This window comes from Microtus oregoni, unplaced genomic scaffold, assembly GCF_018167655.1.
Source record: "Microtus oregoni isolate MIOR12 unplaced genomic scaffold, Mior012 000004F_ref0000308, whole genome shotgun sequence".
Lineage (NCBI taxonomy): Eukaryota > Metazoa > Chordata > Mammalia > Rodentia > Cricetidae > Microtus > Microtus oregoni.
This window is the reverse complement of record NW_024543063.1, coordinates 31,222,638-31,478,647: the sequence shown is the minus strand read 5'-3', so window position 1 is coordinate 31,478,647 and position 256,010 is coordinate 31,222,638. Positions and strand designations below refer to the sequence as shown.

At 44.6% G+C, this 256,010-nt stretch overlaps 3 protein-coding genes and 1 pseudogene across 6 annotated transcripts; 3 read left to right on the top strand and 1 right to left on the bottom strand.

Moving 5' to 3' along the window:
• Positions 1-31,933: 31,933 nt before the first annotated feature.
• Positions 31,934-53,186, top strand: Cdh15 (cadherin 15). The gene is made up of 14 exons (XM_041650490.1): positions 31,934-32,072; positions 41,415-41,570; positions 41,931-42,086; positions 43,659-43,803; positions 47,012-47,172; positions 47,582-47,710; positions 48,081-48,266; positions 49,075-49,328; positions 50,110-50,252; positions 50,353-50,592; positions 50,797-51,036; positions 51,137-51,273; positions 51,394-51,558; positions 52,569-53,186. The coding sequence occupies exons 1-14, from the start codon at positions 32,031-32,033 to the stop codon at positions 52,767-52,769; spliced, it is 2,355 nt and encodes a 784-aa protein (XP_041506424.1). The 5' UTR covers positions 31,934-32,030; the 3' UTR covers positions 52,770-53,186.
• An 18,290-nt stretch (positions 53,187-71,476) lies between these two features.
• Positions 71,477-243,326, bottom strand: Ankrd11 (ankyrin repeat domain 11). 4 transcript variants are annotated; one of them, XM_041649727.1, is made up of 14 exons: positions 242,964-243,326; positions 179,187-179,251; positions 108,678-108,822; positions 99,142-99,280; positions 89,604-89,700; positions 88,976-89,146; positions 88,598-88,801; positions 87,260-87,402; positions 85,022-85,169; positions 77,981-84,495; positions 76,598-76,696; positions 76,384-76,527; positions 73,963-74,055; positions 71,477-72,479 (listed from the first exon to the last, which is right to left on the bottom strand). In XM_041649727.1, the coding sequence occupies exons 4-14, from the start codon at positions 99,166-99,168 to the stop codon at positions 72,294-72,296; spliced, it is 7,827 nt and encodes a 2,608-aa protein (XP_041505661.1). In that variant the 5' UTR covers positions 99,169-99,280; positions 108,678-108,822; positions 179,187-179,251; positions 242,964-243,326; the 3' UTR covers positions 71,477-72,293. The 4 variants fall into 4 exon arrangements, with proteins under 4 accessions (XP_041505661.1, XP_041505660.1, XP_041505659.1 ...); XM_041649726.1 differs by lacking the exon at positions 89,604-89,700 and having other exon boundaries at positions 88,598-88,798; XM_041649725.1 differs by lacking the exon at positions 89,604-89,700 and having other exon boundaries at positions 108,678-108,825; positions 242,964-243,325.
• Positions 109,066-110,384, top strand: LOC121447322 (annotated as a pseudogene).
• Positions 241,249-243,100, top strand: LOC121447321 (basic salivary proline-rich protein 1-like). Its single transcript, XM_041650522.1, has 2 exons — positions 241,249-241,398; positions 242,303-243,100. The coding sequence occupies exons 1-2, from the start codon at positions 241,249-241,251 to the stop codon at positions 243,098-243,100; spliced, it is 948 nt and encodes a 315-aa protein (XP_041506456.1).
• Positions 243,327-256,010: the final 12,684 nt, after the last annotated feature.

Sequence of the window (256,010 nt, the reverse complement as noted above, 5' to 3'; positions counted from 1 at the left end):
TTTGCATGCAAAATTCAAGAAGTCCTTGTTTTTTACTGCTGAGTAGTACTCTAATATGTATATATTCCATACTTTCTTCATCCATTCTTCCATTGAAGGGCATCTAGGTTGTTTCCAGGTTCTGGCTATTACAAACAATGCTGCTATGAACATAGTAGAGCATATACTTTTTTTTAAGTATTTTTTTATTTATTATGTATACAATATTCTATCTGTATGCCTGCAGGCCAGAAGAGGGCACGAAACCCCATTACACATGGTTGTGAGCCACCATATGGTTGCTGGGAATTGAACTCAGGACCTTTGGAAGAGCAGGCAATGCTCTTAACCTCTGAGCCATCTCTCCAGCCCCGAGCATATACTTTTGTTGTATGATAAGGCCTCTCTTGTGGTATTACTGGGTCCAGGGGTAAGTTGATCCCGAATTTCCTGAGAAACCGCCACACTGCTTTCCAGAGTGGTTGCACAAGTTTGCATTCCCACCAGCAATGGATGAGGGTACCCCTTTCTCCACAACCTCTCCAGCAAAGGCTATCATTGGTGTTTTTTATTTTAGCCATTCTGACAGGTGTAAGATGGTATCTTAAAGTTGTCTTGATTTGCATTTCCCTGATCGCTGAGGAAGTTGAGCATGACCTTAAGTGTCTTTTGGCCATTTGAACTTCTTCTGTTGAGAGTTCTCTGTTCAGCTCAGTGCCCCATTTTATAATTGGGTTGATTAGCCTTTTACGGTCTAGTTTCTTGAGTTCTTTATATATTTTGGAGATCAGACCTTTGTCAGTTGCAGGGTTGGTGAAGATCTTCTCCCAGTCAGTGGGTTGCCTTTCTGTCTTAGTGACAGTGTCCTTTGCTTTACAGAAGCTTCTCAGTCTCAGGAGGTCCCATTTATTCAATGAGGCCCTTAATGTCTGTGCTGCTGGGGTTATACTTAGGAAGTGGTCTCCTGTGCCCACGTGTTGTAGGGTACTTCATGGGGCCACTTCTGACGGCTGTGTCAGTGATAGCCATGTGCCCGTACATGGTTCTCCACAATCTGTAGACATCAAATGAGGGCCAGTAGCAAGCAGTGGTAATGGAGCCTCTGACGCTGCCACCGGCAACACTCAAGCCCGGTAGTGCTCCTCGTTAGACTGGAGTATACTTCACTGAATGGAAGGTGCTCTGTCCCCGGAAACCAGGATGCATAAGAACCTATCGGAAGTCTGGGCCTCCCAGGGGCCAGACCATGTTGGTGGCTGTGCTCCTGGGGTTGGTGGCAGGATTCCTAGAGAATCCCAGTGCAGCCCGCCAGAGCCACCCTGGGCTGCCTCATCTGTAGCTCACTCTGTATTAGGCCATCTTGCTCAGTAAACACCACAGCTTCTACTGGGCTCAAGCCTTTGGAGTCAAAGGCCAAGGCAAAAGCCTCAGGAATGGTGGGAGGTGAGGCTGACTATGGCCTAAGCAAGGTTGACCTCTGTGTTAGGCTGAGGCACCAGAAAGGAAGTGAAGAGAGCCGCTGTGAAAGGGTTCCTCATGTCGCGATGCTTAGGCCATGGCCACAGGTAGCTGCTGGAGCTTAGGTTGTCATCCTCCCAGCTGCCCTAAGTTTGCCTCCCAGTCCCTGGCTTCCCTGACTGCCTTTGCTATCACCGTGCAGCAACCAGCTTCATCTGGAACCTACTTTCCAGAGCAGGAGTGTTACAGGCCACAGTCCTCAGTCCCCGAGTTTCCAGAAAGCCCTCTCACAAGGTCACAGGAGGAGGCACCCCTCTATGCACACCTACTCTGTTGCCTCCTGGACAGTGCCTTCAAGACCTTGACAGGGAAGCCTTGTGTACCTGGAAGCAGTTGGGCAGCCAGGCACCCCCTGCTGAGCAGAGCCTGAACAGATAGCAGGAAGCCCAAGGACACTGAGCCCTGTGGTCCCTTCCCCACACCCTCACTGGCAGTGCCGATGTCTGGAGCCCTGGTGTGGCCCAGCATAGGGAAAGATGCTGTAGAACCATTATTCAGACCTAAAGCCGGAGGCTGCACCAGCTTAGATCTCAGAATGAAGAGGAACAGCAGAGCCACAGATCTGTGCCTTCGTGCATGTATCTCACACACACACACACACACACACACACACACACACACACCGGTCTCTTGCCATTCTCTGTAGGGTGCCTTCAGATTGGCTGTTTTCTAGACATTCCATCTCTGGCCAGAGAGGGAAGCACCCGTTGTCATGCTCGTCACAATCCTACGGGTACAGTTCTGGTGGCTCATGGCCCTGGCAGAACCTTCCCGTGCCCGAGAAGACTCACTTCCCCAGTATCTAGGACCCAGGCCCTTGACGCTGGCCCCTGTCGACCCCCCCCCCCGCCCCCGCTGTGGCCATGAGCGGGAATTCCGAGCCACCTCCACCTGCCCTAGTAGAGCTGAGTGCCCTTGCTGGCGTCCACCATGTGGTCAATTTAGCTCAGCAAATAGATCGATATCAAATTATCCCACTTCACCTTCATAACTCTTAAGTGAGCCAGAGTGGAGGGGAGACGGGGTCACTAGAAATAAACAGCCATGGAGGCCCTTTGTGATCAATCACCTGAGGACAGTGGCAGCATCCGCGCCAGCTGCTGACACGGTCCTTAATAATGCCCAGGAAAGCACTGTCAGCTACAGTGAAGGATAGCTACAGGTCAGCCCAGGACCTGCCTCGTACTGGCAGGGTACAAGACGCACCGTTTGTGACCTGAGCCCTTCTCAGGTGGGCAGTGAGTGCCACCCAGGCAGACACGCTAGACGCCCATTTGTGGGTGCTTCAACACACTGGGAGGAGCACCCCAACCTCTGCTGCGAATGAAACATGAAAGCTGGAGTGACTGTCATAGCCAGAGAAAAGACTAAGGTGCCGACTCGGGTGTATCCTGGCCTCCTCCCTGGAGCGCCCCCCCCTTCCTGCCTGTTTATGTTTGTACATGAGCAGAGGTCACAGGTGAACCCCTGTGGGTCTGGCGTGTGCATATGTGGTACATATGGGCACTTGTCCCTGTAAAAGTGAGCATGTGCCCTGTCATGTGACCATGTGTGTGTTCAGGCTTCTAACAGGAGTCTTCCAGAGGATTGTGGGTGTCAGAACAGGCTCAGCTGGGTCAGGCACATCTGCATGTCCTGTCTTTGGTGGCCCTTCCCCCACTCTCTGGATCCTCTCTGAAGCACAAGGAAGTCACTGACTTGGAGGGTGTAGTCCCTAGTGACAGGCTGATCACAGTGTAAGGATGATAAACTAGTAAGCCAGCAGTGTCCCTCATCCCCATCTGTCAGGACTTCCCCACCCCCAGTAAAAAGCAGCAACAGCCAGCAGCCCCATGTCCATGCCTCAACCGTGTTCCCACAGCACCTGCTTTGATAGGAAAGAGCTACTTGTTAGAAATGGACAGAGCTCCACCAGGCTGGCTGGTTTGTGCACACATGCCAACAGACACACATGCACATTGAACATACACAAAACACATGCACATGGGTGTCCATGGGCAAAACAGTCCTGGTTTCAGAAATGTCTCCCTGAATGTCAGCTGCTTCAGAAGCTCCAGCAGCCAGTGTCAGCGAGAACAGGTGTCTGGAGGAAGGGGTGTGGGACTGCAATTCTGACAGGTCGTGGGGTCCACGGTGTCACCAGTTCTGCATTGACCCTGCACGTAGTCACCCGCTCCTGTCCCAGAAGGGCAAGCCCAACCAAAGCAGACGGAGATCACTCTTTAAAGGGCATTTTAAACACTGTAGAAGGACTACACACATACACACACACACCAGTTTATTGAGTAAGGGGTTCATGCTATGGTCATCTTCAAGAAGTGAGACCCGTGAGACTGGAAAGATGACTCCATGGTTGAGAGCACTGACTGTTTTCCAGAGGACCCAGGTTTAATGCCCAGCACCAATACGACAGCTCACAACTGTCTGCAATTCCAATCTAGGGGATACAGTGCCGTCTTCTGGTTCTTTTGTGCACCAAGCATGCACATATGTTGTGCACAGGCATATGTGCAGGACAACAGCTCATTAGAAACATCAAATAAACGTGAAACCCAGACCACTGGAGACATGGAGGCCCAGGTGGGTCTGTGGGTGGAGCAGTCTTGGAGTCAGCTGTGCCTCTGCCTGAGAAATGATGGCCCGTGCTTGGAGTGCTCACAGAACTTGATCCCACCAGCGCTCAACAGTTCTGGGATGAGCCCCGTGCACCAGGGAAGGCGTTCATTTATACATGATTGATACATGATTAATAAAAACTCAGAGAAATTGGGGTCCAACCTGAAGGTCCGAAAAAGCAAAGCAGCCAGCCACTGGCTCTTACCTCGACCTCAGTCTGAAAAGGCGACCCTGCCTCCAGGGATCTCGGAATGAGACTGTCTGAGAGCTGCCTCCTCCCATTTTATAATTCTCTCTAGGGCATCCAGGACTACACAAAGAAACCCTGCCCCCCCCCCGAAAGAAAAAGAAAAAATATACTTAAAAAATACCTTCTTAGCCGGGCGATGGTGGCGCACGCCTTTAATCCCAGCACTCGGGAGGCAGAGGCAGGCGGATCTCTGTGAGTTCGAGACCAGCCTGGTCTACAGAGCTAGTTCCAGGACAGGCTCCAAAGCCACAGAGAAACCCTGCCTCAGAAAAAAAAAAAATACCTACTTAATACAAGAAGAGCACACTGGAGAGACCATGGAGATGGCTCAGCGGGTAAAGGCCCTTCCACCAAGCCAGAGAGGACCTGAGTTCAACCCCACAGTCTTCATGCTGGAAAGAGAGAAATGGCTCTGTACAGTCATCCTCTTGCCACACGTACCCTGTGGACATGCACACCTACACAATAAATACAGAGTGTATATATATAAAGAAAGGCTGGGCATAGTGATGCGTGCTTTTAAATCCAGCACTTGGAAGGCAGAGGCAGAAGGATCGGTGTGTGTTTGAGGCCGGCCTCTTCTACAGAATGTGTTCCAGAACAGGTAGGACTACATAAAGAGACCCTGTCTCAAAATACATATGTGTGTCTCTTTATTCATATATATATATGAATATATATATATATGAATATATATATGAATATATATATGTGTGTGTGTGTATATACACATATATTTAAAGGAAATATATATCCTTTAAATTATTGTAACCTAGATATTTATTCTGCTTATTCCTATTTATAATTGTGGGTTTTTATAGTATGGATATGGTTGAGTTTGTTCCACTTAGAAACTGATTTATTGTTTAAATAAATATGCTAGTGAAAATGGCCTTATATAACCCTGAATACATTAAATTTAAAAAAAAAAAAGAAATTCCTTATGGAAACCTGTTGGCAGAGGCTGCTCGTTCATTCCTGGCCGCCCAAACCTAAAATAATTACACAGAAACCATATTATTACAACACTGCTTGGCCTATTAGCTCACACTTCTTATTGGCTAGCTCTTATATCTTAAATTAACCCATTTCTATTAATCTGTGTATCGCCACATGGTTGTGGCCTTCTGGTAAGGTTCCATCTGGCATCTAGCATCTATCTTCTGCAGGCAGCTACATGGCTTCTCCTCGGCTCCACCTACTCTCTCCTCTATCTGCTTAGAATTCCCACCTTTCCCTATTCTGCACTGCAATAGGCCCAAAGCAGATTTTTTATTAATCAATGGTATTCACAGCATATGGAGGGGAATCCCACATCAGAAACCCACTCCTTTGTAGGCTAATTTAACTATAATTTGGGGCTGGAGAGATAACTCCACAGTGAAGCACCTGTTCTTGCGGAAGACCCAGCTTCAGTTCCCAGCACCCACATGATGGTCACAGCCATCCGTAACTCCAGTTCCAAGGTATCGGGTGCCCTCTTCTGACCTCTGTGGTCACCAGACGTGTGTGGTACACGTGCCTACATGCAGGCAAAACACCCTCACACATAAAATAATAAAATGATTCTTTTAAGACTAGCCAATTGAATAAGCCTGTGAGGTCAGACCTCAGCCATTGTAGGAAAGACGTGGTCAGTTCCTGCCTTCGAGTTCAGTCTTACTAATGTCCTCTTGATCAAGAGCGAAGTTTGCTTTGTCCAGACAATTTCGTTGGAGTAGTGGTCTCTTTTCTTTGTGACCCTGAACTTATTTCTAACAAAGCTTCTCAAAAAAAAAAAACAAAAAAAACAAAAAAAACAACTTCTCCAAGATTTTGATTGGAGCTGAAGATTTTCTAAATTAATTTGACAAAATCTGATCCTGCAAGACCCTGGAGCCCGCCTTTCGCACTGCCCTCTGGGTAGTTCCTGTCTTGGCGGGGTCCTTTGGGGGACCCAGAGTGAGATGGTTTTGTCTTTTTTAAATTGGTCACTGGAATGCTCTGGGTTGGCTTGTGCTGATCCTTGGGCCTCCAAGCCCAGGTCCTTCCTGATTTATCTCTGAACTGTCCAGGATTCTGTCCCCTCCCTTATTGCTTTATTTCCTTTTCTTACTGCTTTGCTGAAATAAAAGCTGAGGCTCCTTCCTGCTGCTCACCTTCCTTCCCGTGGCCCACACAGGACCCTGGCTCGGGCCCACTATTCCATGGCTGCTCTGAGGACTGCCCTGCTCACTGACAAGCACTAAATTCTCTCCAGGTTGTCACCATGAAGGTGATTGGACCTAGAAGTCCAGTCTGTCTTGAGGACTTCCTGTTGCAGACTTTTCTCCGGGAACCACCATCCGGGGTTGCAGGTTTGAGGGCCTGTGAGGGCAGAGCGACCCTGTTGGATCCGACCATGGTTCTGCAAGATCCTATTTCCCCATACTAAAACCCAGAAGGCCCTGAAAAGCAACGTTGTTTCGGTTTTGTTTTAGTGTTTTTGTTTCCTGCAAACTCATTTCCAAAGAAAGCTGAGCTGAACGCCTGAGGCTCCATCTGGTCCTGGACCCCACTTGGTGAGAATCTTTGCAAGTCATGCTGTGAGCTACAGTACGCTGGCTCTGGAAGCCATCCAGACCCTGCTGGGTGTCACATACCAGGTGGCGACTGTGCCTCTAAGACAGCTGAAAGTTCAGAATCTGACACATACTTCTTGCTGTGGGGTTCGGATGCAGGATGTAGGACCGCTCTTAATCTGAGGTTTTGCAGGGTAGTGAACTGGCCTCTGGAACTTCCTTACCTCCGTCTGAGCTAGGAAGGAGGAAGGGTGGGGTGTCTCGCCCCAGATCCATTTCCTAAAGGCTGATGACTCACTTAGAATTCCACTTGAGCATGTGTGGTTCTCCTGCAGGTTTCAGATTTGTGGGCATGAGGTGGCTCAGGCCTCTGGGTCTGTCTGTGTCCCCTGTATCTTCCTTAGTCTTACAGGAAGTGTCCTGGTTGCCGATCTGTGGGATCTCTGCACTCCTGGATTCTCGGCACTCCCCATAGGAGCCCACACTGAACTTGGGCCAGTCTCAGTTCTCAAGGGTATGCCCCACCTGGGGTACCACCCCATGGTCCCTGACACACGGTCCCCAGACACACGGTTGTGAGTAGAGAATACACCTCCCCTCGTAGCATTACAGACTTACCTCTGGGTTCCAGGCCTTTGAGATAAGCTCCTCTGCCCTAAGAGGACGTGTTTTGTCGGGTTGGCAGTGAACTTGCAGGACCGCCAGTGCCAATGTCCCCTTTTCTGACCTGACCCCACTGAGTGGCCACCAGAGAGTCTTCAAGACTTTTTCTCAGCCATTGGACAGCGCTGAGCCCTCCTGTCAACAGCTGCGTGTCTGAGTGGATGTTACTAATTCCACCTCCGTCCACCAAACTGCTGGGCCGCATCCGGGTCGGCACTTAGATAGTCCATCTTTGCGGTTCTCTCCCACCCCCTCAAGGTGATGTTCAGTGGGTAACAGTATTTGTGGTTTTAATCCAGTCTGATAAACCCCGTTTTAGTAGGATTAGCCCATTTACTGTGATTACCAGTGAATTTAGACCACTTGTCTTCCTGCCCTGGCAGTTACATTATGGCTTCCTTGATCCTTCTGTCGTATTAACCTCGACAAATTAAGCTTATGTTCTTTTAGCAAGAGCCTTTAAATTTTCTAAATACATATTCAGTATGACTCCGGCTATGTTTTCTCTTATTGGAGTTTGCGGTTGTTAGTGGATCTTCATAGCCCTGACGAGGGCAGACAGGCTTGACGTTCTGTGGGCTGCGCCTCTGCCCCTCTGCGCCTCTGCCCCTCTGCGCCTCTGCCCCTCTGTGCCTCTGCCCCTCTGCGCCTCTGCCCCTCTGCCCCTCTGCGCCTCTGCCCCTCTGCCCCTCTGCCCCTCTGCCCCTCTGCGCCTCTGCCCCTCTGCCCTCTGCCCCTCTGCGCCTCTGCCCCTCTGCGCCTCTGCCCCTCTGCCCCTCTGCCCCTCTGCGCCTCTGCCCCTCTGCGCCTCTGCCCTCTGCCCCTCTGCCCCTCTGCGCCTCTGCCCCTCTGTGCCTCTGCCCCTCTGCGCCTCTGCGCCTCTGCGCCTCTGCCCCTCTGCCCCTCTGCGCCTCTGCCCCTCTGCGCCTCTGCGCCTCTGCCCCTCTGCCCCTCTGCGCCTCTGCCCCTCTGCCCCTCTGCCCCTCTGCCATCTCGGTGCACTTCTTAAAGTGTCAATTTTGTATTTTTTTTATTTGCGGTTTTTTATTTTATTTATTTATTTATTTTTGAGACAGGGTCTCACTATGTGGCCCAGTCTGGACAGGAACTTAGTCCTCTTGCCTCCACTTCCCAAGTGTCCCCTTGTTTTTTTGTTTTTTGGGTTTTTTTGTTTGTTTTGGTTTTTCGAGACAGGGTTTCTCTGTGGCTTTGGAGCCTGTCCTGGAACTAGCTCTTGTATTCCAGGCTGGTCTCGAACTCACAGAGATCTTCCTGCCTCTGCCTCCCGAGTGCTGGGATTGAAGCCGTGTGCCACCACTGCCCTGGCGTCCCTTTGTTTTTTTGTTTTTTTTGTTTTTTTTTTTAAATATTTATTTATTTATGATGTATACAATATTCTGTCTGTGTATATGCCTGCAGGCCAGAAGGGGGCACCAGACCCCATTACAGATGGTTGTGAGCCACCATGTGGTTGCCGGGAATTGAACTCAGGACCTTTGGAAGAGCAGGCAATGCTCTTAACCTCTGAGCCATCTCTCCAGCCCCCGTCCCTTTGTTTTTGACACAAGAAGTAAAGGTATTGTTTTCATGTCCACAGGAGCAGTGTTTGGCCACCTCCTGGCTCAAGGGTCACATGTCTGCAGACAGCAGTTCTCCCATTAGGCAGCAAGTGGTACCCATACCCATACCCACCTCGACACCTTTCTCCCCTAACTGCATGGCAGCGTGAGGAGCGAGGTGCCAGCTCCTGTCCCCCATGACTGCCCCTGCCTTTGGCCCTTTCAGTATCCAAGTCAGGTGGTCTTTTTCCAGTGGTGCATTTGAGGTGCTACAGCAGTGACCCAGAAACAGGTAGAGTCCATGCCCCAGTGTCTGCCCTCCCCACATGGCTGCACAGTCCTGTGACTGTCCCTGTCGCCCCTCCTGAGTGTACTCTAGCGGAGCTGGCGGCTGAAGCTCAGGCCTTCTGTGACCAAAGGCTGGGAGGCCAACTTTCCCTCCATGGTGACTTTGTAGAGTGGGTATAACAAGCCACACACACACACACCACACACACACACCACACACACGTACACACACACCACACACACCACACACACAGGCACGCACACACACACACACCACACACACACCACACACACATACCACACACACACCACACACACAGGCACGCACACACACCACACACACATACCACACACACACCACACACACACGTACACACACACACCACACACACACACGTACACACACACATACCACACACACACACCATACACACACACACCACACACACAGGCACGCACACACACACACCACACACACACACGCCATTTTCACAAAGACCTTTGTTTTGCACATTCATATTGCATTGTTAAGACTGGTGAGGAGAGAGAATCTTGAGCTGCAGAGTCCCGGCCACCCTCTGTCACTTTAGTCTACATACTATGGGAACACAGACACCCCACTAGTCCCTGCCACCAAGCTGCAAATGTCAGCAGGACCATTCCAACAAAAGGCCCACCTGCCCTGGAGGCCTGGAGGATTGTGGAAGCTGGCAGGTGCCCGGCTGAAACTAAGGATGTGCTTCTGGGAAAACCCTATGTGGAACACCCCCATGACAGGCTCCTAATAAAGTCACTCCTCGGAACCTCCCCCAAAATACCCCTCACAGACCCCGCTCTGTGTGAGATTCCCCTCTTGGGACACCCCCTAATTCTGCAGCTCATCCACCCACTCACCCGAAACACAAGTCCACTAGATACTGACCCTCATCAATCAGGCTGCCACAAAGCTTCAGTCTGATATGAGGTCACAAGGGACTGAGGTAGAGATCGGGAAGGGACAGGGCCATGGCACAGGAACTTGGTGTTGTAGTTTAGCCGCGCTGAGAATAAGGCACAATGTGTAACAAACCCACGTGGAAGTTTCTTGATAGTGTGTGCAAAGGGAAGTGGGGGAAGAGCGGGAATGGGCAGAGTTTGCTTTTAAAGAGGCTTTCGTGCAGGTGTGCAGAGACTTACGCAACTGATGAGAAGCAGCGCAGCACATGTACATAGATTACATAGTAACGAACATCAGTAGGCCTGGGGGCTGATACCTATTTGCTGGATACTGACAACGCCTATGTGGCCGTAAGACCCTGGGGCTGGCTAGGTATTTGCCTGAGTCCTGACAAGTTCATCCCACCAGGTGACGGGAGCAGGCCAGCATAAGTCCTGAATGCTAACAAATTCCTCCATGTTTGTTCATTATAAAAGGGAGGAGTTAGAAGAGCGAGCAGGTGAGGTGAGATGAGGACGCCAAGTTCTCGAAACTGCTTCCTGTGACGGGGGCATTGGAATCTTGGGGGACCTGAGAAAACTGGGGTGCTGGCCACGTCCTGGAGTAGCTGGTTGCCTCACCGCTGTCCAGACTCTGTGTAACTGTTCAGTGCCATTTGGACCTGGCAAAATGGTGTTTGAGGTGGATTCAAGTTGACTCCTGGAGCTCACAAGAATTCTTTGAGTTTGTGGAAAGATAAGTTTTAGACATTTAAAAAAAAAACAAAGGGAATTTAAAGTTCCGAGCTCGTGGCTGTGATAATATAGTCTTATAGTATAATGGGTATAGTCTGCCGGAGCTAGATTAACGATTTTTCAGAATTCTATCGGTCAGCGTACAGGTTATGGACAGTAACATAGTGACATAGGAATCTGGAACATGTTCTCTCCTCATCACCAGTCAAGCTTCCCCGTCTTCACATAAACAAGCCTTAAAGCACCTGTTCTTCCCCCATCATCGTGGCATCACGTAGCACTCAGGAGACACAGGTGGTTGATTGCTGAGGGCACTCACTGCAGAGTTAGTACCTTTAGAATAAAGGAATCCTACGGAGTTGCGTTAAAAGCTGCTCTGTGAGTCCCTTTTTTGAATCAGGGGCACGTGGATGCCTCTGGGGTGCTGCTGGTCCTCACCACCTGGACGTGTTTGGTGGTCTTGTACCTCCAGCCCTGTGCCTCACAGTTGGTAGTCCTGTAACAATGGCTGATTAGTTGTTTGATCAGAGATTTCTGGACGTTGGAGATGAATAGGGAGAAAATTGATTAGCAGGGTGTGGTTGGTAGCAACAGGAGAACGTGGAGAGGGGTCAGGAAGGAAAGCATATGGGGCTCCCAATCCGGTAAAGTTGGGTACAGTGGTGGGGTGAAGCCTTGTTCTTCTGGGATTGGAGACAAGGCAGTGGATCCCGGTGTCCTCTGAAACTTAAGGGAGCAGGGCCCTGTTGGGGTCTCTGTATATGAAGAAGGACTAGCTTGAGGTGGAGGGGTAAAGGGTTTGAGGTGGGATAAGAGAATCCAGTGAGGAAAAGCCTCGGGCTTAGCAGCTGCGGAGTTACAAGAATTACCTTGAAGGGGCCCTGCCATTTAGGGGAAAGGGGTAAGGAGAGTTGGTCCTGAGGAGAGAGAAGGACCTGATCTCCAGTGTTGATTAGGGATGGACAGGGGTTAATGCCTGGTTGGGGTAGGAAGTGGTCAGTAAAGATCCATAGGAGAGAACAGAGATGATAGAGTAAGGGGATTAAGGAGAGGTGAGGGCTGAGATGGGAGACCAGGGATTGGAACTGGCCTCCCATACATGGGTTCAAATGGCGCAATTGAACGGGATTGCTTGGGGAGAGCCCATAGCCTGAAACGAGCCAGAGGCAACAGCTTTACCCAGTCAAGGTGAAGTTTTGTGACATTTTAACAAGAATGTTTTTCAAGGAGTGGTTAGTTCGTTCCATCTTTTCTGAGGACAGAGGGTGATATGGGATATGAAAACGCCAAGGGATGCTGAGAGAGCTTAGGTAGGGTTTGGGAGGTCAGAGACGTGAGTTCAGGACCACTGTCTGACTGAAGAGAGGTGGGGGCTCCAAATCGGGGACTAACCTCCCAGAGAAGGAGGGCAGAGACTGTCCGAGCCCTTTTGCTAGCGGTGGGGAATGCTCCTATCCATCCTGAGAACGTGCACACTAGGACAGGAAATACTTAACACGTCTGACTGTGGGCATATGGGGAAAGTCAAGCTGCCAGTCCGTCCCCAGGAGGGTGCCCCTGGCCCAGTGGGTAGGAAAGGGGGCGGGCTGTGGTGTCTGGAGTTAGGGTCTGACATTTGACAGGTTTTACAAGAGGCAGTAATAGTTCCTAAGAAATGCCAATCCTCGGGAATGACAAAATGAGACAGAGCCTGGCTATCAGGATGAAAGAGCTGGTGTAGATAGGACAGAATCTGCCAGGTGTCAGGTGACTGGGGATGTGAGTGGTAGTATACAGCCTCCCTGAGGTGAGCGAGGTGAGTCTGGGCCTTGGAAGGCTGCTGCTCTAGCTGCCCCATCAGCTCCGTTGTCTCCCCTAGAGAAGATGGAGTTGTTGGTCTAATGAAACCGGCAGTGAATAATCCCCATCGCCTTGGGGAGATGGGAGGCTTTTAGCATGGCCATAATTTGACGTGAGTTAGTTATGAATCTTCCTTTTGATGTAAGTAGCTCGCGCTCTTTCCAGATAGCAGCATGAGACAAGAGGATATGAAAAGTGTATGTAGAGTCTCTGTAAATGTTTAGGGATTGTCCTTGTGCCATTTGGAAGGCACCCGTGAGAGCTATTAATTCAGCCTGTTGGTGTGGGTGGGGAACGCCTGTGCCTCCACCGCCCCAGTAGCCGACACTCTAATGGCGCAGCCTGCTTTTCGGGTCCCCTCATGTAAAAAGGAGCTGCCATCTGTGTGCCGGGTATAGATGGCCTAAGGCAGTGTGCCCCCCTAAATGCGTGAGGGAAAGGGCAGAAGTCCCTCTAGGATTCCAGTGCAGGAGTGAGATGGGGAGCGGTTAGTGTTTGGTCGAGGAAGGGGATTTGAGATGTTGAGGGGTGGGCGAGATTGGAAAGTAACTGTGGCATCTTCTACTAGTGCCTCCCGGAGAGAAAGAACCTGGGATGGAGGTAGAGTTTGTAAGCCTTTATAAGTTAAGAGATGGGACAGGTAGTGATTGATGACCCAATGGTTAGGCCTTTTGATTCACAAATGAGGAATTCAGCAGCTGCTAAAGCCCGTTTGTAGGGTGCCCATCCCTCGGTGGTAAGGTCTAGGGTTTTTGACAGGTACGCTACAGGTGCAAAGGAAGGTCCCAGCTGGTGGACCCTAAGGGCATATCCCTCTTTTTCTGTTACATAGAGGGAGAAAGGATGAGTTAGGTCTGGGGGATGAAGGACTGGAGCCTAGAGGGGAGCCTGTTGGAGCCTCTGAAGGGGCTTAGTAATGGAACCGAGGAGGGGTTCATGTGGGGACTGCCTCATGTCAGGGGCAAGCGAGAAGGGACATAAGAAGCCAGCTATTACTAGGAATGATACAATTTCCTCGTTAGTAGAGGGGACTGCAATTAGGATTAGGTGCTTTCTATCTAAAGTAATGGCTTTGTGAGTTGGGGTAGTGGTTAGTCCCAGGTAGGAGACCTGAGAAGTTGACAGTTGGACTTGGAAGGTGAGGATCTGTATCCCCAGCTAGACAAGAAATTTAGAAGAGCAGAGGTGTTAGTATGGCTAATTTGTAAGGACAGACTGCCAAGGAGAATGCCATCTGCATACTGTATGAATTTAGATTTGGGGAGGGACAAAGAGAGTAGGTCAGAAGCTAGGGCCTGGCCATATAGGTGGAGGCTGGCCCAGAACCCTTGGGGTAGGACAGTCCGGGTGAGCTGTGTGGAGAGGTGGGTATCGGGGTCAGGACAGGTGAAAGCAACGCTATTTGAGACTGAGTGCTGAGCGGGATAGAGAAGAAAGCATCCCTGAGGTCCAGGGCTGAGAATTGAGAGGTCCCTGAAGGATGAAGGGATTAGACACTACAGGATAGAAGCGGACCACTGCAGAATTAGTGAGCCAGAGGTCTTGAACCAGGCTGGTAGGTCCCGTTAGGTTTGTTAAACGCGAGTCTAGAGGTGTTAAAAGGAGACGATGTAGGATGAAGTGGTTTTTTTCTTAGAAGGTCAGAGATGGTCGGTTTAAGTCCCCGAAGGCTCCGGAGTGAGAGCGGTTACTGGGCTTGGTAATGTACCAGGTAGGGTCCTGTAACTGAACAATGGGCAATGGTGTCTAACAATAGAGGGGCTTTGGGTATCACAGACTTGGGGGCTACCTGGGAGGCTGGCAGAGGAAATGACATGTTGGAAACAGTAGGATGGGGAGCTAGCAGGAGGAGAGGGGCTGCTGGCGAGTCTGGGGTCAGGCAAACGGGGGAACCAAAGGAATAGAAGCCCCCACTTTGACTAAAAGATCCCTCCCCAGTGAGGGCACAGGACAGGGTCATACAACCGTACTGAATGAGTAAGGGGAGGCCCCTGGAAATGCTGTTGGGTGGTGAGGTAGGTCAGGCTGTTTCCCTTCCCCAACAGCAGGAAGACGGGAAGGAGAAGTGGGTCCCCAAAATTCTCTCAGGACCGAGTATGTGGCCCTGGTGTCCAAGAGGAAGGAGATGGACCACCCTAGTACTGTGATGTCTACCCAGTGCTATGTTAGAGATGACAGTGGTCAGGTCAAGAAAACCTGGGTCTCCTCAGTTATCCATGGCCAGGTCTAGAAGGTCAGCTGGAGGCAGTCTGTGTTTGATGTCCCCATACCACAAGGTGCTCAGGAGCAGTCAAGTGGCCAGTGCCCCTCTTGGTAGTACTTTGGACATGGGCCGGGTGGCCTAGGACAAGCTCGGGCCCAGTGACCCTCCTGACCACATTTGAAGAAAAGACCTGGGATCCTCAAGCCCCGGGGGGCAAGGGAGCCTGGGCAGTCTCCAAGGCTGGTTGGATAGCCTTGGCCAGCATTTGGTATTTTTGATTATGGGCTTCTTCATCTCTCCTATGGTCCACCTTAAAGACCAGCACTAAGACTGTGGGACTAGGAGCCCTCTCTACAGATGCTTCAGCTTGGCCGTGATGTCAGGGAAGCTTTGGGAAAAGAAATGGGTCTTAAGGAGTTGCCTGTCCTCCAGGTTCTCAGGGTCTAGATTTGTATACTGTAATTGGGCCTCTGTAAGGCATTCTAGGAACTGAGACGATTTTCCTGTTTGTCCTAGATGATTTATCGGAGGTTTTCATAGTTAATTGGTTTAAGGGCAGCCTTACAGAGACCTGCCAGAAGGCAGGTTGTAAACTGATCTCTAGCTAAAGCACCCCCTAGGGTATTATAGTCCCATTGGGGGGTCTCCGACCGCCTCCCCCTACCCCCTACCCCCAACCCCCCACTCCTCCAGTCAGATGTGCTGCAATGAATCTCATCGGCTTGTGCTCTGGCCTGTTCCCAAACTTGCCTGCAGTCCTCAGTAAGTAAGGTGTTAGCTAGGATCATACATACGTGTGTGTGTGTGTGTGTGTGTGTGTGTGTGTGTGTGTGTGTATCATGGACCGTGAGGCTATATGATTGGGCCATATATTGGAAGTCTTTAATGGAAGAGGTTGAATTAGAAGCATAGGAACCCAGGTTTGTTTTGTTTTGTTTTCTATCTGAGAGAGTTCACTTAATGAGAAAGCGACATGTGCCTTAACCGGTCCATCCCCTCCGGGAGCCTCTCACAAAGGAGAACCGTAGCTGGGCTGGAATGAGAAGAGAGGAATGGATGGGGCCCCATGGTGGTGTGAGAACGAGTAACGGGAGGTGGGAGAGTCGGACGGTTAGAGTGGCCTGTTACTGGGGAGAAAAAGAGGCTAGTGGAGCTGAAGGAGCAGTTGTATGATGAGGTTGGAATAGTGGGGGTCGTTAGCAGGGTCAAGGGTAGTGGGGGTTCTTCTAGTTGAGATCACATGGCCAGGAGGACAAGAGGGTGAGCAGGAAGCATGGAGAGAGGGTTTGGAGCTGAGGTAAAAGAAGGCAAGGACACAAGGCTGCTCCTTCCGTTTACCTGTCCGCCGGCAGAAAGGGCCCACAAATATCAGGGTCCAAAGAGCCGTCAGACCGCCATTTTGGCTGGTTATCTAGGGGGTTATTTGGACCATGTGTGAGTGCAAAGGCAGATGAGTTTAGAAGCCTTTATGTAGTAATAAGGGCGGCGGGGCTGCGTCCCCAGCACCCCAGCCGCCCGCACGGCTAGCTTAGCTTATGCCCCGAAATAACAACACACAAACTGTATTCATTTAAACACTGCTTGGCCCTTTAGCCCTAGCCCTTACTGGCTAATTCTGTTATCCCGATCAACCCATCTCTAATAATCGGTGAGCACCGGTCTTACCGGGAAAGGTTCAGCATGTCTAACCTGGTGGCTTGCTTCATGGCGTGTGTCTGCCCGGGAGTGGAGCATGGCGTCTCTCTCAGGCGTCTGCTCCCGAGAGGAGAGCTGTCAAGACTGACCTCACTTCCTCTTCCTCCCAGCGGTCTGTTCTGTTTACTCCTCCCACCTATCCTCTAACCAATAAAATGGGCCAAGGCAGTACCTTTATTAGCCAATGACCTTCCTCCATCACCTTTAAATCAGGCATTAAGCGTAGAGGTTTGAGGTTTTCTAAAAGGCATCCCAGAGGAGATGTTGGGCTTCTATTGCTAGACGTATTACCCATGAGTGAGATCCGATGGCTTAGAATTTCTAGCATCCCAGAAATTGAGAATCATTGAGAAGGCACAAGCTGCTCAGTGATTAGTCATACACAGAGCAGAGACCAGGGCTGAGTGGGACACGAGGGCCCAAGAGATACATGGGTTGTTCAGTACCAGAAAGAGGGGCGAGAAACCACGGTCGAGAAATAAGGCCTCACTGGTGGGTAGTGGCCAGAGGTGCCTGTCAGGGAAGGGGACCAGCCATAGCCTTGAAGACAGTGCCTGGGGGGTTCCCTCACCCCCAAGGATACCAGCGGGATGCTGGATGATCAGTGGTCATTTCCACAGGTCCAGGGAAACATTCAGACCAACCAGGAGTAGGGAGACTCACTAACTGCAGCCGACATTGTACGGAGGGGCCCAGTGGTTGGGAGTTGAAAAGTGGCTGTCATGGATGAACTAGGTTCAGGATCCTGGTGTGCTTCGGCACCAGGAGGGGCCTGCCGAGTCTCAGGACACCAATATTTTAGTTTAGCAGCGGTGAGAATAAACCACATGTGTAATAAACCCGTGTGTAAGTTTATTGATAGGGTGTGCAAAGAGGGGTCATGGAGCCTGGTTCGGAAGGGGAAGTGGGGGAAGAGAGAGCAGGAATGGGCGGAGCTTGCTTTTAAAGGGGCTTTAGTGCTTGTGTGCAGACTTGCACAGCCACACACACATGTGCACAGATTATGTTGTGACGGTAGACCTCAGGGCTGGCTAGGTGTTTGCCTGAGTATTGACAAGTACATCCTACCAGATGATGGGGGGCAGGCCAGCATAATACCTGAATGCTAACACTTGGGAGAGCATGTGGCCACAGAAGGTAGAGGTGTCCAGCCCGGCCACACACCTTTAATCCTGGTACTCTGGAGGCAGAGGCAGGCAGATCTCTGTGAGTTTGAGGGCAGCCTGGTACACAGAGCTAATTCCAGAACAGCCAGGACAACACAGAGAAACTGTCTCGAAAGAAACAAACAAAAAAACCAGAAGACAGAGGTGTCGAGGGTGGACCCTGAGTGGGTACATACCCTACTAAAGAGCCGCTGCCTCACCCTTGCCCACAAGATGACCTTGGCTCACACTGAGCCAGCCTTGTGGTGAGACTGTGGTCTGGAGCTGTTCATAATGGCAAGGAAGGCCAGGAATGGCAGGAGGACCCTGCATGACTTAGCCAATGTCCCCTTGGGGAAGGAGAGGCCAGTGCTTTGGGAGACGGTGGGGGGAGGGGGGTGGAACACATAGCCAGGTATGGCAAAGCCAACTCCAGACAGGTCAGCTGCCTACAGGAGGGCAAAGCAGACAGCGACCAAGGAGCGTTGCTTAGAGGCAGCCAAAGGGCGGGTTTCTAATGTGTGAGGGACCTACAGAGGAGACTAGAACATTCTACCTGTATGGAGGCTCTGGATACAAGCAAGGCCACTGAAGGAAAAGGGAGCTGGTGGTAGGAAGTGACCTGCAGGTGGCTGCTGTGGACCTAACAACACCTAAAATGGGCAAAGCAGCATAGTGAGGGGTGGACAGCCAGGTGGGTGTGCACACCTGACTGTCCTACAGATGTGGAGTGTTACAGATGTGGTCCACAGGGTCTCAGCAGATGCCAAGTTAATCACCATCCTTAATCAGCCTCTGTGAACTCTGGACACATCCAACTCAGCCTGGAACTCTGGGCCTGGCAGGAGGCACCCCCTTCCCTGTATGCACCCCCTTCCTAGCTTCTGCCTGTCCACGTCTGTCTGGAAAATGGAGGAGCGATTTCCCCCATCCTCCTCATTAACTCAGCCTTCTTCCTGGGCTCGGTGGTTTAAAGGGACACACAGGTAAGTGGGTTCCCTCTTTCAAACTGTGAGGCGATTCCGTGAATCTGAGGAGGAGGCCAGCTGAAGAGCATCCTGATGGGGTGAGGGTGCAGCAGCCAGTTCTCACCAGCTAAATGTGTACTAACCCAGAGACTGATCCTATCTGAATGGTCATTAATGTGATTTATTTGGCTGTTTCAGAGTCTTTGCTCCCGAATTTGTCACCAATCCTCTTGGTATTGACGAAAAACAACAATCCCAGTTGAGAGTGGAGAGGGCTGGAAGCAAGGCCACCTCGCTTGCCACAGGACCCCCTTGCATGCCTGTGCCTTGCCCCCTGCTCTCAGGGCAGCTGGGCTGGAAGGGGTGGTAAGACAGGAAGGGATGAAGGGGTACTGCCTGTTCTCCCCAGGGGAGGCCTGTGTGAGATGACCTCAGCCAGCATCCAGCTCTCCTGATAACCGGAAACAACCACTGTGACCACTGGTGGTCATTCCAGCATCCTGGCACTGGAGACTAAGGATGCCAAGCTTTCAGCTGCTGCTCCAGTGCCGTGGCTGCCTGCCTAGTGCCACACTCCCTGCCATGCTGGTGATGGACTCCTATCCCTCATCAACCGGAACCCCCAAATAAACCCTTCTATTAAAAAATAAAACACAAAAACAGGGCATTGGTGGCGCACATCTTTGATCCCAGCACTTGGAAGGCAGAGGCAGGTGGATTTCTGAGTTCTGAGTTCGAGACTAGCTTGGTCTACAGAGAAAGTTTCAGGACATAGAGAAACCCTGTGTTAGCATTCAGGCATCTACACTGGCCTGCTCTCAGGGACCTAGCAGAACATCAGCTGCAACAAAGAGGCAACACTGTAGCTACTACAGCCGCTACTGTAGCCACTACAGCCGCTACTGTAGCCACTACAGCCACTACAGCGCTAAGTAGAGCACCATCCCTCTGTGCATGCGGTATAGCCCCTTTAAAAAGACAAGCCTTTCTCATCACTCCCCTTTCCTTCTGTGCTCAGAGGTTGCCTTTCTCATCACTCCCCTTTCCTTCTGTGCTCAGAGGTTACCTCTGCACCTCCCCACTACACACCTCCCATGTGAGCTTTGCTGCATGGTGTGATGTGGTGCCCCTTGGTTCCAAGCTGCCAAGGTCGCCTTCTGCGGCTAAACTCTTAGACCCTGTCTTAAAAAGACAAAACAAACAAACAAAAACCCAGGATACCAATTGCTAGCATTTGTAGCAGCTCCGCAGCCAGTGCCCTAGCTGCCTCCAGTTCTTGACCGTGCGGCCCCCTCACCACACAGATCCTGCAGCCTGTGTGGTCGGTGGCCTGTGGTCACAGCCCTAGGCATGGTCACCAGACTAGATTTGGGGGGTAATGCCATGGGAACGATAGCCCGGCCATTGAGCTCCCCATGATGTCCTCATCACGGTCTGCTCTTGCTCCTCTTTGACCAGCTGGCCCACCAATCCTGACTCAAGCTGTACTGTCTTCTCCAGGAAGTCAGCAGAAGCAATTCCAGCTGAAGCAGAGAGGTGTGGGTAAGTACCAGCCCTCGGCACCCCTCCCTCTGCATCCTGCCCTCGGCACCCCTCCCTCTTCTTCTCTCCCGGGGCTGAGGGGATGTGGGACAGAAGTGGTGGTATAGGGGAATGGAGGATCCTGGGGAGGAGGATAGGGTGGGCAGGCACCCCAAGCTGAGTAGAAATGGCCCCACCACTGCACATAGCTGGATGTCATCGAGACCTGTGGATTGTGGCTTCTGTGAAACAAGGCAGACCCACTCTGCCATAGGCTAGACTCACAGCCCCTGGCTCTGCCTGCTGGGAAGAAACCACCCCCCACATACCTGCCTTTCTGAATTTGGCCAGTCATGACCCACCTGTCCCCAGTGAAGGCAGCCATGGGCCACAGCTGGAATGGGTTTGGGAGAAGGAAGAGGTGGTGGCCTTTCTTGAAGATCACTTTTGCTGGGATGGGCTTTCCCATCAAGCGCAGCCTGTAGGCAGCTGGTCCAATGTAGGAAATGCTTTAAAACTGTCCTTTCGGAGACCAACCCCACCCAGTGGACACCTCCGATCTGAGGCACTGCTTGTTTGCTTACTCGACTGGCTTCTAGATCCCCACCACACACACACACACACACACACACACACGTGCGCGCGCGCACACATGCACACACACGCACACACGTACGCACACATGCACACACACACGTGCGTGCGCGCACATGCGCACACACGCACACACACGTACGCACACATACACACACACTCGCACACACACACTCACATGCACACACACGTACGCACACATGCACACACGCATGCACACATGCATGCATTGTTGCCACATCACATTTAAATCCTAGTAGGACGGACCCGACCTACATGCCAGGTTAGCTATGGTGGGAGAAAAGACTGGACTTGAGCTGATGGAGCAGGAACACCAAGTTGGACGGGTCGGTATGCAGAGTCACAGAGCAGATGTGGGGCCTCCATGCCTGAGAGTTAGGGGGCAGGTGTGACCCTGGTGGAGACAGCTCTTGGACAAGCCCTTCCCCAACCCCCACCCAGGGTCTAGAGACAGGGAAGCTACAGGACCAGTTCCTTGCCTCCCTCTGCTGAGTCTCTAGAGCCACACTGCCCCCTGCTGCTGCTACTGGGCATGGCAGGACCTCTAGGCTGGGGCTGTCTCCTCGTTCTGATAGAACACAACCCCCAAATACTTAAGCAGATTCTGAGTGGGGAACAATCGTTTCCGGCCCCAGCGAGAGCAAGCAGGAAGCCTGAGCTGGGCCTCCACCTGGATAGGTGCCCTGCCAGCTCTGCCAGCTACCTGAGATAGTCCACACATTTTTCTGATGGTGAAGATTGAATCCAGGGTCTCATATGTGCTGGGCAAGCCTTCTACCACGGACACAGTCCCAGCCTTTTGTTGCTTTAATTAGAAACAGTCTCACCAAGTTGCCCAGGCTGGCCTTAAAGTGGCAATCCACCTGTCTCCACCTATGAGTAGCTTCATATGCCACCACTTCAGGCCCCATGTCTTTTTAATTGATTGATTGTCTTAGGGAGTGGGTGAGACAAGGTTTCTCTCTGTAGCCCAGGCTGACCTTCTCCAGGATGGCCCTTGTGGCTATCCTGTTCTCCCTTTCCTCCCTCCTTTCCAGCACCTCCCTCCCTTTGGCAGGAACATGGAATTATATAGATTTAAAAAGAAATAACTCGCCAGCCTGGTCTACAAGAGCTAGTTCCGGGACAGGCACCAAAGCTACAGAGAAACCCTGTCTCGAAAAACCAAAAAAAAAAAAAAAAGAAAAGAAAAGAAAAAGAAATAACTCAAGTGAGATTTGTTTGCGGCACGTGTCATAAGAAACATAACATTGAGTCTCCCCCGAGAGTGACCCATGTCACGGAACCAGGCTGACAGAGTCAGGATCTACCCCACCTGGCCTGAAGCTGCTGGCCCTGCTCACTGCCTGCCTCGCAAGCCACCATGGGCCGTGGAGCCCAGGACAGGGTGGATCACACCACATTTCTGAGCAAGCAGGAGTGGGGCCAGAGAAGCTCAGGCAGAACTGGGAGAGGCCAATAAGCCATGCCCTGGAGAGGAGGCTCTGCCAGGGCCGGGCTGGTGGAAAGAAAGAGAGTCCCCAGGAGCCACACTGACGCTAGCCATCCCACAGCTGTCAGTGTTCCTAGAAGCAGACACTGGCTTCATCACTCTGAAGACCCATGCTGGAGACCAAAGGCAAATAAGGAGCCGATAGATGGAGGCTCTGTGAGCTCATCAAGAGAGTCTAATGTCTTTGGTTTGGAGATTTCTAAAGTATGTTCCGATTCCTCCTGACTCCTGCCTAAGACTTGGAATCCTGATAAGTCTTTATTTCCCCCTTGCACGTCTTTCCAGCCACCAGCCAGGCCCTTCCTTTCCTCTCTACGCCTGGTTGTTATGCAATGGCGCTGCGGATGTTCTATGGGGTTCTTTTCAAAGAGGCTCACTGGGGCTGGAGAGATGACTCAGTGGGTAAGAACACATACTGCTTTCCCAGAAGACCCAGGTTCAATTCCCAGCACCCACAACTATCTGAAGTTCCAGTCCCGGGGGGCCTAACTCTGTCTTCTCACTTCCATAGGTACCAGGCAGGCGCAAGGAGCACAGATATACATGCAGACAAAATACACATCGAATAAATAAACATAATCTTAAAGAGTTTAGGTTGTCTCGCTGCAGGGGTGCTCCAGCTGCTGCACCTGATGCCCCCCATTCAGTTGGAAGAAGCAGAAGTAGTTGATTCCCCAATTCCACCTGGAAGTTCTGGCCACCTCCACAGGGGCCGGGGGTGACGAAGGCAGGAGGTAAGATTTGGACAGGCAGTCTCAGGTTAAAAGACTCCAAAGAAAAATAACCAGTTTATCACTTGGTCAGCAATGTCCTTGGGCCTCTTGACAGCCTCATTCTTGCCAGAGATGCCAGAAGTGTTTAACAGGCTCTGGTCTGGTTCCTAGATGATCCTCTGGTTACCTCTCTAGAGGGGAAACACTAAAGCAGCAGAGAGGGCCTGTAAAGAGATGGAGACCTAACATTCCTGTTGAGCCAGGTCAGTCACCTGGCCAAGGGACCACTAGGAAGACAGGCTGACCTTGAATCATGCTAAAGAGATAGAATTATTCTTTGTACTAGGGGCCCAAAGGTTCATCAAAATCAAACAGGCCCAATCATTAATTGCAGTAATATGCTTTCACTAGAGACTTCAGAAGGTTAGCATATGCTGAATGAGTCTGATGGGAGTGGGGGGGCAATGAGATCATATAATAAAGAGGAGGGAATTATTAGGAGTTTTTTTTTTCTCCTATCAATCAAAGGCGGCTAGCCTGCTGAGGGCCAGGAGTCCGTAAAACTCTCCTGTATTGTGAAACTCTGTGCACCCGTCTGTTTGCCCGTCCCCTTGACTTTCCTGAGACTTGATTCGCTTTTACACCCTCCACTTTGAGGCAAGTGTGAATTACCCAACCACTTCAGATTGTGAGGTTCACGCCCACCATTGAGATGAGACACGGTCACCACCTGTGTCAGAATAAAACTATGGAGGAGTCCTGTCCTGCCCGGCTGTTCTTGCCAGCTCCATTTAGGTCTTGGTGCACCCTTTTTTAAAACATTCAGTGTGTGCGTGCGTGTATGTGAGCGTGTGAATGTACAGCACGTGCATGCAGAAGCCTTTCTTTAGGGCTCAGAAGAGGGTATTGGAGCCCTTGGAACTGGAGTGGGTGTTTGGACCTGAACCCAGGTCCTCTAACAGAGCAGTAATCACACTTTTTTTAAAGATCTGTATATTTGTTATGTATACAGTGTTCTGCCTGCATGTATACCTGCAGGCCAGAAGAGGACACCAGATCTCATTGTGAGAGGTTGTGAGCCACCTTGTGGTTGCTGGGAATTGAAGTCAGGACCTCTGGAAAAGCAGCTGTTTTCGCGGCTGAGCCATCTCTCTAGCCCCGCAATAGTTGCTTTTAATCATTGAACCATCTCTCCAGCCTCATGATGTGCACTTTTTGCAAAAAAGAAATCACCTTGCCAGGTTTTTGTTTTTTTGTTTTTTTGTATCCGTTAGCTCTTTCATGAAACATTAGCTCATCGAGCTAGGGCACCAACATCATCAAACATCAAAAATGGACCAATCCAAAGAACAAGAGGATGAAATATTCTCATGCATCTGGCAAAACATTTCTGTGAAAGGAACCTTCCCTATCTTTGTAGTATCCGACACGAAATCTAGCAGTCGTGCACATACTTGAAGTGTGGCTGGATTGAGGGTATGAATTTTTCATAACCGAAGCAGCCATACATGGCTAGTGGCAGTATTGGTTCATGGATCAAGCCAAGGGTTTATCTGGAATACTTCCCTAATACTTGCTTAACCGTTGTCTCTGGGAAGAGGGAGGCTTTCAGTGGATAGATCTGGAACTCCTAGCTGGTTCTGAAGATGGATCTAACACTGCCTACCACGGGCAGAACTCCTGGGGAGAATTCTGATGCCCTTCCAGCTTTCAGAGTAAAGGTCTGGGCTTTGGTCACTCGAGAAGAGGCCTGTAGTCACAAAAAGAACTTGAGATCGGGGCACCGGTGGGGCCATCTGTGCACTGAAATCACTGTGGAAGGTTATTTATTTTAGAACAGGGCTTCCTGAGCCTGAGGAGGGTTGAGAGGCAGGGCAGCTGAGGGCCTGTGCCCTTCTGACCAAATGTGGGTTTCCCCAGGCACTTTCTTTATAGAGGATTAAGATCATGTTCTTGGCCGGGCGGTGGTGGCACACGCCTTTAATCCCAGCACTCGGGAGGCAGAGGCAGGCGGATCTCTGTGAGTTCGAGGCCAGCCTGGTCTACAAGAGCTAGTTCCAGGACAGGCTCCAAAACCACAGAGAAACCCTGTCTCTAAAAAAAAAAAACCAAAAAAAAAAAAAAGATCATGTTCTTGCTCCTAAATCCTTTGAGATTCAGCGTGTTCATAAAGGATTGATCTCCTCCATGAGCAGCCTTGAGCTATAGGCAGTGGTGGGTTGACTCGCACTGAACCATTGCTTGGTCTGTGATTCGGTACCACAGCTGGCTAGTGCCAGAGGGGCAGACCCAGGTGGGTGATGAGCAGGTGATGATAGGCAATGCAGGGTCTGTGAGAAAATGCCACCACAACGCTGTCCAGGAACCAGACCTCGGTGTCATGAGCTAATCCCGACTTCCTGTTTTTGCAGACGAGGGAAACATTCCCACACTCATTGCACAAATGCAGCTCAGATGTCATGCGTGAGCTTCAAAGCCATGCTGGTCCTCATGGGCTCCGTGTGCAGTGTGCGGGTTCGTTTCTGCGGATGCAACGCCAACTAGAGTCGTCTGGGAGGAGGGAACATCATTGAGGAATCGCCTCCATCAGATTTGCCTGTGGACGTGCCTGTGAGCCAGTTTTTCTATTTTTTTTTTTTTTTTTTTGTTTTTGTTTTTCGAGACAGGGTTTCTCTGTAGCTTTGGTGCCTGTCCTGGAACTAGCTCTTGTAGACCAGGCTGGCCTCGAACTCCCAGAGATCCGCCTCCCTCTGCCTCCCGAGTGCTGGGATTAAAGGCGTGCGCCACCACCGCCCGGCTGTGAGCCAGTTTTTAAATTTCTCGTTGATGTGGGAGGGCCCATTCCACTGTGGGCAGAGCCATTCCCAACCCAGATGGTCCTGGGCTGTATAAGAGAAGGAGTCGCGTGTGTGGAGGGAGTAAGCCGGTATGGAGCGTTCTGTGCTTCAGTTCCTGGCTCTAAGTGCCTGGCTTAAGTTTCTACCCTGACACCTCTCTATGATGGATCATAATGGGTAAGATAGAATAAACCCTTTCCTCCCCAAGTTTCACTTTTGGTCATGGTGTTTGTATAGTAATGGAGACCCTAACTACATGAGGTACCTCCCTCTGGGCCTGCCTGACTCTGCCAGCATCAACGCCTCAGGAAGACTGACTGAGTGAATTCTGGGGTGCTGCTGAGTACAGGGCTCCCCAATAGACATGACCTGCGCCTCTAATTTCACACTCTGTGTCACTAGATGGCTTTTGCCCCCACTTAGCACACAGCGGCCACAGTGACAGGCACATCCACCTTTTAACTATATTTTGCAAGTGGCCATTTTTGTATGTGTTTGCAAGAGCTCCTGGACAACAGTTGTCACTAGGGTCCTGCAGGCTCTGGGGGTGTCCTGTATGTACTACATCCTGTGGTCACCAGAGGGCAGAGGCCTGGATAGGCATCTCAGTCCTGCTGGGAGTCCCCCTTCCCTGGGAGGTGCTTAAAGGGCAAGAGAACCCACTATAAATGCCACTCCTCCAGGCCACCGTGCCAGGCCAGGCTCTTGGGCCTTCTTGGCCAGCCCCCTGCATTCTTTGCCACCTTGGGTCTGGCCCTGTTGTGTGACAGAACCTTTCTTAGTAGAGATGCTATGCATGTCCACTCACCCAGAGAGGGAGCCCTGCCGGATGCTATGCATGTCCACTCACCCAGAGAGGGAACCCTGCCAGACCAAAGTGCAGATACCACCAAAGTCCTCTGGGTGAACCATGAGTCTTATTGGGGTTACTTACAGGAGCAGAGATGCCAAAGACAGCATCACCAAAACTCGCCCCAACCCAGGTGACAACAGCTCACAAAGCTGGGAAGCTGGGGTGCACTGCACAGCCTGCTGGCGGAAGTCTGGAGGGTGCCTGTTCCAAGTGACTCAAGTGGTCTAAACCTCTCCCAGGCAGCTTGGCTGGTTTCTGCTCCTTTCAGGCAGCTGTTCTGGTCTTAGCGTCTTGTTTGCAGTCTGGCTTCCATCTCTAGGGGTTCTGGCAGGAAGGGACCTAGTGAGTCTGGTCAGTTTCAGGGACTTCCTGAAGCTAGGCTGAGTTATTTGCCTCTCTGTTTAAAGAGCTTCCCTGCAAGATGGATTGTTTTAACCTGGGAGAAAACTATTATACAACCCCCCTCCCTCGTGGACTAACTGTCCATCTACCCCCACCTACAAATGAACCCCAGGACAACAGTATCCTGGGAACCAGAGCAGTAAGCCTCTAAGGGGCACCGTCAGCTCACCTTGCTAACACTCAGTGCTGGTGTGTGCTGGTGTGTGCTGGTGTGTGCTGGTGTACGCTGGGGTGCGCTGGTGTGCGCTGCTTTGTGCTGGTGTGCACTGGTGTACGCTGGTGTGCGCTGGTGTACGCTGGTGTGCGCTGGTGTGCGCTGGTGTGCGCTGGTGTGCGCCACACTGGCCTAGCATCACACCAGTGTTAAGCTGCTGCAGAGTGACACTGCTTCTCTGGAAGCCCCATTTGATCTGAGGAAAGCAGGATTTTTTTTTTTTTTGAGATAGTCTCACTGTGTATTCTTGGCTGCCCTGACACTCCAGGGTTCTACCCGCCTCTGCTTCCCAGGTGCTGGGATTAAATTCCTGGCCTTGGAAATTCTTTAACCAGAGATAAGCCCCAGGCTGGTCCCTGCCCACCCTCAACTACCCTCCAAGGGACAAGCTGGGCTGCCCCTGCCAGCTTCCCTTGCACTGAGTAGATGTGTCTCTTTGTTGCTGTTGGGGTTTTTTTTGCTTGTCTGTTTGGTTTTGTTTTTTGGGGTTTTTTTGTTTGTTTGTTTGTTTCAGTTTTTGAGACAGGGTTTCTCTGTGTAGCTTTGGAGCCTGTCCTGGAACTCATTTTGTAGATCAGGCTGGCCTCGAACTCACAGGGATCTGCCTGCCTCTGCCTCCTGAGTGCTGGGATTAAAGATCTGTGCTACCACCGCCCAGCTGTTGGGTTTTTTTGAGACAGGGTTTCTCCATGTAGTCCTGGCTGTCCTGGAACTTGCTCCACTCTGTAGACCAGGCTGGCCGTGAACTCACGGAGGTTTGCCTGCTTCTGCCTTCCACATGCTTAAATGTATCTGCTAACACTAAGTAGAGGCTGGACTGGCCGCATGTGGCCCTTATGGGAGAAAGAGGCAGAAAAAGAGGAGCTCCCCAGGGGAGCATGAGAGGGCTAGACTCTCATCAGGGCTTGGGACACACACAGGGCCTGTGGGTGCTGTCTGGAAAGATCTGAGGAGGAGACAGGGCTTGGCCTCATGGGCCTTAGAAACCCCTCCAAAGAAGGGCTTGGCCTGTGTCCGAATATGAGGCTGGGAAGCAGGGGCAGGTGTCCCCAAGTGTCTTCCCAGGTAAGGGGTAGGGCAGAAGCCCATAGCGCCCAGGGAACTTGGCCCTCAGAGCCCCCAAGGGGCTGTCCTCCTGCAGGGCCTCTTCCCTCACCCGGTGACCCGACCATCTCCGTTGTGGGAGATGAATACCGGGACTGTTAGGTCTCATTCTCAGGCAGTCTGGACACCCTCCAGGCAGGCCAGGCACAGATGGTGTCCCACCTGCTCTGCTAGTTATGTTCCCGTCGCTGTGATGAAACACCTGGCAACTGGAGGGAAGGAACCGTTCGTGTGGCTCGTGGTTTGGGTCCACCCTGATGGGGAAGTCATTGCATCTGCAGTCACTGCAGAGTCGTGGATGCTAGGGATAGATTGGTCCAGCGTGGTGGATGCTGGCAGTCGACTGGTCCAAGGTGGTGGATTCTGGTGGTCGACTGGTCCAGGAAGCCGAAGTGCCCTCAGTGCTGTGCTGTAGTCATCCGAGAGAAGGGAGCCTCAGCTGAGAAAATGCCTCTAGAAGATCAGACCGCAGCTGAGCATGTAGAACATTTCCTTAATTAGTGTTGGCGGGTGAGGGCCCAGCCCATTGTGGGTGTTGCCCTCCCCCCTGGGCTGGTAATCCTAGATTCTATAAGAAAGCAGGCTGAGCAAGCCATGAGGAGCAAGCCAGTAAGCAGCACCCCTCCATGACTTCTGCATCAGCCTCTGCCTCCAGGTTCCTGCCCTGATTTCCCTCAGTGCTGCACTGTTGCCTGGAGTGTACACTGAAGTAAGCCCTTTCCTCCTGCAAGTTGCTTGGTTATGGAATTTTTTTTTTTCGAGACAGGGTTTCTCTGTGGCTTTGGAGCCTGTCCTGGAACTAGCTCTGTAGACCAGGCTGGTCTCGAACTCACAGAGATCCTCCTGCCTCTGCCTCCCGAGTGCTGGGATTAAAGGCGTGCACCACCATCGCCTGGCGGTTATGGAATTTTTTTAAAAAAATATTTATTATGTATACAATGTTCTATCTGTGTGTATGCCTGCAGGCCAGAAGAGGGCACCAGACCTCATTACAGATGGTTGTGAGCCACCATGTGGTTGCTGGGAATTGAACTCAGGACCTTTGGAAGAGCAGGCAATGTTCTTAACCACTGAACCATCTCTCCAGCCCCCTTGGTTATGGAATTTCATCACAGCCAGTAACCCCACCTAGGACAGCTGCTCAGCATGTTTCTCCCTTTTACTTAGTCCAGAACTCCAACCCATGGGACGGCCACATTCAAGATGGGTCTTCTCTGGACCATCAAACTTTGCTGTAAATACCAGTACATTCAGAGGTATATTCTGACTGGGTTGACAACAGCATCTCACTGGTCTGCAGGATCCTGCATGGGAATTCTCATTCCCACTCCCTCTCTCCTCATCTCCCCCATTCCTCTTTTTCCTCCTCTTTCCCTCCCTCTTCCTGCCCTTCTTCCAGGTCCAGAGGACAGCATATAAGGGCAACTATAAAGGGCCAGTGCCCAGCAGCAGACAAGAGAAGGAAGGAACAGCTTAGTTGTGATGTAGAGGGTGCTCCCTTGAAGGCAGCCCTGGAGCTGGGCATTGAGGAACGGGTAGGAGTTCTCTGAATAACAGTAGAAGGAAGTTCTGCTCCAGGTGGTGCACATCAAGGGACAGGTGACCCTAGAGGAAGTGAGTGGACCCAGAGTGCTGGGGGATGAGTTAACAGTTGTTAGGGAGAGTGGCTTGTGGGACAGAATGGTGGGGTGCTGAATCAAGAGCCACGTGGGCTGAGAATGCTGCCGTAGGTCTGTGGGGTTGGATGGCCATAGGGTTAGGTGGGTGTGAGTGCTGAGAGTCTCTTGCTTGTGGATTGTGTCTAAAGCTATGGGACCAGCAGGAGCCCTGGGGAAGAGAGTGGGGATAAAGAGCTCTGACCAGCCTGGAGTCTCTGACCCCTGGGGTACTACCCAGGGATGGGGCTCAGAACCCTAGCTGAGCAGATGGGTTTCAGGTACCATATGGATCTCCTGGGCACAAAACTGGGGTCCCTTTAGCTTTGTACAGTCTTCATTTCTTCTGTTCGGGGTCTGGACCTCAAAAATGTATGGAAATCAACCAAGTCTCTACCAACCCACCCTGGGTCAGCCCAGTACAGCCGAGCAGAGCAGCTGGCATGGACAGGATCTCTCCATTTCTGCCCCTCTTGAGCCTCAGAGCCAGTAACTTCTGCTTTCTTTAATGCAAGCTACCTTAGTCTGCCTCGTAACAGAGGATCACACTACCCCTTCCTCTCAAGGCCTGCAACCAGGGACAGCCGAGGTTGGGGGTACCATTGGGAAGCTGTTGCTGTCATCAGAGAAGGTGTCTCATAAGGCCATGGTGACTACCGCATGCACATGTGTGCAGACAAATGCAGGGAGGGAACAGAGGAACTCTGGCCAGAGCCCAGGGCTGTGAGACCTGGGATTGAACCACCAAAATGGACCTCACCCCAGGCCCACTCCAGTAGTCTTCTGTTTCACCCAAGCCTTCCACGGTTACTGAGCTCCCAGGACATTCCACAACTACGCCAGAACAAAGGTCACCTTCCAAAGATACCCCAGGGGTGGTGGGGTGCTGTTACACAGAACCCTAAAGGCAGAGAGCAAGCCCTGGGTACCATCCAGGGAAGACCTCTCCTGTGCAAACCCTTGAGGCAGAAACCTCTGGTGAGTTCTGGAAGATCAAAACTGAACGGATGATCCAGACTTGGTCCCTAACTCTCCTGCTCCTTTCAGTGTAGTGTTGGCTGGCCTGGAACTCACAGAAATCCACCTCCCTCGAGCTCCCGGGTGCTAGGATTAAAGGTATGGGCTACAATGCCTGGCTCCTGGCTCCCTCCATCCTTGGCTTCTGCAACCTGGGGCCCGCTAGAGGCTCCAGCCCCAGCAGCCTACTGCATGCTGGGTACTGGCCCCTATGTCTACTCGCAGTTCCACTAAGCGCTGTCACTCAGTCCAGGACCACCCCAGTACACACGTGCTGACTTCAAAACTTTACAGGCACTGACCGCATATGCTGTTGCTGCGAGCCTCGGCCCGGCTCTACTGCACGTGCGCTGTCGCTGTGCTCTGGATCTGCCCTGGCACTCTCCAACCGTTCTCTAGCTGCTATCCAGGCCCACCTACATGTGCTGTCACTCATTCCCTGGCCACGCCCACAACTCACCCCCCCCCCACACACACACGTGCTGCCACTCAACCCTAGCCCTACCCTGACTCCGCCCCACGGCACACGTGCAGTCTCTTGCCCTGCTGCCCTGAGCACTTGTGCTGTCACTCAGACGGGTGGCTCTGGCTCTCCGCGTTGGGGTAGAGGCCGTCCCACTGGTCGCCCAGTCACTTGCCCTCGGCTCTTCTTCTTCGACCGACCGCTGTCCCAATGGGTTCTACTCTGCTCTTCGCCCTCGGGCTTCTTGCCCAGGTAAGCTTCTGCGCCCTGTGGCATCCCTGCCTCTAGCTATAAGATAGCTTTGTCTGGGGCCACCGGCCCTAAGTGTCTCAGGAGGCCTGAGAACTGCTGCCTGCAATGTCCAGGCTGGGCCACACTCTCTGATGCATTGTGGAAAGGGGTATCCTGTGCTTAGGGGCTTCCAGAAAGAGGATGACCCACCGCTCCTACACACAAGTAAGCAAGATGGTTTAAGACTAGGGAGCATTGCTCCGAGGCAGAGAACACCCATAGTCAGTTTGGAAGTGACTACAGCTGCCTCCTTGGAGCCTCCCAGAGCCCGAGGTGGGCAGTCTTGTGAGATCCTTGTATTCCAGAGATGGGGCAGGGAGATGGGGCAGGAAGATGGGGCAGGAAGCCCACTGTATCTGTGAAACTCTCAACTGTGGCAGGAGTGGGTTGGTCCCTGGTTGGTCTTGGTGTCTGAGTCCCTGCCCCGTGGTCCTAGCCAGCTGCAGGAGCTGCACCTCTGCCCCCAGGACTCAGAGCAGCCCAGCACACACTCAGTTTACAGCGGCTATAGCCTGACCAAGACAGCCACTGGGCCTCTGTGTCCACCTGGAGATGGAGTTGCCTGTGGTCCCCAGATCCTTCCGTCCCTAGTACCCCATCTTCCTAACATGGCACAGGGAAATGTAGACAAAGCCCAGGTCCCCAATATCTCCCGGTGTTGGCCCTCTCCAGACAAGTTGCTCAATGGCCCTGGGCTAGGCCAGGACAGGGGTATGTGGGTTCTGTGGTCCCCTGCCAGGGTCCCCTGCCACAGAGATGGCAATGTGGTGTGGACAGCCTCTGCAACCCGGAGACAACAGGTGGCAAGCACAGAGAAGTGCTGTGGTTTAAGAGTGGTCAGCCAGCACTGCACGTGTGCGTGTGCGTGTGCGTGTGTGTGTGTGTGTGTGTGTGTGTGTGTGCGTGCGTGCGTGTATGTGTGTATGGTGGGGGGAGGGGTCCCATCCCCTCTGAGAACCCTCTCCAGGACTTTCTTGGTCCCCTCAAATTCCCACAATCCTTGCAGCTCTGCTCAGGTTTCAGTCCCTGGCAGCTGATGGGAGCCTGGCCAGGAAGACCCTCTAGCAGCTGGCCCTGGAGCGTCAGCCCTACATCTCCCCCTGACCTTGGGGGGACCCTAAGACCCCGCACTGCTCTAGAATGCCAGTGTTGAGCATAACAGCCTGACCCATCAGAGGCTCCCCACTGGCTACAGCAAGGCTGGGAGCTTGCTGAGATCACCCTGAAAGCCCCCCGAGTTTCTTGCACACCCACTGCAGACTGGATAGTGCTAGGTAGCATCCTTCTTCCCCTCCCTCCTCAAGCCCCCTCTCTCTGTCTCATCTGGAATCCCTAGAAGTCAGGTGGGGGCAGGGACCAGCCCCTGAGGCCTGGCCTCTTGAACTTACTTCAAGACAGCACTCGAATTCCCTCTAGCATGGGGAACTCCTCCGGCCTGCCCCCTCTGCCCGATGTATTGCCCCCCCCCCCCACTACTCAGCTTTCACCCCTTTGGTTTTTTGGTTTTAATTTTTAATCTTTTTAAAAATTTTTTGAGACAGGCTTTCTCCATGTAACTTTGGCTGTGCTGGAACTCACTCTGTAGGCCAGGTTGGCCTCAAATTCACAGAGATCCACCTGCCCTCTGCCTCCCAAGAGCTGGGATTAAAGTTGTGTGCCACCACCACCCGGCCAGCTTTCACACTCTTACCCACATGCATGGGTCCTGGGAATCCTGCCTCCCCCTTATTGGGGTTTTCCCTGGTCACGCTGGCCCAGTAACTCTGTCTTGGGTTCCTCGGGTTGGGGGTGAGTGGTGGGTTCTACACAGATTCACACCTTGCTTCACTGTCTCCCTATCCAGGTTCCCCCTAAAATCTAAACTTCCTTAGCTGGGTGGGCACACACTTTTAATCCCAGCACTTGGGAGGCAGGGGCAGGCGGATCTCTGTGAATTGGAGGCCAGTCTGATCTACAGAATGAGTTCCAGGACAGGCTCCAAAGCTACAGAGAAACCCTGTCTCGAAAAACAAAACAAAACAACAGCAACAACAAATCTGAAGTTCCTGAACTCCAGGGCGGCACAGGGGTTGGACTGTGTTGAGAACTGCTCCCCACCACCAGGCCTGTAACTCTACCGCTCGGAAAGTTGAAGCAGAAAGATCCACAAGTTGACAGCCAGCCTGGGCAGTCAATATATTGACTCTAAAGAAAGTCAAAGCAGCCTGGGATGTAAGCAGTGGTAGAATATTTGCCTAGCCTGGTTGAAACTTGGGATCTAACCTCAGTATCACACACAACAATACACTCCTCCTAAAGCTGACCCCCTTCCCCAGTCCCTGCACTTGGGGTTCAGGCTCTCTAGTTGCTAGTCCTGATGTGCATTGAGAAGGAGCACAGATGGTCCTGAGATCTCTGTCCATTGAGTGGGCCTACTTCACCTTCATCTAGGGACCAAGGAAGCCACATGGCCTCTGAAGGAAAGATGGGCCTCAGCGGTACCTCTGGGGACTTTTCACTGGTGCTGGGGAAAGGGCCTCACCTCCAGCAGGTCCAGCCTGCAGTCGGCAGTGACTTAGCCTAGAGGGAGGCAGCTTGTGGTTCCGAGCGAGCACTGTACCCAGTCTGTGCTGTCAGACAGGCAGGGCTAGTCTGATCAGAGGGAACAGCTGCCTGTCTGCCCCCTCCTCATTCCCTGATGCCTGCAGCAGCTGGACAGGGTGGTCCCACAGTGGGAATGTGGGGCCACCCTAGGCCCGGCCAACAGCTGGGCTCATTCCTGGCATGCTGGTTGTCCAGGAATGAAGTGGCCATGGATTCCAGCCTGTGGGAGGTGTGCAGGCCTGAGAAGCCCGTGGAGAATCACTGTAGGGGTTTCCTGTGCCCTCCACCCCCATCCCAGGCCATTAGCTCTGCCAAGATGGAGCAGACACCTTCCTCTCATGGCCAGAGCACTTGGGACTTCCCAGTCAATCCCATCCCCCTATCCCCAGAACCTCTGTTCAGGATTGTACGGTAGAGTGCGGGAGGACCAGACACTGGCAGTGACTGACGCACATACTTCATGCCTGGCAGAACCCTTATCACTCTACAGCTTCTTGGGGTTGGGGGTCAGGAAAGACCCCAGAGGGTAGCTGACTTAGGAGTTTGGTTCAGATCAGTGGCCCTGGATAGCCTGAGGAGCCTCCAGACTGTTAGCTGGGTTGGTTCTTGCTCAAGAGCAGGGCTGGGATGAGCTGGGACACATTGGGTATCTACTGTGGGGAAAGAATCTATTTCCTGTCTAGCTTAGTCTGACGGGACAGAGGAGGAGATCAGGGTGGGAGTACCTGTCCATGAAGTCACCTTCCAGGGACTTCCGTCCTTGTCCTCTGTCCTGGATGTAGGGAACGGATGAACCGCTGAGGCCACATGGCTTTGTCCTAAGCACTGGATGTCCTAGCTTCCCAAGGCAGCCCCCAGCCTTGCCTCCCGCCTGCCACATCATCTGGGGAGGGCGTTGGGTGAGAAGATACAGGATGGGCTACACAAATGCCTCCCAAGAGCCGGAAGCTGGCTGTGGCCTGACCGTTGGTCACCCACTCATACCGTTGTAGCCTCTGATCTGGGCACATGGCCCTGCCAAGGCACTGTGGTTCTGTGACCTCATGAACTTGGGCTGTGGACAGGCCAGAGGCTCCAGGTTCCCAGGGTCTGCCTTGACCACACCCAGTCACTGCCAAGCCCGTGGGTGCTGGCTGGAGCAGCTGGTGGAGGAAGCAGGACTAGGAGGAGGGTGGGAGGTTTTCCCAGGCCGCAGGGGCTTCAGAGAGCCTGGGAACTCCCATTCTCAACAGCCCTGCCCAAAGCAGGGCAGGCGCTACAGATGGCATCTGCCTGTCGTGCCCTCTGGTGCCAACTCTGCCTGTGTGGCTTTGGGCAGATGACTCAGCCCCTCTGACCGTGTCTTAGAGCTATGAGTTAAGGTGCTCCCCCTCTGCCATCCTTAGATGTCACGAAGAGCCCCAGATCCCAACCCACATGCCATCCTGAGGGGAGGAAGATGAAGCCAGACTTCCCCCAAGGCAACTCTCAGCCACATCTCAGGGTCTGCCATCGAGCTCTGGCAAAAAAAAAGCTCCTGTGTCCATGGAGGCTGTAGCCGTGGTTCCCATGCCAAACAGGCAGGTGTGTGCCTGGTAGGAACACCACTCTGACCTAGAAGCGGCTATGTGTGCTGGTCTTGGCAGGTTCTAAGGCCAAGCTGCCATCTGTGAGGCTAGAGCTGCCTAGGCAGAACTCTGGCCCCTCTAGACTCATCCTCTTGAACAGGGTCCTCTGCTCCCTGGACTCTAGGACCAAGTGGACGATGGGACTTTACTGTGGGTGACCCTAGTTGCCGTGGGGAGCTGTGGAGTAGGTAGCTGGGGTCCCACTGGTGGGATGGGATCAAGTGCTCCCATCTTGACTACTGCATTGGGCTGGGGAATAGGACAGGAGAGTGGAGCCTGAGCCAGAGCCTTTGATCTCAAAGCAGGCTATGTGCAGGTGCCCACAGGGCCAGTGCCTTCCTGGGCCTTGGCCGTCCATGTGTGCTTAGGAAGAGACACAGAGGCTGAAATCCAAGTGGCCTCCTGGCTGGCTGGCCGCTCCCTCCCTGCTGCCCTCAGAGCGCCAACACCCCCAACCAGCCACTGCCAGGGATCCACTGAAGTGGTGACTAAGCTTAGTGGAAGTGGGGGTAGGGGGAGAGTGGGTAGCTAGCTGGCAACTCCACAAGGAGGGAAGCTGTCTGCTCTGCCCAGAGTGAGCAGTAGACTGCCATGGAACTGATGGGAGCTGATAGACTCTGACAGAGGAGGTGGTGCCCCTATGGCCCAGTCCTGCCAGCAGGACTCCCTGTGTGTAAGTGCTGTACACACAGCCCCCCCTTTCTATATCTATATCTATATATATATATATATATATATATATATATATGAGAATTTTTTTGTTTTTTGGTTTTTTAAGACAGGGTTTCTCTGTAGCTTGGTGCCTGTTCTGGAACTCTCTCTGTAGACCAGGCTGGGCTCGAACTCACAGAAATCCACCTGCCTCTGCTTCTGGAGTGCTGGGATTAAAGGCGTGTGCCACCACCACCTGATTTCTTTTTATAATTTTTTAACTTTATTTTTATGTGATTTGCCTGGTGCACGTGTGTGTACCGCATGCCTGCAGTACCTGAAGAGGCCAGAAGAACATGTCAGATCCCTTCCCCACACTGGGCCTGAAGTTACAGAAGACTCTTTAGCCACCATGTGAGTCCCAGGAATCGAACCCTGGTTCCTCTGTAAGAGTGATAAGTGCCTTTAAACATTGAGCCATCTCTCCAGCCTCCACGCGACCTTCTTCCAGAGAGAAATTGGCTGCCTGCTTTCTGGTCCCTGCCTGGGCCTCTCAGCTCCCTTGCTTGGAATAGAGCCAAGTGGGAGCTTCCTTAGGTGTGAGCAAGAGTAAAGCTGTGTGTGTGTGTGGGGGGTGTCCTTGGGGAACCTGATACCAGCCCACTTGTCATTCCAAAGGGGGTGGCTGGGGGAAGGTGGCCACACTGAGGAAAGGGTGGGGCTCTGACCGTGTGGGAGCCATGCTGAGGGTTCAATGCTGTGTTTGGAGCACCTGTGTGTGGTGGCTCTGCCCTCCACACTCCCAGCCCTGCTCTGTCCTGAGGACTATCCAGGACTCCCCCCCCCCACATGGATAATCCCAGCATCTGTCCCAGGTAGGGAGGGGGTGACCTCAAAGAGGGAGGCATTTGCGGCACTTGTATGTAGAGAGTATATATATATATATATACTCAGGTGTGTGTGTGAGTGCGTGTGCGCGCACACACACATACTTAGGAAGTAGAGGCAGGAGTGCAGGGTCATCTCTAGCTACAGGGTGAATTTGAGGCCACCCCGGACTATATAAGATAAAAACAAAGAAAGAACAGCAGTCTGAGCCAAGGGCAGTTGAAATCTGAGCTCCTCCCACTCAGGGATCTGCTACTTCCACGTGGCAACCCCTACTGACAGTACATTCTCATACAGGCACCCTTGGGTCTCATCCTTGCTAAGGCTGGCCATAGTTCTGATAGCTGGCATCTGGATATGGTACTGTATACAGCAAAGGCAGCTGCTGGCCCAAAGCAGTTCCGTTAACTAGAATGAGACGGCGTGGAAAACACAGCTGTACTTTTACATCGTGTCCTGAGACTGCGCCTGTGGACAGGACAGTGTCTAGGAAAGCACCACTCTGTAGGACAGAGCCTTCAGGAGGGAAGTCACCAAGAGAAGACCTGTGACAGGCAGTAAGATGCCCAGCAGGTTTCGGATTTGCCATCTAAGTTCCAAGTGTGTCGCTAGAACCAAGTAGTGGAAGGAGAGAACGAACTCCTGCAAGGTGTCCTCTGACCTCCACACCTGTCCTCTGACCTCCACACCTGTCCTCTGACCTCCACACCTGTCCTCTGACCTCCACACCTGTCCTCTGACCTCCACACCTGTCCTCTGACCTCCACCCTTGTCCTCTGACCTCCACACTTATCCTCTGACCTCCACACCTGTCCTCTGACCTCCACACCTGTCCTCTGACCTCCACCCTTGTCCTCTGACATCCACCCTTATCCTCTGACCTCCACACCTGTCCTCTGACCTCCACACCTGTCCTCTGACCTCCACACCTGTCCTCTGACCTCCACACCTGTCCTCTGACCTCCACACCTGTCCTCTGACCTCCACACCTGTCCTCTGACCTCCACAGTTGTCCTCTGACCTCCACACCTGTCCTCTGACCTCCACACCTGTCCTCTGACCTCCACACCTGTCCTCTGACCTCCACCCTTGTCCTCTGACCTCCACACCTGTCCTCTGACCTCCACACCTGTCCTCTGACCTCCACACCTGTCCTCTGACCTCCACACCTGTCCTCTGACCTCCACCCTTGTCCTCTGACATCCACACTTATCCTCTGACCTCCACACCTGTCCTCTGACCTCCACACCTGTCCTCTGACCTCCACCCTTGTCCTCTGACATCCACACTTATCCTCTGACCTCCATACCTGTCCTCTGACCTCCACACTTGTCCTCTGACCTCCATACCTGTCCTCTGACCTCCACACCTGTCCTCTGACCTCCACACCTGTCCTCTGACCTCCACACTTGGCCTCTGACCTCCACACTTGTCCCTCTGCCCCCAAAACTAATGTAAAGAGAGGCACGTGACTAGCCCTGAGGCGGTGACTGAAGTCTCCCAGTCCACCCCCCCCCGCCCCTGGGCCAGCAGGGAGTCTGAAGGATTGGCCCCTTTGCTTGCCCTTGGCCCTCCCGTGGGACCAGGGGAGTGCAGCTATGGACAGCTATGAATGCTGAGAGGATTTCCAAACGATGCAGTCCCTGTGTGCTAGAGCCCCCCACGCCCATCACTTCCACAGATCCTGCCAAGCTGTGGCCCACCTAGCATTGGCCTGACAATCTCCCAGCACCCTGGAAGCATATGGCTGCCCTAGGCTTTGTTCCTAGTCAGCCTGTGCTGTGGACAATGAGGTCAACGCATGGTTGACATCCACACCCGTGATGGCAGCCTCGACCAGGCTGTGCTTTGGGGTGAGGGGTCTTTCAGAAGTACCAGTGGCACCAGTGTTCACAAGGGTCCCCAAAGTCCTCAGATGACTGGTTCTCTTCACCTCTCCAAATTAAGGAGTGGAACAAGGAAGAACTGGAGGGTGGAGCACTCAGGGTGAGATCCATCCCCAAACCAGGGATGAAAACCACCTGTGAGAACCAGGTCGGGGATGCCTTGGGGAGCCGCTGTGCGGTCTGTCATTTACTTGATAGACAAGTCTCTTCTCCAATCTGTAGTTTCCCCCTCTGAGGGGTGCTGTCTGCAGTCCCAATCAGGTAATGGCGGTGGATTTGGGAGAACGGGGCTCAGTAATGCACCCTCTGTGCTTAGAGACTTGACTTCCTCTCCTGTCTGCAGCCACACAACCCCAGACACTGCTTTTTTTCTTTTAAGTTACATTTATTTATTGTGGTGGGAGCATACATGTTTCATGTGAAGGCCAGAATACAACTTGTGGACGTCAAATCTCTTTTTACCACGTGGTCTCCAGAGATGAAACTCAGGTTATCTTTTGGGAGTGAGTCTCTTTGGATACCGAGCCAAGCTGTCTCTGGTTCAGCTCTTCTAGGCAGCGGCTGCCTGGGTGATGAGGAGGAAGAGAGTATTCCAAGAGTCCTGGGTTTCCAGAACTTTGGTCCAGTTATGAAATTCATCCCTTTTTCCCAGGTGCCCCCTTAGTTGAGCCATACAGCAAGCCCAGGGTCACCCTGTACCCCAAGCAGCTCTGACTATGTCCCAGCCCAGTCCCTGGCCTCTGAAGAACTTGTCTTCCCTGGCCCTCCATACCCCTCATCCTTGTCACAGATGAGCGTGGCCAGCAAACGAGGCCCCAGACATCAAGGTTCCACTGTAAAACACAGCTTAAATGAGCTCCTCATTGTCCTTGTCTGCCTAGGGACCTGGCAGTTTGGACATTCCTTCTGCAAAGCAATATTGAGAAGCTGGATGTGGTGCCCTGAGCACATCCCCTCCCTGTTCGCACTGCAGGCCATAGGGGAGCAGCCATCCCCTCTTGAGCTCCCTGGCCCTGTTTCTGGAAGTGTCTGAAATCAAGTGCCAGGCCTGGTGGCAGAGGGAGGTTTCAGACACTAGGTCCTACTGCCCTGGGTGGCTAGGGTGAGTCTGTGTAGGTCAAAGTTGGACACAGGTGCTTAGGAGCCCCTCCACTCATGTGGCCTCTTCTGATAAGAGCAGGCACTTGTGACATTTAAGCTGTGAGGCTGAGGAAGGACACATGCCATTTCTCACCCTAATGTAGTAACCCTACTTCTGCCTGAGTCTCTGGCCCCACCAGCTTCTGAACATCCTCCTGGCCCTCATTCCTAGGAAGCAAGAGTTGCCCCTTGGGCACTTTCCTAGGCCCTGCTGGCACCGGACCTCACAGGGACCTCAGAAAAAGTGCAAGCCTTCACATTGCCTCCAGCTAGCCAATAAACTCTACTTCTAGAGGTCAGATGATATTGTGGACACAACCTGTTTTCTGGGCTCTAGTCAAGGAGAGGAGACAGGTGTATAGGAGAGGAAACACCCGTATGAGAAATTTGAAAATTAAACACCCCAGGATGTGACTGCCTAGGCCCACATAGCTTTATACTCTTCCGTGGTTACACTACCAGATGGCATAGGGCCCAACCACAGCCCCAAGAATGATGTCACCCTGGTACCCCTATACCCTGTATGACTGTGTCCCATCTGTATTTAGAGCCTTGGCCTGCCCTGGGCACTCCCTGAGCCAGAGCCCAGCACCCTGTACCCCTGGCGTCGGGGACCAGCCTCAGGCCGTGTGCGGAGAGCCTGGGTCATCCCACCCATCAGTGTGTCTGAGAACCACAAACGCCTCCCCTACCCACTGGTGCAGGTAAGGGAATGGTGGGAGGGGGCGTAGGGTATTTCTTAATGATCCTCTTGGAACTGGGGGAGCTCCCTCTGCTGGCAGGAACAAAATTAGGGTTCCCTAGTGGGCATGTCCTCAGGCTATGCACCCCTGGAAGATATATGCTTTGTTTATTCAGCAGTACGAGTAAACCTGGGACATCAACAGTCAGCCGTCTGCATACTTGGAGTGCAACTGGCTACAGGGCCCAGGATGCCCTGGAGCAGGGCTTGAGTTTAGGAAGGGAACGTGTTGGGCTTCAGAGCCTAGGACCTTTGCTGGGGAAGAACATGAAGGTGTCGGGGTGCCCTCTGACCCTCACTAAGCCCCACTCCTGTCCCACAGATCAAGTCTGATAAGCAACAGCTGGGCAGTGTCATCTACAGCATCCAGGGGCCCGGCGTGGATGAGGAGCCCCGAAATGTCTTCTCCATCGACAAGTTCACAGGGAGGGTGTACCTCAATGCCACGCTGGACCGTGAGAAGACGGACCGCTTCAGGGTAGGGCCTGATTGGAAGCCGGGTTCCTTCCTCCTCCTCAGGCCTCTGCTCCCCACCTGACAGGCTCTAGGTCAGATGCTTCTGAAGCAAGATCTGGTCCTCATAGGACCCACATCTGAGCATTCAGTGTGTGAGGCCTTGAAGTAGGGCTGGGTGTTCCTCTGGAGGCGAGAGCATCTTTGCAGCTGCTGAGCTGAGATGACAGCCAGCTGTCCCTGGAGCCATGTACTGCTGGTGGATAGGTATATCATAAAGAATTTCCAAATAGTGTTACCATCAGCAGCAAAAGATGATCTCCGAGGTGTGATTGGCCACCAAGGGGGCCTCACTACCATTGCATTCCTGGGGTTCAGGAAGGGAGGTAAGAGTCACACTGAGGTGTGCCCAAGGCCAGGAGATGAGCCCAGGACCTCCTTAGGCTTCTCTGTAAATAGTTATCTGCCAGACTGAGATGTAGGTGCTTGCCTAACATGTAAAGGCCCTCGATTCCATCCCCAACGTGACCAAATAAATAGAGCTTTCCATAGTGTTACAGACCTGTGATCCTTAGGAGACTAAGACAGGGAGATGTGGAGTTTGAAGTCAGCCTGGGCTACAGATCACAAACCTGGTACAAAACTAAAACCAGGTAAAATCATGAGGAACCCGCGTATTGTAGCCAGGACCCTGTGGGCTGCATCCTATCTGTCTGGAGGCAGGGTAGCTCTCTACCTCCATTTTTCCAGGGACCAATTTTTTTTCTTTTTTCTTTTCTTTCTTTTTTTTTTGGCAGGGGAAGGGGGTTGGTCCTAAATAGCTTTGGCTGTCCTGGAACTTGCTCTGTAGACTAGGCTGGCCTCAAACTCATACAGATCCACCAACCTCTGCCTCTCAGGTGCTGGGATTAAAAGTGTGCACACCACTGCCTGTCTCCAGGATTTCTTTGACATCCTCGAGACATTCTTCCAAACTGAGAGACTGCTATGGCCTTTCTAAAGAGGAATCTATGAGACAATTTTCTTCTTAAGTGTGATACACAGTGTCTTCCTGTATATCTCTAGCTGGGCTTGAACTCACCTTCTGCCTGTCTCTGCCTCCTGAGTGGAAATTCTGTCATGCCTTTCTCCAAAAGGAAGCAGGTTAAAATGTCCTAAGCTCATATGAAACCCTGCTCCAAAAAGTAAAGTGACTTAGGCTAGTCATAGCTCAGACAGACCTCTGTAAGTTCAAGGCCAGCTTAGTCTACAGAGTCCCAGGCAGCAGGGATCAGAGACCCTGTCTAAAATGAAGAAGGAGGAATGTGGTAAATTTTGAAAGAAGCCCAAATCACACAGAGTAAGGGAGATAAACCCAGAACCTTAGTGAGTACATCACTTCATTGACGAGATGTTCAGGGGGTGGCCTGGCAGCCAAGGAGAGACGGTGTAGCCTGTGTGCTGGGAGGAAGCAGGCTCCATTCAGGGAAAGGGTGCTTGCCCACGCGTATGTTCTGTCCCATATGCCCATCACCTGTGTTCAGCCCATGGGTCCTTGCTGTTCCTTCTGCATGGCTTTAGGAGTCATAGAGCCAGTCCTTGCCTTCTGTTTGGACAGCTAAGGGCCTTTGCCCTGGACTTGGGTGGCTCTACCCTGGAGGAGCCCACGGACCTGGAGATCGTTGTGGTGGACCAAAATGACAACCGGCCGGTCTTCCTACAGGACGTGTTCAGGGGCCGCATCCTGGAGGGTGCCATCCCAGGTGAGCTGGGTCTTCAGAAGGTCCAGGTGCAGACTAGAGGCGCAGCTGCCCCCTGCCCCTCTGCTCTGCGGTGCGCGCTTGCCTGGCATGCCAGGTGAATCTCTATGCACTGCAGAATTGACAATTCTAAACTCATCCAAAGGGTCGAGTGTAAGGAAGCAATCTCCTTCACGCTTCCCATGTCAATATGGATTTGACCATCAAACCCTGTCTCAACGCCATCCCCACCCCCACTCCCCCCAAAAAATTGACCCGCACACAAAGCTTTCGGGTGTCTGTGTTTTAGTCGTTCCTCTCCCTTTCACGGTGGTGAACTTTGCATAACGTGAAGCTGAGCTTTTCAGGGAACCGTCCAGTCCTGTTTAGTGAACCCACGGAGCCTGAGCTTATTATCCCAATGCCGTTTTTATCCTCCAAAGGGAACTCCACAAACCTGCAGCAGGGCCTCCTCTGGCTGCTGCTTCAGGTGCAGTTTGATCTCAAAGAGCCCAAAGAGCCCAACCAGCACATACATGTGAACCCAGCACTTGGGAAAGGGAGCCTGAGAGTTTAGGGTCGTTTTCAGTTACCTGAGCAATCTGAGGCCAGCCTTGGCTACACAAGACTCTGCCCTTTCCCCCAAGGACCTCTTCAAAATCATACACCTGTCCTGGCCTTCCTCAGGCAGGCTGGCTGGGCAGGACCAGGCGGAGTGCTGTGCCCACTTCCCCTCCCTTCCTCATTGCCTGTCCCCAGTGGTTCAAACCTGCACTGGGCGAGGGTTTCAGGGAGCCCAAAGCACACAAGCAGCAGATCTGGCCCTCTCGCCCTCAGGTTCATCCTATCCCATCTCATTTGCCCATTTGTCAAGAGTTAAAGTAACCGTGTGCTTAGAATCTTTATTCTGGCCTGATTCCAGACCTACTGAAAAGCCAAACATGATTCCTGTGTGCCCATTGCAGGGACCTGTTTATCTGTTCAACCTTTTTTTTTTTTCCTTTTTTGTCTTCTCACTCAGCTGCTTGACTGTGGACTGGATACCAAATATTCTTACAATGTCAGTGTGTTCTGAAAGCTCTCTGTAATTACCAAAGTCAGGAAATACATGTGCACACACACACACACACACACACACACACCCGTCTACTGGTAATTTCCATAGTAATGAGTCTGTAAGGACAGAGAACCGTTGGGTCAGGTGTTCTAGTCCTGCAGCCTTTCCTTCCTTCTCTTTACCAGACTCATTTCTTTCTGCCTCTCCTGATCTTGCCATCTCTCCCTGTGTGCCTCCCACCTCACCAGGCCCACACAGTTTGGCCATTACAGAGTGGCCTGCCTGCCCTGGGGCTGGTCCCCAGTCACAGGGAAGGGGGGTGTGCCAGTGGGTAGGGGGCTGGGCTGACCCCAGTTCCACCCCAGTCGTGGTGAGCCACAAGTGGTTCTTCTGGGTGTTTCCCTCTCTCTCCGCCTGGCCAGCACGCCCAAGGAGAGTTTTCTACCCCCCACCCTTCCCAGCAGAGGTTGCTCTTAAAGACACCGGAAGCGGCCTCAGCTCTGCTCCAGCCCTTTTCGGAGGGCAGGAAAGGCCTGACCCCAGGGCATAGACATTTTTTCACAGTTCCTGGTCCAGACTGCATGTCTCTCATTATGCCTCAAGTTCCCCCTGCCAGCTTCAGCTCCTTACAGAGTCCTTGTGGCATTCTTTAGTGCCATAGTCATGGGCTAGAACTGTCTCCCCCACTACCCAGGCAGCTTTTCATCATCCTGTGGGCCCTCCTCCCCAGTGTTGTAAATGCTGATTTTCTTCTGGGTAGACGTGTAGCGTTGTATTTCTTTTCATTATTGTGTATGTGAGTGTTTTATCTGTACGCCCTGTGCATGCAAGGTGCTTAGAGACCAGAAGAGGGTGTTGGATCTCTTGAGACTGAAGTTAGGATGTTGGTGAATCGCTAGATGACGTGATGCTAGAGATTAAACCTGGGCCTCTGCAAGAATAGCTAGTGCTCTTTTCTCTTTCTCTTTTTCTTTTCCTTTTTTTTTTGTTTGTCTGTTTATTTTGTTTTGTTTTTCGACACAAGTTTTCTCTATAGCTTTGGAGCCTGTCCTGGAATTCGCTGGCCTCAAACTCACAGAGATTCACCTATCCCTGCCTCCCCAGTGCTGGGATTAAAGGCGAGTGCCACCACCGCTCAGCTAGCTAGCGATCTTAAACTCCGAGCCATTGCTCTAGCTCTGGAGTTGTGATTCTTATAGTCTGATGTCCCGTGCATCTGGAAAGTGTGCTCATATCTGAATATACATGCATCTGGACATGTGCACATGTGAACACACATGGGAACTCATTCATACCTGTATGAGTCACAGCACACTGGTCCCAGCTCCTGGTGATACCTCTGCTTCCAAATCAGCTCAGGGTCCCTTGCCCCCACCACACGCTGCAGCCCCTTCCCTGATGGGGGAGTTGACTCCTCACGCCTATATTTCCTTACCTGTGTGCCAGAGAACACTCCCAGAGCACGGAACTGGGAATCTGAGTCCCATGTCCAAGAATTTGCTGGAAGCATTGTCCTTGGCTTCAGCCCTGGGGCCAGTACTATGCTGAAATCACCCAGCCAGGGGTTCCTGTCTGTATAAGGCAGGCCTGAAGCAGGGCATCCACCCATGAGCAAGCCAAGACCTGAGACACAGGGTCCACAGAGCCCTGTCCTCTCACCCTGACCCACTCCACTGCATCAGCTTTCTTACCTCTGTTCTGGAGGAGGGTCAGACCAAATCTCTTCTGAGGGAAAAGCAGGTGACAGGTAGCACCTTCCCAGCATCCTCCAAGGTCCTGCCTGGATCTGTACCTACGTGTTTGTGTATCCTTCACCTGGGCAGGTGTGACTCCCAGGGCTCAAGGCTGTCTGAGGATCCCAGTGGCTTCACTACTCCGACCGGGTACATTAGCTCCACGTGCTGACCTGGCATCTGGTAGAAGACTGGTTGGTTCTCCGCTGAAATGCTCCTGCAGTGTATAGGCAAGACAGTGGGAGAGCCCTGGACTGGAGGGCTACCATACGCCGTCAGCCCCAGTGACACACGCAGTCGAGAAAGCAGGCTATCTACCCACTCTGTGCTCACAGTGTCAGACCTAGGGAGTCTGTGCACACCAGGAGCACTCCGCTCCAACTGGTGCTCCACCCCACCTGCCCCCATAGTGGTGGACCACATTCTCCCCTCTCCTCCCTAGGCACCTTCATAACCAGGGCTGAGGCCATGGACGCCGATGATCCAGAGACAGACAATGCTGCTCTCAGGTTCTCTATCCTGGAGCAGGGCACCCCTGAGTTCTTCAGCATTGACGAGCATACTGGAGAGATCCGCACAGTGCAAGTGGGGCTGGACCGTGAGGTGAGGCAGCCCCAGGGCCAAGGAGGGCCCTGTTCTCCACAGCCTCAGGGCTGCTCACAGGGCAGCGCCTTCCCACCTCTCAGCTTACGTTGTGATTATTACTCTTACTCTGATCCTTCTTTGATCATGTTCTAACCATCTGGGCCAGACACTTATGCCTAAAGACACCTCTGAGGCTTGCCTGTGCGGCTGCACCAGGGCATTCCTGCCCCAGACACTGATGTGGCTCCCTCTGCTTACTGTTGCCCCTAACATCTGACTTTTCTGGTACCACAACTGACCTCTTGTTCACTCACAGGCTGAGGCAGGGGCATACCCTGTAAGGGGCAAGCTGTAGATGGCTTAGCTGCTGTCCTAGAATGGTTGTCTCTAGGTATCACATCTGAGGTCATGTCACATTGTCCCCCAGGTGGTCGCTGTGTATAACCTGACCCTGCAGGTGGCAGACATGTCCGGAGATGGCCTCACTGCCACAGCCTCGGCTATCATCTCCGTAGATGACATCAATGACAATGCCCCTGAGTTCACCAAGGACGAGGTGAAGATGGATGGTTTCAGGGCTGGGGGAAGGGCATTGCATGAGTAGGGGGCCTAAAATAGAAGGGCCCCAGGAACACGGATTACATGTGAGGTTTCATAGAGAGAAGCAGCTACACAGTGCCCTCAGGGTCCTCAGTCCAGAGTAAGTCTCTGGGCCCCTCGCTGTGTGAGGAGGATAGTTGGTCCCGTATCCAGGAACAGCAGGCTGGATCGGGAGCTCGGGGAAAAGACAGACCTTTGAAATGCCCTGTAGTGAGCAGCGTAGTGAGAAGCAAGAACAGGCACCCTGGGTCACAGGGCTGGGCATTCTGACGATTCCCATTCCCAATCTGCCAATCTGGTGAGTAACTGGGGTTGGGCTCTCCCAGTTCTTCATGGAGGCTGTAGAAGCTGTCGCTGGAGTGGATGTGGGACGGCTCGAGGTGGAGGACAGAGACCTGCCTGGGTCCCCTAACTGGGTGGCCAAGTTCACCATCCTGGAGGGTGATCCCGATGGGCAGTTCAAGATCTACACAGACCCCAGGACCAATGAAGGTGTGCTGTCTGTGGTCAAGGTGAGCCGTGCCGCTGTCGTGGGCATTCCCCTCACTAGAATCTGCCACAGGCATCTTCCTGCAGCTTGCCCTGGGTTCCTCACTGGTAGAAAGGTGCTGGCTAACCTACCAGTACGCTAGGTTAGGTCAGGGCACGGGATGGATTAGGTGCTGACTATGGGTCTCCGGCCAGACTGGGCAGTAGGAGGCACCCACAAAATGCCATTACTGCAGCCTTCTCCTTCCTTATTAGTTAGGTTCACATTTTTAAGCAAACTTATGCACCAGCATGAGTCCCGTTCCTACCGAGAAGCGGGTATAGATATAATAGAGGCACAGGCAGTCGCATGTGTAGACACAAATGCATTTGGATGCTGGTGCGTTTGAAGATTTGTTGGAAGAAACTGGTGAGACAATTTGAGGCAGACTGGAACTCTTAAGGGAGAATTTCTTGCTGCTCTTAAAACCTGCAGAGTGGAGGACCTCTGTAAGCCAGGATGGCCCCTCTGCTTAGCATCAGCTGGCTTATCCACCTCATAACTACATACAAAAGCTGTAGTCCAACAAAACCAAATCTTGGAAAAATAAATTTAGTGATAAAAATAAATAATTTGAAAAAAACTGTAGTCATTGAGTAACACATGAAACTGCCATTCCACACCCAGCAAATTCATGCCTATTAATATTTGAGCCGTGCATAATTTTTATTGTGCCAAGATTTAAAGGGGGGGGGAGGAAAACTGGGCTCTTGGGACAGGCCCAGGGACAGAGTCTCCAGAACAGACATCTTGGCACTTGGATTTCAGCTGTGTCTGCCCTCCTCCCACAGCCCCTGGACTATGAAAGCCGTGAGCAATATGAGCTCAGAGTGTCTGTGCAGAATGAGGCCCCACTGCAGGCAGCTGCCCCTCGGGCCCGGCGGGGCCAGACCAGGGTCAGTGTGTGGGTTCAGGATATCAATGAGGCTCCAGTGTTTCCAGAGAACCCACTGAGGACGGGCATAGCCGAAGGAGCACCCCCAGGCACCTCCGTGGTCACCTTCTCTGCCAGAGACCCTGATACACAGCAGCTGCAGAGAATCAGGTGGGGTGCCCTGAGATGTTGGGTGATGGGGAGAGGGATCAGTGGTCCCATTCCTGTGGAGGGTACATCTGGATTCTGAGGGTGAAAGAGAATTGGTGGGGGACTATGGGGTATTGAGTCCCTCGGATACCTATATGCACATGTGGATTGACCACACCCCACAGGGCAGGGCTGGGCTCCAGTAAGGACACGTGGTCTAAGACTGGTCTTAGCCAGTCTCTGACTGCTGACCTGTCCGTTTTCGTAGGCCTTTGTTTCCGCGAGAGCTCCTGATGCTGTAAGTTCACCGCCAGTCTCGAGTCTGACACAGTGTCTCCATGGTGCTAGGTTCTAAGCAGGGTGAAATGCAGACTGCCCGCTGCCGAGGGGCACTGGGCAGGAGCATGCCTTGTGTGCAGCTAGTCCAGATAACCAGCTTCAGAAGTTGGTGGCTGGCAACATGGCTCAGTGGGTTAAGGTGCTTGCCACCCAGCCTGACCACATAAGTTCATTTCCTGGAACCGACCTGGTGAGAGGAGAGACCCAGTTCCCACACATCGCCCCTTTACTTCTCGTGTGTCATGGTGCTCACGCAGGTGCACACACATGCAAAAAAATAATGTGAAAATGTTTAAAATATAAAGTGGAATAAAAAAGAAAAGTTAGCTCAGGGCTGGGTAGCCACTGCGCCTGTCAGACACACATGGGTGTGTATGTGATAATCAGGGTATACATGATATGTGGCCCCGTGTCTGAGTGTGTTGGGTGGGCCTCATCCCATTTCTCCCCTCCCCACCAACAGCTACTCCAAGGACTATGACCCAGAAGACTGGCTGCAAGTGGACGGGGCCACGGGCAGGATTCAGACCCAGCGAATGCTGAGCCCTGCTTCACCCTTTCTGAAGGACGGCTGGTACAGGGCCATCATCCTGGCCCTGGACAATGGTGAGGGAAGCCCCTGCGCTGGGTGCCATCTCTGTCCCACAGCCCAGCACTTTCCTCTGTGGACTGACAGGGCAGCTTATGAGCTCTCCCCTCCTTCCAGCCATACCACCCAGCACAGCCACGGGCACCCTGTCCATTGAGATCTTAGAAGTCAACGACCATGCCCCTGCACTGGCTCCTCCTCCATCCGGCAGTCTGTGCAGTGAACCAGACCAGGGCCCTGGCCTCCTCCTGGGTGCCACGGACGAAGACCTGCCTCCGCATGGGGCCCCCTTCCATTTCCAGCTGAACCCTAGGGTCCCAGATCTTGGCCGGAACTGGAGCATCAGCCAGATTAACGGTGCGTTGCCCCTATAACCCTGGGACCTAGGAGATAAGCCAGCCAACAGAATGTATCGACATGAGTACATCCTTGGGCGGGGCCCGGTTTATTTTCCACAGTACTCAATGGGTAGTGGGGAAACCGGCACCCAGTGACTCTGGTACTCTCTGGGCGAGAGCGGGGTTATTGCGGAGCTTCTGCTAACCGCTGCACCTTCTGTAGTGAGCCATGCGCGCTTGAGGCTCCGACATCAGGTCTCTGAGGGCCTGCACCGCCTGAGCTTGCTGCTCCAGGACTCTGGGGAGCCACCCCAGCAGCGAGAGCAAACGCTGAACGTTACCGTGTGTCGCTGTGGGACTGATGGCACTTGCCTGCCTGGGGCCGCTGCACTGCTAGCAGGAGGTGTGGGCGTCAGCCTGGGTGCACTGGTCATTGTGCTGGCCAGCACTGTGGTCCTGCTCGGTGAGTGCAGGTCCTTGGTCCTGCCCTCCCTCCTGGATCCCTTCCCCACCCCAAGTCCTCTAAGCGCCCACACTGCAGCCAGTCTCTCCTGCTTCCGTAGTTCTCATCTTACTTGCTGCACTCCGCACACGGTTCCGGGGACAGTCACGTGACAAGAGTCTGTTGCATGGGTTACAAGAGGACCTTCGGGACAACATCCTTAACTACGACGAGCAAGGAGGAGGGGAGGAGGACCAGGTAAGGAGACCGAAGTGATGGTTTAGACACACGGATCCGTGGAAAGGAGCCCCTAGAATGCTCACCAGCCTCCTAGAAGGTCCCTACTCTTTCTGAATTTAACTGCTTACTGGCTTACAGGACGCTTATGACATAAACCAGCTGCGCCACCCAGTGGAACCAAGGGCCACCAGCCGCTCTCTGGGCAGGCCACCCTTGCGCCGGGATGCCCCCTTCAGCTACATGCCACAGCCACATCGAGCGCTCCCGACCAGCCCATCTGACATCGCCAACTTCATCAGTGATGTAGGTGCCCTGGGGTTGATTACAGAGTGGGCACATGCACACTTGTGTGCATACATGCGCACAGACACATCCATGTCCACACCCCGCTTCCAGACCTCGTACTGTAGGACGTCAGGGGGTAAGCTCACCAGCAGGACCCTGGCCAAGCCTTAGGAAAGCAGGAGAGGGGGGTAAGCGGGTTGGCCAGGCGCCTTTCAAAAGCTGTGGGTTGGAGCGGGACATGGCCAGCCAACACTGACCGTGACACCCGTTTCCTGTCCCTCTGTGAGGCACACATACCCTTGCATGATGCATGACCTCTCTCCTTATGTTTACTATGATAAGGTGTGGGCAGCACATGCATTGCTGCCATCTGGGCAAAGCATCAGTTTGAACACTGCATGGATTAGTACTGTCTACACAAAAGATGATCAGAGTGCGGGGTGGATGGCAAGGTTGGGCCACGCAGGGAATGTCCTGCCCACACCGCCCAGAGAAAGCTCCCAGCAGATCAGGGGTATCCTTGGGGGTGGTAAGCCTGGTGCAGGTATTGGTTACAAGATGACAGGGTGGCAATGGAGATACTGCCTCTGGAGGGGGCCAGATGCTTTTTTTCTCTGTAGCTTTGGAGCCTGACCTAGAACTTGCTCCGTAGATGAGGCTGGTCTTGAACTCATAGAGATCTACCTGCCTCTGCCTCCCAAGTGCTGGGATTAAAGGCGTGCACCACCACCTCCCTGCTTTGAGGCCAGATGCTTAAGGAAGGGCTCCTGATAGGCTAGGGATGGAGGAACACCTATGACAAAGAGATAGCTTCTCTCCATGCTGATGGGGAAAGACTGGAGGTAGCAGAACCTTACTTGCTAGCCCAATAGGTACTGGGAGATATTCTGCATCTGCCCCACCCCACTTAAGAGAGGTTCCCATCTGGTGCAGTACCCAGGGCAGATTTAGCCTTGGCTAAGACTGAGCATAAGAAGGCTCCTGGCTTGCCTCTGAGTGGTCCTGAGATCTGTGTGGCTTTCCCACAGGGCTTGGAGGCTGCAGACAGTGACCCCAGCGTGCCTCCCTATGACACAGCTCTCATCTATGACTACGAGGGAGATGGCTCTGTGGCAGGGACACTGAGTTCCATCCTGACCAGCCTGGGAGATGAGGACCAGGACTATGACTACCTCCGTGACTGGGGCCCCCGCTTTGCCCGGCTGGCAGACATGTATGGGCATCAATGAGAAGCAGAGTCAAGAGCAGATGTGTTGTCTGGACATGGCCACTCTGTCATAACCACATGCTGGGGCAACATCTGTTGGGGTCCTGCCTCAACAGGGTTCACATGTTACAGGGTAGGGGCGTGTGGGTTAGAAAACTAGATAGGAGGAACAGAGAGACGAAAAAAATACAGAGATATAGGATAGAAGCAGAAGGGAAATCCAGTAAGTATTGAATTCATCTGTATTTATTTTCTATATGCTTATATACTTCAATCCCAAAAGCGGGGAAGAAGGCAAATGGTTGCTTTAACATGACACAAATAAACAGAGCAATTACTTGCTTCAATACTTACTTGAAACATCAGGTATTCTGTTGTTTAGGCAGGACATACAGTGACTACACCTTAGACCAAGCATCCTGTAGGCAGCCACTCCCTGGGTCAAAGCTCCTGTCACGTCCTTGAAGGAGTAGGAATATGCCTGAACTCTCTGACCTTTGGTCAAGGTGAAATGGATCCACCTCTATGGACCACCTTAATATGCAAAACACCAAATAAGCACACCCTAGGTCAGGACATCTTGTTTGTAGCCACTTCTTAAGTCGGATTTCTTGTCAATAACTTTGAAAGAGCAAGATAGGCTTAAACTCTGACCTTCAGTCAAGGTGGAGCAGACCCACCCCTGTGGGCCCACATATTCTTCCGTTTTTAATTTATTTAATAAAGCCTGTGCTTCTGCTACAGGACAGACAACTCTGCCTGGCTTAGGCATCTTCTTCTGCTTTCCAGACTTACCTGTCATTGGTAACATACATCACGTACACCCTGTCTAGGTTGCCTGGGTGGAGAAAGGTCTTACCCATCATTGACTACCATAATCTGCTAACAAACGGTTAAGGGAGAGTGCCTCTCTGGGTGCTGTGCACCTTTGAGCCAACTTTCTGTCAAGAGAGTTAATCGTATGTCAGCAGATAATGCTTTGTGATATACCTGCTCCAAGGGACACAATATCTCCTAATAAAGGTGTGGAGGATGACCAAGATGGGATGGCCTTTTAAAATTGGTCGAGGATGCCTTTAACAGTTTCTAGCTGCATCAAACTCCAAATTTGTCTTATGAAACATATCAAATCTATGAACTTTTTGGCATCATGTCAGATTTTTCTCAGACAAACTAGCCTTTTTTTTTTAACCACTAACACCTTCATAGTGAACTAAAGAAGTTACAAACATCAATAGGTCAATACCATAATTCGGTTATGGCAATTAACAATAAATACACATTTTGTCAAATCACAGTTCTCTTAAATCCACTCCAATCAAAGGACAAGAAGAGGTTTCTGTGATGGGTGAGCTATGAGTCTTTTTCCTCTCCTAGCCCAATTGCATTGCTGCTTTTAACTTTCAAAGGTAAGTCTGAACTGTCCTAGTCTCTGAGTAGCAGCAAAATCTTTTATGTCATTCCTCTTTCTCTCTGAAGAGGGGTTCAGTCACTCTTTGCTTCCATAATAGTGTTCCATTGGTTTAAAAGTCTCTTCCCCCGCCCCCAGGGGAAATTTTCTAAGGTCTCAGTTTTCAGGTCTTTCATTTCAATCAGCAGATTGTACACCATACTGGCAAAAATGAGTTCTGTGTCCCAATATATAGTATGAATAAATTGCCAAATATTCAGTAAGTGTTCCTGGGCCAGCTCCAAGGTAAATAGGACTCACCAAGTCCAGTAGGTCCACCAAGATGGGAATCACCAGCCATCATCACCATCTTCCTTCCCTTCTCCAGCTGCAGCTTCCCTAGCTATCCTCCTGCACTGACTCCTATTGCGGCTCCTGAGTCACAGCTGGGGTCCATCCCAGCCGCTGAAGGACACCCACTTCATCCATCACTCCCCTATCTGGCCACATTTCCAGTAACACAGTCCCATCCGGCAGCCCCTATAAACTGGGACAAAGGACATGGTTGAGCATTTCAAATGCCTAGCTCAGGTGTAACTAACAGTAGGGCAGACACACACACGCGCGCACACACACACACACCAGGAATCAATGTAATCAGTGCTTGGTCTCCGCTCTGGTCAGACCCCTAGGATAAGGACAGCTGTAGAATTCAGTCCTCTTTTTGTCTGGATCTGGGGGTTGGAGGGGACCTTGCTCCTGCCCCACTGCCCCTCCCCCATGCACACACACACATGCACACACTCACTCCGAACTCACCAGGTCTGTGCTTGCTGCCCCTTCCCTCCCACCAACTGTGCTGAGCAAGGCCTGGAGGTCCCTCCTGAGGCTAATGAAGCAAGGGATGCTGTGGCGAGAGTAGCCCCGGTCATCCACGGTCTGCTGAATAGTGTGTGTTTATCCCCACCCACTCCTTAGACTCCTGCTTTCATACAGAGGCTTTACATCATCAAAATAGTACAAGTGTTAAAAAACAAATTAACAAAGAAAAATGCTCGTCAGATTGTTAAGCAGTGTGATATGTGCTCACAGTATTTACCTGTACCTCATCAGGAGTAAATCCTCGAGGCTGCTTCCTAATCATTTATGACAAATGGATGTTACTCAAATTGCAAACTGTGGCAAATTAAGATATGTGCATGTGACAATCAATACATATTCAAGTTTCTTAATGGTCTCTGCAAGACTAAAAAAGCCAGTAAACATGTGATAACTCATTGCTTAAAATATTTTTTATATATGGGAATCCCTAAATTTATAAAGATGGATAATGGATTCAGATACACTAGCAAAGCATTTCAGCAGTTTTGTTTTCTGTGCCTGTTGGTGAGAGGTGTCCCCTTGGGACAGGGCACTAGAGTAAGCTGGTGGCTTAGATGATGCACTACAATCTAAGTGTAATCCTAGGGCCTCAGTTTCCATGTCTTAGTTACTGTGCAAATTACTGTGAAGATGGGCTGGAGAGATGGCCCAGAGGATCCCAGTTCAATTCCCAGCACCCACATGGCAGCTCGTAAGTGATTGTAAATCCAGATCCAGGGTGATCTGACACCTTCACACCATTGCACATAAAATAAAGTTAAATACATCATAAAAAAATGACAGTGAAGAGACATGGCCAAGTAAGCTTATAAAACCACCAAACCAACATGTGTCTTAACTGGGGGCTTTCTTGGCTGGGCAGTGGTGACACACACCTTTGATCTTAGCACTTGGAAAACAGAGGCAGATGAACCTCTGTGAATTTGAGGCCAGCTCTGGTCTACAGAGATAATTCCAGGACAGCTAGGACTACACAGTGAAATCCTATCTCAAAGGAAAAAAACAAAACAAACAGAAAACCAAAGCAACAACCCTAAAGCTCACCCCAGTGACACACCTTCTTCAACAAAGCCAGACCTCTTAATCCTTCCTAACCAGTTCACAAACTGGGCACTAGACATTCAGATGTATGAGCTATGGGACCTTCTTATTCAAACCACCACATTCCCCACGGGTATGCACGCTGTATATGGGAGGTTTGCTTGCCTGTTTAATCCTTGTGTGTTATAGTTTTGGTTGTGAGCCTAACCTTTAACGGCTGAGCTATCTCTCCCCAGCCTGATATTTGTGTATTTCAAGAGCAACCCCAGAAATCAGGTGGGGCTGGACTCAGAGCTTTTCTGTTCTGAACGCCAAGGTCTTTGACCCGCGTCTCCTGCCTCTCTTTTCTGGGTTTCTGCTATGCCAGAGTTCACGCCAAAGCCCAGTCACTTGTGAGAGTAGACAGTGCGTGAATGGTCCTTGTACAGAAGGGTGGGGGCCAGCTGGGGCAGGTTTCAGAGACCTCTGGCAGTTCTCACAGAGATATGGCCACTTCCCAAATTCCACCCAGTCCGAGGCTGTGAGATTAAGTCTGCCAAAGGGGGCGGTAGGTAAAACAGGTAGGTACCAGTCGGGTAGGGAGGAATGAAGGTGACTTAAAGGCCCACCTACCCCTTTCCATTTCTTCACCCAGACTCTGAGCTACTTCTGGCACACACTTACAGCCAGGTGCCTTAGCATCTCATGGACAATTCCCATTTGTCTGCCCCTAACCTGAACTACCAGGTCCTTCCATCAAAGAAGCCTCCTGTCATGGAATTCTAGCACCAGCCCAAATGCACACAGTATGGCCTCCAGGCCCTTACTAACCCCATCTACCCACTGTTACCATGTGTTTTAAATCTTCCTTCCCAGGCCCACCAATCTGCCATCCCTAGACCTGATGGGAGAGTCAGCCCATCCACCCAAGAGCAGCCTGAACAAAACAGGAGGGCCTAGCATGACACCCCACCAGACAGAGGGCGGAGACCCAGGAGGACCGTGGGGAAGACAGCAGGCCACTGTTCTAGGACACGTGTCTTGGGTTGACCAAACTCTGCCGCAGGACAGGGTGGCACAGTGTAGGGGGTGAGCAACAGAGGCTCAGCCTTTTCGCTAGCTCCAGCGCCACGGGGAGCGGTCACCAGAAGTCCAACAAGGCTGAGCCGAGAAGAGTCAACCCGCAGGGATGCCAAATCCCAGCGCTCCGGCCGAACGGTGGGCGGGCCACACAAAGAGGAAACCTGCTGAGGGCGGGGCCCGTGTCCAGGAAGCGTGGAGGTCCCGAGGGGGAGGGGCCGGTCCTGGCGAACGTACTCAGGTGTTTGCGGGTGAAACTCCCTGGTGCTCCTTGCTGGGCTTGAGTCCAGATATGACTGCCAGGCCAGGCCTTCTCGCCGAGGCGTCCCAGCAGCTGAGCACGTGCGGCTCTGGGTGGAAGGTTCGTCCCGCGGGTCTTAAGGTCTTGAGGCCTCAGTCGCCGCAGGCAGCGTCACTGTGCTGGGGCGGCGCCAGGTTTGCTCTGCGCGGTACCGGCTGGTCTCAAGCTCTTCGGCTGCAGCAGGTTAGCATTCTATGAGTTTCTCCTTGATTCGTTTTTTGTTTTGTTTTGTTTGCTTGTTTGTTTTGCGCTATGGATGGGCTTTGCGTTATCATAAACTAATTGACAAGTTTTTGTATCGAGCATATATATTTATTTACTGTTTTTTTTTTCTTCGAGTTTCTCTGTGTAACCTTGGCTGTCCTGGAACTCTCTCTCTCTCTCTCTCTCTCTCTCCCTCTCCCTCTCCCTCTCCTCTCTCTCTCGCTCTCTCTCGCTCTGTAGACCAGACTGACCTCGAATTCAGAGGTCCGCCTGCTTCTGTGTCCCAAGTGCTGGGTTTAAAGGCGTGCGCCACCACCCCCGGGCCTTTAATTTTTAAAAGTTGAAGTAGGATTACAACGCTAACTTGTAGTTCAGTGCTGGGAGGCTTTGCCTAACATGCGTTCTAACCTAACCCTAGAACCCCCTGCGTTTTGACAAAGAAAAAAATGGTGTACATTGAATAAAACAGTTCTAAAAGTCCAAGAACCAAACAGCTGCCTCTGGTTTGGATGCTTCAGACAAGGGACTCTTAGATTCTCAGGCCTTGTGGGTTAGGAGTCTACATAAAAACTACGTCAACGCCACTTGAAGGCTGCGTCAGCCCTGCGCGTCTGTAGGACTGAATAGTGCTCACACTGTTCACGGTCTCGTGTGGGTGGACATTTGGGTCAGTCCCACCGTGGGGCTCTAACCAGCTGTGATGGCTAGTGCTAATTATCCACTTGAGAGCCTAGAATCACCAGGAAGGCTAACTTCTGGAGAAGCCTGTGGCAAATTATCTTGATTATGTTAACGGAGGATGCGCCCACTGTGGGTGGTGCTATTCTCTAGGCAGGGGGTCTTGGACTGTAGTAAGAGTGGAGACAGTCTGCCTAGCACTACTACGGAGCATTTATCTATTGCTCTTTTCTGGCTGTACTGTGATCAATGGCTTCAAATGCCTGTCACTGTGACATTCCTGCCATCATAGACTGGAATCGGAACTGTGGGTCTAAAAAGCCGGATTTCCCTTAGACGCTCTTACCAGGCTATGCAATTGCAGCAACAGAAAAACCTAAGGCACCAGCTTTGCCACGAACTGCTAAGTACAGGTATTTGTGACAGTTGTTTCCATTTATTCTGGGTATCACCTGGGTGGCAGCTGCAAATATAGGGTTTCCATTCAGCTTCTTATGCAACAGTTTCCTTTTGGTAGGGGCAGAATCTCTGTAGCTCAGGCTGCCCTGAGTAGCTAAGGATAAACTTGAACTTCTGACCCCTCTGCCTCCGTCCACCTCCCAAGTGTGAGTGCTGGGATTTCAGGTGTGTACTTCCACGCCCTGTTTGTGTGTGCTGGCTCTACCAACTGAACTACATTCTCTAAATTCTCAGCCCTCCCTTGATCTTTCTAAAATGGTGACTAGGCCAGGCGGCGGTGGTGCACGCCTTTAATCCCAGCACTCGGGAGGCAGAGGCAGGTGGATCTCTGTGAGTTTGAGGCCAGCCTGGTCTACAAGAGCTAGTTCCAGGACAGGCCTGAAAACTACAGAGAAACCCTGTCTCAAACAAACAAACAAAAACAAAAACAAAATAATGACTAAGTATATGTTCCATGAAACTGTCATTTTTAACTAGCTTTTCTGTGTCACTTGTTTGGGTGCTTTTTAGCTACTCACTCCTTTTAAAGAAACTATTGCATTTATCTGCTTTTTGTGTGTGTGGGTATGTGCCTGTACCTCGGCACAGAGGGCTCCTTGCAGGAATTGGTTCTGTCCTTCTAAGATATGAATGAGTTTTGGGAACTGAATTCAGATCTTTGGGCTTTCTGAGACATTTGATGCCATGCCCCAGCCTTCTTTCTTGATTTCTTTCTTTCTTCCTTTCTTTCTTTTTTTTTTTTTTCCGAGACAGGGTTTCTCTGTGGCTTTGGAGCCTGTCCTGGAACTTGCTCTGTAGACCAGGCTGGTCTCGAACTCACAGAGATCTGCCTGCCTCTGCCTCCCGAGTGCTGGGATTAAAGGTATGCGCCACCACCGCCCGGCCTTTCTTGGTTTCTTATGTCTTCCTTCTTTCTCATGTCTGGATTTTGTCTTGCCATTGTTACGTTGCGTTTTTCTCATGGAAAGAGTCGTTTGGAGGCTGCTAGCTCAACAGTCCCAGTCCTTGTCTTTGAATGGAGAGTTTAATCTTCGTAGTTATTGCCGAGAAAGGATTTCTGCCATACGCCGGGTATTTTCTGTACAGTACAGTTTGTTTGCATTTCCTGAACCACCGTCTTGTGATTACATGTTTTTTTTCATAGTGAAAAAAAAAAGTTCTTTTCTCATTTCTTTCTGTATACAGCCTGTCACTGTCTTCCTTGAGGCGACCATAAAGATTTTGTTTTCCTCTTTGAGACAGTGACTGTCGCACGATGCGGTCCAGGCTGGCATCTAACAGAGTCCTCCTACCTCGGCTTGCTGAGTGCTGGGATTACAGGTGTGATCGGTCTGATAAGCTGGAGCAGGGTTAACTGAAGGTGCAGTACTCTGGATTTAAAGCAGTTGATGTCACTCCCTTCAAGCCTCAGCCCCTGCGTAGCTCCTCCCATGTGTTTTGGTTATCGATATCACAAACTTCTATCTTCAGCCTTTGTGAGCTCCCAAATATAAACCAACTTAGTGCATCAATCTCTTAAGTTACGTAGGAAGCAAAATTTGGAGTCAAAACAAATGACATTTTTTTAAATTAATTAAATAAAAAAAATACCAATCCAAATTTTCACTCCCTCCCCAGCTACTGCTTTTGTTTTGAAAGCATTAGTTTCCTAAATCATGAGTGTAACCCAACATGGAACCACAAACCTTCTCTTGACACTTGCAAGCTTTGAGGAGATGGGAAACCCCTAAGTAATTGCCTCTCGGAGTCTGTTGTCTAGTTGGGGAAGTGGATTCCTGGAGCCTTCCCCTCTGCTGTCACCAAGAATTTCTCTTGCTTTATTTAGGTGGTTACTGTGATGGACTTGGTGTCTCACGGCTGGACTCTGGTGCTGTGTCCACAAGTCATTGTCAAGCTCAGGCTCGGGTCACCGGCATGTCATCCCGTGGCATTGTCTGTGCTTTTACAGTGTTTTGGTTTATTTATTAATTTTTTTTAACATTCCTTTTTGATCTTATGGATATGACTGTTTTGCCTACATGTATGTCTGTATCACATGAGGTACAGAATGTATTGCATGTATGTCTGTATCTACATGTATGTCTGTATCACATGAGGTGCCCATGGATTCATCAGATCCCCTGGAACTGGAGTTTTGGATGTTTGGGAGCCACCACATGGGTTCTGGGAATCGAACCAAGGTCCTCTGGAAGAGCACCCAGTGCCTAACTACTGAGCTATTTTTCCCCCAGCCCATTTGTTTTTATTTAAAAGTAGATTCAAGAATTTATATTTAGGGGCTGGAGAGATGGCTCAGTGGTTAAGAGCATTGCCTGCTCTTCCAAAGGTCCTGAGTTCAATTCCCGGCAACCACATGGTGGCTCACAACCATCTGTAAAGAGATCTGGTGTCCTCTTCTGGCCTGCAGACATGCACACAGACAGAATATTGTATACTAAATAAATAAATAAGTAAATAAATATTTAAAAAAAAGAATTTATATTTAGTGGGGGAATGGGGTGGGGGGTGTGGCACAAGCCTTTAATCCCAGCACTTGGGAGGCAAAGGCAGGTGGATCTCTGTGAGTCGGAGGTGCTGGGATTAAAGGCGTGTGCCACCCCCGCCCCGCCCACCTCCCCCACCCCTGCCCCTTTGGGCACCTCGCCGCCGCCGAGGTGGCCACAGCTTTAGTCATTCTGACGTCAGTCCTCCAACTTTGCTCTTCAGAACCCTGTTGGCTATTCTTGGTTTTTCGTTTCCCTGTATACTTTTTGGGGGGGGGGTGTTGAGGAGAAGGTACTCATTGTGTAGTTCTGGCTGGCCTGGAAATACAGAAATCCACTCGCCTCTGCCCCTAGGATTAGGCCTGAGCTACCACACCCAGGCTTATCAATTTTAGAGGTGGGGTCTGGATCAAACCCAGAGCTTCGCACCTGCGAGGCAAGTATTCTATCAACTGACCGACCACTCCCCTACACCTCCATCACCAATTTACAATAGTCATAAAATCTTTTCAGAATCTTGATTTTTACGTCAGCTTTGAAAGATGACATCATGACGGTATTGAGTTTGACTCTCTCCTTTCCTCTCCACATATTCTATTTTGATTTATTTATTGATTGGTTGATTGAATTGAGACAGGTCCTCACTTTGTAACCCAGTTCAGCATTCAGCTTTAGTCTTCTTTTTGCCTTTGTCATTTTTGGCTTTCTTTTATGTGTTTGGATGTTTGCCTGCATGTGTGTCTGTGCAGTGTGTGCACGCCTGGTGTCTAAGGAAGAGGGTGTCAAGTCCCCTAGAAAGAACGTTCTGAACTGCTATGTGGGTGCTGGAAATGGACTCCCAGTCCTCTGGGAGAGCAGCCAGTGCTCTAACAAGCGGAGCCATCTCTCCAGTCCTCACTTTTGTTGTTGTTTTGTTTTGTTTTTCAAGACAGGGTTTCTCTGTGTAGCCCTGGCTGTCCTGGAACTCTAGGCTGGCCTGGAACTCAAAGAGATCCGCCTGCCTCTGCCTCCCAAATGCTGGGATTGAAGGGTGTGCACCACCAGTGCCCAGCTTTATTTTATTTCTAAATCTTGTCTCAGTTCTCCTGTTCTAGGAAACATGACAAAGCAGGCTGGAGTGGTGTTTTCAGAGAGCCAGGTTTGGCTCCGATGGTTCCCTCCACCGATGCCCTGTGTGCAGCTTCACTGGCTTCTGCTCCAGCCTTTCGCAGTCTTTTCTGCTGGCTTTGGATTGGTCCGCTCTTCTTTTCCTAGTTTCCTAGGTTGGAAAGTCAGGCTATTGAGTCTATGGCCGTTTGTTGTGTGTCTTAGAGGCTGGACACTTCCCTCTCAGCATGCCTTTTGCTGCATCCTGCAAATTCTGATGTTTGTAAAAACAAATTGGCTATTTTTAAAAATATTTGATTACTTTTATTTGTTATTTTGAGGCAGTGCCTGTGGAGGCTAGAAGAGGGTGACAGATCCCCTGCAGCCGGAGTTACAGGTGGTTATGAGATGCCTGATACGGGTGCTAGGTTCCAAACTCGAATCAAGTTTTCTCGTAGCACAAAATCTATTTGGTCTTAATAATAAAAACCTGTAGTTAGATGTCGAGGGTGAAAGCAAAAAGATCAGAGAAGCAGAGCAGCCAGCCACTAGAGAGTTTCTCTCTCTCCCTCCCTCTCTCTCTCTCTCTCTCCCTCTCTCTCTCCCTCTCTCTCTCTCTCTCCCTCTCTGTCTCTCTCTCCCTCCCTCTCTCTCTCTCCCTCTCTCTCTCTCTCCCTCCCTCCCTCTCTCTCCCTCTCCCTCTCCCTCTCTCTCTCTCTCTCTCTTTCCCTCTCTCCCTCTCTCTCTCTCTCCCTCCCTCCCTCCCTCCCCCTCTCTCCAGCCATATCACTTCCTGTCTCCACCTCCCTAGTGCTGGGATTAAAGGCCTGAGATCCCAAGTGCTGGTGTCAAAGGTGTGAGCTCTGTGTCTCTTTTATACTGGTTAAATCCGGGTGGCCTTGAACTCCTATCTTCCTGCTGCTTCCTTCCTAGTGCTGGGATTGAAGGTGTGTGCCACCACTGCCTGTCCTTTGTGGTTAACTAGTGATTAGGTCTGCACTCTGGTCTCCAGGAAAGCTTCATTTGATAGAGCACAAACAAGATATCTCCACACTTTCTCTCAAGCCCTTGACAGTTGTTTTATTCTCTGTAAATTAAAATTATTTAAAGGGCCGATGAGATGAGTCAGCAGGGAGAGGCGCTTGCCACTAAGACTTAAGACCTGAGTCTGATTCCCCAGGACCCACGTGGTAAGAGAGAACTGACTCTCAAAGCTGTCCTCTGGCCTCCATACACGAGCGTGCGCTCTCTCTCTCTCTCTCTCTCTCTCTCTCTCTCTCTCTCTCTCTCTCTCTCACACACACACACACACACACCACACACACAGAGAGAGAAAATAAATGAATAAAAATAAATGTAATTTAAAAAAAGTTTTAAGTTAAAACTTTTAAGCCAGGTGGTGGTGGCGCACACCTTTAATCCCAGCACTCAGAAGTCAGAGGTAGGAGGATCCCTGTGAGTTCCAGGTCCGTCTGGTCTACAAAGGAGTTCTAGAACAGCCAGGGCTATACAGAGAAACCCCATCTTGAAGAAATAAAGCAAAAACTTTAGGGGCTGGAGAGGTAGCTCAGCTGTTAAGGGCTGCCCTTCCAGAAGACCTGGATTCAGCTCCCAGCACCCACATAGCAGCTCACAACTGTCTGTAACTCCAGTTCCAGGGGATCCAGCACTGTCACACAGACATATGCAGGCAAAACACCAATGCACATAAAATTAAAAAATAAATTAATTCAACAACTTTTAGCTAGTGTGGTAACATACACCTTTTAATCCCAGCATGAGAGAGGCAGGTAGATCGCTCTGAATGTGCAGCCAGGTCAACTTGGTATACATAGTTTCAGGCCAGCCAGGGCTATATAGTTAGACCCTGCCCGCTCCCCCCCCCCCAAAAAAAAAGAAAAAAAAAAGTCAAATGTTTCATCTTTGACCCTTGTGTTATTTAGAAGAGTTTTGGGACTTCTCTGTCTTTCTGTTACTACTTTAATCCGTTGTGGTCTAAGAACAGACCTGGCATGAGTCCCTTGAAATCTGTTAGGGTCGGAATGTGCTTTCCCACGTGTTCCACGTAAGCCTGAGAAGTTGTTCTGCTGCTGAAGCAATCTGTGAAGTCAGCTGCATCCAGATGTTGGTGCTACTCACACCATGATGTCATTACCGGCTGTCATTTATTCTCTTCCTCCCCCTCCCTCTCCTTTCCTTCCTTCCGGCCTCAGACTCCTGATGTGACTGTGGATCGCCCGAATTCGATCTTTCTGCCTCTACCTCCAAACACTGGGACTATGGAGGAGCCCTGCCACGCCCATTGGAACCATTTCTGATGGTGCTGAAGTCTGATTGTGATGCTAGGCCTGTCAGTGTCTCCTAACACATGTGCGCTCTCTCTTGCAATCTCTTCTCTCTCTCTCTCTCTCTCTCTCTCTCTTTCTCTCTCTCTAATATATAGGTATATTTTTTATCTTGAGGCACTGTCTCATACTATTGCCTAGGCTGGCCTCAAAGTCGCAATGTCCTACTGCCTCTACCTCCAGAGCTGAGCGTACCCATATGAGCCACCATTCTTGGCTTTGTTTAGATGATGGGGTCTTCTTATATTGACCAGACTGGCCCTAAACCTGAGGACTGGAATTACAGGTTGCCCTGCAAAGTCTAGATCAGTTGTAGTCTTACGGCATTTATGGGCTCGGTGTCCTTTGTGCTTCCCCGTGTTTGGTCTGGTGTCTTAATTTTACTTCGAAGGAAAGGCAGTAGCTTCTGGGCAAGGGGGCCTGGCTAGCAGCTGTGACCTCCATGCTCCAGAACAATTCCTAGGAACCAGGCATCTGAGCCTGAGAACTCCGTGAAATACGCCAAAGCCTCCCAGGCAATGACCAACATGCTTCGTGTGTGCCTTTGAGGTGGAGGGCATAGGAGGAGAGAATGGAAGACTGGAGAACGAGACCACAAAGGCTAAACAAAGAGTTTGTTTATATTCTTCTTCATGTTTTCTTGGAGTGGGGGTTGAGACAAGATCTTGCTATGAAACCCTGGTTGGGATCTTCCTCCTCCGGCCTCCTGGGTGTGGATGAAGACTGTGGGTGTGGTGTGTGCCCTTACACTTGGTTGCTCTTCCTTTCTTTATGCAGATCTGTGTTTTCTTTTTTTCTAAGTCTTAAATTTTCTTTCTTTCTTTCTTTTTTTTTTTTTTTGTTCATTTGTTTTCCATGAGAGGGATTCACTGTGTAACAGCCCTGAGTGTCCTGGAACTTAGTATGCAGACCAGGTTGGCCTTGAACTCACAGAAAGCTGCTTGCCTCTGACTCTGAGTGTTGGGATTAAAGGTGTATGCCTGACTCTTAAATTTTCTTATTGTTATTTATATATGTCTGTACAGGTGTATGCCAAGTGTACTGTTTCCTGCCTTGGAACTCACGACATAGCCCAGGGTGGCCTTAGTCTCCCAAATGCTGGGATCACAGTCATAAACTACCATATATATGGTAGATTTTAAATATGTCTCTCTCTATATAGTCAGCCATTTGGGTGTTCTTTTTTTTCCACGATACTTATTGATTTCTACATTTTTCTTTGCTCCCCTCTCTGCCTCTCCCCTCCCCCTTCAACCCTCCCTCAAGGTCCCCATGCTCCCAATTTACTCAGGAGATCTTGTCTTTTTATACTTTCTACTTCCCATGTAGATTAGATCTATGTAAGTCTCTTTTAGTGTCCATATTGTTGTCTAAATTCTCTGGGATTGTGGTTTGTAGGCTGGCTTTCCTTGCTTTATGTTTAAAAACCACCTATGAGTGAGTACATGTGATAATTGTCTTTCTGCATCTGGGTTACCTCACTCAAAATAATGTTTTCTAGTTCCATCCATTTTTCTGCAAAATTCAAGCTGTCATTATTTTTTCTGCTGTTAGTACTCCATTGTGTAAATGTACCACATTTTTTTTTAATCCATTCTTCGATCGAGGGGCATTTAGGTTGTTTCCAGGTTCTGGCTATGACAAACAAAGCTGCTATGAACATAGTTGAGCATATGTCCTTGTGTTACGATTGAGCATCCTTTGGATATATACCCAAAAGTGGTATTATTAGGTCTTGAGGAAGGTTGTTTCCTACTTTTCTGAGAAATCGCCACACTGGCATCCAAAGGGGCTGTACCAGCTTGCATTCCCACCAGCAATGCAGAAGTGTTCCCTTTTCTCCACAACCTCTCCAGCATAAGTTGTCAGCAGTGTTTTTGATCTTGGCCATTCTTACAGGTGTCAGATGGAATCTCAGAGTTGTTTTGATTTGCATTTTTCTGATGACTAAGGATGTTGAACATTTCCTTAAGTGTCTTTCAGCCATTTTAGATTCCTCTGTTGAGAGTTCTCTGTTTAGGTCTGTACTCCATTTTTTTTATTGGATTATGTGATCTTTTGGTGTCCAATTTCTTGAGTTCTTTGTATATTTTGGAGATCAGACCTCTGTCTGCTGTGGGGTTAGTGAAGATCTTTTCCCATTCTGTCAGCTGTCGTTTTGTCTTGTTGACCGTGTCCTTTGCTTTACAGAAGATTTTCAGTTTCTCTCAGTGTCTGTGCTGCTGGGGTTATATTTAGGAAGTGGTTCCCTGTGCCGATGTGTTCAAGTGTACTTCCCACTTTCTCTTCTATAAGGTTCAGTATGGCTGGCTTTATGTTGAGGTCTTTGATCCATTTGGACTTGAGTTTTGTGCATGGTGATAGATATGGGTCTATTTTCATTCTTCTACATGTAGATATCCAGTTATTCCAGCACCACTTGTTAAATATGCTTTCTTTTTTCCATTTCATATTTTTGGCTTCTTTATCAAATATCAGGTGTTCAAAGATGTGTGAATTGATATCTGGGTCTTCTATTCGGTTCCATTGGTCCTCCTGTCTGTTCTTATGCCAGTACCAGGCTGTTTTCAGTACTGTACCTCTGTAGTAGAGTTTGAAGTCAGGGATTGTGATGCCTCCAGAAGTTCTTTTATTGCCCAAGATTGTTTTGGCTATCCTGGGTTTTTTTGCTTTTCCAAATGAAGTTGAGTACTGTTCTTTCAAGGTCTTTGAAGAATTTTGCTGGGATTTTGATAGGCAAAAGATTTATTTATTTATTATGTATACAACATTCCTTCCATGTATGCTTGCATGCCAGAAGAGGGCACCAGATCTCATTATAGATAGCTGTGAGCCACCATGTGGTTGCTGGGAATTGAACTCAGGACCTCTGGAAGAGCAGTCAGTGCTCTTAGCCACTGAGCCATCTCTCCAGCCCAGGGTATTCTTTATGTCTTCTGTTTCTTTCACAAGTTGTATATTTCAAATAGCCTAAAGACTGTTAGATTTGCTGCCTCCAACACTGTTGTTGAGGCATAGGCATCTGTAGGGTCTTGCCAGGCAAATGAACTTTGGTTTGTTTTTGTCTGCTTGGTAACTTTTCCTTGTATCCAGGATTATAAGACTTGCTTAACATCTGTGGAGACTTACTTTGCTTCATCAGGCTGTGGTCTTGCCAGTTCCTACTGTCTATACTTTCCTCTCTCCCACCCACCCATCGTCTTAAGGTCAGTTTGGCTGCTTCTCAAGGCACCAGAGCCAATGCGGTATATGATAGAATAGATGACATGAACCTCATTACTGGGGATGGAAACCAGGCAAATGGTACGCTGAAAAGCTCTATTTCCAGACCTCAGCTCAGTTCTCATACTCAAGCTCAATCTGGATCAGAGACCGTATCTGTGCTTGCGCAGGTTGGGCCCTCTTAAAGAACAAGTGAGCTGTGACCTTTGGCTCTTCTGGGACTCCCTTTTTGCCCTCTTGGTGAGACATAGATTTGGAACGGCTGTAAATGCTGTTGGTACCAGTCCTGTGGGCCCCATAGCAAAAAGCATTGTGTAGTTGCCCTGGTATTGAGGACTTCTGAATTGGGCCATTCTCCCTCAGACTGTTCCCTTGTGACTTCCTTGCTAAGCTACTGGGCTGCTTAGGAGGATGGTACATGTTCATGTTCCTCAATCACCCAGATTCCCTTCATTCCAGAGTCACAATGTTGTGCCATTTCAATCCTTTTAGATTTGCTGAGACTGACTTCTGGCCTATTACTTGTTCTTCTTGGAGCATAACCCACATACAATAGACAGCAAGCAGTTTGCCACTGCTGGGTGCACGCTGTATGGATACCAAAAGACATCATTGGTTTGTGATGACTTCCTGCCTGTCTGATCCATATGGAAGTGGGGGGGATGCTAACATTTCCCCAAAAAGAGCTGATCTGTTAGCAGTTAAGACAATTTTTCATTGACCCAGAAATGTCCTCTATTCCTCAATTTCAGGGGATAGTTTTCCAGTCATGCTTGGCACACTCTGGGAGGCCAGCCAGCTGCCTCTAACCTTCATGCCTCTGCTGTCTAGTCCTGGCTGTTGGTCCTTCCTGTGGCTGCAGTGGTCTCTCCTGCTGCTCTCTTACACTTTAACACTATGTCTATTTAAATTTATTGAGTTTAATTTTTTAAACCAAATTTGGGCAACTTCTGACCATTCTTTATTCCTTCCTCCTTCAAGGACTCCCCCTTCAGGCATTGCACACTGGCCCTGGATCTGCAGAAGCGAAGTTTTATTTTCCTTCAGTCTTTTTCTCTCTTAAATTTGATTGTCTCAACAAGCTGCTTCCCAGAACACTAGCTTCCAACTCAAATTCAACCCCTTCATCATTTATCAGAATGTCCATTCTCTAAAGCCACTTGTTCTGGCGAGTGAGACACCATTTTTGTATCGCCAGCCATGTTATAATTCTTTAGACATGTTTTCTTTCATTAACACATACTTCTAAGTTGGTTTTTAGTCTTTGTCTAGTAAGATCAGTTTCTCATCCCTAGGGTTTTCTCCAGTGGCTCTGACAGGTTATAATGCTACTTTAGACTTCATTTGCTATTTGCATGAGCAGTTTGCATGCATGAGATCAATCTCAGGTGGAGATAAGAAAACGTTCTCAGAAGCTTTCTGGGCATGCATGCACACAGGCCCTCCCCCAGGAGTGTGTCTGTTAAAGTTTTCAGGGTGCCCATGGCACACCTTTCTCCATGTATTGGCTCATGTGTTACTGAGGTGTTTCTGACCAAGGCTGTGGGAAGAAGAGGGAATTCCTTTTAATTCCTTTGAAGTCCAGTAATGACAAACCAGTAACAGTTGCTTTTTCAGGGAGCTGTCAGGTAGGCCAGATGGTCATAGGCTCTAAGTAGGGACCCCTCCCGGCTGCAGGAGATTCTCAAGGCACCAGAGCCAGTGGGGTGAGACAGACCAGCTGACACAGACGTCATTATTCTCACATCTCAGTCACTTTCTTGCATGAGCAGACCATGTATTTCGTAAGCCTGTGTAGTAGTTTCTGCAGTACTGGAATAGCAAGTCTCAACAGTGTCTGTTGACTATCTGAAGGAGCAGAATCTTGGAGGTACTTTGCTGTTTTGAAATCTTAACAATTTCCTATCAAACTAATATTCCCTACTTTATCTCCTCAGAGGATTATGACCTATAAACCACCGCTTTGCATTTGTTCTCATGTTTTGGGACTTTTTTGGAAAGTAAATTGCACTGAATTACTTTGTGGTAGGGTGTTTGTGACTTATCATTTCTGGTGCCTTATGAAAATGGAGATATGGCTCCTATTTGCAATTTTCTCCTAAATTTATTTGTGAAATATAAATAAGAGGTGCAGAATCAACCCCAGTTCAAGGACCAGAACATCACCAGCTCCGGGACACAAAGCTCACTTCGGTTTTAGATTTTACACAAATCCAATTGTTTTGTATACAGGTGTTATTTTATGGCTTTCAATTGCTCTATAAGTTGTCAAATGGAATCAGTTGAGACCTTGCTGGTTGTCACAGTGTGTGTGGACAATGGCACTTTCCACGTGGGGGCCAGGCATGTTGTTGGACATTCATTAGTTGGCAGTTCAGTGTTCAGGACTGCCTTTACCTAATTAGAACTTCAGCAACACTGAGGCGGCAGACTCCCAATGTCGAGTAAGGTATAGTTACTGTGCCTGTTGCAGCCCATCTTGGCTGTGACTCCTACTGCCCCTCTGGTTTAAGTTTCTCATTCTCTCTACTCTGCTATATGCCTTCCCTATCTCCAGTATAAGACAGAAATCAGCTTCTTTTTGGAAGATGGAAGACACTTGTAGGGAAGGAACTACTCTGGTTCTCCAGGATAAAGCCCTCACCAGGTGCTACCTGGACAGGAAACTCCTAGATGGAGCTCTCTGTCTTGAGGCCAACCCAGTGGTCCTAATGCTCCTGAGTGTTCTATGAAAACTGGTACCCATTTACAGGTTGAAGAAGTGCTGCCATCAGTGTTCCACATCTTCTTTCCCTTTTTCTACCCTAGCCTGGCACCCTCAGCTAGGCATCTGCCGTGTTTGTGTGTGTTGGAGGTGGGGGTGTTGAAAATAGCTGTCTCTATGTTGTCTAGAGGTTCTGCAGGCATCATGTGTTTCAGAAGAGTACATGAGGTTCCTGGCTCTCTGGCAGCAGAAATCTCGAAGGTCGAATACTCCTTACCTGAAGCTCAGCTCAGAGTCTTTCAGGTTGGCAGGCCACTTGATATATGGGTAGTCTTAGGTTTTAGAGATACCAGGCATACAGAAAGCTCTCATGGATTTTGGTCTGGCTTCTCAGACTGATATAAGGTGTAAATACTCTCTATGCATTTATGTCAGCAGAGTTGCAAGGAAGTCTTATGCGTAGGGTAACAGAGTTTGTGATTTGTCCCTGTGGGCTAAAATGGATGGTTCTAAGGATGCTTGAAGAAAATAATGCATTTTTTTCTTTATGGTGCAAAATGGAGCTATAAAGAAATGTTTCATGATCAAGTTCCATGATTTAGGGACAGGGGAACTTTGTTTAGAAAACAGGTTCCCCCTAGCTGACAGGCTGCTTAGGGGGTAAGTTCTGGGGTTCTGGGTGTCTATTCTTTTGGCCCCTACTCCAGCCTTGTCGGTCTACCTGAAACACAGGGATGAACGATGCAGCCGAAGCATAGGATTCTGCTTTCAAGCTGTCCCCTGGAAGCACAAATACTTTCATGTGTTAATTAATATACAGGCCCCTCCTAGGAGGAGCCCTGCTATCTGAAGGGACATTGCATGTACAAAGAGCATTTTAATTAATTTATTTATTTCTTTACACATAACTGAAAGTGATGTTACAGTACATAAGTTATTTACAACTGTGCAGTAATGTGTTGCAAAATAAATTATCTAGAAGGCAGCAAAAGTACATTGTGAATGTATATAAAACTGTACAGGTTTGCGGATACACTCTATAGGATTATTGGCTCTGTAGTGTTTCAAGTTACGTTCTCAGAAAGAGAAACAAAATGCCCAAGATTAAAGGAAAAATATACAAACCACGTGGATTTGACTCCATTAAAAACACTATTGGAGAGTCCTGGCTGCGTCCCTGTGTCCAGGCAGGTGGCAGCCAGACCCTTGCTGGCACCAGTGTCCAAGCCTGTCCCGGGGACCCGTGGCGGGACAGCACTTTCCTGCCTCTTTGACCTGGAGGTCACTGCTTATGCGAGGTTGACGCCTTAGTCTATTTTCCATTAGTTGATCAGAATGGAACGAGAAATTAAAAAACACACTCTGTTCTGTGACTCCTCAAGCGCCCTGTTGGCTGCAAGAAAACCCAGAGGGTGTGGCTGAACAGAGCCACCTTGTCTGCGGCCATGGTCTCCTTGTCCCAAGGCTGGCAAAGCTCTGCAGTGTCTAGGCCTTGTGCTCCCCATAGCAACTGTAAAAAGAGATGCATTCTGCCTCACTGGTATCTGAAGCGGGAGACAAGTGGCCAGGTGCAGTCTCTGGGCTCCTCCCACTTAATGGATGTGGTGCTCCCTCCTCCACTGCCGGGACTCATCGGCAGCACTGGGCGACCTATGTGGCCCTTGTTTGTGTCCTGTGACCTTCCTCTGAATGTCATGCTGGCAATAGCACGAAGTCATCATTGACGTCAACCATGGGCACGTAGAAGGATGGCACCTCATTTACACACAGGGACTTGTGCCCAGCGGGGTCCAGCTCCTGGGCCTTCAGCTGCCACTCCATCCTTTGCACAGCATTGAGGGCTGCAGCCTCATGCTGCTGTCGCATCAGCAAACATGTCTGTGGGACATGATACACAAGGTGAGAGGAATGGCTAGCCCCCAGTTTCCACATTGCCTCTAGGTTCAACACAGCACTGCAAACCCACCCTGGTTTTTACCATAGAACCTCCATCTGGTGAGTCAGATACATTGGGCAGATGGACCTCCCCAGTTCTGCACATCAGACTGGAGGTCTGACCCTCAAGTGCTCCACCAGCAGTTGTTGGTACATCTAACTCCTCACCTCTAGGAGTTGTAGCATTTTACCAGAACTGAAACAGCTATGCATGCTTTCAGTTTTCATCTTGTGTGTGTGGGAGAGGGAGAGGGAGAGGGAGAGAGAGAGAGAGAGAGAGAGAGAGAGAGAGAGAGAGAGAGATTTGTGTTCATAGTAGAAACGTCAGTTAAACATGTATATAAGGGACCTGGATACGTTTTGGGGCCAAATTTTAAGCATGGGCCAGGGAGTCCACCCATGCTCAGAGGTGATGCTTAAGCTTGATGCGGTAATGTGGCCAACTCTGGTTAGCCAAGGACAGACAGCTTTGGGAGTCCAGTTGATTGGATTATCTCAACGAATACATTGCTCATCATATCCTTAAGTTTTAAATGACTGAAATCAATTAAATTGCTAATTTAGATGCATGACTTACTCAATGCAAACTACCAGCTCGCATGAAAAACAAGGGGGAAGGAAAAGTTTAGAACTGTTTTATTATCAATTAAGGAACAAAAATGTGATGTTTTAAATGCACATGATCAAATTGTAAGCCCTTTCTTCCTCTCATAGTCTATCCTGGGTCTTCTGGGCAACATTACTCATAATCTCACCTGGGATGAGGTGTCACGGGCCTAGAGTTGACTCTAGGATGTAAGAGAGATGGTAGTATGAGATGATAGTAGAAGCTCATGGGAAAAACACCTCAGGGACATACATACATTGTAGCCCATGTGCCATAGGGCTTCTCTGATTCTCCCAAGGTCTTCTCAGCACCTCTGAATGAACTGTTATGATACCCAGCTAACTCTGACATCTTACTGTCAACAACACGCATTTGATGGCAGCAATCAGGAGGCTTTGGATTGCTCCTCTTTTCTGCATTTGAGCAACATTTATGGGGAACCAAATAAAGAAGAGGCATCAACTTCTTTTTCTCATTTTGTGAATGGCATGCTGGAATATCATGGTGCCCTATGTTTGACTCTACAGCTACAAGTGGGGACTTGCTTCTTCCTTGCTGATCTACCCCTTTACCCATCCTCCTATCCACTGTACTAGTTAATTCTACAAGTGTAGAAGATTATGTTGTGACCTCTGAAGAGGGTTCAGGTTAGGTCCTGTCAGTAGACAGAAGGGAAGACACTGAAGAGACAAAAGACCCAAGACCTTTGTTCCCTGATAGCAGCAGTAATGGGGAACGTGCAAAAGCATCACTTGTGGTCATGTGTGGTGGTGGTATGGCCTCCCTTGCTCAGAACACTCTGACACTACAAGAACTCACCTTCATACGGTCGTACTTGTCATCTACGTCCTGCAGCCAAGAGATGAACTGTCGGGCATTGAAGCGATCCCGTACAGACTTGTTCTCATCACCCTGTAGAACCAAACAGATGTTCACAAAAGCTCTTGGGGGCTAAGGGTGAAACCGTTGATGGTTCAGTCCTTTATTCATCAGTGAACACGGGTATCCTCATCTTAGCAGTACGTTTCAATCATTTGCTCTTGTCCTTGAAAATTACTCCCAGGCACTGGTGGCCACGGACTCAGTCTTTGCCCCCCTAGTGATGAGGCAGTCACTATTTACAGGGTAGGGCTGAGTGGAACCAGTTTCCTATGCAGGAGTCTAGTGTATTCAGAGGGACAGATCAAGGCCTTATATAAACTGTGTCCTCCATTACAGGATCATATAAAGCTAGCAATGGCATATTTAATTTATTCTTTTTTAGAAGCTAAAAGCAATTTTCCCACTTTGAAAAGAATGGCTGAAAAGCCTGAGGGTGTGTTCTGTAGACTGGGATCAGCGTCCTTACTGGCTTTCCCTCTGTGTGCAGCATGAGCTGTAAGTAGACCCTCACTTCATTTTCATCACACGATCTTGTTTGTATGTGATGGACTTACAAACAAGAACCAAGTTTTACATTGCCTCACAAAGGGAGAGAACCTGGAGCTGGAATGGCTGCAGCAAAACAGACTGCTCTGATATAGTTGGCCTATATCTCTGGATGCCAGGGGCAAAGCCAGTTAAAAAGTTCTGAAACAGTTGGCCCACAACCTCCAGTAACCCAAGTTTTTATCCAATGTCCAATATGCATCAGCAAGTGTTGTGGGAGGTCCTTCCGCTCCTCCAGCCAATAGCCGCTGAGATACCAGCCCATTGGGGCGTGGCCTCTCTCTTTAAAAAAGCGGCGTCTTCCCTCCTCGCTCTCTCTTCCTGCTCTACTTCCAGCGACTAGACTCCTTCCTGATTGCGCAGAGGGCTGTTGTCTGGGACGGTGATCGCTAAGTTTTTTCCCCTTTAAATAAATACCACCTTATTAATCATAATTCCAAACTGCTGTGGGATTGTGACTTACGCCTTCACCTGGCAGAGATTGTCTCTTGTCTTTCACCTTCAAAAGCATGCTTGCTTGAATAGCACCAGTATTTTGTATTTAAACAAAATTCTCAATTATCTGCCCCAGTTTGCTGACAACTACAGATATCTTTTTGTGCTGGGCATGGTGGTACATGCCTGCAGTCCCAGCACTTAGGAACTAGGTGCAGAGCAGGAATTCAAAGCCGGCCCAGGCTACATGAGATTCTGTCTCTAAAAAGAGTATCTGTTGTTAACTTGTGCCAAATGGGGAAAGTATGTGTGCCCCTTTCCCCCCAAGTATGTTAATGAACTGAAAAAAGATCTTAATCCAATTCCATTCCATCATGCTGTGCATGGCAAGAGGCCTCTACAGTACTCTTGTAAAAGGACAGACGACAGATATATCACCAAGGTCTCAACAGCCAGCTGCATGCTGAGCAGGGGAATACAGCCCAGGAGTAACTCTGATGTAAGACTGTGCACAGTACAAAGAGAACAGTGACAAAAAGCAATCCCGGATACCCACAGCCTGGCAGAATGGGGTTAGGGTGCTTATCTACAGGAGACTTAAGATCTGAAATGACGCAGAGCAAGAAGAGGTCACAGAGAAGAGCTAAAGAACATGTGCTATCTGCTGGATCTGAGCCAGAAATACAGAAACCTTGATAGATGTATCCATAAACATATATACACACTCCCACACAAAATATAAACATGAAAGATAAAGATTGCTAGGAGTTGCCTTAAGGCAATATAGTAGTAGGACTGTGTTCAGGGGCAGGTTAGGACAGGAACGCATTACAATGCTGCTTTGGTAGGTAGTGTAGGTAGATGGGCTGTAGCCTAAGTGCTTCCAGGCTCCGTGGCTCCAACTACCCCAGATAAAACCAGCTAAGAAGTTTGGCTAGGCCTCTGGTCTGTAAGCAGAATGCTGCAGCTTGCTTGCTGGCAGGGACCTTGAAACGCCAGAGTTGTGGCTAGGTCTTGTTGCTGAAGTTATCATTGACCCATCATGGCCACTAACACACCAGCTTTGGTCCCCCTTTAGCTGTAGATGGGGCAGCACATTTAAGCATACTGACATCAATCACCCCTGCAGCCTGTGAGAGGGAGTGTGCTGCCTACTTGTGGTACATACACAGGTGCCCCAGAGGAACTTGGAAATGCTGTAAGAGACAAATATAAAGGCTTGAGGGCCTTTTCTATGACACTCCCCTGACTTCTGAGGCAACCTGGGGTTAGGTGCTTGGATCCCAAAGCATGCTGTGAGCAGGGAAGAGGCTTGGGGGTGGTGGGGGTGGGGGTGGGGTGTTGAAAGCTGGCACCTACAGCAGGTAGTGTACTGACCTGGCTTTCCAGAGGCATGTTATAAACCTCAGAGTCTAGCAGCATTGTGCATGCACTAAATGGTACTGCCTGGTTGGCAATGGTCCTGGCTGCACGGCAGTGAACCCGAAGAATCTCTTGCTCGCAGGACACAATCAGCTTCTCCTGAGGAAGGAGAGGAACATGTGAATTTAAAGTCAATGCCACCAGGCGCCTTGCCCAAGGTTCCACTTACCCTTTCTATGCTGTGCTGCAGGCGCAGCTTACCCCGCACAGCCTCTTGCTGCTTGAACAGCTCCTTCAGGGGCTCCGCCAGGGAGGGAGGGGGTGCGATCTACAGATATAAAGAGAGAGGGGTAAGCTACAAAGAACATACTTACGGGCAGTGGTGGCACACGCCTTTAATCCCAGCACTCGGGAGGCAGAGGCAGGCAGATCTCTGTGAGTTCGGATCTCTGTGAGTTCGAGACCAGCCTGGTCTACAGAGCTAGTTCCAGGACAGGTTCCAAAGCCACAGAGAAACCCTGTCTCGAAAAACAAAAACAAAAACAACAACAAAAAAAAATTCAAACATGCTCCAGCTCAGCACCCAAACCCAAAAACCTGCTGAGAGGTACCAGATGCTTACCTAAAAGCAACACCCAGGAGTTGCTTGTGAACTCTGCCCTATAAACAGTGACAGAAAAGGTAGGGCAGAGAGCACCTAAGGGCTGTGTTCCTTGTGTAAGGAAAGTCAGGTGTACCCACGCCAAAGGAGCATAGTGGGAATGTGGAGTGAAGAGGGCTCAGCAGGTTGCATGCAATTGAGGTGCAAATAGATCCTGGACACCTGCCGGGGTGGGGGGCAGGGTACTAGACAACCACACTAAAACAGTGAGTAAAACCCACCCTTATTCCTATGGTCCCGTGAAGAGGCTCTGGGATGTTGACAACATACTGTAAGCCTTCCAGGCCTCAGCTCATCTAGACACACCCCTATGCAGACCATCCAAATTAAGGAGCAGCAAGTGAGCAAGCTACAAAGTCAGCTGGGTGGAGAAGCTTGTAGGGAAGTAGTGAGGTGAAAAGGGGTTTCCCTTTGGCTTTTATGAATATCTTAAGAAAGTGGCATGTGTCTGTGTGAAGACAGGCCAGTTCTGAGGTGCTGAGGAGCTCAGATGAAGCTATTTGCATGATCATGTGGGATGTGCTACAGGAGGCAGGGTCAGGACACAGATGGCCCTGTCAGACGAGTCATGGATGTCTTAGAATGGCAATGAAGAATAAAGGACGGGAGGTGTCAGGGTGCCAGTCAGTGAGACCCAAGAACCGTGACAGGTGAGAACAGAAAGGAAGATAAACCACCCACTGTGAAAGGGGTGTAGAAAGGAATCAGGAAGAAAAGGAAAGGAACCATTGAGGACAGGGTCTCGATCTGCACACCCACTGTACAGCTGGGTTGGAGGTGGTGAATGTAATGCAGGGCTAGTGAGATAGATAGAGGCATTGACCCTCACAAATGACAACCAAGAATGCCAGTGCCTCTCTTGACAAAGGTGCCAAAGGTCTCTATTCATCAGTACCCTCTTGCCCTACTTACTGACCGGTGCTGTGCACACACAGATCCCACAGCACTCACCACAGGGATGTGCAGCTTGCTGAGTGGCTTGCCATCCAAGAGGTAGGACCCCGTGTAGGTGACATACTCAGCATAGCATTGGGGTGCCTGCGGAGTTATGCAGCAGAGGATCTTGCGTTTCTCTTCAATCTTCTTTCGTATTTGAAGGTACTCAAAGTATGGGTTGGACCTGTCGCTGTGGTAGGGCTCAATGGCATCCAGCTTTATAGCATCCACAATGGCAGCCAGTGTTTGCTGGATGACCTCCCGGGTCTGCTGTGTGGATGTGTTCAGCTGCTGCTGCAGCTGCTGACTAGAACGTTGGAAGCGACGCTTGCGGGGGTGTTGGGCCTGGGCCTCTTCCTCCTCGGAGGAACGGCCCTTGGCTCTAGAGGTTGGGGCAGGCATTGGATCCTTCTCTGTTGGGAGTATGCTCTGCTTGCTCTGGCTTGCTAGCATCTGGGCACGGTTTCTGGTCATGCGCTGAGGAACTTCTTCCACTTTGGGGGCCTTAGGGACTTCAGTTGTAGGTTTGGGCTCTGGGTCTGTAGCCTCTGGCTGAATGTTGCCTGGGGGCCCTTCAGCCGCAGCCACAACACAGGTGGTCTCTGCACTATTATGTGCCTGTGTCAAGCCATCTGTGGTGGGGCCATCAGGTGCACAGCAGGGAGCAGAAGCCTCCTCAGCCTCAGTCTCTTCATCAACACTTCCCAGGGGATGTTGTTCAGGACTGGGTGCTGGCACCAAGTTGGAGACTGAAGCTTCAGGGGCACTATCATCTGCCAGGACCTCTGTTTCCACTGCAGCTTCTAGAACTACATCCAGCTTTGGTTCCTCTGAGGACTCAGGCTCAGTGGAGAGCTGAGGTGATGTTTCCTCAGGAGGTGGGACTGGTTGTTCCTCAGCTGCTGAGGCAGAGACCTCCCCACTGCTGAGGACCCCTGTGGGGCCTGGAGAGCTCTCTACTGGAGGAACAGGACTGCCCTCCACAGCTTCTGCCTCAACATCTGAAGTATCTTTGGCCTGGAGAGGGAGCTCTGGCAGTGAGAAAGGCCCCAGGTCGAGGTCATCCTCAGGGCTGGTAAAGGCTTCGTGCCATGGCACTGGTTCTACCTGGCTGAGGGCAGATATACTATGATTGCTATCTAGGAAGCTGCTCTCTAAGGGTCCTAGAGCCTCTACCTGAGCCACAGTAGTTACACATGTAGGCTCGGGGGCTGTGTCCAGGGGTGCATCTGGGAGTGATTTACAGTTGTTGCTGAAGAAGGACTCCAGCCTGGCGGGAGCAGCGTAAGGAGCAGTCCCTTCTGCAGCAGAGATGGCCACTGGGACTGCTCCTGTCCCACCACCATCTTTGACTTCCTCTAAGCCTGACTCAGGGGCTGGCAGAGGGTAAGTGACTGGAGAGACGGGGTATGTGGGCTCTGCAGCACTGAAGGGCCCTGGGGTGGTGGAATGGAGGGACTCCCCAGCGCAGAAATGTTTTGGGGATTCTGCAAACCTCTGTGGAGACTTTAACAGAAGTTCAGAGCCCACAGGCCAGCTGACAGGGTTTTCAGAGGCACTAGCAATAAGGGTGGAAGAAAGGGCCTGTTCTGCAGCAGTGTGTGTCCACTCAACAGGTTCCTCGGTAATCACCGTGTTGAAGGGACCCTCATCTAGGGGCTCCAGATAGCTGGGCTCTCGGGGAAGGATGGCAGCTGTGGCCTGCTGGTCCTCTGTGGCATCCAGAGGTAGGCCTAGATCTGAGGGCAGGGACCCTTCCATGGCTGGGGTCAACAGTTCACCTCTTGGGGAAGGGGAAGACTTTGCTGGTAGGCTGGAGAAGACACTGTCTGGGGGTGGTGTGGCACTGACCACAGCTGTTGGTGGACAGTGCAGAGTGTCCACCTTGGGTGAGGGAATACCATAGTCTGGGGAGTAGTACCCAGGGGACAGGCAGGCAAACTTCTCTGCAGGAACAGGTGGCAGAGGAGCCTTTTCTTCCATTAAGTGCTGTACTGGGGAATCAAAACTAGAGGCTGCAGGAACACTCTGTTGCCTGAACAGCTTGTCCCCAACACTGAATTCCTCTTCTGGTGTCCTTCTGATATCCACAGAGATTGAGCGATACAGGTTTGTGGAGACAGGCCTTGTAGGTGTCTGGCCTGTGTTTTCTGAAACCACACTGGAAGCCACAGAGAACCTGTCAAAAAAGGGTGGAGAGCAGGCGCTGGTGGATGTGGTGGAGACAGGCATTGAATGCTGGGAGTCAGTGCAGTCAAACACCAGGTCAGGGTAATCATCAGCACTGCAGGATGGGGTCCTGGGTGTGTGCATCACCTCCTCATAGCTAGGGCATGACACCACTGAGGTGGGGGTAGGCACCCCAGTGGGTCGGCCCTGCTCAGTCCGGGGTGAAGCAGGTAGAACCTCCTTCAAGGGTTGCCCAGTTATCCAGTCTTTGGACTCTGTACCTGGTCCATTGTGTGGCTTGTTTTCACCAGTGGGCAGCATGGGAGCTGATTCCTTGAGCTTTTTGTCTTTAAAAGGAGGATCTAGGCCCACAGCTTTCTTGGAAGGAAGGTCCAGGCTCTTTTTGCGCCCGTCATCAGTGGGTTTCTTCTCTTTGAGCTTGGGGTCTCCAGACCTATGCCGCATCTTCTCCATCTGTTTCATGCGTTCCTTGTGCCGTTTGTGCCGCTCCTCAATCTCAAGATCTTTCTGGGATAGCATCCTTTCAAAACTTGTCATCATGAGATCGCCATCTCCCAGGAGCTTCTCGCGGGGCCTGATGTCTTTCTTGCTTGAGTCTCTAGATGGCAGGAGCTTGTCATTCCCATTGCTCATCTTCATGGGGTCGCCCTTTTCTCGCTCTGTGTTCTCCTTGAATTTCTCCTTCAGCTTGGTCTCACTGAGCTTCAGGCTTTCGTCCCTAGACTTCTCCTTAAAGGAGTTGGGAGGGTTGTCCTTATCTTTGGCTGCAGGCTTTGGCTCATCCTTGTGATGCCTCAGGAACCCATCTACATGCTTGTCTCGGTGTTTCTCCTTCTCCTCCCTCCACTTTTCTCTGTGCTTCTCTCTTTTCTTCTTCTCTTTTAGGATGCTGATGGCACTTGACCCATACGGCTTTAGTTCCTTTTCTATTTTCTTTGGAGGTTCTCTTTCAGAATCAGTTCTGTCTTTCTTTTCTGAAGAAAACAATTCAATAGCTTTATCTAGCTCCTCTTCAATGTCAGCTTTTGTGTTGTAAGAAACCCCGTAAGTCTCTGTATCTAAGAAGTCTTTTTCATATTGGTTGGAGTCCTTCCTGATGCCACTGCTACTGTCCTTGTAGTCTTCACTCTTTTCTTTCTTCTCCGTCTTTTCCTTCCTGGCTCTCTCACGCTCATGGCTTTTCTTAGAGGATGATGAGGAATGCCTGTGCCTCTCCTTCTCCCTCAACTTCTCTGAGAGGCAGGTACTCTCCCTGGCCTTGTCCTCTGGTGGTGGCTCAGAAAAGGATACCTCTAGAAGCGTGCTTAGGCTGGGTTCCTGGCCATGATCAGCAAAACTGTCAGAGGAGACTTCACTGATCTTGTCGTTGGAGTCTTCACGGTAGTCATGCAGAGCCTCTTCCTCCAGCTTCTCTAGTAGGCTCTTCTCCACTTCAGGGCCTCGTGAAGATTTTCTTTCTCTGGAGTGCTCCTTCTCTGGCTTCTCTTTGTGCTTACTCTTGGCCTTGTCTTCAGCAAAGTGCTTCTTTTCAATCTTTTCAGGGAGCTTCTGTTTATTTTTCTTGTCTTGGGCAGAGTCGACAGAAACTCTGTCTTTCCTGTCCTTGTATTTTTCTGCACACTCTTTATCTTTCTTTTCTTTGTGTTTCTCAAAGATTTTTTCCTTCTTGTCTTTCCCCCCTTCCGCAACTCCTCTGTCTTTCTTCTTTTCCTTGGGCTCTTTGTCTCTTGGCTTCTCTGTGTGCTGCCTGTCAGAAGAGGACTTCCTGTGCCTATCTGAGGGATGTTCTCTTCCATCTTCCTTCTCCTGGAGGCTGTCTACTCTCTGTGTGTCGCTGGCCTCTCCAACTTTGAAGCTGCTGGTCATGTAATCATCTTTCTCGTCTTCACTTTCATCTGTGAATATGTCTGCGATGTACCAGCTCTTTTCCTTCCCCTTTTTATCATCCTTTTTTTCTGAGAAGTCTTCTGAGATGATGCTAGGGAACATCTTCTCCTTCTTCTCTCTCATTTGGTCAAGGGAAGCTTTCCTGTCTTTGCTGTGTATGTCTTTATGCTTTTCCTTGCTATCTTTCTTCTCTTTAAAACATTTTTCAAACTCTTTGTCTTTCTGACACTTTTCGAGGACAGACTTCTCGCTCCTGTCTCTCTCACTGGACTTGTCTTTGTACTTTTCTGTTCTGCCCTTGTCCTTCCTCTCCTTTTCTAGGACATCCTTTTTCTCTTTTTCCCGAGCTGCATGGGGCCGTTCCCAGGGCTCCAGGTTCTTGGTGAAGTCGCAGTCTGACTTGTCCTTGAAGGTGCTCTCACAGCCACACTCCTTTAGGTCCTCCCTGTGCACTTCTTCAGATCGCATACGCCCATCCCTCCTGTCCCGGGCCACTTCAGCAGATTCTCGCCTCTTCTTGTCTTTCTCAGAGAGATAGCTGGGGATGCTTTTATGCTTTTCTGTTTGGTCTCTCCTCTTCTCAGAATTCTTGTCTAGATAGTCCCTGTCTTTCTTTCGGAAGAAAGAGTCTCTGAAGTCTCGCTTTTCCCGGATTTTGTTGTCACGCTTCTTTTCCTTATTCTCTTCTTTGACTGTTTCCAGGATAAGTTTGGCCACTGAGTCAGTCTTGATGTCCCTATAGTCTGTCACTGGAGAGTCCCAGCTGTCCTCTCCTTTGAAATCAAAAGAGGAATCTGACAGGTCAGAAAACCACCTCTCTTGTTGGTCATCAGAAAGGCTGAATTTGGTGTCATCATGCTCCAGATACTGACTTTTGTTACAATATTCATCAAAATTAGCATCTTCTCTGTACACCTTTTCCTTTTTCAGTTTTTCTTTGTCCTCTTTGAAGGCCTTGTCCTTCTCCTTGGAAACCTTGTCCTCTTTCATGTCATTTTTCTTCTCTAACTTGGAAGGTCGGTCTTTGGACCTTTTCTTCCTTTCCTCTTTGTACAGTCTCAGTTTTTCCTCCTTGGGAGACTTTTCCTTTGTAGACTTCTCCCTTTCTGCCTTACTGGAACGGTCTTTTTCTTCCCGGAATGATCTGTTGATGTCTTTGTTCATATCCTTGATTCTCTTTAGTGCCTTTTCATCCTTAAAGAGCCACTCTTTATCCTCTGACTTCATCTTAGCAAGTTTATCTTCTTTCTTAAAATGGTCTCTGTCGTGCTTCAATACTTTCAACTTATTTTCAGTGGAAATGTCGTTATCTAAGAGGATGGCCTTATCTGGCTTTTGTTTGGAGTCCTCATACTCGTACGTAAAGCTTTTCAATTTAAGTTCTTGGCTGACTGAACATTGTCCTTTCTCCTTGTTTTTATGTTTGTGTTTTGTTTTGTGTTTTTTGACTATTTTCCCTTCCTTGTCCATCTTGGGGACAGCTCCATCTGGACAAGGGTGGAAGGTGCTTCTCTTCTCAGGAGGCATGCTCTGTAAGCCACTCCTTTTACGGTGTTCCTGCTTCCTCCTTGTGGGCTTCAGAGATTCCACACTGGAGCCCTCGGAGGAGCAGTCAGACTCACTGGTCAGTCCCGTCCTTGAGGAGTCTGATAAAGAGCTGACCTCAGACCAGGCTGGGGAAGAAATGGCTTTCCAATTGTCAGTGCGCCAGTGCTTAGTGTGCTGGTCCGTGTGGCCAGAACTATGTTTCTGGGCCGCAGCACTACCATGAGACGAGGTGGAGGAGGCAGACAGTGAGCTAAATAGGGAAGGGTCCTTCAGCACCAGAGGGGACCCCTTGAGGCAGCCTGTGCTTCCCACAGAGTCCCCATCATCCTCATCACTCTCTGAGGACTCACTTTCTGACCCAGAGGAACAAAATTTGTCATTCCTCTTTCCAAACCGAACTTCCTTTCCTTTTGTTTCTTTCTTTCGCTTCTTTTTCAATTTGTTTTTTTCTTTTTGCTGCCTAGAACTAGAAGATTCTCGTGCCTTACTACTAGGTAGCATTGTATGTGCTGACAATCTCAGTTTCTCTCCAGCCCCCATGGCAACACTCACATCCTCTTCATCTGATGTGTCTGACAAGATGCGATGGGCTGCCTTCTTTGGTGCAAGCGTGTTGTTTTTTGAGTAACTCTTAACTTCCATTTTGGGTATTGAAATGAAGCTGTTTGACTTAGTTTCTTTCCTATAATCTTTCTTCAGCAAGTGCTTGTCATCCACGGGAGGAACCCTGTCCTGCTCATCATCCTCATCAAACTCATATTCGTCCTTGACAGGGGTAACAGTTTTCTGGGGCTCTGGATTCTTAGCCTTAAGTTTGAGGCCTTTCTCAAACTCAGAGTCTGTGTTATTGCCATCGACGGAACTAGAAGGTGCAAATGATGGGGCGTCCTCCTCTTCAGAGCTCTCTGTTGGGAACAGAAAGGGAGATATCAGGCAGGTCCGAATCATTTTCCTAGCATCAGCTAAGAATACTTTGCAGCTGTGGAGGGAACAGGCCTCCCAGAAGGGGAGACTGGCTGGTTTTGCTTTTGAAGAAGCACTTTACTTTCGTCACATCTGAGGCCAACCACAGGCAGAAGGAACCCACGGGGCGTGGTGGCGCATACCTTTAATCCCAGCACTTGGGAGGCAGAGGCAGGCGGATCTCTGTGAGTTCGAGGCCAGCCTGGTCTACAAGAGCTAGTTCCAGGACAGGCTCCAAAAAAAAAAAGTAAGACACAAGGCTGGCATCTGAGCAAAGTACAGACATCTTGACAGTGAGGCACCCTGGAAAACTCCTGTATCTGGAAGTTTCTGAAGGTACAAGTTACCTTGTAGACTCTGTGTAATAATCTGCAGGAGAATATCATATGTAGACGCTGCAGGGTGCTCCCCCAACAGGGAGTTCAGAGCCTCGCCCACCCACTCACATGGTCTGTCTGCCTGGCTTACCAGTGGAGCTCTCCTCACTGGAAGTGTATGTGCCTTTGCCTAACAGGAGATTCACCATCGTTGGGGAATTGGCTACTTTCAACGGTGTCTCGCCTTTCCTGTTGCTTTGTTGAGGGTTTCCGCCATACCGTAACAACAACTTCACCACCTACAAAACATTAATAATGGTATTAGCAGACTATTTGAAAAGTAGTTACTCTGCCATGCCTGTAGAAAGCTATAACCCCTTCTAAACCCTGCTGGGGTGCTGTATGCAGAGCCATGTGGTAGGATCTCTAGGTGCCCAGCAGAGCTGTCCTCTTTTATGAGGGTCCCCTCCAAAAGTGGTTCACTTCCTCCATGTTTTCTTCATCTCTCCTCCTCGATGTGCTACCTCTTCCCCAAAATCTTCTTATACAACTCCCGTCCCACCAAGAGAGCTGGTCAGCAGTGCAGGTCCGAAGGGTAGGTACATGGGGGAAGTTATCTTTGGAGGACAGGGGTGTGGAAAATAGAGGAAACAAAGACCACATTTCTGTCAGCTGATTTCTTTATTTTCATTTACATTAGAAAGTAAGATAACTCCTCCTTGCTTGATTTTACATGCATAAAGATGGTTACATGGGTGACAGAAACATTCAAGGTGACATTTCAACAGCTCTATTCAACCATTTATAATCAGCAACCTGTGTTTATATGGCTGAGAGAGAAACTCACTCAACTCCAGTGCAAACATCCAGTTTCAGTCTACCCTCAACTGTAGTTCAGGCTTTAATACATACTCTTGTCACTCATAGTGTTTCACTTCAAGGTAATGTTTTGCATTGGATCATGAGCATGGAGAGCTTTTAGCATATTTAAGTTTTCTACTGCTGCTGTTACAAACCAAACAAAATTTGTCTTACAATCTGAAGGAATCGGTTTCACTTGCTTGGCTTACATCAAGGTACAGATAAAGCTTTCTCCTTCCTTGTGTTGATTGTTGTCAGAATTTGGATCCTGTGGTGCTGGGACCAAGGATCTACTTCTCTGCTGTTAGAGATCAGTACCCTCCCATGAATTTCTGCTAAGACCAGCAATGTTTCTACTAGTCCTGTTATTTTTATGTCTCTTTCATCTCCTTGTTCCAGCCACGAAGAGGAGCTTTCAAAAGCTGCCTTTTGGACCACCCCATCCATATGTTCTCAACTAAGAGGTCACTATTGTATTCACCTCACGTTGTTCCCATGGCTTTTTTGTTCCCATAATTATAAAAATGTAAAACTCACGGAAGTATGGAGATTTAGATAATGGCCCTTGCCCCCCAGTTTTATCGCCTGCTAGCTCACAATCAGCTTTACTCAAACTGCCTACCTGTCAGGGCATTGTTCAGACTACCTGTCAGACTTGTAAAAAAAGTCTCAGACATAAACTTTTCCAGTACATTTTTATAAAAGGGCTTAAAACCTGCAAGCAAATCAACTGTCATACCATTATCTCACCTAAGTATTCAATATATATATAAATTAGTGTCAGTTTTTCTGGGCTGTCTCATTAATCTTTTCATTCAGAAGCCCTAACCCACAATGATTCATCACTGTGTATCACTGGGTTCTTGGGGAATCTGGTTCTATAGGGTTTTGATACCTCTCAAAATATCCAGGCTGGGACTGCTTTATAGCACTAACTTGGGCAGATCTTTTCCTCTTCATCCGTCTTATTGTCCTGTCCCCTCAAAGGGAGTCTGGTAATGACGTCACTACTGCAACCTAAGACTAAGATATGTCTACCACATCTTAGGTGTTTCCTGCAGCAAACCTACAGGAAGCCCTGACCATAAGAGATGAAGTCCTGACCTACCACAGTAATCTAATTTTGACTATAATTCCATGTGCTGACTTTACGTCTCAAATATTACCCTACCCAAGACTTTGGATTGACCTTCTGGATGGGATTAGTACCAGTGCTAACAGGGATGCAGCAGCAACTCATAAAGCTATCCAGCCAGATCAACAGAGCCAACACCGTACATTTAATATAGTGCTATTAGTCATCAGAATTGAGAGGTTATCCAGGAACTGACGTAGGGCAGAATGAACAGCTAGGCCTTAGGGCTGAAAAGGGGATTGGGAGCAACAGGGGACAACAATGACAACATAAAACTCACTTCCCAGTATCAGAAAATGTGAAAACTAGCTAAGACAGAGAAACATGAAGCTGTAGAATGGTCCAGAAGTTAAGGACAGAGCAGCCACTGCAGGGCCGCAGGGAGATGCCAACCTTGTAGTGCCCGTTGTTGGCGGCATCGTGCAAAGGCGTGTCGTCATCCAGCCCTTTAGTGTTCACCTCTGCACCAGCGGCTAACAGCTGCTTGGCGATGTCATAATAGCCCCGGTTACAGGCCTCATGCAGTGCAGTCCAGCCTGAAAACAGAAACTTAGGGTATTTGTTATGTAATCCCTGAAAACTTGGTTCCTGCATAAATTGTAGTGAATGACAACAGGTGGGGGGTAGAAGGAAGCAGGGGATGCTGCTATATCCCAAGGAGTGGCTCTTTTGGAAAGCAGGTTACACCCAGAGAAGACATAAGTTCTTTTTTTTCTTGTGGTGCATTGCACAGTGAATATCTAACCTGTTAACTGCAGATTTATATGTACAGCACTGGCTGCCAGAGTAATTACTCAGGAGGACCCCTCTGGCTGGGTGGTATAAGGACATTACAGGCAGCTCCCACTTTTCTAAAGGGAAACTATTTTAAAATAGTTACTTTAAATGCATAAATTGTTACTTTAAAATAACTCTAAATTAGGCAGAATCAGACAATTTATAAACTAGGCAATGGAGAAATCTAAGGTTCCGCACAAAGGGAATTTTGCCTGAAACTCCCGCCCATTGCTTTTTCCTTCTGAGACAATCTTTTAAAAAAAATTCTTTGAGAATTTCATACACACACACACACACACACTGTATTCTGATCATATCCCTGAGGCCCAATACTTTCACAGCTATCATTGCACCATGAACACATAGTTCTCCTGCAGTGTTGCATCATGGTGTGGGGTATCCCATCGCAAAAAGACAGACAGTGTTCTAATCACAAAAATCACACAGTTAACAATTGGTCTTGGCCTATAGCACATCTAGGGAGGTATCCCCACTTATGTCCATTCCAACCTCTTTAGGAAACAGCATGAGTGCTCAATCTAGCAGAGTGGCTTCTGCTAGAACAAAGCAGGTACCTTTTAAATACCAGAGCAAAACCCTCTAGGAATCTGCCATGTGGCAGACCCATAGAAGGGAAATATGTAAAGCCCCCCTTTGCTTGCTTAAAAATAACAAAAACCAGCCGGGCAGTGGTGGCGCACGCCTTTAATCCCAGCACTTGGGAGGCAGAGGCAGGCGGATCTCTGTGAGTTCGAGACCAGCCTGGTCTACAAGAGCTAGTTCCAGGACAGGCTCCAAAACCACAGAGAAACCCTGTCTCGAAAAACCAAAAACAAACAAACAAACAAAAAAAAAAATAACAAAAACCAATCAAGGACCCGAAATACTTTTCCAGAGACTCGGCAGCAAATCACACTGTGTGGACATAAGGCCCACCCTTCAGGCAGGACTTACCTGCAAAGTCCTTGACGTTGACATCTGCGCCTTCACTGATGAGCTCCTTGATGCGCCGGGCATCGCCCCTGATGGCTGCTCGATGCAGACGTGTCTCTCCTCGTTCATTTCTCTTATTTACCTTATCTTTGGTTTTTGAGGCAGAGTTGGGGGTCCCCTTCTGACACACTGTAGACTGGGAGGGGTGCTTTGGTGTTGTATCTACTGCAGGCCAAGGAAGAAACAAGTAGGACATTATAGAAGGCAGCTTTATTTCATGGGAACCTCAAGAACCCAACCATTTTCATGAGGGAAAGAGAACCCACACAGGATCCATTGCCAAGTACAGCCATTCCCTCCGTGTCCAAAAAACTACTCTGGTGCCTAGGGCTCACTCACCTGGGCTATTTGCAGACTCCTCAGCAGTCATCTGCATGAGCAGAGCCACCTGCTGACGCTCAGAGAGAGGGTATCCAGCTCGGATCCCAGACAGCCCCATGCCGAATAGTAGCCCGGACTTTCGGGCAACAGGCTCCTTCTTGATCCGCTTCCGCTCAGGACCCTGCTTCTCTGTGTGGCAGGTGAGGGAGAAAGGGAGGGGAGACTTCATGCCCAATCCTCAGAGCTGGATTTTAAATTAATGTTACAGAGCCCCTTCATTCCACCCGATAGCTTTAGAGCAACAAGGAAGGTCTATGAGGGGAAATGACAGTGCTGGGAACACCGACCTTGCCCCACTCTGTGAGCAGTAGCTGTGAGAGACACAGTATAAATGCCCTGTTGTCAGCCCATTGGATCTAAGTCTCGATCTCCACCAACCATTTGCTCCCTACAGGCGCCACACACAAATGCAGTAGGATGGTTCAACATGACTGACCTGGCCCACATGGGACAAGTCTCTATTATTAACACGTGTCTGCAATTAAACTCCTTCCCAGCCCTCCTCCAAACAAACAGTGCAGATATACAATGGCAGACACAGTTTAATATATGTAAATAAATCAAGGCCAACTTGTCAGTACTGTACCTTTCTTCTTGCTTCTAGGAACCTCCATTTCATGCCATGGTGCTTCGAGGACCGTACCAGCCTTGCAGTACCACAACATGGACTGAGCTGGAGGCATCTAAAGGCATCAACACAGAGCACTAACAAGAACGATGTAACAGCTCAGCTGTTCCATCTTAACCGCCTCCTAACAAGCAGGTCCTGGGTGCCTCTGACCGGTGACAAAATGCCCTGCCAACCTCTACTGGAAAGACTGTGCTGCTGCTCTTAAAAAGAGGTGGGATGTGGAGAAAAGACACTCAGAGTCCATGGTTTGGAAACACAAAGGCTCTCACTTTGCCTCTTGCCTAGCAGCACCTCCACTGCGGTGGAGATTATAGGGGTAAGCCCCTGAGCAGGGCCAAGACGGGTTTAGGGTTCTTCTCCAGGTCACAGGGTACAAACTACACACCCTAGATTTGCCAAAGGGAAAATGCTGATGAGGCTCTCACTGGCAGTAGTTTTCTTCCCTTCCTATCCAGAAAACCCTCTACAGGAATAAACCAGCTTCTGCAATCAGCGGCTGACTCTACTGTAGGTGGAGACAGCTCTAAGAAAGCAGCCTCCGTAGATGACATGACTACCTGTCACTGAAGACTCTGGTCTTCAGCTGGCTTGCTTGGCTTCATCGGGACTTTTTAATGGTTTTTGTTAGCCTCAAAATCATTCTACCAATTTTCTATCAAACTGTTTGGCTTGCTTACTTAGAAGATTTTTAATTTGACAAGCCTATAGGCAGTGACATTCACCTGCTTAACAACTCATAGCAAAACGCCCCTAAATACTCCAGGACACCATCAGCTAGTTTTAAACAAGCCATGATGTACAAATATGAGAAAGGGGGAAAAATTAAGAATATGACGAGAACAAAATGTCAGAAAACCATGCCACTCTCAAAGGCTATACATAGCATCACATACTCCTAGCTGTGGTGAGCTCTGCTTTTGTGCAGTATGTGGTTGATAAATTGCAGGTTAGTTATGTCTTCAGATCATAAAGCATACTGTTGTTTGCTTGTTTAAGTTTGGCACTATACCGAGTCTCGAATGAGCCTCCCAACCCGCGTTTTGTTTAAAATGGTCTCACATTTGAGGCCTAGGCTGGCCTCAAACTCCTAATCCTCCTGCCTTCACCCACAAGGGCTGGAATTATAGGCATGCACAGGCATACCTATACATTTTGTTTAGTTTGAGAGAGGGTCTTACTATGTAGCCCTGACTGACCTTGACCAGGCTGGCCTTAAATTCAAGAGATTTATCCTACCTCTGGTAAAGGTCTTGCTACCATGGCTGGTCACATACCTGTTATTTTAAAGATAACAAAGGAACCTAGTAAAGATGTATGAGGCTAGCATTCTGCGGCTGGGAGCACGCCCTGGGATTTTTCCTCGTGTGGAAACTAAGAACACAAGACCTGTCTGTCCTCCAAAACAGTTGCTGCCAACCAGGGGGCATACAGGCTGGGAGGGGTATCAGGTCTAGGCTTTTTTTTGGGGGTGGGAGCGCGTTTGAGACAGGGCTTCTCTGTGTAACAGCCCTGGCTGTCCTGGAACTAGCTCTTGTAGACAAGGCTGGCCTCAAACTCACAGAGGTCCGCCTTTCTGTGCTGTGATTATAGTGCCACCACTGCCTGGCTAGTATGGGCTTCTACGACAGCAGCTGTCCCTCCCTGTAGCTCAGTGATCACTGACTCTCACTCAACCAAGAGGAGCTCTTAAAGATGCTCAGAGTCATTCAGCACTACTAAAATACTGCTCTGCTGACCTCCCCCTCAAGAACTTCTCATAGTCAAACATCTTAGAACTTACTCACTTTCTTGTCCAAATGTGAGTGGGGACAGGGATGGCTCTGAAATGCGCTTTCCTCAAAGTCTGAACCCTTTCACTGTAAAAGCAGCTTTCTCTAAGCACATGCAACAACTGGCACCCACAACTGTCCAATTTTACTCCACAGCTTCAAAGCAGCAAACTTGAGTGTCTACCAGATTGAGACACTATATTCAGACTTCTGGAGTAAAAGATGGACACCAAAGAAGCCCCTGAAAGGACACTAAAAGTTCTGTCATATGCCATGATTCACAATATACCCAGGTTTAGTGTGTCCAAAAATGGCTGAGCTACCTGACATGGACACAGGCGGTGTTGCAGATGCCCCTGCAGCAGGATAAAGTACCTGCATCCATCACCACTATGAATAGCCTGGCAGTCTGGCTGACCTAAAGTGTGTGCTCAGTTACCCAGCTCCACACCCACTGTCAACAGCTGTATCCTGTTTGTTGGAGGGAAACAGGGCAGGAAGCAGGAACTATTCGTTTCCACAGACAACCAGAGTTCCTCTGACATTTTATACTGATTTCTGTTTCTATTATTCAAATGGAAACAAAGTAGACTTCATATACATTCCAAATGGTATTTGCTAAATTGCTAAGTAGAACACTGGTAAGTCCAAGGCAAAATTTAGTCTATGACACAGTTGAATGAGTGGCAGGTAGAATCACAAGTAGAAGGGCAGCAGGGGAAGGCTGTCCAACTGATCCAAGAGTCCCCTTTAAAACTGCTTTTAAGGCCTTGTTTTGGGAAGAGCCCAAGGGTAGAGAGTCTGAGAAAATAGAAGACCCAAAGACCCTGCCAACACCTAGGGAGAGACCTCAGCTGTGGCAGTTCTCTTAGGCAGATTTGAGCTTGGATGATCCTACTTCTCATCCTATAATCAACAAAGATTGTGACAATGCTGTACTTTTCTACAGTCTTGGCACCCACATGTCTCATGCCAGACCTTGGAGGAAAGGCAGTTGTGTTTTATCACTCGGATAGAAAACACAAGACAACTTCCTAACTTGTGGTTGGGTCACCCATTGACTTTTTCCCCCCTATCACCTGGACCTGCTGGTGTGGCTTTCAGGGAGACTGGATAAATGCACCGGCAGCCTATTATGACTGACTCCTTTCTGCCAGTACATCTATTAGATGCACAGGTTTTTGGCAGCAAGGACAGACTGTGCTTTCCCAGGAACGGATTCCTTGAGTGAAGGGGCAACAATCCAGTTTCCAGCTGTGAGGGTAGCAGAAGCCTACCAGTGCTATTCAACAGTGTCTTCTCTGCTCACTGACCCTGATACAACCTCAGGAACCGATAACCAATGTTCCTATCTATACTTACTCTTTTCTTGCTTATAGTTCATTACACATTCCGAATGCATCTCCATGCTCCTTTACAGCAGCTCTCCTGTGCCTGCCTCCTCTCCCTTGCAGCTCTAAGAGTTTTACTCCCACTGATTCTTTTTTTTAATGTCGTATCTAATAAACTATATAGTCTGGCCACTGAATTTTTTTTAAATATTTATTTATTATGTATACAATATTCTATTTGTGTGTATGCCTGAAGGCCAGAAGAAGGCACCAGACCTTATTACAGATGGTTGTGAGCCACCATGTGGTTGCTGGGAATTGAACTCAGTACCTTTCAATGCTCTTAACCGCTGAGCCATCTCTCCAGCCGCTGGCCACTGAATTTTTTATTTTAGTGATAATTTTCATTTCTGGATCTTTGTTTGATACTTGTGTCTGATCTTATTTTTTCTCCTATTACATTCTACTAGTTTTCATTGTTAACATTCCAGGGTGTTAGTCTAAATCCAGTCTTCAAAGAGCTTTCTGAAACAGCTTTCTTCCCTGTGGTCTATAATTCTGCCGGGAAGTTCTGGCATCCAAGAACCTCGTTAATGACCTTAAACCTGTCCTGCCAGTGTATATGGAAGCACAAATCCAACCCTACTAGTGGAAGGGACAGGTTTCAGAAGAAAAGCCTACAAACCCTCTTTAGAATTATCAGCAAAGACTGGCATCTTTCCTTGACAGACAAATAAATGTCATCTAAAGACTTAGTCATTTTGTGGGGATAAGCACTCTGTGGTGTCTGAGGCCTGGCTTCAGTGTAGAGGGGCTGTAACTACTGAGTGAGGTGTTGTATTTAAGTTCACTTCACAGTGTGAGGATTGCTTTTGGCATTTCTAATTCTAGGCTTTTGCAATGAGACCACTACACCTCATTATGGAAATTGTAACTCTTATTTGAAACTTCAGAATCCAGATGCCAGTATATATAGTCTTGAGACTCCGTAGAGGAACAACTTTTATAGTGATATTTTGAAATAGCAGTAAATTCCTAATACGTACTAATGAAACTCTCTCCATGGAACAGTTTCACATCATTCCTAGATATGGGTAAAGTACAGTGAACACCAACGCTCTTAACAACTCTTGTTTTTACATATCAAAAAAACCCCAACAACAAAACCACCACAACCAACAACCCTACAAAAAACACATGCCTCCCCAACCAAATATTTGACCTGGTCTTGGAATTTAAAGTACAGTGTTTCTGGTCACAAAGTCCCAATAATGGACAAGATACACACTAAGCCATCAGTTGCATCTACCCTAAGCCCTGGGCTACATAGTGTTTAGAGGGTTTACAGAGTGCTGGTCTCAGCAGCCTAACCTGCAGCACAATCACTACATTAAGTAATGGTGGTAATTGCTAACTGCACTTTCATTTTTGTGAGGGTCTTATCACCTGTGCTGTGATAAGTGACCCCTCACATCTATGTGCCATGGCATCCCTATCTGGAGTAGACTCTTCTATTCTTGTTCCTCCTTCTTAGAAATGGATTAGTCATCTGTAGGGGGGTAGTGAGATCAGATACAAGTCAGACCATGTCTTGGCCTTTGTGACCTCTGCAGATTGTTTCTTCAAGTTCTAAACCAAGGGTAACATTTAAACTCTGACTGCACACTATTTTCCCAGAATCACATAAGGCATATGCCTGCAGGACGCATGCTTGCTGTCGCATAGTTCAGCAGCAGAATGTGAGGAGTAACAAAGATCCACATAACGATCAGGACAATTTTAAAACCTGCCACTTATTCTCACTACACAGCACATGCTGAAGATTAGAAAATAATAAAGCAACACGTTCAGACATCTATCAATCCTGCCTGGCAAGACCCCAAAACATTGGCAATACCGTTGTGTTCCACAAGTCAGAACCTGACAAATGGGAAGGATGAGGCAGAGCAGCAAAGGCAAGTCTCAAAGTCCCACAGTGTATAACCAGGACTAAACTGCCTGGCTCCTGTACTTGCCTGCCACTTCTCCTTTTACCTTGGCTTATTTTGCTGTCTCCTTGCTATAAATGCCAAACAAAAGCCCCAAGCCTTGGTATCAAGGATGTATTATGCCATGGTTTGCTCTCCAGAGCAACTGCCACTGAATTTTGGAAAATAAAGAATTTAAGCCAGAAAGAAACTTCTTTGCTAGTCCATGATCTCCTTTGTTGAAGAAAAAAAAAATGGCTAGGTCTGGACATGAAAAATGGCTGAGAAATACACCAGACCACCCACTTCTCAATTATGTAAAATATTTTATTTGGATCTGTTTCTTCACAAGTAGTCACATGTGGTTCCTAGGCTAATCTCAGACTCCTCACTGGGCAATCCTAGCATGCTGAGCTGAGGCTGCTGGTCTATAGATCATAGCTGGGGTATGCCAAAAATCACCATGTTCTCACAGTATTTTCCCTGCCATGACTCTGGCTAGTGAGTCAGTGGCCTGGTAGACAGGATGTAGACTCTACTCTCTCATTTGCCATGGTCCAGCATCTGCCAATTTGCAGACGACCTAGTGAACAAGTTTTGGTGGAGAAGCCTCCTTAGCCCAAACTCACTATCTCGATACCAAGCATTCTGAGTTTCACAAATTCCTACACAGTTAATGGCAAGAGACTAGAAAAACTGAGGGAAGAAGACCTGAGGAATGAACACCTAACCGAATGCCTAAGAACTTAGGAGTCAACGTGCTGCACAACCTTGAGAAGAGAGTCTTGTTCAAAGGCATAAGCAATACCTTTTATTCCCTCCCTTGTTCCAAAGAAGCACTGAACACTGGGAAGAGGCAATTGCTGGCTCCAATATTTGACTATGACATATGCAACGGAGCAGGTGGTTTCTGTGTGAATCCTAGAAGATTAGGTAAGTGGCTATTTACAGATTTTTTTTTAAAAATTAGTGAGAAATTTTCCAACATAAAATGGGAGCCAGACATCATAATTCCATAATAAAAGCTTCTCCCCCCCACACTCCAAAACACTATGTAGCATTAGATGGTCTATAACCTCACAGAATCTACCTGCCTCCTAAGTGCCAGGATGAGAATGCCTGCTACCACACCAGGCCACCATGAATATTTTGGTGCAGGAACTCTATAAACTGAGACCAGACCAAGACAGCAGGAGGAAAAGCTCGTCAACAGGTCAAGGTGGTGTCTGTGGTCAGTCCCATGATCTGGTCTGGAAGAGGTCACAAGGGAGTGGGGATAGTCTTATATTCTAAGGTGGGGCACTGACCCTGGGCTGCCTGGTTTTCTATATAGACAACTAGATCTGCTTCCAGTCTTGCCAACGTGTCACAAGGGTCAGTTGTTCCACTGCTAGCTGTCAGAAATGTATTTTCCCAGTCTCTTCCCCTGCACTACCAACCCTAAATGCTTCTGGATATGCTCTTGTCCACAACTTCCGGGCATTGTGATGACAATTATGTTGCACCACCATACAGAAGTACAACCTTGGGAGGGCAAGTTTTTCACCAGGCTGACTCACAACAGACAAAACTGTATTGTTCTTGGCAGGCTGCCCTCAGTCCTGACTAAGCACTGGAAGGCCGCACCTCCAGTGGGCTGGGTCTCATCCAACAGGGTCTGGGAAACTGGAAAACAATTTGTATGGTTTGGTGGTCTGAGGCTAGCCAGTATTTTGACACTTGAGGGCGCAGCAGAGAAAGCTCACTATTTGCTACTGGGAATCCTGATTGGGGTGGGGGTGGGGGCATTCCTTGTGTTTCAGGGCTAGGCCACTTATGTCATCATAAGTACTGAATTGTATATTATCAGCAGAGGGCGCTGGAGAGACACTGTAGGGTCAGGAATGGCTAAGCTGTTGGCCTGGGGTTTGCACTTAGTCATAATAACATAATTTTAGAGGTAGAATGTGCTTAGTATGACTAAGCCAAATACTTCGAGGGAAGTCTGAAAACCCTAAGAAGACAACCAGAGAGATCCTATCTCATTCACTATTTTATCAAGTTAAAACTCTTGCAGATGCCAGCACTTTTCCAGTTTCTAGAACTCTTAGCCAAAATAAAAGTCCTTTATATGGGGGAAAAATACCCACCACACAATCCTCACCTGTCCCGTTGTGTGGGGTGTGTGGGGAGGTTATTCCTGAATAACGTGGTGGGTGCTCCTGCAGATAGGTGACAGATAGGGGCCTTCTACCCTATCATACCCCATCTCTATGCTTCTTTGGGGGAGAAGGAGAATATCTTAGGTATCTTAACTCACCAAAAAGCGCTGAAAAGAAAGGCAGTTTAAGAAGAAAAGCGTGTGTAAGAAAGTGAGTAAGCAGAATGCACGGGAGGAAGACAAAGATTCGCTAGCCTTCTAAAGCTATCTGTAATTCCAGTGCTTAAGAGATGAAGGCAGAAGGATCAGAGTTTGACAGCAGCCCATCGCAAAATATAAAGATAGCTAAGGTTGGGAATGCAGATCAGGGTAAAGACTTACATACATAAGCTTTGGATTCTATTTCCAGTGCTACAAAATAGAGTGAAGAAATAAACTAGTAAACAAAGGAGTTCAACTTTGCACACGAACATCAGTATCATCTAACTGGAATGACTAGTGTTATACTAATGAAGCAGACTCACAAATGTTATTAGCCCTCAAAATAATAGTAAACATAGAGCAGGGCATACTCATATTTCATATGTATGTCTACAGCTCAGTTTTGATTGAAAATACTTCCAAATATATTTCCAAAATTCTAAGTCTCCCTAGCTGAGCTCCTGCTGGTATGAACATGTACAGACTGATAGTACCCCCCCTCAGCACAGGTTGAAGGATGACCACAGAGTACAGTGGGGACAGAGACTCACAAAGGCACATCACTGATAAACACAGGTCCAAGAGGCCCCCCATAGCCCCTGAGGAAGAATTCTCTCCAGCATGACAATATGAATCACCTTTCACAAATCACAGGGCTCTCCTAGGCAGCACAAAGATTTGCCTCATTAACACTCTATAGCAAGACTTTCAGAGAATGTGCGACCACTTCAGAGGCTGTATTTCAATCCCCTACAACCACTGTCCAAAACACGAACAGTCAACAGGGAATACCATGCTTTGCAACAACCAAATCAAGAGAGAGTCCTCCAACTCTACACACACAAAAGGAAAAAGGCATTCAGGTTTGATCTGGTTTTCTCTGGGTACATCCCTATGAGTTCCAAGGAAAGGTGTTGTCCCTTCTACCCAACCCAGCCTCTCCATTACAGCAGAACAGAGATGGAGGAAAGCCTGATATCCACATATTTCTGCTTTTCCTTGGAAACATCTGTGATAGAGAATGGAACATTCATCCCTGTCCCTTCTTCATCTAACGTCTCTACAAAGCATCCACTCCCAAACACCAATAAATTAAAGGAGTCATGCGCATCAACTGCCCTAGAAAGTAGCCTCATCTCAATATCTTTCTTTAACAACCTTGTCTCGTGCCCAGGACACTGCCTCAGTATACATTTCTGGAGCCTGAGACTAAAGATAAAACACAATGTTCTCAGTCAGGTCACTCCAGGCCTCTGCCATTCTGGTGTTTCCTGCCCCATAAGTTATTTATTTAAGGGGGGGTGGGAGAGGGAAGGAAGGAACAAAGAAAGAAGGGAGGGAGGAAAGGAAGGAAGGAAGGAAGGAAAGAAAGAAGCTGAAGAAAAGTCATGACCAGTAGAGGGGAGGAGTACCGTCTGGGTACAAAGATCATCAAACACAGGAGGATTTGCAAGCCAGCAGCAGAGACCAGGGTTCTTCCTGGAGTAGCCCAAGACAGAATCAAACTGGGAATATACACAATGAGGGGTAATAACCCCAACCTCTATACATGTCCAGGTATACTCCTGTTCTGAATCTTTTTTTAAGATTTATTTATTTATTATGTATACAGTATTCTCAGTACTCTGCAGGCCAGAAGAGGGCACAGATCTCATTACAGATGGTTGTGAGCCACCATGTGGTTGCTGGGAATTGAACTCAGGACCTTTGGAAGAGCAGGCGGTGCTCTTAACCACTGAGCCATCTCTCCAGCCCCTCCTGTTCTGAATCTTAGATCTATCCATTTTCAGGAAAGACTATATACCAGCTGATTCATGTTCAGGGTTCTGTTTTTTTGCTACAAATAATAAAATTTAATCCATGTGTCCTGGTAGCCCTGCATGAACTTCTGGAAAATACAGCAGGGAACATAGACCCTTGCAAGTTTGTTATCTTCAGATGAGGCTTTTCTGTTAAAGACACGGGCTCAACTTGGAGGAACCATCACTGCAAAGGCTGATGCAGCAGCTACACCAAGAATCTTCCATGGATTCAGTGTTAAACCGGGAAGGGCAAGGGATGGGACAAGTGGCCCCTGTCTGGTACCTGTGTCCGAGTCTTTCTGCTCTCCATTGGCCCCCACAGTGAAGGGCAGCTTCCTCTTGGTGGCTCGTTCTCTCACCTCCTTCCCTCCATCACTGCGGTCCAGCTTTGGAGTCTTGGTTAGAGAAACTTTATCTTTATCCTAGAAAAGAAAGTGACACTTTCACATATAATTCCCAAATTAATTCCTCAAATCAGTTATGACTTTGCTTCATGTGCCAAAGAAAGCAAATCTGTTACTGGGGCTATTAATGGCCACTCCTGTTTCCGGCCACATGTGCTAAGCCAGGAAGTGTTGCAGGAGGTCCTTCCGCTCCTCCAGCCTATAGCTGCTGAGATACCAGCCCATTGGGGCGTGGTCTCTCTCCCTTTAAAAAAGCGGCCACTTCCCTCTCCCCTCTCTCTTCACTTCCTGCTCCGCCAGCAACTAGACTCCCTTCCTGGTTGTGCAGAGGGCTGTTGTCTGGGATGGTGATCTGTAAGTTTTTTCCCCTTTAAATAAACACCACCCTATTAATCATAATTCCAAACTGGTGTGGCATTGTTTGTGACTTACGCCTTCAAGGAAGGCTATGTTGGTGACATGGACTAAAAAGATAGAGCTGACTGCGGTTTGGCATTGACCACAGGCCCATAGTACATGCTGCTCATCCTTTAACTGAAAGCTGTGCAAATGAAGAAGGAGCAGGTTGATTTCTGTCCCATACTATTTCCCTAGAGGAAGTATTGTTAATGAGGAACAATGAACTTTCCCTACAAAGTGGAATCAAACTATTCACCATAACTCTCATAGGGAAAAAGTGCTTACAGGGGCTTTTAAAGGTGCACCCTCACTTTGTCCAAGGGTTAAGCCCTCAAGTGACTCCAACAACCTTACAACCCCTTTCTGTGCCCATCGAACATTGGCTGAATTGCAGCTCTGCAGTTCTGCTCCTGGGTGATATAATGTACTCTGCCCGTACTTTCTACCTTACCCAGGGCCAGAGATACTGGAAGGTAGCATATCTATAGGTAAGAAAACTTCAAATCTATGTACCTAACCATAGCTACTATGCGAGAGGCTAGAAGGAGGGTCTCTCTTACAGGGTACTAACCCAGGAGCTTTATAATTCTGGCCACTTATCCCTACCCCACCACACACACACAACACATGTACATGCCAACGCCAGGTTGGTCATGAGTAAGTCCAGAATTTGTTTCATCAAAAACATCAGTATGGGCCAGGTGATGGAGGCAAACACCTTAAATCCTAGCACTTGGAAGGCAAAGGCAGGTGGATTTCTGTGACTTTGAGGCTAGCCTTTTCTATAAAGTGAGTTTTAGAACAGCCATGGCGTGAAAGAAACCCATCTTTTTTTTAAAAATATTTTTATGGTTTATTTAACTTTATTTTATGTGCATTGGTGTGAAGGGTAGATCCCCTGGAACTGATCTTCAGACAGTTGTGAGCTGCCATGTGGGTGCTGGGAATTGAACCCGGGTCCTCTGGAAGAGCAGTCAGTACTCTTAACCACTGAGCCATCTCTCCAGCCCAAGAAACCCATCTTTAAACAACAAAAACAGGTGTGCATGTACAGTGTGTCTAGGTTCCACTTCTGGGGGAGGTAGATGCAATGTACCTCCCCCAGAAGTGGAACCTAGACACACTGTACATGCACACCTACCATGTAGATTCTGAAAATGCTCCATACAAAAGCAAGTCTGTATTTGAGGCCTAGGTCACACGATATTTATACACACAGAGCATGGAGTCATGGGGGCAGGGAAAACATGAAGAATAGCTAGACATCAAAACCCAGGCATATACAGAACATGATGGTGGGAGCAGGAGGTCCCTTCACAAATGTTGCAGGTGTTGCTATCTACACTATAAAGGGAAATTTGTCTGGCAAAGTAACAGTTAGCACTGTGACCACTATACCCAGACCCAAGAAGAACTAGAATCAGGCTGACCTGAGGAAGTCTACAAGTGAGGTTTATCAATTCCAATCGACAACTTGGAGGGGACATGGAACAATCAGTTCTGAGTCTTTGGCCTCTCTAGCAGTCACCACAGAGGGGGGGCTCTGGCCCTGACTTCCCTCACAGATGGTACTATCCTTTATAGCAGCCAAGCAGAGAGCCTCAGAAAATACACCAACACATACCTGCTGGAGTACATGAACACTGAGGTATGATAGAACCTAGAGGCCGTCTGCAAACACAGCACACTTAAGACTGACTGGTAAACGTCATTCATATTTAAAGTGAAACAGAAGGGGCTGGAGAGAAGGGTCAGCAGTTAGGAACATTTGTTGTTCTTGCAGAAGACTGGGGTTTGACTTCCACCACTAACATGGTAGTTCACAAATACCTTGAACTCTAATTCTAGGGTTCTAGCGCTCCTCTCTGACCTCTGCAGGTACCAAGCACATACCTGGTACACAGATACAAATGCAAGCAAAACACTCACTGATAAAATTAAATGAATAAACCTAATTTAAAAATTAAAAGATATTTTTTAAAAACAGTGAAAAAGAAGCTGTATTTGTGTGTCACTTTAAAGTTTTCACATTTTAAAAAAAGATAAAAACTACCAGCTCTTTGTGTAGGTAACTAGCTGCCACACAATCACCTGTTCTCAGGGTTAAGCCTCCATGTTACTGAAACAGTCATGGATCCACTGCCCACGGCCACTTAACATTGCCATGTTCAGATAAAACACGTGTGCAAAGGCTCAGTATCCAGCTGGTGCTGCTAGTGACAGGTGACTGGATCATGATGGCAATAATCTGACCCACCAATGAGTGCAAAGCTGACAGATGAATGGGAAGTGGGGCCGATTAGAAGAAACAGGTCACTGGGGGTTCAACTTTTAAAAGAGTGTCTTGTATGTCTTGCCTTCCTCTCCTTTATTCCCACCTAGCGGTGAGAATTATGCCCTCTAGCCATGATTCATATTCTGTCTCTGTCTCTCTGTCTGTCTCTCTCCTCTCTCTCTCTCTCTCTCTCTCTCTCTCTCTCTCTCTCTCTCTCTCTCTCTCTCTCTGCCTCATCCATTCCAAAAGAGATGGGGCAAAAAGACTGAACCCTCTGAAAGTGTGAGCCTCTTCCATTGCCACCCCTGTGCAAACAACAGACAAAAGAACCAAACAACAACAAAACATAAGCACATCCACACAAACAAAACTTTAAAAAAAATTGGGGGCGGGGAGTCATACTAATACACCTGGCACTCTACTGAAGACACATTCAGAGCTCAACACAGAACTAAATGCTTAAAAATGAGGTTCTCAAGAGTGAATCTGGACTCAAAATTTTGTTTTGCAACTGTGAAAAGACAGCATAGTTCCAACTAGTCTGAGCATTCCCCACTAGAAATGAAACTAACTGTGTTACAGAATGTTTTCTTCCGAAATTGAGCCAAGTCTGATCAACATCTCCTGTGAAACTGTAACATGTCATAAAAATGGTCAAGGTGGCAACAATATGGTACCTGAAACAGCCACAGCCCTGACCCCATTCACCCATGTGCTGGGCTGTGCACACATAGTACATACAGAAAAGCTTGCCTTAATCAATTCCATGACTTTCATTATAAAAATTGCAGAGAGGAAATTTCAGGACAGAGTCAATGTATTTGGAACTTTGATTCACTGGCCAGTGACCTTAAAAGCAAAAACCAAACAAACCAAAAACCAAAAAAAAAGAAAATTCAGTAAGGGCAAAATACTATACAGGACACCAATAACCGAAACTTGTGAACCAAATCATTCTACACACTCTGGTAGAGAAGTTCACCTAGTAGCCCTAGCAGTTCTGTGGCACACACTTCAATGGACTCTGTTCCAGTCACTGGACCCTGATGCCACACATGTTATTACTGCATCTTTTTTTTTTTTTTTGATTTTTTCGAGACAGGGTTTCTCCGTAGCTTTTGGTTCCTGTCCTGGAACTAGCTCTTGTAGACCAGGCTGGCCTCGAACTCCCAGAGATCCGCCTGCCTCTGCCTCCCGAGTGCTGAGATTAAAGGCGTGCGCCACCACCGCCCGGCTTATTACTGCATCTTTATATTAAAATCAGAGCTTCAGCCCTCCAACTTTCAGGGCAATTTTAACTTTAATTACAAAAGGTCCTTTGAATGTCCAAGTGAACTTGCAAGGATTTCAATGGCTTTAAGTTGAATTTATGTACCAAGTGGAAAGGGAAGCACCTAAAAGACAATAAATTTTCTGATGTGGGAGTCCTTTGTGTGCTGTGATTACCATTGATGAATAAAGAAACTGCCTTGGCCTGCTGATAGGGCAGAACTTAGGTAGGTGGAGAGGACTGGACTGAATGCTGGGAAAAAAGACGGGCGAAGTCAGAGAAACCATGGAGCCACTGCTGGAGATAGATGTGTTGAAACCTTGCTGGTAGGCCACGACCTCGTGGTGATATACAGATTAATAGAAATGGGTTAAATTAAAATGTAAGAGTTAACCAGTAAGAAGCTAGAACTAATGGGCCAAGCAGGATTTAATTAGTTTTGTGTAATTATTTCAGTTCTGGGCGGCCGGGACAAACAAGCGGCCCTCCTGCTACAGTTTTCTAAATTCATTAAATACAATTATTAAAGTCTTCCTAATATAATATCTTATCAATTTCAGGCTACAGGTATTACAACACATCCTCCAAAATAATTTATTTAAAAATGATTTTTATTAATTCTGCCTACTTTTAAAAAAATGATTTCCTTCTTTCCTACCACCCTTTTTTTTCTATGACAAAGTCTTATTCTGTATCCCTAGCTGGCCTCAAACTTTACCAGGTTGATATCAAAAAACAGAGATCTTCACACTCTGCTTCTTGAGTGTCAAAGTTAAAGGTATGTGCCATCATGCCTGGCAAGATCTATTTCATTTATAAGTGTATGTGTGTGATAATTCATATGAATGCAGATGCTCTCAAAGGCCAGAGGAGAAAGATGAGTCTCTGATTTGTTTGTTTTTGAGAAAGAGTCTTACTTTGTTAATGTATTATAGCCTGAGTCTGAACTCTTTAAACTTCTGAGAGGTGGGATTATAGATGTATCATCACACCCAACTGTAAATATATTTTACAATTTTAATCCCTGATTTTTCATTACATTAAGAAGTAAATTTTATATAAAGGATTTGCATTGCAACATCTTGCCCAAATCATTGAGTCTTGTAGCTTTTGTGCAAATTCTTAGGGCATTTCCCGATAGATATCTTGGGAAAAAAGGAAGCTAATTTTCTCCTTTCCAATCTCTTACATCTGCTTCTGTAGTCTTGTTATTGTGCTGGCCAAACCTGGCAGCACAATACTAGGTATCTTTCCAACAGTGGAGATACTAGGTATCTTTTTGCCTTGTTTTCAAACTGATACAGATAAGTCCACATAAAACATGAGAGGGCTTAAAAAGGAATTCTAGACACTAAAAAACAAGTTTATCTGCATTTTTCCTCTCCCCATCCCTCAACTGTATTTGCTTGAGGTGGCATGCTGTGGCTCCTTTAAGAGAGGTCTTACTGATTCAGCGGTAGTAGCTGGCAAGTTTGGCAGCTTCCCAGCTGTGGGTGGTACTGCTAGCACTAACTCTGACTCTTTTGGGAAGTCAAGCATTTGGGTGGGGTTTGTGAATAATGTGCTGCGGCTTGCTTGGTGGCAACGTGGACTGGCTGTGTTCCCGGAAGTGGGGCAGTGTGCACAAGTGGCTCCACCTGAACGGAACAAGCAGGCAGCGCCATATGTACACTATTAATGGAGCAGTTTAAGTTTTAAGAAGCACTTAGCATTTTAGGAAGTGTTCCTGGACAGTAAAGAATTACAGATACAGAGTAGTACAGATTGAGACATAAGAGACCTCAAAAAGGGTTAGTGTTGGATAAATGTACACAGGCTTGGAAGAGAGGGAAAAAAAAGAGTACAGAGAGCTGGAAAAGAAGTAAATGGTTAAAAAAAAAGGGTAAAGTCTTTAAAAGTGATAGAATAAAAACAAGCCATGTAAAGATGAAATATGAACAGAGAGTCTGGATTATGTATATTATTGTGTTATATTTGAATTTTTGATTGTGAATGAGCTAAGCACAGAGACATTTCACTGTATGGGCTGCTAAGCTAAACCAGCATGTATATTATAAAGGTATCATGACTTCAAAAATTTGGGTCTAAGGATATGTTGCTTTGGAAAAGAGGTTTTTCTCTTGTTTCCACAGAAGATGAGAACCTGTGGAACAGAAGCCAACCAGGGACTATGATTAGTGATTTGCTGCCCGACAGCACTGGCTAGCCCCAGGAATGGTTTTGGGAAAGAATCCAAAGCATGGCCAGTTTTGTTTGTCATGGAGCAATACTAGGGCTCCATAAGGAGCTTTGATATTGCAAAGACCACTAGATATTATGGCATATACAGTGCGCGCACACACACACAAGGAGGGAGGGAGGGAGGGAGGGTGTTCTTAAATTAAGGGATGTACTAGCCTTGAGGGGCCCACCCAAAGATCCTCCTTATGTTTACCAAGTCTGTATAAGATAGTTTCTCAGCTAAGAAGCTGATCCAGAATGCCCTAGGAGAATCCCAGGAGAGGCTGCTCTTCACTCTCTTCTGGGAGGCTTATGCTGAGATTCAGATGACCATCTGTCACAGGAAAATGAGAATGGTTCTGAACTGGGATGAGAGATATCACTTCTTGCTGAGTTGTCTTGGTTAACACAGCAACCCTATAGCTCTCAACATAGCATGGTCAACAAGGCAGGGAATTTGCTGGTTTCTACTTCAGTTTAGATGTTACAAAGGTGTTGAGTACATCTTCTCCACACGCCAGCTTGTACCACTAATGGGTGTGTAGCAAAATATGTAACAGGACCACATGTTCTTTCCTTTCACAAATACTTTACTTGGCATGACTCATTTGGGGGTAAAAATGAAAAAAATAGGTTGCTTTTGACAACATGCAACTGTATCTGAGAAAATGAGTTCACAGGGTCCTGTCACCAGCAGGTCCTCCCTCATGATCCCTGAGATCCTACACACTCCCTAAGGAAGAGACTACATTGTGGAGTCCTCTTACTAGGTTCCACCCTGAATGATCAGATGAGGTAGGAAAAATCCACTAGTGCTAAGCACTGCCAGCAGTATCACACAGCAATTTCACAATTACCATCAATCTCCAGAATAGATCTGGCCCTTTGCGGTACAGTATAAGTAAGCAATCAAACAAAGAAACAAACAAAAAAGACATGGCTATCTTGTTGGAAAACAAAAAGCTTAAATCAAATCCATGTACACTGCCCATGGTCAATACATAATCCAGATTTTGCAGTCTCAGTACTAATTCAGCACAGCTCAACTTGTGTCTTCTCAGCTAACAATAACCCAAGCCAACCTGAAACAACAGGAATTATTTATTGTTATGAGGCTGTTAGAGCCTAATTTCTACAGCTTTAATCATGGATTACCCGTTCACACCTGCATGTCCGGCCATGAACCATACACCCGACAGGCATCACTTCTTCCACGACAACTTCTAAGACTCACGTATTAGAAAAACTAAATATTCTGAGCAGAGCTTCTTCATCTTTGTCAGTCTGGCCACTGGCAGGTCCAATCTTTATTTTCCCCAATCTACACCTTAAATCTACTTGGTGCTGCATGAAACCCAAGCCTAATATTTTGGGGGGGGGGGGGGGGGGGGATTCTGTGACTCCTACTTACGTCACTTGTGTGGCCATAAGAAGTTTTTGCACAAAACAAGACAGCCAAGCAACACACAGATCTCAATCTCTCTCTCTCTCTCTCTCTCTCTCTCTCTCTCTCTCTCTCTCTCTCTCAACAAGTTCACTCTCTAGAAGGTAGTGGAAGCTCACTAGAATTCTTTACCAGAAAAAAAACAGCAGTCAGACAAGATGCAGGGTAATTAAAACTGAAACCTCAAGAGGCAGTGAGGGAAGGAGGAGAGACTTGGGATGTAATAGGTTTTGGTAGTTGAGTACAAGGTGCTCCACACCATCACATAGTTGAACTGTTATGTTCCTAGGGAGTCAAGCTAGTTCTGGGTTCCAAGACACCATCAACGAAGTGATAAGGAGGCCAAGGCAGTAGCCCGCATTAAGACAGGAGTATAGCTTGTGTCTAAGTGAGAGATCCCTCCAAGGATCCAAACGTAGCCTATGAAAATAGGGAACTGCTCTGATTTGAATGTCCACAGGCTCTAATATGTTATGTGCTGTTTCTGAGGTCGGTTTAGTGAGGAAGTCCTTCACAGAGAAGGCTGAGAGGATAGTGAAACCTTTTCCCTTATCCTTTTCTTTCTCGACAATTCTGATTTTATCGCATGGGAACTTCCATGCATATACCTGAAACCTAGTCTTTGCATCTATTCAGTGTGAAACTTTCCCAAAAGTAGTTTCATGCTACACAAATATTAAGGGTCCCAGAGCCACATCTATCTTTTATTTCTAAACAGAACCTAAATACATCCTTGTGTACAAGCCACTTTATGCTCAACCAAAATTGGAAAAACAGATTATCCGGCTCACTAGTTTTTACATGTAGAATACCTGCTAATAGTAACAGAGATTATTATCAAGATTGAAAAAGAATCAAACTGGGAGGAGCACTGACAGACTGAAGGCATAGCAGGGCTGAGACCTATTCACAGCCATAGGTTAGGATAGGTATCAAGGGGCTCAGGAGGAACAACTAGGAACTACATCAAGGTGAATTATGACTAGAAAATCATCTGACCTGAATTCTGAGGGTGAGTCAGGACTTCACCTCACTGGCTAAGAGGTGCTCTTCTACCACAGAGAAGAAACTCAGCCCCAGGACAGCTCATACACTTGGTAACAGTTATGAAATATAAATATATATATGCATATATATTTAAAAAGACTAAACATATAAAATATATATCTACATGGCAATTTTAACTTCTTGTTCATAAAGGAGTCTTCCCTTGATGCTATGAGTATGAATTCCAGAAGATAGTGTCAACAACACAATGATTAAATTACAGCAATTTAGAGTTACATTCTATTTTTCTATTCTTGGATTTGTTTATTTCAGACAGGGTTTCTCTAGCTGTCCTAGAACTTTCTCTGTAGATAGGCTGGCCTTGAACTAAGAGATCTACCTGCCTCTGCCTCCTAGGATTAAAGGTGTATGCCACAATCACCTGGTTCTATTCTTGTTTGAACTGACAAAATGTGAAAGCAAATGTCTTACAGTATAGTTATAGCCAGTATAACTAAGACATAGTTAACTGTCTCATTATCTTAGAGCTATGAGGACATAGATGGGTAAGGTAACTTCTATATTCAAGTCTCAAAGGGCTTTCCTACAATAAGCTTAAGCAGGGCCTCTGCAGAGAGTGAATGGCTCCTTACATACCCAGTCATAAGAGAACTGGACACTACTGAAAAGACAAGGCCCCACAAAACAGGCCAAGAATGGGCTGGCCCTGTGAGCTCATGGGTATGAGTGCTGTCTTTAGTCCTTATACTGAGTCTTACTGATCCAGGAGAGGCAAGAAGTAGGCAAGCCCAAGTGTTACCTTTTTCCCAGTTTGTTTCTCCACCATGTCGTTGCTGAGAGAAAAGTCTTCTTGCTGTGGTGTTTTAGAACACCCACCCTTGGGCATCGTTCTCCTCCCCTTACTTGATCTTCATTTATGCTGCCATTGCTTCATCATCAACTGTCTGCTTCAAAAGAAAAGAGAAAGCAGGTTTAAAAAAGAAAAAATAATAATACTGAAATCAAATCATAAAATCTTGCCAATTTCATAGGAGTACCAAACAGACTGCTCAACCAAGATGTGCATGCAGTTGCTTTGTCCTGAGTAGCCAGGGGCTTCACTCTGGGTAGGGAGCTGAGCAAGAAGGGCTATTTCAAGAGGCAGTTCCCCAGATTATCATCAATAGGAGCACCGGTTATGCTGCATAATGGAGAGCAAAGTAGATAAGGAACTCATGACAGGAGAACAAAATGAACTGTTAGGATCCTGAAAATTCATTCTGGGGGACAGCCATGAGAACATGATACCTGAACCCATGAAAAAAATCCACAATTGGATGGAGCTTAGTGATCCTAGGGACTCTGCCCTTTGTTCTTGCTCTGTATACTGTCTTTTCTGATAAGCAAGGACGGTGAATACCCAGAGCAGAGAGTACCCTGGCCCTCAATTCCAACAGATCATAATGCCCCAAAGCTCAACTTCCAACACCTGATACTCATCAACTTCAAAACTTTCTTGTTCTTCACACCGCTATGTGAAAGGTAGAAAGAGAAAAATACTCTACTTTCCAAAGATACTGGTTAAGTCTGTAATTCCCAAATAAAATAAGAGTAGCATAAACAAATGACAACTATGAGGGAGTCCCTAGAAGATGCACAGGCAGCTTCAAGATCCTACTCCATCTCTCACAATCTCCGAAGCTGCTTACATATTACCCACAATCCCCTTTTTCTTTCTCTCTTGTCCAGCCTGGCAAGAAGGCCAAGGGGAAGAAGGCGGCCCGGCGAAGAAGCAGTAGGCGAAGAAGGTGGTGAATTCTTTGTTTGAGAAGAGACCTAAGAACTTCGGCACTGGGCAGCACATCCAGCCCAAGAGAGATCTCACACGCTTTGTCAAATGGCCCCACTACATCAGGCTGCAGCGACAGAGGGTCATCCTCTATAAGTGGCTCAAAGTTCCTCCTGCCATTAACCAGTTCACCCAGGCCCTGGACCAGCAAACAGCTACCCAGTTGCTTAAACTTGCCCACAAGTACAGGCCAGAGACCAAGCAGGAGAAGAAGCAGAGGCTGCTGGCCCGTGCTGAGAAGAAAGCTGCCGGCAAAGGGGATGTCCCGACTAAGAGACCACCTGTCCTTCGAGCGCGCGTCAATACAGTCACCACTTTGGTAGAGAACAAGAAGGCTCAGCTGGTGGTGATTGCCCACGACATAGACCCCATTGAGCTGGTGGTCTTCCTGCCTGCCCTGTGTCGGAAGATGGGGGTTCCTTACTGTATCAAGGGAAAGGCCAGGCTGGGGCGGCTGGTTCATAGGAAGATGTGCACCACTGTTGCCTTCACACAGGTTAACTGGGAAGACAAAAGTGTCTGGCCAAGCTGGTGGAAGCTATTAGGACCAATTACAACGACAGATATGATGAGATCCGCCGCCACTGGGGAGGCAACGTCCTGGGTCCTAAATCTGTGGCTCAAATTGCCAAGCTGGAAAAGGCAAAGGCCAAAGAACTCGCCACTAAACTGGGTTAAATGTACTGCTGAGTTTTCTGTACATAAATATAATTACAAAACTTCAAAAAAAAAAATCCTACTCCATGTCCAGGGAGACAGATCTTTCATCTGGGTTTGAGGTTCTGGTCTCTGCTTCTGAAAATACCTTAAGACATATGCTTTATTTTCTGTAACTTGGCATCCTAAAAAGCTTATGCAACCCTCAAGGACAAGCCAACAGATCCCTGCCTTACCCACTCAGGATAGTTCAAAGGCAGGCAGAGACCTTCCTCAGAGGATTATCCAAACTAGCTGAGACTAATTGCTCTGTCCTGCCTTCTTCCTCTGTTGGGCCTTCTGATGGGCAGTGGGTCTGCAGCTGTCTTTAGTGCCTGTGTATGAAATACACTTTTCACCTCAAACCTCATTCTGGTTTTCTCTGTGGAAACACTCTCAGAACATGTTTCTAGACTCCTTATATATGTTCCATGTTTTCTCCTTACTGTAGTGGGAGCTGCGGCCTTGCTTTTCGTCCTGCCCAGCTCCCACCACCGGCTAGCTTTACCCGAAAAAAACAACACACAAACTGTATTCATTTAAACACTGCTTGGCCCACTAGCTCTAGCCTTTTACGGGCTAATTCTCATATTTTGCCTAACCCATTTCTAATAATCTGCATAGCGCCACTAGGTGCGCTTACCGGGAAAGATTCAGCATGTCTGACCTGGCGGCTTGCTCCATCCGTCTGGCTCTGAGAGTTCAGACTCGATAGCTCTCCTCTCTGGGGCAGACGCCTCAGACAGAGGCCATGCTCCCCTCTCCTGGGCAGACGCGGTGAACCTCCGACCCAGGATGGACGTAGGCTAGAATCTTTCCCCGGTAAGCGCACCTTGGGGTGCTACACACATTATTAGAAATGGGCTACTCCAGGTGCGAGAATTAGCCAAGAAGAGGCTAGATATAATGGGCCAAGCAGTGTTTAAAAGAATACAGTTTGAGTGTTGTTATTTCGGGGCATAAGCTAGTCAGGCGACCAGGAGCTGGGGCGGCAGGAACTACTACACCCTACCAGGAGCTTCAGTTATTCTTACAGGACAACAAGAAAAATAACATTTGTTTTTTATTTTTCAGAGTCAGTGTATCCCTACAGTTCATATACAAGGCTATGTGGAGACTGAGGGAGGAGGATCACAAGTTCAAGGCCTACTTGGGCTACAGATTAGTTCAAGGTCAGTCTGGACAACTTAATGACACCATGTGTCAAAAAAAAGGCACAATGCTTCAAAATTTTAACTAGCACATGGAAGCCCAAGCATTATAAAAACAATAGTAACACAACACAACAAAATAAAACCCTTTTTGTCAGCCAGCCAAGCCGCATGTATTGTTTTGGAATATCTTCCCTTAGTGAGACACTTAGGGCCATGCTAGTCAAAGCACTTTCTGATTGACTCATCAGGGCCTACAGATAGCAGCCTCACTCTCTAGTTCCTCGTATCTCTATTAAAGTCATGCTTTTGATCTATCCCTGTAGGAAAGATTGCTTCTAAATCTCAAGACCTTTGGCGGAGGGGGGAAGGGGAGATATGGCTCAATGGGCAAGAGCACTTGCTCTGAAAGTATGAGCACCTGAGTTAGAATTCCCAGCACCCACATAAAAAGTCAGGCATGGCTGTGCAAGCCTCTAAGCTAGCATTAATGGTAAGAGAGGGTGCAGATGTGAGATAGTTAGATCCTGGGAGATCTCTGCCTACAAAGCCTAGCCCAAAATGTCAAGTTTTCAGTTCAGTGAGACACCCTGTCTAAAAGTAATAAAATGGTGATACTGGATGTGCCATTCTAACTCATACATGGGTGTACATCTGCACACTCATGGATGCACACACCCCACAATACATACACACAAAGACACTCTTGTACAATCTCCTCAAGATCTTATATTACTTTTATATGATAATAAAAAAAAACTCTTGAAGTAGTTTCCCATATGTTTAACTGGCCTAAGAGCATTATCTAAAGTTATTTGGGGGAGTCAGGCAAGGATCATCGTTTATGCCTGGAATAGCAACACTCTGAAGGCTGAGGCAGGAGGAAGATCACTGATCTAAGGCCAGTGCTGGCTACATAGCAAGGAGCCTGGGTTGAAGAGACTGTTGCAATCTGGTTTTTGTTGCTGTAACAAACACTCTAATCAGGAAAGGAGCTTATTTCATCTCATATAGTCCATCATCAAGGGCTGCTAAGGCAGGAACTGAAGAGCACAAACCACGGAAGAACACTTCTTACTGGCTTCTTCTATGGCTTGCTCAGCTTGCTTTCTTATATAAGCCAGACTGCCTATCCAGGGATGAAACTACCTGCCCATAGTGAGTCAATAAGAAAATGCCCCCACAGACATGCCCATAAGCCAATCTAATGGAGGCAATTCCTCAATTGAGGGCCCCTCTTCCCAGATTTGTGTCAAGTTGGTAAAAGCTAACAAGCAGCCATCAATTGCCTGACCACACAATCAGCAGGAACAGAGTGCTCCCATCCATGTCTCTTCAGTGGATGAGGACAGAAATGGCATGTCTTCTTTTTCCACGTGTAGCTGTGATTTCTGGAGTCTGCATTTTCTACTATGAAAGTGAGATGTGTATAGTCCAACTTGGTGGTACATACCTTAAATTCAATATGTGGGGAACAGAAGCAGGCGGAGATTGGGGCCAACTGGAGCTGAAAATTGAGACCCAAGACTTTGGATGTTGGTTTTTGTTTGTTTGCTTATTAGTTTTTATAGACAGGATCTCACAAGTAGAATTCACAAGTAGAACAGGATCTTAGAGATCTGCCTCTTCAGTCTAAGTGATGGAACTAAAGGTATGTGCCATCATGCCCAGCACTCATTTTGTTCTGTGGTACAGAACAAACTTGGGCTCGGCAAAGCTGGGCAAGCGCTCTATTGCTGAGCTACATATTTCGGTACAAAGGGCTCCACAGCAATAACATCACAGAAGAGAGTAACGTCTCTGTCTCTAATCTTAGCTCTGACAAGAAAGAATGAAGAAAGCATTCTTCCATCCCACCCTGTGAAAACAGAAGACCTCTGGCTCTTGAGAGCTATAGAATAAAGATTAGCATTAGCCTCCTACTGTCCCAAAACTCCATTCCCCTGAAATAATCAACGACACAGAAATAACAAAACTATAGGCAGCTTTCTGACAGCAAAGGTAAAGAAGACACCCCCCCACCTCTAAAACTAGGTGTGTGACAAGTGGAAAAGCCGCAGTCTGTGGGAATTTTCAAGAGGGTGAGGAACTCCATGTTCACAAGATGGGTGAAGGTTCTTCTCATCTTTGCTGATGCAGTCTGGGAAGCAAGTCCAGATGTAAATGGTACCACTGGCATCTCTAAGTCCAGTGCCTTATACTATTTACACAAACCACCAGCCAAGGAAGGTCTGTCAGCCATCCATAGGAGATACAGCCATAAAAAGGAAGAGAGCTGTTCAGAGGAACACCAATATAAACATGGCACACAATGCAAGAACAGAGTACAGAGAATTCAGGATTTCAAACTCCAAAATAAATCTGTTCATGCTTAGGAAGCCACGGGTCCACAAACACAAGAGGGCCATAAAAAAAAAAAAAAAGCAAGAATCAGAAACCACTCTAAGTGCTGGCATAGTCAATAAAGTTCACTAAGGAGTCTAAAAGATTCAGAAATTAACAAATAGACAAGTTGTGGTGGTGCATACCTTTAATCCAAGCACTCTGGAAGCAGAGGTAGGCCAAATCTCTGAGTTTGGGGCCAGCCTAGACTACAGAGTGAGTCCCAGGACAGCTAGGGCTACACAGAGAAACCCTGTCTCAAAGAATAAAAACAGGAAAAGAAAAGAGAAAAATAGATGACAACAACAATTAACTCCTGAGAGGAAAAATATCTAAGTATTAGAAAGTCAATCTCTAATACAGACAGTGCCATGATTGAAGCAGACACCAGAGTACACAAATGTGAACAGCCTGACTGGGGCTACACAGCAGGAGGGTAGGAGCCAGGTCTTCTCTACAGGGAGAAAATCAAATGGGAATTCTCATGGACACCAGAAATGAAGGTCAATAAGCCACAGTTAAAATTGGGGGGTGGACACACCGCCATAAAAACTAAAAATATTTCCAAACTAAAATGTTAAATTTGGCCACACTATCAACAAGAATCAGTAAATGGGCACATTTTCATGAATGCAAAGAGTATAGTGTGCCCCTTGGCCCCATCTTTATTGAAGAATGATGTGAAGTTCTACTGACATAGCTTCCCAGATTAGAGCCCCAGGTCAGATCCAGCCTGCTCCCTATGTGTACATGAGAATGGAGAATATATTTCATAAGTTACTTTAATGCTTGAAAGAGGAAGGATCAAAAAGTTATTATTTTGTGACACTGAGTTGGAAAGATAGTTAAGCAATTAAGAGCACTTGTTGCTAGACACCACCTGGTGCTCTTCCAGGGGACCCGGGTTCAATTCTTAGCATCCATATGGTGGCTCACAACTATCTGTAACTCCTGTTCCAGGGGATCCAAAACCCTCTTCTGACATCAGCAGACACTAGGCACAAGCACGGTATACACACACATACACACACACACAGAGGCAAACCATTAATACACACACACACACACAAAAAATCAACATTTTTAAAACTTAAAATTTATAAAAAATATCTGTGATATTTAAAAACTGTATGTAATAAAGCTTTCAGAGACATCCAGCTTTATTGAGTTGCAGCTAAAATCACCATTTGTTTTTTTTGTCACAGGATAGAACTGAGGGTCTCTTGCATGCTCCAAATACTAAGCTACATCCCAGCCCCATGACCTTTTGTCGGGCTGTCCTAACTGCAACTGCCATGAAGTCTACTGTGTAGTCTCTCTGGCCCTTTATGAGTGTTATAACTTCTGCTGGTGCTGTGGTTCTTAAAGCTTCACAATAGACTACTTTTCAGGGTGTGTGAGGTCAACATATTTCCAAGATACTGTTAAGATACTATGTGTGCATTCCATGGTGCTAACACTGTAAAAGAAGGTGGCAATGGACTGGAGGTAACTTACTGCTGTCCTAGTTTGCTCTTCTGTTGCTGTTAACCAAAATCAACATATGGGAGAAACAGAAAACCACAGAGCAGTGGTTCTCAACCTTCCTAATGCTGTGACCTTTTAATACAGTTCTTCGGGTCCTGCTGAGCTCTAACTGTGAAATTATTTTCGCTGCTACTTCAAAACTGTAATTTTGCTACTGTTATGATCATAATATAGGGACAGGCTCACACAGACATACATCCCAGTAAAACATCAATGGACACAAACTGAAAATAGATTGCTTAAATAAATTATTTTTAAAAACCTACTATGAATGAAATCTGAAGAATTCTGACTTAAAAGACTCTTTTTCTATTAAAGAGGTCACTTGCAAAACTGGGAATATTTCCTATACGTGTATCTGGCCAAAAAACAAAAAAAAAAAACCCTCTTACCCAGAATATATAGTTACTGCAAATCAATACAATAACAAGGCTAAGGTAAGGGAGTAGATGAAACTTCTCAACTTCACTATCCAGAAAATACAAACAAACACCAAACTAATATACTGAGTACTGGTAAAGACACAGTAAAGAAAAGTCATCAATTCAGAATTATAGATCAATAGAATGAATCTGTCACCAACTATTCCTATTTACTATAAAGTTATCCTATAATCTACCAATTAAATCTGGAATCATTTAAAAAATGCAAGTACAAATGCATCAATAGGCAGTACTTGGTGTCCAAAATGGCTGGATGTATTGACACATGCCTTTAATCTCAGTGTGCAGGAGAGTCAGAGGCAGCCAGGTATCTATGAGTTCAAGGCCATTCTGGTCTGCATAGTCAGTTTCAGGACAGCAGGAGTAAAACCCTGCCTGGGGGGAGGGGGGGTGAGGCCAAAAAGGTCCAAACTGGTAGTATGCTGCCATGAAGTCACAACATTATCAGAGAATACTAAACATCAGAGGAAATAATATGAAATTAATCTCATCATGAAGTTGAGAAAAAGGGGTCAGACAGTAGTGGCATATGCCTTTAATCCCAGCACTCAGGAGGCAGAGAAAGGTGAATCTCTGTGAGTTTGAGGGGAGCCTGGTCTACAGAGTAAGTTCTAGGACAGCCGGGACTGTTTCACAGAGAAAACCTGTCTTGGAAAAATCATAACCCAAAACAAAAACAAAACAGCAAGATAATCATGTTTTACTGTACATGAGTATGAAATTTTCATTTTCAAAAATAAAAACAAAAAAGTTGAATAAGCAATGCTGAAAAGATGGCAGATATTACACCCTGATGGGACTGACTCTAGACAGTAGAAGGAGCTAATGATAATGACTTGCAGTCAGACCCATTTCCCCTCAAGTAGTTGTGGCTGGTTTTGTTCCCTACTAGGAACCACATTTGCATGAAAAACAACATGAGCCCAATTCAAGGCTCTATGGCATTTAGAATGAGTCAAACCTGTACAAGGTATACAACACGCCACTGTAATTGTTGAAAAAGTACCTTTTACCCTTGATGAGAGAGAAGCACAGCTCTGAAAAGATGGATAAAAAGAGGACTGGGGAGTAAAAGGAAGAGCAGAAAGAATTCAGAAAGAGACTAAATGTGAAAAGACAGAAATATAGGCATGCATATTAAAGGTGTGATGCAATGACTAAAAATAGTAATTGCAGTAAACATGGAAAACAAATCAAGGGCAATGAGTCAACAGATACCTTCCAAAGCTTAGCAGTACATGGAAATGAGCAGGGGAGACAAAACACAAATCCAGAGGCAGGCTGGAAGAAGGCAGAAGGTGTTAAAGCACTGCTGATGGGAAGGCAAAGGACAGTTGAAGGAGACATCACTATACAAATATCCATTCATTCACTGCCTCCAAACACATAAACAAGAAAAAGCTGTATACAAGGGCAACTAAGAACTGAACACTGTTTCTAGGAACTATGGAATTCTGAGGACAGATGGACCAAGGAGTGATATCTGTAATATGAAGGGAAGTAGCAGAAAGATGTGTACAGTCCAAAGTGTGAAGGACTGCTTACAATAAAAGAAATCTGAGCTGGGCCGTGGTGGCCCACACCTTCAATCAAAGCACTCAAGGAGATAGAGGCAGGCAGGGTTTTGATGCACAATTAATAAAAACACAGAGAAGAGAAATTGGGGTTCAACCGGAAGGTCAGAAAAGTAAAACAACCAGCCACTGTCTGACATGGCGATCCTGTCTCTAGGAATCTCGGAATGAGACTGTGACTGAGAGCTGTTTCCTATTGTTTTATAATCCTCTCTAGGGCTGGAATTAAAGGCATGCACTGCCTGGTCTGTAAGGCTGACCAGTGAGGCTGTTTTTAATCAGGCAAGCTTTATTTATTAAAATAGAAATGAAATTCCACTGCAGGTCTTTGTGAGTTCAAGGCCAGCCTGAACTAAGTAGCTAGCAAGTTCCAGGAAGGGGGGGGGGGGATTTGTCTCAAAAAAGAAAAGGGAAGCTCAGCATAGCCAATCTCTGTTGTTCATTTGGCTACAGAATAAAGGTCACATAATATTAACAATCCATACAGAAAGAGCATGTGACAAAATTCAGTGTGTATGACAAAACCCTCATCAAAATAGAAAATGAAGAATATCCTAGATACTAAGTGGAGCGAGCCCTTCAAGGACAACTACACTCTAGGTTAATGGTTAGAGTTTCTTCCTACAGCCTCATCATCCTTAAACTTCCTGTTCCCTGTCAACTCCACCACCATTAATACTATATTGAAAGTATACGTGAAGAACAAACGTTTTTAAAAAAAAAGTATCACTATTTATAAATACAATTGCCTATGTAGAAAAATCAGAAGAAATCCATTAAAAACTCCTGGAAATGACAGGGTTCAGAAGGATAGCAGAATACAAAATTCTTTTCTGTTTCCACATACCCATTAGTATGAAGCAAACAGGAAAAAAAAAAGGCTCCAAACAAAGTGAAACATAAGTATATAAAGACTTTCTGTCCAAATGGTTGATTGGGGCAAGGTTTTGCTATGTACCTTAGACTAGCCTCAAACTTAAAAGCTTTCTGCCTCAGTTTCCTAAGTGCTGGAATTAACACCACCTGCAAAATCTTGTAAAACGAGAAAAATCTTTCTGAATTAGAGGAAGAATTCTTAATTAGACATGACACCCAAAGCAGTACCTAAAGAGCAAAAAATTAATATCCTGAAATTTAAAACTGTTGCTCTGTAAAATACTTAATGTAAAGGATGAAAAGACAAAGTGTGAAACAAGGGAGACCCATGGACAGACCACAGTCAGACAGCAGAACTGTATGCACAATGAAAACGAATAGTAAAAGGGAATCCAACTGAAAATAGGAAGAGGAGGAACACAGGTGTTCTGGTTATTTTTATGTCAATTTAAAACACAAGCTAGAGACAACTGAAAGGAGAAAACTTCAATAAAGAGAAAGCCTCCGTATGATCCAGCTGTAGGGCATTTCTTAATTAGTGACTGATGGAGGGCCCTGGCCACTGTGGGTTAGTGGTTCTGGATCCATAAGAAAACAGGATGAGCAAGCCCTGAGGAGCAAGCCAGTGAGTGGGTAACACTCCTCCATGGTCTCTGCACTGGTTCCTGCCTTCAGGTTCCTGCCCTGCTTGAGTTCCTGTGATGTGGAGGCATAAACTGAATAAACCCTTTCCTCCCCAATTTGCTTTTCGATGCAGTAATAGAAACCCCAACTAAGACAACATGTATTTTATTAAAGAGATGGGGATGAGCACACAGTGACTACTTGGAAAATGAAATTCAAAATCATGTCTAGGGCAGTGAAGAAAAGCTCAGTTAACAAAGTGCTTGTCTTCTGAGCAAAACGTTTTGAGTCTGATCCCCATGGCCCGTTCTCTTAAATGAACAAACAGGCATGTATTTGTAATCCCAGCACACAGGGAATAGAGACAGGCAGATTTTCTGGGACTTGCTGGCCAGTCAGTCTAGTTTACTCATTCAGTTCCAGGTCAATGAAACTTACATCAAAATGCAAGAAAGAAGAAAGGGTAAAATGCTTTGGAGTAACAATACCTAATGTTTCCCTCTGCTCTCTGGAGACATCTGAACACACACGAACGAACACACACACACACACACACACACACACACACACACACACACACAAACCATGTGCCTGTGTGATGTGGGATGCCCCTCTGTATGTTGTTAATACGTTTGGCCAGTAGCTGGGCAGAATCGACCCAGGAAGAAAATCCAAACAGAGACAGAGGGAGAAAGAAGGCAGAGTTAGAGAGAAGCCAGCAGCCGCTGGAGTAGCAAGTCATGAGTTAATGCCCAATTGGAAGAGCTAGTTAATAAGTCTGAGCTCATAGGCCAAACAGTTAATAATTAATATCAAGCCTCAGAGCGGTTATTTGGGAACTGGCAGGTAGGAGAGAAACCTCCAGTTACACCTGTAAGACTTAGTTAAACAACAATACCATCATCAAATACTACAGAGAAGGCAGGGAAACTCCCTGGGTGCATGCTCACTGAGAACATGGAATGGCATTGCCCCTGTGAAAGCAGTGTGGGCACTGCATCATGTCTTCAACTGCTTTCATGGGCAGTTAGCCCAAAAAACAGAACCTTGTGTGCATACAAAGAAACAAATGAAGAGAAATTCCCGCAGTGCTGGTGCACACCTCAGGAGTCAAGGCCAGCCTGGTCTACAGAGTAACTTTCAGGACAGTCAGCACTATACAGAGAAACCCTGTCTCAGAAGAAGAGGGAAAGTAAGAAGGAGGAGTAGCGAAACTCTTCAACAACATCCTTCAACTCAGTTCACATCACCATGTCTCTTCATTAATACAAAAGAACAAAAAACTCCCACAGGCTATGAGGCAGCTACAATGTGTGAACACAGCATGATAGCTGAAGTGGGCTTTGACAGAATCTTCTAGTTGGCTTCAGATAGAAAGCACAGCATAGTAGTTGTCTCTGGGAGATACTGTGGGAGAAACACAGGAAAAAAAAATTTTCTAACATCTTAAGTATTTGTTTCAGAATATAAGTAAGGGAGAGAACATACAAGACGAGGAGACTTCTAGGTGATTGATATTGTATTGTTTTGATTTTGGTGGTAGTTTCTCAACTATCAATGTTTTCTAAACCTACTGATCTAAGAAATTTAAATGAGTACATTTTATTAATGACAACTATAATTTAGTGGTGCTGATTCTGTGGACACACTTACCTGCCACTCCAGCTAGCACTTACTCACTCAATGCACTAGTAACACACAAACACCGAAAGTTCTCTTTTCAGGAATGTTGGTATTCCTGGTTATATTACAATTATTATTCTGAAACTTCTAAGTGTGTTGTGTGACACGAACCAAATGAATGCCCTTCAAAACTCTAATATGTTAAATTTAGGAGAATGAGAAAGGACAGATAGATGAGGAGAAGACAGCAAATAGGAACTGCCATCTGTCTCAGTTGGGACTATCAATCTTAAAGCCTGATGTAGTCTCTTTAGGAATTCTTAAATTCTGGCATGCTAAGGTAAGGAAACCCCAGGCTAGAACCAGAAGCAGAAGCTTTGAAGCCTCTTCTACAAAGTTGCTCGCCATCTTTTCCTTGTTCAGTAACAGAAAACAGGGTACACTCTTTTTGGTGGTGCTTTTTTTTTTTTTTTTTGGTTTTTCAAGACAGGGTATTACTATAGTTTTAGAGCCTGTAGAGTACACTCTTAATATCGCTTGTAAGATTCTTTTTCCTGATTAAATCTGTTTCTGACTTTCCTACTGTGACAATGCCCAGAAGAAATGACAGCAATGTGTTCCTTGACCTATGATACCTAAAGCATCTCCTAAAAATCATAGTCTCTCTTGCACAGACAGTGGAAAGGCTAGACAGCTCTCCAGTGAAGAACCAAATCCCAGAGAATATGACACTACCCTCCACTCTGCTGTCCACATATGCAGTCAAGGAACAACAGATAGCCCTGGGATAGAAATGGCATGTGCACTCCAGGAATGACCAAACTCACAGGTTCCCGATTCCTAACTTTTATAAAGACAGGGTCATGTCCTCTTAGAGGTAAAGAGCATAAAAAGGTACACCATAAACAATATAGTTCTAAGTACAAAGTAAAATAACTCTTGGGGGCTTGGGTAAGGAAAGAATGACAAAAAGAGATCACTAAGTCATAAGGTTGAGTTGGGTGTGACTGGGCTCGGGCCTAAGCACAATACTCCTGATCTGGAGGCCATAAGTCACTATTGGTCACAGCACCTGGCTTTGTTCTCCTCACCTTACTGGTAGCTATTGGTATGCAACTGTGACTAATAATGTCTTGCCTATTTGCTTATAAACAAAAGTAACTACTGTAGAAACTCCAGTTTCTTTTTACTCATATTTTTTTTTCGGTTTTTCGAGACAGGGTTTCTCTGTGTAACAATCCTGACTGTCCCGGAACTTGCTTTGTAGACCAAGCTGGCCTCGAATTCAGAGATCCACCTGCCTCTGGCTCCCAAGTGCTGGGATTAAAGAGGCTTATGCCACCACCACTAGGCTCTACTCAGCATTCTACCTCAGAACTCTAGTACTGTTTTGTTCTCACCACAACAGGTGCTAAAATTCTGAACATAATGGTGTCCAAATTGCAAGCACTGCAACAGAATCAAAAACAGCCCTGATGTCCCTGGCCCTTTCCCACACACAACATTGCTACACGTTTTCTGGACCTATCTCACAGAAATACAGTACCACCCACCACAGTGCAGTTGTCAGAACTCTTTAGACATAGCCATGCTTCATCTCAGTCCTAAATTATTTTAGAGTTGCCACATACTTGTTACCTCAAATGTAAACAACTTACATATTATCAATATCCTGCACCAGAGTAGTCCCACCTGTCACCACTAGTTTCCAGAGTTCGTAATTTACATCAGGGTTCATGTTGGGTGCTAAATGTTCTATAATTCTGACAAACATAATCACTTGTATCCACTATTACAACATACCATACCAACAAATTTCACTCCTCTAAACACCATCTGTGCTCTGCCCATCTGACCCTTCCTCCTGGTCAGGTAGCTGTGGAACAGTTTCTTTCTCTCTCAGAATGTCACAGAACTAAAATTCTGTATCATGTTCCTTCTCAAGACAGGTTTGTTTTTGTTAATTTACTTGTGTGTGTGTTGGAGGTGCACACACATGCCATTGCACACATGTGGGGATGAGAAGTCAGTTCTTTTTTTCTACTACAGGTACTGGAGATTCAACTTAAGTCGGTCTTGGTGACAAGACTACAGGGTCATGATCTTACTGCTCCTAAGATGGGCTTCTTTCACTCTGTAATATGCATGTGTGGTTTTTTCCTTGGTTAAAACTGGTTTGCTTTAAGCAATGAATAAAATTCTATTTTCTGGCTGTGTTTATCCATTCAACCACTAAATCTTGGCTGCTTCCAATTTTGGCAATTATAAAGAAAATCCCTTTCTCAAAAGTCAATTAACAGAATAGAAAACACTGGAAGGCATATACCCATCACTTGAAGAATGTCATTCTGTTAGTGTGTTGCTTGTGTGGACTTATGCTTGTGTGTGCTGTACTGCAGAGATATTTTTCTCATTATGAGATACAGGTTTTCAGAAACAATGGCTGATTTGTAGTCAGAAATGTTTAGGTCTATCAAAAAAATACAGAAATAAAGTGGATCAGGGACCATTATCTTCATCTTCTATAGTGCTGATCAGTGAGTGACCCATACATCCAGTATTTCAGGCTGGAATTAGGATAGGAACTGACATCTAGTGTGTAAGTTACTAATGCTGCTGGACTTCTGGACTCAACTTCACCGAGGCTCCAAGGCAGAATAAAGTTTAAGATGTTTGTCTTGAGAAACTTTTACTTCCTATTCCATATAGCAGCCTTGCCTTTACTACTATGCTGACCCAGTCTCCTCATTCACCACTTGTAGCATGCAGAATAATGGATCGACAATTGCAGGAGCTCACTACAACAGATCAGATTCCAAAAAAAAAAAAAGAGAGTGGGTTCTTTGGGCTGTCATGTATGCCAGAACCCTGTAGTCTAGTCAAAGTCAAGTAGACATGACTACAAGAGAGCCCTTTATCTACTTGTTTTGTTTGTTGTTTTTTTTTGGGGGGGGGGGGGCTGTCAAAAATAGGGTTTCTCTGTGCTGTCCAGGGTGGCACTGAACTCAAAGAGACCCACGTGCCTCTACCTCCCAAGTGCTAGGATTAAAGGCATGTGCCACTACCTCTGGAGTTTTTGTTTTTGTTTTTTTTTTTAAATCTTCAACAATCAATCATACTTCAAAGAGAGTTTGTTGCCCAGTGCCTTTAATCCTAGAACTTAGAAAGCAGAGGCAGGTGATTTCTGACTTCTAGTGCAACCTGGTCTACAGAGGGTTCCAGGACAGCCAGGGTTACACAGAGAAATCTTGTCTCGAAAAACCGGGGGTGGGAGTTTATCTTTGGGAAGAAGCAATAATATTAAGGTGGGACTGCATGCTGACCCAAGAAAGTAACTTTTAAAAAAATCATGCTTATGCTGGACCGTGGTAGCGCACACCTTTTATAATTCCAGCACTTAGGAGGCAGCAGGCAGGTGGATTTCTGTGAATTTGGGGACAGTCAGGTCTACAAAGTGAGTTCCAGGGCAGCCCTAGGTTTGTTACCGAGAAACCCGGTCTCGAAAAAAGGGGGAAAAAAGGGGGTGGGGGAGTCATGCTTATTTGCGCTTTAGTATTTCCACTAAACATAATCTGACATTTTTACAGAAAATAAGTACTATGCTTTCAAATTAATTAACCATACCTTGCATGCACAAAATTTTGTTTATCAATAATTTTTACTCAGATGATATAGGCAAACACTTCATAGAGAGAAATTAGATTCACACAGGAAAAGTGGTATATTCAACAGCCAGCAACCGGAACCGGGACTAAAGGCCACAATATCTGTAAGTACAGTTTATTGCTACCTATCTACTGGAAGGTCCTTTACAATCCACTGCACAATGCCAGAGTAAGAAGCAAAAACAACTTTAAGGCAAACAAAATCCGAAAGTCCTAAAATCATTAGGCAAACTCTTCTGCACCAAAACCACACATGAATGTAAGTACAAATATTTTAAAAAATATTTCAGTAATCTAGAGGGTACCTGAATGAGTTACATCTTATGATTTTCACAAAAGAACTTGTGATGGATATTCTTGATTGTCAACTTGACTACATCTAGAATTAACTAAATCCCATAGGGCTAGGCACACCTATGAAGGATTATTTCTTAATTAAATCATCTGAAGTGGGAAGAACCATTTCTAATCCAGATCTTTGGGGTAGAAAGATATATCTTTAATTTGGGCCACACCTTCTGCTGGCAGCCTAAATAAAGAACAAGAAAGCAGGAAGCTCGCTCTTTGTCTGCTTACTCTCACTGTCACTAGCAGGTCCATTCCTTCATGGGCACTGGAGCCTATTTCTTCAGGATTCTGGCTTATGCTGAAGACTAGCTGAGACATCCAGCCTTGGTGGATTGAACAACTACTGGATTCTTGGATGTCTATACTGATAGACAGCCACTGTTGGACTAGCTGAACTACAGCCTGTAAGTCATTCTAACAAATACTCTTGACACACGTGGGGGAAGTGGGAGAGTAGTGAAAGAGATTACTGGAAAGGGGGGCACATTTTGAGATCAGGTAAAAGCCTGGCACAAAAGAATCTCCCAGGCATGTACAAGGAAGACTCCAGTTTAGACTTCTAGCAATGGCAGATCGGGTTATCTCTTGTGACCAGATTGGTGCCTAGTCCAGTTGTCAAAAAGGCGTCACCCAGCAACTGAGAAACAGATGTAGACCCACAGCCAAACGTTAGGAGGAGTTCAGGGAATCTAGCAGAATAGGAAGAGAAAAGACTGCAGGAGTCAGAGGGATCAAACACACCAAAAGAAAACTCTTTAACTGGGATCATAGAAGCTCAAAGTGACTGACAACCAGAAAGCCTGCATGGGCCTGACCTAGGGACTCTGCAAATTTTACACTTGTGTAGCTTGGTACTCTTGTGGGGCTCCTAACAGTAGGAACAGGGGATGTCTCTGACTCTTTTACAGATATTGGGTCTCCTTGCCCAGTCTTAATTATAAGGGAAGGTGCTTAGTCTTACTGCAACTTGATAGCCATGTTTTATTGATACTCATAGGAGACCTGCCCTTTCCTAAACATAAAGTGAGGAGTGAACTGGGTGGGTTGAGGTAGGGGGAACAGAGGAGGGTTAGGGAGGAGGAAGGTGAAACTGTAGTAGGAATGTAAAAATAAAAAATAAATAAGTATATAAATATATTTATTGAAGAAAAGGAATCCTCATCCGTGTGTGCTGCTCATGCTTACTCAGCAGGCAATTTCCCCCAGCACATCTATGTACTTCTTTATATGAAGTTTAAAATCAAATTTAAATAAATTGTACATGCTTTCAAAATTCTAATGAAGCTCGTTAGGTGTGTAGCTCATTGGGAGAGTGCTTATACAGCAATACAAAGCCCTGGATTTGATCCTTAGCATATAAAAACTGAGTATGAGGGCTGCAAAATAAGTTCAAGGCTAGTCTAGGCTACATGAGACCACAGCTAAGGAAAACTCTTGTTCCATTCTGTACCATCATTCATAAACACCTTCTCCACTTCAGATCAGAACAGGTGTCTTTTGTTATAAAATTATCAAAATAATTGGAAACCTCTAGCTTGTAATCCCAGCACTCAAGATACTGAGATAGGAACATCGTAGCAATACTGACACAGCCTGGATGCTAAGCCAGCCTCAGAAACACTAGTGAAACCTGAGGGCAGGTGGTATTAGGCTGAGCAATAGGAAATGGAACTCTGAATATAACAAGCTCTTCTGTGAAATGCGATCAGAGAAATAATAATGAACAATTTTAAATATAATCAAAAATTCAAGTGAAGAACTATCTATGGAAAAAATAACAACTATAAAGAGGGATGGATCAGAGTATAGGGCTCTGAAAACACCCAAATTAAATAGGATACTTCAAGTGGGGTGTAGAGGCGCAGGCTTCCTAGCACTTGAGAAGCTGAGGCAGGCGGATCTCTGTAAGTTCCAGAACAGCCAGCATTACAGAGAGACCCTGATGACTCCCAAACCCCACCCAAAGATACAAAGCCTTCCATCCGGGATGGACCAACAGCTTTTACCCAATTTTCAGGGAGCTTAAAGTTTTAAAAAGTCATTCTGCCTTTCTTAAATTGTGCAGCTAAGTGGGAGAAATTAGATGATAGCCAAATGAAGTACAGAAAGAACAATTTGCTTTTCAAATCCAATTTCATATAGATCATATCTTATTAATGTACAGATGGAGATAGATATAATATACAAATGACTCCAAACTTTTTTGATATATACCAGGAAATTATAACTCATAACCGAGTAACTTGAAGAAAATGTTGTTTATATGAAATATTGCTCCCAAAATTTAAGGTTTCCATGGTAAAGGGCTTAAATCCAGTTTTTCACTGATGGCTGGATGACACAAACTAACGAGCAACACTGATTCTGCTGCAACTGTGGAAAGTAGAGAAGCAAAATCAGCCTCATGGCTCTGCTTCTCACTGAACTAAATACAAAGCAAGGCATCCTGACTAGGTAAAATAGCTAGGAATCAAATCAAAAGAAAGCAGATGCTTTAAGATAAAACACAGTAATTGGCAGATTCTCACAGGTCAGAGGGATGTGTGCCCTCCTGTGAACAGATGCCACAAGCAGCACCCAGGCTTTCCAGAAGGGTTGTGTGGGCTGCCAGGCTTGTCGCTATAGCAACAGTTCTAAGCATATGTGCAATGACACCAGCTGATTTCTGAAAACTGCAAGTAGAGGATAATGGCATTAGAAAAAATAAAAAGATTTCCAGAGTAAAGTACAGATCACCACTGATTCCCTCCTCTCTCCAGCCTACACTACCTCCAGACATCATTGTGCAGCGGAGCAATAGCATGAAGACAAATGCAGTCTCAAGTCCCACATATGTCAGATCATCTGCATAACGACACACCCACAAGCTGTAAAACAGGGCCTTTGGATTCATAATCCTGCACTAAAACGTTACAGGAAAAAAACAATGGCCAATTCCTGAGCCCACTCTGACTCCAACAGTTTGTTCTACACTGGTCTCCCCAGATACAGTCCTTTCTTTCACGGCCTTTCAAGCTTTCAGCAACTGGGTTAAGGCTCAAGGCAGCTGTGAAGAGGGAAGTCTACACACACTAGTCATAACCTGAAAGACGAGAAGGTATAATACAGCAGTCCGCCTGAGCCAAGGTTCCAACTGAAAACCACAGGTTTCTGGAAAGCAGAGCAACAGTTCAGGGCTTGGAATTCAAAATATGTTTCTACAATCTTAAAAAAAAAGATTCATTTCTTCTGATATATGAGAAGGGGAAAGTAAACATTTGATGTAGTTTAGCGCACAAGGGCCCTTGGGATATCCCAGCACAAGCAAAGAAAGGGAGCAGGAATGACTGCGACTGCACGCACAGAGACGCTACTACCAAGTAGCAACTTCCTGCACTACCCATAGTAATACTGATCTATCCCACTATCTTTCTCTTCTTTCACCCCACAATGCTAAGAAAAATGTGCTTTTGATTTTTTAAAATTTCCCTTCCACCACATTTCTGAAGCTTCACCAAAACTAGGCAGATAAATCCCTAAGTACAAGCTGACACTTAAGAATTTTTATAACCAGGCTGCAGAGATGACTCAGTAGTTAAGAGCAGTAGCTGTTCTTCCAGAGGATGTGGGTTCAATTCCCAGCACCCACACTGCAGCTCACAACTGTCTGTAACTCTAGTCCCAGAGGATCTGACACCCTTACACAGACATACATGTAAGCAAAACACCAATACAGATGAAATAAGAATAATTTTTTAATTAAAAAAAAGGAAAGGAAATATTTATGCACAACTGGGTGGCAGAGTTCAAGGCCAGCCTGATGTACAGAGCCAGGACAGCTGGGGATATACAGAGAAATCCTGTGTTGAAAAAAAAAATATGTTTATGCCCTTTACACCTTTATTTAGTAGATATGGAGGGGCATACATGTGCTATGGTTCCCATCATGAAGGTCAGAAGACAACTTGGGGAATTAGTTACTGGCTTACACCATGTGGGTTTCAAAAGTCAAACTCAAGTTGTGAGGCTTGGCAGGAAGGCCCTTACTTGCTAGGCCATCTCGCTTATCTGGAACTGACACCCTTAAGACATGATGTGTTGTAACACAAGGGCCTGCTTGTTGGGGTTTCTGTCCCACCTGGTAACCCACAGCTGACAAGTCTCAAAGAAAATCACAGAGGTCTCCACAAGTTATGCACTGATTGGCCCATTAGCTAAGGCTTCTTGTTAACTCTTATAACTTACATTAGCCCATTATTCTTATCTATGTTAGCCATGTGGCTCGGTATCTTTTTCAGAAGAACAGAGTAGATCACATCCTGCTTCTTCGGTGTCTGGACAGGACTGGGGAGGAACGAACTTCCTCCTTCCCAGAATTCTCCTGTTCTCATTGTCTCGCCTCTACTTCCTGTCTGGTTGTCCCGCCTATACTTCCTGCCTGGCTACTGGCCAATCAGCATTTATTTAAAACGTAATTGACAGAATATAGACAATTCTCCCACACCAATGTGGTATTTCATGATCCACATGTATATTTATTAGTCCAAACAAAAGCATTCCTTGTTATAATCAAAATAAAATACTACTCCACAGAACATACAATTTCATGTTTAAGGACTGAGAAGTGCTGGCTAGTTTTATCACATGAAGAATCCTCTGGGAAGGTAAGTACACAGTAAGGTATTAAAAACAAAACAAAAACCGGTGTCTCTGTGTTTCTCTGTGTATGTATACATGTGTGGGCTGACAAAAGAGGGTGCTGAAGGCCATGGAGTTGGAGTTACAGGCAGTTGTGAGCTGCCACATCAGGGTGCTGGTAACTATATTCATGTCCTTTGTCAAGATAAACAGGTTCTTTGACCTGAGTCATGTCTCCATTTTCAGGAAGAATTGTCTTAAATTGGAGGTGAATGACACATTTCATAATGAGAGAATAATCTGAGCCAACAGTAAGTATGCAGCTATCACTCTCATCTTTTGAGTGCACATGTATATAATATAGCCATTCTCTACCATGAGGGAATATAACCTGGAATTGGGTATCAAATAGACCTTTTCTCCATAAAATTTCTTTTTTAAAAAATATTTATTTATTTATTATACAATATTATGTCAGTGTATACGTCTGCAGGCCAGAAGAGGGCACAAGACCCCATTACAGATGGTTGTGAGCCACCATGTGGTTGCTGGGAATTGAACTCAGGACCTTTGGAAGAGCAGACAATGCTCTTATCCTCTGAGCCATCTCTCCAGCCCTCCATAAAATTTCTTTAGTCAGGGGTACTTTATCACAGTAACAAAAGCAAAACTAAGACAACCAAAATTTAGTTTACTCATAATGGCTTTCTGCAGTGATTCACCCCCAAATGGGAAGTGAGAGAAGAAGAAAAAACAAACTGGACTCCTATCAAATGCCTCAAAGTATTGGGGAATATTATTTTAGGGTGTTTTGCTTTTCATTTGTTTAACTCTGTGAAGCTGTGACTCTTTGCCCGTTTAAAAAGAGCTGAACAGCTAATAGCAAGGTGGAAGCAAGGACAGGCAGGGCTGGCAGGCAGAAGGTATAAACAGAAGGAGAAATGAGTAAAAGCAAAGCAACAGAACAAGGAAAGGAGGGTGTCAGGGGTCAGCTACCCAGCTATACAGCAAGCCATGGAGAAAGAAGTAAAGGCATACAGAAATAGAGAAAGATAAAAGCCCAGAGGCAAAAGGTATTTGGGATAATTAAAGTTAATAAAAGCTGTCAAGAAACAAGCTAAGCTAAGGCTGGGCATTCATAACTAAGAAAAAGCCTCTGTGTGTGATTCATTTGGGAGCTGAGTAGACAACCCCTTAAAAAGCCAAAAGAGTAAAATGTTACATGACAAAGGCTTAAATTATAATTATTATGTATATATGGTATCTATGGTCCCTTAAGATTTAGAAAAAGCAACTTTTTCCTGTAAGTTTCAATACTGTTTCCAAGAACCAGCTATTTGCATTGAACTTCTGGCAAATTCTTTCAGAGGGAGGAAAAAACAAGTGTCAGATTCCTTTTTCTTGTTTCTTGTGCAGAATGTCCATTTGTGATCAGCAGAAATCAAACATTTTACCATCAGTCAGGAGATAAAAGATGGAAGGTGGCTACTGCAACACAGAGAAATCACAGTACTTTTAAACTGTTACTCTGTGATACTGATCTCAGGTTGGGAGCACATGAAAAATACTTTGACATGAATAGAAATGAACTCAATGAATTCTGACTAATGCATACCTGTGATCGGATTTAGGGGGTGCCTGCCTTCCTGCCTCCCTGCCTCCCTCCCTCCTTCCTATTCATTCTTCTCTTCATTTATTATGTCCCAATGGCAGTTCCCCTCCCTCCTCTCCTTCTAGTCCCTCCCCCGTACCTCCTCTTCCCCAGATCCACTTCTCCTCTATTTCCCTTCAGAAAAGGGCAGGACTCCCAGAGATACCAACTAAGCATGGTATATCATTTTGCAATAAGACTAGGTACATCCTCTTGTATGATGGCTGGATAATGCAACCCAGTAGGAGGAAAGGGGTCCCAAAAAGCAGGCATAGAGTCACAAGCAGCCTCCACCCACTCACTGTAAGGTGTTCCAGAAGAAAACCAAGCTGCACAATCAAAACATATACACAGAGGACCTAGATCATGCCCATATAGGGTCAATGACTGTTGGTTCAGTCTCTGTATGCCCCTAAGATCCCTAGTTAGTTGATTCTGTGGGCACCTTTTTTTTTTTTTTTTTTTTTGCGCTATCCTTAGCCACTCTGGCTCCTCCCTCTCCCCTCTTCCAAAGGATTTCCTGAGCTCCACCTAATGTTTGGCTGTGAATCTCTGCATTTGCTCAGTTGCTACATCCTCTCTGATGATGACTATGGTAGGCTCTGATCTACAAGCATAACAGAATACTTAAAAATCATTTTCATTGACCCCCCACCACCCCAGACATTAGGTTCTATCCAAGGATGGGCTATCCATCCTTTGGTTCCTGGCCCTCCAGACGAATTAGGTATGGGCTCCCACTTTTTGATGGGTATCAAGTTAGACCAGTCACTGGTTGGCCACTCCTTACTCCAGCACATCTTACAGGCAGGACAAATTACAAATTGAAGGCTTTGTGGCTGCGTTGGTGTCCCAATCCCTCCACTGGAAGCCTTGCTTGGTTATAGAAGATGACCATTCCAGGCTCCATACCCCCACTACTAGAAGATTAATGTGGTGTTTTTTGTTTTTGTTTGTTTGTTTGTTTGTTTTCTGAGACAGGGTTTCTCTGTAACTTTGGAGCCTGTCCTGGAACTAGCTCTTATAGACCAGGCTAGCCTCAAACTCACAAAGATCCGCCTGTCTCTGCCTCCTGGGATTAAAGGCATGTGCCACCAATGCCCAGCGATTACTGTTTTTAATGAGCAATATATTCTAAAGAATATGTCAGAGTACATGACTAAAAGTACAAGAGAATGAAACAGAGAGATAATGGTTAGTTGAAGATAAAAATGTATCTCTACATGGACTGATAATTTGTTTCAAAATGTTGCCCTTAGTCACAAAACATAGAGCAGCAGAGCATTTGAAATTTGTCATCAGTCAGTGCCAGAGAACCATTCCTAACCAAGAGCTCCCATCACAGAGAAAAATCAAAGTGCATTCTGAAGAATACATAGGGTTTTTTTTTAGGGTGTACCTCAAGCTAAGAAAAAAACCTGAGGTGAAATTTCTCCACTGTGTTCTCTGCACTTGGCCTATGCTTTACTAACAATAAATATAGGTGTCCTGTCTCTTTAACTAGATAAGGTAAGCTAACAAAAAGGAAGGAAGGCATCTCTAAATCTGCAACATACAGAGCCCATGGACATAAATTTAAGCTCCACTAGCTCTTCACGGATTGGCACAAACACGCCACCATTTGATGTCTAAAATGGTAAGCAAGAAAAACTAATGTGTCTGTCTTTTCATCTACAAATCTGGGGTGGGAGAAGAGATATGTGATCATTGTGTTCCAAACCTTTAGGAAAAGTTACAGGGGCGGGGCGGTGGTGGCGCACGCCTTTAATCCCAGCACTCGGGAGGCAGAGGCAGGCAGATCTCTGTGAGTTCGAGACCAGCCTGGTCTACAAGAGCTAGTTCCAGGACAGGCTCCAAAACCAGAGAAACCCTGTCTCGAAAAAAAAAAAAAAAGCTACAGGGACTATGCTGTATGGAAAGCAAGCAGCACACACCAAGTACACAGCACACACTGGCAACTATAATTAATGACAGCTTCCCAACCCCCTTTAGGTCAATGAGTGATGTTTAACGATCCATTTCAAATTACATTTACATGGTGCTTTATTTTGTATGTTATTTTATTCAGAGCATCTAACTAGCCTCAGCTGAACAGATGGCATTATTTCCTCATTACAAATCAAAGACCTGGAGCTGGGATAATCCACACAATCCTTTCACCTCCAGGCAATAGTACCCACTGACGGCCACTGCTGTCCGCATTTATCTTGATGATGCTGTGTCTGTTTAAACTGACAGGTTTGATCACCTAGAGGTTGAAAACATTTCATCTGCTTAGGACTCCTGTTCTCTTTTTAAAAAGGTTGCCTGAGCATCTTGAGGAATAGCTCCTGGAAAAAGTATCAACTCAGAGGTCAGTCCCCATTTACACAATGCCTGGGGCTACCTACGGATTTCATATCGAATTACATAGCATTAGTAAGAGGACAAGAGAAGTGTCATGATGAGTAAACTACCTCAGAAAAAGCAGCTTTGAAAGTTTTTATCTTCAAGAACTTCAAACATTTCTTGGATTTAATTAGAAATCTCAGTGAAAGTTGAAAAAACAACTGCTAGCAGAAATGGACATTACAGAAGAAGATACTAAAGAAAGGGGATGAGAAGTGTTCAGTTAAGTCTGAAGAGATTACTAGAACATTATCTATACTTCATGTAAAAATATGCTTCAGTGGGTTTAACATCATTGAACGGCAAAGTCTAGCTAAATCCAAAAAAAAAAAAAACCACAATAGTATACAATTTCCAAATTTATAGGCAGAAAAATAATCCAAAAAAAGAGAAGAAAAACTTCAATGAGTTCCAGGTGAGCTTAGGCTACACAACAAGAATGAAATGAACATATGAACAAACGAAGAAACACACACACAAAGACCAGTCTTGTCTAAGTGTGTCTTATAAAATTCCTGTTAGACACCTGGTCCTTGTCCCTAATCCAGATGCCAGGAAATGCAGCCTTCAGATCAAAAGGATAGAAGTCTCACGGAGACTAGTGCCAGCGACCCTTCTACCCTCCACCCTGAACAGACAGGTGGAAGCAGAGAACTTGACTGGGCTCTGCTGGCAAAATCACTGACTTGGACTTTCTAATTTCCAAAAACCTAAGAAATAAATTTCTATTCTTTCTAAATTGTCCAGCTCCTGAAAGCTTGTTACCACAAAAAGACCAAGTTAAGGGTAAGTTGAGTAAGAAATCAAACTTAAGTACTAAAAATGAAAAAGGCGGCCAGATTGAGTGAATGAATGTAAAACATTATCTAGAGGTAGAAAAAGGCAGAAAAATATAATTTGTAAGCAATATGCTGGGAGTCGGGGAAGAAGGGAGGAGGCTGTAACCGATGCCGAATATGTTTTAAGACCAAAATATCTCAAAGGATAAAAGGAACCCTTACAATGTCACCTAAGATTCCTTTCATGGAAGATAAGAAGCTTCTACAAATTTATGCACGTAATGAGAACCCAAGAGCCTCAGCAGAGAAAACAGAGTTACAGCCATGGGAACAGGCTTTAAGAATCTTTTCAGAGAGGATGGAATGAGACAACCTCTACCGGCTCTGTAGAACAGGGAACAGAGTATTTAAATGCTCCTGGCAACACCGATCTATTCCCAAGAGAATGTTGAGCATCAAAGACACTCCACTTGAAGTTTGCGTGTAAGACGGCTTTGAAATTTTTTCCTGCCTCCGAAAATGGTCTGTTAGTTACACTAGGTCTTAGCCAAAGTTGGCTGTTTCCACACTGCAAATGAGACTGTGGGGGACTGCCCAGGCAGCCGGTGGTCTCTGTCTTTTACTGCTTGACTGCATTTCCTGCCTACTCAAGCGATATCATCTCCTTCTCAGGCCTTCAATGGACTGAAGATTAGATAGTTGCCTCACTCTTAGGGTCTAGCCAAGCCATTTCTAATACAAGACTCTCTGAGCTTGGAGTTTGTCAATTTTGGTAGCTACCACGCCTGCCTTGGGGAACTCCTGTGATAGACTTATACAGAGGGCACTAGGATTACAAGTGGGCCATTAAGTCCATCCAGCTTTTACAGATAGGTACTGGTGAGCCAAACTCTGATCCTCATACTTGCCCAGTGAGCACTTTATCACCCTAATCAGATACGCAGTTTCTTATAATAGGCAAATGATACCACAGGCAAAATGTCTCAGTGAAAAGATACATAGTTGAGCTTGCACTCTTCTAGAGAGGTTCATGAAAGATGATCAACACCATTTGCTAACTGGAAAATAAAAATTATTATTGCTGTTATTATTACAAAGTCTAAGTTTACCTCATACTAATATCAATCCTCTTGTCTCCATCTCCTAAATACCAGCATAACAAATGAAAAATATAACTATCATAATCAGGCTCATGTCTGTAATCCCTGCAATAAGAAGGCTAAAGCAGGAAGAACAAGGTTAGAATTCAGCCTGTGCTACAGGTGAATTCAAATCACAACAGGATGCTCTAAATATTCAACAGAATGGATAAAAGTCAGGAAGTAAGTAAAAGTAAACACAGAATGGCGTGCAGGATGCTGAATGTCACCTGAACCTAAACCCCTAAAATCAAATCTGAAGGAGGGAACAGAATTTTTAGAGGAATGTTATCCAAACCTGGTGGGAGACAAGCCAAACTTCACATACTACGCTGTCATGGGGACTGAGGCAACCCTACTGCACATTTCTCAGAATCACAAGGCAATCTGTTTATTATCTCAAGTACACAGTTCCAGCCTTACTGAAATGGGGCCCTTTCAAACCTTGAAAAACAAACAAAAAAACAGATGTGAATCAGCAAATCACAGGCATGAGAACTATTTCTGTATTTAGCTATTATACACAGGCTTGCAACAGCTGGTTCTTGACCCACTCCATGATCACATGTAGTGATGATCCCAAGAGATGAAATGTCTAAAGTGTAAAACCTACAGGAAATGTCCCAATGGGAAGTGATGGCTAATAGTGTCAATTTCTTTCTTATAAAAACGGGGTGAGTGCACAAACATGAACATGCTAACAACTTTGCATTAAATAGCTTTAATTGGAAACATTAGGATGTCAACTATAACTAGATAAGCTGCTCTCTGTAAAGAGGATGAAGTAAGTTTCCATGGAAGTGATAGAATAATTTATAGGAATGATATGATGGTTTAAGACAGGACTGATTCATGGAGACATGTTTTTAAGGGATCTTCTATACTAGGATAAGGTAAGTATACCCACTTGAACTGCCTGACAGAACAGGAAAATGGAAGGCAAGCTAAGCACCAGCATCATCCTCCACAGCCCCACTTCCTAACTGTGAGTACAATGTAACCAATCACTTCACACTTCTGCTTCTGAATGTACTACTGGACTGTGAGTCAAAACAAACCCTTCCTTAAGGTGCTTTTGCTAAGTTTTTGTTTTCCAGATATATATAAAGTAACTGATATAGGCGTGACATGCTTGACATAGAATGTTTCAAGACACTGGGCCACACACAGGACAGCTCAACACATCCATAGCCTTCACTGCCCCAAACTTACAGGAATCAGGGAAGCCAAGTATCCAGACCAACCAAATACCTTCCCATAACCCAATGGCAGAAAATATTTGAGTGCAACTCCTAGAGAAGTGCCAGCCAATGACCATGGTAGCACTTCTTTTCTGCAACTATCAAGGTTTTTGAGTTTTGTTTTGAAATACGACAGACAGGCTTTAAAAAAAATAATAAAAATTAGGAGGTGGAAAATTTTAATCAATCAATCAATAAATAAATTTAAAAAATAATAAAAATAAAAGGATCCTGAACTACTCAAAACTGCTAGGACTGCTATCAGAGTTGCTCAAGAAACATAAGAATAACAAAGTTCTCATTCTTCCAGGTTCTTTCACACACACACACACACACTGCTCTCTGTTCCTCAACCTCTCAAGACCCATCCACACAGACACTTGCATGCTTTCTATTTTTAGCAATCACATTGTGACTGACATAGTGAAAATAATGTCTTAGCTGCTCCATTTTTCAGTAGCAAACCTTTCCCCACTTGGCACTAACTTATTATTAATCAGCTGGGTTATTAAGAGGCTGCACCTGGGTGTATGCTGACAGTCTTCAGTTCAGCAGTTTCCTGAGCACGCCTTCTGTACAATTACACGTCACCATGGTACTGTACTAACAAGGTAGAGGCATCCTTCTGTGCTTCTTCAGAGTAATAGGAGTGGTAGAACTGGGGCCACGATGAACTTGTTTAATGTCTTCCTTCTCTTAAACTTTCAAACAAAACAAAGCCCCCCCCCCAAAAAAAAAACCCTGTCTCAGTGAATAGCATTATCTTGATCAAACTTAGTTCTGTACCACTGGGGATGGGGAAGAAAAGAGAATACCTGTAACACACAAACACCTGTGATCCCTGCACAGACAGCATAGGGGCGGTGGAAAAACACATGGAGTTTTGGAGAATGGCAAACCCTCAGAGCATGGGGGTGAAGAAAAAGCGCTTTTCCTTCCCCCTCCCCGTGTCTCCCCTCCCTCAAGGTGTTCTCAGAAAGACCTGATGAGGATACAGATCGTTAAGTTGGGATATTGGAGAGGTATTATCTCAAAACATCAAAACACAAGCAACAACAAAAAATCCCATCCCTTCACAAACAGATGCAGGTGACATGCTCAGAACTGCCACATGACTGTGTACTAATCAAAGGGCATGATCCAATAACGTTTCCGTTACTTGCTCACTTGTGGCTCAAGTTAAAACTGACCTATGCTGTGAAGAGATTTAAGAATAGGTTGAAGGTAATGAAATGGGAGGGGCAACACTTCCACAGCTAGCATGCATTTCTCACAAGGTGGACTGTTCATACATGAATGACAATCTAGGCAGGTAAAGACTCAGTAGAAAACTTCCATGCAAGGTGTCCTGATCGCCTAAGTCTTATCTCACCCAGTTTGGACTACCATCAACAGGCACTGAAATCAACCCAGAACCTGATTCCCAAAATCATAGCAGCAGCATTGTGAAAACAAACGTTTTATGATAAAGTTTAAGAGCTGGGTATAGTGGTTCACGCCTGTAATCCCAGTAATTAGGAGGGTAAGGCAGAGGGAGTGTCACAAGGTAAAGGCCAGCCTAGGTCACACGATATGGGTTCCAAGCCAGCCTGCACAACAGTGTGAAGCTCTGTTTCAAAACTGGGGTGTGGGATGATGACAGCAGCAGTGGACAGACCAACATTAGGAGGGGGGATAAGCCATTGAAAAGCAACAGAGTATAAAAATTCGACCAGAGATGCCTCACCATTTAATAAACACATCTGAGTAATTTGTGAATGAGTGGGCATGGCTATGGTGGTAGCTACCTATCAGCAGAATCTACTCATTGGGATTTGTGGTGGTGGTTTGAATTGGACTGGCCTCCAATGACTTCTGTGTTTCAATTTTTGACCCATAGGAATTAACACTATTAGGAGGTGTGGCCTTGTTGGAGTGGGTATGACTTTGTTGGAGGAAGCTTGTCACTAGGGGATAGGCTTTGAGGTCTGAGAAGCTCAAGTCAGTTCAATTCTTGCCACTTGTCCATCTGATACAGATGGAACTCTCAGCTCCTTCTCCAGCAACATGCCTGCCTGCATGTTGCCAATGCTTATGCCATGTCGATAATGGACTATAAACCTCTGAACCTGTAAGCCAGCCCCAATTAAATGGTTTCCTTTGTAAGAGTTGCTTTTGTCATGGTGTCTCTTCACAGCAATAAAACCCAAACAAAGTAGTATTGTAGAAAGAAAGAAAAAAAATAAGCAAAACTAAAACAGGGTTCAGAAATGTTAACTGACTTGCCCAAGATCACAAAAACTACAAAAAACTCCAAAGTTCTCTGCCTTTAATTGTGGCCACATTCTCTGTACCCAAATGAGCACTGTTGGCAAGTGTATGGCTAGAAAGAGAACAGTGATCAGAGAAATAACAACAGGTGTAAGTGGCTCCAGACAGGAACTCGCCCCAAACCCAGACCTGGTAAATGTAGGTACTTGTAAAGAGTCTGTCTAAGTGACTGCTGAACAGTCTCTATCAGACTACAAGAGTCTAACAGCACCCACAAGCATTCTTTTTATTCTCAAATTTCTGGTCCTTTGCTTTGTTTAAAATGCACTTATACATTTATAGATTGCAAACAATAAACAGACTATGGTGAAAGAAATAATAATAATAATATTTATTTAATAATATTTATTTTATTAATAATTATTATTATTATTATTATTAGGCCTAGGGAGATAATTCAGTGGTTAAAACATTTGTTGCTCTTCTAGATGTGGTGGCTCAAAATCATCTATAATTCAAGTTCCATGTGATAAAAAATAAAACCTTTTTATTTTTGCCTCCATTGGTACCAGACACACATAGTGCACAGACCTATATGCAGGCTAACTACCATACACATAAAATTAAACTAAAAAAAAAATAGTATTGAATCCTAGTACATAAAAATCTTGCGCAAGGAAGTAAACGCGACATCTCATGTGTAGACACAGTTCTTTGGTGACAGGCTTCTTTAGGCCCAGTTATTTCCTGGAAAAGTAGGGAAACAGGACAAGGGGCTGAAAGGGGCTGAAGAAGTACGGTACACTAAGAAGAATATAAATAGACATTCCTCATAGTTTAGCAGTTCAACTTAGTAGCACTATGACTGTCACTCTAATTGAGAAGCACCAAGATCAAACTTCTGGTATCTGTGAGGGCATATCCAGAGATAGTTACTATGGGAAGAATACCTGCCAAGAATATGGGCAACACCATTCCATAGACTAGGGGTTTAGACGAAATGAGACCGGGGGGGGGGGGGGGGGGGGGTCCCCACTTGCTGCTCTTCCAGAGGACTCAAATCCATATTCTAGCATCCATGTTACGGGCTCAAAACCATTTGTAATGCCAGCTCTAGGGGTGTACATGTGTGGCATATATTCAATACAAGCATATACACAGAAGTAAAAATAATAAAAAGTACAAGAAAAGGTAAAGGGCCTTCTACTTCCTACCATGGACTTTGTAGTGGTGGGGTATGGGTGAGGAGAGATTACACTCTGAAACTATAAGCCAAAAATAAGTTTTCCCAAGAATTTCTGTCAGATAGATAGTTGTCATACCAATGAAAATCTAACAGAAGTGTATACTCAAAAGAACTGAAAGGCAGGTCTCCAAGACAGTGTAATCCACATTTCCAGTTCACAAATAACTTACAACCTCACAGACAGATGAACAAATTGTGTGTGGTATATCCAATGGACTAATACTCATTCTTAAAAATGAAGAGAGCAGGGCATGGTGATGCAGCATTATGTATATTAATAGTATTCGGATTGAGATAATCTAGGTACAGAAGATAAGTGCTATGACCTACTTTTACAAGGTTCCTAGGCCAGCCCAACAGTTAAGTGTAAGAAGGAACCCTGCCTCTCTGTGAGGTGCTCTTCAAACTCTGTTGTTCTTGTTTGGATAGTCCAAAAGCCCAAAGAAGTGATTTATTTGATTACACTAGCCATTCCTTTGTGGGGGTACCTTTTATTTTGGGGAGGGGGTTCATTATTAATGTTTACCAAGACAAGGTCTCATTATATAACATAGACTGGCCTGAAAGTCATGATCCTCCTGTCTTCTTGGCCTCATAAATGTGAGGATTTCCCGTGTATATTACCACATATGCACATATGTCTGGCTTTTTCTTCTTTTTGGTTTGTATGTATCTTTTATCCACCCTTTATGTTTTTCTTCCTTTCTTTTTTAAAAAAATAGTAAAGCTAAAAAATGAAAAATAGTAAATACTCCTAAATACAAACCAAACGTAATTATTATACTCTGTTTCTTTAAAGTGATCCTGGGAGACATTTTCTATTACATTTGATTCCAAGAAGGTGGTGAACCCTTTGCTGCATTCAACAATGGAGAAACTGAGACACCAAATTAACTATGAACCCAAGGTTATAATAAAAAAAATCTACTAATGCTGATATATACAGATGGCATAGTCCTATGAGAAACTCAGCATCGGTAATTTCTTACCTCCTGCCAGCTGTCATACTGGACACACTGAACAGTACTCCTATATCACTCACAGAATCAATATCCACAACTGTGGGCATGCATATACTACAGTAACATTTACACATAACCTTGCTGAACTACTACCATCTAGAGTTAGTAGCCAGTTACCCTGTATGCCTAACTTAAAATAGGTATTCAGAAAAGGAAAACTACTAAATCAAAGATATTTTTCTATTTTACCACCAAGAAATCTATACAGATATTCCCTAAACTTCATTCTCCGGAAGAAAGAGCTGTCTGCTCCAGATTTCACTGGTGGAAGGCCCATAGCAAAAGAAGACAAAGCTGTACAGCAGAAGTTATGCTCTGAAGCCAAACAAAGCTTTAGCAGAATTACACATAGACATAAAATGCTTTCCTTCCAGGTTCAGTCAGATTTCAATGACAGTGAGCCAGGTTACTGCATGTAATGATCTATCCTGTCCCTTTAAGAGACAAGCCACACCTACTCCCTCCCCTGTCCAGGCAAGCTGATCTTCAACTTCCAGCCTGAGCCTCTTCTTTTCAAGCTCTCTCCCAAAGAGGTAGCTGCTGCTGTAGTGCCCCCACCACCACCCGCCGCACCTGCTTCTCTCTGCCTCTCTTCCTCCCCACTTTTCCCTTTCCCCTCCATAACCCACTAAATAAATATCTAACCTCACTCTGCACGGCATGCCTGTCTGTCTCGGCTGTGCCTCCCTGCCTAGGACCCGCTGGCACCTCAGGGGCTCCCTTCCTGGCCTGCAGCATTTTACTTAAACTATTACACTGCACACATTAAATAAACTGTAACAAGAACTTGGAAGGTGCCAGCCATGATATAGGAGGGTTGACTTACAATTACCCCAAGAAAACAAATTAGGCTGGGCTGAGAGTCTATGACAGCCTCAGTTGTAATGTCCATATCATCACTGTATGGCATGCTATCCAGATCCCTTAAAGACCACAATGTAAACTTCTTACAGGTCAGGGGCTCTGAGAGAGCATAATTTCAGAAATATAAGGAGATGATGAGCAGCTTGTAATAGTGGAAGGGGGGAGTATTCACTTGATGAGCAGCATGGTGGTTCTTATCTTTCTTTAAACTCAGTCCTCGAGAGGCAGACAGGCAGATCTCTAAGTCCAGGCTAACCATGGCTACATAGTGAGACTCTGTTGAAAAACCAGTCACTTGGTAGGGAAAAAAATATTGAAATTAATGAAAACTGATACCCCTCCCCGCCACACACACACACACACACACACACACACACACACACACAAATTGAGTGTCTCAGAATTGAGCATTAAGGAAATGGAGCAGTTTCTAGAAGGGACAACATGCTAGGATTTAGTCTAAAAGTGATGCCGAAGACATACACTCCAAATCTCTTATCTTCTCCCATGTCATCAAGTTCCAGCAAGATCCTGGCTCCAGGTAGATTCACCAAGTTAAAGACCCAGATACCTCTCTGCTTCAACATTCCAGGCAAAAAAGGGGGTGGGGAGATGACTACACACAGCAGCTGTGCAAAGAGCAGGGTGCCAGAACAGTGTATTGTTCTGTATTGTGATGTCTGAAGCTATGAGTTGGATGCCTACCAAATACTAACTGCCACCTACAACAAAAGACCTGCTTATTGTTGAGGAAAGTTATTGCAGTAATCCTCAGAGCCTTTCTTCCCTTCAAGTTTTGCCATACTCACTTTACAAACAAGACACTTAAAGGCCAAGCTTCCTAGCTTAGCACCCACCTGGTGTCTACTGTAAGACACAAAGGCAAAAGTGAGATTTGAACTAATGAAAACCTTCATATCAAGGATGACTTCCGAGCATATATTAAGACTCTGCATTAGAAGAAACTGCAAATATCTCACCCTACTGGATGAGTATAAAAAAGGTTTCCATTCATTCATCTCAAGGCATTCACACACACACAACAAATGAAAAGGACTATGAAGCAGCCACTCCACCCTGTGGCATACTTCTGCCTTCTTCTGTCAAGACTAACGAGACAAAGTATGGTGAGTGCTGAAAAGTACATTCACTTATTATCAATCCTCAGCGAGAATTTTTAAAAAACAAAACCATAAAAGTCGGAAGGGGATTTGTTGAGAGAAGGGTAGAGAAGAGTAAGGAGCAAGCAGCATATGGGTATGACTAGAATATATTATATACATATATAAAATCACCAAACACAACGTTTTAATTAAAAATTCACGCAACTGGTTTTGTGTATGTGTGTGCAAGCACAAATAAGAAAAGTTCTTATCAGTGTCTTCCTCTTCGCCTTTAAATACTAAGTCCCAGAGTACACTGATTTAATTATACTCATTAAGCATTTTTTCCTGGGGATTCCCCCATCTTCACCTCCTGAGTACTGGGATTATAGGCTACCACCCCCTCCTACCACTATCACCTACACAGGTAATGGGGAGCAAAACTCACACAGCAAATTTTTTATCCATCGAGTCATCTCTAAAGCCCCAAAGCATATCTAATTGTTTTGTTGTTGTTTTTGTTTTGGCGCTTTTCAAGACATCGTTTCTCTGTATAGCCTGGCTGTCCTGGAATTCGCTCTGTGGGTCAGAATGGGCATGAACTCAAGAGACTGGCCTGCCTCTGCCTTGCAAGTGCTGAGGGTGCTAGGTCTAAAGGTGCAACCACACTTGACCATCAAATTGTATGCTTACAGTACATATTGTCATTTTCATGTCAACTAGACCTCAATGAAATGGGGGTGAAGTACCAAGAAGTACAAATTTCCTAGTTTGTAATGTACATAAATGTTGGTTCCAACCAGGAAGTACCAATGAGAAGCATAAGGTTTCTCACAGTCACCCAAAATGAATTCACAAACAGAAAACTCACAAAGCAACAAATAAAGGAGAGTCCACTCCTCGGCCAGAGGTCAAAGAAGTATCAAGTATAGAGAGTTCTAAGATCAAAAGGGGGAGGGGGGGGGACTAACATTGCCAGAGCAAATTTTGCCATTTGATGTGGTTTTGCTTGGCTTCAATTAAGTCCAAGCCTCTCCATGCATAGGAAGACTCTCGTTGATGCCATCCCTGAAAGGAACCATAGACAAACAGCAGTTTCTCTGTGGTAGAGGAACAGTCTGAACAGAAAGTGTTCACTAACCCAATAACAGACTTTCTAACTGGCAGAGCCAGTTCAGATCCCACTGACATAGAGAGACCCAGGTAGGACAGGAGTCTAGACACATAAAGACTAGATACACACAGAATTTACCTGAAGACAAAGGAGAGAATGAACACAAGATCGGGAACATGACACGAAAGACTCAACTCTCCCAAAACTATGCAGGCCAGTTGTGCCAGAACAACCTCAGAACGGGAAGAACTGTCACCATAAGTGTGCTAAGAGAACAAGGAAGACATATCACTTGGCTGACCTCACTATCATTCAGCAGAATTGCCTAACAGGTCAGCAACAGTTCAAGAAAGTAAAAACAAGCAGGTATGATGAAACCTTTAATTCCAGCACTTTGGGAGCAGAAGCAGGCAGATCTTTGTTAAGTTTGAAACCAATCTGTTCTACAAAGTGAATTCCAGGACAGCCAGGGCTATACAGAAGAATGGAGGAGATTGGGGGGGGGGGGGACAGAGAGAGAGACAGAGAGACAGAGAATGAGAGAACACACATAGAAGTGAGAAACTAGCCGGCGATGGTGGTGCACGCCTTTAATCCCAGCACTCGGGAGGCAGAGGCAGGCGGATCTCTGTGAGTTCAAGACCAGCCTGGTCTACAAGAGCTAGTTCCAGGACAGGCTCCAAAACCACAGAGAAACCCTGTCTCGAAAAACCAAAGACCAAAAAAAAAAAAAAAAAAAAGTGAGAAACTACTCTGGCCGGGGTAATGCCTGCCAATAATGCAGTGGCTATCCTTGGTTGTCAACTTAATTAAATCTGGAATAAACTAAAACCCAAAAATGGAGGGGCACATCTGTGAGACATCCAGCCTCATGAACTGAATAACTGATTGTTGGACCTTTGGTTCATAGGCAGCCATTGCTGAATTAACTGGACCAGGGCCTATAAGTCATTCTAATAAATCCACCCCCCGACACACACACACACAACCTTTAAATGATAGATAGATAGATAGATAGATAGATAGGTAGATAGATTGATTCTGTAAGTTCTGTTAGTCTAGAGAACCCTAACATACCAACTAAAAACCTAAAGACCAAAGATGAGGGTTTAGGAGATAATTTGGAGGTTGAGCAGTTGCCCACCATGAGGCAAGGTCCCTGAATCTATCACCAGCACTACTAAAAATACGAGGGGTAGGATGTGGAAATATCAATGACAAGATCCATCTCCAATTATAGATACCAAAAGCTGAAGTTAATGTTAAGACAAAAACTGTTGTAAAATAGAGTTTAATAGTCATGCACTGATAAAAAGTAACCTGGCATGTCTTCCTTCACTGTCAACATTCTCTGTGCTTAGGAAACAGTCAAGTTGTTTGAAGACATTCTCCAGGTAAGACTTGGGGAAACCCTTAAGTGTAAATGAATGGCAAGAAAAGGGTGCTGCCAAAGAAAAATTCCAAATAACGTATTTATGACAATTATTTGAATCAAACAAAAACTACATTAATAATGGACTGCTTTAACAGAAATCCACTAAATTTTCTGCTCACTGATCTTTGTAGTTCTCTTCATGTATAAGAGAGTCAGCAATCTGTATCATTTTTTAAAATATTTATTACATAACTTCATGTGTACATAAAATTAACATTTTATGCTTTGCCTGCATGTACGTGTATGCACCACATGGTGTCTGATGCCAGAGGAGCACTAAACTCACAGATGGTTATGAACCACACCATGTTGGATGCTGGAAACAGAAGTGTTCTTAACCACTGAGCCATTGCTCCAACCCCACCATATGGTTTTGTAAAGATTTAAGTAACTACATTCCTTTGTTTGCATATCATATTTTACTACTTTTACTCAAGATGTTACAAAGAATGTATGTCTTGTTAATAAAACTGGACTCTGTCCAAATGAATAGCTGGTGTGCATCCCAAAAGTCATGACAGCCTGTTTAATTTCTTTGAGATCATTCATAAGGACAGGCTCCCATGTATCTTCCTTGATGACCCTAGGGTTTCTGGAACCAGGAACAAACTCCCAGCAGCACTCCTCCCTGTACACACACTAATAGATCAGTCACTTCCAGCTCGAATTCACAAACTCCAAAGGGCACCACTCACAGGAATCAATAACCAGCTCTCCTTGGGAAGGGAGTCAGCTCTCAGCTGAGCCTTACCAATCACAGCTAGGACTTTCACTAGTTCACTGTAACTTCCTTAACTTTTCTAGGCCATTAGTTTCTAAAGGAGAATGGGGAAGGTATTGTGCATAACTCATAGCTAATCTGGGCCAGCTAGAGACTGAGCTCCACAAAGCACAAAGGAAGTAGCCACGAAGTGAAAAGGCACTAGTTGTCCTAAAACAGGGTGGTAGTGTTCAGACAGGCTTGCTGCCCTGCCTTTCTTCCCTTCTTGCTAATTTCTGCCTCTGGCTCCCAAAGGGCTAACAAATGCTGAGGAGTGTAGGGATAAGTCCCGCCCCTTAGGGGGCGTGTTCGCCTCGGGCTAATGTTTACCTGCTTCTGCTTTCCTGGTCTCTACAGAACGGTGGTTCTGTAAGTCTATTTCGCCATTAAAGCTGTATACATTTTTACAATCTGTCAGCATTTGTTTATGCCGTTACATTTTGGCGTCCAATGTCGGGCTATTTTGCCCCCTACTGAAGCCCACTAGCTAACACAGCACGCTCCCGGTGGGGGCCGTTTTTTTAGTTCGTGACTAGGGCCCCAGTGCCGAGTCCGAGATACAGTAGGCCACACAGGCCCATTCTGCCCTGCCTGCTCGCCAGAGCAATTAACCCCTCCCTGCCTGCCTTGGCTAAATTTGCAGTGGAACCCCACTGCCTGAATTAGCCAAAGCTCAAGTACCTGTGGTTTTGCAACAAAAGCTGCCACAGCGGCAGATTTGGTCTGACACAAAGTGACTGAGCCGGGCAGTGGTGGCGCATGCCTTTAATCCCAGTACTTGGGAGGCAGAGACAGGCGGATCTCTGTGAGTTTGAGGCCAGCCTGGTCTACAAGAGCTAGTTCCAGGACAGGCTCCAAAAACAGAGACCACCACTGGCAGGAACCGGTCACTGCAGGTAAAAAAAAAATTTTATAAATAAAATGCCTGAACACATTACCATTCAAGAATTGAACAGTTTTTTTAATTGTACCATGTGGGAGATTTTACAAGAGGTGTCTATCACCCCACATCTATGGATCCTTCTGGGATTCGTAGTTTTCATTGGCACTAAATGGTTTGATAATAGAAATATGATAAAGTCTTTACGAGACGAATCCAGGATTCTTAAGGCAGAGACTGAACACTTAAAAACAATTGAGAATGACAGCAATCTTCTCAATAATCAGTTTGAAGTTCTCCCGGAAGAGAACAGATCTTTGTTTAACACGACTCGATCAACTGAGCAAAATTTTAAAAAGGTACAGGCTGATGTTAAGGAGAAATTCATTACTATGGAAGAGGGAACAGCTGATTTGGATGGTAAGCTTCAGTCCCTTTCTGTAGGAACTGAAACATTAGTGGCTGATATTAAGGAGAAATTCATTACTATGGAAGAGGGAACAGCAGATTTGGATGGTAAGCTTCAGTCCCTTTCTGTAGGAACTGAAACATTAGTGGCTGATATAAAGGAGAAATTCATTACTATGGAAGAGGGAACAGCTGATTTGGATCGTAAGCTTCAGTCCCTTTCTGTAGGAAATGAAACATTAACTGAGAGAATCAAAACTGCTGAATGTGACAATCGGATTTTGTCTAAAGCTTATGACAGATTGGCGGAAAGATTGTCAATATAAGAAGGCACGGTTTATGCCATAAAAATTATGTCCAAAGATGAGATGTTATCTCTAATGGACAAACTTCATACTTTAGAATCCTCAATGAAGGCTTTGGAACATAATTCTGGACAGGAGATTCAGACATTGCAGAAGGAAATGGTGAATAGAATTGAAAAGATTGAGGAATTTCTAAATTCTGATGAAGAAGAGCAAAGGGTAGAAAGGCAAATTTTAACTACATCTGTGGGTAAATCTCTCCAGGACAATTTCCACAAAGCTCTAGCTACAGCTCTACCTGCCTTTCCAGTAATAACAACAGAGAAGGTGATTGACACTCAAACTAGACACAAAACTAGAGGAAACTCAAAATATCAGTTCACACTCCAATGATCTGTCTTGTCCCTTTAAGAGACAAGCCACACCCACTCCCTCCCATGTCCTGGCTGAGGCAGGAAAATCTTCCTTCCTGCTTGTAGCCTGAGTCTCTTCCTTCCCATCTCCCTCTCCCTGCCTCTCTGCTCTTCTCCCCTTCTCCCTTCCCTTCCATAACCCACTAAATAAATATCCAACCTCACTCTGCATGGCCTGCCTATCCATGTCTCTGTCTCTAGATTAATAAAGATAATAAACAACCCCCAAAAGGGGGTGTGGCAGCTGGGTGATGGCTCAGTGATAGCGTACTTGCCTAATGTGGCTTCATATCTACCACTGGGAAAAGATAAGGAGGGATGGGAGAAGAAAAACAACCCTGAGAAACTCTGAAGGCAGTACTTATCCACTTAGGGAAAGCTACTGTGTAAAGTGCAAAAGAGCTCCCGTGTAACAAATCCAACCTAACAATAAAAAAGTTAAGTCAAGGCCAGGCAGAGCAGAACAAACCTTTATCCCAGCACTTGGGAGACAGGGAAGCAGGCATCTCTGAGTCTGAGGCCAATTATTTCTGCCTACTTGCAGAGGGAACACATGGAGAAATGACTTGCACAGCTCTCACAAACTCTGGTTAGAAAATGAATCCTACTACCAGCAGTAACCACCATTCACAGTTGTGCATCACCATCTGTGCAAAATGTATCCGCAGAGAAAGAAGGTGAATTCAGCAGGTCAGAAAGAAGCAGGAAGGTCAGGGAGGCCTGAAACTACAGTAAAGAGTCCAGGTATATTAGGTAGGAAGCACCAGGTACAAAGCCAAAAATTAAGACAAATTCTAATACTACCACGTGGACAACAGGTATGGGTCCCAAAGAACAGTCTCCATGGTCCTGTCCTCAAGCAACCTCTATTGAGAGAGGTCAAAAGAGACCATCTGTCTCCCCAACCCAATTCACTACAGTACTCAGAGAGTCTTCCTATTTTTTTTTCTACTCAGCACCCACTGAAGTCAAACTCACAACAGAATAAATAGCAAGATACAGAAATCTAAAATATTCTCTTTCCAAGACCACCTCCACTGTCACCCTCAATTCTCCTCAGAAAAAGAATACTCTCTAAGGTTTGCCCTAGACTTCAAACTCCTATCCTAAGAGAAAGTGCACATTGGAAAGACAACCATTCCAGCAGGTGTTACCACAAAACTCATTCTGGGCCGAACAAAACCCAGATTGTCTGTGAGGCCCAGGGTGTCATCCACAACAGAACTACAGAGCTCAAGGCTGTTTCTGTTTATGGGGAACACAGGTCCAAACATTGCTTGAAGAGAAGCTAGACTTGTCAGGGAACATATTTTTCTCTTCTATTGCAAGCAGCCACTTGCCATGCGGTTATTCTAAGCCAATAAGACCAAGATATGAGTCAAGTAGTCACCTAGGTATCAAAATAGAACTGAAATCAGAACAATACACCCACCTCCACAGCCTACAAAGATACAAAAACTAAACCTTAGACATTACTCCAGTTCACAGTAAGAAGGGAAGGGGGGATGTTGCAGAGGAAGAAATAAATGTGATAAGGTACAGAAAGAAGACATTAGGAAAAGCCTGAGATGTCCTAACAAGTTAGAGTTAACACTAATGTCTCAATGCTGGCTTCTTAGCTCAGACCAAAGCAGCATGTAGGATGGCACCAATTACAGAAAGACAGGTGAGAATTATGTAAGAATTCTGCTATTGGTACAATTTTTCTCTAGATTGATGTTTTTTTGGAAATATAGTATTTTTTTAAACAAATTACCAGGCATATAAAAAAAAAAACTGAGGGGGGGACCCCAAGTGAAAACAGTCCAGAGTTGACAAAATGTCAAAATTAGTAGAATTGGTCTTAAACAATATAATCACATATTCAAAACATAAATAACTAGAGACATAAAGGATATAAAGAAAAGTAGACTGAAATGAATCTCTGAGAGGAAAATGACCCTATGAGATGACCATTTAGGAAAGATCACTGGGCTTAAAGCCACAGCACATCGCCCCTCTAACCTGCACACTAAGGAGACAGATGCCGCAGCAAATGAGAGACACTAAGGAGGGGGACAACTCCGGCATTGCAACATACATGGAGAATGAAGGCAGGAAAAAAGAAAATAGTGGAAATAAAAACAGGAAGTTTTCATATTTTTATGAAAACTATGAACTGAGTATCTCAAGGGCATAGAATACAAAAAAAAGCACATTGCTGGGGGCGGGGCAGGTCATGGCAGATGACCTTTGGATGTCACTATGGTGATTTCTCAGAAAATTAGGAAGCAACCTTCCTCAAGACCCAGCAATATCAATTTTGGGCATATGCCCAAAAGATGCTCACAACGACATATGCTCAACTATGTTCATAGTAGCATTGTTTCTCATAGCTAGAATCTGGAAACAATCTAGAAGGCCCTCAGCCGAAGAATGGATTACAAACGTGAGGAAATAGATCAAAAGATGAGAGTAACCATTTTTACTTCTTTTGTTGTACTGAGACAGGGTCTAATGTAGCTCTAGAGGACCTCAAATTGACTGAGGCAAAGAATTAAAATTGAAGTTCTGATACTCCATTTTCCACCTCTAGAGTGCCTGAGATTTTATTACAGGTTCATATGCCTCCATCACCCCCATTCCAGGCAGTGCTATGGATCAAATAAAACCAGAGCCTCTGGCATGCCAGACTGGCGGTCTTCCTGCTAAGCTACATCCACAGAAATAAACACAGCATTGCCTTTATCCCATCATGGGAGGGTGGGGGTGTGAGGGTGTTGTATGTAAACCTGTGAGTTCCAGGCCAGCCTGGGCTAGACAGAGAGACCCTGTCTCAAAAACAAAAAGACTACAACCCACACTCAGTTGTTACTAAAAAATAAATCTCTGATATCTCCCAAGTCTGTTTCCACCCTCAGAAATCTGAGCACATCTCTTAATATACTAAAAGCCAACTCTTCCACAGGAGTGAAATGTTCTCTCCCTCTTGTCACATTAAGCCTGAAAAGACCAAGTTCATACATGCCAGTCATACTTGATTTTTACACAATACATGCCCGAAAGAGTTAAACACAAGTTTCCTGGACTATTTGTTCAAGATTCATTTATTTTACTTTATGTCATGAACATTTTGCCTGCATGTATGTATCGGCACCACAGGTGTGCCTGGTGCCAAGGTGATCAGCTGAGGGTGTTGGATCCCCTAGAACTGGAGTTAAAGACAGTTCTGGGTGGGTGTTGGAAATCCAAACTGGTTCCTCTACAAAAGCAGCAAGAACTTGAAACTGCTGAGCCATTTCTCCAATCCACTCAGCTAAAATTTAAATCCCATGGTTCTTTTGAGTTGGTATCAACAGGTTCCAGAAATGCTGGAAAGCCTCAAGGTCCCCAAATAAGTCAGATACCTTGGCACTACACATAGAAAATAACCTGAGTGAAAAAAGATCTCTAAGCCAGCAAATGTACAACATTACATTTTAAGAGACAACCCACATGATATTTTTATCTGAATTTTTTGATAAAACAGAAACAAATTACTAAAGCAAATGTCAGACTAAGCTATAGAGCAATACCTAGAATAAGCCACAAGCAGGTACCAACACTGATCCACAAAATGAAGTGCAGTTAATTTTGAGGCATTGTCTACAGGAAGAATTATGTAAGCAAAGAAAACTGGATGAGACACAGGGAGTGGCTATGAGATGCCAGTAGAATGGGATCCATAGTCCAAGAAGAAGAGTTCATTAAAAAGGGAACTAACCGTAGACGTTACATAAGCAATCCAACCTACACTGCAGATAAATTGTCTCCTACTGGTATGCAACAAAACCAGTACCAAAAAAAAAAAGTGGTTCTAATGTCAATACACAATTAAGGACATGTACAGTGAGTCTCTGAACCTGAAAAACAGAACAGTTCTACCAGAAAACTACTAGGATGTAACACGACCAGGGTCCCACAGCATAGATAGCCTGCTGAAACCACACACACTGATAAGTACATTCACTATACATTAGAGAGATTAACAGATACATATTCTTCTAAAGGAATGAACTTTTCATTATTAAATTTGTGTGTGCATACAAGTGATGCACAACTTTTGGGTGTTAGCACTCAACCTCCACCATGTGAGTTTGGCAAGTTGACCTCTGGTCTTCAGGCTTGGTGACAAGTGCCTTCTTTACCTACGGACAGCCTAGGTGTAGAATTTTAAAAGACTGTCGCCAAGCATACAGACTGAGCAGCTCAATATAGTTGTCTTCAAAGTGTGGTTCAAGGACCATTGGGGAGTCTCCAAATTAATTCAGGGAATCTACAAGTTTGAGAAATTTTTGTAAACAACAGACTTCTACTGGGGTGATACCTAAACAGATAATTCAATCCACTGAAAGATAGCCAGTTTTATAACAACAACCCCAACTACATAAAAAGACCCACTGAAAAGAAGGGAGAAGTGTAGAAAGAAAGAAAACTAAGCCGGGGAAGGGAAGAGGAGAGGAGGGAAAAAGAATCTGTGATAAACCAGTATCTTTCCTGAATGCACAAAACACTGTCTTCATTTGTCTTACAGGGTACCTACACTGCTTCAATCACTTAGGCAGGACTTCTTTTTCCTTGGGAAATACCCTCCTTCCATCAAAGAGTGACTGGGAATTAATTTCATTTGTTAGAGCATAGGGGCTAGCAGAGGCTTTCTGGAAAACAAACAGGAGAGGACTACTTCCACGAAAACCTAGTCAATCTAACGTACTTAAATGAAAGGTTTTGAGGAAAAAAATGAGTTTAGTAAACCATCCACAATGGGCAGACAACATCTGGCACTTTTCCGGAATAGTCGCTATCCACTCACCCAAATATATACATACATACATATATATATATGTACATATATATATACGTACATATACATATATATACATATACATATATATACATACACACACACACACATACAGCAACATCTGGATATGTGATTGACTCTGCTAACCTCATTCAATAAGGCCATTGCATTGCATGGCTCAAAGACCCATATTCACTGGTCTTGTTGGTACCACCATTAGGGAGGCAGAGGCATATGGATCTCTGTGAGTTCAAACAGAGTTTCAGGACAGCTAGAGCTATCCTGAGAAACCCTATCTCGAAAAAACAAAACAAAAACAGAACAACAACAACAAAAAAAACCCACAAACAAAAAAGATCCATACTCATCATGTAAGGCCCAGAAAAAAAAAAATCCTGAAATGCAAGCAGGGCACCACATTTCTTAGAAAACTTTCAAAATTATGCTCAAAATACTCTTCCATTGTGTGTATGGTTTTTGGTATAACAAAACTGAACTCGGAAGCTAATATAACAATACAGCAGTCTTCTAATAACCCCAAAATCCAAACATTATGGGATTTGTAAAATTTTAAAACAATAGATCTCTATGCACTAACTTTTTGTTTGGGAAATTAGTTACTTTAAATATGAATGCTCTACTTACAACAGGTAATGAATGGGTTTACTGTAGCTGTTTTTAAATGGAATTCGTATAGAACTTTTTCATATACCTACACAATCAAAAGTTCTGTGGGTTCCCTCCACATAAAGGCCTATGGCGTGGGAACAGGGACATTATATAAGGAGATGCCCACTTTTGAGGTTTTACTAGTGACAAGACCACTTACGTATTCAACTTTTTGGATTCAGAGTAAATGCTGTCACCTGGATGAGAGGAGAGAAAATATGTTCATACAAAATCTGAGCATTTCTCTGAAAATAAGCTACAGTTTTCCAGCTGCCAGGATGTTCTTCCAAGTAAATGAGACCACTGGAAGGTCCCAGCAATGGACCTTCTGCTGTGTGAGACAGCACCTCCTACTAAGAGTTGTGTGAGATCAGAGGGTACCTCACTGGATTCAATATGAGCAAGGATGGCAGAAACCCGTTTCACACCTGGCAAAGCACATGCAGAACTGGCCATAAAACAGCAAAAAGGCACTATTTCCTATCTTCTCATGTCCCTCCACGGGGCCTTGACAAGAAGTTGGAGGTCTTAAGTTAATACTGGTTTAGGGGAACAACTTGCCAACTGGTCAAGGACACAAGAATTCATCCAAAGGCTGGACTCTAAATGGGATTAAAGTAGCAACATCAAATTACAAGATAAATTTGTGCACATCAATTACACACGGTTATAAATCTGTGTATAGTATCCATCCATCACAAATGACCAGAAAGGAACCAGGTATGATAGCATATGCTTTTAATACCAGTATCGGAAGACTAAGACAGAAGGTCATGAGTTCACGTTCACACACATCATAAAATCAAACACGTTGGGCAAATTTAGCAATCAATGTATTGCTGATGAAATAAACTCAATGTTGTACAGAGCACACACACACACACACACACGTATATTTAGCGAGCTGTGCGTATGGACTCAGGGCCCTGCAGCAGGGAACTTCACATTCTACCTTGGGCTCTTCCATAACAGATATACAATGTTTTAAAAGTCAAATATTCTGTGAACAAAGAGACCTGTAGTAGATTGGCAGTTTATCTACATAGTGGAATATCAATGTTAAAGGGAAATGAGCTCTGAGGCCACATAAAGATATGGGCAATTCTTAAATGCCTATTAGCCTATCAGGAAAAAAAAAAAACAAGCAAGTCAGGCATGGTGGTACATGCCTTTAATCCCAGGACTCTGGAGGCAGAGGCAAGCCGGGTCCCAGTTCTAGGCCAACCTGGTCTACATAGTGAGTTTCAGGTCAGGCTATGTAAGAGACCATGTCGCCGAAAAGGAAAGAAACAGAAGAGAGTAAAGGAAAGGAAAGGGGGTTGGTAACATGCTACAGGGTTCTAATTCAAGACATAATGCAAGTTAAAACTGATTCCGAACTGTCAAACAGGCAAAACATGGGAGGTACTTGCATTAAAACTGGTCTGTAAGATATTATACAGCAGTGACTCTCAATCTTTCTAATGATACAACCTTTTAATATAGTACCTCATAAGTTGTGGTGACCCCAACCATAAAACTATTTTGTTATTACTTTAACTTTTGTTAAAACTGTATTTTCCTCCTGTTATGAATCATAATGTAAATTCCAACGGTCTTAGGTAACCCCTATGAAAGGTTCTTTAGACAACCCCAGAGGGGTTTAAACCTACAAGCTGAGGACCACTGCTGTAAAGGCAGATATATGTCATTATGTTTTGTCAAATTCATAGAAAACACAGAGCCCAGAGTGAGTTCCTATGTAATGTCAAGTCTAAATTCTGTCATAATCATGTGTCAGTGAGCATTTCTTGGTGGTAACAAACAAACTACTCTAGTGTAGAACATTGATATATGGAGGTGTGTGTGTAACTCTGTACTTTATGCTCACTTCTGTAACCTGAGATCTTTTTTTAAAATAATTTTTAAGGGCCTAATATATAGTGACAATTGCTATCACAGGGCCACATCTCCAGGCACTGTTTAGGTTTTAAAAAATGATTGTAAGGCCGGGCGGTGGTGGCGCACGCCTTTAATCCCAGCACTCGGGAGGCAGAGGCAGGCGGATCTCTGTGAGTTCGAGACCAGCCTGGTCTACAAGAGCTAGTTCCAGGACAGGCTCCAAAACCACAGAGAAACCCTGTCTCGAAAAACCAAAAAAAAAAAAAAAAAAAAAAAAAAAAATGATTGTAGGTGGTGATGCATGACTTTAATCCCAGCACTCAGGAAGCAGAGGCAGGCGAATCTCTATGAGTTTGAGGCCAGTGGTGTCTACAAGAGGACAGGACAGGCTCCAAAGCTACAGAGAAACCCTGTAGGTAGGTAGGTAGGCAGGTAGGTAGGTAGGTAGGCAGGCAGGCAGGTAGGTAGGTGATATTGGAGTCCCCTCTGTGTGCTGTGATTACCATTAATGAATAAAGAAATTGCTTTGGACCTTTAGCAAGGCAGAACTTAGGTAGGCAGGGAAAACCGAACTGAATGCTGGGGGGAAGAAAGCAGAGTTAGGGAGAAGGCATGGAGCCTCTGGAGACAGATGTTTTACCCTTAACTTTAGCCCGTAACCAGTCTCATGATGATACAGTTTACTAAAAATGGGTTAAACTAAAAAGTAAGAGTTAGCCAATAAGAAGTTAAAGCTAATGGGCCAAGCAGTGATTTAATACAGTTTCTGTGTGATTATTTAGGGTCTAAGCTAGCCGGGCAGCTGGGAACAAAAAAGCAGCCCTTCACACTACGGGAGGGAGGGAGGGAGGGAGGGAGGGATTTAAAAAAAAAAAAATTTGTCCTGGGAGCTACAGAAATGGTTCAGCAGTTAAAAGCACTTGTTCTTACAAAGTCCCCAGGTTTGGTCCCCAAAACTCACATAGTGGAATTCACAGGCATCTGTAACTCCCAATTCCAAGACCCTCTTCTGAACTCTACAGGAACCTGGCATACACATGGTGCCCATACATACATGAAGGCAAAACACTCATACACATAAAATAAAAGCAATATTTTTAAAAATGTAAGTGGTTATCTGCCATAATACAAAGTGTATTCTAGGGTACAGTTTGAATCCACAAGAATTACAACATTGCATCAACATCTGGAGGCAATGTAAAACAATTCATTTTGTCCTGAGGCCCTGTTTACATAATAAAACAGCATCTGGTAATCTATAGTACAAATTCCTTATCACCTAGCATCCAATTTCAACATACCACCCATATTCCCATCTTGGATACCGCTGCAATCTAAATACTGATAGTCATATCAGTATTTATGACTGGAACCCTAACCCCTAAGGTTCACAAATAAACCTACTCAATCCCAGCACTGACTTCAACAGCCCTATAGCGAACATGCTTCCTTCTCTAGAAAATGTTATAAACAAAAAGATTTATTTGTTATTTTATAACCAATGATTGTCATAGTTGAGGAGCTGAGCACTGTAGCACACGCCTGCAATTCCAGCACTCAAGAGGCTAAAGCAAAACCTCAAGGTTAGCATGAGCTACCTGGTGAGATATATTGTCCCACCAAAAAAGACCAATATTAATAACATGTGGGCCTGGGGTGTATGTAGCTAGGTAATGGAACATTTGTCTAGTATACCCAAGTTCCTGTATTCTATCTCTGGCATTGTAAAACACACAGATACAGTGTTACATGCCAACAGTCCCAGGTAAATGCAAAATAAAGCTTTATATACAGTGTAATACTTGTCTTATAAAAAAGTAAACAACATATTCAAAATGTCTTATTTAAATGTTTCATTTATTTTAGGGGTGATGTATATGATTTTTTTTCTCTCTTCCTTGTGTGTGTGCATCTTCAAGAAGGAATCAATTTTTTCTTCCTTCCACAGTATGATCCTGGGGAAAGAACAATATTGTCAGGCTTGACAGCAGTCATCTTTACCTATTTTATTTGAGACAGGGTCTTATGTAAGTCAAACCAGTTCATGAAATCATGGTATAAAACAAAGATGATGACCTCTAAACTCATCTTCTTGTTCCCTTCTTTGGAGGGGGGAGGAAGAAGCAAAAAACTCAGGGCTTTGTGCATGCCAAGCAAGCTCTAAATAAATTGAGCCACACATACAACCCAACTGAATGAATGCTTGGTAGCCAGTTGGAACTATCTGGGAAGAATTAGGATGTGTGGCCTTGTTGGAGGAGGTGAGGTGTGTCACTAAGGGTAATATAAGGTTTCAAATGCCAAGCCACTAACAGATAGAGCATGCTCCGTCTCTCCTCCTGTCTCTGTAGCTTGTAGATCATATGTAAACACATAGCTACTACTCCAATATCATGCCCGCCTCCTGCCATGCTCCCCAACATGAACTAACCCACTGGAAAGGTGAGCCCCAAATTAAATGCTTTATTTTATGAGATACATTTTGCCAAAGTTACAGCAGAAAAGTAAGACAGCTTTTTTTTTTATACTGAATGGAACAATAGCATGTGGCTGTTTGGAAACAGATCTTTGCAGGTAAATTCAAGTGGAGTTAAGATAGATCATGAGGGTGAACTCTAAACCCAATATGGCTGGTTTTTTAATAAACAGAAACTTTGTATACAGACTGGAAAAAGCCAAATATAAGCAGATGCAGAGACTGGAAGGAGATACAAGAAGTTGCAAATAAATCAAGGCACACCAAAGACTGCTACCAACCTTTGGGTCAGACCTAGAACCTAGAGCATACTACCCTAGAAGTCCAAGTCCCACACTTCGCTTTTGGGCCACTGACCCAAAAGGGGGATATATACTTAAGCCCCTAGACTATAAAGTTGTGATATGACGACAGCTGATGTAAGATATGATAACAGTTTTGTTCAAAGCCCATGAACAATTTTACTACTAATAATAAAGCATCAATTGTTCTAAGGCAGTGAATGAGTATAATACAGTTTTAAGAAAAAAGATCTGGCCCAGTGGTGGTGGCACACGTACTTAATCCCAGCACTCAGGAGGCAAAGGCAGGTGAATCTCTGTGAGTTCGAAGCCAGCCTGGTCTACAGCGCGTGTTCCAGGACAGGCTCCAAAGCTACACAGAGAAACCCCGTCTCGAAAAACTAAACAAAAAACAAACAAACAAAAAAGAGCTCTTCAGTTCATTGCACGAGATATCTGCCCTTTCCAACACAGCAAAGTAATGCCTGAATGCCTATATTTTACTTTAACAAGCTCTTTGTAGAGAGACTGAGGTTATATTGGAGGCATTAATTTATATTTAACTATAAATTCTTTAGTTTTGGGTGATGTTGTCTTTGTTGGTTCTCTAACCTTGAACTCCTGACCCTCATTTCTTTGCTGGAATTAGAGGCATGCAGCGTCATATGGCCAGCTGTAAACATTAACTCTTAACCCAAGTAAGACACAGTAAGATATTTGAGAACGGGACTAATGTTTTAGCTGATTCTGACAGGGTAAAAAGATAGAATTCATTACTCATTCTTAGTTCTAATACAGTTCTAGATGACCACAAGTATTTTTTGCCACAGACCACCCCATAGTCAATATGTTGCTTCTTATTTGTTCATAATTTACAACTATTTGGAACAAACAGGATTAGTCGTCTATGAGAGCATGAAATACTATTAGCTCAAAGAAGTAAAAGGCTGGCAAGGAGTTTCAAGGTTCTCCAGAGAAGTGAGGGGTGGCAAAAAAAAAGGAACCATCTTAAAATGGGATGTGGCAGTCAAGCATGGTAGCAAACATTTCCAACTGCAGCACCCAAAGGGATAAGGAAGGAAAACTCTCAAGTTTAAGGCTAGCCTGAGTGACAAAGAAAGACAGTATACAAAACAGAGATGTGGCTACCATGGGGTTCTCCACCATGTACAGACTCTTCTCAGCTCTGACCCATGTTCCAGGGCAAGAGCTACAATCTCAACCCCAGGCTCTCTGTTGTAACCAACTGGGCAGTGCCCAGGAAGATCTAACACAGTCAAATCAGATGGCACTACAGCAAAGAGCCCTTAAGAGATTTTAAATTAGTATTCACAATGATGCAAATCACACAACATTTTAACTTTTTTTTTTTACCTTTCAGACAAAAGGTTTCAAAGAGTGTATACTGACAAAGTGTCTCCTGCTTTGAGAAAACAAATAAAAAATATCAAATACTACAAATCAGATTGGTTATCAAGGCTGAGATTAAGACACTTAAAGTTAAAACAGAGACTCCCTCTTGGATATATTGAGTGAGTTAGACTGTGAATATGAATCTGAATTCACACAGCAGATAGCAACACTTCTTGGAGAAGCCACATCTTGTTTTGTTTTTTTTCCCCCCACTCAAAAATTTCCACTTCCTCCCCTCCTCCCATTCCCCTCCTGCTCCCCCTCCTCCCTCCCCCTCCAGTATTGAGAGAGGGCAGGCTACCCTGCCCTGTGGGAAGTCCAAGCCCCCCCCCATCCAGGCCTAGGAAAGTGTGCATACAAATAAACTAGGGTCCCAAAAAGCCAGTACATGCAGAAGAAACAAGTCCCAGTGCCATTATCGATGGCTTCTCAGTCACCCCCATTGTCAGCCATATTCAGAGAGTCCGGCTTGATCACATGGTCATCCAATCCCAATCCAGCTGGATTTGGTGAGCTCTCATTAGATCAGGCATACTTTATCAGTGGGTGGACTTCCTGGAAATTGTACACAGACAAGATCTCCAGGCAAAAGTTGGGAGCATGGGTGTGGGGGCAGGCTGGGGGAAAGGGGAGAGGGGGAAAGAGAAAGGAGAAGGGAAGGATTGGGGAGAGCTTGGGGGAGTGGAAGGGTTGAGATGAAGGAAGGGCAGATATAGGAGCAGGGAAGAAGATATCTTTTACTTGGCTCTATCTAGAGGGGATCCCAGGGGTCCACAGGGATGTCCCCAGCTAGGTCCTTGGGCAGCAGAGAGGAGAGGGTGCCTGAACTCGCCTTGTTCCATAGTCACACTGATGAATATCTTGAATATCACCATAGAACCTTTGTCGGGTGATGGATGGAGATAGAGACAAGAGAGACCCATCAAAGCACTGGACTGAGCTCCCAAGGTCCAGTTGAAGAGCAGAAGGAAGTAGAAGGTGAGCAAGAGAAGCTACATCTTAAGAACAGCAAGGTTAGGGGGCTGGAGAGATGGCTCAGTGGTTAAGAGCATTGCCTGCCCTTCCAAAGGTCCTGAGTTCAATTCCCGGCAACCACATGGTGGCTCACAACCATCTGTAATGAGGTCTGGTGCCCTCTTCTGGCCTGAAGACATACACACAGACAGAATATTGTATACATAATGAATGAATGAATGAATGAACGTTGAAGAAAGAACAGCAAGGTTCGCACGGCGGTGGTGATATGCGCCTTTAATCCAAGCACTCAGGAGGCAGAGGCAGGTGGATCTCTGTGAGTTTGAGGCCAGCTTGATCTATAAACTGACTTCCATGACAACTACAGCTGTAACAGAGAAACCAGATCTCAAAAAAAACAAAACAAAACGAACAGCAAGGTTCAGTATAGTTGGGGCAGACAAATGAAGAAGCTGATAAACCTGTTTCATACGTAAGAAATCAGCTTATCAAGTAACTTGCAAACTAGGTTAAAAAGATAAATATTCTCCCAAACGGGAAAGGTCTCAAAACCACCTTTAAGAACACTACAGCTTCCCCAAGAAAGGGTTTCAGAATGTTCCTCACATTACATGCCACAGAGTGCAACAAGACCACATAAGCCAAAGTGCATCAAATCCAAAGCACAGAAAACTTGTGACTGAAATTCCAAACTAGGAAAGATTCTCAGACCACCACTGAATAGGTCAGGCAATCCTCAGCCATCATGCTGCCATTATGAATGCAACATTTAAAAAAAAAAAAAAAGGAATTCCCCTTGAACTTTAACACCCAGTCCTAGTCAGGGAGCATACGCAACAGTTCTACAAGGCGATGTTTATTGGGAATGCAACTGGAGAGCTGGTTCAAAAATTAAAAAATCTTGGTGTTCTTACAAAGAACCCAACATAGGTCCCCAGTGCCTATAAAGTGGCTCACAGCTGTCAATACCTCCAGTTCCAGATGATCAAATGGCCTCTTCTGAGCTTATCAGACACCAGGTACGCACATGATGAAAACACATACACATGAGGTAGATGTTCATACACATATGAATGAATGAATGAATGAATGAATGAATTTCTGCATGTGTGGGGCTGGGAAAGGGGAATGAAAGTGAAGACACATACATTTTTTATAGTTATACAATCTTCATATAACAAATAAATTAATTCATTAATTATTAATTCATCCTCTAAGTTTTCTTACTCTTGACAACCCTGGTACCAGAAGTAGTTATAGAGCAAAAGATGTGGGAGGATGAATTTTTCGAATATCTGGAATAGGCTTTCCAATCTGACAACACCTACAGATACTGAAAACTCTCCTGGAAACTCAGAGAGTACTGAAAGACCACGGTGTGAACTATTTTATAAACTTAAGGAGACAAATGCATCTGATTATCCCGATTCACAAACTATGAGGTAAAATGCATTTGGTGACTCTGTATATAAAACTTTTGATAATTTGTGGAAAAAAAGGGAAATGGTGTTGCTGGTTGGTCACTTCTGACATCTATGGATAAACTGACAAAGGAAAAGAATGTGTTCCATGACAAAATTAACCAACTTCTAGCATCTCAGAATATGGTGAAAGACAACAAAGAAATCAGCATAAAACTGACGACTGCCTTCTGGTGCACATAAAGAGTTGAAACTTTAGACTCTAAAGGTTTCTGTCTGTGCCCTGGAAGAGAAGCGTCCCTCCAGCAGCCACAGAGATTAAGTTGTGGAAAAATCAAATAGAAGCCCTCATTATACAACAGCTGAATTACAGAGAAAATTCAAATTCTGGCATCAAAGGGTGTTGGCAGTTAAAGGGCATTAATTGGCAAAGAATGTGATTCTCTAACATGAAATGGAGATGCGTGGGAGGACCCTAAAGATTCTCAAGGGCCCACCCTCAGCAAAAGATGTTCTCTCACTCCCATCCTTAAGTATTATTGCCTTTTTCTCCTTTGACTGGGAAAATTAATCCATCATTGTCTGTTAAACCAGCAGTTAACTGTCTCTGAAGGAAATGCCAGGTAAGACAATCTGATCTCCCTAAGGACCCACCAATAGTTGCCTCTAGATTCATAGCCAGACTTACGGCTAAGCAGGTCCCTAGAGGGGAGGTAGAAAGTGCAGTCCCTGGAGAGTGTGCTACATTACTAATGAGTTTAATGAGTTTGCTAATTCATTCAAGCAGAAGTCTGGGGAATATGTGTGGGAATGTATTTTAAGGGTGTAGGATGAGGGAAGAGCATAAAATTAGATCAGGTTGAGTTTACTGATATGGGCTCACTAACTGAATATTCTATGTTTAATATGGAAGCTTGTAGAGTTAAAAAGATGTCAAAGTTTGTTTGAATGGTTGGTTAAAGCATTTGTCAAAAGATGGCCTACTGAAAAGAAGATGGAGATGCTTGATATCCCTTGGTTTAGTGTTGATGAAGGGATGGATTTTAAGGCTCAAAAAATTACAATGTCAGAATAGGTATGCTGTGTAGGACTTAATCCTCCACAATAGGGAAGTCCAAAAGACACGTGTTTCACTAATCCAGTAAGATGTAAAATGGTGAAAAGGGCACTGACTGCTTTTTAGCTTTGTTGTTCCCCTTTCTCTTGTGCCAGAACCTAGGGATGGAGATGCTGATGCTCAACTGGACGAATTAAATGCACCAGGTTAATTAAACTGGGCCCTGAAGTAGCAGGAGCCAGGTGGCAGCACTTAAATAACCAAAGGAAAGGTGATCATAGTTATTGTAATGCGCAACAAAAATGAAGCAATGTCCATAACGGCCTAAGGCATAATGGGCAGCACAGGAAATGTGAGCGTTGTGGTGATGTGACTCGTATGAACCTTTGGTACAAGCTAATCAATCACAATGTTTCCAGGCATGAGCCTATTGCATTTTTTGTTAGATTTCTATAGACGGGCAAAAAATTCTCAAACAATTGAAAAAAGGCTATACTGGAACAGGGCAAAGGGAATCAAAGCCTGTGAACAAATTTACAGACCTGAGTCAATATTAAGACCCAGAACCCATTGTATAAAACGATAGCCAGGTTCCCTTGAGGAAGAGCCTTGATAAAACTTCTAGGAATTTTACTGTTAACCTTTCTCCAGTACTTTCACAGAAAAAAATGTGGTGGTTTGAACAGGAATGACCCCCATAGAACATGACTTTCAACACTTATCCTATGGCTATATAGGCACTATTAGGAAGTGTGGCCTTATTGGACGAAGTGTGTCACTGTGGGGGAGGGGTTTGAGGTCTCATATATGCTCAAGCAATGCCTAGTGTGGGACAGTTCACTTCCCGTTGCATGTGAATCAAGATGTAGACCTCTCCGTTTCTTCTAAAACCATGTCTGTTTGCATGCTGCCATGCTTCTTGCCATGAAGATAATGGACTAAACCTGTGAAACTGCAAGCCACAGCCAATTAAATACTTTCCTTTATAAGAGTTGCCATGATCAAGGCGTCTCTTCACAACAACAGAAACACTAACTAAAACAGGGACCTACAGCCTTTCACAAAGGTAACTATACACTGGGGAAAAAACAATCAGACTTTTAGGGGTCTACAGGAAACAGTTTCTGAATTGATGCCGATTCTGAGAAAACCCAAAAAAACATTATGGCCCTCCAGTTAAATAAAATAGGGGTTTATGGAGGTCAGGTGATCAATGGAGTTTTGGCTGAAATCAGACTCATAAATAGACCCAGTGAATCCCAGAACCCATCCTGTGGCTATTTTCCCAGCCCTAGAATGTATGATTGGAATAGATATACTTAGAAATAGATAGAATTCTCACACTGTTTTCCTGAGGCCTGTTAAGGTTGGAAAGGCTGAAGAGAAGCCTTTAGAGTTGCCTCTGCCGGAGGAAAATAGTGAATCAGAGAATCAAGAATCACAGTCACATATACCTGGAGGGACTACAGAAATTAGTGACACCATCAAGGGCTTGAAAGATGTACTGGGTGATGGTTTCCACCACATCTCTCTCTAACTCTCTTATCTGGCCAGTGCAGAAGACAGGTGGATTGTGGAGAATAACAATAAACTATCAAAAACTCAATCAAGTAAGAACTCCAATTGCAGCTGTTGTACCAGATATGGTATGGTGTCTTAACTTGAGCAGATTAACATATCTCCTGGCACATGATATGCAGATGTCCATAAGGACCATCAGAAGCAATTTGTTTCCATTTGACAATCGCAGCAGTATACTTTTACAGCTTTGTCTCAAAGAAAATATCAACTCTACAACCCTGTGTCACAACTTGGTTTGAAGGGACCGTGATCATCTATCCTTTCAAAAATATCCATTGGTCTACTAGTTACTGATGTCATTATTCTGACTGGACCAAGTAAATAAAAGGTAGAAATCACTTTAGATTTATTGGTTACACATATGTACATAAGAGGATGACAATTAAATCCAACCAAAGTTCAAGAGCTTTCAACCTAGGGAATTCCTAGGTGTCCAGTGGTGTGGGACATGCAGAGTTATTTCTTTTAAGGTGAAGGATAAGTTGTTGTACCTGGCCCTTCCTACCCCCAAGAAAGAAGCCCAGTGTTTAGCGACGCTATTTGGATTCTGGAGACAACACATTCCTCATTTGGGCGTGTTATTTTGGCCCATATACCAAGTGACTGAGGAAACTGCTAGATATCTATGGGGCCTGGAACAGAAGAAGGGTCTTCAACAGGTTTAGACTGTTGTTCAAGCTCTTCTACCACTTGAACCATATGATCCAGCAGATCTGATGACAATGGACGTATTAGTGGCAGGTAGGGATGATGTTTGGAGCCTTCAGCGGGCATACAGGGGAATCAAAGAAGAAACCTTTGGATGTTGGAGCAAGGCTCTACCATCATCTGCAGACCACTATTCTTCCTTTGAGAGGCAGCTCCTGGGCTGCTATTGGGCCATACTACAAACTGAATGTTTGACAATGGACCACCAAGTTACCATGCAACATAATCTGGTCAGCACGAGCAGGGTATTATGTGACCAACCAAGCATAAAGTAAGACATATATAGCAAGAATACATTAACAAATGGAAGAGGGAGACAGCATCTGCCCCAAGCAGGACCTATAAGCATAAAGCAAATTACTGAAGAAATTGCCAAAAACCTATGGTTTCTACTCCTGTTACAATGCTGTCTTCTACCAAGCATGCACCTATAGCTTCCTGGGATGTGTCCTACGATTGTTTGACTCAAGAAGTAAGATTAAAGTCTAAATTACTATTGGTTTTGCATGGTATTCAGGCACCATCCAGAAATGGACACATGCAGCATTATAATCCCTTTCTATGACAACCCTGAAAGAGATATCTTCACAGTGGGGTGTCAGGCAGTACGCAGTCATACATTTTGTATAGAAGAGAAAATGGTCAGATGTGCAACTATTCACTGATCCATGGGGGGCTGCCGATAAATTGCCTAGAAGTTCAGGGACTTGGAAAGAGCATACTTAGAAAATTAGTTGAGAAAGACATCTGAGGAAGAAGTTTGTGGACAGAGCTCTCCAAATGGGCAAAGGATGTGAAGATACTTGTGTCCCATGCAAATCGTCATCAAAAGGTGACTTCAGTGAGGACGGTTTCAATAATCAAGTAGATGGGGTGGCACATTCTGTAGACTGTCAGCCTCTTTCCCCAACCATCCCTGTCACTGTCCCATGGGTCTGTGAACAAAGTGGCCATGGTGGCAGAGATGCAGGATGCATGGAGTCAATAACATGGACTTCTACTCACCTAGTGTGGCCTGCCTACAGCTGTTGCTGAGTACCAGATCGACCAACAGCAGAGACCAACACTAAGACCCAGATAGGGCATCATTCCCCCAGGGTAAGCAGTCAGTAACCTCTTGGCAGGTTGAATACACTGGACCATTTCCTCCATGAAAAGGACAACACTTTGTCCTTACTGCAGTAGATACTTATATCAGGTTATGGATTTGCCTTTCCTGTTCATACTGCTTATGCCAAAACAGCCATCCATAGATTTATACAATGCCTTATCGACCATGATAGTATTCCACAGAGTATTGCTTCTGATCAAGAATCTCACTTCACAAGCAGAGGTGTAAAAATAGGCCACAACCATGGAATCCACTACTTTTACCATATTCCCTCCATCCTGAAGCAGTTGGCCTGACAGAAAGATAGAATGGCATTTTAAGGGCACAGTTAAAGTGCCAATAAGTGGCAGTAGCATAAAGAGCTGGGACAGGGTTTTCCAGAAGTATATGCTTTGAATCAAAATCCAATAAATGCTACAGTTTCTCCCATAGTCAGGACTCACGGGTCTAAGAATCAAGGGGTAGCAGAAGGAATACTTCTACTTACTATATCACCCCTAGTGAGCCACTAGGAAATTTTTTTGCTCCTGTTCAGCTGACTTAGAAGTTTTGGCTCCAGAAGAGGGAGAACTGCCAGGAGATACAGCAAACATTCCAATGAACTGGAAGCTCAGGCTTCCCCCTGGCTGCTTTTGGTTTCTGATGCTCTAAGTCGATAGGCTAAGAAAAGAATAATATTGTTAGGAGTGACTAATCCAAATTGCCATGGAGAAATTGGATTGCTTCCCCACAACGAAAGTAAGACAAATTATGTCTGGAGTGCAGGAGATCCTTTGGGGCATCTCTTAGTGCTACCGCGTACTGTGATTAAAGTCAATGGGATACTTCAACAACCTAATCCTGGCACAGACCCTTTAGGAATGAAGGTATGGGTCACTCCTCCAAGAAACAGTCACTCCTCCTAATCCAACAGTCTCTCAGGCAGGCTGCGGCATACAGACAGGGTTCCTAGCGGCTGCCTGCAGGCTTGAGTCAGTCAGCACCATGTGCAGAGCTGCACAGCAGATTTAAAGGCATGGCTCACGAGGTAAGAGAAGGTTGCAGTAACATAGTAAAGCAGTCCAGACAGAGAAAACCTTTAAACAGATACAGTAAAAAACATTACAGACAGTCATAGGAAAAATTAAATAGTTTAAAAATAATAGTCTTTAAAGAAAGAATAAAGTAATAATTTTTAAAAGGCACGTAAAAATGGGAAATACACAGGGCATCTGGATCCTGTACGGTGCTTTGCTGACTTTGAATTTTTTGAATGCTGAGGAGCAAACAACAGCTGCTGAGAAACACTGGATCATGAAAGGACCTGCTGAATTAAATCAGCCTATATAGAGATGTCTTGGCTTCAAAATGGAAGCGGGAAATGTGTTGCATTGGGAGAGATATTATGCTTTGTTTCCATAGGAAACAAAACCTTATGGTTCTCTTCAAAATTAATCAAGATAAAATGTTGGCTACAGACATGAAAAAGTGTTTTAAGAGGCTGCTTGTTTGGTTCCCAGCCAGCAAGACACCAGAAATAATCACACAGAAACCATATTATTTGCAATACTGTTTGACCAATAGCTTAAGCGTATTTCTGGCTAACTCATATCCTAAACTAACCCATCTCTATTAATCTGTGTACTGCCACATGGCTGTGGCTTACCGGGTAAAGTTCTGTCTGGCTTCTATTTTCATTTGGGGCTACATGGCTTCTCTCTGACTCTGCCCTTCTTTCTCCCTACATTCAGTTTAGTGCCCCCCACAGCTCTGTTCTACCCTATCATGCCAAGCCAGTTTCTTTATTAATAAATAGTATTCACAGCATACTGTTTAAATAAAAAGGAAGATTTTAACTTTAACATGGAAAAATTATATATAACAAAACAGGTATCAAGTAAGAATTCTAATTACAATATTTTTATCTACTTTATCTTGTATCATAACTAAGGAAAACTATATATTCTTCAACTCCATCAAAGACTCCAGAAGGATATAATATTACCTAAGTAAACGGGAAGTACATTGTAAGCAACTTCCAAAACTCTAGAATTCACAGAGACATCTCGCTGCCTGGACAGTCACCCAAAGTTCTTCTGTATCGTTGGGGCATCCAATCTTCAGCCCACAGGCCCATAGTATCCAGCAGACTTTTCCATGAAGCAAGAAATTTCAAAGACAGTTCCACCTATATTGCCAGTTTTCAGTCATGTTCTTCTGTGTTCTATAAAATGTCTGGCAGACTCTTTCATGAAGCAGGAACCCCAAAAGATCATCTCACCTTTAGGCAAGTTCAGCAGTCATTTCTCTGTAGGTCCTGCATGTCCAGTTCATACAGTATAGCATCAAGCACTCCATGCAAGAGCAATTTCTTACCCAAATGGCTAAACAACACCATAAGGAACATCTTCGGTGCCCATCATCCTCTTAAAGTAGCTTGGTGCTGCCAGGAGACGATGTGTCTCACTGTCATGAAAAGTCTAAGTTCTTAAAACATTTTAAATGCCATATTCTGTAGTCTTTGAAAGGTTTGAAGAATGCAGATCCATCTAAAATACACATCTGTCCATCTAGAAAATCTAACTAACATACCTACAAGCATAACTATTATAGATGATTATCTATTAGCCTACACTTCTTAATTATACACAAACACAATACCTTATTCAAGAAAATATGTGTATGTATATATGTATGTGTATACACACACAGTATAACAAAAATGACCTTAAATTTGTATCATTAAACCAAGATTCATACCAATGCAAAGTATCCATCTCTATAGCATACCCCATTTAAATGTAAACAACTATTTATAAACAATATTTGGGAAATTGAGCATAGTTCTCTCCAAACTGCTTCTTGCTTTTTGTGAAGCGAAGTAATTTTTTGAGGAGTGTTCAAGGAAACCTTTCAGGGGATCGTGGTCCATCAAACCACATTAGTTTGGAAGGATTCCACAACTTATTATCCTCCGTGAAAACAAAAGAACCTCTTTTCCAAAGCAACATATCCTTAGGCCCAAATTTTGAAGACAAGAAATCTTTAAAGTATATTTGTTGGTTACTTAGCTTCTTCACAGTCAAAAAATTCAAAGAAAACACAATAATATACATAATCCAGACTCTCTATGTATTTTCCATTTTTATGTGGCTTATTTGTTTTTACTCTATTACTTTTTAATATTTATTATCTTTACTCCTTTAATCTGTACTCTGTCTCTTTTTAAAGACTGTGTTTTGTTTTGTATAAACCATTTACTTCTTTTTATAACTCTCTATGCTCTTTCTTTTTCTCCCAAACCTACATAAATTTTAAAAACGCACTGTGTCTCCTTTAGAGGTCTTTTATGTCTGAATCTGTCCTATTGTGTATCTGAAATCCTTTTCTGTCCAGAAGCACTTTTTAAAATGCTAAGCAGCTTGGTCTCAGCAGCCCTGGGGGCTGGCTCCTTGCTCTCAGTCTTTAAATATGATGGAGGTAGTTTACCTCAGGCTCTAGGACTGCTAGGTGAGAGCCATCCTCACCACCTAAACTCTGGGTAGCACTGGGCAGCATATAAATCCCCCTCCTTGTTTGTTTTTTCCTGAGTAAAAGCTAAATCCACCATGTTCTCCTGCTTGTGCAGGTCTAGTAGACCTGATTCCAATGCCTGCCCAAGTGGAGAGTGCTGAGCTTGTGGCCATGGACTCCGCTACTTTCCTCCTGACCCGGAGTGGGTACACAAGCGACATTCAAACATTTCTTAGCTGGAGTTCGCTGCTGACAGTTTTTTTGTTTTGTTTTGGGTTTTTTATTTTGTTTTGTTTTTTTGGCTACCACTAAGTAAGGAAGATCTCTCTTAAAGGAGCTGCAGCCTGCCACCAGCAAACAGAACCCATCAGAAAGAAAAAAAAAATAGTGTGACTAAACTTTGTTTTTTAGTGTCTAGAATTCCTTTCCAAATTTTCTCAGGTTTTACGTGGATTTAGTCAAGCACACTGGCATGCCAATTTGTGAGACTTTAAGACAGCTGATATAAATGCTGGTTCTTCTACTATGGGAACAGCTCTAAGACTGGATGAGACATAAAAAAGCAAAACTTGTTGGCTACAAAGTCCTCATGAATCATTATTACATGCCAATGCCGTGGGATAATCCTTCTGTATGGTGTGAATATGTATTGCTCTCATTGGTTAGGAAAGAAACTGCTTTGGCCTAAGCAAAATAAACTTAGGCAGGAAAGCCAAATGGAGATACAGGGAGATAGAAGGGTGGAGTCAAGAGAAATGTAAGCCAGCTGCCAGAGAAACATGATGCGTTAGAGAACATGTAAAACCACCTCAATGTATTTTAATAGAAATTGGTTAAATTTTAAGAGCTAATTAGTAATAAGTCTGAACTATAGGCGAAACAATCTGTAATTAATATGAGCGTTTATATGTTGATTTGAGACCAGGAGTCAGGAAAAAGTTCTACCCCCATTTACATGTCATCCTTTCATATGGCATGGCGAGAGGTGTGGTTATACAGTCCAAACAACTTATACAGTTAGCAGATGCCTTTTACCTGCTCGAACATAAAACTGAAAATCATCTTTAATTGACTTATGCACACTGCACATTCCATACTTATGTTAATACATATATTGTGTTAGCTTTAAAAGATTGTACTTTCAGAAGAAAATAAAAGAACCATACACAAATAAAGGCAAGCAACCCAAGTGATTCAGCCTCTCAAAATGCCTTTTGCAGATCTCTCAAAATTCTGCATTTTTGAAACTTGAAAGCTGCTAGCTGAAATGGTCCAGTTTCACAGAGTATCCAGCCATAACTTCAGATAAACCCTGCACTTTCACATCATACCAAGACTGGAAAACACCTAGTTCTCCCAGGACTTGACCATTATCTCAATTTTCTCAGGGTTCCCTAAAGATGCCATCGCCCCTAGACAACAGGAAGTAATTTTAAGAACATGATGCCTGCATTCCCAAGAGGTAAGGTGGGTGGGTTTTGGTCATTCAGTAAGTTATGGAAGTTTGTCATCATTTAGAGAGGTTGATTGCAAATTGTTCCTGGTCGTGATAAGAAAACAAACTAAGCAAGGGAGGATATATTCAAGGATCTCTTTCTGAAAAGGAAAAAAAAAAAAGATATAGAAATGATAGTATAAAAGGGTAGATTACTGAATCTACTTTCAAACTAAAACAGCAACTAAGTCTCAAATATATTGGTATGAAGTTTTGTATACTGATATAAATTTAAGTTTAATTTGCTATACTGAATCTATGTTTCTACTAATGTTTAAGGTATTATGCCTATGGAGTTCATTTAAAAATGTATAGTTTTAGTCCTTGATAGCTATTTAGGATAATAATGACAAGTTAATAGTTGTCTATAACGATAAAAGTTATAGTTACATTAGGTATGTTTTCAAAGTCAAACATATATATCAAATAAATTGTCTCAAACACTTTAAAGACCTACAGAACATAGCATCTAAAATGTTTTAATAACATAAGGCTTTTCGTGATAGCGAGATATATCTGTTCCTAGAAGCACCAATTTACTTCATATGGAGTTTACTTTCAATGTGGTAAAGTTAGCCATTTGGGCAAAAAACTGCCCTTGACGTGACTACTATAACAGTATGCTGTCCAAACTGGGCAAGCAAGATACAAAAGAAAGTGACTGTCAAAGTTTCCCAAGACAAAATAGGATAGTCCTTCAAAATTCCTGCTGAACAGAAAAGTTGTCAGATATTCTATGCCTATAGGCTGAAGATGGATGCCCCAACATTACTGAGAAACCTTCGGTGACTATTCAGGCAGCAAGAAGTTTCTGTCATTTCTATAATTTTGAAAGTTGTTTGCTCTACGTTTTCTGTTTCTTTAGGTAATATTAAATCCTTTTTGGCTCTCTGGTAGGGGTTAAAGACTACACAGCTATATTGTTTTCTTTGTAACCAAATTTACAAAAAAAACCCACCTTACACAAGACATGTAAAGTCTGTAAGATTGTGAGACATAAAAGCTTAAGTTGTTTATCTAAGAAAATGTTTTAGGTCTACAAGGATTTTGGGGGCCTGGTAATACAAATTTTTATAGAAAGTAGTTTAGATATAAATGTCTGGACTCACTAAGATAGGATAGATAGAATATTTTTTCCAAATATGCCAAATAAAAATGAACTGGACAGTGTAGGTATAATCTTTACTCGATAATTGTTCTTATTGTATATAGTTTTACAAAGTTAGAGTTAAAACCTTCCCTTTTTATTTAGACAAAAGGGGGAAATGTTACCAGATATTTTTACACTTTGTGAAGGTGTGTTGCTATGACTGGTACAATAAAAAGCTAACCATCCAATAGCTAAACAGGAGAGAGAGGTGGGACTTCCAGGCAGAGAGAGGAGGAGGGATAATCAAGATGTGCAGGAGATGCATTGGAGATGTGGAATATACTGGACACAGAGAATGGGAGAGCGGTAAAGCCAGGAGGTAGAATGCAGATTAATAAAAATATGGGTTAATTTAAGTCATAACAGCAAGTGGGACAAACCCAAGCTAACGGTAAGCTTTCATAATTAGTAAGTCTGAGTAATTATTTATGAGCTGGCAGTCCAAAGAAAAGTCCAACTACACATCAGCTTACCTGTATGACCTTCTAAAGATTAAATATCACAAAACCAAGTTTCTCTTAGGTTTTCAAAGTACTACAAATATGAAATTATCACAATTACACTGCTAATATATAGAATGAGAAATATGAAAGAACTCATCGTTAACAGTAAAACCACAAACCATCTTAAACTATGTTTCTATTTAAACTCAAGAGGGTCTGAGTATGTCACTTAGTGCTAGAGTGCTTACCTAACATTAGTGAGACTCTTAGGTTCAAACTCTATACGTGCACAAAATTCCTGAAAGTAAGTGCTCAAAGGTTCTCCTTTCTGTACCCTGCTCTAGCAATAATGTAAAACACGTTGCCTAGAATCATAATTTTGAGTTCAGGTGCAACTAACATCACATGATAAGCATAACATCACATGATGGAGCGCAAACACTTTATTGTTTACTGGTTACTTCTGAATTAGCTTGATTGAGTTCTTCCTCCAGAACCTGTGCTCCCAAGGGATTTTCATTGACTTACAACAGATGTCCTCTTTAGCAACAAAAAGAAAGCAAAATAAGCACCATATACTTGCTAAACAGTACTGTGCAAGTTAAACATCTCATCTTGCCCAGACTATGCTACAATTATTTACCAAAATAAATGCTACTGGGATGTAAGGCCCTAAACACTCACCCAAGGAAAGTCTCCTTGCACCTAACCCTACAATAGGGTTTCTTCTAAGAGTTCCTTAATGTGAAAGATTCAGTAAAGAGAATCCCACCTGACTTCTAGCAATACTCCAGCCAGAACACATCACAGTCCTAAGTCTGGGTGTACCCTGTCTTGTTTCTTAATTGTAAAAACAGAGCAGTAAATCTACTTTACTGGTTAAAGTCCTTCATGATCTTTAATTCTGAGTTATGCATATGTGTAACCATTTCTAGAACAGACAAAACTTGTGCCAGCAGCTTAATCACAGCACAGACATTTCCCCCAGGCATAGTTGCAGAAAGGGCACAGGCTTGATCACTACTTGCTTATGAAACCCTGCTGCAAAATCAGACATAATAAAACCCTCCATATATGCTCTGGATCCTATATCCAAGAAGTTGAAGAAGTCACTGGCCCAATAAAAGGTGCAAAAGCACCACCACTGCTGTGGGACAATAATCTTGTATCCTGTAAGATTTATCAGTTGTACTGCTTTATTAAAACGCTGTTTGGCCCAGCAGCCAGGCAGGAAGTAGAGGCAGGACGACAAGAACAGGAGAATTCTAGGAAGAAGAAAGGCTGAGTCTGCAGTCACAGAGAAGCCAGACACAGAGAAAGATGAGACTGCCTCACTGATAAAAGGTACCAAGCCACATGGCTGACACAAACAAGAATTATCGGTTACTGTAAGATGTAAGAGTTAGTTAATAAGAAGTCTGAGCAAATAAACCAATCAGTTTATAATTAATGTAGGCCTCTGTGTATTTCTTTGGAACTGAACGACTGTGGGACTGAGCAGGACAGAAACCTCTGTCAACACACCATGAACTGTGAGAAGGCAACATTCTTGTCTGCGTACAAACCACCTTCATTTAGTACATACAGACAAGAAGAGGACAGAATGGTGCTTATGATTTAATGGGCAGGATGCAGACTGCAGAAAGGAAAACAAAAGTGGCCACAGTACACAGAGCTCAGAGACTAGCATCTGGCTGGATAAAGGGTAAAACAACACTCCTTTAGAAAAAAAGAAGCCCAGGAGACCTTTGAGCAAAGCACAGGACACATGTAGTGTCCAGGCACAGGATTTTATCTAAAAAGATGGTGTCTGTCATCTTGGCAAAAGAAAAGCACAGCACAGTAAAAGGTAAGGTACTTAAAAGTATGCAGACTAGGAGAAGCTCTAATAGTTGGAGTGAAAACTGTCCCTGAAAAAGCTCAAATCAAGATCAATACTCAAAAGATCCTCAATTATTAATGCTATTTGGAGGAACCGTGTCACTGAGGACGAGTTCGAGGGTTCACAGTTTCGTTCTGCTTCTAGTTCCATGGCAGGTTAAGATGTAATCTCTCAGCTTCCTCCTTTGGCACCACGTCTGCCATGACTCCCCACAACAGTGATAGATTCTTATTCCTCTGAAACTGAAAGTCAAAATAAACTCTCTCTTCCACAAACTGCTTTTGATTATGGTGTTTAAACACAGCAACAGAAAAGTAACTAATACAGAGAGGCTAAGACAAAATCAATAGAAACTCCAACACTTAAAAAAAGGTTAAGAGATGACAGGAATGCCAGGCAAGGATGGCACACATCTTTAATTCTAGCACTTGGGAAGCAGGAGACGAATCTATGAGTTCAAGGCCAGCTTGGTCTACAGAGAGTTTCAGAGCAACACAGAAACTGAGAAAAAGATGCCAGGAAAATGCCAAGAAGAGTTAACACCATCAGATCAGGATTTTATAGATGGTGAACAAGAATGACATTCAGGAAGCTCAAAAACACTGAACAGCCTTTCCCAGTTACTTCCTGCATTCCCCATCCTAACCTCATGGTTAGAAAACTAACTCCTTTATTTAGCAAGCAGTCATATTGATAAATTACTAGGTGAAGAAGCCAGGCTGGTAACAGCAAGCCTGTAATTCTAGCACTAAGGAGGCTGAGACAGATGACTGACGTAAAGTTCCAGGCCAGCATAGGCTACAGAAAGAAACACTATGAGAAAATAAACAAATAAACCTCAGTAAATACCGGTATGAGTGTTTTTAATATTTATTTTATGTGCATAAAGTTTTGTTTGCATAAGTGTCTATGTTCCACTTTTGTGTGGTGTGTTTTGTTAGAGGCCAGAAAGGGTATCAGATATCCTGAAACTGGAATTACAAATAATTAAGACATTGTGTGTGTGCGTGCGCACGCTGTGTCCTCTAAAAGAGTAGCCAATGCTCTTAATTGCTAGACCATCTTTACAGCACTGTTACGCATATTATTTAATGAAATGAAGTGTGCTTTACTACCTTTAATGTTCCAGATGTCCTGCTACACTAACATTCCTAGTCATCCTAGGTAAGGCGTAGGGTTCTCTGGGACAGTGTTCCTGGCTCCCTACCTCCAGCCATGATGATCTAGCAGGTACCTCCAGTGTACCTAGAACGTTTTGCTAGGCAAAATCTTTTTGTTGTTATTGAGAATGGAGGGCTGTTGTCCATTTGCAAGTACATGAGACTTGCTCATAGACTGTACTTTCAAGGATACTAAGACAGAAAGCATGTCACACTCTTTCATATGACTTATAATACCTACACTATAGCAAACGAAACAATGATGAATTTTGCTGAGTAAAATCTTATTTACCTGTGATCCTAGCACCAGAAGTCTAAAGTGGGAGGATCTCTTGAGCCTAGAAGTTCAGAGATACCCTGAGCAACATAAGATACAAGCCTGCAGGTTGGAAGTGTTTAACTAAAGACATCACACATGTGGAGCACTTAACAGACTATGTTCCTGGCCTCGTGTTTATTTCTAGTTAAATCTTGCTAATCTAGACAGAGCCCAACTATGTTGCCTAGGATGGCCTCCAATTTGTGATCCTGTTTCTACTTTTCTATTTTGAATACACATGTTAAATTAAAAATATAAAACCTGAGAGGCTGGAAAGATTGCTCACCAATTAAGAGCATTGGCTGCTCTTCCAAAGGACCTAGAGGTTACATTTCTAGCATCCATATGGCAGCTGATAACTCTGTGTGACTCCAGTTCCAGGGGACCCACCACCCTCTTCTAGTCTCTGCAGGCAACAGACACACGCATGATGCACAGACATAAGTGCAAGTCAACCACCCATACACAAAGAAAATTAATAAATGATATGCACGCACACAAATACAAATGAAACTTAAGGTTTTTCTCATATAAATAACGTTGCCTTTATTATCATGCCATACCACTTTCAGAAACCAAAATGTTGCTGGGTGTGGCTCATGCTATAATCACAGAAAATGAGCTTCTAAAGAAGGACAGTTATGAACTAGAGGTCAATCTGGACTACATTATCATGACTCTTCAAAAACAACAGCAGCAGCCACTCATGCCTTTAATCCCAGCACTCAGGAGGCAAAGGCAGGTGAATCGCTAAGTTCCAGGCCAGCCTCGTCTACAAAGTGAGTTCCAAGAGAGCTAGGGCTTCTGTACAGCTTGAAAACAAAAACAACAGCTGATATGCTGTAAAATTTCTTAAGAACTGGAGAAATGACTCAGCAGTTAAGAGCACTTTTTCTTGCATAAGAGCTGGGTTAGTTCCCAGCACCTATTGTGTGTGAGTGACTCTAGTTCTTGGGACCTAATATCCACTTGTGGTCTCCTTGAGAGCTGAGATGCAAGTGATGCACAACATTGCAAGCAAGGCATTCATACACATTAAATATTTTTTAATTCCTTTCTTCAAATTATCTATCTATCTATCAGACACCATGCCAAGTAGGCCAAGTCTACATTCTGTTGGCTAACGAACCTAATATGATTCTATTCAGAGAAATACATCACTAGATTCATGAAATATTAACAATCAATTTTCATAAAAAAAATGCAGCATTTTGTTTTTCCCTTTTACTCATTAAAATTCACAAATATAGCTCCAATTCCAGGTATATGTGGCTGGCTTCCCTGTTACTACTGTCTTTTTCTTTCTCATTTTTGAACAGTTGAGAAGCTGAATCCACCTTAAAGCCTAAAAAATTTATTGGGGGGAGGAGGGCACTCCCACTGCCAGGCTAGCTTCTACCTATTGCTAACACTCTGTAATAGCTGAAGACCTGCAGCCAATGTCCTTTCTTTTCAATCTCTCACCCCCACCTCTGTTTTTCAACACATGGTCTCACAATGGTTACCGTGTATCTCACTATGTAAATCAGGCAAGCTTCAAACTCAGATCTGCCTCTCTGTTTCCCTAGTGCTAATATTAGACCCAGATCTTTCTCTTTTTAAATGTGTGTGTACAGCCTACACAAGGGCACTGCACATTTCCTGGTATTCACGAAGGTGAAAAGAGCCTGAGTCCCCTGCCGCTAGAGATACAGATGGCTGTATGTCAACATGTGGGTTCTGAAAAGTAAACCCAGGTCCTCTAAGAGAGGCAAATGCTTTTAACCATGAGCCATCTCTCCAGCCCCCACAGTTTCCTTTCCTTCAAGAAATTCAAGAGAAAGAAAGAGTAGTCAGATCCATTTCAAAGGGGCCAAACTCAATGGTGACATGGATGGATGGATGGATGGATGGATGGATGGAGAAAATTCACTAAAGAGGTATCAGTGAGGTCTGTTAAAATAACATAAAAAGATAATATTTTGAGTTTAACTACTTGAAAACATTAATAGCTGGGCAAGGTATGAAACCCTGAAATATGCCAAAAAATTTTCTTGCCAATTATCAATCAATTCTTCCATTAGAGAAGAGAAACACTATGCCAGCCAAAATAAGTCTCTTCAAGACAGGGTTTCTCTGTGGTTTTGGAGCCTGTCCTGGAACTAGCTCTTGTAGACCAGGCTGGTCTCGAATCAAGAGAAACTTTTATCCCATGGTGATACCCAAGATCAAATGGGCTGCTGCAAGTCACTCTCAAGAGGTTTGGGACATATCAGCCAAAGATCCCATTTCTTCCAACTGACCATACAATCCTGGCCTCAAGACAGGAAAACCATGAAAGCTACAGTTCTCACCCTATAACAGCTCCCAAACCAGCAGCACAGGATGCCAGTTCACAAGCCCCAGATCTGTCCTGATCATTTCCAAAGTTATCCTTCATGACAACAGTTGATACAACATGCTCATAGTACTATACAAACACAGCAACTCCTGGGGTCTGCAAACTATTTAGAGGTGGTATGGAAGAAGCAAGTTTATTTTGTAAATAAGACCATCAACCCAATTTTTTTTTCAACAAAATCACTCTCATAAGACACAAACTCTATCAAACCCAACAGCAAATGCAAGAAGCAATACTCACAGATTCCATGGCAAAACGTCAATGTTGCTCAGGACTAGGTATGAACTCCAGCAGGGCAATATGTTCTGAAAGGAGACAGAAAGAGCAAATTAAGTCTAGTACAGTTCTAGGGTCTAACAAATAAGATGTTACTAAGGTACAGCTTTAGCTGGTCTGGGGTTGTAAAGGGCTCACACCTGATGGTCTGCTTTATAGCAAGTGTTACTCTCAACACTAAAAAGCAAGATCCAGCCAGGAGATGGTGGCACAGGTCTTTAATCCCAGCACTCAGGAGGTAGAGGCAGGCAGATCTCTGTGATTTTGAGGACAGCCTGGTCTACAACAGCTAGTTCCAGGACAGGCTCCAAAACTACAAGGGGGGTGGGGAGTGGGGAGCAAGGTTCAACAGGAAAAGGTGAGGGAAAGACCCGCTATGATTATCTGATAGCCTGGATTAGTTTGTTATCCTTTCCTCCCCTAGGCAAGGAATCAGAACTGGGCTATCACAAACTTCAATCAATAGGCTAAGATGGAGTTTAACAGAAAACCAAACAACGTAATCACCAAACTTTATCAAAATCTTACCTTTTTGAGTCCTCTACGAATTCTTATTAAAACCTCTACAGTAAAACATACCCCTACCTCCTTCCTTGAGCATTCCCCCTCTCCCTCCACTGCCCCTTGTCATTGTCCCCCTCAACCCTCTCTCTCAGACTTCAGGTCCAGTACGGAATATTCCCGGTCATTCACTGATTAACTATCAGCAAGCATAGGAAACCCCATTGCCTTCACTCATGCTTCACATCCGACATCTATTTCCATACTCATTATCTAGAGAGGGATCCATTTCAAAGACATAGAATGTAATTCAAAAGCCAGGTACTTCGGAGAGGGAGCCAAGAATCAAGAGTTCAAGGTCATCTTTGGCTACATTAGGCAAGCTCAAGATTCACGTGGACATGAGGCCCTTCCTTGGAAATATCTCAGAAATGGTGACTCCAGGAATTGGAATAATGGTTCAGGTGTTAAGAGAACTGGTTCCTCTTCCAGGAGCTGAGATTGATCCTTAGCACCCACATGATAGTTTACTGTCTAGTTCCATGGAATCTGACACCTTCTTCTGGCCTATGTAGGCACCAGGAATGCACATGGTGCATAGACATACATGAAGGCACAATATCCATATAGAAAGAGGGCGGGCAGGGGGACAAGTCCAGCAACTTACTGAAGTTAGTATTCTTCCCAACACAATTTGGGGGTAGGGGGACCTTGAATGCCTAAATATCTTATATGGGATCAAAATTGTGGCTGGGGTGTTTTGGGATGTGGATGCAGATGGGATAAACTTAAGGTGGTATATGCCAAGTGGCTCAGCAAAACTGCTCACACGGCAAATTCTTCTGGAAGAAGTTACAGGGAAGCCCATACCCATCAGCGCCTAGCTCATTCCACACAGAAGAGACATTCCCTCTACATTTTAAAAAAAAAATTAATATTTGATGTACATGAATGATTTTCCTTCGTTATATGTATGTGCACCATGTACATGGCTCAGTGCTTCTAAAGACCAGAAGTATCCAATTCCTTGGAACTGGAGGTCTAAATGGTGTGATCCAATCATTATGTGGATGCAAAGAGCAACAAGCATTCTTAACTCCTGAGTCATTTACTAGCCCCTATTTCAATTTAATAACTATTGAAATAAAAACATATGTATCGGCATTACTGACTCTCAAAAATCTTAATAATGAGCAAAAGAACAGGTCTCAAAGGAATGTACTGAATACAACCATCCTTAGGAATCTGTAAGAGATTGATTTGAGACACCAAACTTGGAACGAATGTTCCTGTCCCTTATATAAAATAAGCTAGGAGCAGCCTTCTTCAAACACTTAAAACATTTCTTTGACTACCACATAAACAATTGTTTTATGATACTGGCTACCATGACAAGAAACACGTATGTGTGTAATTTTTCTTCTGAGTATTTTCAATCCAGTAGGTTAATTACAAAGACTATAAATTCCAGACAAAGGAATTTATAAGGTGAGCCCATGTCCTTGCTCTTGGATTTTCTAGCTTTCCAGACTTTGAGAATTTCTGCTTTTTATTAGTTACAAAATAAATAAATCTGTGGAAGTAGTGGGCTACCTATAGCTGTATCTTTCAAATCCACATGAAACTTATTATGTTGAACTTACTTTGTGTATAAGTTAAAAAAGAAGCAAAATATTTTGAAGATTCAAAACAAGGGTTCCTGTGATATGTGGGAATAAAGCCCAGAACCCTCACAGCACTGACACAACAAAGAGTTGGTGGGCCTAAGTATGCACACACCCATCACAGTAGTCTCAGCAGCTGAGTGAATAACACCTGGTGCCCTTTTCTCCCACCTGATAACCAGAGGGAGGGAGGGAAAGGGGACAACCTAAAGCAACAATCTACTGATCCTTCCACACCTAATTCCATTTTGTGATCGAGCTAAAATACTTTATTACTGTAATTTACAACAAGGACTAATTAAAGGGACAAAGAATTTGTCATTCAGCAAACGCTTTTATGTCAAAATGTACTAAGGCATATTCAAAGGCTAATATCAAAGACAGTGAATAATACTGTATCCAATCTGGCAAATTCACTTTAAAAACAGATGACAACCCTCTCTGAGAAGTGGGTGGAGAAGTAGGAGGGGAAAGGAAGAAAGACAGAACTGTGGTTGGTATATAAAATGAATAAAAAATAAAGACAATTTCTTAACACACACACACAAAAGATGACAGAGAGCTTAAGGCTTTCTGTATATAAGAAACCAAGTAAAGTAGGTAAACACTGTAGCCATGTGCTGTGAGGAGAATGAGATTACCAATACAATTATTTTAAAGGTAATTTCAAATTTAAGAAGCGTTACACATAAAGGCATAGAAAAATAGTGAGGTAACTTTCATTTTCCATTTAGTGCTTTAAAAAAAAGATTATACTAAAGCACCATGAAAAATTATGTACCAAAAATCACATAATCTCCTTGAAATCTGCGGGGGGGGGGGGGGGGGAGACCCTGCATACACAAGAAAAGCACATACAAAACTCATCTACCCATGAACCATGATCCCATTCAACTCCAAACACATCAGAAATGCTGAATCAGTACAACATTGATGATGGGAGTGTCATATATCAATCTGTTGATTTCATTGGCTAAGTAATAAACAAACTGCTTGGCTGGCCCTCATAGGTTAAAACATAGGTGGGAGGAGTAAACAGAACAGAATGCTGGGAGGAAGAGGAAGGGAGCTCAGACTGGACAGCTCTCCTCTCGGGGGCAGATGCTTCAGAGAGACGCCATGCTCCCCTCTCCTGGGCGGACGCGAGAGCTCTGCTCTCTGAGGCAGATGCATGCGATGAAGCAAGCCGCCAGGTTAGACATGCTGAATCTTTCCCGGTAAGACCGGTGCTCACAGATTATTAGAGATGGGTTGATGGGGATATCAGAATTAGCCAGTAAGGGCTAGAGCTAAAGGGCCAAGCAGTGTTTAAAAGAATACAATTTGTGTGTTGTTATTTCGGGGCATAAGATAGCAGGCGGCCGGGGTGCTGGGGACGCAGCCCCTATTACTACACAACATCAAAGTTCCAAAGCAGGAGAAGCTCTGAGAACAAGCATAGTGTCCTCAAGCAGAATCCCCAACTCGTACTCCCTGACACAAAATAAAGTCCCAGCACGGTTTCCCTACATGAAGATGCTCTATGTGCATGTGGTAAAGATAACATGAGCTTTATTAGTCTGTCCTTAAAACTCTCTATAGGGCTTTACAAAGCTACTGAATAAAACATTAAGGCTATCAAAAAAAAAAAAACAGTGTGAATAAGCTGTTGCTGCTCTTCAAGAAGATGCAGGTCCAAATCCTACCACCAACGTGGTGGCTCACAAACTATCTTAACACCAGTTCCAGAAGGGGATGACACTCCCTTCTAGAGATCGAAGGCACGGGGCATATGGTGCAATACATAAATGGAGGTAAATACCTATACACATTAAAAAGCTTTTCAACTTTAATTTTAAAAAAAAAAATACTCGTGTGAGTAAAGGAGTGTCCAGTTGGCACATGCCCTGTTTTAATGAGAAGTATCGAGTATGTCATATAATTTTTCAATTGCCCTATAAAAGCAATGATAGAGCAATACAGATTATTAGTTAAATGTCTATACCAGGAACTCAGTAAACAAGATCATCTACTGCTAGAATTCTGAAATAAACTCGGGGTATCTTCATGTTTATTAAACTTGGGCCACTGACATTTGGGGCAGGGTGTCCACACTAAACCATTTTGAGCCACTTGTCTGGCCTCACCTCCAGGATATTTCTAGAAGACCTATCACATTCTCACAGCCAAAGCTGTGACCAGTCAATGGCACTATCTGTCATTTGAGGCAAGAAGGCCCAAAATGGGCTCTAGGTAAGGGTTTGGTCTTCATCAAGGAGCAGAATGCAGGTCTCACAAGTCTCACAGGTCTCTAATGAAGGCAATTTTTGTGGAGACAGAATTTCTCCATGTATCTTTGGACCCTGTCCTGAAACTGGTTCTGTAAACCAGACTGGCCTCGAACTCACAGAGATCCACCTGCCTCTGCTGGGATTAAAGGTGTGTGCCACCAGAGCCTGGCTAGGATGGGATATCTTTAGCAGGTTCCCCTATTTCTAGAAAACACGTTAACTCTGAAATATCTGAAATAAACACTGATGAAATATACTAAGATAGGAAAAAGCTAAACAAGGAGTAGAGGCAGGAAGATTAGGAAGTCAAGGAGAACCTTAGAAACATGGTGAGGCGCGGTGGCGCACGCCTTTAATCACAGCACTCAGGAGGCAAAGGCAGGGAGGAATCTCTGTAAGTTTGAATCCAGTCAAGTCTACAAAGAGAGTTCCGGGACAGCCAAAGCTGTTTCAGAGAGAAACCTTGTCTCAAAAAAAAAAAAAAAAAAAAAAAAAAAAAAAAAAAAAAAAAAGAACAAAGGGGGAGGGGAAGAAAGAGACGGGGAGAGTTGAAGAAGAAAGTTTGAAGCCAGAGAGGCCTATATTAGACCCTGCAAGAAAAACTGAAGGATAGGGCACCTACAACTATCCAGTTTGCCCTCCCCCCAAATGTAGCAACTACTTTTTTCCTATTAATTACCTTTTTACTATCTGCTTATAATAGTTGTGGATTTCAGCCCAGAAATCCATAGATCTTGAAAAAACAGCAGAAACCAAGGGGCTATAAAAGTTTAATGTGTGATGCTTGATAATTAGTGACAGGGAGACTGCCTGCCTATGCCTGGGCACGTAGGGACACTATGTCCTCCTTCTGTAGCCAACCTCACCAAGATCCTATTAGAGTACCAGAAAGGTAGGTCTGTCCATGAGTATGATAATGTGGACAAGATAATACCCCAAATGTCAACAAAGCCTGGCACACAGTATCTGTTTAAGAAAAAAAAAAAAGAACTAAGTATGAGGTTGCATACCTATAAAATCACAAGGCTGGTGCAGTAGTATGGCAAGTTCCAGGTTAGCCTGGTTACATAAAGAGACTCTGATAAGAAATGCGGGGGGAGGAGGAGGTGGCTCTGTGATTATTGCTCAGTTGGTAAAGTGTCTGTATAGCATGTGCCAACAACTCAAGAGAAAGAGGTGGATGAAAGGGAAGGTAAGAAAGAGTCCATTGCAGTTGAAGTCTAGATGTCTTACTATAAGTAAAATGGCCTTAAACTCCCAATTCTCCTACCTCAGCTTCCTGAATGATGAAATTACAGACTTCCAACAATTAAATAGGATCAAATGGAGGTATAAAGGGCAATACGACATATATTTATAGAGACGCCAAATTGCAACAAACTGAATAAACAACAAAGTAAATCTCTTCCTTCATACAGGAAAACAGGCAAGCTGAACAAAGCTACTAAGTTCTATCAATATTATCATCCTTGCTGTGCTAAGTTAGTTTTACAAAACCATTGGAAAAGCTAAATGAAGAATACAAGGGAGCGCTGAATCATTATCCTAAGTGCAAGCTCAAAGTTAAAATGTATGTGTATATGAATATAATGACTTTATCTATGGTTGATTCATTTAATCTCAATAACCCTAGAAATTATGCTATCATGATTATCCTTTTCAGATGAAAAAAATGAACCATGGATTTATGAAAAACATACATAGTTGTCACATTCAATGGTGAAAGGGCTAAGACTCAAATCCAGCTAGATTCAGAAAATCACTTTTTTCAGGAAACTAAGAATTTGCATATGCCTGCTGCTCTTATGACTTTAAATGTTTGCTGAAAAGAATCCTTGAGAATGCAGAGTTCTTGGACATAAGACCACAGGCAAACGATATGACTGCCAACTTGCACTGTGTCGTGTCTAGGCCTAACACTGGCCTCCTTCCAGAGAAGCAAGACAGATCTCAATCTATTCTCTCCCCTTCCCTGCTGGAAAAGAATGCATAGTTATTTGCTGTTGGTTTTAGGATGGGGTATTATTCCTATGATTTAGAATTAAAGAAAGCAGAAAAGAAGTAAAAGAAGGAAACTCCTTACCTACCTTTCAGTCACTAAAAAGAAAGAAAAAGAAGAGGAAGAAGAAGAACAACAAGAAGAACTAGTGCTTTGACACAATTCTTTGTACCTCTAAGCAGGAGAAAATAAATACAAACTCAAAAGACCACAGGGTGAGACCTAACCCAGCTGCCCACCCCTCCTGCCCTAAGTAGCACATAAACTTTGGATCTCCCACTACTTCCTTCCCATTCTTGCTAAACCACAGCTGTGAAAGTGAAATCCAGAAAGGGAAACTGCAGGTTAGAGACTGGGAAATACCTGAAAACAAACTCAAGCTTAAGAAAGTGACTCAACACAGGCTATGAGAACACCCCAAAAACCACACAGGGAAGAGCCTTGGAAAGGCAAAGCTACAGCACAACCTAGACCCCACAAGGTCTGAAGCCGCACCATTTCAATGAGGGAACTGACTACAAACTCCTTCCCTAGTGACTCTTCAGGCTCAAAGAAGGAGCAATAGGAAATTTCACCATCTTTCAGACATTTCATCCACCTTCCTGAAATTCCAACAATAAATAGACACATAAAACCAACTTTTTGAAGACCTAGATGAGGAAGAGATAACCAATATCAAGAGCTCTTACCAAATCCACAGAATTCCACAACAGCATACTTAACAGAGCTTCACCTTGGTTCTTTCGCACCAAACCTCAAGCTGAAGCCTAGTTTATTCATGTGGCAATGCAGGCAAAGGAGCCTGGCAAGAAGTGTGTCAGTCACGAAAGCGGAGCCCTCAGAAAGTGGAGCTAACAGTTCCGTCTTTCTTCAGAGCCGGGTCCCCTTTTACACCTTTGTCTCCCCTTCCACATATACCTAGGCACTTCCTTTCTGCCATGTTCCAACAGTGTCCACCCTTCAAAGTCTTGGACTTCCAGAACAGTAAGGAAAATACAGGTCTCCTTTATACATCATCCATGTGCATGTTCTCTTTGGAGTTCACTGCTAACCTCATGCTTTATGAGTAGTGTCGCGGAAATAGTAAGACTGCAAAGGTCCATGCTGGAGTTGTTTTACTGCATTATTGTGAAGCTCCTACGGAACAACTGCTTATTCACCCTCAACTTTTCACAACTCATTTGCACAACATTTATATAAAATGAATAATCCAGGTGAAATAAGCGACAGATATTAGACACCAGCCTCTTTTATTAAATAAGAAACAGAATCATACAGAGAGTCATGAAAACACTTTCTTACTCTACAAGCCTCATTCACAAAATTCCTTGCAAATTTTTTACATCCCCTCTCTTGGGTGTCCCAGAAAGATGATTAAGATGTACAGTGACAGACACCCCCCCCAATAGAAGCAATATACTAACTTACATCAGGGAGCTCCCACAGAAAAACAAAACCGACTATTAAATGAGGCACCATTAAAACTTGAACCAGAAGACTTGAACAAATGGCTCAGTGGTGAAGAGCATATACTGACTGTTCTTGCAGGACTTAAGTTTATTTCTTGGTATCTATATAAAGTGACTTACAACTGTAACTCCAGCTCTAGGGGAATCCAATTCTTTCTTATGGCTTCTTAGACACCCACATCCGCCTCACAAAGACACACATGCATACATATTAAGTTTAAAATATTAAAAGCGACTTGAATAAATGAAATTATTAGCCAAACAAAAGCTTAAAAAAAAGCTTGAAGTGGGCTGCCTGACTAGAAACTCATTTTGGACAAAGAAATGCAAAACCTAAAAACTGAAAGAGGATGGCACACACCGGAGACAGCACAGAGCCTAGATACAACTAACGAAAGTTATAAAATGACTCCAGTCAAGTTGTAAGACACACGGTTAATATGTAAAAATCCATGTTAATTGATTGCCATATACTAGCAACTCAAAAAGAAATTAAGAAAACAATCCCATTATCATAGTCATAAATAATAAAACAACATTAAAATGGACAAAAAGTTAAGGGTAAGACACTGTTAAAAGAAATTATGATCTAAACAAATGTTGAAAGAAAGAAGTATATAAAGAACAATACCACACACACAATCCTAATATCCATGGTTGAAAGATGTGTGTAGCCCTTACTGTCCCAGAACTGGTTCTGTAAACCAGACTGCTCTCAAACTCAAAGAGATCCACCTGCATCTGCCTCATGAGTGCTGGTATTAAAGTTATGAGCCACCAGCACCTAGCTTTCTTCTTTACTAAAGATAAAATTTAACAACTGCCTGTGGGTGAATGACTTATGGACAGGTGTTCCACCATGCAGGATTTCTGCCAGTCGACTGCATCTACCCACTTCCTTGAAATACAATTTCTGCAGTTTGAAGAGCCCAGGCACTGCAACCAAAGAACGCCACCCAACAGAAGCAACTTATTTCCTTAAATCAAAAGAAGATTCTAGTCAGGCAGTGATGGTGTACACCTTTAATTGCTGCACTTGGTAGGCAGAGGCAGGTTGATCTCTGTGAGTTCGAGGTCAGCCTAGTCGGCAGAGCTAGTTCCGTGACAGGCTCCAAAGCTACACAAAAAAACCCTGTCTCAAAAAACCAAACAGAAAAAAAAAAAAAGATATGCAATCTTCCCCAGTTCCAATAGAAAATCATTGTTACCTCGACTTGCACTCTTCCCATATTACAAATGTAATCACAAATACAGACACCCTCCCCCCTCCACTTCATATGCATGAAAACACAGGCTAAGAAACAAGTTTCGCCAGGCTAGCCACTTAACAAACTTTACATCCACCAGCAAAGTTTCGTTTAAAATGACTAAAATCCTCTAGTGCTAGTTCCAAAGTGGGCATCACAAATCTGGTATTTGTTTACAAATTGTTTACAGTTGGGGCTGGAGACATGTCTCATTAGTTAAGAGCACTACTAGCTGTGTGGGCTGGAGAGATGGCTCAGTGGTTAAGAGTACTGCCTGCTCTTCCAAAGGTCCTGTGTTCAATTCCCAGCAACCACATGGTGGCTCATAACCATTTGTAATGAGATCTGGTGTCCTCTTCTGGCCTGCAGACATACATGCAGACAGAATACTGAGAATACTGTATACATAATAAATAAATCTTTAAAAAAAAATCCCAGGGCCCACATGGCAGCTCACAACTGTCTATAACTCCAGTTCCAAAATACCTGACACCCTCATACAGATATACATACCGGCAAATTACCAATACACATAAATAGAATTTTTTAATTAATTTTAAAGATTGTTTATGGGGGCTAGAAAGATGGCACAGTAGTTAAGAAGATATGCTACTCTTCCAGAGGACTCGAGTTCAAGAGACAGAACATAACCATAGCTTTAACTACAGCTCCAGGAAAGTGAATACCCTATTCTGGATTCTATAGGCATCCCCCACACACACATAGACAAGCAAGCAGGCAGACAAGCAGGCTGGCGCTCTCTCTCTCTCTCTCTCTCTCTCTCTCTCTCACACACACACACACACACACACACACACACACACACACATACACACACCTAACAAACAAACAAACAAATAAGGAGACTAGTTTAGAGTAGCAAAGGTTAAATAGACAAGATGGTCCCAATGGAAAACTATGCATAATACACGTCTACGTTGATTATGTTTGTTTCAAACGGGTTTACTTACTGAGGCACCCATAGTATGGAGCACTCTGGTATCAGAAAGACTCAAGGGAGAAATGGTGAGTGGCAGATCTTCCTAAAAGGGGTACCACAAGTCTACCACAAAGGCCACTATAACCTAACCAAGACCCTTTAGAGTAACAGTATCATCTTCCTTTTTCTTGTGAGAAATCAAGTTCTAAGTGGGTAATAGTCCTAAAACTCAAATCAAGCTCAGTTTCGGGACATGTATCTACACACTGGTCATGCACACTACCTCCAGTCCATACATGGTCATTTTTGGAGAGCATTTAGGGCTCCAACTGACAAACCTTCAACTAATCCAAAATAAAAACACGATTCTGTGAGCTAAAGAGAGCTAGAATTCATACTTCCAAAACACCCAGAGCAGCCTTAATTCACCATCCCCACCCTTAAACCAGAAGCAAAACAGATGTGCAAATGACCTGAACCCAGAAAACAAGTACTCTATAAACATTCCCTCATATAGCAGGCTCTTCTTAAAGCTAACCCAGCTTCCTCTGGTACTTCTGCTTCATCTCATTTCCTACATGTTCTTCCTTCACCTTCTTCTTCAATGTTTCCCACCACAACCATTCTGCATAGCAACCTTTTCAACCTAATGTGGCTTTACCAACCTAGTTAATTCTAAGTCTGCAACTCTGAACTCCCTCCTGAACTAACTACATCAAAGTCCAACTAGAGACACTGTCAATCATTTTCTCTCAATTTACCCTCCTCATGATTACAACACACAGAGGGCATAATTAGTCTATCTGACTTATTATTTTTCCTTAACTTTCTATCCTCCCTGCATTAGAAGCACCTGTCTTTGCAATCGTACAAACCAGAAAGGAGCTGTTGTTTCTTCTTACTATCAAAAGTGAGCTTGTAAATCCTGCCACTTTAATTCCAAATGGGGGGGGGGGGATCTTCCTACTTCTACTGCCACTATCCTATTTTGTAACCCACAGTATTTATCAATATTTAATAAACTACATTATCATAACTTAATTAGTCCCACTTCTGATCATACACCAAGTCAACTTATTTCCCCACACTGCTAACAAGGGAATCTACCATACTGACATACCTCTCACATCTACACATTAGTCTTGCCTACAAATAAATCACTAGACTAATGAGGAATATATTATAATATTTTGTTCTACAAATTTCAAGCCCACAACAAAAAGAGTACATTACATTATGACCTGGGAAAACAATGTCATGATGGCACTCCCTATAAATCCCAGACTGTGGCAGGAAGATGCAGAATGCAATATCGGCCTACACTGTTTATGAACCAGAGGAAGCGTCAGAGAGAAGAGACAAGAAGATGGAAGAAGTGAAGAAGATCTAAGCATATCTGTCTACAATATGAAAATGCCACAACAAAATGGGTTTTGTAAAAGTTATTTTCTAAAAATAACATACACTAATAATATTTTTTAAAATATCACAACAGGACTGGTCATAGTGGGTGAATGTATTTTATCACAGCACTCAGGATGCAGAAGTGGTGGGTCTCTGAAATCAAGGCCAGCCTGGCCTGCACATCCAGCTCCGGGGCAGACAGGACTACCAAAAAAAAAAAAAAAAAAAAGACCTTATCTAAAAACAAAACTAAACAAACACAAAGGGCTCTTTTCTACTCTGCTCACCCAGCAAACCCTTCAAAATCAAATCTAAGTCTTCACTTAGCTTAAAAAGATCTTACATATTTTTTAAATTCTCTAAATGGATGTGTAGCATTTCATATTTTTACCTTATATCACCCATTCAGGAGCACTGCTCAACAGCCCACACACTCATATTATGTAACCACCTCCAACACTCCAGCTATCTCATGGACATTGCTGTTGATCACCACAACTAACCTCGGAGCTGCCTCAGAGCTGGGACATTATTAACTCGTCCAGGTGACACACATGTCAGAACAAGGAAATACAAGTGTCACAGGACTGCAAAGAGTATGGTCAGCTGACATTAACAAGTAAACATATAAAACCAATTATGTAAACATTACCATGGAAATTACAATCCCTATCCTCAGTGCCTCAGCACTTTGTCGTTTTGATCCATTCAATTTATATGCTTTGAGACATAAAAGTTCAACTGATGAAGATAACTTACAGAATTAAGAAAAGAAGCCCTCCAAACCATATCTTAGTAGCCTCTAAAGAAAGGCTCTGATGCCAGAGGAAGGTGAATCTCTGAGTTTGAAATCATACCAACCTATACAGTGAATTCTAGACTAGAAAGGACTACAAAGTTAAACCTTATATCAATAATTTAAAAATAAAAATAAAGAGACTTCCTAAGGGAACAATGTAAAAATGAGAACAAAACCACTACTTCCACCCCACAACCTGTCATTTGGTTTGACAAAAGCCATAGTTTAGCCAGGTGGTGGTGGCAGTGGCGCAAACCTTTAATCCCAGCTCTCCGCAGAGACAAGTGAATCTTTATGAATTCGAGGCCAGCCTGGATTATAAAAGCTAGTTCCAGGACAGCCAAGGCTGTTATAAAGAAAAAACCCTGTCTTCCTATCTATGGTAGACTAGTAACATTTGTTTTTTTTTTCCTTTGAACAGACACACAATGAGAGAATGAACTTGGTACATCATCTAGATATAATTCAGGACCCACTATAAAATAGAAAGAGACAAGGAGCTCCACAGAATACGCACTTATCTACTTCCAGAGTCTCTTTACCATAACTTCCTATAGCATGGCTCCTAGCAACTTCACCTCCTGAAGACACTGCTTTTTTCTATCTATGGGACTGGTGACTGTAAAGTTAGTTCTCACCTCCCCTGACCCCACTCTTCACAAATAAATCTAATAAATAAACACTTATGTAGCTCTTCCTTCACCCTCTTCAAATATACTTGTGTAATAATCACCTAGGAGAAATTTTCTCTAAATTGAGACATCTCCACACTTCTTGCCATAGGTGTTGGAGAGGACTAGTCTGAAAACAGCTTTTAAAATGCAAAGATCCACTAGTAAGTCATTCCAGTCAGAGTAAGCAATGCAGTGAGTCCCCTGCTTCACTCCTATGACAGATTCCAGAGGATGTGGTAAACATGGTACCATTTCTTATCAAAGTGACCAACAGTACTTTCATACATATTTCAAAATAGATGTCTCCTCCAACCCAAACTTGCTATGTGGAATGAAATTAAGATGACCTGTGGCAACACCAGACTCATACAGGCAGACTCAGATTTCAAACTTGCATCAAAACTTATTAATCAGGAGTAGTGGCTCGTGTCTATAATCCCTGTACTCAGAAGGCTAGGGGAGAATAACCTAAAGGTCTAGGCAAGACCGGGCTACAAAGTGAGATCTTTTCTCAAACAAACAAAAATCCTTTCCCTAGTAGACTAACAGTTCATGAGCATCAAATGACAACAGCAGTAAAGAAAAGGTGGAGATCCTGGGTGCTGAGTAGACTTGAATAAAGAATGTATGCTATCTTATAAGATTGAATAATTGAGTAAAACCAACGTTGCCCAAAAATGTTAGGCAAGACAAGGTGAAGCAGAGATCCATGCAAGTGTGGTTACCCAGCAGATGTGGTAATGAATCTTCATGACATGCAGCCTGAAATATACCAATCAACACATACCCACTTTCTCAGGTCAGCTCAAGGAATAAACTGTGTGTGTATATGCCACATGTGTGTGCAGATACCCAAAGAGGCCAGAGAAGGGTGTCAGATCCTTTGAAGCTGAAGTTATAGGCAGTTATGAGCTATCCAATGTAGGTGGCTAGAACAGCAAGCACTAAGTGATAAGCCCATCTCTGTGGACCAAATTGTCTGTCTTAAAACTTCAATTTCTTTGATTCAATATGCTGGCAATGCTCTTCATCTCTAAAATTTCCAGAAGGACAGTTATTATTGGTATAGTGACTGTGCTAAACCATCCATTAGCCTTGGAAGAGGACACCATGAGCAGAAGGTTTTATGCTGATTCACACACATCCACAGCCATTCTGGTATCCCCAGCAAAAAGACAGGTTCTTCATCCTGAATGTGAAGCAAAAACTTCTTGTTGCAGCATAAGGCAAGGTTCTCTTTAGTAGACAAAACTCAAAGAAACAAAAACAAAAATGGCACCAACTTCCTAAAAAGTACCACATAAGAGATTACAAGAGCTACTACAGTATGAAGACAGAGCAAAATGCAGTTAGTCTACAAAGCTGAAGAGAAAGGATTCGGATTCAAAATGTGTATGCACTAAGAGTTTAACCTTTCTTTCTAGACAGCCTCTGTTTCAGCTGTTTATTCATATATAAAGTAAGAAATAACTTTCTGGGCGTAGGACAAGGCTAAGCAGGTAAAGCTCTTATTGTGCAAGAAAAAGGACCTTTTTGTTGATTTTGTTGTTCTTTAGTTTTCGAGACAGGGTTTCTCTCTATAACAACCCTAGCTGTCCTGGAACTAGGTCTTCTAGACCAAGCTGGCCTCTAACTCACAGAGATCCACCTGCCTCTCTCTGTCTCCCGAGGGCGGGAATTAAAGGTGTGAACCAGCACCGTCAGATGCACCTTCAGTTTTATGTGACTCAAATGTCATCATGAATCCCAGCTTCTAGTGACTAAACAATCAGTACACTTCACATTGTGATTTATTTAATTTCCATACAGATCAATGCTGGGTCTGTGGAACCTCTAGCACTCCTAATATTCTCATAATTATAGACAAGAATATTCTCATGGGTAGACAGAAAAGTTCCCAAGATACAAACAAATACATATTAAGTCCATTGTATTTCTATATATCAGTGACAATCAACATATCTACTAAATTCAGGCAAATAACAATAGTGTCCAAGGACAGACAGGCTAAACCAACTACTGGAACATAGAATAATCTTACACACAGATGTGGAAGGGACTTGAAGTAGGCCAGCAAGTAGACAACACCCTACTGAATAGATAAGGTTAGGACAAATGGTGCCTACAAAAAACAAGCAATGAGCAATTACACAAAGAATTAAAAAAAAAATCTCGGAATTTGTTTTCTAACTGAGAAAAGGTTTTTTCTCTCCAAATATGCCTTGCCTGTGCATGGTGTCACCCCACCACAGGAATCAATATTTACAGAAGATTTGCTAGATCAAGCAGTGCATACAGATGTTGGAAGATGAAGAGGCTAACTCTGGGCTTCCAGGAAAACCAGAAGATACCAAGAATCTTTGACCTAACCTTTGTCGATCGCTGAGCCCAGACTTTCTTTGAGGGATGGAGGGTGTTTTCAGGAATAGAAAAGGATCAGCACTTCTCATCTATAGAGTACAGCTGGGCCTTAAATATCAGGACTATTTTCTGCTAAATTATGTCCCACAAATGAGGCTTTTATCAACTAGGCCCAAGGACTATGCAGAATCTAAAAGACTGGCCATATTGAAAAACTGAAGGTTTGTTTTTCTAGGCTAAAGTGTGTGAGTACAGCACATGAGGCCAAGTTCAAACACCAGCCCAGTACTGTAAGTAATAGAAGAATGAATTTCCAAATAAAATAAAAAGAGAAAACAAAGAATGAATTTCTTAAAGCCAGCTGTGGTCGTGCATGTCTTTAGTTCCCAACACTAGGGAAGCCAAAGCAAGTGGATCTCTCAATTCCAGGACAGCCAGGTCTGCAACAGAGGACACAGAGAAACTTGTCTCAAATAACAAACACAAACAAGAATCACTTTCTACCTTTGTGTGACTTTTCTGACAGGTAGGGTATGTGTGTGTGTGTGTGTGTGTTTGAGAGAGAGAGAGAGAGAGAGAGAGAGAGAGAGAGAGACTGACTAATAATTAAAAGATTAAATACAAATGATTTAAAAAGAACAAGGGAAAAAACAAACTTTACAAAGGCCTGAGAAGTCATTTTATGATCTTGATTTGAGAACAAATTTTTCTTTCTTCCTTTTGTGGGGGAAAGGGTGCCTGGGGGTGGGAAGGGGGTGGGGGGCGGGATCTCACTCTGTAGACAAGGCTTGCCCTCAAATTCAGTGATCCACCCACCTCTGCCTCCCAAGTGCTGGGATTAAAGTCAAGCACCACCACCAAGGCATGAAAAGCTTTAAGGCACGATGGTTTATGACCCACAATCTAAAAGACTGTGCAGAGAACCTAGGTAATCTCTTCTAAATAAAGGATCCAATCACCAGCTATCAAAGTTAACTGCTTCCTGCACTCTACCCACGTAGGAATTAAAGATTTACTTTGGTTCACAGCTTTAAGAGGGTTATAGTCCACCACAGCAGGAAGACATAGCAGCTCTGCTCAGTGAAGGATAAGAGCAATGTGTCAGAGGTTGTTCGTTCCAGGAAGCAGAGTCAAACCATTTTTCTTATTTATCTCAAAGGTGATTAGCACATGGAAAATTATGATTATCACAGTGTTTGATACATGGTGTTCAAAAATCAAGTATAAGACAAGCACAAATATCATACACCTGTCATCTGAGCACTCAGGAGAAGAGGCAGGAGGACTAAATGTTCCGGGTTAGCCAAGGCTATCTATCAACTTTTAGGTGGTGACAGGGACCCTTTAAAAGTAATCATATGTACAGTCATAATAAAGTTTTTCTTTTCCTCCTAACACCATGAAAGTTTGCTAATAAACAGAAAAGTTCTGGTGGGAGATACAGACTTGGTTTGGAATAGGCAGTCCACATAAAACAGTGAGCAAACGATGAAAGTGAGGATATCTGAAATACACGGCCACAGAGACCATAATGATAAAACGCGTATCTTGAGTCCCAGTCACAAGACTGAGCAAAACCACACCACAAGCAAGAAACAGCACACGCAAACAACACTAAAGCTGTTCTAGACCGATCTCGACAATTCTCAAGATCATTGAGAATGTTTCCATCCCAAATTACCATGCATAATTCCAGCTAAAAGCTTAAGTCAACAGAGACGAGGCTGTTAGAATCCAGACCAATACACACCAGAAGATGAACAGTTTCACCACCACTGCCCTACACAAACAAAAGTGAAAATATCTTGGGGACCAGGCTAAAGTTTACTGTTTAACCCATCAAAACAGACAAAGAAACACAGAGCAGAGTATGACATTTTAGGATTATGTCTAAAACACAGAATCCATAATCAGATCATATCCTTTTACTATCTGGAACTATCCGGAAGTTAAGAAGACAATGGGATGAGTCATATCAATGGGCTTCCTCCAAAGGAAACCACTGTGCACTTATTAAACAACAAACATTTAAATATATATTAGTATAAAGTGAATGTTACTATTGTGCCAGAGACAAGTTAACAGTACAACTTTAAAAACAAAAAAACACTGCCACACAATTATGTGGGAAAAGTAAAGCCACAGAAGTCCAACTCCAGCAATCTATGGCCAGGACACTGGTTAGCTTGTAGAAGCGATTCTGGCCCCACACAGCAGGCCTAACTCACCTTCCTTCCTGTCAGAGCAAAAGAAAATCCAGACAGTACCCATGAAAGGTTTGTGTGTGCCTGCACGCCTGTGCTAAAAAACATGGAGAGTATATTTTTTTTAAAAAGTAAAAGTTTCCTGTGCTGTAATTCTCTGGCGTAAAGTCCTAAGATACTTATAATTATTTCATTTTGCTCTGAAGGAGCTACAGAATATCTCAAAGCAGACTTTATTAGAGATCACACACACCTTGAAAACAGGAGCTGGTCTCAAACTAATAATCCTCAGTCTCCAAAGTACTAGACATGAGTCACCACAACCAACTCACACATACTTGTTTTAAGATCTCATAAAAACAGCACACACCTTTAATCCCAGCACTGAGGAGGCAGAATCTGGTGGATCTGAGTTCGAGGTCAACCTGGTCTATAAAGAGAGTTCCAAGACAGCCAGTGCTGTTACACAGAGGAACCCTGTCTTGAACCACCATCACCTAATCCCCCAAAAAAGATCTTGAAAATACAATAGAATATATTCTACCACCCAATAATTAATGCAATATCATTTAGAAAGTATTTCAGATATACAAACCTGATTCTAAGAAAATTAAATGAACCTATTTTCAAACAAGGTAGAAAGGTGAATATGGACACTGAAAGTATCCTCTTAACTTCCACATGGCACTCACACAACTATTAACTATGGATCACCAATATAAGAAGGGTTAGACAGGTCTGACATCACATGGAATTTAACTGACAATATAAACAGCATGAGTTGTGAAAAAACAGATCTGCTGAAGAAACAAGCAGAGGCAGCAGCATAGCAAGTTGCCAATGTCTCTCTAGAGTCAGGCAAAGTGGCAATCCAAAGATGTTGGTGCCTTGAAAAAGATCCCAATTAATGTCTACGTTTTCTCACCAAGTATTCAATTCCAATAGTCTAGCTATATTCTGAGAACTCTATAAGCATAACTAAAATGTGTTTGGATGTGAGGGAGGGGCAGAAAAGTCTACAGTGTTTCTAACGTACCACATCAAAAAGCTATGGCTGGATGAAGACACCAGTAGTTCAGTTCAGCAGCTCCAGAATGAGCAAGGTTCAACCCTAAGAAAGTTCCTAGGCAACTGCAAACTTGAAACATTTTGTCTACAAAATGCCCAAGTTGACCCTCTGATGACTGGAGGGTCTTCAAGCAAAAATCCCTTCAGACTCCTTTTTTGCAGTCTATCTTTCATGGGTTTCTTATACCACTTTCATGAACCAGTGAATATCCAAGAGCACTAAATGTGAAGCCTGTACAAAGCTTCCTATAACGTGTTCCATGGTATAAAATATACTTCTCAGTCTTTAACATCAATCTACCTCTGAATTTTCATGAATTTCTGACTCACAAGGTTTCAACTATTTATATACATTGACTGATGCACACAATAAAAGAACACACAATTTTTTATTTTGTTTTTTTTTTAAAAAAAAAAAAGGAATGACTGACAGGAGATCCTTTCACAATTTCTTCCAAAACCTGATCCTGAGAAAATTTTTCTGTATCCAGTTTTCTCCAGATATAGCTTCTGTCTGTCACTGTCTCAATACTTCTAAATTTTAAGTCAAAACAAATTATTTTCACAAACTAGACTGTGTAGTGCAGAAATTATTTTACACATCCAAGATTCATTATCAAAAGAAGTGGAAGAGAAGATGGAGAGATGGTTAAGAGCTCTTCTGAGGACCTGGGTTCGATTTTCAGTACCCACAAAACAGGTTGCAAACATATCTAGCTTCAGTTCCAGGGAAACTGACATCTTCTCCTGCCCTCCCTACAGGCAACAGGCACATATCTAGTGCACACATACATGCAAGCAAAAATACTTATGAACAAAAATTCATTTAAAGAATAAAAAAAGCTGTAAGAGGCTTATAAAGGAAGCCTTGTCCCACAAAAGGCAGATACCAGTTTAACCCTCTTCTACCCAGCATCCATCTGCCAGGAACTGCACGGGATTAGAAACTATCATAGTAAGGCTCTGGGGCTTCCTTGGCAGAAAGGAAGTCTGCACCATGCAACCTCCTCCAACCCTGCAAGCAAACTGCAATTCCAACCCTTATAGCAAGGCCAGAACTGCTCCTCCCCTGGTTGTGCAGCTAAGAATAAATGTTTCTCTACAATACTGTTTCTGCCTCCTCCATTACAAACATAAGTACAAATGCTTCCTTTAAACAGGAAAAATTTTTAAGTGAAATATTTCAAATTAAACTTGCTCAGAATCAGTACAAAGAGATACACATGCTTAAGAGTACCCAGTGCCCTCCAATCAATCAGCACCCAGAAACAAAGGGTCCCTGGTCCCCAGAAAAACCACTACTTCCTCCACATAGGCATAATTATCACTTCACACCTGCCTGTCTGTGATACATGAGGAAAAGAACTGTTTTTTCAAGGCAGGGTTTCTCTGGCTGTGTTAGTACTGACTCTTTTAGACAAGGCTGCCCTCAAACTCAAGAGATACACCTGCCTCTGCCTCTTTAATGCTGGGATTAAAAATTACATACACTAATGCTGCCCGGCACATGGAAAATTCTTTAAGCAATGCTTTAAAATTATTTAACCAAACTTGTTCAGCCATTTCAGCCAACTTTTGCAGGCAATAAACACAGGAAACATTTTTCAGATAAAATACACAAGCAGATGAATTAAATAGGCAAAAGTCTAAGATAACAAACTACATTAAAAAGCATGTTTGTATGGGAGGGATGGAGTAAAAAACAAACAGCTACAGAGTAATATCACTGTGAGATCAGAGGCTGGTCCCAGAGTATATTTATTATCAAGGTAACTGTGCACGCTGGAAGTACAGCTCAAGAGTCAAATGCTTGCCTATCACATTCAAAGACCCTGGGTTCACTTCCAAGTGCACGCATGGGGGCGGGTGTTGTTGTAGTTTTCATTGTTATCATGATTACATTTAGAATACCACGGAAACACTTGGTGTACTTCCAGAAAAATTTAACCTGAGGGAAGACCCACCCTGAATATGGGAAGCAGCATACACTATGCATTTGGGGCCCTGAATGAACAAAAGAAAGATGAATGAACATCAGCATTCACTCCTCTCTGCTCCTGAACTGTGAAGTCGATCTGATCAGCTGCCTCACAAGCTGTGTGTGTCTCCCTTCTTAAACCATGAGCCAAAACAGACTCTTCCTCCCTAAGCTGCCATAGTAGAGAAACAAGGCACCACATCTGGTCGAGAGGGTCACCCAAGCTAAGCACCAAGCACGTGGCTTCTAGGGTACTCAAACTCACCATGGCTAGACAAGAGTTGGTAAGAACTCAGTTCTTTTGCCCAGGAATACGGCTATATAATTTTTGTGCTTTTATACAATACCCAAGCAGTTAAGTGCTGATCTGCAATTTTTCAATTACAAGCAGAATAAATAAAATTCTATATTGAAAGCTTCCACATTAAAAAAAAAACCCAATGAACAAAGATTTTATCACTGAAGCAAGCAGGCTTCCATGTTTACACTGCTGCTCCCTGATTGAATGCTTTCAATAGACTGAAAACACTGAAAGTGGTTGCTCACCTATTTCTTTTCTGAGAAGAGATGAGAACAATTCAATTTCTTTCTTTGAGTTCTACAAGGTGCCATTTAAATTATTTGGGGGAAGGGATAAATGGTGAGGTTAGCTATCTGTATTATTAGCAGCTTGGACCTTGGCCCCTGGACTTCACCAAACCCATTCAGAATACCAACAATTGCCATATGTTCCCACTATTTCTCCTCCAACAGCAAGGAATGTACAATTATCCTAAACCATTTTAGGGCTGGTCAATATGCAGAGCTACCTCTGGAACTTCTTTTTTTTTTTTTTTTTGAGACAGGGTTTCTCTGTGGTTTTGGAGCCTGTCCTGGAACTAGCTCTTGTAGACCAGGCTGGTCTCGAACTCACAGAGATCTGCCTGCCTCTGCCTCCCGCGTGCTAGGATTAAAGGCGTGCGCCACCACTGCCCGGCACCTCTGGAACTTCTAACAAACAGAAATCAGCTATTCTCCAAAGCCACAGAGAAACCCTGTCTCCAAAAAAGAAAGAGAGAGAGAGAGAGAGGGAGAGAGAGAGAGACAGAGACAGAGAGAGAAAGAGAAAGAGAGAAAGAAAGAAAGAAATCAGCTATTAAATTTCTGTTTCTGGGAGTACATTAGGGGGCCTGACCTCAGACAACTAACCACTACAGAAAGTGACAACCAGACTGAGGATGTAGCTCAGTCAGTACAACATTTATCTCAAATGAAACACGGGTCATGTGGTTTCTGTTCCATTTCTTGCCCACACAAGAAATACCTGCTTCAAGGTTAAATCCTAAAGGAATCCTTCCAAGTATTTTCTGACATCAACTGACATGAATTCAGTTCCAATAACATAATTCAAATGAACCAACGCTAGCATGAAAAACAATGACTAAATCCAGTCAAATACAGAAATAAGAACATTAACATTGTCTGTTCATAAGACATAACAATCTACCCAGCATGGATACAACTTTAATCTCAGCAGTCAGGGGACAAAGACAAGTGGATTCTGTAATTCTAAAACCAATCTGGTCTATATGGCAAGTTCTAAATCAGCCAAGGTGTAGCACTTTGATTAAGAATGGCCCCCATGGGGACTGGAAAGATGGCTCTGTGGTTAAGAGTATTGCCTGATCTTCCAAAGGTTCTGAGTTCAAATCCCAGCAACCACATGGTGGCTCACAACCATCTGTAATGAGATCTGGTGCCCTTTTCTGACCTGTAGGACATACAGACAGAATATTGTAAAAATAGATAGATAGATAGATAGATGGATAGATAGATAGACAGACAGACAGATAGATATCTTTTAAAAAAAAGAATGGCCCCTATATGCTGGGCAGTGGTAGCACACACCTTTAAACCCAGCACTCAGGAGACAGAGGCAGGCAGACCTCTATGAGTTTGAGTTCAAGGACAGCAATAACTACAAAGAAAAACCCTCTCACAAAACACACACACACACACACACACACAAAACAAAACAAACAGGCCCCATAGGCTCATATATTTTAAAACTTCATTGAGTAGTCATCAGTGAGTGACACTATTTAGGATTAGGAGGTACAGCTTTGTTGGGATGGGTATGGCCTTGTTGGACAATGTTCCACTGGAAGTGGGCTTTGAAGTTTCAGAAGCCCAAGCCAAGCTCAGTCTCTCTCCTGCGCCTATGTATAAGTGTTTGCTTTTCATCAACACAGCACTGGTGCAAAAGGAGAAAGGAAGAAAGGAGGAAATCTTACATAAACTCTAAGTACAACACTACCTTCTAAATAATGTTCACGTGAACATTATTAAAATCAGGCATGTAAATGCACACACATTTATGTAACATTTAAACTCAAAGCTAAGTTATTTATGAAGATGTATACAAGTCAAGAAATAATTTTGGAAGCAGGCACGAGTACCACTTAGAAAACTAGGAGGCCTCTGCCTTCCTTTGAACACACAGCAAAACCGCATATCCCAGACCTAAGGTACCACCTGTCTATCCCTCATTTGTCTATCACCATCTTATTTAAGTCTCATTAGCAGTTATTAATCATAACTAATTCTTTGCTACTGTACAATGAAAAGGAAAACCAATGAAAATGGATGTAGTAAAGATGAAAACACAGCAAAAAGGGAGCTAGTAAAAACAAATCTCTTAACTTTTATTATTTTTAAATATATACATTTACATTACACAGGTTATTAGGCGTAGATACATTAACTTATTCCTGTATATTACATTTACACAAATTTATTAAATGTGCATAAATTTACATCTATAAGCCTCATTCATTATACTCACATGCATGTTTACATATTACCCATATACATACAAGCACACCTTTCATAGTCTTCTACAGTTAGTTTTACGTTTACATCACTGCAGACTGATATATACCTCTGATCCTCAGTAGTAAACTTATGGGCTTATCTAGTCATGACATTGAAATAGAGGGCAAGTGACGTGTTCTACAACAGACAGGCAGGGTCACGCTTCAGAAGGCAGTTCAAAGTTCCCAGTTCAAAGCTCTGATTCTTCTCCCATTGTCTTGTACTCTCTATGGGGTCCTGCTCAAATATGGGCACATGATTTTTGTTTTGTTTTTCAAGACCGGATTTCTCTATGTAATAGCCCAAGCTGTCCTGGAACTCACTCGGTAGACCAGGCTGGTGGCAAACAGAGAACACACCTGCCTCTGCCTATTAAGTGCTGGGACTAAAAGTGTGTGTCGCCACCACCAAACTGGAACATGATTATTTTTTAAGTAAAGAGAGACATTTTGCAGAGAGACGTTTCACTGAAGAGCATCCTGGGATTTTAAATATCCATGTATTCGCAAAAATATGTCATAAACCTCTCCAGACAATAAAACTGAATAATTCTCACTTAATCCCTTGCATCCTCTTCACCTCTATAACCAGATTGAGAATCTGAAGCAGAAATGGCCCAGCCTAATTCAACTACCTAGCTGACTTTATAACTCTGGAAATCACACCATCCACCTACAAGATATGCCATAAATCACTTTGTTTTGTTTTGGTTTTTGGTTTTTTGAGACAGGGTTTCTCTGTGTAACTACCCTAAGCTGCCCTGGAACCTGCTCTGTAGACCAGGATGGCCTCGAATTCACTGAGTGCTGGGATTAAAAGCATGAAATCACTACCCATCAGGGAAGATATCAATATCACAAATCACTTTTAACTATTTAAAATTCAAATATCTAAGAAATTTACCCAGACACCACTTAAATTATCCCTCTCAAGCCTAAACTTTTAAGTATTATGGGATAAATACATCAGCATTTACAGTTATTTTTAATTAAATATATAACTTTCTGCAGCGGTGGTGCATACCATTAATTCCAGCACTCACAACAAAAGGCAGAGGAAAGCTGATCTCTTGAGTTTGAGACCAGCCTTGTCTACATAGCAAATTCCAGGACAGTTAGGGCTGTTACAATAGAGAAACCAGAAGTACAAGGTCATCCTCAGTATTATAGCCAAGCTTGAGGCTAGCTTGGGGAATGTGAGACCCAATCTTAACAATAAAAACAAACGAAAACTTTTTGAAACACCTAAAGAAGGGGGAAGTACAAAAACAGACAAAGAAAATAGGACAAGTAAATTAAGCAGTTTTATTGTGCTTTATAACAATTTAAGCCAACTCCTATATTCTTTTAATTTCTAGGTTTATCTATTTGTTTTGTGTGTATGAGCCATGTACATATGTGTAGCATGTGTGGGTAGAGCCCACAGGTCAGAAAAGGAGTTGGGTCCCCTGGAACTAGAATTTCAAATCGCTGTCAGCCACTATGTAGGAGGCTTGATACTGAACCCCGGTCTTTTGCAAGAAGAGCAAGTGCTCTTAACCAGACACATCTCTTCAATCCCTACACAGATTATTAGATGCAGTCTGCAAAAAGAAAAGATCAGAAAAAATTCTTCTCAGAAACAACAGCAGCTAGACCTGACAGCATAGGCCTATAATCCAAATACCTGTGAGTCTGAGTCAGGATAATTGCAAATTCAAGGCCTTTTGAAACTATAGAGCAAATTCAAAGTCAGTGTAGGCAGCTTAGAGATGAGACCCTGCCTTAAAATAAAAACTTGGGGGGGGGGGGGGGGGGGACAGAAGGTGTACATCAATAATAAATCACTTTGCCTAGCAGAGCTCTAGGATTATTTCCTGGAAGAAAAATGAAAGTGGGATGAGGGGAAGAAGTAGGGAGAGGAAGAGAGTTAGGGGCCTATTTTTAAAAGTTAATAACCATTTATCTTGTAGAGAAATAACTTTCTATACTACTGAAGTTCAAGGAGAAATCTTCTCAACCCAATGATAGATAGGAAAAAGTAATACTAAGCCGAGGAAGAAAACAGAATCGAAAAATGCAAAGAGTGACTAAAACCTACAAGAGAATTAAACTTATTATCTGTCATGATGTGACATTTTCATTAAAACTTCCATTCAAAAACGAAAGAGGCCAGCAAGATGGTTCAGTTGGTAAAACTCCGATGACCTGACTGCTGAGCCCCTGAGCCCAGAACTCTGATGTATTGGCTCCCTTCTGTGATCCCTACTATGATCCTTCTGTGTCACTCCTACTTGAAGATGAGAGGTGGAACTAATTATCAGAAGCCTGGAAGCTCACCCAGCCCATTCATAGAAATAACGAAATTTGTCTTAACATGTTAGAAGAATCAACCTAAGAATTGACAGTTGTCCTCTGATCTCTACACAAAGCAGAGCACTCATGTCCCATGCAGAATGCAAGCCTGTACTCACACACACAAATAAAGTATAAACAAATCTTCAAAGAGAAGAGGGTGGAAGAACAGCACGGCTGACAAAAGTGGCTGGGATATGAGCCTAAACCCCTGAACCCACAATGGTGGAAGTAGAAAATCAACTCCTCTGACCTTCACATGTTTGAGTGCATATACAAACACTAATAATAATAAATACATTTTAATTTAAAATAAAAAAGCAAGGCTGGAAAAATGGCTGAGTCAGTAATAAGTGCTTTCCATACAGGCATGATTTTCTCAATTCAACTCCCTCATTAGCCTAGTGGTCTTCAGTAAAGGACCTTGTCTCAGAAACTAAAGACAGAAATCTCTAACTTCCACATATACACACACGTCCAGAATAAACATACACATACACCACAAACACGTCAAGTTTTTTTCAAAGCAAAAGTTGAAGGCATTTATCACTGGAGTGTACTTCAAAATATTCAAGAAAAAGGCTTGCAAGAAGGCTAACCAGGTAAAGGTGCTTGCTACCAAGTCTGATGACCCAGAAATCACATGGAAGGATCAAACCAATTCCCTAAAGTTGTGACCTCCGTACAAAGAGCATGAAAAAAATCTATCCATAAGAAAAATAAAAATTAGTAAATGTAATAAAAATATAACTTAAAGGAGACTTTAAAGGAAGCTGTCAACCAGCAGAAAAATGAAAGCAGGCCGAAATCTGGACATACAAAAGGAAATAGAGAACACAAAAAAATGGCAACAGTTCAGCTTTACTACCATTTTATCACCAAGCTACATTAACTACTATATAGTTATATAGACCATATAATTTTAGGTTACATAACTTCTTCAAGTCTAGGCTTTAAAATAAATTAATTTAGGCCAGCTGGTGGTAAAGCACGCCTTTAATCCCAGCACTTGGGAGGCAGAAGTAGGCGGGTCTCTGAGTTTGAGGCCAGTCTGATCTATAGTATAAGTTCCAGGATTGGCTCCATAGCTACTGAGAAATCCTGTCTCGAAAATCCAAAAAGTTAATTTAGCAGCAAGGTGTGGTGGTGTGCACATTCAATTACAGCACTCAGGAGGCAGAGGCAGGCAGATCTGAGTTCAAACAAACAAATGAGTTAATACAGGTAACCAGATTTATTGGCAAATACCTTTAATCACAGAAGAGACAGGCAGGTCTGAGTTTGAGATCAGCCTGGTCTACAGTGAGATGGGGGGAAGGGACACAAATACATCAATTTCTCTTTTTTTGATTCAACAACTCCAAAAAAAGTTATTAGACTGTTCTTAAAATTATAAATATGCATTTACAGAACTTTAACAGAAGCTTATCTTTTACACTCTTACCAGTTCCAAACTTCTCTTTCATGGACTAGAGCTATAATTTGGTGGAAAAATACCTAACTAGGGCCAGGAGAGGTAGCGCACACCTAGAGGTGTGCTTCCCAACCCTTGGGAGGCAGAGACAGGAGGATCTGTGTGAGTTCCAGGACAGCCAGGGCTATTATAGCCCTGCCTCGAAAAACCAAAAACCTAGCATTCCTAAGGTCCTAAGCTCACTTTCTAGCACTATCAAAGAAACAAAACAATCTCTTCCAAGCCTGAGTAATACAGCCTGCCTGTGATCTCATCTACTCAAGAGGTTCATTAAGAACAATTCTAAGTTTGAACAACTTGGACAATCTTCAAGTGCAAGTCTCTCTAAGTCATAAAGTAGGCATGGTGTAGCAGACGCGGCTGTCACAAGTTCCCTAACTAGCCAGCACTGGTTCAATTAGCCTCCATCTCAATGTACTTACTAATTCTGAGAACAGTTTTATTTCTACGTGACTTTGGGATAACTTTAATACACATCGGGATAATTACTATGTCTCATGCTCCCATAGCTTTCCACTTAAAGAAAAATAACTTTCTTCTATACAGATCGAGACTCTAAGGTGAGTATGTTCCCTATTCAGCTGCAATTTTGTTTACAAGCCAGAAAAGAGAGGAACAATAGCCCTCTTACCAAGCATATGTCAGGAGTAACAGAAAAATAATTTTTTAAAAAGACTCTGTGTGTGTGTGTGAGAGAGAGAGAGAGAGAGAGAGAGAAAGAGAGAGTCTATAGATGGAAACAAGATGACAGTAGAAGTCAGTAGCTGACTAGAATCAGGAGGCCCCTAAATGACAAAATGTGAATATCACAAGGACAACTAACACAAATTTGAAGAAACTGTACCCCAAACTAAATTTGAAAGAGGAGAGCACCAGCTGAGGTGCACTCAAGTAGGCAGGATATGTTGAAGAGGCAGGGAAATCACAAGTTTTAAGGCCAGTCTGAGGTCCAGGATGGCCAGGGCTACACAGTGAGACCTTGTTCTGAAAAGAATAGAAAAGCAAAGTCACAACTATCAAAGCTACCAGAAAGTTTTAGGGACAAACGCCTAGTGAATCTAGGTCATTCCAGTTTCACCAATATGACAAGGGTCTAGAATCTTGGGGGGGGGGGGGGGGGGTCAGTCAGTCTACTGTCTAAGAAGAGATTTACAACTTTATCTTAAGCAAAAACAAAAACTTTTTTTTTTTTAACAAAAACATTTTGTAAGGCTGGAGAGCTGGCTCAGTGATTAAGAGCACTGGCTGTTCTTCCAAAGGTCCTGAATTCAACTCCCAGCCGCTGCACGGCAGCTCACAACTGTTTGTAACTCCAATTCCACACCTTCTTCTGGCATCTAAGGGCACCCGACACGCATGTGGCACACATATATACCTGTGATCAAGACACCATACAGATTTAAGAAATTTTAAATTAATAAAAAAATATTTTGTTGCCAGGCTTGGTGGCTCATGCCTTTATTCAGAAGGTGGTCTGTGAGGTTAGTCTAGGCTACAGAGCAAGTTCCAGGACAGCCAGAACTACACAGAAAACCCTGACTTGAAAAAAAAAATAATAAAACGTGTTTCATGGCAAGTAAAAAAAGCTACATTAACCCCCCCCCCCCCGCCCCCAAGACAAGTTCTTTTGTATCCCATGCTGGTCTCAAATTCAGTATGTAAATGAGAGTGCTCTAGGACTTCTGATCCGCCTGCGGGTTTCCAAGGACTAGGATTACAAGTGCACACCACCACACCATTTATGTGATGGTGGAGATCAAACTCAGGATTCATACATGATAGACAGTTACACTCTAACTACTAAGCCTTATTCCCAACTCCAAAATTGTAATTTCAGTGTCAACAAATTGACGGACAGGTACGAAGCTCATTTACCAATCTCTGATCATTTCCTGCAACAAGAGCAGAGATCTAAACAACTCACAGTTTTCTTTGCAGAAAACTTGAGACTGGGAAAGAGGGAAAAACTCTAAGAAAAATAACATTTCATACAGATAGAAAAGTCTGAGTTTCCATAAAACCCTAAAAAGTTTATCGATAAATGATGATGAATCAAACTGGTATGAATTCTCTCATTTCAACACCAAATGCCACATGATATAAAACATGTCAATAAGCATGTGTTAATGACAAGACAGCAGACCTATGACTACTCAGAACACCTCCTGTCCACACAAGTCCTGGGCCTGTTTCCAACCACAGAGGGGACCTCTGTCCTAACCTGTACACAAAACCTGCTCTGCTAGTACTACACCACTGAAAGAAAAGAAAAGGAGAGAGAGAGAGAGAGAGAGAGAGAGAGAGAGAGAGAGAGAGAGAGAGAGAACAACCCTCTTCTCAATGTCTGGTGAACACATGACTCAGACCCAATACATCAGATCTTCCAAGGAAAGACGACTCTTCAATAGTCATTATTCACTGTTTGAAATACCAATGTGGCAATCACAAAAGGGACCAAGAGAGTAAGTACACAATACATTCACATAAATTCAGTGGGATAAAAGGAAAGGGGCAACAAGAGCCAGGTGTGGGTGTGGCACTTACTTCTAATCTCAGCACCTAGGAGACTACCATGCCAGCTTCCGCTGCACATGAGTTCCAGACCATAGAATGCTATACAAAATGAGACCCTGCCTTTAGGGGGAAAAATGTAAAACTCAGGCTGGGCATGGTGGTACACACATTTATTCCCAGCACTAGTAGGCAGAGGCAGGCTAATCTGAGTTCAAGGCCAGCCTGGTCTACAGGGTGAGTTCCAGGACAGCCAAAGCTACAGAGAAACACTGTTTCAAAAGGAAAAAAGAAAATCGAAACTAACAAACAAACAAACAAAAAAAAAACCCACTCTGGTCATAGCTATTCAACTTTTAAAGTCCTATCTTCCCAGGAACAACTGCCCTCCACTTTGTAATCATATCCGATTTTTGGCAACACCTACATTTCAAGGAAGAAAAACACACAGTAAAATTAGAATCAAAACATTAATAAGATTATTGAAAACTCACAGAATTGCAATTCCAACTACTTCCATTAAACCAGACACACACTAATTTATCCAATAAAAATTTCAAAATAGCCCACTAGTTTTGTTACCCTCTTTTTTTACTTTTATAATAAATACTTTTAAAGTACCAAGTACTTGATACTTTCTTTTTTAACTTTAAGGATTTAGTTTTATAAACTGGACAGATGGCTCCGTGGTTAAGGGCACTGGCTGCTGTTCTACCGAGGATCCTGGTTTTATTCCCAACAACCACATGGTAGCTCACAACCACCTGTAACTCCAGTCCCAGGGAATCCTCTTTTAGCCTCCTTGGGCATCAAGCACAGAAGTATACAGACATACATGCGAACAAAACCCTCATACTTAAAAGATCAATAAATCATTTTAAATTTATGTTTACTATTTTAATTATTCATAGGTGTATCTCCATGTGACTACGTAACAAAACAAATGAGGTGCCCAAAGAGGCCAGTGACATCCAGTGCCCAGAGCTGGAGTTTGTCTGCTGTAAGCCAACTGAAGTGAGTGGGTGCTAGGAACCAACTAGGGACATCTAGAGGAACAGCAAGTGTTTTTGAGTCATCTGCCAGCCTCCAATTTTTTGTTTGTTTGGTTGGTTGGTTTGGTTTTTCGAGACAGGATTTCTCTGTAGCTTTAGAGTGTGCCCTGGAACTTGCTCTATAGACCAGGCTGGCCTCAAATTCAGAGATTTGCCTGCCTCTGCCTCCCAAGTGCTATAAAGGTGTATGTCACCATCAACTGGCTTCTTTTGGGTTTTTCGAGACAGGGTTTCTCTGTGTAGTCCTGGCTGCCCTGGAACTCTGTAAACCAAATCTGCCTGCCTCTGTTTTCCTGAGTGCTGGGACTAAAAGAGTGAACCACCACCCCACCCCTGCCAGGCAACTTCTACTTCCTAAGATGTGCTCCAGCGTGCTCTCTCTCAGGCAGCCGCTAAAGTGATTGGTATCTAAGTGCTGATTGGTAGTGTTTATGTATTTCTCCCTATTTTGTTGACAGTTTTGATGTCTGGTTACTGCTAATTTTTTCTCTCATCTCATTTTTCTTTTGTACGAGTGTTATTGAAGCTACACTTATTAACATATACATGGTTTGGTAAATTTTGGCCTTATATAATTCACAATAAAGAATAAAGCCTAATGGTGGTGGCGCATACCTTTAATCCCAGCACTCAGGAGGCAGAGGGAGGTGGATATCTGAGATATCAAGACCAGCCTGGTGTACATGGTTAGCTCTAGGACAGACTCCAAAAGTTTCATAGAGAAACCCTGAAACCCTGTCTTGAGGGGGATGAATACTAGCTGGGTATAGAGGCAGATGAATCTGATCTCTTTGAGTTCAAGACCAGCCTTGCCTATATGAGTTCTAGCATACCATGGCTACATAGAGAGACCTCATCTCAAAACAAACAACAAAAAAAAAATGGATACTATTACTCCTCCCTGATTTTCCTTTGGTGCCTTCATAATTATCCCTTTCCATCTTTTTGTTGCTGTTGTCACAAAATACCTAAGTGAAATGCCTTGCAACAGTAAAAATTTTGTCTCTCAATTCCAGCCTGTCATGGTAGGTATGACAGAGCAGAGTAGTCTGTTTTATGGTGGCCAGGAAGTAGAAAATGACAAGGAAGAGGGAACAAGAGTCTCTCTGCCTGATTGTCTCCTCTAGTGGGCTAACATTCTACCTTTTCCTTTCTAGTCCACTCAAACCCCCAGCCTTTGAGGTGGTGCTGCTCATACTCAGGGTGAGAGTTTCTCCTCTAATTGTTTCTGCAAACACCCTCCTAGACACACCCAAGAAGTGTACAAGTGTACTCTAATCTAGTACTTAGTTCAGTCAAGTTGAAAATTAAAATGCACACGCACTCATTCACTCTATGGCCAATGCTCTAGAACACTCCAAACATTTGTCATTCGTGTTGCTTTAATAAAACACTGACTGGCCAGGAGACAGGCAGGAAGTATAGGAAAGGCAACCAGACTAAAGTAATTCTGAAAAGAGGAAAGGCAAAGACACAGTCACCGACAAGACACAGATGAAGCAAGAGAAGGCCTCACTGAGAAAAGGTTACCAAGCCACGTGGCTAAACATAGACAAGAATTATGGGTGAATTCTAGTTAATAATAAGCTTCAGCTAACAGGCCACCGGTTTATAACTAATATAAGCCCCTGTGTGCTTTCTTGGGATTGAACAGCTGCAGAACTGGGCAGAACAGAAACTTGTATGTTTATACGTATGGATTTATTTTATCCTTTACCCTTTCCAGTCTAGTTCCCATCCACTTAGAACCAGGGTGTTCCACTTTTTTGCTTCCCTAGGCCATTTAGGGTGAATAATTTTTATAATATGCCATACATTAAATACACAAACATCAGTAAAGACTATGGACAAAAAAAGTAACTATTGTGATATCTGCCACTACTGATGAGCAAAAACATGTCTAACATTAACAATCATAATTATGTGATGTCCTATTAGTAAAATCATCTTAATATCATTGAGCAGCTTCCAAGTTTGATCAGTAATAAAGAAAATGAATATGGGCTGGAGAGATGACTCAGTGGTTAAGAGTACTAACTGTTCTTTCCGATGACCTGGCTTCAGTTCCCAGAAGCCACACGGCTGTTCACAACCATTTAGGGGATCTAACAAACTCTAATGGGCTCCACATACACAACAAAATACCCATATACATAAAAATAAACTGGAAGCTGGGCAGTGATCCAAACCAGAGCAAGGTCATCCTCAGCTTCCATAGCAAGTTTCAGGTCAACCTCAGATACATTCAAAATCTGTCTCAAGAAAAACAAAATATAGCAAATGTAACTTCCATTCTAACAAATTAATGATGATCATAACTTGCAGCTAAGATTAAAATCCTATCTATAGATCCTGCCTATAGAAAGGGGCTGAAGGACATTTGGGCCCCTCAAAATATAATCAGGAAAGCAAATTTGTGTTAAAAAATACATGATAGTCTAAGAAAAGAATGAAGTACCCCATTTAAGGATAGACAGTCACAGATGCCAAATGTCCAGACAAAATGAAAGTGGAAAAACAAGACTAACCTAAGAAGACTCACAAAAGAAAAGCAAAATATTCACCTCTCAAGAAATTTCTTGAGAGCACAGAAATCAATGCCCTCCTCCTTCCTTTCTATAGTCTCAGCATAAAAGTACTATGCAATCTCCAAACTAGTGTCACTATCTGTAAATTTAATGACTTCCTTTGAACAGCTGCATGCAAAATTTAAAAGTAGGCTAACTTGAGGCCCTACTGATCATGAAATGATCTCACACCCCTAAGGAATTCAAAACTGAAAAAGATGAACTGAGTTTCACAAGACAGCAAGAATTACCTACTTCCTGAAGGCGCCTAACAGGACATGATTACTTGCCCTGAGAAAAAGCTACAGCTCACAAAAAGTGCAAAGGCTGAAGGTAGGATATGATTTACTATGCAGATTCATAAAAGTACCTAAACTCGCATGTTAACACCTCAGATGGGGGAGAGGGATAATACAATGGTTAGGTGCACTTGCTGCTCATTTTTTTTTCTTTTTTCCATTATTGTTTTGTTTTTTCATTTGCTTGTTATTGGTTGGTTGGTAGGTTGGTTTTAGAGACAGGATTTCTCTGTGAAACAGCCCTGGCTGTCCTCAAACTCAGATATATGTCTGATTTTGTCTTCTGAGTGCCGGATTAAAGGAATGTGCCATCACACCTGGGTTTCAAAAGGTTGGGTTTGTGTGTGTGGGGGGGGGGGTTGTCTTGTTTAAAAGTGCATGAGTTTTTTGCCTGCATGTATATTTGTGCTCAAGTGTGCCTGGTACCCTCAGAAGGCAGAACTTGGCATCAGAGTCCCTGGAACTGGAGTTACAGGTGGGAGCTGGAAATCAAACTCAATCCTGACTCTTAGCTGCCCTTACCTGTTGAATCACCTCTCCACCCAATATTGTTGCCCTTGCAGAAAACCAAAGTTCAGTTCCCAGTACCCATATCAGGCAGCACACAATCACCTGTACAGGTAACCAGTTCCAGGGGATCTGACAACCTTTTGTGACGTATGTGGGCCAGGCATGCACATGCTGCACACATATACATATAGGCACTCACAAATACAAATGAAGTAAGGCTTTTTGGTTTTGGTTTTTTAGTTTTTTAGGACAGGATTTTTCTGTAGCCTTGGAGATTGTCCTGGAACTCAACTCTGTCGAACAGGCTGACTTCAAACTCAGAGATCTGCCTGCCTCTGCCTCACGAAAGTAAAGCTTTAAAAAAAAGCAAAAAAACAAGGAAACTTGGTAATGGTGGTGCATGCCTTTTAATCCTAGCACTAAGAAGGCAGAGGAAGAACAATCTCTGTGAGTTTGGGGCCAGCCTGCTCTATAAAGCAAGTTCTTCTAGGACATCTAGTAATGGGGGGGGGGGGAGGGAGGAAGGGAGGGAGGGAGGGAGGGGAGAACACATTCCTGTAGCCATGTACTTTAAGTACTTCCATCTCTAGCTACCAGATCCTACCCTATGTGCAGACCAGCCCATGATGCAATCCACAGCACAGTTCAGGAAGGCAGTGACAAACAGCCAGTTTACCATGCTCAATGTTATCTTTTTCTTTTCTTTCTTTTTTCTTTTGCAAACTTTCTGCCAAACGTCCCCGAGTATTATCAGCAGTGTCACCCACTCCTCGGACAAAGCATGACTCACATTGAACACAGGCCAAGTGACAAGTAACATGGGAGCTGGCAAAAACATGAGTCAGCTTCCAGCCCTGTCATTCAAGTACCTCTTACAAAAGTTCTCCTGAGTTAAGAAACTGGGATTGGCATATGTAATATGATGCCACAATTTTGGGTTCTGAATACAAAAGCAAATCGCCCATCCTTTTTCTGAGGCTCAAATGTCTATGGAGGCTGACAGATGAACACTCCCAGGATACAAAAGCCAAAAAAAGTAACCAAAAGCAGGCAGTGGTGGTACACACCTTTAAACCTTTAATCACAGCATTCAGGAGGCAGAGACAGGAGGATCCCTGCTGAGACCAGTGTGGTCTACAGAGTGAGTTCCAGGACAGGCTCCACAACTATAGAGAAACCCTGCCCCAAAAAAAAAAAACAGAACGGAGGGGAGGGGAGGGGAGGGGAGAGGAAGGGAGGGGGAGGGGAAGGGGAAGGGGAAGGAGAAGGGGAAAGGGAAAGGGAAAGGGAAAGGGAAAGGGAAAGGGATGTGGAAAGGAAGGTGTCCCTGCTGAGGCTACCAGATAGGGACACCTGTTCTAATCGACTTCCCACAAGCCACATTTTACTGCCGAATTATTTCCAAGTAAACTTAGAGAGGCCTGGGATCTTATAAAACTGGTTTTTATAGAAAAGGTTGGCCTCTCGGACTCATACAATAAAGCCAGCAATGACACAAGACTTCTGATACTTGAAACAATAGACACAGAAAACAGACATTCGGGATCCAGTTAACAGCTGTGTTGTGCTTATCTTTAAATATTTACCAAGAAGGTGACACATTCGCTAGGATTCACAAAGAACATGTAAGTCCCATTGTCTGGTATCCTCAGACACCAGAGTACCAACCAGAACCAAGCATAGTATTACATGCTTGTATTCCCAGCACTTGAAACTCATGGTAGGATCACCAAGAGTTTAAGGCTAACCTATATATATTTCTACAAGCTATCTCAAAAGGAAGTAGAGAGTCAGAATATCAACGTGAGACAGACATTAAATAAAGTAAGAGACACAGAACAGAAATTATTACTAGGAGACAAAGGGTACTGTGAGGCAAAGATGACAAACTATCCAGTTGGGGCCAAAAGTCACAAGCAAACAGAGCTAAATTAAGTATGAGCTCAGGAAGACTCAGGGACAGTTAAGACCTGAATAACAAAGTGGTAGACAAGAAACAGTAGCAGAAAAAAAGACCTCGAAAACCATAGCCTTCACTAAGAAAGAGAATGATCAAATGAGAAAAACCACCTTGGTAATCATCTGGACCAGTATCAAGGACTGTTAAAAATGGGGGGAAATGTCAGGCATGTGCCTAAACTCTCAGATTCACAAGGCAAGGGAATGAGAATGCCAAATTTGGATGTCAAACTGGTTCTACATAGTGTTCTAGACTAGGCTGAGATACATAAGAAGATCCTGTCAAGAAAGAAGGGGGGGGGGGTGAGAAAGAAGACAGGTAGATAGCAGGCAGGCCGTTATTGGGGGTAGAGGTGGAAAAAAAATGAAGAAACTCAAGGGGGGGGGGGCAAGAAGACCCACGAGACGACAGCAAACTGATAATCCTGTATCTGTTTGTAGAGAGAAAGCCAATCTACTTTCCAGAGGATGGTGGAAGAGAGCTGAGGTGGTTTGAAAAAAAATATTCCCCAAAGGGACTGGCACTACTAGGAGATGTGACCTTGTTGGAGTAGGTGTGATTTTGTTGGAGAAAATGTTACTGTGGAGGTGGTTTCGAGGTCTCATATACCCAGTTAGACAGTCCAATGTTGCCTCCAAGTCAAGATGTAAGACACTTGGCAACTTCTCCAGCACCATGTCTACCTGCATGCTGCCTTGCTTCCCACCATGACAATAATGGAGTAAACCTCTGAACAATATGTCACCACAATTAAATGTTTTCCTTTACAAGGGTTACTGTGGTCATGGTGTCACTTCACAGCAACAGAAACCCTAAACTAAAACAAGAGCTCAGGGCTAGATTTCCTCAAGTCCTAGACCCTGATTTCAATGGTGAGTGACATCCACCACAAACACAGGAAGCAAACAGCACAGTTCAGAATGTAAAGCATGATGGTAAACATCACAAAGGCAGTAACAGGGTTCAGTCACAGGGATCTTTCAACCCAATGTAAAGCCATCTGTTGTAACTCTTCTCGCTCATCCATACAAGTGGGCAACAGAAGGAAAAACACTCAAGATCAAGACATGAGAGTTCAGAGAAAAAAAAAAAGTCTTATGCCAGCAGACCCCCAGAAGACAAACAGATGCTGAGCAACCCTAACAATTCCAGCACACAATGCCTCTCCTCTCACCAACTCCCCTTAGGTGCAGGACAGCAAGACCATCAGAACAAAGCACAGGCAATGGAATGTTTCTCTTATAATTAGAATACACAGAACAGCAAAGTGGCTGCAGTGTTACTCCCGGAACTATAGTACGTAATTTAAGACCCATTCTTAGCAAATTAAAAAAAAAAAAAAAAAAAAAGATCTTGCTGCAGGCTTGGAAGAAGTAAACTACCATGTTGCAAACATACTAGTGGCAAGAAGGCACAGACAGGAGGCCTATAAAAGAAGTAAAAGAGTTACCCACAGGAACATCCAGTAAGAAAACAGGGATGTCAGTCCTACAACCAGGAGATAAATTATGCCAGCAACCCGAGGAAGCTTCAGTGTAGCTAACCCACTCCTCATGTAAGCATCTGGGCTGTGACCTGCCCAGACCTAGGCAGTGCCTAGAGAAGGAGGATGCAACCAGACTCTCACCCACACACTGTGTGTGTGCTCTTTCCAAGGACTGTATTTGTGATTCGCCGCACAGCAGCTAAAAACAAACAACCCCCACACAACACATACAAAGAAATCTTGGCACTCTTTCCTGTTGCCGCCTTCCATACACAAATGACACTAAGACACAGGGCCAAAGGGGCACCAACCTTCCAGGCATTGGTCCAAGGGGAAAACATTAGAGCGAAGTATGTGCTTCATAACCTACTGCTAGCACACATTCTACCAATGAAGTTGAGTCCAACTTCTTTATAAATTACCTCATGGCAGCCGGGCAGTGGTGGCGCACGCCTTTAATCCCAGCACTCGGGAGGCAGAGGCAGGCGGATCTCTTTGAGTTCGAGACCAGCCTGGTCTACAAGAGCTAGTTCCAGGACAGGCTCCAAAACCACAGAGAAACCCTGTCTCGAAAAACCAAAAAAAAAAAAAAAAAAAATTACCTCATGGCTCCTAACAAATTAATATAGTCCAAGGACTTTTTCTTTAATAAATTCAACACAATGCTGATTTACAAGTTAAAATATGCAGCCAGACAGCAGTGGCGCATGACTTTAATCCCAGCACTCAAGAGGCAGAAGCAAGTGAATCTCTGAGCTTGAGGCCAGCCTGGTTTACAAGCAAGTTCCAGGACAGTCAAGACTACACAGAAAAATCCTGTCTGGAAAAACCAAAAACCAAAATAGAAAAAAAAAAAGAAGAAGAAGAAGAAGAAGAAAAAAACCCACAAATTAAAATATGAACTTCCAAGCAATACATAACGGCTAAAAAGTCATCAACTAAAATTCAAAAAATTCTTAAAATTCAAAATATGACAAGATGGCTGAGCAGGTAAAAAGTCCTTGACCACCTGAACTCAAACTCAAGATAAGACTACTAATGCTAGCAGCATTGTTTGTCATAGCCAGAACCTGGAAACAACCTAGATGCCCTTCAATGGAAGAATGGATGAAGAAAGTATGGAATATATACATATTAGAGTATTACTCAGCAGTAAGAAACAAGGACTTCTTGAATTTTGCATACAAATGGATGGAAATAGAAAACACTATCCTGAGTGAGGTAAGCCAGACACAAAAAGAGGAACATGGAATGTACTCACTCATATTTGGTTTCTAGCCATAAACCAAGGACATTGAGCCTATAATTAGTGATCCTAGAGAAGCTAAATAAGGAGAACCCAAAGAAAAACATATAGGCATCCTCATGAATATTAACCTTCAGCAAGCGATGAAAGGAGACAGAGACAGAGACCCACATTGGAGCACAGGACTGAATTCTCAAGGTCCAAATCAGGAGCAGAAGGAGAGAGAGCACGAGCAAGGAACTCAGGACCATGAGGGGTGCACCCACACACTTAGACAATGGGGATGTTCTACTGGGAACTCACCAAGACCAGCTGGCCTGGGTCTGGAAAAGCCTGGGATAAAACCGGACTCGCTGAACATAGCGGACAATGAGGACTACTGAGAACTCAAGAACAATGGCACTGGGTTTCTGATCCTACTGCACGTACTGGCTTTGTGGGAGCCTAGGCAGTTTGGATGCTCAACTTACTAGACCTGGATGGAGGTGGGGGGTTCCTTGGACTTCCCACAGGACAGGGAACCCTGATTGCTTTTCGGGCTGAGGGGGGGAGGGGACTTGGTTGGGGGAGGGGGAGGGAAATGGGAGGCGGTGGCTGGGAAGAGACAGAAATCTTTAATAAATAAATAAATTTAAAAAAAATAAAAAAAAGACTACTAATGCCCCAAAGTTGTCCCTTGACCTCCATACACGCACACGCACACAGACAAAATACACAATAATAATAAAACCTGTGAATAAACACACATGATCTCTAAAAAAAATATTAAGTTAACCTTCAAACAATTCATGCAAATGAGTTCAATTCTTCCTAATCTTTTCTCTCTTCTCTCTTGAATGGACACTGGACAGTGTGTGTACAAGGCTAACTCTGCCTTCCCTTCCAATCCTGGGTAGTGCAGAGAGATGAATGGATTAGAGTGGGAAATTTCATAACTAAAGACAAATTTTAACATGTTGCTCATGTTTGGTTTTCGTTTTTCGAGACCGGGTTTCTCTGTAGCTTTGGAGCCTGTCCTGGAACTAGCTCTTGTAGACCAGGTTGGTCTCAAACTCACAAAGATCCTCCGCTCCCTCCCAAGTGCTGGGATTAAAGGCGTGCGCCACCACCGCCCGGCCATAAAGTCATTTTTTTTTTTTAACAGACTCTCCTGACTGCTTTCTCTGCAAGATGATCCTAAAGAAGAGAGAAAACCTACAAAATTCTTGAGTGGACACTAGAGCTAGAGAGACAGACTAACACCCAGGCAAAAATAAAGCCATGAGTATACAACTGGAGGACAAAAGCTGATAGATAACACTTAGGTAAGAAGAGAAAGATCACACCTTCTAATTAAATAGGTTCTGATGCTCTTGTGACCAAACAGGTGAGAAAAAGGATAACTCAGTACCTCACACTCCTTCAAACCCTGATGCTATGGTGGACTCCAAGAGCTTCATTTTAAAAGTACATAACCTAGCACCATTAGCAGTCACTAGCACACTAAACTGTTTCTATAATAACCAAAAAGGAAATATAAAGCACATAGCTTTATATAAATTGTTCTCTATTATAACAAAATATTGAAATTGGTCAAAGAATTTTGATAAAGAACCAGGTAGAAAATATCTGTAACAATAATTCTAATCATTTATTCATCACCTACAAGAAACTGAATTTACCTTCAATTTTAGAATAAGTCATCATTCACAATAGAAATATAAAAATACTATCAGCAATAAACACTCCTATCTAGAAGAAAATCTAAAAGCCATGCTTGGTAACACATACCCATCATCCCAACACTTGGAAGGTGGAGGTAGAAGGATCAAGAGTTCAAAGCCAGTTCCCATTTCAGAAACGCTGAAGACAGACAGGACTATATGAGACTGTGAGTTGTTTTGTTTTGTTTTAAAAGCTGGGCATGGTGTCCCACCATAGGCTTTAGTTAATCCCAGCACTAGAGAGGAAGAGGCAAGTAGATGGATCTGGAAGTTTGAGGCCAGTCTGTTCTACATTGCAAGTTCAAGAACAGCCAGTTAGTTACATGATTAGACCCTATTTCAATAACAAAAAAATAAAAATAAAAAAAAGAAATCCAACTCAGGTACAGCAACTAATCACACACAACACATATGAGAGGCTAGCAAAATGGTTCAGCAAGTAAGGACATTTGTCCCCAAGCCTCATGTCAATCCCCAGAACACACATTGTGAAAGAAGAAAACTCTTCCAAGTTATCCTCTGACCTCCATACATCGACTCTGGCTTATGTACACCCATATTTATGCATTCATAGTCTCTTTTTCTGTCAATAAAAATGTACAAAAAAAATCAAAACAAAATACTTTTATTTTCAACATCCCTAAATTCTTGCCATGGTCTTAATAAGCAGGATGATCATTCTCCTTTCAGACAGAATTGGAACTCTTACTAAAAGAATGTTAATATTTCATAGTATCCTCTGGTTCTAGGCTATTTACATAACAAAAAAAGTGACTGCTATGTAACAAGGTAATTCACATGCCAACAGGAAAAAGAAATACAAACCAAGTCCTGGCCACATCAGGAGAGAAAACTGAACCAGAAAGGAAAATCCACTACCACCACCCCTGCCTCCAACCAGTTGGGGCAGGCAGGTTGCAATACTCTCCTGACTCAGCTAGGCGTGGCTCCCCAGCCCAGCAGTTACATAAAACAGCACAGACATAAAACGTTTAGGGATAGGTCTCCCTACACGGTCTTTCCACCTGACCAACTGTTGTTTGGTTCCTAAGTTAAGAGGCCCTATCTAGCACCATAATAGTACCACGGCCCACGTGGCCAGCCAATGCCCAGGCTATAAAGGCCACAGTCAGTATCAGTACACACCCTACCAAAACACAAAGCTGCCATTCTCCCCCCTAATCCATTTGGACTTCTAGACACTAAGAGAAGACAAGACAGTCCACTTTTCCCTTCCATCCAGATCTACATATGACCTTGAGCGAAAGTATGTTCACTGGTAGTAACGATAACTGAACTCAAGAGGGGTTCCATCAACACTCATGCAATGCTTTTAATGTTCACTTCTTCTTTGTCAAGTATTATACTATACAGTGGTAAATTAATTTCATAATAAATGTGAGTAACATCAACTCTCTAACCAGAAAGGTTGTCTTTGTCAACATTTTCTAGACAAGGACAGAACTGCTATGAAATCCAAGTACCCAACACCCAACCTTGCAAATATTTTCAATTTCAGGAAGGTTACTAGTTAAGTCACATATTTCAAACATCAGAATTTTACTGCTTTTGACCAAGGTGAATTCAAGACAAGCAGAACACAGAAGAGATACATAGAAAGTATTAAAAGTTAGATACAATCAGGGTGCATCATGTAAATAAATTGTCAAAGAATATATATTCTTTTCCTTTTTTTAAAGACAGATAGCCATGACTGTCCTAGAACTCTCTATGTAGACCAGTCTGGCCTCAAATTCAAGAGAGCTGCTTGTCTCTGCCTACAGAGCACTTGGATTAAAGGAATGTACTACTACACGGAACTTAAAAATTCATTTTTCTTTCTTTCTTTTTTCTTTTTTAAAGAATCCTGGGGGGGGGGGGGCTGGAGAGATGGCTCAGAGGTTAAGAGCATTGACTGCTCTTCCAAAGGTCCTGAGTTCAATTCCCAGCAACCACATGGTGGCTAACAACCATCTATGAGATCTGGTGCCCTCTTCTGGTATGCAGGCAGGCATGGAAGGAATGTTGTATACATAATAAATAAATAAATATTTAAAAAAAAAAAGAATCCTGGGGCTGGTAAGACGGCACAACAAAGGATCCAAGTTTTCCCAGCATCCACATAAGACAACTCAAAACTGCCTATAACTCTACTTCCAGGGTTTCTGACATCTTTGGTCCTGGAGAACATCTGCACACTCATAAACATACAACTTTTAAAATTTTAGAAATAAGCCGAGCTGTGGTGGTGCACACCTTTAATCCCAGCACTCAGGATGCAAATGCAGGCGGATCTCTGTGAGTCTGAGGTCAGTCTGATCTACAAAGTTAAATCACAGAACAGTCAGAGCCGTTGCACCACAGAAACCCTGTCTTAAAAAAAATAAAATAAAATATATTTTTAAAGAAATCATAATTGGCTGAGGACGGCTTAGCTGTTAAGAGCACTTAATGAATTACTGTAACTATCAGTGTTCAAAACCCAGCACTTCAAAGTAACAAGCCAAAAGTTCTGCCAACACCTATAATTCAAGGTCCAAAGTGTACATGATGCCTTCTGACCTACATGCGCGCGCGCGCACACACACACACACACACACACACACACACACAAGAGCATACACTTGCACACATATATGCACATACACTCAGAAAAGGGGGAGTATCAGCTGAGTCAGTCAGAAAAGTAGGTTAAATAAAAAATATGTCCCCATATACTGTTGGCCATTGAGCATGAGCCAGTACACTCTTGAGCCAAAGTAATCTGGTAAAGTCACAACTTTAAATATTTATAATCCTTGGCCCAGTAATTCTAGGAATGTAACTAATAAAGACAAAACTTAAGAAAAATACAAGAATATACAGAGTATTACTGTTGCACTAAAACACTAGAAGCAAGTCCATCAGCAACAGACAAATTAAGCCAAATGGTAGCACACACTCATGTTTCAGTACAGTAGGCTCCATGTTAACAAAGAATAAAATCCAAGACCAGGTTTTAAGAAGCAATTACTAGCTGGGCAGTGGTGGCGCACGCCTTTAATCCCAGCACTTGGGAGGCAGAGGCAGGCAGATCTTTCTGAGTTCGAGACCAGCCTGGTCTACAGAGCTAGTTCCAGAGCTAGTTCCAGGACAGGCTCCAAAGCTACAGAGAAACGCTGTCTCGAAAAACCAAAAAAAAAAAAAAAAAAAAAAAAAAAAAAAGAAGAAGCAGCAGCACATCTGCCACTTGTGTCAACTTCAACATATAGATATATATATAGATAGATAGACAGACAGACAGATAGATAGTACTGCATGCGCAAAAAAAAACCTTCTATTCCTCTATAAAATAATGAATATGAAATATGAAAACCAGAAGTAAATTCCTTCGGATCCAGTAAGTGGGACTTTTTTGCTTTTAGTTATTATATTTTGTAGTACTGGGAACTAAATCTAGAATCTTGAATATGCTACATAAGTACTCTATCACTAAGCCATATCCCCAAACTTAACGTGTTTTTAGCTCAGTCTGGAATTCCCTATAATGCCTACAGGTGCTCTCCTTGCTAGCCTCTTATTGTCCCTGAGTCACAACAGGCGTCGAGGTGTGGAAGTCATCCTCTTGGCTTCAAAATTATTCTGGCACTCATCTCACAATATTTCAAAACATGTAACAAACATTTATAGGCATGCACAGACTAGAATACAAGATGTAGTAACTTGTTGAAATACATGACACTTGAAGGAGTGGGGGTATTGGGTAGAAGCCTATTTCATGAACGAACATCTACAAATAAAGTGTTTAGAAACAGTATGAGTCAGGGTGTGGTATTGCATGTCTTTAATCTTGGGCACCTGGGAGGCAGAAGTGGATCACCGTGATTTCAAGGCCAGCCTGGCCCACACGTCGAATTCCAGGTCAGCTATTACTACATAGTGAGACCCTGTCTCAAATTTAAAAAAAAAAAAAAAGAAGAACAAAGAAAGAAAGGAAGGAATAGAGAGATATAAAAAGAGGGAAGACAACAGAGAGCTAGTGTTTTAACTCAATGGACTAAGAATATGCATGGCCCCAAATTTCAATCCCCAGTACTACAAAAAGAAAATTAAAAGAAAAAGAGAAACAGCAGTAACAAGACTGTCTTTGGTCTCACCATGGTCTTACCTAACATGAACTTTTAACTAAGAAACCAACATGAAGTATAAAAGCACTATGGAAACATTTCTCCAGTATTTTTATTACTAAAATGCTAAAAATAAGTAAAAGTGCGTGTGAACATGTCAGACCTGCAACTTGACTCAAGTATTTGTACTGTTCTCAAGTCTATCTTGCTATAGCATTTAAAATTATGTGGCTACCATCAAAGCTTCACTTTTCAGAGTCAGAAAGATGACTCAGTAAGTAAAAGTAACTGCAGGTAAGTCTGATACCCTAAAGTCAATCAATCCTCAGGATTCATCAGATGCAAAGCTGTCCTCTGATCACAATACATACAAGTATACAAGACTAAACATAATTTTTAAAGTTGTTTTTTAAAAAACTTTCTAAAATGACAATTAACTGGGCAGTGGTGGTTCACACCTTTAATCCCAGCACTTGAAAGACAGAAGCAGGTGGGTCTCTGAGTTCAAGGCCAGTCTGTCTACAGAGAGAGTTCCAGGACAACCAAAGCTATTACACAGAGAAACCCTGTCTTGAAAAAAATCAAAGAGTGGTGTCAGAAGGTACAAAAAGTAGCTGGAGGGGACCTCCTAGGTTGTCTGAGAAACAGCCCTGCTATTCCTACTGCCTCTAAAGACACCATTTCTCTAAAACACAGTCTAGTTCTGGGAATGAGGAAATAGTATGCTTGACCAAGGCTACCATCAAGCACTCTCCACTGGAAATCCGACCTTGATGGAATGTCAGAGTGGTGAAGAAATTATGGAGCAATATAACCAAGTCATCAATCTCTGACCTCAAAGTACATATGTTTTGTTCTTCAAGTTTTCAGAGTGCTGGTGACGGACCTGTCTGGATATGACAGAAAATAGGTTTTACAGTGAGAGTTCTTGAAATATTAAATAGCACTGACAAATCTTAAAATTAAACCTAATACTGTATCCTTCATTTACAAAAGGCTTTGAAAAAAAAAGGTTTTAAGTAAGATCAAATAAAAAGAAAACACTGGCGTATTGTGAAAATTATTAATAAACCAATTTTGTACTTCATATTTACAAGGTGAGTTACTTTAAACAAAGGCTGAGAAAGCAAACTATCAGCCAGGCAGTGCTGGCTTATGCCTTTAATCCCAGAACTCGGGAGGCAGAGAACTTGCTGGTCTGCAAGTTCGAGGCCAGTCTGATCTACAGAGCAAGTTCCAGGATAGTCACGGCTGTTACACAAAGAAACCCTGTGGGGGGATGGGGGGGGGGGGACCAACAACAAAAAAGACCAAAAAAAAAGTAACAATAAATACTAGACAAAGGTCAAACCAGGTATAGTGGCACATATCTATAAACCTAGCACTGGGGAGGCAGAAGGATCCCATCAATCCTATCAGCTCAAGTTCAGTCCAACTTGAAGAAGGAAAAGAGGTTGGAGATGACTTTCTTCTTTAAGAGAGTCAAGAGTGAGAGGGCAGAGTGGGAGAAGGAAGGAGAGCAGAACAGAGCATATTGGCACCTCTTTGTAATCGCAGGGGCACTTGGGAGGTTCAAGGTCAACCTCTACTGCCTGTCAAGCTTTCAAATTCCATATTATCCATATCAGACTGGGCTACATAAAAACCTATCCAAAAAAAACAAAAAAAAAAAAAGTAGGATGGGGGAGGGGAGGCACAAAGGCACAACAAAGACACAACACCTACTGGACTTGAGAAACAGCAAAACAACAGGTCCTTTAGGGACAGCCAGAGCAGACCACAGAAACATCACGGTTTGGGCTTGTGGGCTGTGCATGTAACAGGTTTCACTCTGTAATCAGAATGGCCTGGAACTTGCTATGTATATCCTAGGCTGGGCTGGTGTCCAGCTATCAATCTTCTTGCCTCTGCGTCCCTAAAACTGGGATTAAAAAGCCATCACCTCCCTATGGTATTCAAGACCCAGATTCAACAAAGGTCTGAGAAACAGGAAGGAATGCACATATAAACTATAATCCTAGCACACACACTGAATGAAACAATTAAAAGAACGGCAGGTGAAAACTAGAGGGTACCTAAAACCATACTGTTGGGAGATGATTGTTCTTTTACAATGAAGGAAGGAAGGGAGGGAGGGAATGTATGTATAATATTCTATTCCAAAGAAAGGAAATGCCTACTTTGCTAATAACCCTGAAGTTTCCATATCACGCTTGGACATTCTCACTGAATGTTCTACTCACAAAAACAGTGTACAAGCCTGGTGGTGGTGGCATACTCCTTCAATCCCAGCACTCAGAAAACAGAGGCTGGCAGATCTGTGAGTTCGCGGCCAGCCTGGCTACAGAGTGAGTTCCAGAAAGGCTCCAAAACGACAAAGAAACCCTATCCAAAAAAAAAAAAAAAAGAGGACAAAGGTGTTCCCAAGTGGCCATAACCAGTATGAGAGTGCCCTTCGCTCCACACGCTGTCCAAACTTTCCCTGGTAAAAGCAGCTGTCTGCTGCCCTAGTAGCGCTACAATTGCAGTCATTCCCAGTGGCAGTCACAATGAGTCTCTCAGAAATACTTCTGAGGGGGCTGGAGAGATGGCTCAGTGGTTAAGAGCACTGGCTGCTCTTCCAGAGGTCCTGAGTTCGATTCCCAGCAACCACATGGTGGCTGACAACCATCTGTAATGAGATCTGACGCCCTCCTCTGGCGTGCAGGCATACATGGAGGCAGAATGTTGTATACATAATAAATAAATAAATCTTTAAAAAAAATACTTCTGAGTTTATTATTACCATAACTCTAATATCAATGAAGCATACCTCAACAATGAGACATTGTTTTGGGGTATTGGGAGCTATGCTTGTTTTTAACAACATAAGCCTTATGTTTATGTCTCAGCTAATGTAATGGATGATAGCTGTAATGTCAGCAATTGGGGAAACTGTGTCAGGACTAGAACAAGTCTGAAGACAACCTGAGATTGGAATGAGTTCACAAGACCAGCATAAGTTTCGAAGTGAAACTCTGTCTCAAAAAACAGTGGGGAGAGGGGAGGCTGGAAGAGATGTCTCAGCGGTTAGGAGCACTGATTACTCTTCCAGAGGTTGAGTTCAATTCCCAAAAACCATCTATAATGGGATCAAATGCCCTCCGCTGGCAAGTGGAAGAACATGCAGACAGAAAACCCATACACACATACATACATACATACATACAAAACTTACTCAAAAAAAATTTTTCAAAAAAAAAAAAAAAAAAGACTGGGAATGTAGCTCAACTGGTAGAATTCTTACCTACCATGCATAAAACCCTAGGTTCAATCCCCAGCATTGCATAAAGCCATGCATACTAATATATTCATGCAATTAAAGCACTTGGGAAAATCAGAAATTCAAGGTCACCGCTGGCTACACATGGAGACTGAGGCCAGTCTAAGAGACATTAAAAACCCTATCTCAAAAATGTAACTAGGGCTGGAGAGATGGCTCAGTGGTTAAGAAATATTACCTGCTCTACCAAAGGTCATGAGTTCAATTCCCAGCAACCACATGGTGGCTCACAACCATCTATAATGAGGTTTGGTGCCCTCTTCTGGCCTGCAGACACAGACACACACACACACACAGAATATTATATACATAATAAATAAATATTTTTTAATGTAACTAATTAAAAATAATTAAAGAAGCCAGAGAGATGGTTCAGCAATTAAGAGTGTTTGTTGCTTTTGCAGAGAACCTGGTTTCTGTTGCCTATGCCCACATGGTGATTCACAACCATCTGTTACAGGGAAATCTGACATCCTCTTCTGACTTCCTTGGGTACCAGGTACACATGTGATGCACAAACATAAATTCAGGCAAAACACTTTCATAAAATAAAATAAATCTAAAAACAATTATTCTAATGTGCTTAAACTATTAAAATAAATAAATTCAAATAAACAAAATCAAAACAAAACAAAATCAAATCAAAATCTCACTCTGTAGGGCAGGCTGGTCTAGAATTCCTAATTCTCCTAACTCAGTCTTTCAAGTACTAGGATTAAAGAGATATGTGCCACCAAGCCTGGCACTCAAAAGAATGAAATCTTGAATATTTCAAAGGTTTTCAAGAATTAGACCATACAAAAGTTCTATGGACTTATCAGCTACTTGAACAATAAATGGCCACATAACCTTTGTTAACTGTATGTACAGTGGGCCCAGTGGGTCCCCCTTGTTCCCAGAGTAGCAGTCCCATCACTTCAAGTCCCTTGAAAACCAGTACTGAAGTGGCAGGTAATCAGCTGAGAATAGGGTAACATCACTAGAAGAAAATTAATTACAGGGACACTTAACCTCCTCCACATAACCAATAATATCAGATATAAAAACACCTCAAAGCAGCTGGGCGGTGGTGGCACATGCCTTTAATCCCAGCAATCGGGAGGCAGAGGCAGGCGGATCTCTGGGAGTTCGAGGCCAGCCTGGTCTACAAGAGCTAGTTCCAGGACAGGCTCCAAAACTACAGAGAAACCAAACAACACACACACCAAAAAAAAAATTTAAGAGACCAAAAAAGTTATTTCCCTGGATTATTAATGTTGATCGACACAAACAAGCATAAAATATACTCAGAAATGGGACTTAGTATCAGGCTAGCCAGGGTAGTACAAGCCTTTGGCTAAGAAGTTCAAGGTCTCAGCATTTTAGTAGATAAAACCCTTATTCAAAGTAAAAGGCTAAGGCTCGGTACTACAGCATAAACCCCTAGAAGAGATAGAAAGTGGGGAGGGAGAAGGGATTAACACCAGTATCAACTATTCATAGTGAGAAAATACTTCTCTGAGTCATATGCTAAACCTGAGTCAAATTGTGAATTTGGAACCTGATTCTCATCTGATGATTTTCTCTATTTCTTTTTTGTTAAACATACTGGGGAGGGGAAGTCAGTGACAAGGTCCACATCTGGCTGTTAGAAGACAACCTGCGGCAGTCAGTTCTCTTCTTCAATCCTGTGGCTCTCATGGATTGAACTCAGGTTATCACGCTTAATACTAAGTGCCCCTACTCACTAACCATCTAGGCTCAAGTTCTGTGTGACTTTTCTATCACCTCCACATCTTTTTAGGTGATAGCTGCATTCACATAAGTACAAGCGAACTTAGTCACCAATGACAAATATCTACATAGGAAGTCTAAAATATATCCTGTTGATAAAGGACATGAGTTCCAATTCTAGCTCTCCATCTACTCACTAGAACACCTCAGTACCTGTTTGTTTCTTTTATTGCTGAGGGACCCAAAACTCTTGGCAAACCTCCCAGGAGCCTCAGCCTCCCCAAGTACTGGGATTGCAGGCATGAACCATTATACCCAATTTGGATAAGTCACTTTTGATGTAAATATGAGTTGGAAGTAACACCCATATGATAGGCTACACACAAAGGAAACATATCACCAATAAATTACTCAATTTGCTACAAATCTTCACCACTCCCACTTCACACCCACAATTTTCTTTCTAGTTTTCCCCAGGAAGAGGTTCCATTTTCAAAAGTAAAGCTTTGTATCACAATATTACATATATAATTTCCTGAGTCTATTATTTAAGAATGTCCCATATTGGGCAGTGGTGGCGCATGTCTTTAATCCCAGCACTCAGGAGGCAGAGACAGGCAGATCTCCATTGAGTTTGAGGCCAGTCTAGTCTACAAAGTGAGTTCCAGGACAGGCTCCAAACCTACAGAGAAACCCCGTCTTGAAAAACCAAATAAGAATGTTCCATAATATTTTGGGTCTTAGACAACTCTGGTCTCAGAGTCTGAAGATGGAGACAGGTTTCTTTTCATCTTAACAGCCCAGGGAGAACTAATTTCAGCTCCAGCTGCAAAGACTTCAAAACCAAACAGCTTTGATAGCCCACTTGTCTTAAAGCATTTTTTATTTAATTTCACTCACTAAAAACATAACCCTCAAAGGCATTCCTGTGCAAGAAAAATGAGCCAGCTTGCTTTGCGGGGGAGGGGACGCAGGACAGCTTGTCTCCAGGGCGTTTCCTCTCCATCCCCACTGTATCAGAACTCGGGTGAAACAAGACTCGGGAGTTTTTAAATCCAATCCAATCTAGTAGGACAGCAGTGCTAGATTAGATAACCACAAAAAAGCATATTCTCTCTGAAAAATCCAGAGGCAGAAGAAGCAGCCAGATCTGAGTTCCAAGTCAGCCTAGTCTACATATTGAGTTCCAGGATAGGAAGAACTACATAGAGAGACCTTGTCAGTCAGTCAATCAATCAATCAATCAATCAATTTCAAAATATAGGATAAAAATGTATAATGCTATTTCTGCCTGCCTGCACGCCTAAGGAACTGAATCATCCTGGGTCCACCACTAACTTAAGTGTCAACACCACAGTCTGTTTCAAAACTGTTATTTGGCTGGGCGTGGCCATGACACATGCCTTCAATTTCAGCACTCAGGAGGCAGAGAAAGGTGGACATGGATGGGTTTGAGAACAGCCTGTTCTACATAACAAGTTCCAGGCCAACTAAGGCTACACTGAGAAAAGACAACAAGTCAGGAGTGGTGGTGGCTCATGCCTTTGATCCCAACTCAGGAGGCAGAGCCAGGCAGATCTCTTTGAGTTAGAGGCCAACCTGGTCTACAAAAATGAGTCCTAGAACAGCTGGGACTGTTACACAGAGAAAGAAAGCATGTCTTGGAAAACAAACAAACACTCTTCCTTAGCAATGAATGCCCAATCACCCAAAAGTGATTCTTGCCATCCAGACATACCAGAGAGCCATGAAGTGCTGCCTTTCAGTGAAAAGTGACATCAGAAAACACATAGCAAATATAGGGGTCAATATTATCGTAATGTTTCAATACTGCCCACAGTTTCAGGTGTCCAAGAGGCATCTCAGATCATCTCCCTCCTTGTACTTCTGTTCTCCTTTATTACCTCACCTGCAGTTATGCTAAGCAAGACTCGGGGCCCTGACAGAGTTCAAGACCAGTCTGGTCAGTTCCAGGACAACCAACACAGTCACAAGGAGAAACTCTGTCTCAATAAACAAAAAAACAAAAAAAAACCTGTTCACTCTTAAATTTAGTCTGATTAAATGGATTAAATGCTTTTTGCATAAAATATTACATCCCATAATATTTTCTCAGACTTACATAAGCCTTTTTAAAAGTAGACCTTTCAGCCAGGCAGTGGAGGTGCACGCCTTTAAATCCCAGCACTCGGGAGGCAGAGACAGGAGGATCTCTGTGAAATCTGTGACTTTGAGGCCAGCCTGGTCTACAGAGTGAGCTCCAGGCCAGCCAGAGCTGTCTCAAAAACCAAAACAAAACAAACCCAAAAAAAGTACATCTTTCAAAATCACCCTCATTATCAGACTATTCAACAATGGACCCTATAGTGGTTTAAATGAGAAATGTCTTTCACAGGCTCATGAATCTGAACCCTCAGTTACAAGTTAGCCATGCCGTTAGGGAGGTTATGGAACCTTGAGGTTTAATCTTGCTGAAGGAAGCACGTCACTAGAGACAGATTTTGAGAGTCTATATAACCTCTCTCACCCCACTTCCTGTTTATTTTTCTCTCTCTTCTTACTGCATATGAACAATCTCTCTGCTTCCTGATCCTATCATGGCATGCCTAGTTAACATTATGAACTCTCAACCATAAACTAAACCTTTTCTTCCTTAAAAAAGGTAAATCTCTGTGAATACAAGACCAGCCTGGTCTACATAGTGAGCTCCAGGGCAGCCAGGATTATGTAGAAGACACTCTGCCTCAAAAAAAAATAAGGGGGGGGGGGGGGGAATGGCTCAGCGGTTAAGAGCACTGACTGCTCTTCCCGAGGACCCGGGTTCAATTCCCAGCACCCACATAGCAGTTCACAACTGTCTGAAAATCCAGTTCCAGGGATCTGACACCTTCACACCAATGCACATAAAATGAAGTTAAATAAACCATAGAAAAATAAAAGAGGGGGGTATTATTAGAGCTGGGATATAGCTTAGTTGGTCAGTTAGTACTTTCCTATGCATGACACTCTGGGTTTAATTCCCAGTACTACAGAAACTAGGCAAACTAGGCATGTTAGTGAATGTCTATAATCCCAGTACTCCTGAAGTGGAGGTAGGCAGGAGGATCAGAAGTTCAAATCGCCGGGCGGTGGTGGTGCACGCCTTTAATCCCAGCACTCAGGAGGCAGAGGCAGGCGGATCTCTGTGAGTTCGAGACCAGCCTGGTCTACAAGAGCTAGTTCCAGGACAGGCTCCAAAACCACAGAGAAATCCTGTCTCGAAAAACCAAAAAAAAAAAAGTTCAAAGTATCTACAATCAAAGTTTTGAGCCCAGTCAGGGATACATAGACATTGCTTAAAAAACACAAAAAGGCTGAACTGCTGGTGGTGGTGCACGCCTTTAATTCCAACACTCAGGAAGCAGAGGCAAACCCAGATCTCTGTGAGTTTGATGTCAACCTGGTCTATAGAGGGAGTTCCAGGACAGGCTCCAAAAAGCTACAAAGAAACTCTATCTTTTTTTTTTTTTTTTGGGTCTTTTGAGGCAGGGTTTCTCTGTGGCTTTGGAGCCTGTCCTGGAACTAGCTCTGTAGACCAGGCTGGTCTCGAACTCACAAAGATCCTCCTGCCTCTGCCTCCCGAGTGCTGGGATTAAAGGTGTGCGCCACCACCCCACCCCAACCCCCGCTAAGAAACTCTATCTTGAAAAACCAAAACACACACACACACATACACACACACACACACACACACACACGAAAGAGGCAAAAATAGAGAACTGAGAGAAGTAAAATATGCCCTGAGTTCAATATACAGTACCACCAAAAAAAGAAAAAAATCTTTTGAAAGCCCAGCACCTCAACCAAGTGTAGTGACACATCTTTAGTCGCAGCAGGACAGGCACTGTGAGTCTGAGGCCAGCCTGCTCTACAGTTTTGGGACCTTGTCTCAAAATTCAAATGAAAAAAGTAGGTACCGCAGCTAAGGATGAACCTCAGAAGCAAAGCAGAACACTTGACCACAAGGCCCTTGGTTCAACCCCCATTACCGAAAAGGGAAAAGGATAATGCAAATTTATTGGAACCAGGAATAACTGCTTTGTATATAAAGGTACTCTATATGTAATCTCATTCATGATATTTGTTTAAATTAATTAAGCTGTTAAGGGAAGACAGACCAATTACCTAAGTTTCACACTGAGGGCTAATGAGGTGGCTCAAGTGGATAAAAGTGCTTGCCACCAAGTCTGAGTATCTGAGTTCAATTCCCAGGATCCACACGGTAGAAGAATTGTTCCTGCAAGTTGTCCTCTGTAGTTCACACATGTGCTATGGTATATATGCACCCACACATACATAAAACACAAACCCAGAAATAAATCCAATAAAAAAAAAAAAACGCTTGCCGAGCAGTGGTGCACGCCTATAATCCCAGCACTTGAGAGACAGAGGCAGGTGACTCTCTAAGTTTGGAGCCAGCCTGATCTACAGAACAGCTTTAAGGACAGTCAGGGCTACAGAGAAACCTTGTCTTTAAAAATAATAATAATAGGGGGCTGGAGAGATGGCTCAAGGGTTAAGAGCATTGCCTGCTCTTTCAAAGGTCCTGAGTTCAATTCCCGGCAACCACATGGTGGCTCACAACCATCTGTAATGAGATCTGGTGCCCTCTTCTGGCCTGCAGACATACACACAAGCAGAATATTGTATACATAATAAATAAATAAATATTTAAAAAAAAATAATAATAATAATAGTAATAATAATAAAGTTTCATATGAAAAGATACAAATCAAAGTTGTGTACTATGAAGGAACTTCTTTTTTTATATATTTATTTATTTACTTATTATGTACACAATATTCTGTCTGTGTGCCTGTAGGCCAGAAGAGGGCACCAGACCCCATTACAGATGGTTGTGAGCCACCGTGTGGTTGCTGGGAATTGAACTCAGGACCTTTGGAAGAACAGGCAATGCTCTTAACCACTGAGCCATCTCTCCAGCCCCCCTATGAAGGAACTTCTGTAAGAAGATGCTGACTGGAGCCTAGTGGTACAAGTCTGTAATCCCATAACTCAAGAGACTAAGACAAAGGGCTGCAAAATTCAAGCACTGCCTCAACAACCCAGACTTTTTTTTTTTTAAGAAAAAACAAACAAACAACTTAATGTCCTAAAATTTTTAAGAAGGGAGTTGGGGAGATGATTCAGCACAGTACAAACACACTGCTCTTCCAGAGGACTTGAGTTCAATCTCAGCACCCATGTACAGTGGCTCATAACCATTATTACCTGAACTCACATACATTACATCACAACAACAGTGGCCCAGAATCACCAAAAACAAACAAAAGCACATTACTGGTACATATAATAAACTCGGGAAGGCATAAGGCGGAGTTCAAGGCCAGTCTTGTCTACATAGCAAGTTCCAGGACAGTCAGACCTGTCTCAAACCACTCTTACCACATAAGAGTATGAATGAATGGATGGATGGACAACTATAAAAAAATTAAAAGTTTGGGGGCAAGAAAACATAAATCTAAAGATATTTACAAAGGCTACAACCTTAAAATTGTTACCAACCTTTGAGGTTATAGAATAACAGCAAAGAAAGTTGTCAATATATTTCTCAGGATCCTGAAAAATTCAAAGTTTCTTCTATAAACCAACCAGAAAGGTGGTTTTGCTGTTATGTATATCCTTTAATTAACCTCCACATTAGTGACTTCTTATACATTACACAGAGCACTGGCTGTTCTTCCATAGGTCCTGAGTTCAATTCCCAGTATTCACATAGTAGTTCACAACTACCTATAACTATTTCCATGGGATCTGATACCTACCCTCTCTGGTGTGCAAGTATATATGCAGATAGAACACCCATATACATAAATTATGTGTGTGTGTGTGTGTGTGTGTGTGTTTTGCCAGGAAATCTGTGCACAAAAATGTATGCCTGGTGCCTAGTCACATATCTGTGGAGAGACAAAAGATGAGATCCCCTGGAACATTTGTGAGCCACTATGCAGGTGCTGGGAATCAAACATGGGTCCTCAAAAAAGAAAGAAAGAAAGAAAGAAAGAAAGAAAGAAAGAAAGAAAAGAAATGAAACAAAATCCAAGCTGGGCAATGGTGGCGCACGCCTTTAATCCCAGCACTCGGGAGGCAGAGGCATGCGGATCTCTGTGAGTTCAAGACCAGCCTGGTCTACAAGAGCTAGTTCCAGGAAAGTCTCCAAAGCTAGAGAAACCCTGTCTTGGGAAAAAAAAAAGAAACAAACAAACAAACATGGGTCCTCTGCAAGGGCAGCTACTGTTCTTACCCCCAGTGAAAATTTTTCTCAGTTAATTCTTTCAAAAGTGTTGCTTTTGGGTTTTGTAGGTCTTTTATTTCCTGTTTTACAGGATGTAAAAACCACATTTAGAAACATGGTCAAGTGAGCTGGGGGTGTAATTCAGTGGTAGAGCGCTTACATAGCATATACAAGGCAATGGAAAACTGACAGCTTTTTTTAGTCAATTTATTTTTATTTTTTGTTTACGAGTAGCTTACCTGCATGTATCAATGTGCAACATTTGTGTGCCTGGTCTGGTGCCTTTCAAGGAAAGAAAGAAGAGGGAATCCAATCTCCTGGAATTGTGGTTATGGGTGCTTGTAAGTCACCATGTGGATACTGAGAAAGGAAAGTGGGTCCTCTATAAGAACAGCCAATGTTCTTAACTATTGGGCCATTTCTTCAGCCCCTTAAACTATCAAGAATAAGAAATAAAGCTCCAGCCGGGCGGTGGTGGCGCACGCCTTTAATCCCAGCACTCGGGAGGCAGAGGCAGGCGGATCTCTGTGAGTTCGAGACCAGCCTGGTCTACAAGAGCTAGTTCCAGGACAGGCTCCAAAACCACAGAGAAACCCTGACTCGAAAAACCAAAAAAAAAAAAAAGAAATAAAGCTCCTCAGTACTTCTCTTCCAGCTTTTGAAGGGAAAAAACAGAACTGTTTGCTTTATTTTAGATGAAAATCTGGTATCAGTTATTAAACATTTACAAATTAAATTTCAATTTTATCCTTTCCTAACATCACTTTTTGGGGAGGGAGTATGGAACTCCTAACAATTAAGAGACCAGGAAAGCTGGGTGATGGTGGCACATGCCTGTAATCCCTGTACTCAGGAGGCAGAGGCATGTGATCTCTGTGAGTTCAAAGCCAGCTTGGTCCACATAGAGTGTTTCAGGAGAGGCTCCAAAGCTACACAGAGAAACCCTGCCTCAAAAAAAAAAAAAAAAAAAGGAGCAGACCAGGCAAGAGGCTGGAAAGATGGCTCAATGGTTAAGAGGACTGACCATTCTTCAGAGAAACCGGTTTAATTCCCAGCACCCACATGGCAGCTCACAACTGTCTGCAATTCCAGTTTGAGGGGACCCAACGCTCATGGCAAAACACCAATACACATAAAATAAAAAATTAATTAAGAGAGAGAGAGAGAGAGAGAGAGAGAGAGACCAGGCAAGCTACAAACAACTAAGCTATACTCCCCAGCCCAAGATCATTTTTCAAATTTTTTATTTTTTTTTGGATTTTTCGAGACAGGGTTTCTCCGTAGCTTTTGGTTCCTGTCCTGGAACTAGCTCTTGTAGACCAGGTTGGCCTCGAACTCACAGAGATCCGCCTGCCTCTGCCTCCCCAGTGCTGGGATTAAAGGCATGCGCCACCAACGCTGGCTCATTTTTCAAATTTTAAGAGCAGAAATATTTTGTGCAATCTTAAGTAACCTTAAAATGTAAAAACATTGTGTAAATAGTCAAAATGTTAATGTTTTTGTTTTCTTAATAAAAAGTCAACTACTGGGCAATGATGGTGCACGCCTTTGAGACTCTGTCTCAAAAAGAAAGGGAGAAAACCTAGGTCTACAAGGGAAAACAAAAACATGCAACTCCACTTTGGTATAGTTCCCTCCAAAAAAAGTTTGGGGAAAGAGGTGTTTACTTGCTTGTTCTGAAGTAAGACCTCACTGTTAGCTCTGGCTGGCCTAGAACTCAAAGATTCCCCTGCTGAATTAAAGGTGTTCACTACCACACAAGGCCCAAAGAGCTTATCTCACAGAAGGCTGAAGTTTTCACAGGACCCCACTATGACAGTAAACCATTATTCGTGCTGCCTTTAGGGAGAAGGTGCTCACCACAGGTAAAACACTTCTTCCCCATGAGCAACAACAGTAACTTCATACACACTGCCTAGCCTCAGACTCCACCAAACCACAACACTGGGACCTAACAGGAAGGGCGTGGAAATCAGAGTAAAAACTTCTTGTAGACTTTTCTTTTTGCCTGAAAGTAAATCCCACTAAAATTTCTTTCACAGAAAGTAATTTTCTTCCCACAAAACAATAACCTGTCTTTCTCTTATTCTATACCAATTGTGAAAGCCATGTCCCACACCTTCAACTAAACTCCAAAAGGCAAATTTGTAATGAAGACTAATAGGGAAGCGACACATGGTAGAATTTCTAGTCAATCAATTTCTCCAGTCAAAATTATTCAGATACAGGCTTTAAACCAGTGGTTCTCATTCTTCCTAATATTGCATTGATCTTTTAATAATCCTCATGTTGCAGTGACTCTTAACCATGAAGTTATTTTCATTGCTACTTCATAACTGCAATTTTGCTACTATTATGAATCATGTAAATATCTGTGTTTTCGGACTGTCTTAAGCAACCCAGTGAGAAGGTTGAGAAGGTCATTGGACTCCTGTATCGACCCACAGTTTGAGAACTGTTGCTTTAAACAATTCCACAAATATTTGTCAAACCGATTCGATGACTCTCCTGTAACACCCAGGGCTGGTCCAATGTTACCAGTGAGATCATCTTTATCTTTATTAAAGCATACAACATTATCTCTGGAGAAAGAAAAAAGACAGGGACAACACATCAAACAAAGTATAAGATAGTTGATAAATTTTATTTGTGTTAAGTTCTTTGTGTCTGTAACAAAGTAGGGGTACACTTCCCTTGGGAGTGCTGATTAAGAAGTTTCAGTAACAACCAGGCCTAATATCTCACCACTTAGATGGTTGAGACAGAAGGATCAGGGTTCAAGGATCCTTGGATACCACACAAATAAATAAATGTAATTTTAAAAATGAAAAAATAAAAAAATAAGATAGTCCTCAGTTACATAGTCAGTTAAAAACAGACCCTGTCTAGCTGGGTGGTGGTTGTAGCACACGACTTTAATTCCAGTACTTGGGAGGCAGAGGATCTCTGTGAGTTCCAGGACGACAGCCAGAGCTACACAGAGAAACCCTGTCTCAAGGGAAAAAAAGAGGTGGGGCTAGACTGGGAGGACCTAGGAATATATTATAGTTCAATCAAGAAACTGTTTCCATTGCTTGCAAGATGCCCTGGGCTTAATCCCTCGCTTGGAATAAGCAGGGTGTGGCAGTGAGTACACACCAGTCACCCTAGTACTCTAGAAGCAAGAAGATCAGAAATTCAAGGTCAGTCTCTACTACACTAAGACTAGAATAGATGTACAGGAGACCTTGTCTTAACAAAAAGAGAAAGGGGGAGGGAGGGAAGAGAGGGAGAGAGAGAGGGAGAGAGAGAGAGACAGAGACAGAGAGAGACAGAGAGAGACAGAGAGAGACAGAGAGACAGAGAGAGAGAGAGAGAGAGAGAGAGAGAAAGGAAAAAATTTATTATGAGGAAGTAATACTGAACTAAAACCCAAGGAAGGAGGAAGGCATATCAGTATGTCAAAGCCCAAGTATAAGGTATGAAATACAATCTAGAAATCAAAAGGCCATTGTTTTTTGGTTTTTGAGACAGGGTTTCTCTATGTAACAGCCCTGGCTGTCCTGGAACTCACTTTGTAGGCCAGGCTGGCCTCAAACTCAGAGATCCCCCTGCCTCTGCCTCCAAAGTGCTGGGATTAAAGGCCTGCGCCACTGCCCTGTGGTACCCATTCGTAAGAGTGACAGGACCAGGAATCTCGGCAGAAGCTTGTCAAGGTTGTATCTTTGTTGTTGCTACTGTTTTTGTGGAGTGGGGTTTAAGAGTTTGGGTTTTTCTTTTACTTTGTGAGCCTGTGTCATTAGATGCATACAAAAGTCAAAGGAAAACTTGAGGGCATCAGTTCTCTCATCCATGTAGGGGAAATCAAAGTCAGGTCATCAGATTTGGCAGCAAGTACTTTACCAGATGAGCCATCTCACCAGTCCTGGTTTTTGGTTTTCTGAGACAAAATCTTGAGTAGCTCAGGCTAATCTGTAACTTGCTATGTAGCCAACCATGAATGACCCTGAACTCCTAATTCTCCTGACCCTACTCCCCCCCCTCCCCATACTGGGATTAGAAACATGCTCCAGCTCACAATAATCATTTTGATGCTTATCATAAAAACAGTATTTGTAGTTCTACCATATTTATATAATTTATTTTTATTTTATGTTCACCAGTGTCTTGCCTGCATGTATGTCTGTCTAAGGGTGTCAGAAGCCCTGCAACTGGAGTCACAGACAGGTGTGAGCTGCTATGTGGCTGCTGGGAATCGAATCCGGGTCTTCTGGAAGAGCAGTCAGTGCTCTCAACCACTGAGCCAGCTCTCCAGTCCCTGTGTGTGTTAAATATGACAGAAATGATACAGGCTGGGTCTGGGTTCAATAATCAGCACCCACATAGCAACTCGCAGCTGTCTATGATTCCAGTTCCAGGGGAACTGACATCACACAGACACACATGAAGGCAAAACACCAATGTACACACATATGTACACACAAATATATATGCAAAATAAATTTAAGATAGAAATAAAATCATTCTCCCCGGCCCAGTTTCCATCGGGGGGGGGGGGGGGGGGCAGGGTACATAGCTCTACTGATATAGCTCTTGCCTAGTATTCAGGAAGCCCTGGGTGGTAGCACAAGCCTGAAGCATCCTAGCACTGGGTGGTGGTTAAGAGGAGAGAATTCCAAGGTTATCTTCTGCTACACAAGAAGTTCAAGGACAGCATGGACTACTTGAGACTGTCCAAAAAAAAAAAAAAAACTGTGTTTAAAAATTAACTACAAGGAAAACTGAACAGGATAATTAAATGATAATTTTAAAAATACAGAATAACAAAACAGCCATTTAAATACAAAGCTGAATTCTAGTCTAGCTTAAGAGATAAGATACCACAAATATCCATCAAACAAACAAGCCACCTAGAAATAAAAATATCTATAGGAATTAATGAAGGAGTCATTAAAGCAGATCCTCTCCTAAGCCTAAAAAGGCTTTCCATGCCAATTACCCAACTGCCCAAGTTCCGGAGCTGAGGACTGACACTCTCTTTCATATAGCTTTAAGACAAAACTGAGAAAGCTGAATTGGACAGAAATTCCATTTGAAATTCAAATGAGAACACATACTGAAAACATTTCAAGACAATAACTCCTAGTTATTTGAGTTCATTCGATTTTTTGTTTAAAGTTATCACAAGGGCCATGTTCAGTCTCAGAGCACTGCCTACACAGCAGTAATAAACTGTCACAGCATGCGGTCAGACATGCGATGCATCATCATTTTCACCTATTAGCTAGCAAATATCTTGCTATTAAGAGAAGCTCATCCATTACACTTACCATTTGAGGGATGAAGGGACTTACATGGGGTAATGGACAGATCAAAACACTTATTTTGGCAACAAATGCAGATTATTCTCTGAACCAGCATTTACTGATGCTTTCTAATTATACTATTTAATTGATGATGGGCTCACTGCCAATATGCAAAATAACCCTCCTCTTATATTTGATGAACATAATTTTACTATGTCAAACCCACTTAGGTATCCAAGGCACACACACAAAGCTTCTAGAAAAATATTCTTAAGTACAAACAGCATAGTTTCTTTAACTCTATTTGTAGAAAATTCTTCTTGTCACTGAATCAACACTATAATTATAGCTAACATGACAGCCACCAGTCATGAGTAGCCCATCTGGTTTACTGAGATGAAAGGCTCTGATAGAGCAGCATGATTAACATGGCTAGTCTAGAGAAAGGCATGTAACAGAGAAATCCAAGTTAGAAGGCTGGTAGAAAGTTAGAACTGTAAATGAGGAATTCAAAACTAGGTGACATTTTTAGAGAACTTCTGGTAAATTGTGTCATTCGTTGTTTACCACAGGAAGGAGAGGAGAGGAAAATACAAATAAACACTCCTGAAATCACCAAATTTAGCAGTATCTTTTGGGTTGCTTTTTTCAAGGAACGCAAGAGGCAGCACAAAGAAGAGAAAAATGTCATAGCAACTTGGCCTTTGTTCCCTCCCATCCCATTCCATTCAGGATGGCCAGCCTATCGCATGAGATCCTGCGCTTAAGCGTGAAACTACAGAAAGGAGAACAACAGCTGAATGGAGAGTGGGGGAGGAAACATCGGCTATATGGAGATCCAATTCAAGGGTCACAACCACAGTTAAGCAAGGCATTTTTCTGTGTAAGTATAGTTGCAAAGTGACATCAGGGCATTTGTGCAATCATTTCAAAAGACACAAACAGAACTCTAGGTCTTCAGTTCAAGTAAAGAAAGGTCTCAGGGCAACAAGTAACATTCTTGGAGACTCCCGTGGAACTATCCAAGTTACACCACTGACCGGGATCTCACACACATAACACAATAACTCTTTCAAAAGCTTTTTCCACAACCCATATCACCTACACGTTTTACTGAGTAAGTCTTCTCATCCCCTAAAGATCCAATAGCCTGAGTAAGTTTTTACGTTAAAAAACGGTGCACTTTTGTTCAACTGATATAACGTTAGGGACAGCATTGAAAGAATCACAGGAAGCTCACCAAATAGGCACAAAACCTGATTTTTCTACCGGAAAATTTGTAAAACTCCACAGTTCTCCCAAGTGGATGTAAAACTTCCAGGACTGCAAAAGCTACTATGAAACATGAGCACTAGACACTTGCAACCAGGAGACTTCAGAGCATACAGCTTTCCTGAGGACCAGATTAACCTTCGCAAGACTTCCAAAACCCCTGTAAGCGACTTTACTAGACTAGCTTCCCAGAAACACAACAAAAACAGAAAACCCTACTGGAGCACCAGGTCAAGACAAGGCCTTAAGAAAAAGAAGAAAAAAAAAAAAAGACTCCACACGAAGCCACATACATCGGAACTGAACCGCACATCCGTCTGTGATGGGGGCTGGATCCATGTGGCAAGGCCAACCCTGCACACACGTACACACACGCGGGCGCGAACATACCCGCACTCACACTCAGACACACACACAGCTACCGCCTTGCCAGGGGATGATGAAATGAGGAACGGAAATTAACATTTCAAGCAACGTCTCACATTGTTCCTTGAGGCCAAGGGCTGCTTCTGCAGCCGTCGCCTACACCGCTTTCCTCCCACACTCGCCCCCAGTCCCGCCTTCCCCTCCCCCAGACGCCCCCCGCCGCCCCGCATTCCTGCCCCCACTCGGGCCTGCGCGCCTCCGCACCCCGCAGCTCCAGGTCCCCGGTTCGCCCGCCCCCTCTGGCTCGGCTCGCAGCCCGAGGGCCGCCTGCTCCCATTTCAAAACACGATAATAATAGGGACGCTGGGAATAACAACTACCACCAGCCCGGCGACGGGGCCCCTCCCGAGGGTCAGAGGTCGGCGCCCCGCACCACTGCAGACCCCAGGGACTCCGGGGAGCCCGCCGTCGCCCGCGCAGCTTCCCAAGACCCACTAACCCACCGCCGCCCCTCAACCCAGGCCCGCCCTCGATCCTCACAGCCACCCCGGACCGCCCCGGGGACCTCCCTTAGCCCCTCACGGTCGCCAACCCTTGGGACGGCCCGAGGCTCGCCTCGGAGCCCGCCCTCAGACCCTCATGGCCGCTCGCAGGACCCCCGCGGCCCACCGAGCAGCATCTCGCGGGGCCCGGCCCGCCTTAGGGCACCCGCGGAGTCGGGCAGCGGAGGAGGCCTGCAGGCCGCAAGGCCGAGGGAACGCCCGGCGCCCGCCCCGACCACCACCCCCCAAGGTCCTCGGCGCCTCTCACCCGGCTCCGAGGGCGACGCGGTTCCGCGGCAGAACGGCGGCGGGGCGCGGGCGCTGCCCATGCAGCCCGCGGCCGCGTTTCCCGGGCCTCGCGGCCCGGGCGGGAAGGCGGCGGCGCGCGGGCTGTGGGGCTGCTGAGAGTGCGGGGCCGGCGGGATGCAAGTCCGCCCTCGGAGCGCAGGAGCTCACGCGGGACAGCGGCGCTCGCACGGGCGCTACTGTGAGGGCGTCTGGCCGCGGACTCCGCCGCGGCGCCTCCCCGGTTGGGGCCCTCGGTCCATAGCGCTCTGTCGCGGGCGGGCTCTGGCTCCAGGACCCAGCGGTGGCTGCGGCGGGCGCCGGCCGCATGAGAGGCTCCCGCCCATTGGCTCGCCGTATCCGCCGCCACCATTGGCCCGCCCAGCCGAGCGGCAAGGGCCGCTCACGTCACGTCGGGGAGGAAATGCGATCCTGGGGTGAAAGGGCGCAGGCGGCCTGACGGCTTCCGTAACGGGACTAAGGCGGGACTAGGAAGACGTCCCGGGAATGATTGGCCGACACTGTGCAACCATTTGGAGGCGACGCAGGCGGAAAAGGTGACTAGATTGGCTGTCCTCCCTTGCGAGGGGGCGGGTCTTGCGCTACGAGGACCGACGATTGGCCTTCCTAGGGGCCGGAAGTGCCGAGAACGCGGTCTGGAAATAAGGTTGTTGTCGAAGGAGCCGGAAGGGTAGGTGTGTGCTGGACTGGCGGCCCTTGTGTTGCATCACGCGGTCTCAGGTCGCCGGCGAGTCCGTGCGTGCTTCGAGAAGACGTGGCTTGAGCGGACCGGAGGAGGAACGCAGCTCAGGCCCCCGCCCGCGTTCTTGGCCAGCGCTTCCCTCTGAGTACCGAGAGCCACGTTAGCGACCGGAATGTGGTGAGCTCCAGACGCTGCCCGTCGGTTTCCTTAGACCCCCGCTCTTCGACCGCCTCGCTCCGCCAGCGCAAGAAACTTCACCGCGAGGGTTCGTAGAACCGAGGGAAGATGACGAACCTCAGGCTGCGAAGTCGCATAGTCATGTGAATTACTGTTTAAGTGTACAGAACGCGGAAAGAAAAGTTTAATGATGATTTGGGTAGTAGATTTGGTTTGAAAACTAGCTGAGGATTCGGAACCCGGTTTAATCCCAACGCTGCCGTGGCTGAGGCAGCTCAAGGTTTATTGTTGGGTACATTTCGAATTCAAGAGCAGTCTGAGCTACATAGGGCATTGTCTCAAAATACATAAAGTAGTCGCGTATGATGGTGTATGCCTTTAATTCCGGCACTCAGGAGACAGAGGCAGGCTGGATTTTGAGTTCCAGGCCAGCTAGTGCTACACAGTGAGACCCTGTTTCAAAACATAAAGTACCAAGGAATCAAGGTTGGAGAGATGGCTCACTTACTGGCCCTCAAGAGAACGAGGATTTGTTTCTCACCCACCTCGGACAGTTTCACAAATACCTGTTAATTCCAGCTCCAGAGGATCTCTCCTCTTCTGACCTCTCAAGAGTTCACATACGTGTGGCATATTCACACATGCAGAATACACATTGAGTAAATCCTTTTTGAAAGTAACTGGAGCCAGGCGGTAGTGGCGCACGCCTTTAATCCCAGCACTTGGGAGGCAGAGGTAGGTGAATCTCTGAGTTCGAGGCCAGCCTGGTCTACAAGAGCTAGTTCCAGGACAACCTCTAAAGCTACAGAGAAACCCTGTCTTGAAAAACCAAAAAAAAAAAAAAAGTAATTGGAGGCTAGAGAGATAACTCATGAGTTAAGAGCATCGGTACTCTTCCAGAGGATCCAGGTTCTATTCCCAGCATCCTAACTCCACTTCTAGAGGATCCAACAGACATGCACTGGTAAAATGTACCCCAAGAAATGTATAAATAATCAAACCTCCAGTCAGTCCCTGTCCTACTTAAGTGCATCCGTGCACTGTAAACTAGAAAGGCTAAGTGGCCAAAATCAATATTTATGCTTATTTGTTTGTTTGGGGGCTTAGGTTTTTTTAGTTTTGTTTTGAGACAGGGTTTCTCTGTGTAGCCCTGGCTGTCCTAGAAATAGCTCTCTGGACGATTTGATTTGTTTTCTGTTTCTTCTGTATTTTACTGAACTCTTACAACAATGTGTAAACATGCCAGATGGTGGTGGTGCAAGCTTTTAATGGCAGTACTAGGGAGGCAGAGACCGGAGGTGTGAGTTCAAGGCCAGTCTGGTCTAAAGAGTGAGTTCCAGGACAGGCTCCATAAGCTACGGAAACCCTGTCGTCTCACAAAAAAGAAAAAAAAAAAGTGTAAACAAAGTCTTTAGTGCACAAATTATGAAATCATAGAATTGCAAATTCCAAAGTATAGAGAATCTTGCAGTTGACCTTTCCCTTTTTGCAGCATATGTAAGTTTTGAGAATGTTATATGATAAAAGCACCCTGTTCAAAATCCCAGCTTTGTGTTAAGTAGCTGTAATTGTAACCATGGACACTTTGTTTTTCAAACCTTCAGTTATTTTCCTGGGTAAAATGGGAACAACAACTGGTGCCAATTTCATAAGAGCATGGGGAAAAGAGGATGTGAAACTGAAGTGCATGAGTACCTGCACAAAATAAACACTTGTATTGGTGTGTGTGTGTTATGTAGGAGGGGAATCAGAGGACCACTTTGTGGAATTGGTTCTCCTTTGACCTTTATGTGGTTTCAGGGCTCACAGACTTACACTTCACCTACTGTGTCATCTTCCTAGCCCATCATGGTTTCTCGGGGTTTTTTGTTTTAAGAAAGGGGGTTAGAGCCAGGCTGTGGTGGTGCACGCCTTCAATCCCAGCACTCAGGCAGAGTTGCTCAGATCTCTGTGACCTTGGGACCAGCCTGGTCTATAGAATGAGTTCCAGGACAGCCAGCGCTGTTATATAGAGAAATCTCATCTTGGAAAACCAAATGAAAAGAGTGTTAGAGGCTGGAGAGATGGCTCAGTGGTTAAGAGCATTGCCTGCTCTTCCAAAGGTCCTGAGTTCAATTCCCAGCAACCACATGGTGGCTCACAACCATCTGTAATGAGGTCTGGTGCCCTCTTCTGGCCTTCGGCATACACACAGATAGACTATTGTATACATAATAAATAATAAATTTAAAAAAAAAGAGTGTTAGAGAGATGACTCATTGGTTAAGAGTACTTTCTGCTCTTCTAAGAGACCCAGGTTCAGTTCCCAGCACCTACACAGTGGCTCACAACAGTCTGTAACTCCAGATCCAACACCTACTTAAGCCTCCTTGGACACCAGGCGTGCATATGGTGCGCAGACATACATAGAGAAAACACTCATACACAATTCAAAGAAAGTGGATCTGGAGTTAGGCAATGTAGTGCACACCTGTGATCCTAGCATTTGGAGACAGAAGAATCAGGAGCTCAAGACCAGCCTCAGCTATCTGAAACACTATCTCAAAAGAAAAGTAAGAAAAACTGGAGAAATAGCTCAGTTGATAGTGTGCTTGGCCTAAGTTGCATAAACTCACATGTTGATGGGGCAGGAAAGATGGCTCAGCAGATAAGAGTGCTGACTGCTCTATTAGAGGACCCCAGTTCAGTTCCTAGCACCCACATGCTAGCTAACGACTGTACTATCTGTAACTCCAAGATCAGACATCTTCACACAGGCAGACATGCATGCAAAGCAGCAATATACGTAAAATTAATAAAATTATTACAAAAAAAACCTGTTGACGTTTACACCACTGTTTGATGGTACTTAAAGGCAAGCCTTTGCGGGGAGTTAGTTATATAATGAAAGCAGGCAAGGGTCTTTTCCTGGTTTTTTGTTTTTGAAATAGGGTCTCCTCCATAATTCAGACTGGTTTCAAACTCTCAAGAGCAGTGTTTCTTAACCTTCCTGATGCTGCAACCTTTTAATACAGTTCCTCATGTGACTCCAGTTATAAAATTTATTTTCGTTGCTACTTCATAACTGATTTTGCTGCTGTTACGAACTGTAATGTAAATATGTGTTTTTTCAATAGGCAGCCCCTGTGAAAGGGTCACTTGACCTCTTCCTGCAGAGGGATAATAACCCACTGGTTGAGAAACACTGCTCTAGATAGTCCAAACTCATTATGAGTCTCCTTGATTATAGGAGTACACTACTTTGGCCAGTTGTGATCAAATCTCTTTTGAATGACGTTAATATCCTTAAGAAAGAAGCCTGAAGAGTTGAGAGATGGCTCAGTGGTTAAGAGCACTTGCCGCTCGTACAGAGGACTGGGGTTGGGTTCCCAGCACCCACATCAAGTGACTAACAAGGACCTGTAACTCCGTCTCTAGATCTGATACCTTACTAAAAAAAATTAAAAAGCCTGTGGGAGCTTACACATCACTGCCACATGAGAACCAGCAGCCCGTCATCACACTTTTTGACCTTGGCTCGAAAGCAAGTCATCTGCAAGATGACTGGCTCAGCAGGTACAGGTGCTTGCCATCAAGTCTGAAAACCTGTTACTAATCCCTGCATCTCACAAGGTGAAAGAAAAGAATCACCTCACACAGGTTGTCCTCTAACCTGCACACAGGCCCTGGCACTCAAACACACATACAATGAATAAATGTAATTTTAAAATTATTTAAAAAACTAAAAGGAGTCAGGCATGATGGTGCTATACCTTTAATCTCACTACTTGATAAGCAGAGACGGTGGACCTCTGTGAGGTCAGCCTGGTCTACTTGAGAGTTCTACAACAGCTATTTAAAAAAAAAAATGGGGATAAGACACACAGGAGAAAGACCCAAATTAGGGTCTGCTTTTATGAGTTTTTTCTAAAGGATGGCTGATGTGATATTTGTGCTTCTGACCACATGTGGGGAAGTTGAGCAAAGTTTGGGATCTGTGCTGCCACTGAGACAGCTCAGAGCCACATCTTTGTACTGAACAAAGTCCAGATTAGCATGTACCAAAACGGTAGACACAGGCCTGGGATTTGAAGACTTAGAACTAAGGAGAGATTAAAATATCTCACAAGAAGAAACTAACTATATCACATAAGTATTTTAGATATACTTTTGAGTGAAACATGCTGTTGAAATTAATTTCTCAAAGTTCTCTTCCTGTCTGACCAGCTATGGAGCGATCTCAGGCACCAGGAGCTTCCATTATGTTGCTCTGCACAGCCCTACAGAGAGGCACTGCCTCTGTCCTGAAGCAGGGGAGGCGCGGTGGCTTCACAGGCAGCACTCTTTCATTCAGAAAATTGAGTGCCTGCTGCATGCCCGGTGTACCACCTGTTCTGAATATATGGGGAACTGTTGATATAAATTACTTGAAGGACCCCACGGCATTCCTATTTATGCTTAAAAGCCCTTCTTCATCTGGCTCCTTGTGCTGCTTCAAGAGCCTCTTGTAGCCTGATATAGCACCTGCAGCCCCTCCCCCAGACCCTAATCCTAAACCCCAAATTCCCATTTTTTTTTAAACCAGATGAGGGTGAGAACTTGGACTCCTCCAAGTGGGAGAGCGCTGCTGTTGGAGAGTGAAAGTGGAGAAGGGTCAGGTAGTAAACCGCTCCCACTGTCTCTGTTCCCTGGGACAAAGTCAGTTGTTCATTAACCTAAGTCAGTTGTGGCTGTGGAGAGCAGATCCTGAGAGGGTAGGAGTGACAGCTGAGTCAGGCCCTGGTGTCAGGGAATGGCAGACCACGCCTTCCCAGGGAAGAAAGCTTGTGTTTGCTTAATTAATCCCTTGGCAGAGGCACCAGCCCCAGGCCCACAACCATTTAGACTGGGAGAGATTCCCTCTTGGCCCATCTTGAGTTTCTGGACACTGCTTCCCCTGTACTTCCTCATCCACACAAGTGGCAAAGTACAAGGAGCAGGCCATGTTCTGGAACTTTCTCTACCTGCTTCCTCCACTGTGACCCTGTGGTTAGCTGACAGCCTCAGCCCTTGGGGAGCCCCAGCTCACCAGCATTCTTAGAGTCAGGAACAGAAGCTCATTACACAATAAATGATTACAGGCTTTGCTCCCCAGCTCCCACAATACTGTGGCACATTGCCCTCCCATGCCACAAGAGGAGGGGTTGGGGAATAAAGCAAGACTCGTCTCAGGCCAAGCCTACTAGCACCAAACCATGCCCCAGCACTTAAAACGAGGAGACCCCCAAAGATACGCTTTTGTTATTCTTAAGATTATGTGGGACCAGGCAGTGGTGGCGCACGTCTTTAATCCTAGCTCTCAGGAGACAGAGGCAGGCGGATCTCTGAGTTCCAGGACAACCAGGGTTTACACAGAGAAACCCCAAATCAAAAAATAAAGAAGCCAAGCAGTGGTGGCACATGCCTTTAATCCCAATACTAGAGAGGCAGAGGCAGGTGGATCTATAGGAGTTCAAGGCCAGCCAAGAAGAGATCAAGTTCCAGGACAGGTTCCAAAGCTACACAGAGAAACCCTGTCTACAAAAAAAAAAAAAAAAAAAAATTAAAAAAAAATGTTGTGGCTGGATATTGTGGTGCACATCTTTAATCCCACTAAGTCTAAGTCGGTAGAGACAGGCAGATCTCTGAGTTCCAGGCCAGCCTGGTCTACATGGTGACTTCCAGATTAGCTGGAACTACACAGACACTGTCTCAACATGGAGAGACTGGAGAGACGGCTCACTGCTCTTCCAGGGAACTTGGGCTTGGTTCCTAGCATCTACACTGTGTCTTAAAACTAACTCCAAGCCGGGCGGTGGTGGCGCACGCCTTTAATCCCAGCATTTGGGAGGCAGAGACAGGCGGATCTCTGTGAGTTCGAGACCAGCCTGGTCTACAAGAGCTAGTTCCAGGACAGGCTCCAAAACCACAGAGAAACCCTGTCTCGAAAAACCAAAAAAAAAAAAAAACTGACTCCAATCCTAGAGCATCTAAAGCCCTCCTCTGGCCTCTGAGCACATTATGTACACACGTGCTGCATAGATAGACATGCAGGTAAAAAAACATACACATGTTGTGTGTGGTGTATGTGAACTATTAGGTTCAAGCAATCCTACGTCTGTCACCAAGTAGCTGGAACTACAGGCATGAGCAAATGTGCCCCAATTTTGATAATAGTTTTTGTTCCCCATTTTTTTTGTTTATTTGTTTTGTTTTTGTTTTTCAAGATGGTTACTTTGGTAACCTTGGCTGTCCTAGAACTAGCTCTGTAGACCAGGCTGGCCTCAAACTCAGAGCTCTTCCTGCCTCTACTTCCATAGTGCTGGGATTAAAGGCGTAGACTACCACCCTCTGGCATTGTTCCCCAATTTTTCCTGTGGTAAAATACAATGTTGAGGGGAACTGGAGAAATGGCTCAGTGGTTAAGAGCCCTGGCTACTCTTCCAGAGTTCTTGAGTTCAATTCCCAAGCAACCACATGGTGACTCACAATGAGATCTGGTGACATCTGGTGCTTTCTTCTGGCCTGCACACATGCAGGCAGAACACTGTATATATAATAAAATAAAAATCTTTAATAAAATAATACAATCTTTGAAAAATACAATGCTGGCTGAGGGTTGCCTGTCGTAGTGACCCACTCCTTTCATTCCAGCACTCAGGAGTTAAGCAGTGGCTCTCTGGGAATTTGAGGCAGGCCTGATCTATGTAGAGAGTTCCAGGCCAACCAGGGCTGCACAGTGAGACCCTGTCTGAAAAAACAATAACTAAGGGAACAACTTGGTACTTTCCTGATAGCCCCCAGCTACTCAGAGGCTGAGTCAGGAGGATCACCTCATCTACCCAGTACTGTTGGTGGGGAGGGGAAAGTAAAATGAAATTTACTATCTTAACCTTTATATTTGTGTGGTGGGGGGTGTTTTTCTTTTTGTTTTTTGTTTTTAGAAACAGGGTTTCTTTGTGTATCCCTAGCCATCCTGAACTCAGTCTGAAGAACAAACTGGCATCCACCTGAAAGATCTGCCTGTCTTTGCCTCTCGAGTGCTGGGATTAAAGGCACAGGCCACCACCACTAGGCTGTGGTTTAAGTTTTGATGACTAAATCATCTTCTGATGAGAGGTTCCTGCTTCAGGAGAATAATGTCATCTCTGCCTGGATACGTACTTCATTCCCCCCACCCCAAGCGCCAGTGTAAGTGTTCTGCAAACCTCATCTATGGGACTCAATAGTTTGTCTGTTCTGGTTATGTATAGGTAACTTCATACAGGATTGCCTGAGAACCCAAATAACAAACAACAAGTTAAATGAAACAAAACAGGAAGGGGTTTAGGAGTGTGGCTCAGTACTTGTCATGGGGAAGCCCAGGGTTCATCCTAAAACCACAAAGCAAAACACTGCCAGGGAGCATATGTTGAAGTCAGGACCACTTTATTCAGTTGGTTTCCTCCTTCCAACTTGACGTAGCTTCCAGGGATCAGGCCATCCAGCTTATGCAGCAAGCTCTTTACCTGCTGAAATATTTTGAAATATTCACTGGAACTCTTTTTTAAAATAAAAGGATTGGGTGGTGATGGTGCACGCCTTTAATCCCAGCACTTGGGAGGCAGAGGCAGGCGGATCTCTGTGAGTTCGAGGCCAGCCTGGTCTACAAGAGCTAGTGCCAGGACAGGAACCAAAAAAAGCTACAGAGAAACCCTGTCTCGAAAAAAAGCAAAAAAGGGGCTGGAGAGATGGCTCAGAGGTTAAGAGCATTGCCTGCTCTTCCAAAGGTCCTGAGTTCAATTCCCAGCAACCACATGGTGGCTCACAACCATCTATAATTGGGTCTGGTGCCCTCTTCTGGCCTGCAGGCATACACACAGACAGAATATTGTGTGCATAATAAATAAATAAATATTTAAAAAAATAAAAAAATAAAGCAAAAATAAATCCTTTAAAAAAAAATAAAATAAGCCGGGCGGTGGTGGCGCACGCCTTTAATCCCAGCACTCGGGAGGCAGAGGCAGGCGGATCACTGTGAGTTCGAGACCAGCCTGGTCTACAAGAGCTAGTTCCAGGAGAGGCTCCAAAACCACAGAGAAACCCTGTCTCGAAAAAACAAAAAAAATAAAATAAAATAAAATAAAAATAAAATAAAATAAAGGATTTATGGGGGCAACAGCCATCTGTAACCCCAGTTCCAGTGGATCTGATGCCCTCTTCAGGTTTCTTTTTTTTTTTTATGTGGTTGCTGGGAATTGAACTCAGGACCTTTGTAAGAGTAGGCAATGCTCTTAACCACTGAGCCATCTCTCCAGCACCCCTCTTCAGGTTTCTATGGGCATCAGGCATACATGCAGGCAAAGCACCCATATGCATAAAATAAAAGTGAATAAATCTACTTATTTGTGTGTGTGAAAGAATGTATGTGCACGTGTGTATCTGTGCTGCCCCTGCTCCCATGGATGTAAAAGGTCAGAGGAGCTCTGCGGCGGCAGCAGCACACACTTGTTCCCAGCACTCAGGGGACAAAAGTCAGGTGGACTTCCCTGAGATCAAGGCCAGTCTGGTCTACAGATCTTGTTCCAGGACAGACAAAGCTACACAAAGGAATCCTGTCCCAATAAAAACATCAGAAGACATCAAGTGTCCTGTATTCTTCTCAGGTTATTCCTGAGAGAAGGTCTTTCCCTGAACATGTGTTTTCTCAGCTACCTAGAAGTCAGAAAGCCCCAGAAATTCTGACTCCCTCTGCTACTTCTGCCCTCTGCCTCTGCTGAAGTGCTAGAATTACCTGGGCAGTAGTGCGCGTCTTTAATTCCAGCACTCCAGAGGTAGGGGCAAGTGGGTCTTTATCAGTTCTAGGCCACCCTGGTCTAGAGAGCAAACTCCAGGACTGCCAAGGCTACACAGAGAAACACAACTGTCTCAGGGAAAAAGTCACACAGAGCTGGAAGCCACTGCACACCGTTGTCCTCCCACACCAGCCCCACTAAGCATGCACCACAAAGCCTACCCTGGTGCTCACCCTCATCGCACACAGCAGCCAGTTCAAGAGTGGCCTGGGCTGGCCTTGTTGTTTCCTCGGGTTGCAGAATGGAAAAGGGCAGCCCAGCAACAGTCCCAACACAGAGACACCAGTCTCCCGAGCCTGTGGAAGCCAGCTCTTCTCTTCGTGGCCTAAGAAGGCCAGGTGGCAACTTTCCCTCACTCCCTGTTACAACATCCTTTTGTCTACTGGTCCATCACTGGTCTTTCTTAAGTCTATTCATGAAGCAGCCAAAATATCACATTTAAAACCGACTTTGATGCCCAGCTTAGCGACTCTTATCTATAATTTTAGCACTTGGGAAGCTGACATAAGATGATTTGAATTACAAAGGCCAGTTTGGGCTACATAGTGAATTCCAGGCCAGACTGTCCTACGTTCTGAGACCCTATCTGAAAATAAAAAACTAAAGTAAAATATTAGGGGGTGAAAAAAATGGCTATTGCCGAGGATCTGCGATCAGTTCCCAGCACTCACATCAGGCAGCTTAACCATCTAAAACTTCAGCTGCAGAGGATCTGACAGCTGTGGCCTCCACAGACGACTGCTTTCTCCTGCACACACACACACACACACACACACACACGCATACATACATACATACATAAACATCTACATAACTTAAAATAATAAAAATAAGTCTAAAATTAAATAAATAAAAAATAGAAAGTTTTAGGCTGGTGATCTTGGCTGACTAGCATACACAAAGCCCTAGACTCAATCCCCAGCACTGCATAAACTGGGCATGACCCAGTGGTCTTATAATCACAGTACTTGGGCTGGAAAGATGGCTCAGAGGTTAAGAGCATTGCCTGCTCTTCCAAAGGTCCTGAGTTCAATTCCCAGCAACCACATGGTGGCTCACAACCATCTGTAATGAGGTCTGGTGCCCTCTTCTGGCCTTCAGGCATACACGCAGAAAGAATATTGTAAAAGTAATAAATAAATAAATTTTAAAAAAAATAATCACAGTACTTGGGAGGAAGAGACATAAGGTCACAAGTTCAAGGTCATCCTTGACTACATAGGCAGTTCAAAAGAAACCTGGGATACATGATACCACCTCAAAAAAAGATATATATAGTTTACAGCATGTAAGTTACCCCGTGTATGTGTGTGCCTGCACTTTGGACAGTATCCAGGAGTTCATGAACACTAAGTACTTGATCTACAACTGAGGTCTACCACGGCCCCCACATTGTTCACTTATGTGTGCATGTATATGCATACCCTAGTAGAGGTCAGCTGACAACTTGCAGGACTTGGTTCTCTCTTCCCACCAGATAAAGCCCAGGAACCAACTCAGGCTTGGCAGCAAAGCTGCTTTACACACTGAGTCATCTCATTTTGCTGGCCTCACTCAGACAAGGTCTCACGTACCTCACACATACCTCACGCAAGCCTGTGGAGTGGATGACCTTGAACTTCTTATCCTGAGGCCTTCCCGCCCTCAGTGTTGGGATTATACGTGTGGGCCACCACTGCCAATAATATAGACTCCTAGCGATTGAACCAGGGTCTTCAGCACGCTAAGCAAGCATTCTATCAACCGAGCTAAATCCCCTCCCTGCCCACACATTTTAAAATCTTCTCAAGTCTTTTCTGACACCCATGTCTTGGCCTTCATCTTTGGAGTCACTTGCCATCTTCCAGGTAGCTAAGCTTTGCTAACTCTGCTTATTTTTGCTTCCTCCCTCAGGAGAGTGGAGGTTGCTAAGGATAGGAACTGTCGGTTTTTTTCTCCAGTGTCTCTAGAAGTGTACTGTCTGTCAAAGAGTAGTCCTTAAGTAAATCTCTCTTAAAGCCATCTGCATATTGTCTCTCATCCTCCTTTTGTCTCCAACTCTGTCATTCCCTGTAATCACCAAGTCCCCCAAATCAGTCTCAGAATTCACAACTACTACTTCCTCCTGTGTCTTTAATCTTTATTGGGGGACTAACACAAGTTCTGGGTATCTCCCATCCTGCCACATCTTAAGCCCTTGCTTTTGGCCTGGTCTTCTTTGTTCTGCATTTCTAAGTACCAGAAGGGACCAGTGGTCTCCTGAAGACAGGCTCTAGAAATTCCCGGTGGACAGGGCAACGGCAAGCCTAATGGCAGACAAGGTTGGGGTGTGGCATACACACTAATCATAAATCCAAAGTTCAAGTGTGGCCTATAGGAAACCCTACAATAGGGTTGACTTGCCCTTGATTTGCTGAAAACCTGTAGTGACCAAAACAAGGGGGAATTGAATAAACTGGCTATAACCTTGATCACGAGGTCCAAAGGCCTACGACCTTTACCCTGCAGGAAGACAAGTGTTGCTATACTGCAAGCATACAACAGCCCTACTTATGACTGCATATGGATTATGTAGTAATGAGATATGTAGTAATGGCTGTATATCAGATACAAAGCCCCGCTTCACTGAAAACCACCTGAAAGTCCACACACAAACATACCCTTTCCAGCTTCAAATATCTTACTCCACCTATTGAGTGCTCCTAGACTAAAATACCAAAGTAAGCCGGGCGATGGTGGTGCACGCCTTTAATCCCAGCACTCGGGACAAAACAGTAAAAGGAAGCCATGTCAAAGTGTTCTTCCAATGCACAGAATTTGACCAGGCTCAGGCAGGCTATGAGGAAGGACAAATGAGTAAACAGAAGTTAAGAAGAACAGAAATAATAAAGGTGAAGGAAATAGTCTTGGAGATAGTAAAGCCAACATTCTTACAGTAGGCGGAGTAGTCTAAAGTACAGCTTGACAATGGAGCAAAGTGTGGGGAGAGATACCATGAAAGGAGAGAGTTAAGGCCCAAAAGTTATCCTCTGAACTACACACACACACACACACACACACACACACACTTGCATGTGCACACATACAGTGATAAATAAAGCATAATTTTCAAAAGGAGAGTCAATAATCTTTTTCCCAGGCATTTATTTCTCAGAGCGTCTTAGTAATAACTACTAGTGTAAATGGCTTGCTGCTTCACAAGTTGCTTTCACATGCATTTATTGCATTTTATCTTTATAAATGCCGTGTGGGAAATCCAGGGTTGGCATTAGCCTGGCTTTGCAGATAATTATTATGCCCATTTACTGATGAGAAAATTGAGGCTTAGAAGTTAATAACT

Bases quoted from the DNA above. Each gene is read 5' to 3' on its own strand.
- Ankrd11 (XM_041649725.1), bottom strand. From the start codon at position 108,764: ATGCCCAAGGGTGGGTGTTCTAAAACACCACAGCAAGAAGACTTTTCT. The intron at 87,403-88,597 runs GTAAGTCCTGCC...TTCTGTTTTCAG, and splicing joins CAACGTCAAGGACTTTGCAG to GCTGGACTGCACTGCATGAG. The intron at 84,496-85,021 runs GTAAGCCAGGCA...TGTTCCCAACAG, and splicing joins CAGTGAGGAGAGCTCCACTG to AGAGCTCTGAAGAGGAGGAC.
- Cdh15 (XM_041650490.1), top strand. From the start codon at position 32,031: ATGGGTTCTACTCTGCTCTTCGCCCTCGGGCTTCTTGCCCAG. The intron at 32,073-41,414 runs GTAAGCTTCTGC...ATCTGTATTTAG, and splicing joins CCCTCGGGCTTCTTGCCCAG to AGCCTTGGCCTGCCCTGGGC. The intron at 51,037-51,136 runs GTGAGTGCAGGT...CTGCTTCCGTAG, and splicing joins CAGCACTGTGGTCCTGCTCG to TTCTCATCTTACTTGCTGCA.
- LOC121447321 (XM_041650522.1), top strand. From the start codon at position 241,249: ATGGCCAGCCTATCGCATGAGATCCTGCGCTTAAGCGTGAAACTACAG. The intron at 241,399-242,302 runs GTAAGTATAGTT...CTGCTTCTGCAG, and splicing joins TAAGCAAGGCATTTTTCTGT to CCGTCGCCTACACCGCTTTC.